The 288,358-nt window shown below is 38.3% G+C and overlaps 9 protein-coding genes and 2 long non-coding RNA genes across 13 annotated transcripts in view; 6 read left to right on the top strand and 5 right to left on the bottom strand.

The window, feature by feature from the left end:
* The first annotated feature begins 1,910 nt into the window (after positions 1 to 1,910).
* ccm2l (CCM2 like scaffold protein) lies at positions 1,911 to 20,312 on the top strand. Of its 2 annotated transcripts, none has more exons than XM_059332302.1 (11): positions 1,911 to 2,093; positions 6,610 to 6,777; positions 6,868 to 6,951; positions 8,163 to 8,346; positions 9,212 to 9,834; positions 13,299 to 13,428; positions 13,954 to 14,017; positions 15,078 to 15,234; positions 15,747 to 15,885; positions 17,664 to 17,811; positions 19,577 to 20,312. In XM_059332302.1, the coding sequence occupies exons 1-11, from the start codon at positions 2,064 to 2,066 to the stop codon at positions 19,707 to 19,709; spliced, it is 1,860 nt and encodes a 619-aa protein (XP_059188285.1). In that variant the 5' UTR covers positions 1,911 to 2,063; the 3' UTR covers positions 19,710 to 20,312. The 2 variants fall into 2 exon arrangements, with proteins under 2 accessions (XP_059188285.1, XP_059188284.1); XM_059332301.1 differs by having other exon boundaries at positions 19,574 to 20,312.
* A 4,200-nt stretch (positions 20,313 to 24,512) lies between these two features.
* On the top strand, positions 24,513 to 80,700 carry cables2b (Cdk5 and Abl enzyme substrate 2b). Its single transcript, XM_059333417.1, has 10 exons — positions 24,513 to 25,191; positions 50,571 to 50,666; positions 59,143 to 59,220; positions 61,813 to 61,921; positions 62,019 to 62,187; positions 69,833 to 69,930; positions 73,206 to 73,312; positions 73,468 to 73,587; positions 74,959 to 75,043; positions 76,190 to 80,700. Exons 1-10 carry the CDS (start codon positions 24,596 to 24,598, stop codon positions 76,334 to 76,336), a joined length of 1,605 nt encoding a protein of 534 aa, XP_059189400.1. The 5' UTR covers positions 24,513 to 24,595; the 3' UTR covers positions 76,337 to 80,700.
* A 33,435-nt stretch (positions 80,701 to 114,135) lies between these two features.
* Positions 114,136 to 115,810, bottom strand: LOC131972315 (uncharacterized). Its single transcript, XR_009394455.1, has 3 exons — positions 115,705 to 115,810; positions 115,555 to 115,590; positions 114,136 to 114,236 (listed from the first exon to the last, which is right to left on the bottom strand). It is a non-coding gene; the product is annotated as an uncharacterized LOC131972315 (long non-coding RNA).
* Positions 115,811 to 126,294: 10,484 nt separating this feature from the next.
* On the top strand, positions 126,295 to 132,902 carry LOC131971076 (uncharacterized). Of its 2 annotated transcripts, XM_059332375.1 has the most exons (6): positions 126,295 to 126,372; positions 127,833 to 128,186; positions 130,364 to 130,432; positions 131,299 to 131,382; positions 131,482 to 131,522; positions 132,750 to 132,902. In XM_059332375.1, the coding sequence occupies exons 1-6, from the start codon at positions 126,333 to 126,335 to the stop codon at positions 132,831 to 132,833; spliced, it is 672 nt and encodes a 223-aa protein (XP_059188358.1). In that variant the 5' UTR covers positions 126,295 to 126,332; the 3' UTR covers positions 132,834 to 132,902. The 2 variants fall into 2 exon arrangements, with proteins under 2 accessions (XP_059188358.1, XP_059188357.1); XM_059332374.1 differs by having other exon boundaries at positions 131,299 to 131,522.
* Positions 132,903 to 161,213: 28,311 nt separating this feature from the next.
* On the bottom strand, positions 161,214 to 168,503 carry hsd17b10 (hydroxysteroid (17-beta) dehydrogenase 10). The gene is made up of 6 exons (XM_059334215.1): positions 168,432 to 168,503; positions 167,018 to 167,182; positions 166,192 to 166,356; positions 163,288 to 163,416; positions 163,092 to 163,200; positions 161,214 to 161,657 (listed from the first exon to the last, which is right to left on the bottom strand). Exons 1-6 carry the CDS (start codon positions 168,453 to 168,455, stop codon positions 161,467 to 161,469), a joined length of 783 nt encoding a protein of 260 aa, XP_059190198.1. The 5' UTR covers positions 168,456 to 168,503; the 3' UTR covers positions 161,214 to 161,466.
* Positions 168,504 to 175,325: 6,822 nt separating this feature from the next.
* LOC131971277 (tubulin alpha-1C chain-like) lies at positions 175,326 to 178,205 on the bottom strand. The gene is made up of 4 exons (XM_059332636.1): positions 178,085 to 178,205; positions 176,896 to 177,118; positions 176,639 to 176,787; positions 175,326 to 176,384 (listed from the first exon to the last, which is right to left on the bottom strand). Exons 1-4 carry the CDS (start codon positions 178,085 to 178,087, stop codon positions 175,407 to 175,409), a joined length of 1,353 nt encoding a protein of 450 aa, XP_059188619.1. The 5' UTR covers positions 178,088 to 178,205; the 3' UTR covers positions 175,326 to 175,406.
* Positions 178,206 to 179,063: 858 nt separating this feature from the next.
* On the bottom strand, positions 179,064 to 211,966 carry fam120c (family with sequence similarity 120 member C). Its single transcript, XM_059334126.1, has 17 exons — positions 210,432 to 211,966; positions 207,529 to 207,775; positions 207,272 to 207,354; positions 203,288 to 203,416; positions 201,846 to 201,948; positions 201,682 to 201,746; positions 201,028 to 201,302; positions 199,752 to 199,914; positions 199,001 to 199,084; positions 198,613 to 198,784; positions 197,155 to 197,404; positions 192,770 to 192,884; positions 190,402 to 190,611; positions 187,746 to 187,986; positions 186,550 to 186,685; positions 186,257 to 186,320; positions 179,064 to 186,146 (listed from the first exon to the last, which is right to left on the bottom strand). Exons 1-17 carry the CDS (start codon positions 210,945 to 210,947, stop codon positions 185,892 to 185,894), a joined length of 3,108 nt encoding a protein of 1,035 aa, XP_059190109.1. The 5' UTR covers positions 210,948 to 211,966; the 3' UTR covers positions 179,064 to 185,891.
* Positions 211,967 to 212,263: 297 nt separating this feature from the next.
* On the top strand, positions 212,264 to 223,965 carry LOC131972313 (isocitrate dehydrogenase [NAD] subunit gamma, mitochondrial-like). The gene is made up of 14 exons (XM_059334127.1): positions 212,264 to 212,291; positions 212,560 to 212,598; positions 212,734 to 212,865; positions 214,511 to 214,558; positions 216,214 to 216,219; positions 216,369 to 216,466; positions 216,661 to 216,776; positions 217,845 to 217,905; positions 219,977 to 220,109; positions 220,197 to 220,330; positions 220,439 to 220,541; positions 220,847 to 220,993; positions 223,398 to 223,553; positions 223,654 to 223,965. Exons 1-14 carry the CDS (start codon positions 212,289 to 212,291, stop codon positions 223,753 to 223,755), a joined length of 1,278 nt encoding a protein of 425 aa, XP_059190110.1. The 5' UTR covers positions 212,264 to 212,288; the 3' UTR covers positions 223,756 to 223,965.
* Positions 223,966 to 231,811: 7,846 nt separating this feature from the next.
* On the top strand, positions 231,812 to 237,205 carry LOC131972358 (vasopressin V2 receptor-like). Its single transcript, XM_059334185.1, has 7 exons — positions 231,812 to 231,857; positions 233,102 to 233,376; positions 234,022 to 234,267; positions 234,412 to 234,558; positions 235,454 to 235,751; positions 235,836 to 236,054; positions 236,874 to 237,205. The coding sequence occupies exons 2-7, from the start codon at positions 233,107 to 233,109 to the stop codon at positions 237,056 to 237,058; spliced, it is 1,365 nt and encodes a 454-aa protein (XP_059190168.1). The 5' UTR covers positions 231,812 to 231,857; positions 233,102 to 233,106; the 3' UTR covers positions 237,059 to 237,205.
* Positions 237,206 to 240,447: 3,242 nt separating this feature from the next.
* On the bottom strand, positions 240,448 to 273,176 carry LOC131971466 (monocarboxylate transporter 1-like). The gene is made up of 5 exons (XM_059332942.1): positions 273,018 to 273,176; positions 257,640 to 257,920; positions 249,371 to 249,514; positions 248,157 to 248,957; positions 240,448 to 246,854 (listed from the first exon to the last, which is right to left on the bottom strand). The coding sequence occupies exons 2-5, from the start codon at positions 257,854 to 257,856 to the stop codon at positions 246,565 to 246,567; spliced, it is 1,452 nt and encodes a 483-aa protein (XP_059188925.1). The 5' UTR covers positions 257,857 to 257,920; positions 273,018 to 273,176; the 3' UTR covers positions 240,448 to 246,564.
* A 15,086-nt stretch (positions 273,177 to 288,262) lies between these two features.
* LOC131971085 (uncharacterized) overlaps positions 288,263 to 288,358 on the top strand; it is a 2,933-nt gene continuing 2,837 nt past the window's right edge. Inside the window, exon 1 of the long non-coding RNA XR_009394344.1 lies at positions 288,263 to 288,358. This exon is cut by the window's right edge and continues 425 nt beyond it. This is a non-coding gene — a long non-coding RNA (uncharacterized LOC131971085).

Below are 288,358 nucleotides of genomic sequence, written 5' to 3'. Positions count from 1 at the left end.
GTCAATCTTTTTAAGAAGAGACATGTTTCAAAGGGTTAATTTAGTTTGATCTGTCACTTAGAGGTGGTTCAGTGTAGAACTTCTTGATTTATCGTCTGTTCATTTTGACACAGTTAAGCTCCAGGCCAAGTTTCCCTGAGAGAGAGAGAGAGAGAGAGAGAGAGAGAGAGAGAGAGAGAGAGAGAGAGAGAGAGAGAGAGAGAGAGAGAGAGAGATCAGGACAAGAAAAAAAGGCACTCAAAAGATAAATGCCCCATCTTTGTCTCCCGTTGCCTAGGTAACAGGACGATCGTTAAGCCGTTAGCCCTCTGGTCACCATGGAGTGGTTACCCTGACAATAGGTGTGTGTGTGTGTGTGTGTGTGTGTGTGTGTGTGTGGTGCGTGCGTGTGTGCGTGCGTGTCTGTGTTCAAATCATACGTTCAAGTAGTATTTGCTGCATCCATCAGCATGTGAGCGTGTGTGTGTGTGTGTGTGTGTGTGTGTGTGTGTGTGTGTGAGAAAAGGTCACAGGTTTAATGTCGTCTTTTCTGCCTCCATAAGCGTCCTGCTGAGCTGAAATGTCTTTCCTTCTTTCCTCCAGTTGGTGTTTGTCACAACGCTGCCTCCCTGTGGTCAGACCTGCTCACTGCAGCTCATTATTTACTCAATTAGTTGTAAAGAGCAAATCACCTCAGAATCACAGAGGACGACAACATCACTATTTGTTTTCTGCTGAAGCTAAATCAGCGAGTCAGCAGTTTGTGTAATTCACTTCCCCGAGCTCTGAAAACTGACAAGATCAGTTCAGAAAATTGATCAATGCATGTATGTTTTTCTTAGAAGATCGTCAAATATACACAGTTTATCATAGAAATAAACAGTAAAAACAGGCATAACAATCAGAATTTGTACTGTCAGCCAGTCCTTGAACAGATCATAGGTTATGTAAGTTTCCATTAGGAAAAGTGACCAAACCAAAGCTTAATATGTTGATATTTGTGTCAGAATCTCTTTATTCTACATATGTAATTAAAAATAAAGTGTTTGCACTAACCAGATCCTGTTTTCTAAATCCTAAATTCTGCTCCTCAGAGACACTGTGAAGACATTATTGATTCTGCTGAGACGTGACAAATATTCACTGAATCTGTTTACACAGAGCAGAGAGGAGAGGACAGGAGAGGCTGGAAACATGACAATACATCAATATGTGGACACACAATTTCTGTCATTCTAATTGTGTTATTCTGCACAAAGACATGTTTGAGTTGTTCCCACTTCTAGCCATGATTGTGCTGATTCCATAGAGCTGCAGGACTTATAGATTTATATATATTGTATATAGTGCAATGAAACATAAAGCCACAGTGAGTAAAATGTAAAAAGAGCAAAAAAAAAAGCCTGTTGGGGTTCAGAGGGTTAAATTTTATTGGTCTTTATATCTACTGCATCGCCTAATTTCCTCCTTCCATCTCGCCTGTCATAATCACTTTGGCCACTAGAGGTTGCTGATGTCCGACTCACAGTTATGCAGGTTTTTGAAAGATTTCAGTGCAGGGTTTTGTTGCAAGTAAACCTACAAACAGAAGATGAGAACTGCTTGCATCAGGTCATGTTGGGAACTGCGTTAATATGGATGAAAATAAACAGAATTAATGACAGGAAAGTTCACAACCTTGGTTATTTTTTCAAAAACATAAAAACGTCTCTTAATTACAGGTTCATTTAGAGTCTGTGTAATCAGGTCGCAGAGAATAGGCCTTATCAGTCTCTGGTGGAGTTTCCTCTCGGACAGGAAGTGGGGTTCCTCTGCTTCCTGTCTGTGTGTGTGTGTGTGTGTGTGTGTGTGTGTGTGTGTGTGGCCCCAGGAGGGGTCTCAAAAGAACAATCAGTGTGGAAACAGAAAGAACAAGAATGAAGCAGCAGCCGCGGCAGAGAGAGTGACAGAGACGCAGAGGCAACGATGGAAAAATCAACTGACACAAACTGAAATAAAAATAAAAATACATTCAGGAAGATTGTGACCGGGACCAGGACCTTCTGACCCAAAACGGGACCGGCACGAGGGGGGACTGAACTACGATGGACTATGAACCCAAGAAATCCAAGAAGGTACAGTAGCTTCTGTTGTGTCTCTGATCATCTCTCCATGTTCCTTTTTACTTTTCTTTTCTTTTATTGTACGTGGATGATCTGTCCCTACGCCTTCTACAGTGCAGATTTTGTCATATTTCATAATCCAACTGGAAACTGGGACTTTATTACTTTGGAGCAGAAGACGTTTAAAGTGTAAAGACAGAAGTCATACAGGAGATCATTTTAGGTGTCACCATTGGCGTCCACCATTACTTAGTCACAAGCAAACACGTTTAAAGAGACAGTTCTTCCCAAAATCCAAAATATTTGTACCTACCTGGTACAACTCAAGGTACATTTTTTTGGACAATTATACTGATAACAACAAAAATAACGCATAAGAGTTTAATTTAAGAGCTGATATCTAGACATTTACATGGTTTTCTTGATAATAACCAAAATCCTTATCAAGAAAACTATGGAAAATTGCTAGATATTAGCTCTTAAATTAAACTCCTATGAGCTATTTTTGGTGTCATCATCATATTTGTCCAAACGAACGTACCTTCAGTCGTACCAGGCATTACAATGAACATGAAATCAAAGAAAACAATGGTCTAATATTTTTTTCCATGACTGTATATAATCTATATAGGTCCTGCAGTTCTGTGGAATCAGTACAATCATGGCTAGAAGTGGGAACAACTCAAACATGCCTTTGTGCAGAATAACACACTGGAAGACAGAAATTTGTCTGATAAGTTATTTATATCAATTTGGAATAAAAAAATAAGGAATTTATATATACAACACTTTTCCAGGTGCCCACAACTGTCATGAATATTGGAAGAAACAGTTGTGTCTCCACGTGTTAAACATATTGATCTATTGTCATGTTTCCAGCCTCACCTGTCCTCTCCTCTCTGCTCTGTGTAAACAGATTTTCAGTGAATATTTGTCACGTGACCGTTCATCAATCAATCATGCTCTGAGGAGCAGAATTTAATGTTTTTAACAGGATCTGGTTTGTGCAAACACTTATTTTAAATGACACATGTAGAATAAAGAGACTGACACAAATATCTACATTTTAAGCTTTTCGTTTTGGTCACTTTTTCTAATGAAAACTATCATAACTTATGATCCATTCAAGGACTGTCGGAAAGTTAAAAATTTGACGAAAATGCCTGTTTACACAATTTCTTTCTACGAGAAACGGTGGATTTTTTTCTCTTAAAGAAATCATAAATTCAGAGGGTTCATGAACTTGGTTACATTCCAGCACTGAAGTAAAACTGCAATTTTTTTTAATTTTGGGGGGGCACAGTAATCCCACAGCTTCATGACTGCACTAGCATGTGACATGTAGAGCAAAGAGACACAAATATCAAAATTTTTAGGATTCGTTTTGGTTACTTTTTCTGACAGAAACTTTTGTAACCTATGATCCGTTCAAGGACTGTCAGAAAGTTCAAATTTCAACTGATTTTACAGTTTCTTTCTATAATAAAAATAATAATAATATTAATTTATTCGACTATTTATGCTCTTAAGTAAAAAGGTGAATCTTCTAAACAGCTGCCTTCTTATATTCTAATACAAAAGCCTAAGACGAATGAAAAATATTTCTTAAAACTGGACAAAAATGCCATGTTCTAAGAAGAAGAGAAGCAAAAGAAGAACCTCAGTATTAACTCGCTCCACAGTAGTTTGATCTGAACGGGGCAGGTTGTTACTTTGAGCACGTTCATTACAAAATCCAATTATTTCCCTTTTTCTGTCTCCTCAAAGGCATGGCGGAACAAGAGGAAGAACTAAAACTCATTATAAACCATCCTCTGTCTTACAATTAAATTCAGCTGAGTGCAGAGATGTTCATCAGGAACCCGCCTCACTCTGATGTGCAGAAATCTGTCCTTGTTCTCATCCCGAGAGAAACACACGACAGCTTTCTAATTCTAAAACAAGCACATTGGCTTTTTTTCTATTCAGCGTGTGTCTAAGTTATAACGTCCATTCACCTCATGCCTCCCAGCCGCCGTATATTAGTGTGTCTGTGTGTGTGTGTGTGTGTGTGTGTGTGTGTGTGTGTGTGTGTGTGTGTGCAGTACACCCCCTTGGCTGTTGCAGCAGTGATTGACAGGTGAGCAGTGATCTCTGACAGCTCCCTGCTGAGACTCACTGTCAACACAGCACACACTGTTAGACACCCACTGACACGCACACACACACACACACACACACACACACACACACACACACACACACACACACACAAATTAAATCTCCTGTGATATTGTAGTTCAAATTCAAACACATTAAAAGTGACTGGAGACTGTTGTGGTGATTACAGTCAGAATATTAAATTGCTGGACAAAATAAACAACATACTAATGATTCAGGAGCTTAAAGGGACAGTTCACCCCAAAATCCAAAAGACATATTTTATCTTACACCGAAAATCCACAAGGCCCGTCCGTCATCATGAGGTAATACGCGGCCATTATGGTCAATGTATCAACCTCCACTGGCTCCGTTGTGCTCCGTTTCAGACGAGTCTCGACGCCTCACAAACACGTCTCGACACTCGGCCACGCGTGAATTACGCGTTTGTTCTATTTTGGACGCTCGACGCGAGTAGCACGCATCAAGCTGGACCGATAGAGGATCGTTCTGACAGGAAGTCATACAGAAATTGCAGAGTGAATCTGGTAGTTCTGGTAGTAGTAGAAACATAGTTGCAAGAAATTAGGCTTAAGGCTTTTGTTAACGAAAGCAAAGACACCTGTGCTTTCATTTACGTAGCTTATAACTGTAATTTAGGCAGTAAATAGAAGTACAGCGGCTATAGCATAAAAGGGATGAAACAACAATAAAACAAGCAAGTAAACACTGTCGGATAAAAGGTAAACACCATCGTACGAAGGGTACACTGTGGTGCACGCTTTTTTAACACTCCTTGTTTTGACGCCGCGTGGAGGACGGACCAAATACAAGACGCTCACGCAACATGCCGTGGATGGGCCTGGTGGATTTTCAGTGTTATCTGTGGTGCTAAACTGTAAAAAAAATTAATAAATAAAATACTCCATTAGATACAAGAAAAATACTCATTACACTGTAAAAAAAAAAAAAACGTTTGTTTAAATTACAGTTAAACCCTGTCAAATTGCATCAGAAATAGGATGCAAAATTTAAAAAAATTATATCACTTTAGTAGACACTTTTAATTACCATAAATCAAGGAATAGTAACAGAAAAACTTTAAACCTGTAGAAAAAATGCTTTTTTTTTTCATGTAAAATTAAAGAAGAAATACCATAAGGACACAAGGACACAGTTACCCTAAAAATAAAGGGATTACTCAGTCTCAATTACAGTTTTTGCTGATATTTACTTACATATTTACAGTAGAAAACCCACTTTTTTTTTTACAGTGTAGACTGCAAAAGATAGGTTATTTTTCAGAAATGTACTGTATTTTTTATAGGGTTTTTCTTGTTTTTTCCTACATAAAATAGAAGTCAACAGGATTTACAGGATTATTCAATTGCTTAATGGTCTTCAATGTTAAATTACAGTGAACTGTATGTAATCCGTATGTATCCGTAAACAAATATCATGATAGTTAACTCTGTATTTGAGATTTTGGCATGGACTGCCCCTTTAAGGCTGATTCACACCTTCTCTAAACTGCTTAGAAATCTCCTTATTGTCAGTATACATATAGGGAAGCCATCTATCCTCTGAATGCTCTAGGTCTCTAGTTTGTGGTTGTGAAGTTTCATGAGGCTGTGATTATCCTAGAGGTCACAGCCACTCATTTTAAACACTGAGCTCAAGTTTCACTCACTAACATCATCACACATGAAGAACATTGAGCTCATTGAATTCACAAGAGTCTCAGCTTTCCAGTCAGACCCCATTTATGCAGCTCACAGACTGTTTAGGGACCCGAGGATGCACAAAGTTTCACATACAAGAGGACAAAATAACATTTTACTGCAGGAGAAACACTGCATGATTTCTGCCATAAATAGCATCTGATGAAGTGCATAACGTGGACATGTTACCTCTAAAAACAGCCCAAATATTTAATAAAGTGTCATATGACACAGAGAAAAGTAGCCGGGGTCCCCACACAGATATTTGTCTTGTTGTTTCTCAATATTTATGCAGCTCACAGACTGTTTAGGGGCCTCAGGATGCACAAATATTCACATATGACAGGACAAAATAACACAAAATGAAGAAGAACTAGCATAAAGTGGGCATGTCAGTTTTTACTTTGCTAAAATTTAGCCCAACTTTGGAGTGTTACTTCCCCTCCCTTCTGACAAGATATAGAGCCTTCCAGTCAGACCCGATTTATGCAGCTCACAGACTGTTTAGGGAACCCAGTGTGCACAAATATTCATATGCAATAGGCGAAAATAATGCATGAGAAAAACTGAACTTTTCTTTTGGTATGTGTATCACTTCACTGGTTTTGGTTCTGGTATCATCATGTTTTAAGCCTGACTTTGTATCTAATCTTCTTCTCTCTCCTTAGGGTTTTGTGTCTCCTATCAAGCGGTTGGTCTGGTCAAAGTCTGGACGCCGGCCGGTGGATCGAGGCAGCGTTTACCGGCGCCCGCTGCACACCGTCCCTCTCTACCCCCCAGACTACCTCATCCACCCAGAGAGACTCATCTTTGACTACATAGAGAAGGAGGTCAAGGTAGAACCTGCAACAAACAACAACACAACACATCACAGTCACCACTGACCTCATGAGAGCAGCCGCTTGACCTTTCACCTCTCACGTTAGTTCCTCGGTCACCTGACGTGGGTTTCGGTTTCACTGAATCCATCCAGTCGAGATGAGCTGCTGCAGCTGCTGGACACAGCCAGGGTGAGTAATCAAGGACTTATCTATAGGAAATCACGGATAACAATAACTGGTTATAAATTATATATAATGAAGCATTTCTGGGGTAATTGACTGACAACATCTACAACTATTTACAGACTGGTTCTTGAACGGATCATAAGTTTTCTGTTTGAAAAAGTAACCAAAACAAAGCTTAAAATTGTGATTTTTCTGTCAAAATCACTTTATTATACATGTGTCACTTAAAACGTTTAAAAATAAACAATTTGGAATAACCAGGTCCTGTTAAAAACATTAAATTCTGCTCCTCAGAGACACTGTGAAGACATGATTGACTCTGCTGAGACCAACGGTCACATGACAAATATTCACTGAAAATCTGTTTACACAGAGCAGAGAGGAGAGGACAAGAGAGGCTGTTTACACAGATCAGAGAGGAGAGGACAGGAGAGGCTGTTTACACAGAGCAGAGAGGAGAGGACAGGAGAGGCTGTTTATACAGTACAATATGTGGAGACCCCAATTTTGTTTTACAATATTCATGACACGTGGGCACTTGGAAAAGTGTTGCATATATACATTCCATTTTATTACAATTTAAAAAAAATACTTTATCAAAGAAATTCAACTTCAACAGGAGCATCTCAATATTAGAATATGATGGAAAAGTCAATTTCCAGTAGTTCAAGTCAAATAGCCCCAACCGAGTATTGAGTCATATAGATGGACATACTTTTCAGAGGCCAACATTTAAATATTAAACATACTTTTGAAAATTGGTCTTTTGAAATATTACTTATTTTTTTAAGACAATGAATTTTAGGTCTTCGTTAAATGTAAGCCATAATCATTATAATTAGAAGAGATTAAATAAATTAAGACATTAATTGTTTAATTCTGTGTGTGTAATGGATCTATGTAATGTGTTATATCCACTTTTTGAATTGAATTACTGAAATAAATAAACTTCCTCTGATATTCTAATGTATTGAGATGCACCTGTATGTCTATATAACTGTGTTATTCTGAACAACAAACATTTTTCCATGCTTCTACTTCTACTATATGATTGTGCTGATTCCATAGAGCTGCAGGACTTATGGGTGAAATACAAGACATAGTGAGTGAAATGTAGAAAGAGCAACAACAACAAAAACTCCTTGAAATGTCTTATTTGAATGCAGAGGGTTAATCAGTAATCTCTAAGGTGGTGTCTGTGTGTTGGTCAGTAGCAGCTGAAGGTGCTGCCGCTGAAGACCAGTGTGGATCAGGACTGTATCCTGAGTCTGTCCGCTCGCTGTCTGCTGCTGACGTGGAGAGACAACGAGAAGCTGCTGGTGAGGATTCCCACACACGAGATCGCTGCTGCCTCCTACCTGAGAGACGACGCGCTGCACCTGCTGGTGCTCAAGACAGGTGGGGACACGGCAAGAGAAGCTCCTCGTGCTCACACTCCTCATGCTGTTTGCAGGTCTGTACTAGACTGTAACGGCCTGTGGACAGCTTTCATGGCCTGGTGTACACAGAAAACGTGGTATGTAGATTGAGGACATGATGCAGAATCAAAGGTCAAAGGCAGTTCCAACCAGACATTTTAGCTGTACATCATTAGCAGCATGTGCTCACAATATAATAATAGCTGACCATCCAAGACCTTCCAAGAGGTAGGCTATACACTGTAATAAGTTATTCTGTAGTCATTTAATTTTACTTAATATATTTGAGAAATGTGTATTAAATATAAATGCATCCTTGATTTTGAGGCAGTTGTTTAAGTAACCTTAATATGAAAATGTTTGAGATAGAATCTACTTTTTTTTTTTTTTGCGATCAATTATTTTTATTTTCAAAAGAGAAGGGCATGAAACAAGACAAATACAGTAATACAACAAGTAGTATTCACTTCCCTTTGAATCTACTTATTTTGATCACATTAAATATAATCTTTATGTGTATGTAATTCTAAATCAAGAGAATTTTGAATGAATCCAACACAATAGAATTAGTCCGTTTTTAATTGACACTTAACACTTCCTGTTAAGTTATTAACTCAACTTGTAACGTAGTTAGATTTAATTAATAATATTGCATGCAATCTGTTGCCTCAATTTTATTGAGTAGCTATTGTTTATCTTTTTTTACAGTGTATGAATGCACCACTGACCTTGGTGAAGGACCGCACTCACCAAGTGCCATAAGAGCTTGTTTTTGGTTTTGTTTAAGTGAAATAAGTCTACCATGAGAAAGATATTTAACACATGTTTAAACCCTCATTTCACAGGTCTGAACGTGGACACAGTGGTGGCTGGAGACGACAGCCTGGACAGGAAGAAGCCAACGGGCGTAGATGGCCGACGTCAAACCATGAGCTGCAACGCCGACCCCCGGCCTGCAGGGGGCACCATGGAGCGACGGCACACTATCTGTGGAGTCGACTGGAGGCCCTCGCTGTCCAGGAGCAACCACGACAAAAACCAGAATGTGGATAGAGGCGGAGGAGGAGAAAGAGGAGGGGGAGAGAGAGGAGGGGGAGGGAGTCTGGAGAGGAAGAGAGTGGGAGGGAGCTGGGAGAGGAGGCAGCAGACACGTAAAACGGGAGGGAGCTGGGAGAACCGCAGAGCCAGGCCCATGAGCGGGAGCTGGGGGGTGGGAGGAGGCGGCGGTGGTGCAGGGAGCTGGGAGAGGAGACATGGGGGAGGAGGTGGTGGAGGAGGCGGGAGCTGGGAGAGGAGGGGAGGAGGTGGTGGTGGCGGGGGGAGCTGGGAGCGGCGGCAGGCCTGCACGGGGAGCTGGGAGCGGGGGAAGAGCTACGGCAGCTGGGAGAGAAGGAACCACAACCCGCTGGAGCCCACACCCTGCCCCGACGCCTACTGCAACCTGGTCATCCTGGCTGTGGAGAACAGGGTGGGTCCTCTCACCCGCTGCAGGTCTCTATACAAACAATACCTTAACCCTCCTGTTATGTTCCATTCTCAGCAACAGCAGTTATGTTCATGGGTCAATTTGACATGTTCAATTAGTGTCAGACACCAAAAAATCCCAATAAACATTGTTTATATTTCATGATTAACTCCATTACTAACCATCTCAGCCAATGTTTAGTGCAATGGTGTTCTTAACCTCTCATAGATCAGGTTCAATGAGGATAATTTTTTCATTAAAAAAATGCATGTTTTTTTATGCATATTGGAAAGACTTGCATATAAAATATAGTCATGGAAAAAATATTAGACCACTGTTTTCATAAATTTCTTGTTCATTTTAATGCCTGCACAATTAAAGGTACATTTGTTTTGACAAATATAATGGTAATAAAAATAGTTCATAAATTTAAGAGCTGATATCTAGCCACTTTCCATGGTTTTCTTAATGATAATGATTTTAGTTATTGGTGACAGTTAACATGTTGAAGAAGCAGGAGGAGCAGTATATAAGGATGGGCTGGACGATGCTTTGGTACAGCAGAATGAGAAGATGAGGGGGAAAATACACTCATTACATTACATTACATTACATTACATGTCATTTAGCAGACGCTTTTGTCCAAAGCGACTTACAATAAGTGCATTCAACCTGATGGTACTAGACATAGACCATAGGAATCGAGTAAGTACATAACTTTAGCTAACTGTCATCGCTACAGGAGTGCTATATGTTAAAGAAGAAAAGAAGAGAAAAGAAGTTGTTGTTTTTTTTGTTTTTTTAATATATCTGTTAGGTGACCATGACTTAACCGAGGTATTGTTGGATGAGATAGGTCTTCAGCCTGCTGCGGAAGATGTGCCGGCTGTCTGAGGTCCTGATGTCGGTAGGGAGCTCGTTCCACCATTTGGGAGCCAAGACAGAGAAAAGTCTGGAAGTGGTTTTCAGGCGAGTTGACCCACGCAGGGTGGGAGTCGCCAGCTGTTTGGCTGATGCAGAGCGTAGAGGACGGGCAGGGGTGTAGAGTTTGACAAGGTCCTGGATGTAAGTAGGACCTGAACCGTTAGCAGCAGAGTACGCCAGAGCTAGAGTCTTGAAGCGTATCCGTGCAGCCACAGGTAGCCAGTGGAGGGAGTGGAGGAGGGGTGTTGTGTGTGAAAATTTGGGAAGATTGAAGACCAATCGAGCAGCTGCATTCTGGATGAGTTGTAGAGGTCGGATGGCTTTGGCAGGCAGACCTGCCATGAGGGGGTTGCAGTAGTCCAGGCGTGAGATGACCAGCGCCTGGACCAGGACCTGAGCTGCCTTCTGGGTGAGAAACGGGCAGATTCTCCTGATGTTATGCAGCAAGAATCTGCAAGATCTGGTAGTGGCGGTGATGTTTGTTGAGAGGGACAGTTGGTTGTCAAGAGTTACGCCAAGGTTTTTGGCGGTTTCTGTGGAGACAACCACTGTGTTCTGGACAGTGATGTGGAGGTCAGTGGTGGGGGAGCCCTTCCCTGGGAGGTAGAGTAGCTCAGTCTTTCCCAGGTTGAGTTTGAGGTGGTGCGAGGACATCCACTGGGAGAACTCCTTTGAGTTTACGGATTGCAGTCTTTGTTGGTTCGAAAATGTCGGTTGTGTGTTGGTTGAAACCAAGTTTATTGTCCAGCGTTACTCCCAGGTATTTAAAACTGTCGACCATTACAATTTTTTGGTTGTTGATGGTAATGGGGTGTTGTTTTGTGGGAGGGGGGCAATGATAATTTCTTGAGATTTACTGACATTGAGGTGGAGATGATTGTCCTCACACCACTTGGTGAAGTGTGTTATGGTGCTGTGGTAATCCAGGACAGAATGATTGAATTTGTTGAATTTTACTCATAGGGTCATAGTCTAGTCATGTAGCTCGCTGCTAATTCTACCTTGCCTTCGTGCTACTCTGGCTACAGAAAATTAGCCCAATAGCAGGGCGGTAGCAGGCAGCAGCACTGTGTCTTCCTTCCGCCTCATGTATTTTGACCAACTTTTGACACCATTAGCATTAGCGCTTTACAGCGATTTTGTCTTAATGTGAACCTTTGGTCAGAACTGAACTGTAGACAAGTTAAAATTTTGACCTGTTTGTTGGTGGTGTTACATGAAAAGTCAAAGATCACTAAAGTCATCTAAACTGCATATCAACCAATCAAACAGTGGCTCAGATTCTGAATTTCTAAAATCAGCTTGTGTGTGTGTGTGTGTGTGTGTGTGTGTGTGCGCGTGTGTTTTCGTGTTTGCTTGCAGAGTTGAGAACTTGTAAATATCGCTGTGGACATTCGCTCCAATCTGATGTTCAGCCTCAAGAAAGAAAATAATAACAGTGACAGCAAATAAACCAGTGAACAGAGTTCTTTCAGAGGGGTTCACTAATGATTTGGCTCTCAGCCAAAGTGAAAGTAGGGCAATTCATCTACACACACACATATGCACACACACACACTCCTGCTGAGACTTTGCATTGTTGCATAACCTGGGGTATTACATCATATTTACAACAGAGAAGCTTCGTCATTGTATTTGTGTGTGTGTGTGTGTGTGTGTGTGGTGAATCACAGTCATTGTTATCCCTGTCCCTGGGGCAGTGGTGGTGGTTTGTTTGGATTGGCATCATTAGTGTGTCATTGTTTAACAGGCTCAGATGAAGCTCACAGACTCGAGTCGTGTTTCATCACAATAACAGACCACTGGCTCAGCTTCAGGTGGCTGCTGGTTCAAAGACAAACAACTACTCACTGAAACGTATATTTTCTATAAAAGATCGCCAAAAATATGTCGTTTATCGTAGAAAGAAGCTATAAAAACAGGCATTATCGGACAAATATGGACTTTTCAACAGTCTTCAAACGATCATATGTTTCAAAAGTTTTTGTTAGAAAAAGTGACCAAAACGAAGCTTAAAATTGCCAAAATCAATTTATTCTGTCTTAATTTTCAGCATTTGCACTAACCAGATCCTGTTAAAAACATTAAATTCTGCTCCTCAGAGACACTGTGTAGACAAGATAGATTCTGCTGAGATGCATGGTCACGTGACAAATATTCACTGAAAATCTGTTTACACAGAGCAGAGAGGAGAGGACAGGAGAGGCTGGAAACATGATAATAGTTCAATATGACACTTGTGGGCACTTGGAAAAGTGTTGTATATATAAATTCCATTTAAATTCCAATTTAAAAAAAATAATTTATTGAAGAAATTCAACTTGTGCCATTTCTTTTTTATGATGTATGTCATAATAACTGTGTTATTCTGCACATTTTTTCCCCATTACTTCATGATTGTGCTAATAAACTCAATTTTATTCAAATTAAAAAAAAAAAAAAATTAATGTGAAAACTAATTCAGTGTGTGTGTGTGTGCACGTGTGTGTGTGTGTGTGTGTGTGTGTGTGTGTGTGTGTGTGTGTGTGTGTGCGTGTGTGCAGGATGCAGCAGAGGAGTACTGTTCTCTGATCTGTCAGATGTTCCAGATCATTTACGGCCATCAGACCATCGAGTGTGTGGACAGGGCGGGCTTTCACCACTCCGTGCCGGACCGCTACTGGCTGCCGAGGAGTGAGTGGCTCTTTGTCTTTTTGTCTGTCAAAACTATCAAAGAAAAACTGATTTATAGGTACCTTTAAGATAGGCTTTTATGTTTTTTATTTGCATGTACTATATAAGTAATTTTAATCTAATAATTTCATGGGAGGTCTTTAATTTATATATAGAGAGATTTTTTTATATTTATTTTTTTTCTTTTCTTTTTTTCTTTTCTTTTCTTTTATTAATTAATTTATTTATTTACATTTTTAACAACCTAAAAGCTGGAAGACAATTCCACTGCCTTTATTTCACGTCACAATGCTCCAGAAAAGCAGCAGTTCCATCTCATTAAGAAAAAACTTAACTTTTTAATCTCTCGTCCTATTCAGGCCATAAGAAAAGCTTCAATAAATCCTCTGTACATGGTTTGAATTTAGTTTAAATGAACCCTGCAGCCTCTACATGGATGCAAAACTTCAGACTCACCTGTGTGTCTTCATGATCTCAGATGGTGTAACGTGCACACTTTATCTTCTGTCTGTTCTGTCTCTGCAGGTGACAGCTGTCTCACTGACATGTCCTACGGTTATGATCCAGAGTTCAGCTGCTGCAGCTCATAGTGAGTAACATTCAGCTGCAACACTTCATGTCTCCAGATGAATACAATGTCATCAATTCACAAAATATCCTGAATATTGTGACATTTCTTTTCTCGCAGACGGTATGAACAGCACGAAATAGCCTCGTTAGCAGCTGCTGGAGTGATGGGTTTGGTTGTAATGTCCAAACATAGGATACGTTTTAAATAAAGCAGAGGGGACTGTTTTGTAGTTAACCCTTTAGCATCCAACTGACCCGCCAGTGGAACATTTCTTTGCCTTTTTTTGCCCAGCTGTAGCGAGCTCAGTTTTGAGGCTATAGAGAAAATACGGATATCATATAAAACTAGAAGATCTGAGGAGCTTGTACCAACTTATGATATCATGTTGGGAAGGGGGTGAAATACTGGTCAAAGTTAGCACAAAAATCAGAAGCTCTTGGTATATCAATTCAGCACCAGATGTGTGTCACAAATGGTACCAAGCCAAGCATTGCTGCAAAAACTTAACTTAATAGTTGAGTAAATTAATGTTCTTTTATACACCTTTATAGTTTGACTTAATAGATAAATGAAGTCATTGTTATTAGATATTTATGACCAGAACATCTTGACTCACAGTTGTGAGCTGCTTCTTAAATTAATGTTCAGGTTCAAGCTTTCAGATGATGTTCACTACTTCTATAGCATTTATTGTTGACCTGCTACCTCCCCCAAAAAATTCTGCACTCCACAGAACCCCCAATTCTCTTTGAAAAATTGAAAAGGGTCAGAATGATAAGAGGTTTTAATTTAATCGTGAATTAGAAGACTATATCTGCAGCTTCAAAATAAAAGCCCACAAGACAGTAGATAGTTGCCTTGAAGAATTGCTTAACAAAGTTTTTAGGCTTCTGAAGCGACCAGTGACACATTTGATCGCCATCTCTCCATTAGTCTATCACTGTAAGGTAATATTCCTACTCCCTCTCTCACTCTCTCTCTCTCTCTCTCTCTCTCTCTCTCTCTCTCTCACTCTCTCTCTCTCTCTCTCCCTCCCTCTCCCTCTCTCTCTCCCTCTCTCTCCTCCTCTCCCTCTCAGTGATGGGTCCCAGGATGCCTTTGAGCTCTACTACAGTGAGACGTACAGTGAGAGTTCGTCTCTGTCGCTGCAGGACTCTCATCGTAGTCTGGCCTCAGTCAGCGACCCGGGAGACAGTAACCCCGCCCTGCTGCTGATGCAGGAGTACATGATCACCGTGAGTGTGTGTGTGTGTGTGTGTGTGTGATTCCCATAATCAGTCATGTCAAGTTGTTGCAGCAGTTTTTGGGGTTGATACCAATTGTTACACACATTTGGTGCTAAATTTAGTGTTTTTTAAACTCGAAAATTAAAAGAAATTGTCAAACCACATTAAGACACCAAGACCTTGAGGAACACCACAGAAAAATCCATGCCGTGATTTGGTTTCAAAAACGTATGACATTTTAAAGATTTGATTTGATTTGATTCGACATCTGAAGAGCACTTCTGTTCTCTAAACTGCTGGGAAACCCCCTATTGTCGACATACTGTGGAAAGCTGCACAACCTCTGAATGCTCTTGGTCTCTAGTTTGTGGTTGTAAAGTTTCTCACTAAAATGAAATACTACTATGTGGACTGACATCATTACATTTAAGATTAAAAAAGATTAACAATAAAAAACTTATACTTAAACTTATATTACTGTGTGTGTGTGTGTGTGTGTGTGTGTGTGTGTGTGTGTGCAGCTGCGTAACAAGCTGAGTCCGGTGGAGTTGCAGCACTTTGCTGTGTTGCTGAGAGAGTACAGACTGGGATCAAACATCGACCACTTCTGCACCGAGTTGCTGCAACTGTACGGAGACAACCGCAAGTTCCTGCTGATGGGTGAGACACACACACAACTCATTAACTGGGAGTGAAACTCAGCAGCAAACCACAACCTACTATTTATACTGTTATTGTGGTATTTTTGTAGAGTGCGTGTGAAATGTATATTTGTGTGTGCGTGTCTGTGTCTGTGCGTGTGTGTGTGTGTGTGTGCGTGAGGACATTTCGGCCGGTCCTCACTTCTTTAAAGGCTTTTTTGAGATTTCAGACTTTGTTTTAAGGGTTCAGGTTACATGATAATGATAATTAACTGAAACTGTATTGTGTGGTTACAAAACTAACTAAAATTATAGTGAAAATGTCTTTCGTTTTTGTCTTTGTCAACTTTTTTCATACATAATGAAGATGGATAAGGCAAAGGAAATAAAGGCAAAATTTACTGTGACCTCTTTTAATTTCCCACCCAACAAATTACCCCAGAACAAAAAACTAAAACTAATAAAAACTAAACGAAAACTAAAGCATTTCAAAAAATAAATACTAAACTAAAACTAGCAAACTCACTCTAAAAACTAATTAAAACTAACTGAATTTGAAAACAAAAAATCACAACGAAATTAAAACTAAAACTAATGAAAAATCCAAAACTATTATAACCTTGCTTGGTAATTCACTGTTCCAGTGACGGCCCACAAAGATAGAAGTACAAGAATGTGTGTGTGTGTGTGTGTGTGTGTGTGTGTGTGTGTGTGTGTGTGTGTGTGTGTGTGAGTGTGTGTGTTTACCGCAACAAATTCAGCTCTGACCCACTTCCACTGAGGAAACCACAACTTCCTGTTCGTGAGTGAGAGAAAGACAGTGTGTGGTGTTTTTCTGCACACGCACACCCTGTTAATGCTCAGTGTGCTGCTGTATAATCATGGTTCTGAGAGCTTTAGGAGGAGGAAGAAACCAGACAAACAGCAGACTGACTGAGAAGTTTTAAAGCACAGAGAATGAACTTTTACCGCCAGAGCTCACGCATGCTCCCAAACATGTCTTTCATTTCTTTATGAAAGGAAAAATACATTTTAAAAGTCTAAAAATGATATTTTGTTTAAAAGATCGCCAAAAATCTACAGTTTATCATAGAAAGAAACTTTTAAAAAAAACAGGCATTATTACAAATAGTAACCAAAATGAAGCTTAAAATGTTGATATTTCTGTCAGAATCTCTTTATTCTACATGTGTCATTTAAAATAAAGCGTTTGCACTAACCAGATCCTGTTAAAAACATTAAATTCTGCTCCTCAGAGACACTGTGAAGACATGATTGATTCTGCTGAGACCAACGGTCACGTGACAAATATTCACTGAAAATCTGTTTACACAGAGCAGAGAGGAGAGGACAGGAGAGGCTGGAAACATGACAATACTTCAATATGTATAGCATGTGGAAACCCAGGGTTTTTTTCTCCAATATTTATGACACTTATGGGCACTTGGAAAACTGTTGTATACATGAATTACACTTTATTCTAATATATATATATATATATATATATATATATATCAGGGAAATTCAACTTGCGTTTTTTCTTTTTTCTGACTTCTGTCATTCTAACTGTGTTATTCTGCACAAAGATGATTGAGTTGTTCCCACTTCTACAAGGACACAGCGAGTAAAATGTAAAAAAGAGCCAAAAAAACTGAATCAGCTTGTTGTTGAAAGGGTAATCAATTTGGGATTTGGAGGATACAAGCCTCAGTAAAACTATTCATCATAAAATTTAATACATTTAAAACGTAAACATTAACTATCATAAATTCGTGACTCACTATCTTTGTATTGCAGGCATGCGTCCCTTCATCCCAGACAAAGACGTCGGGGTGTTTGAGAGTTTCCTGGAGAGCATCGGGATCCGGGAGGGAGGGATTCTAACCGACAGCTTCGGACGCATCAAACGTAGCATGAGCAACACGTCGGCCACGGCCATGAGAGGGTATGTAGGGCAGGAAGTGATTCAGTGTTTGTCTCAAGGCTTCAAACTCAATCCTGATTGATCCGTGGGGTTATGTTGTTTATACTGTAAATATTTCACTCTTGTCTCACATTACATCATATCTTATTATATATAAAATCACAGGATATACTGAACACACAGACACAAGTGTGGCTCCAATCCCTTTCCCATACAAATTGAAGGGAAAAAAAGAAAAAGAAAAGTGGAAAAAAGAGAGAAAAGTCAAGAAACAATAGTAACAATAAATTTAATAAATTATATCTAAATAAGTACAATATTAAATAGAGGCAAAATAAAAAAAAACTCCTGGCTTCATATAAAAGATTATGGCTTCAATTTTATGCCATTATTGTTTTTTTTAGGGATTCAAATTACACTTACCAGCTTTTGGTCACGGTGTCTCTAACTTTTTTTACACATAGATTTTTTTAAACATATATATTTAACAACAAAATGCCCTTACATTCTCAGCAAGAACAACAATAAAAAAAATACAATAATGGGGTAAAATCTAAGGAAAATAATGATATGACAGTGACATCTTCTATCTGTTAATGATTTTAAAAGACAATTGAAACATATCACAGCTTAAAAATGTTATATGCATCGTATTAAAGAATGTGGCCTCATTTTAATGTCACAATTGTGTTTGTCAAATGCCTTTGTTTCAATTTTTAGGGGGTTGAGATTACAACAAAGTTATTGTAGAGTTAGAGTAGATTTTGTTCATGGTGTCTCTATTTTTTTTATAATTTATTTATTATTCATTATATGATATGATATTATATTTTATTATTGTATTTACTTGTTTAACTATTGATGACTTTAAGTTTACAATTATCAGGTACTTAGTCACATATATATATGTAAATGTTAATTAACTCCTGCAATAAAATAAATAAACACAATTCATTCATTTGACCTTAAATCAATTAACACAGTGAACCTCGGTATAATATTTTTATTTTAAAAATCAATTAAATTATTTTTTTTTTGATTGATTTTTACTGAGAAGAAAGAAAAGTTAAAAACAAAGAACACTAACATTCTCAGCAATGAAAAATAATAATTTTTCTATATAATAAATAATAAATATCGATACAATAAAGGTATACAATAAATTATAAATAATAATAATAGTAATTATTATTGTTATTATTAATATTATTAAGATAAGTTAAAATGTATTTATTAAAAATTAGTTATTATTAATGGTATTTTTACTTTTCTTACATCGATGCAGCTGTTTTATTTTTTCATTTTTTATTATCATAATAATAATAATAAAAAATAGTAGTAGTAGTAGTAGTAGTAGAAGTAGTATTGTTATTAATAATATTATAATGATAATAATTTAAAAAAACAACAAATAAATAAATAAAACAGCTGCCATTTTTGTAAGAAAAGTAAACACACACTAGAAGAAAAAAAACTTTTAGCTAAATCTTCAGGTCATCCTCTCTCTCATCTTCCACCATATTTTTCCTCTGAAGGGAGAAAAAGAAAGAAAATGGGAATTCTAATAATTCACCTCGGGGCTGGTGTCTCTAACTTTCATGAAAAACCAGTCCAGGTTGAGTCCACATGGTCCACTTTCAGTACACACACACACAAAAGTAACATTTCTTTCATTAAAAACAAGCATGATTGTCCTGTAAAATCACTGCAGAGCATTTGAATAAGCAGGAAGTCAGACAGCTGGGGTCACATTTAGATAATCTGTTGTTTTTTTTACCCCCAGCAGGTATGATAACTGCTCTCTGGCTTCAGGATCTCAGGAATTCAACCGACGAATCACCGACATCACACACGACATCCAGGCGCTCGGCTTCCAAGACACACATGGAGACATCGAGGAGGAGGACTACTACCTCTGATTTAATTCATCTGACACCTGAGCAAGAGCAGCACACTTTATCTTCATGTTCTCTCCATTACCAGACAATAAACTGTAAATACAAATTACCTGGCAGAGGCATCCTTCTTAATGGTGTTTTAAATGCAATTCCTGCTCCGAGCACATAAAAACAGCAAATTAACCGAGTTTAATGAGAGTTAAATAAAGAAAAAACAAGAAAATGCATGTTTACTAAATGCACAGCAATATTTATTGTAGGATTAGACACATAATGCACAACTGCTGCTAAAATTTAAATTATAAAACCCATCAACTTGTGTATTTTCTATCATACATACATATCATCATACAAATGTTCCAAAAATGTACCTGAATAAATCAGAATTTTCTTACTGTGGATATAATTTAACTCAAAAATCAATCAAATCTCGACAAGATTATATAAAACAAAACAAAAAAGGAAAGTTTTTCAGGAAAGGCAGTAAAGTTTTACAAAAGTCATGATAAGTCTTTATAAATCAATAATGGTCATAAATCAATTAGATCTTTAAAATTTGAAAATATTACCAACAGAATCATTTTCAGAATGAATTGTCTGACGATGTAAATTGCTAACAGCATTTATTTTTTTCTACTTTTAATTAATTTGTTAAAATAATAATATAATAATAATAATTGAATAAAATAAATAATAAAAAACAAATCATGCATTATCATGTGTCTATATCACTAAATTTGTAAAAAAAAAAAAATGAATTTGTATAAAATTAATATTTAACAAAGCTTCTATGCAGTATTATGGTATTTGCTTTAGAGATTGTAGTACCTAATGTCGACCACATGGAGGCAACTGAGGATAAAAGAGCTGATATTTATCTTCTACTGTGCCACAAACTAGTGTGAAGACAGACAGACAGACAGACAGACAGATATATAGATAGATATCCTTCTTTTTATTCCATTTTATTATTAGTATGTATTTATTTATTTTTCTATTTCTTATTTTATAATTTTCTCTTATATGGTTATCTTCATTCATTTATTTGTTTTTTTTTTCTATTTGTTTTGTTTTTGTATATTTTGACTATATAACTTTGGTGTTTTCATTTATTTTGTACTTGCCTAGTCTATGGATGTATTGGATAAACTGATGTGTGCTCTGACAGCTGATATAATTATGCATCCAAGGAAAATCCAAATAAAATAATTTTGAAAGATAGATAGATAGATAGATAGATAGATAGATAGATAGATAGATAGATAGATACATAGATACATAGATAGATAGATAGATAGATAGATAGATAGATAGATAGATAGATAGATAGATAGATAGATAGATACATAGATACATAGATAGATCTTTCTCTCTCTCTCTTTTTGTGTCCCCCTCTTCTCTCTCTCCCAATGCTGCATCATTGACCCGTTTTCCTGGCGGCAGCATCATGACCTTCCCATGGTGCACTGCTCCTCTGTGCCCCCAGGTCCTCTCCTCTGCCAGCCTCACTGAACATCAGAGAGAGAGAGAGAGGAAGTCAGAGCAGCCATGGGCTCCACCACAGCCATGTTAGTCTCCTCACTCTCCTTATGTAACAGACTAAAGCTGTATGTATTTATCCTTCCTTCTTAATTAATCATGAGCAGAGTAACTTTATTTACCAGCTGCATGATACATCTCACTGTAAATGAACCAGGGTGGATGGAACACAGGCACTGCAGAGAGATTAAATAATGGAGGTTTAGAAAAATGTTTTTTTTGAACCCTCTGAACCCCAGCAAGCCATTTCAAGGCGTTTTTGTTTTGTTTTTTGCTTGTTTTTCATTTTACTCACTGTGTCCTTGTTTTTCACTGTAATTTATCAAATCTTTATAAATCTATAAGTCCTGCAGCTCTATGGAATCAGCACAATCATGGCTAGAAGTGGGAACAACTGAAAAATGATGAATAACACAGTTACAATGACAGAAACCATGAAAAAAATGCAAGTTGAATTTCTCTGATAAATATATATTTTTAATTTGAATAAAATTTACTTTATACATACAACACTTTTCCATGTGCCCAAAAGCATTATGCATATTGGAGAAAGCAAACTTAGTCTCCACATGCTATACATGCTGAACTTTTGCCATGTTTCCAGCCTCTCCTGTCCTCTCTGCTCTGTGTAGACAGCCTCTCCTCTCCTCTCCTCTCAGCTCTGTGTAAATAGATTTTCAGTGAATATTTGACTCAGCAGAATCAATCATGTCTTCACAGTGTCTCTGAGGAGCAGAGTGCAAACGCTTTATTTTTTGGACATGTTTTAAATGAGACATAGAATATAGTGATTTTGACAAAAATATCACAGTTTTAAGCTTCGTTTTGGTCACTTTTTGTAGCAGAAACTTTTGTAACCTATAAGCCATTCAAGGACTGTTGGAAAGTTCATATTCCAACAATAATGCCTGTTATTACTTTTTCTCTCTATGATAAATGGTGTATTTTTGGCGATCTTTTAAAGACATATGCGTTTGATGGGGTTCAGATGGGTACATGCAGATTTATGATACCCACACTTACTAAATGTGTTCTGACGAATCTGTTTCAAGCTTCACAATCCTAGAAAATAACTAAAAGCTTTATTTTCCGTTGGAGGAAGACACCATGTTTGGGCTCATTCCAGGCAAACACCTATACTGACTTCTTCTACTGCTTCCGAAGGTCAAAGGTCATGATTAGAATCCATATTAATATAAACTGATACCAGGGAATGCTATGAGATAATAATTGGTTAAAAGGTTAACTATAGTTTTAGGGCTATTTTAGTGTGTGTGTGTGTGTGTGTGTGTGTGTGTGTGTGTGTGTGTGTGTGTGTCTCATCATCGGATTACCACTCTGTAACCTCTGCAATCATCCGTGTGGCGGCATTTACTATCATATCATCATCATCATGATCCCTCTCTCACACCACACACACACACACACACACACACACACACACACACACACAATCCTTTCAGCCTTGCACCATCATGAATACACTGTTTACTATCAGTCCAGTGTGCTATATTCTTTGTGTTTTCTCCTGCAGTTTAACAGATTCTATTAAATCACACACATATTTCTTAATGTTTGTTAATAAAGTAAATGCAAATTAAAAAATGTAGGGATTTCTTTTTCAAATTCCTATGATATTTATATATAAAGTAAGATTTATTCAAAAGGGAGGGAGGGAGAGAGGGATGAATGGATGGATGGCTGATGGATGGATGGATGGATGGATGGATGGATGGATGGATGGATGGATTCATGGATGGATTCATGGATGGATTCATGGATGGATGGATGCATGGGTGGATGCATGGATGGATGGATGGGAAAAATACAACATGTTGCAAATAACAAATTTCCCGTGAGATCAAGCTGTATTGAATGTCATATTTAGATTTCCGTCCTGGTGTTGTTCCAGCTGGAAGGTCATTTGTTGCTCTGCAGATGTGTGTGTGTGTGTGTGGGGGGGGGGGGGGGGGGGGGTAAGATAACAAACCCAGCCTGCAGGGATTAGAGCGTGGTGTGTCCTGCGGGTTATATTTAGCAGGCTAACAGTCATACTACACAGTATGGTCGTCCTACTGAGCTGGCCAGGTGCCACTCAGCCCAGTGTTGGTGTCACTGTGGGGATCAGTGCAGAGAAAATCCACTGAGGTTTCATAACAAAGTGCCAACAGCCAATCAAAGCTGCTGTCAGGTGGAGCTGCAGTGACAGCTCAGCTAATGCCTCGGCAGCTCTGATACTGCAAAGATGAACAGAGGAATTACACATACAATGCAGGAAACAGTGACAGAACATTGAAAAACAACAACAAGGAATAAAATGCATACAATTAAATAATGATACTATCCAGGTTGGAACGATATGGTTCCTTATGTTGCATACTAATAGGACAGGAGTTAGTAATTTATTTTATTGTTTATCTAACAGGGACAAAATATACTACATTTTATTATATTATTATTTATCATATTATTTATTAATTTATTTTATTCACTTATTTACAATATTGATTATTCAATATAATAAGTTTACAATTATTAGTTACTCACTATAAAACATGTACATTTTACAGGAATGCTAAAACTATGAAGAATATGGTATTTAAATGTCTCTAGTAAAGTTAAAATTAAACAAAAAAACACAATAAATTATTTTCACACAGTATCAAATTTTGCACACTTGACACTAAGTGATAAAATTAATAAATTAAGTTTTTCAAATCAATTCAATAGAATGTTTTATTAAGAAAACGCATTGTAAAAATAATTGCATTTCTTACTCAGTATTTCAACACACACACACACACACACACATACACACACACACATACACTCAGAGGTGCATGAGCATCAGTAAATAACACAGAAATAATAAACAAACATGAAAAACAAAAAAGACAAAATTAAATAAACTATACTGATACTATACTATACTAACTGATAATTAAACTTAAGTAGTTACGTAGAGCAAAAGACAAGCTCAGATTCCTCTAAATATTGTTTACATTATAGTGGATATATGTATACATTTATTATTATTTATAATCTTAATAAATTCAAGAGACATTTTACATTAGTTTATGAATGGTATTAAAGATGTGCGAATTTTGTAGAGTTTATATTTATGGATATACAATGTATCTATTAACAAATTGGCGATCTTTTGAATTTATTTTTATTATCCTAATATAGTAAAAAATAACTTTCGTGTGTAGTGTTTACAGCGTGGAGCAATACGTCATTACGTATGCCCGTCTGGGCCAATCGGAGCGGGGGAGGGTGTAAAGCCGTCTCGCGCCGGGTAAAAGGGATTTGACAGTTGCAGGTCTCGAGCTGCTCCTCCAGTTGACTTCCTCAGTGGGACGGATACTATGGCGGCGGCGGCGGCTGCTGCCTGCGGCCAACACGGCGCTGTGATGACGGCGACCGTTAGCGGCAAGAAGACGCTGAGTACCCGGGAACACAGCCGGAGAAACCGGGAGAACTGTCGCCGGAGACAAGCCGCTCTTTTATTCCTCAGTAACATCTCCCTGGACGGACGGCCGGTTCAGAGTAATCCAGCCGAGCACGGAGGAAGCCGCAGCCACAGAGAGGGAGCCGACTCCAGCTCTGCGGCGGCCGAGCTGTGCCCGGAGCCGGGCAACAGCAGCGGCTACGGGACGTTCTCCGGTTTGGCAGCGGCCGTGAGCTGCGGGAGCGTCAATCCCTCCCAGGCACCCAGGGCAGGACTCCTCAACATACCGCCTATCCTCGTCCTGCCGTCGGACGCGGGGTTCAACGACGTGGGGAGCGCGGAGGTGCTGCTGGAGTGCCGCAGAGGCTCGTTCCCTTCGCCGGGGAACACCAACCTGCTCTCGCCGTCCCCGTCCAACGGCAGCCTGCTGCCATCGCCTCTGGGACCGCGGAAGTCCTCCACACTGCTCTCGGTCCAGAGCTGTAACTCGGTGTCTTCAGAGCCGAGACAAAGGTGAGAGCTATGTTTTGTTTTTATCTGTCTTTCGACCGTTTAATTTGCATTTTTTTATGTGGCTGGTACTCCTTTAAACATCACGGTTAGCTTGAATGTCTCAATGTTACCTGAAAGTTTGAGGGAGGAGATTGTTGTCATCTGCTCAAACACAGAACTTGTCTATAGGTATGCTGTGGGTGGGCTGTCTGATTTAGTTAAACTTTGGTTGAGTATGAGTATTCACATGCTGATGGAGGGTTTGACACTGAATTGGTTCCCTTTAGTGTTTGTGGTTCCAGTGAAATTAAGGCTAGGAATGAAAGTGTAAGTGTGTCACTGGTCGTTAATGCAACGTTTTTCTAGCCACTATTAATGTTACTCCCCTGCCTGGAAGTTACAGAAGAAATGTAAATGCTCTGAGTCATGTCTTACAGCCCACACATGCTCAGGTGATGCTTCCTCAGGACAGGATGAATTACATGACTAATGCCAGTTGACGTTTGGTTGTAAAGGTTGTGTGGATTATTAAAGGTTCAGGACCGCCTTTAATCTATTTTTTGCTACAAGAAAATCTTCATGTAAGCTTTTGTAAAAGATGTTTGCCTATGCTCACTTCCACTGATGCTGTCCTCGCTAGAAACCTCTATAGGAGATTTTGGGCACAGACTGCTTTGTCAGATTCCTTTGCTCTTGTTTACTTATTCTGATCAGACATTATCTAGTTTAAAATAATAATATTGTTGATTGCGCCTGCCAAGAAGGTTATGTTTTCTTGTTGATTTTGTGTGTTTGTCAGCTAGATTAAAGACAAACTAATGGCCCGGTTTTTCATGTAACTTGGTGGAAGAGTTTAGCATGGGCCAAAGAAGAACCCATTACATTTTGAAGCATCTGAACGTGAGGAAGATGCTCCAATTGTTTTTCCCTTTCATTAACATTGTGAGATAGGGCACAGCCTTGGCAGAGGTTTTACCTTCTAGTTTTACTTTGTTTTTTTGTAATTTTTAATTTTTTTTTGTGTTTTTGTAATTTAGACAACTCTAAGTTGTTTCTTTTTATTTGTCAATAATAATAATAATAATAATAACAAATAAATAGATAAGAAAATCTCTTCTAATTTTTTGTTATGTCTGTCCAACAGCCTAAAATCCAAAGAGAATCCATTTAGAATGACAGTGAGTGGGAAATCAACACATTTGAGAAATTGGAACCAAGGAATGTTTGGCAGTTTTCAGTTGTCATTAAAATATAAAAATAAAAATAATTTATCACACTTTTTGTTGAAGAAGGTCAGAGAATAAGATTCTCTTATTACATCCTTATAGACCCTAGATTTTTAAAGTTGATGTCTTTCATCCATCCAACTATCCATCCTAACTTATCTGTGGCCAGGTCGCGGGGGCAGCTGGCTAATCACGGTGTGCCAGACGTCCCTTTTATTTCCCCACAAATGTTTTCCAGCTCCTTCTGGGCGACCTCGAGGCTCATCCAGGCCAAATCAGATGCATAACTAGTCAAGCATGTTCTGGTCCAACCCCAGGGCCTCTAACCAGTTGGACGATAAATGTCTTTGGGTTTTAGACTGTTGGACGAACAAAACATGACGTATGAGGTTGCCCCCTTGGGCTGTGAGAAATAATAATGGGCATATTACCGACCAAATGTTTGATCAATGAATTCAGAAAAAATAGCAGATTAACCCAGGAGGAAAATAAATATTTCTTGCAGCACTAATTTAGTTCAACATCATAAAAGACAAACAAAAAAACAGCCGATTTTCAAATTCTCTGTCACAATCAAAGACAGTTGGTGACTCATTTTTCATTTCATTTTTTTACTGACCTACTGTATGTTAAGTTGTCTCACCAACTTGCCATCTTTAGTTATGTTAACTCCTTCTACTGTCTTTAATAAGACATGATTTAGAATAAATGCTCTTGTCCACTATGCACCATGCTTATATCAGGCTAAACATGTGTATGGTTTTATTGGAATACTGATACAGATCAGATGGATTTTTGCTTAGGTTTACTTCAAACTATTGTTTTTCTTCAGAGCTCAAACATAAAACATAATCTCTTTTAAATATATCATATAATGCATAAATACTGGTTAAATGTTCATTGTCAGCCTTGTTAATAACGTTGAGCTTGGTTTCACAGGAAGTCTCATAAGAAACATATCTTTAAAAAGTAGTAGCCTGCTGGTGTGGCTGGTGGTTTTGCAGAGGGGAAGTGAACCTGGAGACTGTTTAAAACCACTAACAGACAACATTAAGTCAAGCTATTTTCTGCGGCACAGTAACCCAGAATCATTTTCATTTGGGTGTTTGCTACAGTAACTCAGGATTAGTTTGGATGTTCTCTGCAGACAGAGGGAGAAATTCAGACAGGGAGAGACAGAATTGGGCTGGCGGAGAGGCAGTGGAAAATAAGAGATTAATTAATAAAGGGTGTGAATGTAGTTTTATAAGAATATGAGACAGAGTGTGTTTATATCAGGCTTACTCATCTGGCAGTGATTCAGACTTGCAGCGCTTGTGTGAGTGCTGATGGATGGATCAATTTCGTCACCATGTTGGCAGCGAATCAAACCCAGAGAATGTCAGCCCCGCTGCGATAAACACTGCTTAACCTATTTACACCTAACAACAGGCTGGGAAATTATCAGCACATAATAGCTCATCAGTCAGGCTGCTGCACCAGCCACCAACCGTCATCTGCAGGCCCTAGATTAATATTTATTTACTGTCAGGCAGCATATACAGTATTTCATTGTATTTTAAGCCAAGATGGGTGTTGTCAGTGTTACTAATGAGTGTAATCACCACACTAAATATAGTTTGTGGCAAGAAGTCTTCATAATGTTAGATTTATAAAGGGTTTATTTACAAAGGGCTGCAACTGATTACAATTAATTGGTCTGGCAATAAATTAGTTGATTGTTTTTGTTCATAAAATGGCCAAAAATGGTGAAAGCAACATTTTTAAATTAGTTGTTTTGTTCACCCGGCACTCCGAAACCCCAAAGATATTCAAGAAATTCTATGTACAGTAATATCAAACCAAGAAAAGCAGAAAAACACATCTGAGAAGCTAGAACCAGCTTTTTGTGCAGCATTTTTTTCAAAAAAAAAAAAATATTAATAAGACAAATGATAAACCCTTTAATTGATCACAATACAGTACTTGTCTGTTAATTTTCTGTCTATTTATTAATCAGTAAATAGGCTATATTTAATGAATTAATTGAATAATAATTGCAGATATTTATATTTTGACAGAAATGGGTAACTTCACCAAGCCATTTTTTTATTAAGATCCCCTTAATTTAGTGATGACATCATTTAAACCTCATAAATATGTACTGAGCGGCGCATTTTTACTTTTAAAAATACATTCACATGAGATCCGGGAGTCATGTTGTTAACTTTAATCTCCCATTACAGCACAATTAGACCATATCTTTCACGATTATTGTTTTCCGTCAGAGCGCATTAATGATTTTGACATTTCAAAAGGCACTTGAAAGCATCGTCATTCATTTCACAGCAGCCAGACAAAAAAAGACTGGGGAGGGACTGTGCCCTGCGCTGGAAAAAATGCTGGTAAATGTTTGTGTTTCCTTTTTTACCCTCATAGTTTATGAAACTTTTCTTGCCCCAGAGTGGTTTTCAGTGACCGTCCCATGGGAGTGATACAGGCGGAAAGGATTACTGTACTCTCTCACCACGTCATTGGTTCAGTGACTGGCCAGCACAGTGGGACATGGGACTGCTTTCTCCACACATTGAGTCTGTCTCAACTTTTACCACTGTAGACTGCTTTGGGTTTTATTTCAGCACCAACCGCAGCATACTAAATGCACTAACCTCACTGACATGAATGGGATTATTGACGTTTTCGCTGCAATGCTGGATCTCATGTGAGTACAGCCAAGGAGCTCCCAGTTGTTGAGGAATGTTTGATTGGCTTTACGGTTCAACAGTGAACTCTACTTTTTTGGGGACAAAATATAGAATGGCAACATTGCTCCTGTAAACACATTTCTGAACAAGAATGTCTTGCAGTAGAGACACATTTGCACATTACAATATAACTGTGATAAGATATAGACCAATAAAAGTGGTTGCAGATTTCCTTTGTTAGATTCTACATGTACACTCACCGATGTATGTACCGAACAACTGCTATAATAATGCAAATATATAATCAATAGAGGTGTGTGTGTGGGGGTGGGGGGGGGGGGTCGATACGGCATAGTATAGCGAAGCAATATTATATCAATTCATTCATTTCGCTGTTTTTGTTTTTTTCCGGATGCCGCAGTGGGCTCACTTTTAGATATATACTGGATACACTGGTACCTTATGAAACTAGAAGATCTAAGGAATCTATAGGCACCATTGTGTCTGGGAGTTGTCGAAATAACGCTGCAAAGTTAAGCTTTTTTGTGATGTTTCATTCAAAATTATTCAGAGCAGTGAAGCTTAAACTTGAGGAAAGTTTGATAAAAATGCTGCAGTTACAGCTGAATACTTTGTTGGTCAGTCTGTGGGTTTGACTCTCATTGTGGAGAAATAAAAAGACTGAAGTGAGATGAATAGACTGAGAATTTTCTATTATTTGACAAAACAATTCTTGATTGAATGTAATTTTGTGTACACAAAATGCAGTTAAACAGTTAAATTGCAATAATATCGTATCGTGACTCAAGTATCGGGATAAAATCATATCTTGGGGCCTCTGGGGATTCACACCTCTAAAAGAAAGGAGATTTAAGTGACTTTGATCGTAACAAGTTTGTTGATCTAGAGTATTTCACAAAATGCTGATCAAAATGCCATCTCTGGGGTTTACAGAGAATGGTCTGAAAAAGAGAAAATATTCAGTGAGTGGCAGTTCTCTGGGCCAAAATGCCTTGTTGTGCACTTACACCTAGCAAGTATTTAGATTACAAATGCAGAAATATATTAACTTCTGTACATTATGCATATGCGATTAGGGCTAATGCTTCTCTACTAAAGGCACTGGTTTTTGTAATGATACATAAAATTATTGCAGTTCTTAGTTTTTGAAGTTGAAATATTTTTTACTCAGCCTTCGTAGAAGTCATTAAACTATCATCTGAAAGCCAAAGGTCTAACCAGCTGGTTAAAGAGTGGAAGTCATTTGGGGCATTTTGGGCTGAAGCAGCTGCTGTAGCTGGTGTTGAGTTTCCTGTTCTCTGTCTTCTCTTCACCTACACACTTCCTGGTGTTATGAATTTGGCCGTCGTCAGATACGATCATCAGTCACGCTCTGTTTAGCCTCACTGTCTGTAACAAGGCTCAGTGTGTGAAGTCCTGCCAGCCAGCTAACCAGTCAGCCAAAAGCTTCATTAGCCTGCACATTAACACATCCTTACACATATCAACAGTTTAGCTGTTTAACTGATGCCGTTATATACACTGAGTAAAGACACTTGGCTCGTAAAGTACACACTGTAGCTGCTGAAGGTGTTGAACTTGTGACCTCGACAAACTTTAGCATCCTAGCCACAGTCCAGTGAATCTGCATCTTTTACTGTGCATTTCAGAATGATGCAAAAAATATATCAGCATCAGTTCTAAGGCTGCTTAGTCTTCCAAGAAGCTTGTGATATTATGTAATGTGTGAGAAAAAATAATCAAGATTATTAACAGTTCAGGAGACATACAGGATGTTTTTTTGCTGTTTTACTGAGTCTGTTTTTAGGATTTGGGACAATCATATGTTTCTACTCAACTGACCATTAAACATTCATGAGTTTCATTAAAACTACATCACCCTTTTAGAGGACAACACACACAAACACACACGCATGTGCTGCCTTCAGGGTGAGGATATGATGAAGTCCCAGCCAGACAAAACTGGCCTAAACCTATCCTTTAAACTGATTCATAGCTCTCAGAGAGCTCCTTAAAGAAGTGGGGATGTAAATATCTTCATGCCTGTCCTTACACAGATAGCAGTCCGTCGCAGAGACTCACAGATTAGAGTCTGTGGAGGGTTTGACGGTAATTTAGTCGGTGTGTATGTGTCGGTCCACCCAGAAATCTCTAATGCTCAAGAAGCATTAGAAAAGAGATGACTGGGTTTTTTTGTTACAGCGAGTGTTTAGAGCAACTTGTCTGTGTTAGTTAGTTTGGGTGTCAGTTATGTTCACAGAGACGTTACTCTCAAACTAGAGGTGGCATATGGTGACTATTACGATACAATATATTTCGATTAAACTGTTTAACTGCATTTTGTGTCCAACAAACCTCCTGCCTTGTTATGACTGACAGAGATATAATTGGAGACACAGATATTGCAATGTCTACATGAAGTCTAAAATCTAATGAATATGAATATGAAACATACAATATATCTTTGTGATTATAGAATCTTACTAAGTTTAAGCAGTTGGGATACATGTATTTAAAGTAGTCATAGTTTCTAAACCAATATTAACACACGATCATAATCATTGTATCAAAAGCATATTGCATGATTAATCCATAATTGCATAGAGAGAGATAGCACAGACAAGGTAAGTGAATTACGCATGCATAGACAGTGACCTTTGATACAGATAGTGACCCTCATGCACAGAGACAGAAAACAGATTATTTCTAACAATACATTCAGTGAATCACACTGCACACTGTTTGTGTCAGTGAGGAAGTCCAAAGTTAAAATTGCCGGAGATGCTTCTGATGAAAATCACAGAGTTGTTATCATAGTCAGTTGTTTATTATGTAAGAGTTTTCCATGCCCAGACTTGCCCTCCTGTCTCTTCATTCTCTGCCTCCTGGTTTATACACTGCAGTCTGACTCCACTGTCCAATTAAGACGTCGGGTCGAGTCCTCAGTAATCAATCTGCGTGCACTTTGCAGGATTAACGGCTCCTTGGAGCAGTGTCTGCTGTATTTAGCTTTATTTAGCTGCAGTGGGACTACAGTCTGCGTGACCAACCTGACCGTGACACAGAGGATTCCCCACGATGCACTTGGCTCACTTTGTTTCCACCGCACACTGCTATTCTGAGTTTGTTAACAGGATCTCTGCTGTCCTCTTGTACACAGATAAACCCTCCACTACGTCTAGGAGCTCATTCATTCAATTAGCACAATTCATGTTTGGAAATCGTGTACAAATATATGCATCACTTGGTCCTGCTGTTGACTTTTTATCAGTATTGGCATATATATTGTCTGATATGCTCCTGTAATAAAACAGTTTTTTAGACAATATTTAATGCAGAAAACAATGCTTGCTTGATTTAGAATGGGGTAAGCTATTTATTTGTTTTTATTTGTTCTTGATTTAAATGCTCAGCTATTGACACCTAACATATCGATAGTTATTTTACATTGTTTTATTTCTATTTATTATTAATTTTTTAAATGTTATTTATTCTAGAATTGGTGCACAATGTTATACATAGTATGTACGAATGCAAAATAATGTTAGATATTATTTTAAGGAAATTCATTTTTGAGAAAGTAGCTTTTTCAGTAGCTACCTTACACATATACACAATACCGATAGGCCTTTGATTGACCAATGTCAGCCAATAATATCAGTCAACCGATATACATCTGTTGGGCTCTAATGTTAAGATAATTCAGGGATTCCCACTGTACTTTATTGCAAAAACAGGCCACTTCATCTGATGCAAAAATCATGCCTTTACATAATAAAACTTTTAACCTTTAAGTAAAATGACCACAGGCTAATTTAAACTGATCATAACATGAGGTCTGTCAAGATCTGCTAAAACATTTCCTTGGGAAAATGTACAATATGCATTGTGCAGCATTATTATCAGCTCTATGTAGAGAAGCTTACAGTAAATATCAGATAAGAACTGGTTGTTATGTGAGTCTACTTAGGATCAATAGCATACAAGATCAGTCATAGTGGACCCATGTGCAATATTCTGTGTTTGTTGATGGGGTGAATGTCTCGTGTCTTAATGAGGACACCTTGAAGGTTCAGTGTGAGGTTAATCTGGGACTGACGCAGCAGTGACTTGCTGGCCGTGCCAATCGAACACGCAAAAACTCTGCTGACCTACCTGTCACCCAGGTGAGGACACTCAGCCAGCTCCATTTGGCTGACCTCCCCTCTGGAGGGGCGTAGGTGTTCCCCGAATGACATCATGGAGAGTCAGTGACGTAGTCTGTCGAAAACTCAGCGCTGATGTAATGAGGGTTGTTCCCGGTTTAAATTAAGATTTGGCGTTCCTATGATGACACCAGGCCCAGAAGACTTTCTCAACTAAGTTTGAACTTTGGCTGAATGAGGTTCAGGTCCTCTGCATCACTTAGGTTTCTCTCTCTCTCAAAGGTTCCTCTATTGCCAGCAGGAAGTGAAATGTAACAGCAGTTAATGTTTGATAAAGAAGAAGAGGAAGAACCACTGTTAGACAGTATGACTGAGCTTTTCAGTAGATAGTGACCACATGAACAGGAATTGAAGCTCTGTTCACACGGACGCAGTCGTACAGGTGCTGTGATCATTATTATCATTACAAAAACTTCTCCATGGTTTTAATCCTGTCCTTATAAGTCACAAGTCATTATCAGCATCTGGCCTGCTGTGAAATGTAAAAACAATGCTTAAATTGTGACTGTAATGTCGCGATGTGATGTGCATTTCAGGCCAAAGTACTTTTCAGTAATCGTGGGGTTCTTATCAATTATTATTCGAATATTTGATAATAACACCCGGATAACGAGCCAGAGGCTGGAGGTGTTATTATCAGTTAGCGATGCCGTTAATTCACAATCGTTAATTCACAATCACTATGTTTATAATCAGCGGAGACGCTGTGCACAATTAGCCATGCTGCTTTCAGCTGCTGACGTTGTGCACAGTTAGCGACGGTGAAAACCATACGTCACCTCCGGAATCTTGTAAATCCCTCTGGGGCTAACTTGTCCCGCCGTGGAAAACACCCTCTCCTCTGTTTGTTTCTTCTTCTACAGCTTGGCATCTAGCCCGCCACACTGTATCATCAAATGCTATGTCGCCCCCGTGCAGAAGGCACCAGTAATACAACTTTTTTTTTTCCAGATATGATGAACTGTTCAATTTTTTATGATTTAATGACTATTCGAATATTCGAAAATCGATGCCCATCCCTACTGTAATGTAGGGCTGCAACAACAATGTTTGATCATAAAAATAAAAAAAAGTTGAGTTGAGCGCAGAGTTGACCGTTTTAAAGTGAAGATCGTAACGTTCCTCCAGTAGCTCTTCTAGTGCTGCTGTTTACTTGTTATCCAGCTTGACAAGCATGACAAGCTAGCATTAGCTCGTTAATAACAGTAAAGCAGGGATGGTATAGTTTGCAAGACTAAAGACACATTTTTTTTTCACTCGCTTTTTTGGCCCATTAATTTTTCAATCTGTTGTCACGTAAATATTCTGTGCTTTGTCCCATATCAGTTAGTGTTGACAAATATATTTGTGTGTGTTGTACTTTTTCATTTGATTAAAGTTATTTTATAGCACTTGGTCATCTTAAGCTGTGTTTAAATGTGGTGTATAAATGAACTTAACTTGCACTTACTACAATGATGGTAATAATTGCAATGCAAAGTGTCTCAACAAAGGGAGAGAGAGAGTGAATGAGTGTGTGTGTGTTTGAGTGTAGTGTAGAGAACAACTTCTAACGTTGAAACAAATCTTGTTAAGTTTTTTTGCAATATCAGTTCTGTTTTTGGAATAAAGGGTTGGAAATTAATGCTTTTTTTCAATTAATCGAAAAAAATAATCAACAGATTAATCGATTTTTAAAATAATCGTTAGTTGTAGCCCTACTGTAATGCTGCTTTAACTCATATTAACTCTACTACTAGCCCCAAGCTGTAAAACTTGCAGCTTATGCAGGGAGCTACATCTTTGAAAAACAACAAACATATTAAGCAAATAATTACAATAAAACATAATAAAAAATATTGATATGCCGTGTCTGTAGATGTTTTGTCCACAACATTTTTTAATAATGCTTCAAAAATGAAAGTAATATTGATCCCTGTATAGCCTCAGAAATAGAGTTCAGTTTTAGTGTGTGAGTAGAAACTAATATTCACAGCTTCACAGTATGCATTATGATGCAGTACGTTATCCTCAGTCGAAAGTAGTGTTTTTATATTTTGAATGACTTTTTCTTAATTGCTGCTTGCAGAAAGATCCTTGCAAGTAACACTTAGCAAGATTCTTTAAGCACCGGATAAATGTTTTTAAATGTGCTTTTCTCTCCTGCATTTCTTCTCCTCTGTCTGTAATAAAAGCATAAGGTTATCCTTAAAGCATTTCACTCTCTGCCTGTTCTTTATGTGCACATGCTCTCTTATGGTGCCCCTCCCATATTTTCTCCCAGCAGAGTAAATAACCTTTTAGGGTTTGGTTGTGCAAACTTGACCTGGTTGTTGACATTTCTTGTCTCTTCCCCTTTTTATCTTTCTTTTTTTTTTCTTTATCTCTCTGCTTTACACATGGGTAGAACTGATATGATAGTTTGAAGGCTGATTCTGATCATTAAGGTGACTCAAACTGACATCTTGAATTAATATTGTTATCAGACTTATGAGAAACAACCTTCAAATGTTGGCAATCAAGTCCTGTGACTGTTAACGGTAAAGCTGTGTTATGTCTACTTAAGTCTCGGTCATGTACGCAAACATACATTTAGTCTTGATTTTGCCACTGAATATATTTGTGGAACTCCTTCCCCTGTTTTACTCACTCACACACACACACACACACACACACACACACACAAATTCACTGAATGTAGGCGTGAGCAGCTTGGTTCCCGAAATGTGTGCTGAATTTGTTGCCTGAAGCAGAAAACTTATCAGATTCAGCACAAGCACTGATTAGACACACCCTCTGGACTGACGAACACAAACACACATGCAGAGAAGAGATGCACTTTGACATCATCTGTATGTCTTAGGGTGTGTATGTGTGTGTTTGTCTGAACATGCATGCCTCTCCAGTGAAAGCAGAGCTGAACCCCAGTACCCTCCACACCCTTAACACACACACACACACACACACACACACACACGATTTATCTCATTCTTTGAGTCTTTAACATGTCCCTTCAGACCATGTCCTCACGAAATGTAGATAAATCAAAAGAGGCCCTTTACCTTCACTTAACCATTGTGTCTGTCTGCACAAAAACCTTTTCGGGTTGTGTCTGAAACTCTCTGTCCACACTGAAACACCAAAAAACTAAAGGCACTGTTTAATCTCTTTCTTGGCTGGCAAATCACAAATCATTGTGACTGCGATTCCATAAATGTCCGGTCCTCCACTCTCTCTGGACTCTCTGTAAGCCTGTTACATTATAGACTCACAATTTTGTGCTTGTTGTCAAATGATCATATGCAATGTTGTTTAGGCTAACAAAAGAAAAAGTTTGCTTATAATTATGAACAACAAAGGCCATGACCACAACCCAGTCTGTGAACACAGTATAATATTACATTTAATTTGTATCAGGGTTTCCCATTAATTCCCTAGACTCTGGAGGCCCGCCAGAGTCTAATCTGTCTGGACGGACTCTGATGTTCTGCGCTAACGTCACATTTCAAGATACTTTACACGTTTCATAATATAAAGTTATTTTGCATTGTGTTGCCGTTGCTCAGCAGAGTGTCTGTCACCCATCATTCAGTCGAAACCTGACCTTCACCTCGCCGTCCTCCTCCGAGACATGCGCGCACATTCAAACACACTGAATTTACAGAGCTGCCCTCCCCACTACTGCTTCAAAACAGAGAAATGTGCCTACCTGTCTGCATCAGTCCCGTCCCCACGTGATCGCTCCGTCTGCTTGTGCGCGAGACAAACTAAATACTATCAACCTGTCCAGGCATCAGAGGTCCAAACACACTGCTGCATTGCAATGTTAAAAGTATGCAATGCAAGCTAACATTAGTTAACAATTAAAGTTGTTTTAATCACACTAAACTGTGACTAACTGTTTTGAATAACTTCCCGTCGCTAAATGCATGCAGCTTCCAAATTAAGAGCACAGTGTGTTAACCGAACCGAACATAGAATTTACAAGAAGAAGACTGTCAAAATAAGATGCCTTCAATTAAACATAAAATAACCCTTATTCTTGATTAAAATCATTCTTAAAATATGCAATCATTAAGATCAGTGTATATGATGGAATAGTGGCATTAGAATGTGTGAGAGGCCACCAAATTTGGGCTTTTATGGAAAAAAAATTCTCCGGATATTTGGATGTTTTGTAGTTTATTTAAGATTTTGTAAGATGTGCCATAGAGAATGCTGTTGCTGTAGTCAAGTCATGAGGTGATGAAGGCATGGATCAGCGTCTCAGCTGCCGAGAAGGAGAGGGTGGGGCAAAGACGGACAATGTTTCTGAAGTGAAAGAAGGCTGCGTGAAAACTTAATACTCTCCTCTGTCCACGCTTCAACATGATCATGATAGTTTATTGTGTTTATTGTGTGTTTCTTTAGAAAACACTATGGAAACTGTAGTCTGGGACTTTTGACTGATCGTATGGTTTAAATGTATCACCAACGGTGTGAACAGGCCATAGACTTCCTGTAGGGGTGTGCCATATCGTATAGTTCACGATTATACCGGTATATTTTTTTATGGGTAAAAAAAATGCATATCACGATATTGGCAACATGCCCTACTTCTTGACATAGTGGCGTAAGGATTTCCTATTAATTACCTAGACCTTGGCGGCCCGCCAGAGTCTCTTGTGCTGCGCTACCGTCACATTTCAAGCTACTGAAAGTATATCTACACTTTTCATAACATAGTTATTTTGCGTTGTGTCTCTGCTCAGCAGTGTCTGTCACCCGTCAGTCAGTCTAAGCCCCGACCCACCTCTCTGTCCTCCTCCGAGACATGCGCACGGATTCACACACAGGCACTGAATATACCGAGCTGCCCTCCCACTGCGCTTCAAAACAAGGACCTACCTGTCTGTAATGTATCAGTCCCGTCCCCACTCTCTCTCTCTGTGTGTGCGTGAGCCGATCTAAATACTATCAACATGTCCTGTCAGAGGTCCAAACGGTCCAAACACACTGTTGCATTCTGCCGTTCGTTAGCCGGGAGCTAACATTAGCTAACAATTAAAGTTGTTTTAATCACAAAAAGCTACTATTACTTCCTGTCGCTATACAAATGCAGCTTTCAAAATAAGAGCACAGAATCCACCACAGAAATTACAAGAAGACTGTCAAAATAAGATGCCTTAAATAAAACATAGAAGAACCCTTATTCTCCTTTTCAATAATTAATTCAAATAGGCAATGATGTGTTTGTGAGGTGTTTGCTCCCATTTAGCTCTCAAAGTGGACGAGATTGATCACATTGTACTATAAAATGTACAAAATTTTCTCCCAGGTGGCCCCCAGACCCCCTAGAAGGTTATTGTTTATTATTATTTGCTAATACTCAAGTAAGTAATTTTTTTGTATTTGGCAACTGTTGAGATTTGCAATTTACACTACATTTAGATTTATGATTGATTTTTATTTTGTTGTACAATTTTTATTTATTTATACAGACTAAAAAATAATTTTCTATATATTTTTCAGTATTTTTTAATATCGTCAAGAATATCGTTATCGCGAAAATACTCTGAAATATCGTGATAATCTTTTCGGGCCTTATCCACCCCTAACTTCCTGTGACCTTTGTGTGACCTGTGTGTGTGTGTGTGTGTACACGCAAGCCTGTATCAGTAGGTTGGATAACAGATGCTCATCACTGCACTCCTCACACACACACACATGCACACACACACGCAGTCTTATTTGTCACATCCAGTTTGCAGAATTATTTTCTCTGAACTTTTTTCATATCCCGACCAGGCTGATAAAGGAGCACTTCCTGTCCTGTTAAACTCACATTATTATCACATTATTATTAGAGTTTTAATGGTAAATTGCCTGTCTAATGTATCAAGGGCAAACCCTCCATGGTTATCAATTGATTTGCTGCTAATCAGATCACTTCTTTGATTTATTTGTATTTTAGCTTTGAAATCACACCACAAACAAACCATTTGGATGTCGACCTTGCATCAGTGTGTGATTGACAGCTTTTACACCAGCCGAAACAAACCGTACTAACCGGGCAGAAATCACTTAGGTTAATTTTATCCAAGCCACACAGGTTGGGTGTGAAAGTGACCAAAAAAAAAATCATCAACAGTAAAGGTTTTCATGTTTTCATGGGGAAAGTAATGTGAGGAATAGAGGGCATGGAGAGAAGTAGGAATAAGAAATGAAGGATTATTATTTTTCCTTAAATCATGCAGAAGAACCAGGGGTCTGTTAATCTGGTGATGTAAGTCACACAACTGTGTGTGTGTGTGTGTGTGTGTGTGTGTGTGTGGTGTGTGGTGTGTGGTGTGTGTGTGTGTGTGTGTGGTGTAATCTGGGGCAGTGTCCAGCCACCGTCAGTCAGTGTCAGAGGTGTGGACAGACCGTTCTTACACACTACTGCCCACTGTGTGTGTGGGTGCTGAGGATTAAGACAACAGAACATTTAATCTATGGTCAGGGGGGTTAGTCAGTGACAAAGTGTGTGTATGGTAAGGATTTAGTATGGGAGGTATTTAAGGAAAGCCGTGTGTGTGTTTAAAGCTGAGCAGACTCTGCAAGTTTTAATCAATCTTGTACATTCTGTTAACTTGCACTGCACGTCTTCTTCATCCTCTCTGTACAGTTATAACATGTGACTTTTATATATGCATCAGTTCACTGGCCGGTTATCAGCAATGTTGACAAAGAAAGGAGGGAAACAGTACTTTAAACTGAATGTAGGCTGTTCTGCAGCAAATATCAAACCAGTTTCTAGTAGGGATGGGTGTTAGGAAGAAACCTGCCAAGAACGATTATCTATAACATCAACAATCAATTAATTGATTTATCGCTATTTTTTTTTATACATACTCCAGTATGCAAATAAACATGCATACATGGGCAAAATAAAATATATACAGTACTATGCAAAAGCCTGTTTTGATAATGGACGCTTTTATTTTTAAAGAGACTTCCTGTTGATCATAAAACTAACTCAGGTGAGATAAAACTGTAAAGATAACGTCAAGGAGTTCAATGTTTTATGTTTTAGCCCCCGAAGAGGCACGATGTTAGTTTTCACAGTAATCTTACATATTTAAATGTGTTTTGTGTTTAAATTAGTTTTGGATCAAATTAAACCTTGTTATTCATGCTAGTAAGGTTTAATGCAGTAAGCTAGTTTTACTCAATTTAATACTATTAATAATTAATAATAATTAATAATATTAATAATTAGTCATTCATGCTATACTCTTGTATTTCTGTGTGTTTTATAATTGTTATTGCAACTTTAAGTTTGCAAACTGTAGCTTGATCCAACTTAATTCTCAGTTCATTGGCTTATTGAGTTACGGCTGCAGAACTGAACGCTCGGAAGTGTTTCAGTTCAGTGAGTACACGGTCAGAGATAACATTTAAAAATACACGAATCAATTAAAATTGCATGTGATTGACCAAATTCTTAACAACCATTAATCAATCATTGATTATTTATTCCCATCCCTAGTTTCCATAATACAAGCTGTAGCCACAACATAAAATATACTTATAATATATTTTTACTTGTATCAGAAAAAGCTCCATGCAGTCTATAATGGCTCTTTTGCTGAAATGGCAAGATGGCTGTCTAAAATTTCAGACGTTCATTTCATAAATTCAGCATGATTCTGAACTCAGGTCTTAATCCTATCTGCCCAGCACTGTATGTATGAGTGAATATGGCAGTGACAACACAGGAAATCCTAAGGTATGCATCAACATCTTCTTTAAACCTGTGCAAATTTTAGCTACATTTCAACCAAAGCAAACAAATGGTGCAGAACAACAAACTGTATGTGGATCGTTCTGTGTGGCTCGGATCTGATCCGCTTAATTAGGTCAGTAGTGGTACCTGCACTCACTGATCCAACAAATTGGATTGGTTCACCCCTAATCTTTTACTTTGAGCTAAAAAGGGTCATAGTATGAAACACAATATTATTGTTTGTGCAATGTAAGCCATATATGCACAGAAACAGCTGTAGGAACGGGTAAAAATGCATTTACTGATTATTTATAAGAGAAATTTCATATTCACTGATACCTTGGTCACAATAAACACTTAAACAATTTACCATATTCACACTCTGGTTGCCAAAATTAACAGTGATTGTTACCATGTTTAAAATGTGTATTACAACACTAAATGTTCAGCACTTCTGTGGTGTTTAAAACTAACACTGTGGACCGCAATAATATGGATTCCTCTCCCTACAGACAAAAAATAGCGAGAGATCTGCAGCGACAGATTAAGCCAGTGTGTGTTGATATAAGCCAGTGGTGTGTGTGTGTGTGTGTGTGTGTGTGTGTGTGTGTGTGTGTGTGTCTATTCTGAGCTAAACCACTCAGCCTCTGATCACTAGAAGCTGTGTGTGAGGAGGAAGCAGCTGCCAGCTCGCTTATCATGATACAGCAACAGCAAATATCATTGATCCTCGAGGACAAATCAGGACAGAGACAGCACAGATGTATTTAGTGTGACACCACCCTGCAGCCACAGCGCCTGCCTTTATTTAGAACGTTTTTGCCATTAAAGTTAGGTGACCCTTTGGGGATATAGGGTCATTTATCGTTGTGGTTCATCCTCCGGTTACTGTACAACTAAAATAATCCAGGCTGATTTTGTGAGCACAGAATGTCAATTTTATGTCCTTTTTTAAAAATTGTGTGGTTGAAGTGTAAAAGAAATATCTAGTAAGGTGTTTTAAAAATGTGATGCCGATCACACACTCTCATAACTTTGGAATGAAAGCAGATATTTTTAGAGCGATAAATGGAGGAGAGATGAAGACACAGCAAAAAAAGAAACTATTGAAGTTAAAAGTGGCAGTGTGAAGCTTATCTGTTTTTTCAGACATTCTGGATAATCTGACATTTACTTTGCAGTGTTGTGACAGACTGTTCAATCTGGTCAGCAGCTCACAGCAGAAAGAGATAAATTACTGTCAGAGATGGTAGAGAGCTGCATTCACACAGTTTATTTAACTTTGTCGCTTCAGTTGTCCAGGTGATAAAGATGCCATTTTTAACGGTACTCAGGGTTTCCCATTAATTACCAAGACTCTGGCGGCCCCCCAGACTGTAATAGACTCTTGTGTACTGCGCTAATGTCACATTTCAAGCTACTGAAAGTATATTGATACGGTTCATGATATAAAGTTATTTTGTGTTGTGTTGCCGTTGCTCAGCAGAGAGTCTGTCACCCGTCAGATTCCACTGGATGCGTAAAGCCTGATTTCCACCTGGCGCGTTACAGCAGCGTCACGTCAGCGTCACGTTCGCCGTTGCAAATAGGTAACACTCTAATCAATGAGAGCTTTTCCACCGGGCGCGCTGCGCGACATTACAGCAGCGTCTCAGCAGCGTCTCTACGCGAGCATTAGGTAGGACTTCTATTTCTCCGCGAGACGCTACCAAATCGTGTAAATCTCAACAGAGCAGATCGCAGCAGACAGGAAGTCCGACTCAGAATCAGCGTAAAACACTTCCGCCCCCTTTCAAAACAAAACACAATACGCAGTTCATGCAGCCTAAAACTACTTCACATCAACATTATGTTATGACCGGGGCACCAGATCAGCAATCAATCAATCAATCAAAGGGTCTCAGAGGATCGGCGACACGGACGACAAAAGACTGATTGTTGAAGTGGAACATCATACAATCATTTATGACATAACATATTGTTTTTATAAGGATAGATGATCAGATCAACAGATCCTTCACGTCAGAGAAGCAAAGTAAACTGTTGGTTGTTGTTGTTTACTTTATACACACAGTTTATCCATAGACTGTATAAATAGAGTTTCGAGTTTATCACGGGATCTTGAGGTCTCCCGTATGGTCAGGATTATTGCGTGATCTCGTTATCTCGCGTGTATACGACCGGCTCGCTGCTGTAACGCGCCCGGTGTGAATTGACGCCGGGCAGAAGACGCAGCAAAACCGCGGTGGAGCCGTGCTGCTGCTGTAACGCGCCCGGTGGAAATCCCCAGTAACGGCTGCAGATCCGTCGTCGGAGCCGTTACGCACTCATTATAATCAATGTGTGAGATTCCACCGACTCCAGATCCGCTGCGTAATGAGTCCGACGTCGCACGGCCATCCGATAGCCCTCGCAACACTTGCGCAGAGCTTCTATTTTTGTCGGACGACGGAGCACGGCGAATAAATTCAGCACAGAGCAGATCATTCAGACTTCTCCCCTTCAAAACATGATAGAGAAACGTGCCTACCTACCTGTCTGTATCAGTCCCGTCCCCACATGATCGCTCCGTGTGCCTGTGCGCGAGCCGAACTAAATACTATCAACCTGTCCGGGCCGTCAGGTCCAAACACACTTTTACATCATGCCGATCGTTAGCCGCGAGCTAACATTAGCTAACAATTAAAGTTGTTTTCATTACAAAATGCTAATCTGTGACAAATTACTTCCTGTCGCTAATCACAGGCAGCTTTCAAAATAAGAGCACAGATCTTTTACAGAATCCACCAAAACACTGGAACTAATTCTGAAAGGGAAAATGGTTCAATAGATTTGTGTTGAAAATGCAAGCCTTACCATCGACGAAATTAAGCACCAGAGATTCTGGAGAATAAAGACCAACTTTAGCACTTAAATTCAGGAGCACAGGATTTGTTTCAGATTTGTAGTTTTGCGGCAGTAACACAAACAGATTTAAAGGAAGTTGGAGAGATCAAGAGACAGAGATTACATGTCCAATCATGTTTTGATGCACATATTGCACATTAAAAATAGAAAAATGAAATGGAACAGAAGCAGCTTAATATCTGGGTCAATGTTGGCAAATTGATAAAGAGACACCTTTTATATAAAATAAATTGTTAGTTAGTCTTCATAAACAGAATCCTGAGAAACAATTGGATGGTTTATGTGAAGGAAGAAAATATAGCCAGAAACAGAAAATGTAGCAAGAGAACAAAGAAGAAAAAAGAGCAGAAAGTTTTAATAAAGGAAAAGTAGTCAAATAAGTCCAGAATAAAAATATCCAACAAATGTTGTTTGTGTGTGTGTGTGTGTGTGTGGCAGTTTTATTTTGAACTAAGGCAACACCAGCTATTATTAGTATGTCTGTGTTGTTCATGACTCAAACTGAATTAAATGACTTTGTGTCCCAGAAAAGTCCATCAGTATGGTCCCCGCTAACAGGCCTGCAGCTGCACACTCACTGCTTCCTGTATGAGTTAATGGAGCTGGTTTGGAGGTTTGAAGGTCATTTCAGTTTGAATTTATCATCCTGTCAATCCGAAACATACAGTCAAGTGCTATTAATCAGATAATTTTACTGTAGTTCAAGTAGCAATACCACAGTGTATACCAGCAAAATATATGTATCAAAAGTTAAAGTCCTTATACACAATAATATAATACTTATTCAGAATATTTTATACAGTCTATGAGAGTAACCCATTTCAGAATCATTTATATGTGTATAAATGCATCCAAATATACCCAAATATGTATATTTGTATATATTAGGGATGCTAATTTGGATTTTTTTACTTTTTTCTGGCCGGTAGCCATCCTATCATTAACCAAAACTGGTCTCATCTCAAAAATGACCCCATGGGTTGTTTTTACAGGCAGCAAAATACGACCCATGTTTTACGTCTCAGACTGTTCTCCAGTAAACAATGTGATTTAAACATCACTGAACTTTCGTGCATCATGTTTTCATCCAGTAGTCACTACACCCCCATAACCACTTCACTTCCAGCATTTAGGTACATCGTTTTTTTACTTTTTAAACTGCTTAAACTGTTTTAAACTGTACTTGTATAAAGCCTAACCAGAAAGTTTTTTGCCCTAAACCTTGATCAGTGGTTTTGTAGCCTAAATACAACGAAACTGTAGCTTTTTTTTTTTTTTTTTCTTACAGCCACATGTACTTGTATGTATAATGACGTGCTCTATATTTTTAGAAGCGGTCCGCTCTGTACTGCGAACCGTGAAAGGCTCATACGTGTTGTTTTGGGTGTTATTGTCAAATGACCTATTCTGTTCGCAAATCGTTAATAGACGAGCAGGCAAATGAGTCCCAGTTCACCCAGCTGTGAGAGATAAAATGAGATAAGATATTACTTTATTTATCCTGCAGTGGAGAAATTTAGTTGTCACAGCAGCTCAAGATACAGACATAAAGATATAGAAAACAGTATAAAGAATATAAAAAATAATACATATATACGTACATGCATTCTATTCACATTATATACATACATTTCTGCTATTTGGCATTTATTATTAATATATATTTTTTGTGTTTGTTTGTTTCCTGAAAATTTAGGCTCGGACATACTTTTCGCCTGTATATAAAATAATTTTTTCATAATACATTTTAACTGTTTAAGAGTTTTGACCACCAATTACACTACTTTAGTCAGTTAACGACATCCCTAATTAAGTTCAGAAAATCACACTACTTTACTGTATTGCAGCCTTAAAAACCAGGATAAGACAACACTTATGCCATATTACCAATATCCAAAATCAAAGACCATACTTACTGTCATATCCTGATTTAGATATAATATCAATATATACCCAGTCCTAACACTTTCCACTAGGGCTGGGTTATATATCGATATATTTTAAATGTGATATGGGCGCTTTATGGAGCTTTGATTTTTTTTTTTTACTTTGACTGAACATTTGCTCCCACTTTGCGATAAAAATATCGTGATATATATCGTACATCGATATTCAGCCTAAATATATCGTGATATGACTTTTGGTCAAGACCTACTCACTCATGGGGCTGCACCATAAATACTAATGATTCAAATCATCAACTGAGCAGCCCTTAATTCACAAATAGCCTCAAACTGACCTGAATGAAAAACTACTGGAAAACGAGAGGAGTGATGTAAATAGAGGGCAGCAGAGGGAAAATTCTATCAGCTTTTCTTAAAATGATGGCTGTTGTACTTTTCAAGTTCAGTTTTAATCTTGTATATCCGAGTTAATTGTTCATTTTTCTCTTATTTCATGCAAATTATGATGTGCTACATTTTAATAATTTAGGTGTACTGGTGCAAATACATCCATACTAATACCAAATACAAAGTTTCAATGGTAAACTGCTATTTTCTTTGATTTAATAATATATTAATGCATTATTCACGTTTTATTTGTTGTTGGATAGCAACAAAAATGTGTTCAGAAAGTCTGAAGCTCTATACCTGCTCAAACATTGCAAGTTTCTGTAGAAAAGTGCATGAGCCAAACCTTATGTGACTGTAATGTAGAAAAGCTTTTCTGTTTTTGTTTTGTCTGCATGGTTGGCCTTTAATTTAATGGCACGGGAGAGGAAAATATTTTCAGAATGACATATATTGAGAAAATCTTCCCAGGTCTAAAAGTAGGGTACTGTACCAATCATCATCGTCATCGTCATCATCATCAGGGGAGACAGCAGAGTGGATTTTTCCGTTCCCACATAACAGAAACTTTCCACAACATCCCAGAGAGATGTAGCAAGCTGGTTCTCATGGAAATGGGCCACTGGTCAGTCTTTTGTGATAATGAGGCTGCAGATCCAAAACTCAGATACTGGGACAGATTTAGAATGACTGGGAGAGAGCTGGCGTCAGCTATCGCACTCTTATCCGGATATTGTTGATGTTTATAACTTAAGCTGTTTCCTAATAGAAGCCTGCAAGCTGAGAAAATAATTGAATGATAACAGGGAAGTTTATTGTGGTAGTGTAGTATTTATTATGATAAATCCATCCTGTTAAATGTCCATCACTTGTCAAAACTTTTACCATATGAACCCTCTTGTTTGCCAATACATTCCTTTTATATTTACTCACTGTGGCCTTGTAAGTCCTGCAAATCATGGCAAGAAGTGGAAACAACTAATATAAATCATGAAAAAAAAGAAAACACGGTTGTTTTGTTGAAGTTGAATTTCTATTTTCATTGGAATAAAAAATGTAATTTATATATACAACACTTTTCCATGTGTGTACTCACAATTGTCATGAATATTGGAACGAAAATTGTCTCTCCACATGCTATACATATTGAACTATTTTCATGTTTCCAACCTCTCCTGTCCTCTCCTCTCTGATCTGTGTAAACATGGGAAATATAATCTCACCTGTCACCTGTTGCTGAGGAGCAGAATTTAATGTTTTTAACAGGATCTAGTTATTCCAAACAGTTTCGTTTTGGCAACGTTTTAAATGAGACATGTAGAACAAAGTGATTCTGATAGAAATATCACAATTTTAAGTTTTGTTTTGGTTACTTATTCTAATGGAAACGCTCTAAAGACTGTCGGAAAGTTGAAATTACGCCGATAATGTTGGTTTTTACAGTTACTTCTTATGATAAACAGTGTATTTTTAGCGACCGTTTGGGGATCATATCATTGGCTGTAATCAGGATCAGACATTTCCCCCTTGATGTGTCACTGTCACTGTGTGGCCATATTTGTCTTGATCACCACCATCATCATCCAGAGCGGGCATTGGCCAGTGTGCTCCTCCTATTCCCACACAATGGAAACATTCCACAACATGGATGTGGATTGAAGGTTCCCGTGGAAATGGAACGCTGAGAAGATTCCATCATGTAACTGTGGTTACGGTAGAAACCAAAGATAGGATCATTAAAAATAGACTCTTTGGTTTAATAATACTGTAGAACTGACTGCTGACACTACTGTCGTCTGGCTTTTCTTACTTTTCATTTTTATTTTAATCCAGAAGAGGCTGACTGATGTTTTACTGGAACAGCTCAAACTCTATACTCAGATACTGTGACACTGTTGACATCGTCTCTGTGGTGTTCATTTCCATATCTGAAGGATGTGGTGCTTAAGTTGAGGCTGTGCTCATTTTCCATCAGCACATTTACTTCTAATTCAATCTTACATATTTCCCACAGTGCTGTCAGTGACCCAAAGAGATTTTATTTTCCTTTTTCGGTGTGTGTGATTGATAAAAAGAAGATATTATCTGCCAATATTGTCCTATCAAAGCCATATTGGTATCTGTGTATATGATGTGCTGTTCTGAAAACTTTGGTAACGCTTTATAATAAGGTCCTTAATAACCATTAATTAACAAGTAATAAGGCATTGTTCTCGCTTTAGATCCAGTAGTTGCAAAAAGCATAGTTAACTTATAGTTAACTTATAATAGATGAGCAATAAAGTATATTTCAATATCAATAAGCAAACAAAATAAGATTAATAAAGGCATGGCAAAGACATAATGGGTGGGTCATGGGTGTTTGTAATGCCATTATTAACACTTATATAAGCTTATAAACACACAATAATGTTGATAAGCATCTTGTAAGGACTTACAAGGGCCTTATTACTTGTTAAATAATGGTTATTACAAGGACCTTAATATAAAGCGTTACCAAAACTTTTTTACACAATATGTAATGCAGAAAATGTTGCTTAGCATGTGGTTTTAGTTTTAATTTTATCATTTATTTTTTTGTCAGTAATTGACTGACACTGAACAGCAATGATGTTTATTCAGCTATTTATTTGCTTCCTTTTATTTTTTATTTTCGCAGTTATCAGTTATAGAATTGGCTGACAGTGTGAGGAATTGTTGGTATAATCATTTATAACAATGTTAAATATTATTTAATAAAGTTTTATGTTTGAAAAAGTAGCTCTCTGGATGCTTTTACAGAGTGGTGATAAAATTGGTGCCCAATCCACATAAAAAAAAGGTCTATTTTCATTCCAGTTCTGAGAGCAGTAGTAGTTTCCTACTGGTTACCATTGGTTATTGTTTTATTTCCCCCTTTAAAATCAGTTTCGGCATCTGTGTAAAAAAATCCAGTAAAAATTCCAGTTGATTCAGCAAGACGTGTGGAATTGTTGTTTTGGGGTGGAATGTTAAACAACCACTAGAGGGCAGAACTTACTGTTAAAGCCTTAACGTCAACGTGACTAAATTAGGAGGCACATCTATCCACCCAGATGTTACTCCATCACACACACACACACACACACACACTCCCTCAAACATCTGCTTCACTACCTTGTTAAAAGTACTGAGGACCGACAGTTGAAAGTTAATGTGTGTGTGGATTTAAACTCCATGTGCTGTGGATCACCAGGTCAGCCATTTAAAAAAAGCATTAACAGATGCTCTTTGTATGTGTGTGACTTTCTGTTTTTCTGCCTCTGCATGCATGTGCATATTTATGTTTGTTTGTGTGTGTGCGTGTGCGTGTGTGTGTTCACAGTTGTGTAACAGTTCTGTTTCTTAGCAGAAGGTCTTAGTGTTTGGGTTGTCTCCGGGGTTTTGGTTCCAATCTGCTTTTGCGCTGTGTGTGTGTGTGTGTGTCTCCATGCACGTGTTTGTGTGTGTGTAAGACAAAATTCATGTTTAAAATCTGATAACAATATCACAGTTTAATTTTAGTTACTTTAACAGTGTAGGGTTATAATAAATTAAGTTAAAGTCATTAATGACTAATAGTAGCATTTGCACTTAATATAAATTTATTTTTCTAGCTTTGTGTAGATTATTGTTTTACCTGAGCTTCTTGCATGGTGACGGCATTATTATTTGGATTTTTCTAGAAAAAAAAAACTGAAAATATGAATTAGGGGCGTATCTATCTGGTGGGTCCCCAGTATGAGTTTACAGTTTATTGTATGAGAAGTGTTTGAGTGTTAAAATATTTGCATATGTGCTGAAGAGCTGTGTGGAGAAGTGCTCTGAGATTATGCACGTGCCCTATATAGAAATGTGCGAGTGAGGATTTATAAATGCACACTGTGCTTGATATGCAGTTTTAGTTTGTGGAGGTGCTGTGCGTGTGCGTGTGCGTGTGCGTGTAAAGTTATGTAACAGATGTGATGTCAGTGAGCTCCTTGGCCTGCTTTCACGTCGAGGTCTGTTTTTTTAATCCACAAGGTTGACACAGCGACACAACCCGACTCATAACCTGACCTTCAGGGGACTGATACACACACACACAGGCTCAGCTTTGGTCTCGCCAATCAGCAGGTTTTTGTTACAACGTAAAAACAAAGTAATGGGATAAAAACAAAACAAAAAATACTGCTTTGCACTTAATTGATCAACAGCAAACAGTCGCAGAGAGGTTTGCAGAGGAAAAATCTTTACACGTTTATACATTCTTTTCTATTTCAGTCTTTAAGTTGACACATTGTGTGTCCTCTGTAATCCTCATTTAAGATTTACTGACCTTGTTTGTCTGTTTCTCTCTGTAGGAGTCGTAACCTCTCTGGTGGTTCTCCCAGACCTCGACACACAAAGAAGATCCACTTCATCAAAAACATGAAACAGTACGACACGAGAGGCAGCAGGTGAGACGCATGCATTGTTCAGACAAGGAGAGGAGACAGTTTTTTTTATCAAAAGTCCAATCCTGTCTCCTGTAGTGGGGGATTTTATCACTCGCTTTATACAAGATTTTTTTTGATGATATTTGGCCAAGTAAAACCAGAGATAATGTAAAATATATTTAGTATAAAATATAGAATGAGAGATCATCCTCATTTTACCTGTTATATGTTATATATGCAACCTGTATTCATATTTGCAACATTTAAAATTCTGTGTTTTGAAACATAATTTTCAAGAGCAGATTTTATGTTTCCTTAGTTTCTTTTGGGTTCAAAATTTTGATCAAGTAAGTCAAAGTTAAAAATTAATTATCAGGACATATAGGTGAAGTAACGCTGAAAAAACTGATAACAACATGGCATGGTAAAGATTTTTAACAGATATTTAACGGACATAATAGCCCAAGATTTCAGAGGGTTAAGGTTAAAGTTGAAAGAAGCCTCATCATGTTGTTTGACTGCTGCAGCCAAATCTGTGTCCAGGTGTAGATGGTGTTAAGCAACATGGTAATACCTGCTGTTCTGGTTTCAAGGGGAAAATATGGAGGTAGTGTGAGAATACCGGGTGCATGTATCATTAGTCGTGTTCCCATCAACGAATTTCTCTGCACATTTTGAAGATTCGCATTAGAGAAATTTGCATGATGGGAACACCAACATTTGATAAAACTTTCAAAAATGTGCATAAAAGGTTTTACGCTCGCTTGAGGTAGTTTCTGTCTTTTGAACGGGAAATGGAAACGCTTTTTCTGATTGAGTTCTGACGTAACAAACATTTAACTCACATGACTGATCATCTGTTTCCTATGACATGAAAGAACAATTATAAGTTATCCAATTCCTGAAGATTTCTCTCGATTTCTCTTATGGATGGCCAAAGTTGTCCAATTAGCAACCTCTTTTTGATGTTGTTTTGTCTCTTCTTCTTCTCCTGTTTACAGACGGATGAGCCTACAGCAATACATTACACTGCCATCTTCTGAGCAAAGTATGTTACTGCTTTGTTTATACCAGTTGATGGAAACGTCCCAAATACAAATTTTCTTTAATGTGGCATTTCAAAATTTTGCCTCAAAATTGACTTTTACTTTATTAGAAACACAGCTATTACAATGCATGTGATGCATTGATCCTTTTATAATTAGATGAGAGCTACATTCTCTGCCATACTGTATGTCAATCCATTGTTGTCCAACCACAGTGGACATACCCTAACCCTCCCTGTGGAGTTATTCTGAACACATCCAACTGGAAATAAATCTTAAATGTTTAAAGTTAAACCAAATAATAAATCTGCTATTCTTGGCCATTTAGAGTAATTGTTTGTTGGCATTTCTTAAAGGTCATACGTGTCATGACTCTGATTTTCCCCTTGTGTCTCAGTCTCCTAAACAATGAACCTTTACACACTCAGCTGATATGCAGAAGTGTGAAGCTTTTACTCTACGGAGGAGAGGAAGTGAGCTGTGAGTTTGTCTCATGGAGCCTGGACCATGTCATTCTCTCCGGCTCTTCCTCTATTGTATTCTATTCTCGTCCTTCCTTGCAGGGTGTATAAATCAGACCTGTGGGTCAAACGAAACACAGGCATGTACAATAGATATTAATAGACTGAGGGCTGATTGTTTTAGAATAGATCCAGCTAAGAGCAGCAGAGCTGTTGTTTGTCACCATGTCATCACCAAGAAGAGACCGCAGCTCAAAGAGAAAAGTGAAACGTTTGAGCCCTCCTGCTCATTACCTTCCTTTGGCTCATGGGAGATTTTAAACGGCTCACCAAGTATGAATCTTTATGTCAGTAATAGTGCTTCCAGCTGTGTTGCAGTTTTCAGTCATAGTCCAAGTTAAGGCTGGGAATAATTAATTGATGATCGATTAATGGTCGTTAAGAATTTGGTCGATCACGTGGAATTTTATCGATCTGTGTATTTTTCTAATTTTACCTATGACTGCATATCGGGACTCACTGGACTGAAACATGGCCGAGCGTTCAGTTCTGCGGCCGCACGTCAATAAGCCAATGAGCTATGAGCAGCAATGAGAATTAAGTTGGATAAAGCTACAGTTTGCAAACTGAAAGTTGCAAAAACAATTATAAAACACACAGAAATACAAGAGTATTAATATGAGCAAAACTAGCTTACTGTATCAAAGCTTGCATGAATTACTAAATTTATCAAAAACCTATTTTAACACAAAAAATACTTAAATTTGTAAGATTACTGTGAAAACTAACCTCATGCCTCTTCAGGGGCTAAAAACATTAAACATAAAACATTGAACACCTTGACATTATCTTTACAGTATATTCTCACTTGATTTAGTTTTTGATTGTCCTTTCAAAATAAAAGCGTCCGTTATCAAAACAGGCTTTTGCATAGTACTGTAAAAAAATATCTTTTATTTTGCATATTTTTTTATGTATGCTTGCAGCAGTTAATCGATTAATTGATTGATTAACATTATAGATTATCGAGTTGGCAGGTTTCTTCCAAACACCCATCCCTAGTCCAAGTATAACAATAAAAAATCATTACAATTTAATATCCATAAATATAGCGTAAGTGGCAAAACTTTGGCGCACCTAAATTTAATAACATTAAAGTGACTTTTAGATTAGAATACTAGCTTCCTATGGAGTCTCAATATTAGAAAAAAATTTGATAAAACTAAGGCTTAAAATTGTCCCATCAACATGGTTCTTAACTCTCTTCTCTGTCCATTTGAATATTAGACATATAAAAATCCAAATTGTGCACAACTTTGTCCATTTAAAACTAGCAATGTCCCAGTTTTTTGTCCTGATCCTGATCTCCTCCTGGATAATACAGCTGATCTGTGCACATTTCAAGCACCTTCAAGTTATTAAAACAAATCCAATCTAATACACTTGGCGACCCAATGGCTCTGCTTTGCATTAAGAAAGAATTTCCTGCATCCAAGCTTCTCCTTAATATATTTTCTTACTATTCTATTCTAATAGCAAAGCCACATTTTTGCCTTTTTCGCTGTTTCGAAGGGGTTTCTTTCTCCTCCTCTCTCCTGTCATCCAGTGTTTGTTGCTTTCACACAGTAACCTGAATAAACATATTTCCATTGAGGGTTAATTTTTGTCAGTTGTACATCTTTTGCACAGATTACAAGTTACTTTTATTGGCTTTTTGCTCAACGGAAAGTCCTGCCGAGTGTTTTTCCTCCAAGACACTGAGCTGAAATGAAACAAATGCACATACATTAGGTACATAACATGAATAAACAGTCTCATGCTGCATTCTGCTATCGTTTTACGTGAAGAGTTCTGCCACCTCTTTCACACGGAGGACAGTTGAGGGACATCGGTTGCACACATGCGTTGCTGTGTATTAAAGCTCTGCAGATCAAAACACCTGTCTGACAGCTGGACGTGTTGTGACTAGGGATGGGAATAATAAATCAATGATCAATTAATGGTCATTAAGAATTTGGTCGATCATGTGGAATTTTACCAATCTGTGTATTTATTAATTTTAACTTTACCTATGACTGTATCAGTTTCACTGAACTGAAACACGGCCGAGCGTTCAGTTCTGCGGCCGTACATCAATAAGCCAATGAGCTGAGAGTTAAGTTGGATAAAGCTACAGTTTGCAAACTGAAAGTTGCAATAACAATTATAAAACACACCGAAATACAAGAGTATAGCATGAATGACTAATTATTAATATTAATAATATTAAGTTTAATTTTATCCAAAACTTATATTAACACACTTAAATATGCAAGATTACTGTGAAAAGTAACCTCATGCCTCTTCGGGGGCTAAAACATAAAACACTGAACTCCTTGACGTTATCTTTACAGTGTAATCTCACTTGATTTAGTTTTATGATCGACAGGAAGTCTGTTTTCGTCCTTTCAAAATAAAAGCATCCGTTATCAAAACAGGCTTTTGCATTGTACTGTATATACATATTTTCTTTTTCCCATGTATTGATTTTTAACCATACTGGAGTATAAAAACATAGCGATTAATCTATTAATTGATTGTAAACGTTATAGATGCTCGAGTCGGCAGGTTTCTTCCAAACGCCCATCCCTAATTGTAACTGACTGTGCCATAAGCCTGTAAATAAAGGAAATGAGAACAGAACAAAAACAGCCTGCAGTTAGAAAACAAACACTGCTCTAGAGTATACATCCTGTGTGATAATGAACGTTCACCAGCTAAATAAACATAATGAACATAAAGCCACTGGCCATAGTCATTCTTGGGCATGTCCCACCATTAATAGTTCTCTTCATCAATGTAAAGTTTATTAGAAAAAAAATTGTCAGGATCTTTCTCAAACATCTTGAAGAATTGCTGATTCTTTGTGCAGCTCCTTGGTAACAATCCTCAGGCCATGTGTCCGGTTCCCAGTGGGATTAGTCTCGTGTTTTTCTTGAGGGTGATCATGGAATAACGTGCCCCCTGTGTTATGAAATGTGTGGTGATAAGTGCATGTTGAGGAGGGGACAGAATCCCCAGGAGAGGCACGTTTCCAGCGGGCCTGTTGTGATGCTGCTGCTGTTTCCACTGAACTCCCTGGTGACTTCCTGCTCTCCACTTTCCCATGCATCACAGGCAACAACAACACCCGCATTATATCCAAACTCATAATCCGTCTGGAGCAGCAAGGACAGTCAGTGTTTCACAGTTCTCATGTTATAGAGAGTTGTGCAAATTTAAAGTAATAACTTAACAGAAAAGTCTCAAATTGATGTGCAGTTCCCCAGCATATAATTACAAATTGACCTCTTGTGAGAGCTAAACAGCTTTCATTTACTTCCTTTGTTCTCCTCTTTGAATGATAAATCACTTTATAAGACAGTTCTATTACTGGAATGATGAATTACAGCCATAACATCAGATTGTCTCTGTTTATTTTGGATTAAAGTAAACTGAATCCTCTGCTCAGTTAAGTCTGTTTGAGCCAGATCGTGTCATGCCTGTAAAAATAATAATGATGTTTGATTAACTTTATCCCAATGTGACTTTCTAAACAAACTAAAGCCTGCAAGACTCTATATAAAAGTTGTTGCTGTATGTTTGAATCTTTTCAGAGATCAGAAACAATCGTTTAGCCTGAGATTAGTCGGGGATTAGTGTGAGCTGAGATAAAATCGTGTCTCTTCACATCATAAACCAAGTGGATAAGAAAACTCATAAGAGAATTATAATTTGCATTTGGTGGGAACTGACTGTTTTATTACAACTGTATCATTTTCAAGCTCAATTTATAATGTTTGACAATAGCTTTACCACAAAGAGCATAAAGAAAACTGTATCATTAGGTACTTTTCCCTCTAGTGTGCCGCTATCGGTGTGGCTTGAGAGAGAGGATCCGCCCAACTTCATTGGTTAGTGGCTCAGGTAGCGGCTCAGAAAGTACCTGCCTCAGGTAGGGTTAGGGTCAGGTAGGTACTTTCTGAGCCGCTACTAACTAGTCGACGCTGATTGGATACGGTTGAGGTGGTGATTTTGCACGTTCATTTGCAGACTGGTGCAATCTGGACGCTGAGGGGTTAACATCTCCTGCTCTGACTGCAGCTGGGAGAGACTGCTGCGGGAGGACTGGGCCTGGGCTGAGGGGAACAAACTAGTGGGCGGAGCCCAAACACTTTCCACAAATTACTCAGTGGAAACACGTCTAATATGAATTTTTGTTATCAAGTTTCGTGTCCTAGCAGCCAAGAATCAGCCGTCTCTTTTCCTGCATCCACACTACAGCCTGACCTATATAGGATGATTGAAATCGATGCAGATACTGATTTTAGAGGGGGGAAATTCATTGATAACTGATATTGTGGCCGATATAGTAATTTTTGGATTTGGAATGAAAAATAGACCTTTTTTTAATGTGGGCTGTGCACCAATTTTTTGCAAATGAACACAGAGAGCTACTTTCTCAAACATAAAACTTCATTAAATAATATTTTACATTGTTACACATTATTATACATTTAACAAACAATGTATTACATTGTCAGCCATTCTATAAATACTTTAGAAAATAAAGGATAGATGAGAATAAAGAAAATATCCAAATAAACATGATTACTGTTCAGTTAAAGAAAAAGAAAAAAAAGATTTATGGCTAACACCATTTCTAAATCACACCAAGCTATATTTCCTCTATTATATATTGTGTAAAAAAAGTTTTCATAATGGCACATATCAGACAGCATGTACACTGATGCCAATAGACCAATATCGGCGGATAACATTAGTCAACAGATATATCTGTCAGGCTCTAATCCTCCACAGCAGGTTTTAAGATCAGGGTTTGCTCCTTTTTAATGCCTGTATTTTATTTGCTCACATTGTTTAATCCAGGGTTATGTAACTACTCTAGATTGAATTCTTGCTCTGCCAGTATTCTGATTAACTGCAGAGCTGCTTCTGAGTTTGATTTGGCTGAATTTGCTTCTGTTGCTGATCCCTCTGACAGTCTGTGGATGGACTTGATGTTATTTTTGTGGTCAACCTCAATTCTCTGTGGAGCTCAGACAGTGTGTGGCCTGTTATTAATGCCGTCAGTGAAACTCAAGGTCAATGCTTTCCTAGTTGCTGCGTATAGAACTAGTGTGTGTGTATACATATATATAGAAGATAAAATGATTCATCACAAACATGATACACTCAAAAATAAGTGTGTTTATGTTTTCACACACTGTGAATCATCTCCCAGTCTCTTTGGTGCCCGAGCCAAAGATAATGACTGTAAACATTTTCCTCTGAGACAGAAACCAGACGAGCAATGTGCAGTCTGTGCTCCGCAGGGGGTTTCACTCCAGAGGATCTGCAATAAAAAATACACACACTCTGCTCCACTGAAACCCCATTATAATATGTTGTTATTAAGCAGCTTCTCCATTAAAGGTGCAGGTGGAACACTTGGCTCGATTAGGAAAGTGTCAAGTGTGTGTTTTATCTGTTGCCAAAACATCCAGGTCCCTGCTGAGGAGAGATGTGCTGCTAGATATCAGCTCTTAAATTAAACTCTTTTGAGCTATTTTTGTTGTTATCATTATATTTGTCCAAACAAATGTACCTTTAGTTGTATCAGGCATCAACATGAACAAGAAATTAAAGAAAACAAGGGTGGTCTAATCATTTTTTTTCCATGACTGTATTGTTATTAATGCATTTCTATGAGCAGCATTTTCTCAAGACAGGGCTCATTTTAACTACTTAATACACTGTTATGTGGTTTAATTAAAAAAAATATGTCTACTACTTTAATTATCATGTTTTATGTTAAATCTCTACCTGAAAAGTAATTAAAACTGGCAGCTAAATGAAGTGGAGTAAAAAGTACAATATTTGCCTCTAAATGTAGTGGAGTAGAAGTATAAAGTTACATAAAATAGAAATACTCAAGTAAAGTACAAATACCTCAAAATTGTACTTAACTACAGTACTTGAATAAATGTACTTAGTTACATTCCACCACTGATTATTTGATACTTTTATATGTTGACCTGACTGTCATCAAGCTCAGCACATCCACTGGTTTTATTTTCTATCTACTGAAAATATGCACACATAATAAGGTACCGCCAGATGTCTCACATATTTGGTGTGAACCTGTGAGAGAGAAAAAAACAAATTATTTTCACAATAAAGCTGACTTGCTTTTAGCAATAGTCTAAAAATAACCCAGCCTTTTAATCATCAAACACATCTGCTCTCTGGAGACTTTTACAGATGTAGCTGGGTGTCAAAAATGACAGTTAAGATTGGAACAAAACAAAATTAAAGCAACATTCACTCAGTTTGGTTCAGTTCTGACATTTATTTTTCCGCAAGGAGAAGGCAATAAAAGCGTGAATGTTAAACATTTAATTTTAAAAAATACATTTAAGAGCCGATATGATAAATAACTGCAGCAAAGTAGAGGAAGGATAAGATTTAATAGATTAAATACAATTCCAAGAGGATAGGAAGAGGTTTATTAGATTAAGGGTGCTTATTGCATATGGAATAAATGAAAAATTAAATCGATTGCACCTTAATATTCAGTGATTCATTGTCGCATTTACCACAGTCACAGTTATTAACGTATATTAAATACACCTGTCCTCAAAGGGGAGCTTTTATTAATTCTTTACACTGAAAATAGAAACATCTTTATTTAACAATCACAGTATTTGAGAACAATTGTTTATTCGCTCTAAACCGGTCGATGTAAATGTCCCTTATTCGCATTTTCTTTAATGCAACAAAAAATTTCTTTAATGGAAACACTGCTGGTAACTCATAAAGGCTGATGTGCAGATGGGCTCCGGCAGTAGGAGATCACACTGGCCACTTTATTAGGTACACCTTGCTAGCTCATAAAGTGAGTGTATAAAGTCAACTGGACAGACGATAAAACAACATCACCACTAAAATGTGTTTGTTTTTGTCTTTCAGGATCGTGCTGATTTGTGCGAAGAGATCTCTCTGTGCTGCCTTCTCTGTTCTGCCCTACGGAGAAAGCTTCTACCTCAGGTAGTCAGCACACCTGCACCTGCACACACACACCTTTAGGTCAGTGTCGGGCTGCATGAACGAGCTGCAGAGGAGCAAAAGAGGAGAAACAGCAGAAAAAGAGAAAGGAGGGGAGGATGTGATTTCCTCAGTGGGAGAAAAAGAAAAAGAGGGAGAAAGGAGTTGTTTTGTGAGGACTACTTTATTTTCCCATGTGCCTCAGAGCCTCCTGACATGACCTGAGGACTGTTTAGCGGGCAACACACACACACACACTTACAGACACACACACACACACACACACACATACACTATGCACTGACATAATCACATATATAAACTTCCCCATAGATAAACACTTATCTTTATAGACACACTTCAGCTAAACATGGATCAGAGCGTACACTTATCATGTTCTCCTGTTCTCTCTAACTCTAACACACACACACACACACACACACACACACACTCAGTTACTGTATAAACACACAGCTGGAAATACAGATGTTATTACAGTTATGTAAACTTCTCTTAATCCCTTTCTCCCTCTATCACGTTCACACACAATCTACAACAGCCCTGGTGCATGCTCACCATCACGTCACACATGCATAAATATCAGTACAGCAGGAAGAAATAATCAGTTTTGTGTGCACAGATTATTATACACACGCATAAAAAATCCTTCATCTTTCTCTTTTGTGCACACACACACACACCAACACACACACACACACACACACATATCTTGTAGTTGAGGCAGTGGTGTTTTTGGTATTTCCCCCTGCAGAGGAAGTGATCTCAGGCATCATGTTTCCAGTTTAATCTTGTAGCTGATGCTGTGGTTTGTTTCTGTGTGCGTTCAGCAGAAACTGTGGCTGTGGCGGGAAGTGACCTTTCACTCACAGGACACCACATATCACACTCTGACACCTTTAAATATTACAGATAGGGAGACGTGAAAACATTTAGCAAAAACATACATATGTACCTGGATAGTTTTGTCTGTAATAATCTCAGACGCTCGTATGTCAGATTTTTGGCCAATAAAAAATGAAAGAAGTTTGCAAAATATATTGTCTTTTTTAAAACTAAACTAAACGCAGATTCTCGAGGCTTCTGAGTTCACTGCACCCCAAAATTTATTTATTTTAAAAATATTTTTGAGAGCATTCTAAGCAGAAATGTTACAAAAGAGTAAAGTTTGTCCTTAAGGTGGTGCTGAGACGAAGGTTTTTAAATCAATTCAGCTTTTTAATTTTACTCATAGTATGTTTTTGGTACTAAAAAGAGGATTAAAATACTGCTCTTTAATTTCTGTTTACCTGTATTGTAATTGCTTTCCCCCCACAGTGTAGTGTGTTTTAAACTAATGTACTATTGTGATTTTTTATTATTCTCGAATGTGTAACAACATCTGGCAAAGAGACTGACATTGAAAACTAGCCTTTAAGTTAATTCAAGGACATCAACATTAGTTTTAATATTGATTATTATACATTTTCCCTTTTCAAGTAAATAATAATAAATACATTAAATATGTTAATAATAATATGTTTTAGGCTGATTAGGTTTTTTTCACTCCAGATTATTTGCTCACTTTACAACGATATTTAAGATTTAAATTTTATACAATAAGCTTACATCTTTTTTCTTTCATTTATTTTGTCCATTATGTCTCATGTAAAGTGTCCTTGGGTTTCTTAAAAGGCACTTTATAAAGTTATTATTATTATTATTATTATTATTATTTATCAATCTCTCACATCTATTGCTTGAGTGATAAACACTGACTCTTTACAGAAACATAACGGTGGCCCTGACACACGTTCATTCATTTACTCATTCATTCATCATCCTTAACTGCTTATCCGAACTGGAGCTCAGCTGACATGAGGTGAGAGGCGAGGTACACCCTGGACAGGTCTCCACACCATCACAGGGCTGACACATAGAGACAGACAATCATGCTCTCAATCACTCCTACGGGCAATTTACCTAAGCCTAAACCTAAGGTGCATGTTTTGTGGGAGGAAGCCGGAGTACCCGGAGAGAACCCATGCTGACGCGGGGAGAACATACAAACTCCACATAGAAGAGACTTGATGTTGACAGATGTTACATTTCTCAAGAGCTCCAACTCCTCCTCCAAGAGATTTTCAAGATGCTAACATGCAGCCAGTGACTTATGAGTAATTCTAACTGCTGCAGTTTTGTGAATCACATTCGTCATGTTGTGAATCTTTTATCACGGCCGTCCTTAATTTAGATTCCTGTTGCTAAACGCACTGATCTCCAGTCACCTAAACCACCACTTCTCTCTCTCTCTCTCCTCTCCCTCTCTCCTCTCTCTCTCTCTCTCCCTCTCTCTGTCCCTCTCTTGTCCCTTTTTCTCTCTCTCTCCCTCTCTCTCTCCTTCTCCCTCTCTCTCTCTCTCTCCTTCTCCCTCTCTCTCTCTCTCTCTCTGTCCCTCTCTGTCCCTCTCCCTCTCTCTCTCCTTCTCTCTCTCCCTCTCTCCCTCTCCCTCCCTCTCCCTCTCTCTCTCTCTCTCTCTCTCTCTCTCTCTCTCTCTCTCTCTCTCTCTCTCTCTCTCTCCCCCCTCTCTCTCTCCAGTGACCCTACGTTAAACCACCCCAGGAGGAGGCACTCGTCGGGGAACATCTCCACCACCCTGGAGATGCTGCCAGGGCTGGAGGGCTTTCAGCTGGACACTTACGGCAGGGTAGATAAACACAACACACTTGTTTTGTAACGATCACTGAAAGTTTCATGTGTTCACATCCTATAAATTCATCTATCTCTCTCTTTCTCCATCTCAGTCGGTGTCATACGCCCAGTTCCTGTACCCCACTAACGCCCTGGTGAGGCAGAAGCCGGCGTCCACCAGCGACCTGACGCTGCAGATTCCCGTTTCCAGGAGCACGCACAGCATGCCGGGCAGGAGCTGCCCGCCCAGCCGGCTGAACAGCACCGTGGGACTGGACCTGGGTAAGACACACACGCCGCATTGTTGCTGCAGCATCGCTGTGCCTCGCTTAGCCATACCTTTAAATTATGGATTATATCTCTTCAACCAGACACATTTAGGTATAGATAGATAGCTCTTTGTCCGTGCATTTAGACAAAGCTGGAGAACACGAGCACAGGAAGAACAAGGGGGGGGGGGGTGGTAGAAAGGGTAAAGAGGAAGAAGCTAAAGAATGTGAAGAAGAAGGTACATAAGGTGAAGAAGCAGAGGGTACAGAAGGTGAAAAGGAGGTAAAGAAGCAGAAATATAAGAAGGTGCAGAATGTAAAGAATGTGAAGATGGAGGTAAATAAGCAAGAGATGAAGTTGAAGAAGAAGGTAAAAAGAAGATGATGAAGAAGAAAAAGTAGGTGAAGAAGAAAAAGAACAACCTAAAAAGTTAAACAAGAAGAAGATGATGAAGAAGGAAAGTAAGGTGTAAAAGGAGGTAAAAAAGAAAGAAGGTGAAGAAGACGAAGAAAGAGAAGGTAAAGAAGAAAAGGGAGGTGAAGGAGGTAAAAAAGAGAGTATAAGTTGAAGAAGCAGAGGGTAAAGAATGTGAAAAAGGAGGTAAAGAAGCAAGAGAAGAAGTTGAAGAAGCAGAAGGTAAAGTAGGTGAAAAAGGGGGTGAAGGTGAAGAAGAAAAAGTAAGTGAAGAAAGAGAAGAACAAGAAGGTAAAATAGGTAAACAAGAAGAAGGTGATGAAGAAGGAAAGGAAGGTGAAAAGGTAAATAAGAGAGGGAAAGAGAGGAAGAGAAAAGCAGAATGGAGGAATGAGATGAGGTGGGATGAAGAGATGAAAAGAGTGATAATTGTTGCAGCTGGGTTGTAGTGTTTTCTTCAGTATATAACTGGGAGAAAAGTAAGAATAAAAAGTGTGTGTGTGTGTGTGTGTGTGTGTGTGTGTGTGTGTGATTGTGTGTGTGATTGTGTGTGTCTACTGTGTACACACTGTCTCATGCTTCTGCTGTCTATAAACACACACAGTGACAGTGCCCTTTATTAGCCTCTAATCTGAAACCTTTCATTAACACAACACAGCTGTGTGTGTGTGTGTGTGTGTGTGTGTGTGTGTGTGTGTGTGTGTGTGTGTGTGTGTGTGTGTCAGTCAGTGTGCTGATAACAGGTTTATATTTTTAGTCTTCTTGTGACGTCTCTTCAGTCTCTCAGGCTCTCAAAGCTGCTTTATTCACACATCAAATGTTAGTTTGCTAAAAAAAAAAAAAAGTCCCCCCAAAAAAATCCAGCAATCATGTGGTTTTGTTCAGAGTTATTAAACAGGTGATTTCAATTTCTTTTTACTATTATTTCCTGTCATTATTTCAACTTGAAAACAAGCTCCCCGTTTGGTCTCAGGGGGCCAAAAACACCCTTTTATAGACATGTTTTAGGTGAAAAGAGTGCAAATATTAAGGGACTACAATTACATCTTCATCTTCAGTAAGGTACATGCTTAACTGTTAGTCCTGCCAAGGAGTTTCAGATCATTTGGGCAGTCCCTGGCCTAGATCGGTCAAGGACTGAAGTGCAAGGCACCTTGTTGTTTTCCAAGTTTTCCTTCTGCTTCCAGTCTTTATGCTAAGATGAACATGTCTTTATAGTTTTCTCTGCTACCCATATTCTTATCTGACATCTTTATATATTCATACTAATCAAATCAATCAATAGATTCAATTAAAACCACCTAACTTATACATTATTGACATTTTATAAAAGAGGATTCTGTCAGACTCTTGAGATGAGCTGAGCCTTATTACTCGCCAAAAGAACAAAAATAACTGCATATAAATAGAGACAGTATAAAAATAACTAGAAAATTTCCTCTGGGGAAATTTTGAAAGGGCCACGGGGGCTATTGCCGGTGTGTGTACACTATGATGAGATTCTTCAGAGATTTCAAACTATGCCCTTTAACCTCAAAGTGTGTGTGTGTGTGTGTGAGAGAAAAACATGTATGTGGAGGAGTGTGCGCGCATATGCGCGCATTTGTGTGTGTGTGTGTGTAGCGAAAATCGCATAAAGTTACCTGTGTGTGTGTGCGTGTGTAATTAAAATCACATAAAGTTACCTGTGTGGGTGTGTGTGTGTGTGTAGCGAAAATCGCATAAAGTTACCTGTGTGTGTAATTAAAATCACAAAGTTACTTGTATGTGCGTGTGTGCGTGTTTGAAGCATGTGTATGCATGTGTGAGGAGTGTGCACACTTACGCGCATGTGTGTGTGTGTGTATCTGTAACTGTAATCACATCAAAGATCAAAGGCAATCAGATCAAAGCAATCAACTGAATTGACCTATGGCTAAGCCACACCCCCAAACGCGATGAGCCAATCACAGTGCGCATAGCTAACTCAATACACTCGGACATTCTCTGCTTCCACATCCATTGAAATGCATTGGAGTTAGTCCGTTTTCAATCATTTTTATGTGTTTTTTGTTGAGATTTTAAGTTTAAAATGGTCAAACGGTGTGCATGGGGTACATGCAACTCTGACACAAGGTATAGCCCAATAATATGGGAGCAGTAACCCGGTTCCCTATGGCAGTGATTCCCAACCGCTGTTCCGCGGCACACAAGTGTGCCGTAAGAAATCAATATCTATCAATATCAAATCCAGCGACTCCGTCTTAACGAGCGCTAACGAGGTCGGCTGGCTCGTTAACAAGAGCCTCTTGTTAACAAACCGGCCGACCTCGTTAGCGGCAGTTAGCTACAGTTAGCTCTGTAGCAGTACAGTGTGTATGTGCTGCTGCTGCAGGAGGAGTTCACTTAGCGATCTCTGTTTGTTTACAACAAGCAGCGGAATGAGCGGTGTCAGTGGGGTCACTCAACAGAGACTGCCCTTCTCGCTGTGACTGAACAGCTTCACAAGGCGAAGGCGGCCTCTCTCTCATCTGTTGTGGTTCTACTGGACCTTTCTGCAGCTTTTGACACTGTGGATCACCAGATCCTCATCTCCACCCTTCACCACCTTGGAGTATCTGGCTCTGCCCTCTCTCTGCTCAAATCCTATCTCAAGGACCGCACCTTCCGTGTAACTTGGAGGGGTTCTGTTTCAGAACCCTGTCTACTCACCACCGGGGTCCCTCAAGGCTCGGTCCTTGGTCCGCTCCTCTTCTCGATTTACACCAACTCCCTTGGCTCCCTCATCCACTCGCATGGCTTCTCCTATCATAGCTATGCCAACGACACCCAGCTAATCTTCTCATTTCCCCAGTCTGAAACACGTGCAGCAGCACGTATCTCTGCATGTCTGGCCGACATCTCCCAGTGGATGTCCTCGCACCACCTCAAACTCAACCTGGGAAAGACTGAGCTACTTTACCTCCCAGGGAAGGGCTCTCCCACCACTGACTTCCACATCACTGTCCAGGACACAGTGGTTGCCTCCACAGAAACCGCCAAAAACCTTGGCGTAACTCTTGACAACCAACTGTCCCTCTCAACAAACATCACCGCCACTACCAGATCTTGCAGATTCTTGCTGCATAACATCAGGAGAATCCGCCCGTTTCTCACCCAGAAGGCAGCTCAGGTCCTGGTCCAGGCACTGGTCATCTCACGCCTGGACTACTGCAACTCCCTCATGGCAGGTCTGCCTGCCAAAGCCATCCGACCTCTACAACTCATCCAGAATACAGCTGCTCGATTGGTCTTCAATCTTCCCAAATTTTCACACACAACACCCCTCCTCCGCTCCCTCCACTGGCTACCGGTGGCTGCGCGGATACGCTTCAAGACTCTAGCTCTGGTGTACTCTGCTGCTAACGGTTCAGGTCCTACTTACATCCAGGACCTTGTCAAACTCTTCACTCCTGCCCGTCCTCTCCGCTCTGCATCAGCCAAACAGCTGGCGACTCCCACCTTGCGTGGGTCAACTCGCCTCAAAACCACTTCCAGACTTTTCTCTGTCTTGGCTCCCAAATGGTGGAACGAGCTCCCCTACATCAGGACCTCAGACAGCCTGTACATCTTCCGCAGCAGGCTGAAGACCTATCTCTTCCAACAATACCTCGGTTAAGTCATGGTCACCTAACAGATATATTTAAAAAAAAAAAATTCTTATTCTTTTCTCTTCTTTTCTTCTTTAACATATAGCACTCCTTAGCAATGACAGTTAGCTCTTAAAGTTATGTACTTACTCGATTCCTATGGTCTATGTCTAGTACCATCAGGTTGAATGCACTTATTGTAAGTCGCTTTGGACAAAAGCTTGACTTCGAGATGATATTTCATTTTTCTGTCTCCAAAAGTGATTAATTGCCTCCTGTGAAATTTCTCTGACTGTCACAGCTGCCATAGCGCCCATCACCGAATGTTGACAGTTTGTCCGAGTGAGTGGAGGGGGCGGGGCTTAGCCATAGGTAAATTAACTGATACCACCTGTTAAAGTTCCGAAAGAGTGACAGCAGCCAGAGTTGGACTGGAATTTCTGGCCTCGAACAGAAAGCATTTTTGGCAAAACTATAATACCTATCATTGATTCGACTTCACTTTGAGTGTCCTGAGTTCTTCCTGAACGTCTACATATGTTTTTTTTCCAGAAAAATGAAAAAATAGCTTTGTTAGAGCGATCTAAAAAAAACTGTTCCATCTCCCTTTTTCAAATATCTCCCTGCGTTTTTAATATGGGACCCAATGAGGCTGTTGGTGGTGTTGGTGCCGCATCTGTGCGTCGTACGCCCAAACTATAACTCTGACAGCTTTACCAGAAGATTGTGAGTGAGAAGACAAATTTTCCTACGTTTCTATGTATAAATTATTTCTGTAGAGTGAAATTTGTGGCCTGGAGCGCAGTTTTAAAATTTATTTTTTGACAGTTTTACCTCTCCTTCTACACTCTGAGCGATGACATCACACACTCTGACACGAACATTCCGTGCAATACACACCCATTATAATCTCAGAATTTCTCCAAAAATGATCATGGTCATTGAACAGGGATTGATAAAAAACTATATGACCTATCGAAACGTGGATTAATACACCGATACACAAGACTTGTGTCTACTGTTTAAAGTTTAAATGGAGTCTCTAGGTGAAATTATGCCTCAGAAGTAGACGTTTAAAAATCTCCAATGATTGTTCTTTTTCGCTCATTTTTTGTCGGCTGTCCCATTCATTTCAATGCAAAATTTTGAGCAGTTTTTCGCGACTTACGTCGCGAAAAATTTGTATTCTGTAGAGAAAAGTAATAGCACACCGATCCCGATCAAACAGCACGTTTTGATATATAATTTGTCCTGCAACTCTTTAAGTTGTAGGACTAGTAGCGGGACGAAATTGCGTCCGCAAGAGGAATAAGAAGAAATCCACAGTATAACAGTAGTGCTCGGTGCGATTGCCCCGAGGCCCTAATAAGAGGTTTCTATAATAAAATGAGAATATAACATAACATCTTAACATAATAGAGTACAGTATGATTTACCCTGGGATATAAGAAGGTTAAAAGTAGAGGTGGGGAAAAACATCAATACAGCATACTTCCACGATATTTTGCGTGGCAATATATCGATTCATGGCCGCCAAGTTTCAATATTTAGTGTTCTGTCAGTATCTTCCCCATTTTTCAGAGGCTGTAGCTGGCTCACTTTTATGAATATACTGGTATCATATGAAACAAGAAGATCCCAGGAAGCTATAGGCATCATGTGCGTCAGGATATTGTGTCTGGAAACTGTCTAAATCAGTAGTTCTCAACCTTTTTGAGTCGCGACCCCCAATTTAACATGCATGTTGTCCGCGACCCCTGCTCACTGAACACACGCACAGTTCATATCATACAAACTCAGGGATTTGTCAGAAAAGACACAAAATGGCCCAAAAAAGAAATGAAGTCACCAAAAAAGATACAAAATGACTTAAAAAGGAAACAAAATGACCAAAAAAGACACAAATTGACCACAAAATGACAACAAAAGACACAAAATGACCAAAAAAAGACACAAAATGACCAAAAAAAAGACACAAAATTGACAAAAAAAGACATTAAATGACCAAAAAGACTAAAACACATTAACACATGAACACTTTAGCACAGTGGAGACAGAGCTGGCTTCCAAAATGATTTGGCGACCCCCAGAAATCATCTCGCGACCTCAATTGGGGTCGGGACCCCAAGGTTGAGAATAGCTGGTCTAAATAACGCTGCAAAGTTCAGCTTTTTTTATGTTTCATTCAAAAAATTGAGAGCAGTGAAGCTTGTGAAGTGAAGTTTAATAAAATGCTACAGTTGTTGTCATCCATACATGTTTGACATCAGTTCAGTTCAGTTTGACTGAATACTTTGTTGGTCAGTCTGTGGGTTTGTATGATGGCGCATTAGGGCCAAGTATGAAAATAAAAATAAAAATACGGACTGGGGGAGGGGGGTAATATTTCGAGAAAAAGTTGCAAATTTACGAGATTTAAATTGGCAAATCTGCGAGAAAAAAGGTGCAGATTTATGAAAAAAAAGTTGGAAAAATAGACAGAGAATTTTCTCTTATTTGACAAAACAATTCTTGATGGAATTTCATTTTCAACAGTTAAATCGCAATATATTGTATCTCAATACTCACCACATCACAAAATGCTTAAAATCACAATAATATCGTATCGTGACTCAAGTATCAGGATAACATTGTATGCTGATTTACACCTCTAGTTAAATTTTGTAATATCAGGGTTTCCCATTAATTACCTAATAACTACCCTTATCTGTCCCGCTAGAGTCTCCTGTGCTCCGCTAACATCACATTTCAAGCTACTGAAACTATTTTTACACGATTCATAATATAAAGTTATTTCGCGTTGTGTGCCGTTGCCCAGCAGAGTGTCTGTCAGTCGAAACCCCGACCCCCACCTCTTGGTCCTCCTCCGAGACATGCACGCACATTCACACATTCACACACTTACACACTTACACACGCACTGAATCTACCGAGTTGCCCTCCCCACTTCTCTACTTCATAACATGATATAGAAACGTCTGGGCCATCACGTCCAAACACACTGCTGCATTATGCATTACCATTCAGTAGCTGCGAGCTAGCTTTAGCTTTTTTTTTTGTTTTAGTCACACTAAACTGTGCCTAACTGTTTTAAATGACTTACTGTCGCCAAATGCATGCAGCTTTCAAAATAAGAGCACAGTGTCGACTACGTGTGTGAGAGGCCACCAAATTTGTGCTTTTATGGAAAAAAAATTCTCCAGGCGCTTGCCCCCGGACCCCCCTAGCCAGCTATTTTTCCACACTGTCTGTCTGTCATGTCCTAGTGGAAAGCATGTTGACAGCAATTAAAAATGACACAGTAGGAAAACAATAAAGATTCTATAATACAGTATCTCCCGGCTACATCCGACCCACCCCCACCCCCCAGACTCCCATCAAATCCTGTGGGAAACTCTGATTCTAATATAACATAATATAAAGTCTGACGTAAAATTAAACCTGATAAAAATAATTTCTTTTTTTATTCCACACATTCTTCTTTTTTTTTTTTTATCTTAACCCTGTGCCTACATGGCTCCGCTTGCACTCACTTCAGGTTTTACTCTTTAACTAAATCTAGCAATAACTAACTGTTATTTTTAATTTATAAAAAAAAATCCACTGACTTAACCATGTGTGTGTGTGTGTTGCAGGTCTGGATGATGTGACAGACTACGACCCGAACCTCCTCAGTGACCCCCAGTGGCCTTGTGGGAAGCACAAGCGCGTGCTGATCTTCGCCTCCTACATGGTAAGAAAGACGATGAATATTTATTTATTATTTTATTTTATTTTCAAGCTCGTGCTGCAGAATGTCTATAAACAGAAACCTGCACATGAACGTAGGCAACGGGACGAGCTTTAGGCATCTGAAGCGTTCTGGTTTCAGTTTGTGGGTGCAGGTCAACTGCTGCATTACATGTTACATGCAGTAAGTGGCTTTAAAATGCAGAGAAAGACACAATATTATTGTATCAGCAGTATGGTATCCTGCAGCCATGTGAGGTGACAGATAAAGCCTGATTTCCACCGGGCACGTTACTGCAGCGTAGTCAGATCAACATATCTTTCACCTCAGAGAAGCAAAGTAAGTTGGTTTTTGTTGTTGTTGTTTACTTTATACACACAGTTTATCCATAGACTGTATAAATAGAGTTTAGAGTTTATCACGGGATCTTGCGGTCTCCCATATGGTCAGGATTATCGCGTGATCTCGTTATCTCGCGTGTATACGACCGGCTCGCTAAGCTGACGTGCTGCTGCTGTAACGCGCCCGGTGTGAATTGACGCCGGGCAGCAGACGCAGCAAAACCGCGGTGGAGACGTGCTGCTGCTGTAAAGCGCCCGGTGGAAATCCCCAGTAACAGTGCTGATGGTTTGTGTCTCATTTGGTTTCACTTCAGGATCTGATTGTTTTCACTGTTTGTTTGCATCGATTGGTCCATTTGTTACAAGTGTTTGTTTGTTTATTGTTTGTTTTCACAGTTTTTGTTTGTGTTTGCAACGTTTGTGTGATGAAGACCAATATTGCACCATATATAACAACAGTGAGTGAAATGAAAGGAGAGTGTAGAAGAGAGAATCGGTGAGGATTATAGACCTCTGAGAACAAAATAATCACTACTGAGAAAACCTACACACATACACACACAGAGCTCTTTTACATCAACATAATTATCCTATAGGCAGCAGCTTAGTTTTATCCCTCCACTGAGATGAATTAAATGCACACACACACACACAAACACACACACAAACACACACACACACACACACACACACACACACACACACCTGGTTGTTACTGTTTAATCCATCAGAGAAGAAGATTATTGCTGAGGTGGTCTGCTCTGTCACTGATCTTTCTCTGTGTGTGTGTGTGTGTGTGTGTGTGTGTGTGTGTGTGTGTGTGTGTGTGTGTGTGTGTGTGTGTGTGTGTGTGTGTGTGTGTGTGTGTGTGTGTGTGTGTGTGTGTGTGTGTGTGTGTGTGTGTGTGTGTGTGTGTGTGTGTGTGTGTGCGCGCGTGTGTGCGCGCGCGCACGCAATATCTCACAACCCACGACACCATCCACTCTATATCATACACACACACACATATATATACACTATAAACACACTTTCCGACAAGCACCATTAAATGGGGACCTTAAATGTCACGTTTACCACTTGTACAAACAATGAGGCCTTAAAGTATGTTTGTCTTGAAAGATCGCCAAAAATACACAATTTACTGTAGAAAGAAACATTATTATCACAATTTGAACATTCCGACAGTCCTTAGACAGATCATAGGTTTCTGTTAGAAAAAGTAAACAAAACCAAGCTTGAATTTTTTTATTCTTTATTCTACATTTAAAATGTCGCCAAAATTTAATTGTTTGCACTAACCAGATCCTGTTAAAAACATAAAATTCTGCTCCTCAGACATTATTAATTCTGCTGAGATGAACGGTCACGTGACAAATATTCACTGAAAATGTGTTTACACAGAGCTGAGAGGAGAGGACAGGAGAGGCTGGAAACATGACAATACTTCAATATGTACAATATGTGGAGAGACATTTTTTTCCCAAAACACAATTTACCATAAAAAATTCAACGTGTGTTTTTTCTTTTATAACTGTGTTATTCTGCATAAAGACATTGAGTTGTTCCCACTTCTAGCAATGATTGTGCTGATTCCATAGAGCTGCAGGACTTATAGACTGATAAAGATTTTATATATTGCAGTGAAATACAAGGACACAGTGAGTAAAATGTAAAAAGAGAAAAAAAATGCCCTTAAACAGCTTGTTGGGGTTCAGAAGGTTAACCTAATATTGCCAGAAGCTGTTTTACCATGAGTGGGTATAATTCTGTGACATCTTATAATTTATACCATGCCATTTATAGAGGCGTGTGTAACTGTTTAGTCTTGTTGTAATTTATCTACATGGTGCAACTGCTTTTATTTTTATAATGTGTGTCTTTAACAACTTAATAATAACAGTAATAATTAACATTAGGCTAAGTTTGAACGTAAGCACAGCTGGTGCAACAAGCTGCTGGTATTTTTTGTTTAAAACGGACTTGAATACCGAATTTAGAGTGGAAAAATTCAAACATTACCGATTACAGCAGCCGATATAGTGAATTTTCTTTCTTTCTGCACCAATTCTGCACCGATATGATATGCAATACTTTGAAAAGGTTGGATTTGACTACTTTACTCAACAATATTTAACATTATTATAGATTATGCATACAGTACTTTGTGAACCAGTTATCTAAATGAAAACTGAGATAATAAAGAAAAGGCTTTAATAAAACGTGAAATAATAGCTAAATAAACATCAGTACTCTGTGTTTAGTAATTGCTAAACATGTAAGTAAAGAATTTTTTAAAAATAGGATTAATGGCTGACACCATTTCTAAATCACCCCAAGCATTGTTTCCTACATTTTAGCGGAGAAAAAAAAACTATCTTTTCAAGAATATATTTTTTTTTAAAAACATGTATACCAATAGATACAAATGTGTCTGTAGTCAGCGTACTTTAATTGTAATAAAATCGAGCTTCTTTTTTTTTTTGAATAGAGTTTTCAGATCCATTAGTTAGTCCCTTATTATTCTAACAACACTGAGCATAATGTTTTTGTTACTGCCATAATAATTCATGTAAATTAAAATGACTCTGAAGAAAACTTATATTTATTTATATGTGTGATGCAGGATTCAACCTAAATTACTCCAGTATTACTCTAGTATTAAAAAGCATCTAATATGTAATACAAAAATCCATAACATGCATAGACTGTATGGTCAGCAGTATGAAGCAGCAGAGAAACACACTCAGTCAGAGTTTACTTCAACACGAGGTTCATTTACATTCAGAGACCACTGTTTGACTTTGAAATGTCTGCTTCCACTTTCACGACAACAAATCTCTTCGTTCCTGTTTATATTCTTCAATTCCTGCTTTTCTTTTGTTCTGTTCCCTCCATTTCTTTTTATTACATCTTGTCCTCTCGTCTTTTATCCTCCAGACGACGGTGATAGAATACGTCAAACCGTCCGATCTGAAGAAAGACATGAACGAGACGTTTAAGGAGAAGTTCCCTCATATTAAACTCACCCTCAGCAAGATACGCAGGTAGAGTATTTCAGATGGATCAACTAAATACCAACAGGGACTCTGATATTCTGACGATAGAATATACTTCATTAGGGTTTATATACTGTCTGCACTCTGAAAGGACTGTCAAGTATTGCATCATGTTGAAAACTTCCTCTCTCTTTGTCTCTCAGTCTGAAGAGAGAGATGAGAGTCGTCGGGGAGGACTGCGGCCTGCAGCCCGTCACTATCGCCATGTCCTTCGTCTACTTTGAGAAGTTGGTGCTGCAGGGTCGACTCAACAAACAGAACAGGTACTTTAGCATCTCATCAGTCTCTGTAAAGCCTGATGGCACACAAGTTGCACTTTGACATGTTGTCCTTTATCCCTCTGAACCCCAACGAGCTGTTTCAGGGCGGTTCTTGCCCATTTTACATTTTACTTACTGTGTCCTTGTATTTCACTGCAATATATTAAATCTATATGAATCTGTAAGTCCTGCAGCTCTATGGAATCAAAACAATCATGGCTAGAAGTGGGAACAACTCAGACATGTAGACATGCAGAAAAACAGTTATAATGACAATGACAATGAATCATGAAAATAAAATAGAATAACAAAACAAGAGGAATTTCTCTTATAAATTATTATTTTTGTGCCATCAAGTGTCATAAATATATATTTAAATTTTAAATGTTTGTTCTAAATAAAACACATAAGAGTTAAAATGAGGAGAAAATCTGCTTCTATATTTTCATACTATATATAATAATAATAATAATAATAGTAGTAGTAATAGTAATAATAGTAATAGTAATAATAATAATAATAATAATAGTCTTAATCTATAGAGCCCTTTTCAAAACAAATGTTACAAAGTGCTTTACAAAGACAAGTTAAAAACAGACATAAAACAACAGATAAAAATCATGTTAGAAAATGACATAGTTCTGTGCAGTTAAAACAGTTCAAGGGAAGTTAAAATTAAAGTAAAATCAGGAAAGGCTATCCGATAAAAGTATGTTTTAAGAAGAGACTAAAAAGAGATCACTGATTCAGCTGACCTGATTTCCATCATATAATATATTTGACCTTATCTCCGGTTTTACTTGACTAGGGAAAACACGCTGCTGAAGTTTTTACTCCAGAGGGTTAAACTAAATTGTTCTAAAGTGGTTTTGTTTAGATTTTGGACAAATATATGGGGATGGATATGGATGTTGCCTGTAAATATTGCTTAACGTCATGTGACTGTGACCTTCTCCTGGCCGTTCAGTACAGCTGCATCTCAATAAATCAGAATATCATAGAAAAGTCCATTTCCAGTAGTTCAAGTCAAACAGTCCCAACCAAGTTTTGAGTCATATAGATGGACATACTTTTCAGAGGCCAACATTTCCATATTAAACATACTCTTTAAAATTGGTCTTTTGTAATATTCAACATTTTTTGGAGACACTGAATTTTAGGTCTTCGTTAAATGTAAGCCATAATCATTATAATTAGAAGAAATTAAACAAATCGAGACATGAAATGTTTCATTCTGTGTGTAATGGATCAATATAATGTGTTATTTCCACCTTTTTTAATTGATTTACTGACATAAATAGACTTTTCTATGATATTCTAATTTATTGAGATGCACCTGTAATTAACTCAGCTTTGTCTGCTGCCGTCTTTCAGGAAGTTGGTGTCGGCTGCCTGCATCCTACTGGCTGCTAAGATCAGCAGCGACCTCAGGAAACAGGAGGTCAAACACCTCATTGATGTAAGCCACACACACACACACACACACACATATTAGGATCATGGTGGTGGCTCTGGCTGTCAGTCAGCTCATGTTGCTCGTGCTCAGGTGTTTGTGAAGCTGATCTACCTGAGCAGGTGGAAAACGACCTGAAGTCTCTCTGTCCCCTGATGTTAACTCAGCACTCGGTGTCATTAAATCCAAACTGGTAAAGTGGCATTTTTAACCTTTCACAGGTAAACCAGGACGCATGTAACAAGAAAACTTTATTTTAGTTAGAAACAGTCTCTCTGTTACACCAGAGAAAACGTTGTTTTTCATCTATAAAATGCTTCAATCAGTACAACTCTTATAATAAACAGAACTCTTAACCTTAACAGAAAATAGGATTTATTTTAGTCAGCTGACTGAAGATTAATTGCCAACAGTTAACTAGTAATCTGTTAATGATTTACATCAAATATGAAGCAAAGCATGTTAAACACGTGTAAAAAAAAAAAAAAAAAAAAAAAAATGGAACTTTTCTCTGTTTTATGTTTTGTTTTATGAACTGATATTATTTATATTCTAGGGTTCTGGACTTTTGTCAGACTAAACAGGTAAAATAAAAACACCCATGTTGAGCTCAGAAAAGTTGTGATGGCCACGTTTCTCTGTTTTCTAACATCTTAGAAATAAGAATAAATGATAAAGCACTTAATCTGGAGAAATAATTGACAAATGAATCAATACTAGTTTGTTGTTTACTGTAAAATATAAAAAAAAGAGGTAATAAATCCCACCAAAGAGTACCAGATCTTCAAATGATGCGTAGAAATAAAATTTATATATATAATATATATATAAATATATTTTGAATATGTTGAATTTGAAATAAAATGAGGAAATAAATCCTCATACATGACTTAAACATTAATAACTATATATAAATGCTTTTGAACCATCCATCTCAGTATTGTGTTGATTGTTTGACTCACATAAATAGTGTATCATTGGAAAGCTGATACTCTTGTGGATTCAATGAGCCCAGATTTTTTTCATGTAAAATGAAGCACTACCGGCCTTCAGCATAAAATGTCAAAATTTATCCTTTTTTTGGCCAAAACAACGAAAAGAAAGAATGTATCATGTTTGACTCTCGTGCTTTGCTTTGTGTTGTCTCTGTAGAAGCTGGAGGAGCGCTTCAGGATCAGCAGGAAGGAGCTGATATCGTTTGAGTTCACCATCCTGGTTGCCCTGGAGATGGCGCTCTACCTCCCTGAGAGCAAAGTCATGCCACATTACAGAAAGCTGGTGCAGCAGCAGCAGTCGTAGCAGCAGCCTCCAGCTCCTCCCAGCTCCTCCCGGCTTCTCCAGCTCCTCTCAGCTCCTCCCTGCTCCTCCCTGCTCCTCCACACTGTGACGGACGGATGCTGGAGGCTCCAGGCTCAGAGGTATGAAGGCAACTGAGGAATCACAATGCAGACACCAAAGCTGATCCACACTGTGAAGGAAGTACGGCAGCAGGCCTGACGCCGCTTTGTTCAGAGAGCGACGCGCCTTCTCTCCTCCCTCAAACACCAAAGCGACGACACACTGTGATCGACGGCTCAGCAGCAGCAGCGGTGCCTGGCTCAAAGGCACAGAGAGAATCACTGAAGGCCAAATTCATCACGATATCATGTTAAAGAAACCCTTTTTTTTTTTTTTTTTTTATGGAAGGTTTCCCTCTGAGATTTTAGTAATGTCGACTTTGTTGAACATGGCTTGTTGAGCAAGAATATCTGGTTGAAACAGATCATTTTAGGTAAATTTGAGACTTTTGTTAAGCTGTGTTCAGCAGTTTTTGAGTCGTCCTTTCTAAGATTTCTGCCACTGAGAATGTGAACAACTATTGGCCCAAAATTCACCCTGGTCAACTGTTCTTTAAATCGGTGGAGAGATTTACTTCCAAAGTAAATCTAACCAAAAGGGCATTTTCGAACTCCAGTCAAATTTGTGCCATAGATTTTTCCAAAGTTTAATTTTCCAGATTTTTTTTAAAAGATTTTTTCCAGACCTCTGTGTCTCTAGTTCTCCTTATTTGAGGTGTTTCAACTTTAGACTTCATTGCCTTTGTTGGACATAAAAGTTAAAAAAAACACTTTTTTATTAAATTGCAGACAGTCACTAAACACAACATTTTGTGCTTATGACAATCATTTTACTGCATCTAAAAGCATCTTAGATCACAAGTTCTGAGTGTTTTCTGCAGCAGGAGCAAAGACATTGCAATTTAAAATGAGGCCATTAGAGGAAAAGATCCAGCACTGTGGTGTTTCCAGTACTCTTTTGGGACATCTCATCCTCCAGTTAGATTCTTCTAATTCTTGACTCTCATTAATGTAACGGCATCAGAACCTTTCTGTGTGCGGTCCTGGCTTCCAAAGTATCAACACAACTGTTTATTTTGAAGACATCTACACTCCCACTCTCTGTTCTTCACTGGTCTGATGGGGGAGCTTCACCTGTTCATCAGCTGCTTTATTCTTTAGACTCATTTAGATGTGTAAGTGCCTTGCAGGAGGACACCTGAATAGTAGCCGTTCCTATTCTGTCTATCCTTGAATCTAGGAATTCAAACGAGGAACTCTGTGTTTTGACCTTTCATGTGCTCTCATGTTGTCGTCCCTCTTCCTTGCTGGTTTGATGCCAGCGATGAGCAGGCTGTGGCTCCCTCTGGTGGCCACAGAGAGGCAGTGCATCCTGTGATTCGGGGGAAGCATTAGGTATCTGTGAAACTGATGAAACCATCACTGTTGTCATTGTCTCTGCAGCAGCGATGGCTTCCTTTGTTGTCGTTTCACTGTGGCGTCTTGCAAAATTAATCTCTGATTCTATGAGATCACATAAACACTGTGCCCCATTTCTAGGATGGTCAGCCTGTAACAAAGGCTTCTTCACATGCAGCATTAATTTGCATACAACCGGCGATTACTTCTGAGGATCTTTTAATGTCCCGAAGAGATGGAAATCATTTTGATATCATGTTGAATCATTCATGCAGCAGCAGCAGCACTGTGATTTTGTTCAGATAAAAACTAATAATCAGTCCCTAAATACTACTTTATAGATTTAATATATCAACATGTGTCTGGTGTTCAGTTTTAGATGTTACATTAAGGCAAAAGCTGAAAAAAAAAGTTGATCAACGGTATAATAATCAGGATATATTCTGCTTATTGCTCATTGCTTTTTTGAAGCAAAAATACCCAAAATTCACAGATTCCAGCTTCTCAAATGTGAACAATTGCTGGTTTGTTAATGATGTTTATCTAATATAATAATATGTTAACTTTGACTTGAGGAACAGTGAGGGGCACTTTCCCTCGTTTCTGACCATTTATAGAACAAATAATCAAGAAAATAAACTCACTGATAATGAATTAAGATGAATTAAAACACCAGCGGCTGTGAAAGCAGATGAGTGAAACTCCGCCTCACATACGGTACACTTTTGACAATGTTGTTTTTTTTTAACAGGCCGAAAACTAAAGCTTCTTAAGATGAACAGCAAACACATTATTCATGTTTTCTTGGAAGGAACTCACTGTGGCTCCAGACTTTCTCATTCTGTCTGCACTGTGAAGCAACATCAGCTACCAAAAAGACCTTTCTGTTCATGACCAACTACCTTAGAAAAACTGCTTTTCCCTCCGATATTATTTATTCTGTTCTTACTGTATCATAAAGGGACAAATATTTAACCAAACAGAGGCCTCTAGCCGGGTGTTTGTGCCAGTTTCTCGTCCATGTTGGAACATTTTACCTGCTTTACCCCAAAACAAAGTGTTTTCTCTTTTCTTTTTTGACCGTTGGATGGACCGCAGCACAAACACTTCCTGTAGGACCTCTGTTGTTTTTGCACTTTGCCTTTTTTGCTTCTCAATCCTGAATCTTTATTTTATCACGAAGTAACAAGGGAAATAATAATATTTTTCTACATTAAATGTGTAAAGTACGTTATTGTATTATTGTATATTGAGAACTGACTGATGTATTTATTGCTAACAATCCTCCAGATGAAGAATAGTGTTTTAATGTAGCTTTTTGGATTTAAAACAAGATTCTTTGTCTTGAGGTTTCACACCACTGTTCTTCCACTGATGTTATTTTCTCTCGTTGTGTTTTGGAGTCTGGGTTCTTCTGCGCTGCAGAGTTGGAGCAGGAGAGCCGACGGCTTCCACTCAGAGTGAAGTCGATGTGTTTAACGTCATTTTGTTGCGGAAAATGTCGGCTTCAAATCAGCTTGTTCTGTTTCAAACTACAAGTATTCACAGCCAAAAGTTAGGCCTTGTGTTGAGTTCATGTTTCAGATTTGGCAGTTCAGGTCCTAAAGAATTAGGTTGGGAATATTTTATTATAAGCCTCTCCTGTCCTCTCCTCTCTGCTCTGTGTAAACAGATTTTCAGTGAATATTTGTCACGTGACCTTTGGTCTCAGCAGAATCAATCATGGCTTCAGTGTCTCTGAGGAGCAGAATTTAATGTTTTTAACAGGATCTGGTTAGTGCAAACGCTTTATTTTAAATGAGACGTGTAGAATTAAGTGATTCTGATAGAAATATCACAATTTTAAACTTCATTTGTGTGTTCAAGGACTGTTGGGAAGTTCAAATTCAGATCATAATGCCTTTTTTTTACAGTTTCTTTCTATGATAAACAGTGTATTTTGGGTGATATTTTAAAGTAGTTAGGAACGGAAAAAAAATATGGTTTTTGGGTCTCAGTTTTCTCTCCTGCTCCAATTAAAAGTGGTAAAGAAGAACTTGCGCTTCCCAGTTTGCACTGAGACACTCGAGAGCAGAGTCACGTATTTTAAACTTTATGACATTTTCAAGAAAGTAAAAAGTACATATTGGCAATAAACAGCAGGGCTTCCTTTTGTTAAAGTGGATGAAATATGAAAGATGGGGGGTAAAAAACACTGTTATTCAATAACTTTGTTAAATATAAGACTCTGCTCGAGAGTAGAAACAGCACACGATCTTCCAGTCGTCTTCTCTACATTAGAGATTTGTGATATTTTGAGTCTATGCAGCTTTTATTGTGTCCTCAGTGTGTTTACCTGTTACGTGCCACAGCATTTATTATCTCCTTGTTTAAACTCATGTTGTGTTTAGTTTATTGTTTTGTATCAAGTTATTATTTTATTCTTCTTTGTTAAAGGCTGTAAAAGGGAAATATTAACCCAGAGTTTGTCTTCCGTTTATAATTATTGTTTTTACAATTTCTAAGTTAAGTTAATTCGATTTTTGTATGTTTTTTATTTGTACTTTATGGACATGGACGAGCCATGCAGCAGTTTCGAGGCATGACATGAAGTTAATCTGTGGAAATATTATTTATGTTGTTTTGGGTTCAGCTGTTGTTTCCACACATGGTGATACAGATTTTAAAAAAAAAACAGGTTAGCATCATTGATTTGTGACAAATAAGTGGTAAATATATTTTGTAGCGTGAAGTTTCTTGTACCGGCTGCTCTGTCAGCAGCTGTTGTTTGTTGTGTAGTCAGTTACACTACGGGACAGTTTGGTATGGAGACTATTGGATGAAATATTTATGAGAAATATTTTGTAAAAGATAAAGACCACATACTGTTTAAACTGCCAATGTTCAATTCATGTCAAGTTTATTTTGATTAAAAATATGTAAACTACTGCTCTCTACTCTGATTCATTTTTAACACATTCATTTATCTTCCCTTCAAACAGGTGCTGTTTGTATGTCGTTATAGTTTGACTATAGCCGATGTTGATATTAATGAAATTGAAAACAATCTGTGGATTTTCCTGAGTAGGTTAAATAATGTATAGGAAAGTCGATTTTTTTGTCAAAAGAGGGTGCTTTTTTTATTATTCCTAAAATGTATGTCCAAAAATGACCCCCTCAAAAAAATGTTGATTGTCAATTTTTGTCAAAAAATGGTCATCAAAATGCTAGAAATTGGTTATTTATAGTCTGTTGATATGTGTAGTAGTATAGTTTGTTCAAAAATAGCGGGGAAAAAACATATACATTATGGGATTTCCAAAAATGACCCCCTCAAGAAAAAGTCATACTATTGCTTGTTGATTTTTGTCAAAAATGGTCAAATTTTAGAATGCCCAAAAAATTTTTTAAATGGGTCAATTACAGTCTGTTATTACATATAAGAGCATAGTTTTTCCAAAATTAACAAAAGAACACCATATTATGAGATTTCCAAAAATAACCCCCCGTCTTTTTTTTTTTTGGTCAAAAAAGTGTCAAATTTGAAAATACCTAAAAATGCTAGAAAATATCCTCATTATGGTCTGCTGATTGATCTTATAGCATAATTTCTCAATAAATGACAGAAAAACCATGATAGGATGACAAAAATTTGGAGAGAGAAAAAAGTCATAAGATATTGCTTTTCTTCTTGAAGAAGAAAAAATGTCATACTAGCATATGTCAAGTTTTGTTTTTGATTAATTTCTTTTTATAAACCATATATACAGTATATATATATATATATATATACTGTATATATATATATATATATATATATATATATACTGTATATATACACACAGTAGATTCTCAGAAAAGCAACAAGACCCAGCATTCGTGATATGCACACTCTTAAGGCTGTGCAATTGGGCAATTAGTTGACGGGTCTGTCAAAAATATAGCAGTGTCTGCCGTTGACTTTACAAACTCAAAACTATTTTGTTTCTAGGATTTAGCAATCCTGTGAATCACTAAACTAATATTTAGTTGTATGACCACAGTTTTTTATAACTGCTTCACATCTGTGTGGCATGGAGTCAACCAACTTGTGGCACCTTTCAGCTGTTATTACACTCCAAGATTCTTTAACAACATTCCACAATTAATTTACATTTCTTGGTTTTGCTTCAGAAACAGCATTTTTTATGTCACCCCACAAGTTCTCAATTGGATTAAGGTCCACTCCATAACATCAATGTTGTTGGTTTGGAACCAAGATTTTGCTGGTTTACTAGTGTGTTTGGGGTCATTGTCTTGTTGAAACACCCATTTCAAGGGCATGTCCTCTTCAGCATAAGGCAACATGACCTCTTCAAGTATTTTGACATATGCAAACTGATCCATGATCCCTGGTATGTGATAAATAGGCCCAACACCATAGTAGGAGAAACATGCCCATATCATGATGCTGCACCACCATGCTTCACTGTCTTCACTGTGTACTGTGGCTTGAATTCACAGTTTGGGGCTCGTCTCACAAACTGTCTGCGGCCCTTGGACCCAAAAAGAACAATTTTGCTCTCATCAGTCCACAAAATGTTCCTCCATTTCTCTTTAGGCCAGTTGATGTGTTCTTTGGCAGATTGTAACCTCTTCTGCACATGCCTTTTTTTAAACAGAGGGACTTTGCGGGGGATTCTTGTAAATAGATTAGCTTCACACAGACGTCTTCTAACTGTGACAGCACTTACAGGTAACTCCAGACTGTCTTTGATTATCCTGGAGCTGATCATTGGCTGAGCCTTTGCCATTCTGCTTATTCTTCCATCCATTTTGATGGTTGTCTTCCGTTTTCTGCCACGTCTCTCTGGTATATATATATATATATATATATATATATATATATATATATATATATATATAACATACCATTCTGACAAACTTGACAAACTATACAATGACGTTTTTTATGAAATGTTATCGTCATACTATACCATCAGTTGAACATAACAAACATGTATGTCAAAACTGGGAGATGGAGAAGTAGAAAAATAAAGATTCAGTGGATGAAAAAAAATGTGTTACATTATTTGTTTCTGTGAAAAAGAAAATATAGCAGACCTCCACAGCATCAAACACTGACATCGATTCTCTGACACATCTGCCCCAAAGTCAACTTCTATTTAAGCGCAAATATTGTTATTTCATTGATTAAAACATATTAGATTATCTGTTTCATATACAGATAGAAAATTGTTGTCTTTTATTCACAGCAAGTTTTTGGGACTGCATCTGCACCGTCTGAAAGATCCTCCTCAGAGTTGGTGAGTTGACTCGAGTCATCTTTAGTCTGCAAGAAAAGAAAAATGTGTATTACTGTGGATAACATGCCAGTTTAATTTTCATTTTATCACTGAATCCTTTGTGCAATCCTCCTCAGAGCAACAAAGAAAATTTCACACACTGGCCTGGTTCCTGTTTCTCAAAAAGCCACATGTTACTCAGAGACACAGAATGATGTAAAGCTAAAAGAAATCCACTTTTTTCAAAATACGTCTCAAAGTAAACCATAACTTATACATATAAGTATTTCTGTATAATTTCTATATATATGTTTTTATACTCTTACGCTAAACTGTGTTTAACCTTTGAGTATGTATACATGTACTTTTTTTTCATTTATTGTTCATATTACAACACCATATTAGAGGATGTCAAACATTTGAAGAAAAATATGTTGAAAAATTGCCTTATTATGGCCTATTGACACATGTTATAGCAAAATATGTCCAAATATGACAGAAAAAAAATCATATTATAGGATGTCAAAAATTTGAAGAAAAGAAAAAACGCCACACTATAGCATGTCAATTTTCGTCAAAAAAGTGTACATTTTTAAAAGGCCTAAAAATGCTTAAAATGGCTCCATTGTAGTGTGTTGATAGCAAAATATGTGGGAAAAATTAGAGAAAACCCCCATATTATAGGATGTCAACATTTTAAAGAAAAGAGAAAATGCCACACTATAGTAAGAGGATTTTTGTCAAAAAGTGTTAATTTTTAAAAAGCATAAAAATGTTTTTAAAAAATTGCTCTATTATGCTATGTTGATACATACTGCAAAATGTGTAAAAAAAAAAAAAAAAAAAAAAAAATTCTGTTTTATTTTGTCAACCTCCTTGTTTATATGCTACTGGCAGAATAAGCCCCTTACTCACCTGTACTGTGTCTTTTTTCTGAATCCCACCGCAGGTTTCTGCAGGGGAAAGTGTAGACATCTCTACAGCAGGAGATCTGCTCGTTCTCTCCTCTCTGGTCCCAGTCACTCGGACGTCCTGCAGGAGAAGAAGAAGAGTGTGGATAAATCTCAGCTGGTTTCACAAACAATGATGATGCTCAGATGTCCCTGATTTACTCAAACTCACCTCCATGATCTCATACACATTTTCCATAGGAGGATCTGAAAAACATGCAGTTCAGAAGATTAGGTCCATAACCATTCTCACCAAAAAAGTCACCAAACACCTCCAAACCATGTGCAACATATGTTCCGCTCATGTACTTTGCATATCTACTGGACTACAGTAAAGACTATACATATAAATACCTGATAGCTTTAAAAACCATGATAGAGGATGTCAAAATTTTGAAGAAAATAAAAGTCACACAATAGTATGACTTTATGACTATCTTTTTAAAAACAAGCTTAAAATTGCCTTATTATGGTTACTGATGGGTGTATAGCACGATATTTCTAAAAATGTCAGAAAAACACCATATTAGAGGATGTCAAATAATTGCAGAAAAAAAGTTATGCTATAGTATGTAGTTTTTTTTTGTCAAAAAAATGTCAGTTTTTAAAATGCCTAAAAATGCTTAAAAATGGCCTTATTACGTTCTGCTGACTGATTTTATTGCACAATTTGTCAATAAATGTCAGAAAAACACCATATTAAAGATGTCAAAAATTTGCAGAAAATAAAGTCATACTATAGTATGTCGTTTTGTGTAACAAAAAAAGTGTCAATTTTTGAAATGCTTAAAAATGCTAAAAAATTGCCTCATAGTGCCCTTTTGAAACAAACTATTGCACAACATTTCCAAAGATGACATAAAAACATCTTATTACAGGATATCAAAACAATGTTGATTTTTGAAGTGTACATTTTTGAAATGCTTGAAAATGCTAAAAAAAAAAAAAAAAATGGCCCTATTAATGTTTGTTGCATCATTATTGGCTAAACGTTGAACGCTACTGAAATGTAAATGACCAACTCCTCCATCTGACAGTGCAGTTCACACACTGCTGCAGCAACACAATAGTCCTTGAGCACGCATACTGAAGATGAACGGCAAGTTTAAATACATAAAAAACAATTGCAAAAACAGCAAAAGTAGTTCAGTTGCCTTTGTTGTGTGTGTGTGCACGTGTGCATGTTACCTGTAGCCTGACTTTGAGGTTTACTGGCCTTCTTCCTGCAGAATATCACTGCAGCAGCTGATAAAATGATGAACATGACGACTAGTGTCAGACGCACAAACAGCACCGCACCTGTATGAGCAGAAGAACAAGTTTGTTTACACTTTATTTAACCTGAAAAGAGACAAAAATAAAGAGACCAACAGACACCACGGCAGGGGGCAACAAGTATTGTCAAGTAACTTACCTGTACCTGCAGCTGGTGTTGCAGGTTGAGACGACTCGGTGGGTTCAGGTGAGGCTGATGAGGGTTTAGAGTTCCTTGATCCCTGTGTTGTAGGTTCAAGGGCCCTGTTTGACTTTGTAGAGGCTGGAGTTGTGAAACATGGAAAAAAGGTAATTAAATTATCAGGACCTGATTGAACAGAAAAAAAACCCTGATAATTACACGGTCCCTGCAGGGAACTCTGCAGTTACATTCATTTATTTTAATCATACAGATAAATGCAGAAGATAATCAACGTGTGAATTGATAAATTGTTGGTTTTAAATGAGCATTTTTCAGTGTTCACCATGATGAAAATATGCAGCTCTAAATATAATTGTTAGACTGAACACCAGCGGCTGTCAGTGAACAGTTCATTTTGACTCTCAGTAGAAACTCACCGTCATTGACTCTGATCTCAAAGTCACTGTTGTCTGAGAGGAACGAGACAGTTCTGACCAAACGACATCTGTACCGTCCTGAGTCAGACTTAGTCAGCTTTGTGATGGTCACATACAGAAGTGTCCTATATGCTGGATAAAATCCTTCTTCATATTTAATGCTGTATCTGCCACTCTGAGCTCTGTCCTCTTCTGTTTCAACAAGAATGTCTCCTTCTTTACATTCATCTTTACAGAACATCCTCTTCCATCCAGAGAAAGCGAAGGAGCATTCAACTGTGATGTCTTCTCCTTCAGTTCCTGTACGGATGTCTTCTGCATCAATCAGACCAGTGTTTCCATCCCGCAGTGCTGTTGAAAAGATGTTTAATAAATATTTATTGTCATTCTGTAAGACCGCAGATAGATTACTGAACGGGCCTACCAAGCAAATGCTCAGGGGCCCAAGTTGTCAAGGGGAAACATAATATGAAATTTTCAGCAAAACAGCTGTAAAGAGACATAAAGACAAACTGTGTGGCTGTAAAAAGGGACAGAACAACCACAAAGAGACACAAAAAGACTTCAAAGATACTAAAACAACTACAGAGATACAAAATAAGTACAAAAAGGGGCAAAACTACAGACAAAAGACATTTACAAAAAGATCAGAGCATTAAAAAAACATTTGTTTTTTTTCTGCTAAATCTTGTGTTTTGAGATCAGACTAACAGTGTCAGCTAAAGTCAGACAGAAGCAACAGGAAAAAAACCTTTACAAAAACACAAAACACAATAAAAAAAACAACTGGGAGAACAGAAGAGCAATAGCAGATTGTCGTCCTAAAAACAAAGTTAAAGACAAATGAAGAAAAATTACATAATAAATAGCATCAAAAATACAAATGGTAACTAAATGTACTCACAGAGGAAGAAGAAGCAGATCAGTGTGTGACGGATGTTCATGTTTGATCCTCTGATTGTTCAACGTTGTCTCTCTGTCTTCTTCAACAACAAATGAGGAACCTATCACTTCTCTAAAAGAGGAAGTCCGTCCTTGAAACAAATCACATCCTGAGCTCTACTCTCCTTCTTTATTTATTGGGTGTGTTTTTTTCTTTAGTCTTTGTAGGATTTTACAGTAAACTAGAAAATGCAATTTCTGAAGGAATTCCAATGAGAATGCTGGATGCTACGCTGCCATGCTGGATGGCTGATGTAGAAATAGTTTGAAAAGTGGGATTCCATTTAATTAATGTTATGTTATTAAAAAGTTAAATAATGACAATAATGTATACAAAATGTGGAATATTTTTTCAAGTTCATTGAAGAGCTGATGCTACATTGCAATGGTGGCTTAACAGGGTAAGATGAAGTTGAAGTAGTAGGAAAAGTGCTGAATCATGGTTGACTATAACTGGTGATAAAACACAATAGTAGTATGTAGAGACAGAGGTCCCCAAAACAGATAAAGAGCAATACACCAGTCAGAAATGGAGAGAAACCAATGTTAATGTAGACAGTTGTCTAAAAGCATTGAATTCTGTTATTCTGAAATTAGTGAAAAAACACAATAGTAATAAGTAGAGACAAAGGTCCCAAAAACAGATTCAGAGCAGTGTACTAGTCAGAAACAGAGGAGAAAAAAATGGAAATCGTGTCAGCTGTCAAAAAGTTCTAAGTCATGGTTGAGAAGAACTAGGGATAAAACACAATAGTAGTATGTTGAGACAGAGGTCCCCAAAACAGCTTAAGAGTAATATACCAACCAACTAGACATGGTGTGAACTTAAAGCGTCTTTAGTCTTTGAGTGATTCAGAAGTTAAGTTAACTGATTAGTATTACTTTCTTCTTCCCAAGAGGGGAAAAAAAATCACCTCAGTCGCTGAGTTGACTCTACTCATCTTCAGCCTGAAAAAAAAGTCCTTTAATGGACTGTTTTAGTCTTAATGATATCTCAATATTCCCCTAATTACTTCAGTCATTCATTATCCCTAACCGCTTATCTGCACTCGGACAGACTATCACGCTCTCATTCACACCAACGGACAATTAGAGTCACTAAGTGCATGTTTTTGGACTGTGGGAGGAAGCCGGAGTACCCGGTGAGAACCCACGCTGACATAGGGAGAACATGCAAACTCCACATAGAAGAGCCGCAGGCTGGAGTCGAACCGGCGTCCCTCTTGCTGTGAGGCACCGTGTAGCTCAGTGTTCAACGTTTTGAATTGCAAATCATTTTTTAATAACTCATTTTAAACACAAAAAATATTCTAATAATGCCAGAAAACTGCCAATGTCAATTCATGTCAAGTTTTTTTATTTTTGTTATTTTTGTATATAAGTGCAAAAGAAAATTTTCAGATATCAGCAGATGCAATAAACACAGAGAGCTTATGAAGACGTCTCTTCTTCAAATAAATATGCTTTTTTTTCAAGCAGTTTGGTGTCAAACATTTTCAATTACACTATAAAACAATTTTAATAAAATAAGTGACCAATAACTGACTAATTTTTACTTCATTAGATGGAGAAAACAGTTATCAAAAGAACTTCAGCACTCTGGAAAAGGTGTAGGTGAGTTTACTCGAGTTGTCTTCAGTCTGCAAGAAAAATCACAAAAAAAGAGCATTACTTATGTTGGTTTTCTAAGTTCACATGCAAAGATTTATCTCCAAACATCTCAGTTAATATTGAATCGAGTATCTGTGCATGTCTCTGTTCACACTTAAACACTCAGTCTGAGTCTCCCATAAAAAAGGAAGTTTATACTTGAGAAACAATTACAAAGTGGCCTGGTTCCTCATTTTTAAAAAGGCAGCAAGTTACTCAGAAAATGATGTCAAGTTAATTTAAAAAACACATTTCTGAGAACAAGTTTCAAAGAATGAAGAGCAATCCTTCTCTCTGTTCTTCCACTGCAAAACCTGTGTCCTTTGTCTAAATGTCCTGTTCTGTCTTAACTTTATGCCGTATTTCTGTGTGTCCTCAACAAGTTTCTCTTGAGAATGAGACCCAATGCCTCAACAAGATTACCTGTATAAAATGTTAAATACATTTTTTAAAAGTCTTGAACCATATAATTTTAATTTGATTCAATTTAGGATCCTGAGACATTCATGTGCCAATTTAACACAATCAGTTACATTTATATCAACTCATAAAAAGAAACAAAAATGAGATTTCACATGTGAGTTCTTCCAGGCATTTAAATGAAAACAAATCTATTATTTTTATGAAAAAGAATAAATAAAAAGTGGGAATTTCAAAATAAAGGCGTTTCTCGAAGTTGATTTTAGATATTTCTAATGGTTGGTTTAATATGGGAGGGTCATGGGAGCTTGCTCATCCAGTCTACATGTGCTTTGTATGGTATGCTTTTTGCAGATGATGTGGTTCTTTTGGCTTCATCAGACCGGGACGAAGCCGTGTGAAATGGTTGGGATAAGAGTCAGCATCTCCAAGTCTGAGGCTGTGGTTCTCTGCCGGAAAATGGTGGACTGCCCCCTCTGGGTCGGAGTGAGTTGCTGCCCCAAGCGAAGGAGTTTAAGTATCTCGGGGTTTTGTTCAAGAGGGAGGGTAGAACAGAATGTGAGATGGACAGACGGAGCGTAAACAGTTCATTCTGACTCTCAGTAGACACTCAACGTCTATGACTCTGACCTCAAAGTCCCTGTAGAATGATAAGAATGGGTACCGTCCTAAGTTACACTAAGTCAGATTTGTGTAAAGTAAAGTGTCAGATGCTGGGAAAAATCCTTCTTTATATTTAATGCTGTATCTGTCATTATGAGCTCTGTCCTTTTCTGTTACAATGAGAATGTCTCCTTCTTTACATTCGTCTTTACAGAACATCTTCCATCCAGAGGAAGTGAAGGAGCATTCAACTGTGATGTCTTCTTCAGTTCCTGTATGGATGCGGTTTTCTTTATTTATACAAGTGTTTACATTCTGCAATGCTGTTGAAAAAATGAAAAATGAATAGTTATTATCTGTTCTTTCTGTAATATAAGATGTTGTAGTCTGGTTTGATTCACATTAACACAGATCCACACTGGGAGCTGCCCAGTTTAACCAGTCTGTGACTGAAATCCATCAGATATTTTATTTGCTGTGTTTCAGTGCATCCGAGTCATTCAAACATTCACACTTCCTAGATTGATCCAGTGAATATTTATTAAAACACATGGACACATTACTGTGTGTTTCCAGGCAGAATTTTAGATTCAGTCAGTGGAAAAGGAGGCGAGTGGCAAAAGGAAACAAGACAAACCACTGCCGCTTACTGATGAAGGTCATTACCTGTGTTGTGTGTGGGGGGAGGGATGTGTCGTGTGTGTGTATCTGAAAGAGGAGTGTGAGTGTGAGTGTGTGTGTGTGTGTGTGTGTTGGTGTACATGGTTGTGTTTGACAGAGACTTGATAATTTTGGATGGGAGACAGGGGTCAGCAGTAGATTAACTGTGGCTCTGTCCTGAGGCTCAGAGGTTACCACGGCAACTTCAGGTGGTTGTCAATGACGACAGAGGCAACCCAGGCAGAGACCCACAGAAACATTGAGAGAAAGAGTGTTTTCCTCCTCTGCACTCGTCTCACATTTGGGCTTATTCTGACCAAACGGTAGCTCCTATCAGAAAAAATCCCAGACCGTGAGCGTCACAAGGACTTCCTGAACGTTTTGATATGATTTTGTTTCAACAGTAAATATTTTATAAACGTGCAATTTTAAAACAGGGTTCGTTCTGCTTCTCTCAGAAAATCTTTGTATTACCGTCAGACTTTTTTGAGTACATTGTGAGAGACATAAGTTTGTCTACAAATTTGGAAAAAATAATGTGTATAGAGCAGGGGCGGATCTATGGGTGGGCCTGGGTGTGCACAGGCCCACCCAGATTGACAGCTTGCCCACCCAGTAAGATTCATGAAAAAAAAAAAAAAAAAAATTATTATAATTCATACGAAAAAAAAACATCATCTCACGACTTTCAGTTTGAAGAGAGTAGACTGGGGCATAACAGTGCTGTGAATTAATAAGTGTGTGTATGGTGAATAAAAACGTGTAAGTCCCATCGTTGTGTGGCCATGATATGATATGCGCATCAGTGCTTGTATAGCCGGTTCAGTGTCACAGCACCGTGGACAGCGCTGTTTGTGCGTATTCAGACAGACTCAGGGAAACCGGCAACCGGTGGTGGGAGAGTGCGGTAGAGGGGGGGTGAGGGGGGCTGAGGTGTGTTGCCGTGGGCGTGTCTATACCTGCTGAATGTAACCGCTGTGAAACAATCACGAAATAACGTTTTATTTCTCTGGTTAATAACAGCTTTATCGAGGCCGGCGCTCGCTCTCTGTTGTTGTTACTCTATGTCTCTCTGCCAAAGCTCTATCTCTCTCTCTCTCTCTCTCTCTCTCTCTCTCTCTCTCTCTCTCTCTAATCATCGGACACAATTAAACTTCTTCGTGTCATTATTTTGCGGTGTAAATTGCGAGTCGGACTCAGATTTATAAGATATTTGTGTGTGTACAGGTGCTGCGCGATCGATAGACAGAGACCGTGTCACTCAGTTTAATCTTGTAAATAAAACTTTCGGTCCGAATTCAATTTTCCCTCTATTGACGTAAACGACGTGAAGTGAGGAGAGAGAGAGAGATGGGCGGCGGCTCCTTCCCGACCCAGGACCTTCTCTCTCCCTCTGACCCGCCGGAATAGAACAGCACCGTCTCGGTGTTCCGAGTTCCTCAAAACAGGCTCTATATCATGATTTCAATTCTTTGTAAAATCAGATGTTCAGAAGCAGTGAGCACCCCTATATAGTCAGAATTATATGATCTTTATATGATTGTATTTATTTAATTTGGGCACCCACGGGCAAAAATATAAATCGGCGCCCATGTTTACAGTGGTCCGACAGATTATTTTTTTTAGCTTTAAAAAATAATCAGGCCCACCCAGATGTTTGCAGGCCTACCCATTAGCTACGTTCTGGCTCCGCCACTGGTATAGAGTGTAAATTATGGCCAGGAGGAGTGTGGAAAGAAAAACGTTTCAGACAATTTCAGCAGTTTTTTATATTCGTATTACGTAGAGAAAAGTAATAGCACACCGATCCCGAACAAACCGCACGTTTTGATATATAATTTGTGATGTAGTATGTGCTATAGCGGAATGAAATTGTGTCCGGAAGAGGAAGAAGAAAAAATCCACAGTATAACATGCAGCTATTGCATAGTTGTAGGGGCAGTGCTCGGTGCGCTTGTCCCGTGGCCCTAATGACACCGTATGTAATATTAGCACGCTAAGCTAGCTAGCAATGTTGCTAGGAGCTTAAAATTACACAGGGCTCTACAGTGTTAATAGCTAGCATCACTGAATCCCACATCGGCCGGCTTTTAGCCAACATTCAATCAAAGTTTCACATTAACTACTAAGATAAACGGCCATGTTATGTTTCCAATTAATTAAGTGTTGTGAAACTAGAGTCTACCTTCTTATCTTTCATACGTATATCGTTAAACTGTTTGGATGTTTCTGGGTAAGACAAATAAATATTACCGTTATCAACACACCCGGTCCGGTTCCGTATTTATTCAGTCCTTTAGCCTATAGCACATGCTACATCAGTCTGTGCTATGAATGATTTACCATCTTGGCACCAGTGAAATCTTATTTTACATGTTTTCTAGAGTGTAGTTTACAGATGAGGTGTTTGTAACTGTAGTTACATACCAATGATAGAGATTCTGTGGATTGTGCTACCAAACTATCAACCTCTGTAGCACCAGTGCTATAAGCAAAAAAAAGGTTAATGTAAAGCCCTGTAATGTATCAATGTTGAACATAACGTCCCAACAGGACATCATGAACCTCTTTTATTTTAATCTGTGTAGCATTTTGCGAATGGGGAGCCTCTCCGTCGGAGGTTTTACTCCATAAAACACTCGCTAACACATCACCAGTCCACTCCATGGCTGCTGACTGTCCTGGAGGCTTGTTGGCATAGCAACTGTAACTAAGGCGGAGCTTTTGTGAACGGTTAATTCATCAGTAAAATAATCAGCAGATTAAATAAAAATGAACACAATCCTTAGTTGGAGCCATAAATAAAACTTTTAATTTCTTTTTTTTGGTTCTAAATAGAATATTTTTGAAATACAGAATAAATATGTTTCAAGAATTCATCACAATTATAACATAAATATTGTATACAGATTTTCATAATCAGCATCATATTGAACTAATGGAAATTATGACTTGTCTTTTAAAAAATCAGCAGAATGAAGAAAATAATGGAACTAATCCTGAGTTGCGGCCTAAAATAAACTTTACTTTCTTCTTTTTGAAATAACGATGATTTTAAGAGTCAAACACCAAGGAGATATATACTTATTTTCAAGAAAACTTTACCAAAAGAACATTATAATTTCAGTTTTACCTTTGGTTTGTAATTTAGCAGAAAGTGATTCAGTGCTGATGTTTGTGAAATACTACTGCAGCACCAGCAGGTGGCGCCTCGAGTCAATACAGAAGTGTTGGGCTACAAGAACAACCATCACCTCTGTCTTATATATTACACAGAACTAAGATTTTCAACCACTTGGTCTTCAAAACAAATAAAAACTGGAGACTTGAGAAAGACAATATACGCTCAAATTGACAGTAATAAAAGCATTCATTGCTGCTGCCTGCAGCCAGGCTTTGGTATCCATTCACCAGACAATTCTGACTGGTTTTAAATCTGCACATTATGATTTGTGTTGCATTGAGTGAGAGTGAAGTAGATCTGGTCCTGGTTCTTGGTGGCCGGATCGAGGTCCCGGTAGATGGAGTCTGCATGTGTGGAGGCTGGAGGAAAGTTCTCATAACGGCCAACCTGATCATTCAAAAAAAATAATAATAAAAATACAACAATATTTTCCACAGCACCTTGTTCCTTCCTCTCTTTCTCTCTCTCTCTCTCTCTACTCAAACAACTGCTTCCTCAAAACAAGGGATTGTTGCTTAAAAGGTTACTCATTTCTCTTGATGAGCAAAGTAGACACAGATGGAGCTCACTCTCCTGTACTATTAAATTACATATTTTTATATTTTTATTAGTTAATATCACCAAAGACCGATAAGAAAAGAGAAACAGTTTTTGTGAAATGTGTAAATATCAAGTTAGTGTTGTTATAGTGGGCGTTGGCTGAAAACCTTTAGAACTAAAATCCTTCCACAGGTTTAACTCATATTCTTCTGAGAAACTGCTGCAGTTGCAAAGCTGTATGTATCATCTGAGGTTTTGGCTCCATTCGGTTTTGCGAACGTGGCATAAGCGTAAACTGTAGATATTCCTACAGGAGGAGATCTGCTCTCTCTGTCCTCTCTGATCTCCTCATACACTCTGTTGGCCTGCAACAGGAGAACAAGGGTTTCTATTAATATCAGCACAAATATGACACATGTTCCAAAATTACTCAAACTCACCTCTGTGACATCAGCATAAACATTTTCCAAAACAGGTGCTGAAAAACATGGAGTTCAGAGGTTAAAGGTCAACACTCATATTCTTTTATTTGGACTTTTAGTTGACTTTTAGTTGATTGGGTCAGAAATCTAGTTGCACAAGGTCCATTTTTACTTACTTATACATTCACTGGCACTACATTATGTACACCTCTAACTGCTTGTTAATGTAAATATCTAATGAGCCAATCACATCATGGTGAAGAGGAGCTGCTGAAGTTCTAACGGAGTATCAAAATGGGGGGAAAGGGTGATTTAAGTGACTTTGACCGTTAGAAATGGTTGTTAGGAAATGATGTACTCAGGTCCAGGTGGAGGAGCAAAGATTTTTTTTAAAAGAATAGAACACTAGAATAAAAAACTAATTCATAAAAACAAACAATGCAATAATAGATGACATTGTGGGGGAGGAAACACCATAAATAAACTACACATGTCTGTTGATGGTTCTTGAGTGCATTGTTAAAAATTTCAAATTAAAAGCAACATTATTTTACAGCAAAAACAGCATCAGCTACACCTGTGTGTATGCCAGAGCCCTGTACTACGAAGCCACTTCAGCATACCCAGGATATCTTCTCATGATCTTGCTTCACTAAGCCTAACAACAGCAGTCAGGGATAAGTGGTGTCACGAAGGTGGTTATCAACTTTCTGAGTGAAGCCTCCTTTCCTCTTCAGGCTCTGTGTGTGTGTTGGAGCGTTGGAGCATCATTTGACTCAACTACCGGACAAAAATGATCGTGTTCCACCCACTTCTATGAAGAATATGAATAATTATTACAGCTAAAAGCAATACTGTTGCTCTAAATAAGGAGTGCGATAAAATTTCAAATAACAAGTGTGGATTCATGAATTCATATATTTATTTAACCACTCCATGCTCTCAGTTTAAACATTAGAATCATGAAGTGGATTTAGATCTGAAACTGTCCCATGATGAAGGATACATCAAATATATTTTGTTTTTGCTCACTTCAAAAATAAATAATTTTAAAGCCTATTATCTTGAATAAACAGGCTAACAATAGACATTTTCAAATCTGTATTTCTCATATAAATATTCTTCTGGGTTTCTAACGTGTTTTGTCGGCCTTGAAAAACTCTCGCCCTCCTCATAGACCCTCAACGCAACAAGGTCCACAGGATCTCCCCAAAAGAGTGATGCCATTTTCCAAGAGAATTGATTGGTCAGTAGGTGGTGCTTTTATAGGTATACTTGATTCTTATCGAGTGAGTTTCGAACAAGACAGTGTTTGTTATCCATGGTGATCTAGCCAGATTAAAAGAGAACTACCTCCATGATACTGAAAACCCAGGGTTAGAGCTGAAGTTACCTCAATAACACTCAAATCTGGTGTCGTAGTACAGGGCTCAGCTTTTGCACATTTTTCTCTGTTTTCGTGAGCGAAATGGTGAGTTTTTTTATGCTCAGGTGCTTTTGTTATGTGTGTGTGTTTCCTGCAGCCTCACCTTTGGGGTGTCTGTATCTCTTCCTGCAGAATATCAGCAAAGCTACTAAAAATACGAGGAACATGACGGCCAGAGTCAGACCCACATACAGAACCACACCTGTTGGAGCAGAGGAACAAGTTTGAGTATGAAGGTACACGCAGTGAGAAAAAATAATCATTAAATCAATGCTTTATAACAGAAAAAACATTTAAAACAGCAATGAATAAATGTTCTGTAAAAGCACAAACATTCATGTTCTTGTATAAACACAGTAAACTAACTAAACGTACCTGGGCCATCAGCTGGTGTTGCCTGTTGCTGCTGAGACTGCGTGGTGGTTTCAGGTGAGGATGATGAAGGTGAGGAGCTTCCTGAACTGGACACTGAACTCTGTGTTGTTGGAGCTGTGGAGGCTGCTATTGGAGCTGTGAAACACAAAACAAAAAAAAAAAAAATCAGATTATGAAAAAATGCATTTCTAATAACACAGCTATATGCATAAGATAATACATGTGGTAGTGAAACAATATTATAATAATATATAATATAATATGATTGTTAGACTGAACGTCAGCAGCTGTCAGTCAACAGTTCATTCTGACTCTCAGTAGAAACTCACCGTCGTTGACTATGAGCTTAAAGTCACTGTAGGATGATGTTCTATCCAAACTACATCTGTACCATCCTGAGTCAGACTTAGTCAGCTTTGTGATGGTCACATTCAGAAGTGTGCTATATCCTGGATAAATTCCTTCTTTATATTTAATGCTGTATCTGTCATTATGAGCTCTGTCCTCTACTGTTTCAACAAGAATGTGTCCTTCTTTACATTCGTCTTTACAGAACATCCTCCATCCAGAGGAAGTGAAGGGGCATTCAACTGTGATGTCTTCTCCTTCAGTTCCTGTAGGGATGCGGTTTTCTGCTTTGATTAAACAAATGTTTCCATCCTGCTGTGCTGTTGAAAAGATGAACAATCAATAGTTATCTTTTCTGTCAGCTGTGACAGTCTGAGTTCATCAGATATTTTACAGATGAATTGTTGGTTTTAAATGAACATTTTTCATTGTTCACCATGATAAAAAATATGCAGCTCTAAATATAATTGTTAGACTGAACATCAGTGGCTGTCAGTGAACAGTTCATTCTGACTCTCAGTAGAAACTCACCGTCGTTGACTCTGATCTCAGAGACAGTGTAGGATGATGGGAAAATTCCGACCAAACCACATTGGTACCGGCCTGAGTCAGACTTAGTCAGCTTTGTGATGGTCACATACAGAAGTGTGTCAGATCCTTCTTTATATTCAGTGCTGTATCTGTCATTCTGAGCTCTGTCCTCTTCTGTTACAATGAGAATGTCTCCTTCTTTAAATTTGTCTTTACAGAACATATTCCATCCAGAGAAAGTGAAGGAGCATTCAACTGTGATGTCTTCTCCTTCAGTTCCTGTACAGATGCTGTTTTCTGCATCGATGAGACAAGTGTTTACATTCTGCAATGCTGTTGAAAAAATTAACAATCAATAGTTATTATCTGTTCTTTCTGTAAGATGTTGTAGTCTGGTTTGATTCACATTTACACAGATCCACAGATACATACTGGGAGCTGCCCAGTTTAACCAGTATGTGACTGAGTTGTTAAATTTTAAACCCATCAGAAACTTTCTTTCAGTGCATCAGAATTATTCAAACATTCAGACTGATGTTCCACAGTTGATCCAGTGAATATTCATTAAAATACATGGACACATTACTGTGTGTGTCCAGACAGAATTTTAGATTCAGTCAGTGGAAAAGGAGGCGAGTGGCAAAAGGAAACAAGACAAACCACTGCCGCTTACTGATGAAGGTCACACTTTTCAGGTAGTGTCAGAAGGAAAATAACATGGTACCACGAATGGTATGTAAATGAATAAGCAGATCATTTATTTTCATTTGTGACCGACTGAAACTGGATTCTACTGACCCTGGCCAGTTATTATAAACCCATGCTGTAAATCCAAACATCTCTCTAATACTAAATAAATTTGTCACTGTCAGACAGAGTGGTATTCGATGAATATTTCTGACCTTAAAGCGATAGAAAGAAAAATAGAGTACAGTTTAGGAACAAGAAAGTCCATGAAACAAAATGTATTTTTTTTTTAATTTTGAAAAAATGATGGTAAATATTTTAGCTGTGTATTTCTCTACTCCTCAGTAAGATTTTTTTTTTGTGATATTTTTTTAGACAGTTAGTTTTGTTTTCTGTGATGAGTTTATTTAAACAGACGAGTTGAGTTTGTCGAGCCAAACAGAAAATCAATGAGTGGCATTTCGAACAATTACTTTTTTAAATGTTCTCACTTTATAGATATTTACTTTGGTCAGGGCCTCTGCAGCCCTCCTCCCTCATCATTTTCATAAACCTACATCATTTTGTGAAGCTACAACAAACCAGTCGGGCAGAAGCAGCAAAACACTGCAACAAACAACGGATTTGCATTTGTTTCGAGCAGCTATGTAAATAAGGGATTATTTCCAAAATAATGACGAGGAGGACATGTTAGCTGTAACTTAGTTACAATAATTTTGAGGAAGTCACTGGTCATTTAAATACAGTAACTCCATTGGCGGAAAGTATCTTTACATAAAGTGCAAATTTGAGGTACTTCTGCTGCTTTATGCTTCAACATCACTACATTCATTTGATAACTTAAGTTGCTCTGCAGATTCACATTAATACAAAACATAATAAACAAATAAATCATGGTGTAATATAGATTTAAATAAAACTTTAAACTAAATTTTCATTGGGGAAATTCACAAGCCATCCAGGAGTATGTAAAGTATGCAAATTAGTATCACCTTTACCAGCTGCAACATTAAAGTGACACATGATGCATCATTAATCATATTCCAGTAATATAATATAATATACATGATTCTAAAACAGGACATTCTGCATTACAAGTACTCTGACTTTTGGTATTTTAGGCATATTTTGATGATAACACTTTTCTACTTTGTTATAAGTAAAAGTGATTCAAGAGTATTTCTACATTTTTACTCGGAGTTCAAGATCTTAAGAACTTGTTGTGTTACCGAATGGCTGAAACTCGCTCATGTTTAACCACAGAAACCAACCAGAGATTGTTGGACTGATAGATGTGTGAGTTCACTCATGAGAAACTGTTTCCCCATCTGCAGCAAAGTTAAACTAACAACTGTAAGTAAATCAAAAGACAAAGTAACAAAACAGTGAATATAGTAGACTGCATGATAGAAAAAATAAGTAAATGTACTCACTGAGAAGGAAGAAGCAGATCAAAGTGTGACGGACGTCCATGTTTCAGGCTCAGATGGTTTCACGTTGTCTCCCTTCTTCGTTCTGACAAACCAGGAACTTGTGTTTCCTCCCTTTTTTATAGAGAACTTTTGTTCCCACTGCAGAGGCAAAGGTGGAGTACCCAGGAAGGTATTCAAAACCTGCACAGACCAGCTCTGTACTGTGCTTTACCGACATCTTCAACCAGTCACTTACACAGGAAAAACTCCCAACCTGTCTAAAATCCTCAGTCATCATACCAGTTCCAAAGAAATCCACTATTGACAGTCATTACGATTATGGGCCAGTTGCACTTACACCAATAATAATGAAGTGTTTTAAGAGTCTAATACTAAAACATCTCCGTTCTAGTCTCCCCCCAGACTTTGACCAACATCAATTTGCTTACAGACGAGGCAGATCTACAGACGGTGCCATCGACACAGCGCCTGGAGCACAGTGGACATGGAGGTGGTGCCAAGTTATAAGTATCTAGGTTTACCTGGTTAATAAGTTGGACCGGTCCCTAAACACAGACGCTCTCTACAAAAAGGGGCAGAGTCGCCTCTTTTTCTTCTTGAAGCTCAGATCTCTGGACATCTGTAGTAAGATGCTGCAGATGTTTTATCAGTCTGTGGTGGTAGTGTGTTGTTTTATGCTGCAGTCTGCTGGGGAGGCAGCATCAGACACAGAGATGCAAGGCGGTTGGACAGACTGGTCTAAAGAGCTGGTTCTGTGGTCGGAGCCAGGTTGGACACACTGGAGGAGGTGATGGAGAGATGACCTGTCAAGATGTTCCATCCTGAAATACCCGGATCATCCGATACACAAAACCTTTATGGACCAAAAAAACAGCAGTGGACGGCTCCTCTCTCTCTGTTGCAGGACGGAGAGATTCAAAAGATCCTTCTCTCCTACAGCCATCAGGCTGTCTCATTCTTCAAGAGATTCTACCAGACTAACTGAATTTCCCCCCAGGGATAAATAAAGTAACTTTGAATTTTATTTAATTGAATGTAAGAATCCTCTTCATAGGACAAGCAGGGCAGCGAAGGTGGGATGCCAAGATCTACCCAGTGGAGGTTGGATGTCGGGGGTTCATCACAACCTCTACTGTTAAGCTGATGAGGGACCTGGGCATCAACGAGGAAGCTCTCCGTCAAGCAATTAAGGAATTGTCAAGAGTGGCAGAGTGGAGCAGCCAGTGGCTATGGCTGAAAAGGAAAGACCTTACCTGGTCTCCCTAATAAGGAGGCTGGGCTAATACAGAGGGGGGTGGTTCTGGGACGCCAGAATTCACTGCTGAACCTACTGGAGACGTCGTGGGCACAGTCAACGAAACGCTGGTAAAGCAACCCGTTCTCATTCCCAAAGTGTAATATACCAACGATTTGTCACATCCCTAGACGTATCATACTGGCGCAAAAGGTACCCTTCCACGTCTGTGTGAAACGCTCTGGGTTCTCAATTGACTCCAATATAAACCCGCTCGCGGCGCTGAGAAACGCTTAGAGCAGAGGCTTACAGCCGTCTATTCACTCCAATAATATCCCGACCACGGCCCTCCATGACGCTGCCAGCGACAGCGTGTGTGTTTCTCCGCGGCGCGCCTCAGCAGGTGCGCTGCTCCAGCAGGTGAGCACAATCCCAAATCAGTGCCAAGGTGATAAAAGACCGACGGCAAACATTTAGTTGGATGCACAACAGAGCTGAGGAAGGCAGCAGAAACGTTCACAGACAATAGACTGAAATAACGCATGGGAAAGGACTCTAACGGACTACCGGTGAGCTCATGTTGTTTGTGGCAGAGTTTAATTTTGTTTGTTTGGGTTTCAGTTCGTTAAAATATGTAGAAATGTGCATATTCTGATTACTTTATTTATCTTAAATAATTGTATGTTTAAGTATTGCTTAAAGCCATGTTATTTGTAACTTTTAATTTGGTTAAAATCTAGCATATTTTGTTTATTAAAATACAAAGCAAAACATTTAATTACGGCTAAAACATAAGTATTTTTGTTAAGTGTTAAAATCTACAGTGAAATCGGCTATAAAAATAAGGCTTGATTTAATTTAAAATAAGTTAAAATTGTCTGAAAAGTACACATGTTGAACATGTTGAAAACCTGTATGTTTAAGTGGGTTAAATTTAGAACTACATTCGTTTCTTCAATGGTTAATTTACCCCATTTATTTAAGTTATATACTTCGTGGATTATTGGTTACCTCTTTAAAATATACATGTTTAAAATATATATACATGTTTAAAATATATATACATGTTTAAAATATATATACTTGTTTAAAATATACATGTTTAAAATATACCTGTTTAAAATATATATACTTGTTTAAAATATACATACTTGTTTAAATGATACATGTTTAAAATATATATACTTGGATAAAATATACATGTTTAAAATATACTTACCTAAAATATACTTACCTGTTTAAAATATACTTGCCTTTACTTACCTGTACCTTTTGTTGGTGATTGCTTTTATTTACAATTGTTTATTCTTGTGTTTAAAGGTTTTTCACCTGCACTGAAATGCATTGCTCAAACTGCAAAATAAAGCAAGTGAAAGAGTGAAATCCTGAGTCATCAAGTCCTTCCTTTCAAGTGTGGAAAGCCATGCAGTGAAAATACACTTGACAGTGAAAAACCGAAGACCATAAGCTTGAGGCATTAAGGCATCATCACCAGGGAACTTCTGTGAACGTCCTGTAGCCATGGCTGACCAAGCAAGTGGGAAATCTGCGGAGCAACTTAAAGTGGAGAGAACAACAGCTAAAAGACTTTTCTCTCGCCTGGCCAACAGCATAAGAAGAACATATGCAGACATGTCTGAAGAAGAGCTCAAGGAGAGTTACAGCAAACTCACAGCTGAGGCCAAAAAAGTTATCGATGCAAATGATGATTTGGAGGCCGCAATAATTGCAGATCTGGAGGCGGAGCTGGATGCAGGTGAAGACGCTGCGTTAACTGTGGAGCAAGAAGCCGAAATGGAAAGGACTGCAAAAGAGTGTGAGCTGAAACTAAGAGAGACTAAAAGACTAATCCAGGAGACTTTGTGGGCCAGCTTTGGAAAAGTTGAGATTTCTACAGCACTACAGGCGGCAGAAGGGGAGTGTGAACGTGTCGATGCTGTTCAACTAAACATCAGCCAGGAGGCATATGAGTTCAAGCTCAACCACCTGAAGGAGCTGGCAAAAACTGCAAAAGAAGCATACAGCCGGTGGAGTCAATGGGTGCCTCCGGATGCAAAGCAAGGATGTCAAAGTCGATTGAGTGAGCTTGACCTTCACATCCCCAGGCTGATTTCCAAAACGGCAGATGTCATACAGGCAAGGAAAGAGGAGGATGCTGAAAGACAAATATGGACACCTACTCCATCCTACTCCCAGCCATCCATCCCAGCCATAAAGTTAAAACCAACAGCCCTCCCCAAGTTTACGGGCAACAAACGAGATTTTCACAGATGGAGAAAAGACTGGGAAGCACTCCAACGGCAGGGGGAGCCAACCGGCTCAAGGGAGGTGAAGAAGGTTCAGCTGCTGGACAGTCTTGATGATAAAGTCACAAGGGACCTGCGACTCACCACTTACAACACAGCTGATGACGTCTTCCGTGTCCTAAGCAACCGCTATGGCAACCAGACCTCCATTGCCATTGAAATTGTGGAAGAATTACAGAGAATGCCTGCTGTCCGGAGTCACCAGCCGAAAAAAATAGTGGAGCTGATTCAAGCTGTGGAGAAAGCACTGCAGGACCTGACGGACCTTGGAGACACTGGTGCTATCAAGAATCCTCTAGTCACAAAGTCCATTGAAAGTAAACTCCCAGAAACTCTCAAGAAGGAATGGCTTGTCTATGTTGCTGATAAAAGAAATGCTGTGGCTCCAGAGAACAGATTCGACAGTCTTTTGGCATTCCTTAAAGAGCAAGAAAGCATATATGAGCAGCTCGAGCAACTAAGGGAGGAGGAGCCAAGAATGGAGCAGAGACATGGCAGAACCAAGGCAACCAAGACAAGTGGTGACCATGCAGGGTGTGTCGTCTGTGGTGACCCAAAGCACAGGACAAAACTTTACTTTTGTAGGCAGTTCCGGGGGCTGATGCTGGGAGAGAAGAACGCTGCTGTAAGGAGGTTGGGGGCATGCAAGGAGTGTCTCGAGGTCCATGATGACTGCTCATCCTGCAAACCCGGCTTCCTGTGCAAGAACCAAGACTGCAAGGATAGAAGCACTCCCATGCACCATTATTACCTGTGTCCCAACTTTGAGATGAAGAAAAGCAACGCAATCCAGAAGAGGAGCAGGATTGATCCAGAGGAAGAGAGGGGCTGGAGGAAATACACAGAGGAACAGGAGGAGTTCTTCAGTAAGCTTTCACCTGAACTTGCATGGCAATGCCGAGATGTCTTCTCCAATGCTGCTTCCAGAGTCGTTCGATCTGTAAAAGACAAGACTGGTTTCCTTGAGGGAAATGGACTGCAAGAGCTGCCAGTAATAATGATGCTTCTTGAGGTGACAGCTAATGCCGGGCAGAAGATTGGCACACTAATTGATTTGGCATCGGACACCAATTATATAACCCACAGGGCTGCGAGCAGACTAAAGCTCAGAAGTGAAGAAATCAAATTGGTCGTCCATGGAGTGGCAGGAATGAAGGTTCATGTGGAGACGAAGCGGTACCTCCTAAAAATTCGAGTAAAGACCCCCAAAGGCACTCTGCGACCACACAATCTGGTTTGCTATGGGCTCGACAGCATTGCAGACATCCACAGACATGTCACCCCAAAACAGCTTCAAAAATTCTTCCCTGACGTGCCACTGGAAGAGGTGGTGAGACCAAAAGAAATCAACCTGCTCATCAGCCACAGGGAAGGCAGACTAGTGCCTCAAAGAGTCAAAGCTGTTGGCGACCTCGTGCTGTGGGATGGACCCCTCGGGAAAACAGTTGGAGGAACACATCCCAAACTCTTTGAAGGGCTATCCATGTCAGCCCACCAGTCCAAGACACACTTCGCCAGGTCAATGAGGGCAGCTGCTGTAAAGTATGAGGAACTCATCAACAGGGCCCCAGAGCAGCCTCCACCAAGCAGTCAAATCACCACCCAGGTCAAAGAGTCAAAGACTTCAGCCACTAAGAGGGACTTCCTGGAGTGGTGGAGATGGGACAGCATAGGTGCAGCGTGTGAACCAAAGTGTGGGGGATGCCGCTGTGGAAACTGCCAGCCAGGCGGCAAAGAAATAACTCTGGCTGAGGAGAGGGAGCTCGAAGTAGTTTGTGAAGGTCTCACTTATGTCACAGAGGACCGGCATAGTGGGGAGCCACACTGGCATTCTCGGTATCCCTGGCTAGAAGATCCTGCCACCTTACCAAACAACAAAAGAACAGTTGAGGCCACGTTCTTTAGAACAGAAAAACAGCTTTCCAAGGAACCAGAGTGGAAGGCTGCCTATGCTGTTCAGGTGCATGACATGGTCAATCGAAGAGCTGCCATCAAGTTGTCAAACAATGTGATCACCAGCTGGACTGGACCGGTATGGTATGTGAGCCACCTCATCGCTCCTAACCCCCACTCTGTCACAACCCCTGTAAGGCTCGTGTGGAACAGCAGTCAAAAATGCAGAGGTGTGAGCCTGAATGACCTGCTGATGAAAGGCCCAGATGTCCTCAACCCGATTCGTGCTGTCCTCAGATTTAGGGGTGGAAGATATGCTGCGCTGGGGGACATAAGAAAAATGTATAATTCAGTCTGGTTAGAAGACACAGAGATGCACCTGCACAGATTCCTGTGGCGTGACTCAGAAGAGGAAGAACTTGGAGAGTATGCCATCACAAGAGTGAACATTGGAGACAAGCCAGCAGGGTGCATTGCGCAGCTAGCAATGCGTGAAACAGCTAACCTCCCTCGTTTCACTCACCTCCAAGAAGAAAAGCAGGTACTCCACCAGGACAGTTATGTTGATGACATCGTCACGTCACATGACAACCTTGACCGACTGAGAACCATTGCAGCAAACGTGGAGCAGATCCTGAAAGCTGGAGGGTTTGAACTCAAACCTTGGGTCTTTTCTGGGCAAAGTGGGAGGAAGGAGTTCAGTAACAGGATGGAGGAGAAGGCAACAGGGACCATAATCCTGCCAAACCAAATGCGTGATGATGACAACAAAGCACTTGGGCTGGGCTACCTGGTAGAAGAGGACAAACTGCACGTCATGATCGGCATCAACTTCTCAAAGAGAAGGAAAAAGATGCGGCTTGGTCAAGATCTCCTGGAGCAGATCAGAGCTCAGACACCAAACCCCCTGACACGTCGAGAGTTGCTCAGCCAGGTATCGGGGTTGTATGATCCACTTGGCCTGGTAACCCCGGTTAAGCAGAAAGGCACCATCCTGGTAAGGAGGGCATTCCGAGAGGATGCAATAAAGCTGCTTCAAGAGTATGTCCGGCTTGGCAAAATCAAGTTCACCAGAGCTCTGACTCCACCATGCGTCGCAGGGAAACCCTCTGCAATCACATTTTCGGATGGAAGTAAGCATACCTATGGAGCTGTGATGTATTTGAGATGGAACTCGGACAAGGGCCCAATCATCAGATTGGTAGAATCTAAAGCCAAATTGACACCATTAGATCAAAGAGGAGAGGCTGGGAAAGCCAGTGCTCAGGACCTGGATGAGTGCTCAGAGTGGCAAGAAGGCCCAAAGTTCCTTAGCCTGCCAATAGATGAATGGTCAATGCACTCAGCCAAAGATCTTGCAGCCGCTGCCAGAGACAGCATCAACAAGCTGCAAAAGAAAGCATTTGTTGCGGTCTTGACAAGATCACAGGAAAAGACACAAAACTCCAATCAGTACCCAAGTCAGAGTCACAGGAAGGACCAAACGCAACAAAGGAGACCACCTGCAGGCCCGACCATCCAAAACCTGATGGACATCAAGCGGTTCAGTGATCTAGCTCGCCTGGTCAGGACCTTTGCATGGATTTGGAGGGCAGGGAAGAAGTTTGCTAAACACAGTCGAAACATTGGCAGTCCAAAGTGGGAGGCAGTACCAGATGTCGACATCTTGTCGTCCTCCTCCCAGTGGAGGATCAAGTTGTGGTGGACCAGCTCGCCTGAGAGGTGCGATCTTCCTAGGTCACGCCCGGAAGATCGAGTGGGAGGTGTTGCGGCGATCTGCCTGGAAATTAAGCTGCGTGTGTGTGACAGCGGCCGTGCTGCTGCATGCGCGCGCCGGCGTGTGTGTTTCTCCGCGGCGCGCCTCAGCAGGTGCGCTGCTCCAGCAGGTGAGCACAATCCCAAATCAGTGCCAAGGTGATAAAAGACCGACGGCAAACATTTAGTTGGATGCACAACAGAGCTGAGGAAGGCAGCAGAAACGTTCACAGACAATAGACTGAAATAACGCATGGGAAAGGACTCTAACGGACTACCGGTGAGCTCATGTTGTTTGTGGCAGAGTTTAATTTTGTTTGTTTGGGTTTCAGTTCGTTAAAATATGTAGAAATGTGCATATTCTGATTACTTTATTTATCTTAAATAATTGTATGTTTAAGTATTGCTTAAAGCCATGTTATTTGTAACTTTTAATTTGGTTAAAATCTAGCATATTTTGTTTATTAAAATACAAAGCAAAACATTTAATTACGGCTAAAACATAAGTATTTTTGTTAAGTGTTAAAATCTACAGTGAAATCGGCTATAAAAATAAGGCTTGATTTAATTTAAAATAAGTTAAAATTGTCTGAAAAGTACACATGTTGAACATGTTGAAAACCTGTATGTTTAAGTGGGTTAAATTTAGAACTACATTCGTTTCTTCAATGGTTAATTTACCCCATTTATTTAAGTTATATACTTCGTGGATTATTGGTTACCTCTTTAAAATATACATGTTTAAAATATATATACATGTTTAAAATATATATACATGTTTAAAATATATATACTTGTTTAAAATATACATGTTTAAAATATACCTGTTTAAAATATATATACTTGTTTAAAATATACATACTTGTTTAAATGATACATGTTTAAAATATATATACTTGGATAAAATATACATGTTTAAAATATACTTACCTAAAATATACTTACCTGTTTAAAATATACTTGCCTTTACTTACCTGTACCTTTTGTTGGTGATTGCTTTTATTTACAATTGTTTATTCTTGTGTTTAAAGGTTTTTCACCTGCACTGAAATGCATTGCTCAAACTGCAAAATAAAGCAAGTGAAAGAGTGAAATCCTGAGTCATCAAGTCCTTCCTTTCAAGTGTGGAAAGCCATGCAGTGAAAATACACTTGACAATCTGAATGGAGAACCGAGGACCCTGTGCACGGAAGTATTTTTCTACCTATTTTAAGGATTTCTTTTAATGACATCGTCAACATTTCTCAACACAAACACATCAAAGTCTCACTGATAATTCAACAATAAAATAGCTTCATGTTGTGGCTCTCAGTATCATTTTTTTCTCTTTCGATTCTGAGAAATAAACTTTTATTCATTTGTTTTACGGCACTCCACTGGCGGACATTTCTCTCATTTTTAGTGAAAAAAAATAAATATTTTGACTTTGTTTCTGCATAAAAATGGATTTTGATTACATTTCTAGCGAGAAATATATGTTTTATTTTTTTTAATATTCACTCAGTGAATGTACATAATCACTTTGTGGCGAAGATCTCACCAAAAAAGACGATCTGCTGTGTTTTATTTTGAAATCTGTTTTATTTTGTAATCTACCGCGATCATACCGGATGTGGTCCGATCCTCGCGGATGTGCTGTGCGATCTCATTGAATCGCGCTTCACTGTAAATGGCCCCGACTCTGCTCTCCTGTTTTAGTTAAAATATCTTCATTAAACAAACATTGTTGTCTTTTTTTAGCATAGAAAATATACATACAGTGTAATTATTTATTAGACAGTGGGTGATATTCGATAATAGGGAAGAACTACAAAACGAGAGGTCTAGGGAGTTGTAGTTTTTTTAATAAAACAGGTTTTTCCCTAAAATTGGAAGTTGGAAATACTTAATTAGTGGCTTTCCAGGGGTTTGAGGGGATGTCAATCATATTTTTGGCATCAGAATTTAAATATTGTCTTGTTCAATGGGGGATTTGTTATTTTTTCAGCATATCCTAAAGCCCCCCCACTCCCACCCCTTAGTGACTATGCTCACATTATAGTCCATGTCAACACCTTTCTATAACAGTAGGTCTCATGTCTGTAACCCTTTTTGTCTCTTAGTTATAATCATTTAAATATGCCCCAGGGTTAAGGTTCAAAGGTCAATATCTCAAAGCAAGAATATTATAGAACCTTGAAATTGATATATGTTACTCTCCAGGCCAAGACCTTTCCGGTGATGTATTTGGTTTAGCTCTATGACAAAGTTTTATTTTTTCACATCTCGCACTCAGAGCACTCAAAGGGCTGTGGGAATCTAAGTCTGTTAGGGCAGATTTCCAAGGTTTGAAAAAAATAAAACTTTGTCATAGAGCTAAACCAAATAGGGAAAACCTATTTCTACCCAATATATCGAAAATCACACACTGTCTAATAAATAATTACACTGTATGTATATTATCTATGCTAAAAAAAGACAACAATGTTTGTTTAATGAAGATATTTTAACTAAAACAGGAGAGCAGAGTCGGGGCCATTTGCAGTGAAGCGCGATTCAATGAGATCGCACAGCACATACGCGAGGATCGGACCACATCCGGTATGATCGCGGTAGATTACAAAATAAAACAGATTTCAAAATAAAACACAGCGGATCGTCTTTTTCTGCCGAGATCTTCGCCACAAAGTGATTATGTACATTCACTGAGTGAATATTAAGAAAATAAAACATATATTTCTCGCTAGAAATGTAATCAAAATCCATTTTTATGCAGAAACAAAGTCAAAATATTTATTTTTTTTCACTAAAAATGAGAGAAATGTCCGCCAGTGGAGTGACGTAAAACAAACGAATAAAAGTTTATTTCTCAGAATCGAAGGAGAAAAAAATGATACTGAGAGCCACAACATGAAGCTATTTTATTGTTGAATTATCAGTGAGACTTTGATGTGTTTGTGTTGAGAAATGTTGACGATGTCATTAAAAGAAATCCTTAAAATAGGTAGAAAAATACTTCCGTGCACAGGGTCCTCGGTTCTCCATTCAGATTGTCGCTGGCAGCGTCATGGAGGGCCGTGGTCGGGATATTATTGGAGTGAATAGACGGCTGTAAGCCTCTGCTCTAAGCGTTTCTCAGCGCCGCGAGCGGGTTTATATTGGAGTCAATAGAGAACCCAGAGCGTTTCACACAGACGTGGAAGGGTACCCTTTGCGCCAGTATGATACGTCTAGGGGTGTGACAAATCGTCGGTATATTACGCTTTGGGAATGAGAACGGGTTGCGTGAAAGTAGGGGCCCACTTGACAACTCCAATGACGTGTCGGTCCAGTCTCCTCAACATCATCTGAGAATGCACAAGTTAAGGTATGTAGTCAGGCGTAAGCTTGGCTCAGGGAAGATGACGCCACTGCCTTGCAGAGTCTCCAGGCATCTTGGATTTTTTAACAGCAAATCCTGTGTAATCGGAATCATTGACAACAGTTCTGCATTCAATACAATTATCCCCAGACACACTTGTGAGCAAACTGTCGGGCCTTGGCTTCCATTCCAACTGGATAAAGGACTTTCTCACAAATCGCCCACAGACTGTCAAACTTGGCCCCCATCTCTCCTCCACCATCACACTTAGCACTGGCTCCCCACAAGGGTGTGTGCTGAGTCAGACACTGAATTCACTGTACACCTATGACTGCACACCTGTCCATACATCAAATGGCAGGAGATTAAGGAACTGGTCAAGTGGTGCTCCATAAACGATCTCACTATAAATGCAAAAAAAAAGAAAGAACTGATTATAGACTTAGAAAGACCTCCCACCACTCTTTCTACAAGGCGAGTGTGTGGAGAGGGTCCGGTCCTTTAAGTTTCTCAGCACCCACATCCCTGACACTCTTAACTGGTCTGTTAACAACTCTTCCACTGCCAAAAAAAGCCCAACAATGCCTTCATTTCCTGAAGCTACTTAAATTATTACCTGTTCTTACTGTAAGAAGTTGTAGTGTGCCTGTGACTTAGTTGTGAAATTTTAAATCCATCAGAAATGTTCTTTCAGTGCATCAGAATCACTCAACCATTCAGACTGTGACTTGATGTTCCACAGTTGATCCAGTGAATATTTATTAAAACACATGGACACATTACTGTGTGTGTCCAGACAGAATTTTAATTTTAATTTTAATTTTAATTCAGTCAGAGGAAAGGGCGAGTGGCAAAAGGAAACAAGACAAACCTAACAATTAATCAATTAATTGATCGTTAACGTTATAGATTAAACCATGTTAACCCTCTTCTTTTGTGCTTTTATAGAATCAATGTTGTCTTTTTCTCTTTTGCCAACTGTTTCTCCACGACAAAAACTCCCTTCACCAAATCATAAAGTGCATTGGGAGGCTTATAGTTTGGCTGATGCAGAGCGTAGAGGACGGGCAGGGTTGTAGAGTTTGACAAGGTCCTGGATGTAAGTAGGACCTGAACCGTTAGCAGCAGAGTACGCCAGAGCTAGAGTCTTGAAGCGTATCCGTGCAGCCACCAGTAACCAGTGGAGGGAGTGGAGGAGGGGTGTTGTGTGTGAAAATTTGGGAAGATTGAAGACCAATCGAGCAGCTGCATTCTGGATGAGTTGTAGAGGTCGGATGGCTTTGGCAGTCAGACCTGCCATGAGCGAGTTGCAGTAGTCCAGGCGTGAGATGACCAGTGCCTGAACAAGGACCTGAGCTGCCTTTTGAGTGAGAAATGTGCGGATTCTCCTGATGTTATGGAACAAGAATCTGCAAGATCTGGTAGTGGCGGTGATGTTTGTTGAGAGGGACAGTTGGTTGTCAAGAGTTACGCCAAGGTTTTGGCGGTTTCTGTGGAGACAACCACTGTGTTCTGGACAGTGATGTGGAGGTCAGTGGTGGGGGAGCCCTTCCCTGGGAGGTAGAGTAGCTCAGTCTTTCCCAGGTTGAGTTTGAGGTGGTGCGAGGACATCCACTGGGAGATGTCGGCCAGACATGCAGAGATACGTGCTGCTGCATGTGTTTCAGACTGGGGAGACTCACGGTGCGTTCAGACCGGACGCATAGCGAATATTTCGCGCGACAAGATTACATACAAAGTCAATGCAAACACGCGAATAGACGCGAATTTTTGCCGGCAGCGCGAATCGCGGGTTTCGCGCGACGCGAATGCCGCGGCGCGAATGAAACAACGCGAATTCGCGTGAGTTCAATAAATTCAACTTTGGCGAAATATTCGCGTGACGCTGTGACAGCGTGACAGCCTATCAGCGTTGAGATTCTGGACGACAGTGTCCGAGATACATACATGAGAGAGAGGAGAAAAGAGGCAGGAAGGAGGAGTAGGTCGGCAGGAGGGACAGGAAAAAGGTGGAAGTACTCTGCGGTCCTCTCTCCGTGCTGAGTGCGCCTCCGGATGATGTCACTCACCCAGACACCACGGCGTGTTTTCCGACGTATCTCGGACTTCCAGAGCAGGTACAGGGACGCTATGCTTGTCATGGTTGATGACAGAATGAAATGGAGGGAATTATTTGGCGCTAAATAGTCTCTTGGGCGAAAATTCGCGTCGCGTTACTCGCGCGAGTGACGCGAATTAAATTCAATTCTCGCGCGAGTAACGCAACGCGAAAATTCGCTACGCGTCCGGTCTGAACACACGGTCAGACTGTTCATTTATTATATGTGCATAATGTCTGGATGTCTTTTTTAAGCACCTTATGTATGAGAAGCACATTTCGTTGTATATTTTTTAATACAATGAGGAAATCTTGAATAACCTGCACGTTTAGGTGTGATTTTACAACTGTGTTTGTTTGTAACTTTAAGCTGATTTAATGTCATGTTTATGTCTACACTGCAAAAAGATCTCAATTTTTATGATAATTAAATGTCATTCTGTCTTTTTTCTTTCATAAAACAAGTGAAATATCTCCAAGGTTAGCCTATTTCCCATAAGAGCAAACTTCTTTTATACGTAAATAATTATAATTTCAGGACAGAGTAAGGCAGACTGCTGCAGCAGAGGAAGAGAAAATAAAAAATATAATGAAGAGAAAGTACTTTTCTTCTTTTTTTATATGGCACTGAAGAAAAAAAACGCTATAGGAACTAATCCTTAGTTGCGGCCTAAAATAAACTTTCATTTCTTCTTTTTGAAATAATGATCATTTTAAAACTCAAACACCAAGGAAATAAAAACTTATTTTCAAGAAAACTATACAAGAAAACATTTTAATTTCAGTTTTATTTTTGGTCTGTAATTTAGCAGAAAGTGATTCGGGGCTGATGTTTGTGAAATACTACTGCATCACCAGCAGGTGGCACCTCGAGTCAACACAGAAGTGTTGGGCTACAAGAACAACCATCACCTCTGTCTTATATATTACACAGAACTAAGATTTTCAACCACTTGGTCTTCAAAACAAGTAAAAACTGGAGCCTTGAGAAAGACAATATGGGCTCAAATTGACAGTAATAAAAGCATTCATTGCTGCAGCCTGCAGCCAGGCTTTGGTATCCATTCACCAGACAACTCTTGACTGGTTTTAAATCTGCACATTATGATTTGTGTTTCATTGAGTGACAGTGAAGTAGATCTGGTCCTGGTCCCTGGTGGCCGGATCGAGGTCCCGGTAGGTGGAGTCTGCATGTGTGGAGGCTGGAGGAAAGTTCTCATAACGGCCAACCTGATCATTCAAAAAAATAATAATAATAAAAACTAAAGTAACAGCAACTTGATGACACTCCTGGAATTAGGCTTGGGCGGTATTACGGTATTTAGAACTCCAGACGGTATGGTATTTTTTTTAATACTGTCACTAACAAAGATGCTTTGTTATGTCATATAATATTTTCCGTCATTGATGGATTTTTTTAATGATGACGGGAAATTCTGAATGCCGTCCGTCATTTTGACAGACTAGGAAACTGGGGTGATCTATCATAATTAAAGTAATTCACACCCCTGTCCAGCAGGCGGCATGTGCATATTAATTATGTATTTATAGTCTTAAAAATACTGGACACAACCAGCAGAACCTCGTTGTCCAGCTGGTTTCAGCTAATGCATCGGTCAGCTCTGAGCACCGGAGCGCTGCCGAAATCTCAGAAAGGTATGATGGTATGAAAAAAAAAGCCCAAGCCTACTGGAAATACAGTCTGCTTGGAAATGTATTTTTTAGGACGTGAAAGCAGAAGTGACAAATTGCACATAAGAGGCGGGACAGAAGCTGTGTATTTATCTGTGTTTTAGTGAAAGTGTTTCAAACATACCGAGTAAAGAGAGAAGTGGAATATGCTGGTGTGGTTTGAGAAGTTTCTGTTGACATTTTGATATTTCGGTAACGCTTTATAATGAGGTCCTTAATAGCCATTAATTAAAAAGTAATAAGGCATTGTTCTCGCTTTAGATCCGGTAGTTGCAAAAAGCATAGTTAACTTATAGTTAACTTATAATAGATGAGCAATAAGGTATATTTTAATATCAATAAGCAAACAAAATAAGATTAATAAAGGCATGGCAAAGACATAATGGGTGGGTCATGGGTGTTTGTAATGCCATTATTAACACTTATATAAGCTTATAAACACACAATAATGTTAATAAGCATCTTGTAAGCATCTTACAAGGGCCTTATTACTTGTTAATTAATGGTTATTACAAGGACCTTAATATAAAGCGTTACCGATATTTCTCCACTCTTCAAAACTGTCATCACTTTATTTATTAATTATTACAGCTGCTGTGAATATAAGCTGACCCAGCAGCTTTTATCAGAGATCAAAGACAACAAAAGAAAGTCACCTCAGTCCTGGTGCTGTCGGTGCCTCCCTTCTCGCTCAAACCTGTGGAAAAGACTAATTATTTTCCTCTATCTTGAACGAGTCATTATTAAAAAGGTTGAGATAAGACTGAAAGATAACTCACCATCAGAGTGCTTAGTCCTGTTTCTGTAAATGAGCAGCAGAACAATAGCCAGCAGCACAACCACCACCACAGGGACACACACAAGCAGAACCAGGAGATCTGCAGAAGACAGAAAAGAGACAGGACAAAGAATTTAACCTGATCGAGAAAAGATGAAATCACATGAAACATCTCGCAGCAATGATATAACGTCTCCCTTCATGCTGAGGGGGCATTCATACCTGAGCTGTTTGGTCCGCTTGAAACTAAAATGTCTGATAGTGCTTTTGGTTTTTGCTAGTGTGAACTAGGGTTGTCACGATACTAAAATTTTCAACTCGATACCGATACTCAGGAAAATATTCAATCCTCGATACCATTTTCGATACCACAAGGATAAAGACCCCAAAATTGAACAGAAATATTTTTATCAACAAGAAAAATGCAACATGTAAAAATTCCCAGAACCACAGGTTAAATATTTATAATAAAAAAAAGTTGTGCAAAAAGAAACTGCAACTATGATAACAAGCTTCAGATACTCGATTCTTTTGAAAATGAGTATTGTATCCGGATACAACGTTTTAGTATCGATACTTTTTTGAGTATCGATACTTTTGACAACCCGAGTGTGAACGCTCAAACGAACTCTGTTGCGGATAAAAGAACCAAACTCTAAAGATTGAGGGTCTCGGTTCTCTTCCAAGAGCACCAGAGTTTGGTTCTTTGCAGGTGAGAACGCAGACCGAACCAAAGCAAACACAGGGCCTTCTGGGTTGAACTTGGGCGGAAAATTGAGAAACAACAGCAGCCACGATAGTAACAGGCTTGAAAAATGTCTTGCTTACACACATGGTCTAATCAAAGTGAATGAATCAATGAAGTAAAACCCCTTTTATCCAAATATGGTCAGACAATAACAGAACACACGCACCAGAACAACAAGCTCTTCAAGTGATTTAGCCACAGAATTATGTCTGATGGATTCAATCACACAGCGGATCATTGCCGCATAAAAGTGAAAAAACGCCACCAAAAATTACGGATGTAACGATACACTCAACTCACGATTTGATATGATTTCTGATACAGGGTAATTATATGATTTTTCTCATTGTTTTTATTTTGTTTGTTTTTTAACAGAACAAGTTTGCAGACAAACTGTGACTGAAAAAGGTTCCATAATTATTAGGACATTTGTTTACAATGCTTGGGTGTGCTTCATGAAACACAGTGTGGAAGAAAAGCAAACATTGCAACTTCACCACAAAATTCACCAGACTCAATATATGGAAGCCACCTTAATGTGCAAGTCTTTCTTCTTTTTGTCTCCAATCATTTGGAGTCGTGTTTGTGTAAACCTGAATAATGCAATTCCAAAATTTGGTCACTTTAACGTGAATAAATAACAGGCAAAGACAGAAACTGTGAACTGTACCTGGCTCCTCGCTGGGTTGAGGGTTAGTGGTCACATCTGTAAACAAAACAAAAAAACATAATGAAAAACAGTGCATTTTTTTAATGTTTCAAACAAGCCATTACTATGCAGAAAGTGAAAATATTCAAAAGAAGTACTTATCGTTATTACAATCATTTGTCTGTCTACCATTACACTTTGACAGCAGCTCAACAAGTCTTTAATGCTAACATTCATAGTATTTTTAGTGTGTGTCGCAACACTTTAAGTCCAATTTTCAATGGTATAATGATGTAATTAGAGATAAAATGCATATATCCTATTAAAATTGCAACTGAAATTATGACGAGGATGACTTTGTTTAATACAAAGTCCATAGAGAGCAATGATTGATTTCCCCTTCGGTGGGGACGGGGCCGTCTCCATAACTCACAGTGACGTGTGACATGGAACAAGTGAAATCGAAATCGTCACACAAACTGTCATGAAAAAAAATATTAGACCACCCTTGTTTTCTTCAATTTCTTGTTCATTTTAATGCCTGGTACAACTAAAGGTACAAATATAATGATAACAACAAAAATAGCTCCTAAGAGTTTAATTTAAGAGCTGATATCTAGCCATTTGCATGTTTTTCTTGATAATAACAAATTATTATTATGAAAACCACAGAAAATGGCTAGATATCAGCACTTAACTCATAGAAGCTATTTTTGTTATCATTATATTTGTCTAAACAAATGTACCTTTAGTTGTACCAGGCATTAAAATGAACAAGAAATTGAATAAAACAAGGGTGGTCTAATCATTGTTTCCATGACTGTATGTATCGATTTTTAACTGTCTTGCGATACATCGTCACATCCCTACCAACAATACATCAAAGTCAGTGACTTGCTTCTAAAAAGTGTCAGCTCTTTCCCTCACATATTCTATCTGACAGACGAAAGACATTTGTTTACAATGCTTGGGTGTGCTTCATTAAACACAGTGTGGAAGAAAAGCAAGCGTTGCAACTTCACCACAAAATCAACCCGTTCTCATTCAGTATGATATGTCTAGGGGTGTGACAAATCGTCGGTATTTTACGCTTTGGGAATGAGAACGGGTTTGCTGTTGTGTCCTGAGCTGAAACTGAAATTGTGTTATTGCATATAAATTTGAGATTTTTATTTAGGCACATTGTCAATTTGGGAGGGAGTGGTCTGAACTGTGAACAAAGAAAAAACACAAAGAAAACATATGACACTAAAACAGGCAAATTCTTTTAAGATATAATCCACTTAAAATTACATTGAATAAGTACAGGCGTGTCGGGGCATGCTGCCGTCGGGGTGTGTGCGTTACAGGGGCCAGTCTACACCACACCTATGACTTTCATTGCCTTAAGTCTTATGGTCTGGGCACAGTGGCACTTATTAAATTAAACTGCTGCCAGAGCGCCACCTAGGGGCCGATCAATAAAACCTTCAAGGGTTATCCTCAGGAGGGCATTGACGATAAGTATACCAAGTTTGGTGTTAATCCGACCAACCGATTTGGAGATATCAAATACTTCAATTTAAAGAGCGCCACCTAGTGTTCATCGCCCAAAATTTTGCAGCGAGCCTCAGGGGCTCATGGGGAAGTAGTAACCTGAGTTTCATGTCATTCAGACACACCAATGTGGAGATAAGCAACATTTTGTGTTTTGTGTCGATAATAGCGCCACCTGCAGGAAGTTGTTATTTAATAACTTGAGTATTCTTTGGGTTATCAAAATTCTTTTGATAACTTTTTGTCATGAGGGTCCATAGATGCTGTGTGCAAAGTTTGGTGCAAAACGATGAAATTGCCTAGGAGGAGTTCGAAAAAGTAGGTTTGCGACATTTCACGAATTTGCGGAAAAAAACGGTAGGCGAAAATGGGCGTGGCCTATATAAAAAAAAAGAATAATCATTCAAAATACAATAGGGACCTTGCAGGTCGTTGCCTGCTTGGGCCCTCATTAATGTTGGCCAGGTGGGGACAGCAGAATCAGGTTGTTAACACATTAGGGGGTGTTTCCATTACAGTCTAATACCTGGAATGAGGCGGGTCTTACCCGCCGAAACGCCCCTAGTTTGAATATGAGCCGCCCTGAGAGGTCTTTTGTCCGGACTTTTTTCGGCCCTATCGAAGAGCAGGGCTGTTTTTCTCCCCTGAAAAAAGCCTGGTTGCTGATTGGATAGATCGCTAAGCAGGATGTGACGTAGTACTCGATGCCACAACAACACGCGCCATTTGTAAAAGCCGTCGAAGCAGTGTTTAGGGTTAGGGGCTTATAATGATCTTTATGGTGAACTTGTTAGCACACAGTTGCCCATTGACACATCCAGCAGTTACAGAATAACATGATCAATCATTTGGAGTCGTGTTTGTGTAAACCTGAATAATGCAAGTCCAAAATTCGGTCACTTTAACATGAATAAATAACAGGCAAAGACAGAAACTGTGAACTGTACCTGGCTCCTCACTGGGTTGAGGGTTAGTGGTCACATCTGTAAACAAAACAAAAAAACATAATGAAAAACAGTGCATTTTTTTAATGTTTCAAACAAGCCATTACTATGCAGAAAGTGAAAATATTCAAAAGAAGTACTTATCGTTATTACAATCATTTGTCAGTCTACCATTACACATTGACAGCAGCTCAACAAGTCTTTAATGCTAACATTCATAGTATTTTCAGTGTGTGTCGCAACACTTTAAGTCCAATTTTCAATGGTATAATGATGTAATTAGAGATAAAAAATCAGCCGTCAGTGAAATCTTTCTCAATACGTTGACAGACACACAGACACATTTTCATGACTTTCAGCAGAAACTCACCATCTTGAACCACGATCTGAAATTCATAGAGTCTGGAGTCGAGAAGTCTTCTCACGCCGCACTGGTACCGTCCTGAATCAGACTCCTTCAACTGTGTGATTCTCACGTTCAGCTCTCGTGGTTTGCGGTCGTATTTGAGGCTGAACCTGCCACGCGCCACGCCGCGCTTCAAAAACGTTTGAACGAGGACATTGTCTCCTGAGCATTTCTCTCTGCAGAGAGAAATGCTCAGCCTCTGAAGAGCTAATCCTACAAAGGAAATCCGGCATTTGAGGCTGATATCTTTTCCCTTAGTACCAAAGAAGGACGGTAAGGTACCAGTGTTTCCATCAGACAGAGCTCCTGAAAGTCCAACAAAATCTGGTCAATGAGAGACAATTATCACATTACAGAGGAGCAGAGATGATGCATAACAAACACTGGTTCAACCTTTTACTGACTTTAGGGAGTTGTTTTTGTTGTGGTAGTACAAGTGGTAACGCATTATATTAAGGTCCTTGTAACAACCATTAATTAACAAGTAATAAGGTAAGTCCTTACAAGATGCTTATTAACATTATTGTGTGTTTATAAGCTTATATAAGTGTTAATAATAGCATTACAAACACCCATGACCCACCCATTATGTCTTTGCCATGCCTTTATTAATCTTATTTTGTTTGCTTATTGATATTAAAATATACTTTATTGCTCATCTATTATAAGTTAACTATAAGTTAACTATGCTTTTTGCAACTACCGGCTCCAAAGAGAGAACAATGCCTTATTACTTGTTAATTAATGGTTATTAAGGACCTTATTATAAAGCGTTACCCAAGTATTACAGTGGAGACTGACAGACAGTTGTGGGTATTTTTGAAGCCGATATCAATAACCTATATTGTGGCTGATATTTAATTTTTTTAAGCTGAGATGAAAATAGACTTTTTAATGTGGATTTTGCACTGATTTTATAATTCTCTCTCTCTCACACCTGCCATTATTATAATACATACATACAATATAAAACATTGTCCACAAATTCCAAAAATTATAACTGAGAAAAATGAGAATAAATAGAAAAAAAGAAACACCAATATTGTATGTTCAGTATCAATCATTTGATGTCTATGAAAATAAAAATAAATAAATTGCTAACACAATTTCTAAATCACCCCACGTATTGTTTTCTGCAATACATATTTAATAATATCAGAACGTCAGACCACATATATATAACCGATAAATATCAATATGCCTTTGATATGCCAATATCAGCCAATAATATCAGTTAATTACAGCAGGAGTAGGTCGTCGTTTTTAAATACTGTAGTTGTAGGAATTTTTAGGGTAAAATCCCTTTATAATGTGACAAACAGCCACACAAAAACAAATACTACATGACAAAATAAGCATCAGATACATCAGATCTGACTGGGAAATTGCAATGAGCATTTTTTTTAATAAACTAAACAATTAATTTGATTCATTAAAAAAAATAATTGTTTGTTGCAGCTCAAAAATTATTGTAGATTGACAGCAGAATACCCCAGCAGAAACTAAAAATTCAAAAATGTATTACAGAAATATGAACAGAAAAAACTGTCTGTACGAATCAATAACTGTAAGGTTTGCACAAATTTAGACCGAATATAAGTCATGAGATGTCCAAGTGCTGCAGCATTAAGGGACAGGTAATCTGTACTCACCTGATAAGAAGCAGAAGAAAAGAACATTGTGAAGATTCATTCTGAATTTACTTGATGGAGAGAAAGTTGCTTTAATGGCAGAAGATGTGGTTAATAACTTCACTCCTTCCAGTCTCTGTTTGTCTGAAGAAATCTGATTTCCACAAGCTTCTGCTTTCTTCCTTTTACACAGCTCCATTTCACAAACAGTTCATCGAATGTCACAACTATTAATGATGCAGCTGAGTGCGGGAACTGCAAAAATCTCTCCGTTATGACGTTTAGTCACCTTTCATCAAAGGTTACCGGCTTTCACTGATGTTTTTCCCACTTACTTAGGAATGGAAAAGCTTAAAACAGCATAAGTGTAAGGCCAGCATGTATGTATGAGGCTTCATGTGAAAGATAACACATTGCAGTTACAGCAGCAAAACAAGCTGCAAACCCAATGTACACTACCTTTCTCAGCACAAGAAAGCAGACAGGCAATGTTAGAGACTAGTGGGTGAAGAAATTATGAGGTTTTATTACACCAATGTAGCCTGGCTAACACCAGACCAAATCTCATTGGAGATTAGGTCTGGACACCTTCAATGCATTTCTCCGTAGAGGAGGTGTGGTTTACGATCCTCCGGAGCCGTTTATTGGACGCTTAGAATGTCTATCAAAGCGTGTAGGTAGCTCTTAGCCAATCAGATCAGTTATACCAGATGACGTAGTAGAGCAACAGAGATGGATGTTTGTTGTGTGTGTGTCTGTGAGAGAGTGTTGCTTGCTGCTTTGCTTCTCCAGTTCTCGCTTTCTGCAAGATTATTTATTTTCACGCTTTATTCCCCCTCATGTCATTCAGCCACACACATCCACTGATTTTATGGGCAATAAACAAGCTGCTGCGGGTCTCTGGGGGCTCCGCTGTCCCCCGATTCGGAGCGAGATCACCGGCGGTGACCGGCGGTCTCACCGGCTCGGCGCAACGAGCCGCAGAAACCGCCCGTGCGGCGCTAATAGCCCCGCTACCGGTGATCTCGCTCCGAGCCGGGGGACAGCGGAGCTGCCGAGAGACCTTTCGCCTTTCAACTTTCGCTCTAAACTATTTAAAACACCATCTACAGCTAAAGAGAGTTTCGCGTCCGCAGCAGCCATGTTGGATCCGGAAAGCTTCCAAGTGCCGAGTAGTACGCGTCATCGTCTCACCGTCCCTCCCCGCTCTGTGATTGGATCCCTAAAACAGGGCTAAGATAATCGCCTCGTTGCCAGACTGCCTGGAGGTTCGAAATCAAATTCGAGCGCGCAAGGCAGTCTGGGTATACCCAGGCTAACACCAATGAACAACTTGACCAAAAGCCAAGGCCAAGACCAAGAACAGAGTCCAAGACAAGTGCAAAACTTAACAAAAATTTCGAAACCAGATTCAAGATTTCTTAGGGAGTACTGTGCTTATTTGATCTTGCAAAGTGTGTATTTAAAATATTATTTTAAAAGGCATTTAACCCTCTAAACCCCACCCAGGGTTTCAGAAGTATGTGTCTTTAAAAAGGACGCAAACAATACCCAGTTTATTGTAGAAATAAACTGTAAAAACAGACAGAAACAGATTATTTGAACTTTCAGACAGTCCTTCAGTGAATCACAGGTTACAAAAGCTTGGACTAGAAAAAGTGACAAAACAAAGCTTACCAACCACCAACTACTCTAAATGCAGAAACAGGCAGATATTACACATCCAGCCTGTATCATCATCATCATTATGTAATGTGTGTTCAACTAAATCTTGAGGAATAATGACGAGGAAATGGTCAACGGGTTCCAAATAAAAGTTTGCATCACATATTGAGTTTCTCCACCAAGATAAAGTATAAAGGTGTATGACAGTTAAATACTTAAATAAAATAACCTCAAAGTCACAACTGTTAAGCTGACCCATGAGTGGGAAATTAGATGTTTTTTTACTTTTTTTTTCTTCCGGCCTCTCAAGAAGCCTCTTCTCTATAGCCTACAGAGAAGATCATAAGAAACTAGAAGATCTGTGGAATCCATTGGTGCCAACCATGTCATGATATCATGGGAAGGGGGTTAACTAATGCACCAAAGTTGCAAAAAAACGTTCTTTGTTTCTGTCGCCGCTTCAAGATATTTGAATGAAAATGGGCTATATGGGCGATACTTACTTTACTGTGATAAAATGCAGTTAAATTGCAAATAAAATTCTAAACCACATAGTTTTTCCCCTACTGTAGTTGAATATCAATGTCAGTCTGTGAATTGGGTACCACTGGAAAGCTGAGACTCTTGAGGATTCAATTTTATTCATGTGTGATGTTAGTCCCCATAGTAGCATTTCATTGTAGTAAGAGCATTTTTTTTTTTTTAACTTTTATACACTAAACACTGTATAAAACAAGCTTCTTTGAGGGTAATCACATCCTCATGAAACTTTACAACTATAAACTAGAGACCTAGAGCATTCAGAAGATTGCATTGTATAGTTTTACCTTGGTATACTTACAATCTCAGCAGTTTAGAGGACAGAAGTACCCGTCATCCAATCGCAAAAAGTACAGAAATCTACAAAAGGTCTCAAGTTATTCAAAAGGTCTTGGTGTATTGATGCAATATTCTAAAGGGGTTTTGACTAAAAATCTGCAACAAAAAAAAGCCTAATTCAACAAAATAATAACTACACGGTTGTGTATGGAAATTAACCCTAGAAAGCCAAACATTAATGTTCTGAACCCTTATACGCCTTAATACGGGTGCATCTCCATATATTAGAATATCATTGAGTCATATAGATGGACATACTTTTCAGAGGCCAACATTTCCATATTAAACAAACTTTTTAAAATTGGTCTTCTGTAATATTACATTTAGAAAGAAGAAATTAAATAAATTAAGACATTAAATGTTCCATTCTGTGTGTAATGGATCTTTATAATGTGTTATTTCCACTTTTTGAATTATATTACTGACATAAATAAACTTTTCTATAATATTCTAATTTATTGAGATGCACCTGTAGGTTTAATTAATTGACTGAGTCATTTATCTCAGAGACATTTATGACCACAACAACTTGACACTTGCTGAGCTGCATCTCAAATTAACCTTCAATTTCCCAGCTTTCAGATTTACGTAATTCTCTATAACACGGGACAGAATGAAAAAGGGTAAAATGACTTAATGTAGCCTATTTAGTTAACGTTCATACGTTTCACCAATGCCGATTCATCAACAAAGCATTCACAACAGCAGAGCCGGCCCAAGGCATAAGCGAACTAAGCGACTGCTTATAGACAATAGACATCCATCATTTGCTTTTCCTAGAACAAAACTTGTGTTGCGCAGATATGAGATGTTTAAGCCTTACCTTGTATATAGACTTCTAGACCCCCCCAAGAGCAATTAACAAAAACATATATTTTTATTTTTATTTTTTGCATGTGTGAGTGATGAATTATATATGATCAAATATATAGTGTTGTACAAAAACACAATTTTATGTCAACAGAGTGTTATCCTTCAGTGGCAGAGAAAAGGAAGAGGGAGAGGAGAAAAAACGCCAAGGCAAAGGTAGGTATGTTTGCTTGTCTTGCTAATGGAATGTTTATCAAAGCGATTTGTGTAGCTGTTGATAGCAAATTAGCTTGTGAAAAAAAAAAATCATAGAAATGCATCTTTTAAATCAGAGAAATGCATCTTTTAACTGGCTGGTTGGTTAAATGGCTTAACATTCATGCTAATGTGTTTGTCTTTGAGTAATGCTGAGCTTAACTTTGCCTTGATTCTGGGGGTTGGCCCGATATATTTCGGCCTTTTCTTTGGGCTTCAAAATAAAGTTTTTCTTAACGTTTGATAGCAGCAAACATGACTTAAAACGTCACTTTGTTTGCTAGTAAGTTCGGTGCTAGCAGTCTGTTTTTGCATCAGGCTACTAGTTATAATTTGAAATATGTTGTTTGCACAGATTGTTAGCTGCAGAGCATGGTCATTTTGTGGGTAAAAATAAACTTTATTTCTTTATTACATCAACTCATAAGTTATGTGTGTGTGTGTGTGTGTGTGTGTGTGTGTGTGTGTGTGTGTGTGTGTGTGTGTGTGTGTGTGCGTGTGTGTGAATGATCAACAATCAATATTATTGGCAGAAATAGAGGGCCCCAAAATTGAATTTTGCTTAGGGCCCCATGGAGGCTTGGGCCGGCTCTGCACAACAGCATATAAAAGTTGTAAGTTCAATTAGATCAGTCATTAACACACATTATCAGAGTGAGTAGATTTACCTGAAATCCAGGTGAGCTTTCTTCGAATATTTTCAAAACGCAAATTACAGTAACAGCTCCATCTTGGTGAGAAATGTTTTCCATCTCTGTTTTTTACCTAATTAACTGAACCGCAAAACCGTTGAGACGCTAACGGTTAAAGGTGAACGGCTAATGGCTCACTCTTCTTGTTCTTTTGTTTTAATGGCAGGTGCCACCATAGATATACTATATAATTTATATAAACACCTATAGCCTAGACTAGACTAAAGACTAGATGGCTCGAGGCGGAGTCACCAGCGTCCGTACACAGCGGCCATCTTACCACAGGCAGCTCGCCCACTCATAACATCAGTCATGGTGCACGTAGCATTTAAATAACCATATTTTGCTTAATTTAAACCGATTTTCAAACGGTTTGGTTTGTTATAAACCTCAGAGTTGTAGTTATGTACCTGCATACTGAAAAATAATTTTAACCATGGACTTTTATTAAAAAAAAAAACACGATGATGATAATATAGGCTAACTACCTTGTGTGTGTAGGCCTATAGCTATTGCTCTACCTATCTGCTTAATGTTTATTTATGAAAGTCCATGGTTAAAATTATTATATATTGTTATATTTTTAATTTGATACTATTTAATATTTAATTAAATATATGTATATATTTATATATACAGTATATATCCCTTAAAATAAATTACATTCAAGTTATTTAAATATTTTACATCCATTATATCAATAATCTAATTTGATTATATATGAGTTTAAGAACACATTAAGAAGTATATTTGTATGTTTTATTTTATGTTTTATTTTATTTTTTTGCTTTTCACTTCCACCTCATTGTACTGTACGTTTTAAATGTGTCTAAATATATATATATATTTTATGTAAAAATCTTCATTTGTCCAGAAGTGCTCGTCTTTTTGAGTACTTTTGTAATCGACAAAAATGTAATTTCAGTTATTATGTCCCGTTTATTCAGTTTTTAGGCTTCTTTTTGGCCTGTACAGCATTTTTCAACATAAAAGTCACAATGTGCTGCAATGATGCAAATAAAATCTGATAATTAGTTTATGACCATTTTTAAGCTGTGGGAACTTCAAATCAATAGCTTCTATTTTTATGTTTGTTTCATTTCACTTTAAGCAGCCACATAGTTTTGGTCTAATAATAAAACTTTCACATCATATCACAATAAGGAAGTGACTCACTGTGAAAGAGGCACCTGATGTGTTTTTTATTTATTTTTAGAACTTTGCACTGACCGAGTTGGTTTATAACAAGTTATATAAAATGTATAATAATAAAATAATAATAAGAATAATACAATTAATAATAATAATAATAATGATACGGAACATAAATCCACCTCATGAGATTCTCAAACTACAACAAAACAAACCATACAACATAAATAAAAAAATCACAATTTATATGTTTAAGTTTCAAATAATACTTTCAAATTATCACAATTAAGCTTCAATTTTTTATTTAAATGATTAAAGAAAAATAATTTATAAATGATATATTTTCAACTAAAGTGAAGCAGGAAAAAAATAAAATAATAATAATAATAATAATAATAATAATAATATGGAATATAGATCCACCTCATGAAACTCTCAAACTACAACCAAACAAACCATATACATTTTTTAACAAAATCACAACCAAGCTTTTAAATTAATATAATTTAAATTTATTACAAAAATAATTTAAGATAAAAACAGATGTTTAAATAAAACGATGTCCTAGCATAAATGAATAAAATGTTTGTTTATTATTAATATTATTTATTTTATTTTTTTATTATTTATTAAAATACTGTGAGTGCAGATGAAGCTTCAATCTGTTTAAACCACAGAGAGGAAGAGAGAAACGACAGCGAGCAGCTTCCTGACTGATCAGACAGACAGACAGTGATCAGGAGGAGTGAAGTGATTAAAAAAAACAGTTCTTCTGCATCCTTTTTAATTGTTAGTTGCATTATTTTCTTCACCAGGATTTAAATTCAGAATGAATGTTCATCATGTTCTGTTCTTCTGCTTCTTATCAGGTGAGGACTGATTCCTTTTTCTCACCTAATCTATCAAAAAACTATTTATTGTCTATTATTTTATTGCTGCTTTTTTGTGTGCGCGAGTAGTATGTGGATGCTTCAAAAGTTAAACAAATCAGTTTAAAACTAGCAGTGTTTTTAGCATGAAATTAACTTTACTGTCAGCACAGCTACATTATGTTTACATCCACCTGTTTTCATGCATAATTTCATTTCACACATTCAAATAAAAGAGAGAGTTGGAGAGAGAAAAAACAACCTTGAAATGTCACAAAATACTTTTTGTACTCAGGGAAGTAGGAAAAGTTGATGTATCGATAAAAAGAAAATGCAATGGAAACCGATTCACTGAATAATTTGTAACATAATTTGACTTAAACATTCACACAAAAAGATGAAAAAATGTTTCAGATAAAAGAAAACATCCGAACTGTAAGATGCCATGAGGAGGCTTCATGAAACAAAGATCATCAAGCAATATTTTTTTTACACATTTCTACATTTATTTTCCATAATTTTGAGGTTTTTAAAGCTGCTTTATTGTTTTCATGTATCATCTCAATGCATCCTCTCCTTTTGTAGACATGCATGTTTATCTCAATGAAACAATGCCTCTTTACAAAACAGAAGTGGGAGGAAACATTTAACAGATTTTTATGGAAAATATTGTTGAAATTTGTGCAATATTTGGATAAAAGAAAAACGTGACTGCTGTCTGAAGAAACCAAGTTGATTTGATTAATATATTGATATTATTATTATTATTATTATTATTATTATTATTATTATTATTATTATTATTTTATAGTCATGGTCAGTGACAGCTATTTTGGTACATTGAAGGTTAGAAGTTATAACAAGAATATGTCCTTTCATGGTCAGCCTGTCAACACAGAGGCAACAACTTACTCAATGGCACTTTTCATACAAATAACATAACACAAAGTGCTTCACACACACACCCTACCCGCCCACAAACCAAGGAATAAATAAATAAATTATTAATACTGGTAGTAAGAACAACATTCAATAACAATTAAAAGCTTGCACAGTTTAATAAAAAAAAGAACTGAATAAACCCTATCTTAAATCTCATCCATCCAGTGAGAAAACACCAGATAAAATTATATAAATATATAAAATAACTATAAATATAATGATAAATACATGGATACTAAATATACATTTAAAAGAGATACTTAGTATTATAGTAAGTATAAAATAGTAATGATAATAATAATAATAATTATTATTATTATTATTATCATAATACCTGAATAAAGACTATACGAAATATAAATAAATGAATAAATGATTGCTAATTAAGCTCTATTAAAAGTCAGACTAAAACGATAAAAATAAATTAAGATCAAATAACACAAAATAGAACAAAATAAATTTGGACCGGTCGGTCGGTCGGTTGATTGATTTGTCGATCTGTGCTCGTGTTTCAACAGCTCTGTGTGACGGAGACTCCGGGCTCGTCAGTGCCAACACTGAACTCATCCACACTGAAGGAAGCAGCATGACGGTCGCGTGCCACTTTACTCTCTCTGGAGGACGGAGAAAGTTCCTCTGCAAGGACGAGTGTAAAGAAGAAGAAGACATTCTGGTGGAGACTGAAGGCGAGCGAGCTCAGAGCGGCAGATTCAGTCTCTGGTACGAAGGAGGAACCTTCCCGCTGACTTCCACAGTTCTGCATGTGAGCATCGCACAGCTGACCAAGTCTGACTCGGGCCGGTACAGGTGCGGTCTGGAGAGACCGTTTCTACCTGATTCATACAGCGTGTTTGAGATCACAGTTACAGATGGTGAGTTTCTACTGGAGGTCAGGTGACAGGAACATCATGCCTCTAAGGAAGAGGATTGGGGCCAGGTCGGAGGAAAATAAAGTCTAAATGACGAGAATAAAGTCAAAATACGAGAAAAAAAAGTCAAAATGACGAGAATAAAGTCAAAGTGACGAGAATAAAGTTGAAATATGAGGAAATAAAAGTAAAAATGACGAAAAAAAAGCCAAAATTACGAGAATAAAGTCGAAATGACGAGAATAAAGTTGAAATATGAGAAAAAAAGTAAAAATGACAAGAATAAAGTCGAAATACAAGAAAAAAAGCCGAAATTACAAGAATAAAGTAGAAATGACGAGAATAAAGTAAAAAAAAAAAAAAGCAGAAATTATGAGAATACTGTTGAAATATGAGGAAAAAAAGTAAAAATTACGAGAATAAAGTCTAAATGACAAGAATTTTAGTACTGTATTATCATAAATTGACAACGTAATACTGTTCAGTTTTGTCAGTAAATTACTGTATATTTATAGTAAACTGTAAAACTCTTCAGTGTAAATTTACAGTAATTAACTGGTAGCAGCTTTACCAGAAAAGTACTGTAATTTGTTTCTTACTGTATCTTAGAAATATGTGTGTGTGAATTACTGTATATTTTACCGTAGACTAAAACTCCACTGTGATTTTTAGTAATAAACTGGCAGCAGCTTCGCCTGCAAATAACTTTTTTATTTTTTACAGTTTCTTACTGTATTTCTAGTAAATTTAGAGTAATAAAGTCACAAAATACTATATAAATATAAATACAATGTGATAGAAACAAATTTGCAGTATATTACTGTGTTCTTACTTTATATACTTATATATAAACTGTAAAACTTTTCAGAAACTGTATAAAAAATACAGTTTCTTATTGTTTTACGAGAAATACATTTGCATTATGTTACTGTATTCTTGTGAATTTACAACACAATATGTTTCCTTTGTTGGTAAATTACTGTAAATATATATTACATGGAAGTAGATCTTAATACAGTTTTAACCTGTGCTCCCTTAAAATAAAACTGGCTTAAAAAAACGTGTGTTTTAAAGTACAGTGTGTGGGTGTTGCAGAGCTCTTCGACTAACCTCTTCTTCTTCATTTCCATTTTTTTGGTGACTGGCAGTCTGCGGAAATTTAGTTTCACAGTTCGCTGACAGCTGCTGATGTTTTTAATATCGTGACATATTTAGATCCAAGGTGGAGTCAGCGATTCTGCAGAAAAAATGTTGATATTTAAACTCAACGGCCAAACAAAATCAGCCCTCCTGCAGCCAGTTTACGTGATCAGACTGAATCCGTGTAAATCAACGTGTGTTGTGTGCTTAGCGGCGCCCTCTAGTGGCCGTAGTGATTATGAACAACAGAATAGTTAAATAATAAGTAATAAAGAATAAAGTCAAAATGAAGAGAAAAAAGTAGGAATGACGAGAAAAAAGGAGAAATAAGGACAATAAAGCCGAAATGACGAGAATAAAGTCGAAATGACGATATTAAAGTAAAAATGACGAGAATAAAGTCAAAATGACAAAAAAGTCGAAATGACAAGAATAAAGTCGAAATGACGAAAATAAAATAAAATGACGATAATAAAGTCAAAATCACAAGAATAAAGTTGAAATTGCGAGAAAAAGGTTGAAATGACGAAAAAAAATATGACCGTAATAAAGTCAAAATGACGAGGGAAAAAAATTAGAAATGGCGAAAATAAAATGACGATAATAAAGTCAAAATGACGAGAATAAAGTTGAAATGACAAAGTAGAAAGTCAAAATTTCGAGAATAAAGTCGAGATGTCGAGAATAAAGTCGAGTGGATAGCAAAAAAACAATAAATAGTAAACAGCGGTATAAACTACAAATATAAGAGAGGTATTAGCAAATAAACAAGTAAAAAATACAATTAAGTATTAACAATTCACAATATAAACAAGTAGAAATATAAAAAGTATTAACAATTAAATCCAAAATAAAATAAAAACACTATAGGAACATTATATACAATGTAGACAGAGTCAGTAGTTGGATATGGAACATAGCACAGAGAATATTGCACATATAAATTAAATTATAGAAATATTGTACAATATTGAATGCTAAACATGACTGACTGTACATAAATGATCACTGTTAATATGTTTCTGTTTCTGTCTTGGCAGCTCTGCAGACTGTCCCTGAGGCCCTGAAGCAGCAGACTGAAGCATCAGCTGCAGTTCACAGCATTAAAGGTTCAACGCTGCACAGCTGAAACACTTTGCTCTGCTCTTTCCTCAACAACATTATATGACCTATTGAATGTAATGTCTCAGTCTTTAAAAAAAAACTGTTTAACATGATCTAAAGACAAGGTAATGATGATGCATTTCCACAAGATTTCTAGAAATAACTTTCTTCTTTTCTAAAAAAAGAGTTGTGGACGGTTCTTTGAATTTCATTTTAACTGTGCCATCTCAACAAGGCTCCGCTTGACTCACACGTTAAAAACAATCCAAGTCCTGATGCAGCAGTCACCAGACAGTTGACTCATTTATTCTCATAAGTAACGAAACATTGTCATCCTAACGTGAGGTCAAAGACTGAAGACACATTTCCTCCATGTTTAGTGAAATAAAAGAACTGCCACTAATGTTCCTTTCATATTATGTCATGAGTCAAAAAGAAAATATTTAAATTACCTCAATAAATAAGTCAATTCTGAGACTATAATTTTGTAATCAACAGGAAAAATGTTTCTAACAAAAACGGTAAAGTTGGAAAGATATTCACAGATTCGTGTCAGTAAGTCACCAGAGGAACATTGTTCTCTATCCCAACAGTTAGATACACTGCAAGCTGATTTTCATCAGTGTCATAAAATGAGCAATAGCTACAATATTTAATAGTGTAGTAGTTCCATTCATATTGTTTCATGAGTCAAAAAGAAAATATTTAAATTACCTCAATAAATAAGTCAATTCTAAGAATATAATTTTGTAATCAACACAAAAAATGTCTCTAACAAAAATGATTCCTGGAAAGAGTTTGAAAATCCCATTATAAAGTAAGAGAAACTAAAGGAATGATACCTTTCAACCTCTTTCCCCCCCTCTCTCAGGTTACGTCCTGCCTCTGCTTGTGTGTGTCACTGTGTTTGTGCTGTTTGCTGTTGTTGTGTTGCTCCTGTTCAAACTGAAGACAAGTGAGTTGCAGCACCCTCCCACTCTTCATTTACTGTCAGTAAATATTCATCACATTACAGAAACAAGCCAGTGTGTTTTTTCTACTCTGTGCTTCCCAGGTTTGAACACCAGAGGGCAGTCAGACGACAGAAACATGGAGGTGACTTAACACCAGTCTGCTGCACAGTGAATGTTTGTTTGTCCCGTCCTCCTTTGTGCTTGATTTACTCTTCATGCAGAAACAGTCTCGAGTGTCCACATGGCTAAAGTGATGCCATACCGTCCTTTAAGAAAACTTTGAGGAGCTGGGCCTTGTTGTTCTTTATATTCTACAGCAGTGGTGGAAGAAGTGCTCAGTTCCCTTACTTAAGTAAAAGTACTAATACAACACTGCAGAATTACTCCACTACAAGTAAAAGTCCTGCATTCAAAACTTACTCAAGTAAAAGAACAAAAGTATCAGAAAATGTATCAAGTATCAAAAGTAAAAGTTCTCGTTCTGCAGAATGGACCCACTCAGGTTATTTTTTAGTTGGAAATATACTATATTAGATTATAATTTTTTATGTAATAAGTTTTACTCCTGTCAATGCAGGGGTTCATTTTAACTACATATTATACTTGTATGTGGTTTAATTTCTAAACATGCATAATCACTTTAAGTCGATCATGTTTTTATGTTAAATATCGAAGTGAAAAACAAGTAAAGCTGTCAGCTAAATGTAGTTAGTAGTAAAAAGTTACATTTTTGCCTCTTAAATGTAATGAAGTAGCAGTGTAAAGTTACAAATGTGGAGATATTCAAGTTAAAGTACCTAAAAATTGTACTTACGTACAGTACTTGAGTAAATGTACTTGAGTAAATGTACTTACTTCTACAGAAACATTCCTGACACATTGTGAACATATTCTGCATATACGGATATCTTTTTTTTAGAGATTATATGTACAAAAACTAACACAACAATCTGAATGGAGCTCATACCAAGACAACAAGCCCTGTGAACACCCAATCAGAGTATTCTAAGTCATTGATTTGTTCAGTCTATGCAACAAGAAACAGAAACTAAACACTCAACACAACCCAGTTCAGTCAGGAAACACAGTTAAAAACTGCACAAAAGAAACAAACACTGGAGGACACTATGAACACTCAAAGACAGCAACAGCACCAAAACATTTGCAGTTTTCCTATTTTATACCTTATTTTGAAAAAATAAAGCTGTGACTCGATGTTAAATGACCAATCGGAGGCGAAAAGAAACTTAATCAGGACATAAGCTGCTGAATAAACGTCACATGGGGTTGTGTTTTAAGAGAGGAAAGTTGCTGTTCTGGTCATTTCTTGTCACCTCAGTAAATATATTTTTGTTTTTTGTTTTTTCAGTCAACCACATTTGAGAGGTCTTCTCCGATCTCCAGATGTGAAGCGTCCAGCAACCATCGGGACAAATTCTACTCCAACCTCTAACCTTTCATTTTATTTTATTTGCATTATTTCTTTTTATTGTTATTATTAATTATAACTATAATGACATGACTCCCCTGCTGCAAAGAAGTTCTCTCAGTTGCCATTTTTATTTGTTTTTTATTTTATTTTTTCAAGAAGTCCTCATATATTTTACTGTGACAACACTCTGTTACAAGTTCTGGATTCAAGATTTCACTTCAGTAAATATTATGAACAACAAAATGTACCTAAAGTATCACAGTTATAGCAACTTGTTGGGCAGAGTTTTCTCTTTCAAATAGTTCCATTTCAACTATTTTTATATACAGTTGGATGGTTTACTTTATAGTAAAAAGAGCCTAATTTACAAGAAGGACCGTGTTAGAAACAAATAAATAACTTTTTTTATTTTTATTTAAAAACAGGAGAACTTGCACGCAGTCAGACCAAATGTAAACAGCGCCTGCGTCCCCCCTTCTCTGCTCTCATTCATTATTTTAGCATACTTTATTACATATTTACATGAAAAATATGCTTTTTACTTTATTTTTTGCACCACTTTGTGCATTAAGTTTCTTAATGTCACAGCCTGAACTTTGCCAACATACCATTCAAAATTAAAGTAAAAGTAACTTTCCTTTTTAAAAGAGTTTTCTGTCTGAGATTTCTGCCACTTACAGCTTCATACGTAAAAGCCGTGTTTTTTTTATTTTTGGTTTTGTTTTTTTTGTTGTTGTTGTTTTTTGTTTTTTTTTGGGGGGGGGGGGTGTTTATGAATTTGCTTTAAGGTGCAGAGCAGATATCAGGGCACAGGGAAGTCATTCTCATACAACATGAAGTCGATTTATTTTTTAATGTGCCAGAAGCCTTAAAAGAACAAAAATCTGATGTGTTCACTGTTTTCTCCATGTTTACTGTCAGTTATCTATCTTAAAGAAAGAGAAGTCAACGTTGCTCGAGTGTCAGAGAAGTTTAATGTCTAAAGATGATGTTTACATTGAAGAGAAGCCAGTAGCTTCAACAGGAAGTTGTTGGCAGGAAATGCAACAATACAGGTTTAAGTCTCTTCTCATAAAATCACTTATCAGGTTGAAATGTTAAATCTGCAGCAAATACAAAGTGAACAGGATATAGGAAATACATCTCAGCAAGTTTCATTTAAAAATTCAATTTGCAAAACTCAAGTGACTTTTACTGTTTCACTGTTGAAATAGAAGTCACAAAACGCAAAGAACTTTTTTTATGGTCGACTTTAGAGCTCTACCATAATTTTAATTTGAATCCAGAGCCAAGCACAGAAAAGCCGATCTCTCGACCGATGGAGACGCCTGTTCCCAGAACCTTTGCCTGAACACCTGACGGACCGACACCCACGCCGGTGTCTGCTGACAGGCCGATTGTGGCTTTCGCTGGACCAACAGAGGCTGATTGACTAGCCAGCTCTGCTTTGTAGATGACTTTGGCTCCTTCTTCACCAGAGAATTGGACTCCCATGCCGACAAAGGGCCCATTGAGCTCCGTTTGACATATACCCGACTTTTGACGAACGTGAAACAATCCTGCACCGGCGTACGCTCCTTCATCAAGATCCCCTGAAGCAGCATAGGGGCCAGTCGTAGAACCAGCACGCTTATTGCTCACCTCGAGTCTCCGTTTCACAACTGCATGGAATCAAAACAAAGATATTTTAAAAGTAACATTTGAAGAAAAAGGTTGTTATCAGGGTTGGAAATTCATTTTATCCACCTGCCACTGCAGGACTTTACTTGTAGTGGAGTAATTTCACAAAGTATTAAAAGTAAAAGTACTCATTATGCAGAATGGACCCACTCAGATTGTTATCAATGTATTCCAGATATATTATTTTTGATGCATTTATGTAAGCAGTGAAAGGACAAATTTTAACTATACTTAATATACTGTTATGAAGTGAAATATTTTTAAGCTTAATAATTTTAAGTTTATCATGTTTTCATGTTCAATTTTGGACTGAAAATTAACTAAAGCTGTTAGCTAAATGTAGTGGAGTAAATGTACTTAGTTACATTCGACCTCAGCAAAAGACTACAACTGTTTTGTTTTGTTTTATTGTTTTGTGTTTTGGGCTGACAAGTGAAGCAAATCTAGACAGAGACATAAAAGGAGAGAGGGGTTTGGCCAGGTTTACTGCAAAGGAAACTAAAAGTATGACACCATTTTTAATAACAGCTCAGAGGCACAGAAAGCAAAGGGATTAGGTTAAAAAAAACTTACTCTTATGGTCCCTGTCTGGAAAAACAAAAAGGAAACTTTATTATTTGCTTATTAAGACAAGTTTTTTTCCTTATTTTTTCTCTTATAAAACACACAAGTCACATGAAACATATATATACATATATATACACACACATACACACACACATACATACACTCATACATGTTTATACAAAATGTATATAGTACCAAGATACACTCATCACATTAAGTTGATTTGGGATGTGTATACAAATATAAAGTTAATTAGAAGTGTATCTGTCACATCTTAATGATGTTTTCCGACCTGACATCTTCAGGATCGATCACTCTGAAGTATCAAGTCAAGAAGATCTGTGGAAAAAAAATTATATATATGTTAAATTACTTCAGAGATCAATCTGAACCTCACCAACCCGGGATTTAAAAGTATGCTTTGTTTTTAAAAAAATCACTTTATTCTTCATGTGTCATTTAAAATGGCAGCAAAAATTCTTTAAAGACCCAGGTTTTTTTTCCAATATTCATGATACTCGTGGGCACTTGGAAAAGTGTTGTAAATATAAATTCCATATTATTCCTTATATATATTCCTTATATATATATATATATATCATTTATCTGAGAAAGTCAACTTGATTTTTTCTTTTTCTGATTTCTGTCATTCTTACTGTGTTATTCTGCACAAAGACATGTTTGAGTTGTCCCCACTTCTAGCCATGATTTGCTGATTCGATAGAGCTGCAGGACTTATAGAGTTATATAGATTTTATATATTGCAGTGAAACACAAGGACACAGTAAAGAAAATGCAAAAAAGAAAATTAAAAAAAAAACTCCTGAAACGGCTCGTTCAGAGGGTTAATAAAAGATGGAAAACATTTCACAATTCTGTACTAAATCAAAAAAGCCAATAATTAGAAAAATATATATAATTGATACATTCTGCAGCATTTGGTTTACATTGTTAAATATCAACTTTACCATAAAGCATGCATACATTTTTGTTTGCATTCTGAAGCTTAAACAATAAAACAATGAGTCACATACCTGAGGTTGTGTTTGCTGCAGTCAGCTGAACTGCAGGCCACTGGAGCAGAGCTTTATATGCAAGACTGCAAACAAAAACCAAAAGTCTGAACAGATTAAAAACAAGCCTGGGCACAGGGGTACAGGGGGAGGGGGTCACGTTAACTGCCAAAGAAAGTGAAAGTATGCAGCTAGCTTTCATATTTAGAGCTTCAGAACAAAAGGGGCTTTACGGGAAATGACAGAAAGAAAATTGTCCTCAACACATAATGTATGGTCTATATGTTCCAACACAGTGTTCTCATATAAATTGCAGTTTCCAGATGCAGTTATTCTAGTGTTTTTGTTTGTTTGTTTGTTTGTTTGTTGGTGTAAAGCTGTGAGATTGAAGTGAGACTATGAATCTGCAGCAGAGATTTTAAAAGGCGCTTATAGTGGAGGTAAATTTACTGCAAAACTGTACTGACACATTATTTTAACTTCACGTTTTGAGGGAAATATTGTTCTTTTTACTCCACTATGTTCATTCAGTTACAGGTTGATTTCTAAATTCATATTTTATGTACAAAAAGTGTTAAAAGCTTATAAAACATGATACATTGATACAGCCACAGAAGCTGGAAACCGTGTAAAACAAATACAAATAGCTCAGAGTGCATATAAAGAAAAAAAAATCTGTTTTAAGATAAAATTATAGAAATTTACTGTAATATTTTACAGGGTTTTTCTTGTTTTTTTCCTGCATTAACTGCAAATGCCATTAAAAAAAAGACTTACAATCATAATCAAGTAAAAAAAAAACTGATCTGTAAAATAAGTTAAGGTTGTTTACTGTAACTTGACAGGAAGTGGCAGTTAAAAGTAGCTTCACCCCAACCAGCTGCAACAGTGAAAATATGCTGTGATGGCTTTTTTTTTTGTGTTTGGGGGGGTTTTCAGTGCGGGTTCTTTCTTGATGCTGTTATCTTTTTTAACTTTTGCTTTCTGTTGAACTTTCACCACATCCTGCATAAAAAAACTTTCAAACATCGTTATAATAAAGGACACCAGTTTGTTCTGTGCCTGTTCTGCTGCTATTCACTATATAATCTGAATATTTCCTTCAGTGAAAAACTGTTAAAATCTTCTAAAAGCGTTAGATTAATTTCCAGCTCAACTATTTCCCATAAGTTGCTGCAGCAACTGTTTTTAAACATTTTTATTCAGCTATCTTGAGGTCAGAAAGTCACCACAACTAAAATACAGTTTAAAGAAAGTTTTTTCCAGAAATGTGTTTTTCGTCATACTCATCTTTTTTCATTTGGGCGTGGCTCCTCCCGCAGCTTGCTGCCACCCTACGAGAGGCCTGCTTCACTGGATCACATGAGGCCTCGTTTGGTCCCTTCAGCTTGGTCCCAGTTGCCTTAGCAATACCAACAACAGATTGTTTTCATTCTTATCATGCACCACACAGTCATTTTTCAGTATTCAGTATTCAGTTTTACTGTCCTTGTTTTGTTGTCCTTCAAATGACACCAGGTGGTGTTTCTTCCTCCTGTACTGCCGTTGGTAGACCTGATCACAGGCTCTCATGATCTGGTTCCCTTCTCTCTTCCTATAGATCGATTGATCTCTGGCTTGCTGTCAGTTGTGTCATGTTATCTCAGCTTGTAACTGCTCAAGCGAGGGTCTTTTATAGGGACCCAGTAATAATTTTGTGTTGGCATAGGTAGTTGGCAATGGGCGTGTCTCCATTAGGTACTTCTTCCCTCTAGTGAGCCGCTATGGGTGTGGCTCAGGTAGCGGCTCAGAAAGTACCTGCCTCAGGTAGGTACTTTCTGAGCCGCTACTGAGTGGCAATTTTGCGCATCCTTGATTCATTTGCAGACTGCTGCAGACTGGACGCTGAGGGGTTAACATCTACTGCTCTGACTGCAGCTGAGGGACACTGCTGCGGAGGACTGGGCCGCTTGTGAGTGTTTTGGGACGACTCCTGCTACTCGTTAAGAAGAGCAGGAACACGTCTCCAAAAGTCTCCAATGAGACCAGAAAAAGTCACGAGATTTGTCGCTAGTCGCATTCTTAAAAAAGAGTCGTTAGAGGGGTCTGAATAGTCGCTAAATATAACGACAAAGTCACTAAGTTGACAACACTGCTTGCCGGGTTGGTCTGTTGGCACATTCGGACAACAACGTTGGTTAGCCGCTACAAAAGTACCTGTATGGGAACAGAGGCCGAGGTCACTCTTGGAAAAGAGGTTTTTAATCTCAATGATTTTTTTTTTTTTTTAAGATTTTTTTTTTTTGCATTTTTTGCTTTTTATTGATAGTGCCAGATAGAAAGGGGGTGATAGAGGGGAAGACATGCGGCAAAGGGAGCTCAGGCCGGATTCGAACCCGGCTCCGCCGCAGCAAGGACTCAGCCTTAGTGGTAAGCGCTCTACCAGTGTGAGCCACCAGGACGCCCCCTCAATGAGTTTTTCACCTGGTTAAATAAAGGTTATTGATTGAGGGGAACTAACTAGTGGGCGGAGCCAAAACACTCAGCCACTTTCCAAAAAGTACTCAGAAAGTACTCAGTCGAAACACGCCTATTAGTATCTCATACTGTGTTAGATGCATGCAAGAAAACAACCTTTTTATAACTTCCAACCCCCCTTCCACACTCAGTACGTTTACATGAAACTTGAAAAAAAAAATTATTGCCTGAATCTGACTACAACTGGACAACTGAAGTTCATGTAAACATGTTATTCCAACTAATGTCGGAGCTCTCCAACTCCGATTAAGACAACCACATAATGTGGTAAATAAAATAAAATGTTATCTCAACGCTGTTATCTGGTTTTATTACTTTTGCTTTCTGTTAAAATCAGAATTTAACTTTCACCAAATCCTGCATAAAAACAACCTTTTGTGTGTGTGTGTGTGTGTGTGTGTGTGTGTGTGTGTGTTTGGGGGGGGGGGGTCAGTGCAGGTTCTTTGCAGGCTTTGCAGGTTCTCTTTTTTTACTTTTGCTTTCTATTGAACTTTCACCACATCCTGCATTAAATCAAACTTTCCAACATCGTTATAAAAAAATCATAAAGATCATAAAGATCACCAGTTTAGTCTGTTGTTCTGCTGCTATTTATTTACTATAAAGTCCAAATATGTCCTGCAGTGAAAAACTGTTAAAATCTTATGAAAGTGTTAAATTAATTTCCAGCTCAACTATGTCCCATTAGCTGTTGCTGCAACTGTTTTTAAACATTTTAATTTAGATATCTTGGTCAGAAAGCCACCACGTCCTCGCTAAAATACACTGTAAAAAGAGTTGTTTTCCAGAAATTCACTGTATTATTTTGTTCTTTCCTGCATTAACTGCAAAAGCCATAAAAAAGTGAATTACTTTTTAAAGTGGACGATGAATTATAAATTGCAGTGAATTCTCTGTATAAATATATATATATATATATATATATATATATATATATAAATACACGATGTTGCTAAATGTAGAATTCAATAATTTTCTGTTTTCTTACAGTAAAACTTCTGTAAAAAAGTCTGTTGCCAATCACTTACAATCATAATAAAAGTAAAAATAAAAAAAAACCTTTTGGTATTCCACAGATATTTTTGAGATGCAGATATTCACTTTATATTATCTGTATTTTCACTCAACCAGCTGCAACAATGAAAATATGCTGTGATTGCTTTTATTTCTTCTGTAATTGTTTGTTTGTTTTTCTCGATGCCATTATCACTTTTTACTTTTGCTTTCTGTTAAACTTTCACCACACCCTGCATAAAAAAAACTTTCAAACATCGTTATAATAAAGGACACCAGTTTGTTCTGTGCCTGTTCTGATGCTATTTACTATATAGTCCAAATATTTCCTGCAGTGAAAAACTGTTAATCTTCTAAAGGTGTTAAAAGCCTTATATGATGCAAATTCCTCAAGTAAAAGTCTGTGCCTTTTTTCTGAACTCTTTGTTCTGAACTTTTCATATTTTCAGTTTCTTTGCAGTCTGATATTTATACGCCCAAAATCTTTGCAGCGCAATAAAACTTTGGTCACACAGCAGAAGACATCTTCTATAAACCAAGCAACCGTCTCCAGGTAAGTTACACGTCATTTGCCTGTTTTCTTTATTGTTTTAATTCTGTAAATCTGACTTAATTAACACTATTGTTCTGGTTGACTTTGTAGAACATTTACAGAATTTCTTCCCCCAAGAAATGAGGCCAATTCAAGGTAGGCATCCAAACATTCATACTATAATTAAATTACAGCATATTCAGGACTTTCCAGGAGACGGATAAAGATTTTGATAAACTCACTGGAGACTGTCAAAATGTCAAGTTCCTTTAACTATCTGGAGCTTTTGAATTCATATCAATGTTGTTAATTTCGTCCCCCTGCACTTTTAAGACTTTTAAATTCTTCATAGGGTTTTTATTTATTTCTATTTATTCATTTTTTTCCTTATTTCTTATATTCTTAAAGCAATGTGGCTTATAAATAATCTGTATGCAGTAGGCTATCACAGGCTTTTATAATGTGTCCATTCTAAGCTCCATGTTGTCTGATGTGTGTTGTGTTGACTATTTATGTATTGACTATTTGTTGTGGGCCATGTGGCCTGTATGAACCACGACAACCTGCTGCTCAAAATGAATTGCCCCTTGTGGGATTAATAAAGTTGTTTTAATTGAATTTAATTCATTTGACATGTTACATGGGACATTTGGGTTATTAAATAATTTTTTCATTTGCCTTTTTAAAAAAGTAAATTTAAAAAGCCCTTCCTTTTAGAAAAAGTATGGTATTGTAAACATTTTTCTTTTATCCCTTTTAACTGTTAATTTATTTTTTAATTTATTTTATGTATTCACTTTTTTTTTAACTTTTTATTATTATTATTATTATTATTATTATTATGTTTTTAACCTAGATTAGTAACATCCTTTCCTGGGATCAAAGCTGAATGTTTTACTATGATCTTAAAGTGTGACTTTTGCCAGAAAATTCTCTTTTTTTTTAATCAAACTGTTAAATATAACCAATTCCAATCCTGCATTAAAGTTTTTAACTCTATAGACACTAAATCATTTTAAATGTAATCTTTTTTTAATAAAAAAAACTGTATTTCATTTATTTCACTGTAAATAAAAATGTTTTCATTCTATTTATTTTTATTTTTTTACTTTCTTAGTGAATGAATTTTTAACGGATGTATTTTTAACATCACTATTGCTGTCTGTCTAAATAATTTTTCTTCGGATTTATTTCTACTTTTCTTTTAATTTATGTATTTATTAAGTTGTAATTATTATCATCATAATCACTATTTTTAGTTATTTTTTTAATTTATTTTTTTAATTAAGCCACCAGATTCCAAAGAAGTTGGGACCTCGAAAACCTGAATAAAAGACAAAACAATATTTTGCTACTCCTTTGTGACATATATTCAACAGTAACTGTAAGATGATTATATATTTCATGTGCAACCTGATAAACATTTATAAATATATATACGCTCTGATGATTTAGAGGTGAAAACTGGTAATGAACGTATATACATATATAAAGATAAAAAATGATGAAGCTTAACTGTCCCACTTTACCCTTAACATTTTTTTGGAATTGGGGTCGTATTTAAAAAACCTTTTCCTCAAAATGTTACTTGTGAAATGAGATTTGCGTCTTTGTTTGCAGCACACACCACAGGTCTGACAAAAGGTGGAAGTCTTAAGCTTGATGGTCCTTCGCTGATCAAGATGATTGACACCATTGACCGGCCTGAAAAGACTACTAAGTGTGGTTTCTACACAGACGAGGACATATTTGCTGTTGGATTCAAGGATAAACCAGGGGATCGTCTTCCCAAGGCAGGAGTGTACCTCGGTGCTGGAGTGGGCCACGCTCGTGCTGAATGGAGCATTTTTGAGATGGAGGCCAAAGGGCCCAACGCCAGCACAGGGGTTGGAATCTCTTTGACACAAGGCGCCCAAGCCTTCGCCAAACTAGAAGCGGCGAGTGCTTCCTACGCTGCTGGTCCAGCAGGTGTTCAGGCAGAGTTATTGGGAACAGGCATAAGGTTCGGTCGAACAATGGGCTTTACTCTGTTTGGCAATGGAATTGAATTTAATCTTTGGTAGGATGTGGCTTTGAGATCGTGTTATGGGATTTTTTTTTTATGGGAGACACTACAGGCAAAAATAACTTTTTCATGCACTAGACAATTGAGGTTTTGAGCTAAATCTCTCCCATATCGTCTTCTTTCACAATAGTGGAAAGAAAACACGTAAAACAAACATTTAGGTGTATATTTCAATATATTTTGTAGATTTCTCCAAAGTTCACCAAAAGCAGCGTATAGTACCGTGAGCGAAGTCTAAACCTTTGTGAGATCTCCCACTTACACCTATTTATGATTCCACTTACACACCCCAAAATGAGCAGTTTTAATCCTAACTTTATTGTGAAGGTTTTTACAGACAGGTTTGTCTATACATCATTCACACCCTGATTTATGGAACATTTTGTTTCTAAAAACATGATGAAATTAGATTCTTTGATGGCTTTTGACAATATTTTCTTATTTATGAAATGAGAAAATGAGATATGCCAGTTCCCTTCTGTAAAAATATTTATGTACAAAATAATAACTTTGAAATTTGCTTTATCCAACTGATTTATGTTCTGGAAATGTATGCAAATGACTGCATATTTAATGAGTTCACACCTCATTTGCATATCATTTATATCATATATAATGATGACCTTAAACTGTATAAATAAATATCTAGAAACCTTAAAACATGCGTGCGCACACACACACATAGACAGGCACACACACACACACACACACACACACACACACACACAAGCACACACACACACACACACACACCTGTACTGGTATCATGTTATTCTATGTATTTCAAAACCAAGCTCAATGCAAATTTGATCTAATTATAATAGCTGCCAGGTGAAGTTTCTGTACACAGACAAACCTTTTGTCTACTGAAGTGTGAGTCAGCGAGGTGAAGTGAGGACGGCTCGACACACTGAGCACACATTCATTTTGTCAAGAGATTAAATGTTTGTAGTAAGTTGAGAGAAAAGTGTATAATTCACCAACAACAGTCAGTTTACATCTGGAAACACAAGTTGTGTTTGATTCCACTAATAATCATTTTAACAACCAAAAGAAAATAGATTTTTTAATTCATTTATCCTTTAATTTGTCAGGAGAGTCCCATTGAGATACTTCTGACCCAGTCATCATTTAATTAATCATCTTATTGTAACATATTGTGATATTGTGATCCAGCAGCACTTTTCTCCTGTTCTGAAATTATTTTAATTAACTGTAAACCCTTCTACTTCCCCGTGAGTTTGCTTCATTCATTCTGGTCAGTGTTTTACATTCCACCGCAGGCCAACGTGCTCACCGACCAGATACTGAGTGTGGAGCGGAAACACCCAGACTCCTTAATGATTGTCCTTGGTGACTTTAACAAAGGAAACCTCAAACAAGAAATCCTCAAATACAAGCAGCTTATAAAATGTCAAACCAGAGAGGGGAATATTTTGGATCACTGTAACACTACAGTCACGGTGCCAATCATGCCGTTCCCACTCGGGACACTCTGATCACCACATGGTCCACCTCATTCCTGCATACAGGCAGAAACTAAAGCTCTGTCAGCCTGTTGTGAGGACATAAAGAGAGAAATACACTTTTTTGATGATTTCTCTCATTCTAACTGTGTTATTCTGCACATAGACTTGTTTGAGTTGTTCCCACTTCTAGCCATGCTTGTGCTGATTCCATAGAGCTGCAGGACTTATATATTCATAGAAATTTTATATATTGCAGTAAAAACAAGGCCACAGTGAGTTAAATGCTGTCATCATCCAAGGACTGGATATCATCGAATAATTGGAATATTTGTTATTGAGGTAATTCAAAAGTGATGGAAAGATATAAAGTTATATTCCTTTATGCCTGTGATGCTTGAATGATGTTACTGATTATTTGTTTTTCTAATTGTGTCAGAATACCTTTTACAGTAACCCTCCCAGCGCTGTGTACAGTAATGATGCAGTAATGTACATTGCACAGGGAGCAGCACTTACGTTGAGCTCAATGTCCAGCAGGGGGCGCTCCTTCAGGCTCTGCTCCAACACACACACAGTGCGCATCAAAACCTGTAGTCTTCTGACTGCAGCACCGAGCTGGAGGAGGGAAAAGACAATATAAAAAAATAAGATTCAGGGGTTATTAAATACAAATATACACAGTAATGTGTAATTTACAATCATATTCAAATCATAAAGCATCTATGATGTCAAACAACCAAAAGGGAAAAAAAACAAAACCTAAAGGAGCTAGGACTCAAAATAAAGTGGAATAAATGAAAACAGCAGGAGGCGAGACATCTCCACACAAATCTTTCTTGCTTTATAACTAGCATGCAATTTTTTAAGTGATGAGAAAAATAATTTAAAATGGTTCACAAACAGCAGGCAGTCAGTAAACTATTATAACCCTTAATGAAGCCTAAAAAAACATCTCAGAGATGATGAAACTTTATAAAAAGATTATAGATCACAGAGGCCATTTATTGTTAAAAATCAGCAGTATTGTGGAAAGTTTTCTCTATTATCACTATTATAAAATACCAAATAAATAATCACACAAGTGACAAATATAAATAAACCAATCATTTGTGAAATAATTAAAGAAATGTATTACATTTTATTTCATTATAAAGTCTTTATTTTTTTAATTGTAAAAGTCTGGGTTTTATTTCATAATGGCATTGTTACCAGTGACACTTTATTATTTTAAACCAAAACATATGAATTTGAAGAAACCAAATATCTGAATATGTGTAATCTTACCTTATTAATCTTATCGATGAAATGTCAGAGAATAGTGAAAAATCTCAAATCTCTTGTTTAAGTATTGATCCTATTCTGCGACTACAAGCTTCAGGACACTTTGTAAAACAAAAACAAACAAATAAGAAGAAGTAAACATTACTCAAGGGTAAAAAAAATACTTTAATACACACAATGACAAAGTTCAGTGAAAGTCAGTGGCTGTGACAGGAAGTTGTTAGCAGGAAATTGAGGTAATGCTGGCTTCTGTAACAGTGAAGTTATAACTGTTTGTGTGTTCTTAATTTGTCATTAAGTTTTCACTCTAAAAGCAGCTGTAAATCTGCAGGCGGTGCAGACATGGTAACACTGGGCATTAGAAAAACATCTCAGTGGTATTGAAAATGTCACAAAGAGCTTTATGTGGCAGGAAGCTGAAGTCTACCACAGTTTAATTTCAAATCCAGTGCCAAACATAGAAACGCCTATTTTACGGCCAACACAGATGCCTGTTCCCAGAACCTTGTACTCAAGACCTGACGGACCAATACCGACACCGGTTTCTGCCGACAGGCCGATCGTGCCTTTCACCGGACCGGCAGAGGCTGAAGCACTGGCCAGCTCTGCTTTGACGAAGGCTCTGGCACCCGCTGCCTGAGAGAGTTCGGCTCCAGCGCTGGCGTTGGGCCCTTTGGCCTGAGCGTCGAAACACTTCCATTGAGCGCGAGCGTCGCCCAGTCCTGCACCAGCGTACGCTCCAATCTCTTCAGAGTCAGAGTCATCTCCGAATGTCCCGGCGCTGGCATAGCCGACAGCTGCAGAAGCTTCACCACGACGTTTCACGTCCTGAACTAACAGTAACGTCCCACCGACTCCGATCCCCAGATCCCGCTTCACGACTGCATGGGACACAAAAAAGAGACACATTTCACACATTTAGTACCAGAGAATGACAGAATATAAACAGATTTAAACAGTAATATTTCTAGAAAAAGTTTGTCACAGTAGACTGTATATAAAGATGGACGAAGGGCGCCACTTCCTCCCAACTGTGAAGCCAAAATATCCCCAATACGGCTGCCGCCATCTTTTTATGGTGACGTCGTTTGGAGCCAGCCAACTTTATTCTTCTTCTTCACCACTTTTTGAGGCAAATATTGTACTTATTACTTCACTACATTTAGCTGACAGCTTTAGTTACTTTTTAGGTCGAGATTTAACATAAAATAACATGATAAACTTCAAGTGATTTGACATTTATTTATGAATTAAACCCCATAACGGTATATAAAGTAGTTAAAATGAGCCCTACCTTAAAAAATTAAAACACTGATTACATAAATGCATCAATAATAATAATAATAATCCAATAAAATATTTAGAATATATAAAATAATCTGACTCATTTTGCATAACTAGTACTTTTACTTTTGATACTTTACAGTACATGATATTTGCTACAAAAGTACAAAAATATCAGTAAAATTTACTGATATTTTTGTACTTTTACCTCAGTAAGTTTTGAATGCATTACTAATGGTATTAGTACTTTTACGGAAGTAAAGGATCTGAATACTTCTTCCACCACTGCCCACTCCTCAGGCCAAAACCTCTGGAGGGCCTCCTGTTGGCAGGCTGCAGTATAGGTCACAAACCATGTTAGTGGATGGAACATGAGCTAAATTATAAAAACTTAAAGTAGAAGTCAATCACAATTCTTTAAGAGAGATAGTTTCTGTCATTTTAGATATTTTTTTATCACACTGATGTTTGTTCAAGTGTTTGTTTTCCTCATAAGTTTGTTTGTAATTAGTTATTTTGATTCTATGAAACAGGGCTGTGACGTCATGATTGACAGCTGTAAACGAATGGATTGGTCTGAGGGGCGGTAACCCGTTGGTAACCACAACTAAAAAACACAAAACAAACATTTAGGCCTCAATGTTGTAGAGTGGGAGGGAGCAGAGACGCGCCGTCCGTTCTTTATACAGTCTGTGGTTGTTACACATTCAAGAATTTAACTACAAAAATGAATTTAATGGCAAACGTGACATTATTTTCAAAGAGTGGTTAAGCATTAGACTTTGATCCCTGTCCCAGTTTGGTCGTTTCTTTTGTCTTATCCAGTTCCAGACAGATGTCAGTGGACAGAGACCATCCGATGTTAAAAAAATATCAGACATCTAAATTCATATTTTTAAATGGTTCATAAAGGAATTCGGAATTTCTCCTTATGACATTTTTGAATACTGAAATCTCATCATTACCACCAGCCTTGTGGAGTTAATATAATTCAATCTGATGAGAATTACAAAAATAGTTATACTCACTCTGAGTGCTACGACCTGACAGAGAGAAAAGGTGGAATTTGTTATTAGCATACAGGAATAAGTTTTATTTTCCAAACCATAAAAGTCATATGAAACAGGTCAAATCCACAATTACACAGTTTTTATTACAACAAGCTGATGGACTACACAGTTTATATATTAAAGGGTTTTTTTTAACTTTACATTATTATTGATATTATTTTTAACCCACAGTTTCACGATTGTGTTCCACACATATTTCACTGTGCACAAATGTGTAAAAAACCTGTTTACATGTAAAATAGATCAACAAATGCATAAATATGACTTTACATTTATTTTTTGCAGTGACACTATTTGTAAAAGCTTAAAACATTTTGATGTGAGATTAAAATACATATTTGTTGCTTAGACTTTACTGTGAAACATTTATGAATTGTTTTCTGTGGGTTATAAATAATAAATTCCTGTAAGAAATACTCAGATATATACACATTTTATATAGCATACAGATACTTTTCATGAAAAAAATAGTCAGGACATTTCTCATCAAAGTTAGAATTTGACAAAAGTTTTAATAAACAATATATTGTACATATATAAATATATAAAAAAGTCATAAAACTGTTCAAATCTGGCAGCAAAAGTTGCCAAACATCATCAAATTACAGTAAAAAACGTCAGTTATTCTACAGATAATTATTCAAAAGTATTGATAATATACAGCAAATATCTGTGTTTAATGTACTTTGACTTTGTACCTTTTCTTTTTATTTCTTTAAAGAAAAAAATGACATTCAATTTCAAGTTTTACTATAAAATATAGAAAGTTGCCTTAATTTTACATTCAACAATGTGTCTTTTTTGTATTTTTACATAGATTCACTGTAATTTAATAAACAAAAACAAAAAATATATATTGATTATAATAATTGACAGATTATAACATGCATTTTATGGTTAAAATTTGTAATAAAAATAATTTACTGTTATTATCTTGTGCTCAATATGAACAAAAACCCTTTAAAATACTGCATTACATTTCTGGATAACAACTGTTTTTACAGTGTAGATGTTTGTCTGCATACCTGACATCTTCAGGAGCAGCAGTTCAGTCTGAAAGAAAAAGAGGAAATATCAGCAGCAGTTTAGACTTTCTCTGAGGGAAGTGGAATAAAAAGTGGAATAAAAATCCAAACATCCAGACAAAAAGCTGTTTTTGTTCACCAGAGATCAAACAGCATAATAGATACTAATAACATTTAACTAATTATCGTCAATGGAGAAAAAAGCACAAATATTCTGCAACATTTGGTATTATGCTGAAATACCAATAATATCATAAAGCATGCACACATTTTTGTTTGCATGATAAAACAATGAAACAAACCTGAGAACTTGGTTTGTAGAAGATGTTTTGTGCTGCACACACACGTTTAAATGCTGGGCTGCACCGACTGCAGGGGTTTAAATAGACTGCAAACAAAACTGAAAGTGTGAAACTAAATACTTCAGCAGCTGCACGAGGAGCCCAGAAAGGACAGGGGGTTCCAGTAAAGTGGTCAAGTTCAGGAAAAAGAAACTGAAAATGTGAAACTAAATAGATAAGCAGCTCGGCATGAGGAGCTCTCTGTTTTGCAGATTGGTGCCCCATCTGGAGGTGACTTGAAGTAAATGAAGTCATGTCATTTATTATAATCTATAATTTTTTCTGACAATTATTGATAACTTTGAGAGCCACACCTTTCAACCATTAGACCGACGTAAGTGCATATATGAACCCCAACAATTTCCATTAATTTGATACGAGGCAAAAAAGCAGCTGTGCAGTGGTGGACAAAGTATTCAGAGTCCAAGTCCTGCATTCAAAATCTTACTGAAGTACAAAGTATCAGCATCAAAATGTACTTACAGTATCAAAAGTAAAAGTTCCCTTATATGGACAAAACTACTGGAGCCCATCTCTCCATCTCTATACCACACACACACACACACACACACACACACACACACACACACTCCCACGCAGAAGCCACCCAGCTACAAACAGTTTGGGGTTCTTCACCTTCCTCAGCCCCTGACACACATATAGGAAATGTTATCCTGCCCTAGAGTCCAGTCTAGTCACAGTATATTGCCGCTCTTGTTATGTGGCCTCCCTACAAAAACAAGCCCACCACTCACACCCTGACTCAAGACAAAAACACTGATAGCCAGTCTCCATCTCTCTGCATTGTTGCAAACCTTGTTTGTTTGCTTTGCTCTTTTCCTCGCTTGGCCTGTTTGTTGCCAAATGCTGGGCTGCACCGACTGCAGGGGTTTAAATAGACTGCAAACAAAACTGAAAGTGTGAAACTAAATACTTCAGCAGCTGCACGAGGAGCCCAGAAAGGACAGGGGGTTCCAGTAAAGTGGTCAAGTTCAGGAAAAAGAAACTGAAAATGCATGAAGCATGAAGAGCTCTCTGTTTTGCAAATTGGTGCCCCATCTGGAGGTGACTTGAAGTAAATGAAGTCATGTCGTTTATTATAATCAATAATTTTTTTTCTGACAATTATTGATAACTTTGAGAGCCACATTAACACACCTTTCAATCATTAGACCAACGTAAGTGCATATTGAGAGAGAAAATCTGGACCTATTCCCAGATCCTGTTGGGTAATGAGTACATGGAGCAGAAGCAGGATGAGTGTGTGTCTGTGTCCATGTAATCAGCACATACACACTTTTGAGAGTGAGTTACAGTAAAGGTAGAAGAGCTATTTGGCAGTTGTGTGTGTGCGCTACAAGTAGATATTGAAATTATACAGGAGTGTTCAGCATCAAGACAACAGACTTTTATAAGGAGACCTAACTGAATGAGTCAGACTACAGGAATCTATTACTAGTAGCCACTGGCTATATAAGCAAGATGTGTGTGTGTGTGTGTGTGTGTGTGTGTGTGGTATAGAGATGGAGAGATGGGCTCCAGTAGTTTTGTCCATATAAGGGAACTTTTACTTTTGATACTGTAAGTACATTTTGATGCTGATACTTTGTACTTCAGTAAGATTTTGAATGCAGGACTTGGACTCTGAATACTTTGTCCACCACTGCACAGCTGCTTTTTTGCCTCGTATCAAATTAATGGAAATTGTTGGGGTTCATATATGCACTTACGTCGGTCTAATGGTTGAAAGGTGTGGCTCTCAAAGTTATCAATAATTGTCAGAAAAAATTATAGATTATAATAAATGACATGACTTCATTTACTTCAAGTCACCTCCAGATGGGGCACCAATCTGCAAAACAGAGAGCTCCTCATGCCGAGCTGCTTATCTATTTAGTTTCACATTTTCAGTTTCTTTTTCCTGAACTTGACCACTTTACTGGAACCCCCTGTCCTTTCTGGGCTCCTCGTGCAGCTGCTGAAGTATTTAGTTTCACACTTTCAGTTTTGTTTGCAGTCTATTTAAACCCCTGCCGTCGGTGCAGCCCAGCATTTAAACGTGTGTGTGCAGCACAAAACATCTTCTACAAACCAAGTTCTCAGGTTTGTTTCATTGTTTTATCATGCAAACAAAAATGTGTGCATGCTTTATGATATTATTGGTATTTCAGCATAATACCAAATGTTGCAGAATATTTGTGCTTTTTTCTCCATTGACGATAATTAGTTAAATGTTATTAGTATCTATTATGCTGTTTGATCTCTGGTGAACAAAAACAGCTTTTTGTCTGGATGTTTGGATTTTTATTCCACTTTTTATTCCACTTCCCTCAGAGAAAGTCTAACCTGCTGCTGATATTTCCTCTTTTTCTTTCAGACTGAACTGCTGCTCCTGAAGATGCCAGGTATGCAAACAAACATCTACACTGTAAAAATATTTTTTTCTGGATAATAATATCCAGAAATGTAATGCAGTATTTTACAGGGTTTTTGTTCATATTGAGCACAAGATAACAGTAAATTATTTTTATTACAAATATTAACCATAAAATGCATGTTATAATCTGTCAAGTAATAATAGGACAATATAGATTTTCCCCCAAAATAAGTCAAATATCAAACAGTGAATCTATGTAAAAATACAAAAAATACACATCATATTGCTGAATGTGAAATTGAGGCAACATTCTATATTTTTAAGTAAAACTTGATATTGAATGTCATTATTTTTCTTTGAAGAAATAAAAAGGCACATTAAAGCACAACATTACTTTAATTCTCCAGACATATTTTAACTAAAGATATTTGCTGTATATCATCCATATTTTTAAATAATTATCTAGAGAATAACTTGTGTTTTTTTTTTACTGTTATTTGATGTTTGGCAACTTTTGCTGCCAGATTTTAGTATAACGTCCTCTCTGCAGCACCTCATACAATAAATTATATATATATTTATATATGTATAATATATTGTATATTAAAACTTTTGTCAAATTCTAACTTGGATGAGAAATGTCCTTACTATTTTTTCATGAAAAGTATCTGTATGCTATATAAAATGTGTATATATCTGAGTATTTCTTACAGGAATTTATTATTTATAACCCACAGAAAACAATTCATAAATGTTTCACGGTGCAAACATGTTTACTCTATTTGTGATGAGTAAAGTCTGAGCAACAAATATGTATTTTAATCTCACATAAAATATTAAAGGTTTTACAAACGAAACAGTATCACTGAAGCAAATAAATGCAATGTCATATTTATGCATTTGTGGATCTATTTTTACATGTAAACAGGTTTTTTACACATTTGTGCACAGTGAAATATTTGTTGAACATAATTGGGAACCTTTATCCCTTGGTTACAAATAATGAAGTAAAAAACCTCTTTAATATATAAACTGTGTAGTCCATCAGCTTGTTGTAATAAAAACTGTGTAATTGTGGATTTTACCTGTTTCATGTGACTTTCATGGTTTGGAAAAGAAAAAAAAACTTGTTCCTGTAGGCTAACAACAAATTTCATCTTTTCTTTCTTTCAGGTCGTAGCTCTCAGAGTAAGTATAAATATTTTTGTAATTCTCATCAGATTGAATTATATTGACTCCACAAGGCTGGTGGTAATGATGAGATTTCAGTATTAAAAAAATGTCATGAGGAGAAATTCCGAATTCCTTTAAGAACCATTTAAAAATATGAATTTAGATGAGTCTGTTATTTTCACCATTCGGGCTTGATCTCCCCAACCCAACAAATAAATGAATAAATAGAGAACATCAGATGGTCTCTGTGCACTGCCGTCTGTCTGGAACTGGATAAGACAAAAGAGGTGACCAGTCACTTCTGCTATTAAATTGCATTTTTGGGATGAAATTCTTGAATGTGTAACAACCACAGACTGTATAAAGAACGGATGGCGCTTCTCTGCTTTTCCCCACTCTACAACATTGAGGCCTAAATGTTTGTTTTGTGTTTATTTGTAGCCGCGGCAATGTGTTCCCGCCCAAAGAAGCCCCGCCCCCTCCATGTTAGTGGATGAGCCAAACTAAATACTAAAAGTAAAGGTTCAAATAAATTTATCAACAAAGATGATTTACGTCATCTTGGTCGTTTTTATCACGCTGATGTTTGTTCAGGTGATCTTAATAACTTTTGTTTTAATTAGCTATTTGGTGTTAAAAATGGAGCTGAGACGTCATGATTGACAGCTGTAACTGACTCTTGATCGGTTGGGCGGGAACTCCATACTTTGGCTCCACTCTGTCACTACTGTGCAGACTCTGGCTCCAAACAACGTCATCATAAAAAGATGGCGGCGGCCGTATTGGGGATATTTTGGCTTCGCAGTTGTACAGTGGGAGGAAGTGGCGTCCTTTGTCCATCTTTATATACAGTCTATTGTGACAAACTTAAAAAAAAAATATTACTGTTTGAATCTGTTTATATTCTGTCATTCTCTGGTACTAAATGTGTGAAATGTGTCTCTTTTTTGTGTCCCGTGCAGTCGTGAAGCGGGATCTGGGGATCGGAGTCGGTGGGACGCCACTGTTAGCTCAGGACGTGAAACGTCGTGGTGAAGCTTCTGCAGCTGTCGGCTATGCCAGCGCCGGGACATTCGGAGATGACTCTGACTCCGAAGAGATTGGAGCGTACGCTGGTGCAGGACTGGGCGACGCTCGCGCTCAATGGAAGTGTTTCGACGCTCAGGCCAAAGGGCCCAACGCCGGCGCAGGAGCCGAACTCTCTCGGGCAGCGGGTGCCAGAGCCTTCGTCAAAGCAGAGCTGGCCAGTGCTTCAGCCTCTGCCGGTCCGGTGAAAGGCACGATCGGCCTGTCGGCAGAAACCGGTGCCGGTATTGGTCCGTCAGGTCTTGAGGCAAAGGTTCTGGGAACAGGCATCTGTGTCGGCCGTAAAATGGGTGTTTCTATGTTTGGCACTGGATTTGAATTTAAATTGTGGTAGACTTCAGCTTCCTACCACATAAAGCTCTTTGTGACATTTTCAATACCACTGAGATGTATTTCTAATGCCCAGTGTTACCATGTCTGCACCGCCTGCAGATTTACAGCTGCTTTTAGAGTGAAAACTTAATGACAAATTAAGAACACACAAACAGTTATAACTTCACTGTTACAGAAGCCAGCATTATCTCAATTTCCTGCTAACTTCCTTTTACAGCCACTAACTTTCACTGAAAAAAATAAAGTTGAATTATTTTTTTAAATAAAAAGATAATAAAAATTCTGCCCTCAAATAACATTAAACAACCGTAAGTTATTTTACGGATAATTCTTTTAAAATACAGATATACTGTATTATATAAATATATTTGTATACGTTTTGCTTTTACTTCGATATAAAGTTTGTCAACTTTTGCTGCCACACTTTTTTTTAACATTGAATTTATAGTTGTACTGTAAGAAAATAGAATGCTGCCTTCATTTTTTTGCAATATGATGCGTTATTTTTTGGTAATTTGCATAAAACAGGTGTTACCTCGCTCCATCTGCACCTGGCCGTCAAGAAAGAAGATCTTCTTCTCTGGACGACAGTAAATTTCACTTTCCAGTAATGTCAGATCTTCTACTAAAAAGATACAAAAGGCAGGATTATCTTAAAAAATAAAAACATAATTATGAACTTAATTTATACAAAAAGAACTCCTGAATACTATGATCTACCAAAGAGAGCTACTTGAACTACTGGAAGATGACAACTGTGTTTTTAAAATGTTCATTGCTTTGAATGTAATTCAGCTCAAATTCTTTATCCTGTTTAAAACTAAAAAAAAATATAACATTTAATGCATTCTTTTAAGTGACTGTTATCAGGGCATTGATGTTTGTGCCAGACATGAATATTTCAGAAACTGCTTATCTACTTGTGCTGCAACATTCAGATGGTAGTGACAGCGCTTATTTAGCGAGGTGGCCCAGATGTCCCTCTCTCCAGCAACGTTTTCCAGCTTCTTCCTGTAGGACACCGAGGCGCTCCCAACCAGACGAGATATATCACCTGTCCAGCGTGTTCAGTGTCAACACTTGGACCTTTTGTCAGCTGAACGTGCCTAGAGGCATCCTTACCAGATGCCTGAACCACCTCGATTGAAACATGTTTCCTCCAAAGATCGGCAAAATACAGCGCAAAAACAGGCATTATTGTTGAAATTTGAACTCTCCGACAGTCGGACTGTTAGAAAAAGTAACCAAAATAGTGATATTTCTGTCAGAATCACTTTATTCTACATGTGTCATTTAAGATGTATTAAAAAAAATAAAGCGTTTGCACTAACCAGATCCTGTTAAAAACATTAAATTCTGCTCCTCAGAGACACTGTGAAGACATGATTGATTCTACTGAGACGAACAGTCACGTGAGAAATATTTACAGAAAATCTGTTTACACAAAGCAGAGGAGAGGACAGGAGAGGCTGAAAACATGACAATATGTCAATATGTATAGCATTTGGAGACCCTGTTTTTTTTTCTCCAATATTCATGACACTTGTGAAGGAGCAGCGTCTCCACTCCGAGTCCAGACGCCCTACAGAGGAAACTAATTTCAGCTGCTCCTAATCTCAGTCTTTCCGGTCACTACCCAAAGCTGCTCATGCCAACAGGTGAGGGTCGGAACGTAGGTGGAGAGTGGAGCTTTACTTTACATCCGCCCGGTACAACACCCACATCCAAACCACCTGTCCATCTCTCCAATTTTCCACAATCCACTCTTTTTATCTTTGCATTTCAATGTGCACCACAGAGATGCATGTATTATCTAAATTATTATTTATGCATTTCTACTATCTATACTATCTATTTTTTCTTCTAGTTTATCGCTGAACTGCATTTCGTCATTTGTGTTTGTACATTTTGAAGTGAAAATAACGCCGAATCTAATAGTGGAGCGGCTAAGTGCTCATTTTTGCCAGAATCTTTCAGTTTATGATACAAGCGTGAAAATTGGCATGAATACTCTCCATGGGTCACTTAACAAGAAAATTGTCCGAGACATTTGAAATTTTAAGATGGCGGCCATTTTTCAAGATGGCCGACACCTAAGTGGAGCAGTTAAGTGATATAATGGTTTATTTGGTGATACAAGCATAAAAATTGGCATGAGCAGTCTCTGCTGGTCACTTGACAATAACCCACCCACAGTTACTTGAAATTCCAAGATGGCGGCCATTTTTCAAGATGGCCGACACCTTAGTGGAGCAATTGAATGATATAATGGTTTATTTGGTGATACAATCATAAAAATTGGCCTGAGCAGTCTCCATGGGTCACTTAACAAGAAAATTGTCTGAGACATTTGAAAGTGTAAGATGGCGGCCATTTTTCAAGATGGCCGACACCTTAGTGGAGCAATTAAATTATATAATGGTTTATTTGGTGATACAAGCATAAAAATTGGCATGAGCAGTATCTGTGGGTCACTTCACAATAACCCACCCACAGTTACTTGAAATTCCAAGATGGCGGCCATTTTCAAGATGGCCGACACCTTAGTGGAGCAATTGAATGATATAATGGTTTATTTGGTGATACAAGCATAAAAATTGGCATGAGCAGTATCTGTAAGTCACTTGACAATAAGCAACGCACAGTTACTTGAAATTCCAAGATAGCGGCCATTTTTCAAGATGGCCGACACCTTAGTGGAGCAGTTAAGTGATACAATGGTTTATTGGGTCATATACGCATAAAAACTGGCATGAGCAGTATCTGTGGGTCACTTGACAATAAGCCAGCCACAGCTACTTGAAATTTCAAGGCGGCATTTTTTTTTTTCAGGATGACTGCCGCCTGCCATGTGGGCCTTTAAATTACAATAGGCCACCCACAGTTACTTGGGTTGACAAAAAAACACTCCCAGCCACTTGAAATTTCTATTTTCAAGATGGCTGCCCCCTGGATCCTCAAAAGATACATTTTCTCAGAGAAATGTATTGGGTTTTAGATTATTCTGGAAAACAAGTTTTAACACATCATAATACAGTTGTTTTGATTTGTTGATCATAGACAGATTAGACAAGGGTGAGTATCTGCACTACCAGGGCACACTGGTGATACATGACTGCTGTTAAACTCAGAGTGGGGTTCAGTGTCAGCCAATTGTAAAGTTAGTCAAAGAAGAGACGACAACTCTCTGAGTAGTTTTAGTTAACCGGGTGGTGTACAGATCGTACAGGGTAAAAATGGCATTGGATGAACAATTGGACTAAGTGTAGGGTTAAGGCATGAACTTAGTTGTATCCCATACATCAAAGTGCTTATTAAAAAGTGGTAAAAGGCTAAACCCTTGGCCTCTGCCTTTGAATTTGCTGCAGACATTGCAGAAGCAATCATAACAGTTGAGAAAACAAACAGCAGGACACCAAGATCATACTGGTTATCGTTACTCGTTATGATACCATTGCCACAAATGTTCCATAATTTCATAAAATAAATGCTCTGCCTATCTTACGTAGTCCAACCCGACTAGATGAAGGTGATGGCATAGAAAGCACATTGACAAGAAACAGAGCAAAATATCATTCAAGCTGTAAACTTATGTTCAACAACACACAGCTGGAAAGGGCACAAAAAAAGGCATCCACTGCTGCTAAAGACACTGAAGATACCAAAGATATCCATGTCAAGAGGTCAAGAAGATCCCAGACTTCTTATGAGGCTGGATATGTGTGGGGACAGGCATTGAACAGACACCCACAAATGCCGAGCCCGTCCGACTCGGGATGGGTTAAACAGGACAAGGAGTGGAAAGTCTTCTGGACTCCACTTCCACCTATTGCGGAGAGTTGTTGGGAGTTGACAAAATGTGGGTGCACCAAGGCTTGTACTGGAAAGTGTAAGTGCTACAGATATGGACTCAGTTGCCCCTGCTAGAACTTATTTGCTTGTTTGTTTTGCCAGTGTTATTCCTTGTTGTCCTTTGTGTTTTCAAGTGTAGGCCTATGGCTCGGCTTCCCCTCGCCACATCGGCGCATTATGTTCTATTTTGTCACCAGCCTATTACTGTGACATGTTCAGTTTTTACTTTGTAGCATTGCTTTCACATTTTCAGTTTAGTTCCCTAGTATAGTTTCAGATACTGTTTGTCATGGTTCCGTGTCAGCCAGAGCTGCTGTTGCCTCTGGATCTGTCATTATTGCCATTCAGTATTAACCATTGCTCAATTATTATTTTGGAGCACTGTCCGTTCAGCACCACAACTGTGTTTCCCCACCGCTTAGTATTTATTTGGCATGTTTAATGGCAGTAGTAATGGCAGTAGTAATGGTTAGTTATAAAAAAAGTAATTAAAAAAAGTATTTACAAAAGCCCTCATGGTAAGGGAGCATGTGTACCTCGGTGAACCCGAAGAGCTACGCCGGTGGGAGGGAACTCCTGTCAGGTTTTACCAAACTGGACAGGTCGTGGGCAAGGATTCAGACAAAGCACAGTCAAACAACCTCTCTTGAGGAACCCAATACATTTCTATGAGAAAATTCATAATTTAAAGGCCCACATGGCAGGCGGCAGTCATCTTGAAAAAAAAAAATGCCGCCTTGAAATTTCAAGTAGCTGTGGCTGGCTTATTGTCAAGTGACCCACAGATACTGCTCATGCCAGTTTTTATGCGTATATGACCCAATAAACCATTGTATCACTTAACTGCTCCACTAAGGTGTCGGCCATCTTGAAAAATGGCCGCTATCTTGGAATTTCAAGTAACTGTGCGTTGCTTATTGTCAAGTGACCTACAGATACTGCTCATGCCAATGTTTATGCTTGTATCACCAAATAAACCATTATATCATTCAATTGCTCCACTAAGGTGTCGGCCATCTTGAAAATGGCCGCCATCTTGGAATTTCAAGTAACTGTGGGTGGGTTATTGTGAAGTGACCCACAGATACTGCTCATGCCAATTTTTATGCTTGTATCACCAAATAAACCATTATATAATTTAATTGCTCCACTAAGGTGTCGGCCATCTTGAAAAATGGCCGCCATCTTACACTTTCAAATGTCTCTGACAATTTTCTTGATAAGTGACCCATGGAGACTGCTCAGGCCAATTTTTATGCTTGTATCACCAAATAAACCATTATATCATTCAATTGCTCCACTAAGGTGTCGGCCATCTTGAAAATGGCCGCCATCTTGGAATTTCAAGTAACTGTGGGTGGGTTATTGTGAAGTGACCCACAGATACTGCTCATGCCAATTTTTATGCTTGTATCACCAAATAAACCATTATATAATTTAATTGCTCCACTAAGGTGTCGGCCATCTTGAAAAATGGCCGCCATCTTACACTTTCAAATGTCTCTGACAATTTTCTTGATAAGTGACCCATGGAGACTGCTCAGGCCAATTTTTATGCTTGTATCACCAAATAAACCATTATATCATTCAATTGCTCCACTAAGGTGTCGGCCATCTTGAAAATGGCCGCCATCTTGGTATTTCAAGTAACTGTGGGTGGGTTATTGTGAAGTGACCCACAGATACTGCTCATGCCAATTTTTATGCTTGTATCACCAAATAAACCATTATATAATTTAATTGCTCCACTAAGGTGTCGGCCATCTTGAAAAATGGCCGCCATCTTACACTTTCAAATGTCTCGGACAATTTTCTTGATAAGTGACCCATGGAGACTGCTCAGGCCAATTTTTATGCTTGTATCACCAAATAAACCATTATGTCATTCAATTGCTCCACTAAGGTGTCGGCCATCTTGAAAAATGGCCGCCATCTTGGAATTTCAAGTAACTGTGGGTGGGTTATTGTCAAGTGACCAACAGAGACTGCTCATGCCAATTTTTATGCTTGTATCACCAAATAAACCATTATATCACTTAACTGCTCCACTTAGGTGTCGGCCATCTTGAAAAATGGCCGCCATCTTAAAATTTTAAATGTCTCGGACAATTTTCTTGTCAAGTGACCCATGGAGAGTGTTCATGCCAATTTTCACGCTTGTATCATAAACTGAAAGATTATATCACTTAGCCGCTCCACTATAACACTAAGTGCAACTGACCGTTCGCAAAACTCCTCCCCCGAAAGCTCATCGTTAAATCATACCTAGCAACCGTTACTAAGAGAGTAGGGTCCGACAAGCTTTGAGCTGAGTTTAGCAGGAGTTGTTTTTTCCCCCTTTTCCAAAACTCCTAGAACAAGAGGAGCATTGCTGGCTGTGGATTAGACAGTGTGTGAGAGCCCTCTCCCAACTTAATATCTCAAAGATCAAAAGACACACAAATGACTGCTCCAAGTCAAGCTGCTAGCTAGCTAACATGAGCTAAATAACGTTTGTCTAGCTGTTTGATAAGATAACCAAACCGGATTTACCAGCTATGGTTCCTGTCAACTAGTATTATTACCACTACTAGTGCAGAACCAGTCCAGTAAACTAATGTTCACGACAGTCTGTAAAATTAGGACGCTGAGCTGGCGAGTGATGTTGCTAGGAGCTTAACATTATACAGGGTATATACATTGTACAGTATTAAAAGCTAGCGCCACTGAATCCCACATCGGCCGGCTATTTGCCAACATTCAATCAAAAATTCACATTAACTCTGAATATAAATGGTTGTTTCCAATTAAGTGTTGTGAAACTAGAGTCTAACTTATCTTTCAAGCCGTATATTGTATTAATCATGTCAGTTAGCCTCAGCAAAAGGACACTAATGGCAGTGAATTAGCCTAGCGCTCTTGTTTTCATTCGTTTTGTTTTAATATTTGTAGCATTTTGTGAATGGAGAGCCGACCTCTCGGAGGTAACCATAGACTGTAGAGGTAACGCTAACACATCGCCGGTCACCTCATGGCTGCTGATGATCCTGGAAGGTTGACGGACATAGCAACAGTAACTAAGACGGCTGAGCTTTGCAAACGGTCAACTTTAAAATCTCAATGTGCAGGTTTCAAAGAGATTTAATGGGTTGAAAGCAGGCGGCAACCTCTGGGTCTGAGCAAGTAGACAAACCAGGAAGCGCCTTAAGCTGCATTCTACCGAAAATTCCTGTAGGGGGCGCCAAGTTTGGCTGCAAAAAAATATGTCCATTCATTTCAGTGCAAAATGAGATAACTTCTAACTTGATTTATTACCTCAGAAATGTTTTTTAGAAAACACTATGGTCTCAATCGCTAGTAAAAAAATCTTCTTCCAAGACAATTTCATGTTAATAGTTCAGATAATGGCCCCATTTAGAAGAAAGTAGAAGATAAAGAATCAAATGATTTGGGGCGTCGCTACCTTTGATTGACAGGTCACTAACAAGGCGAGCCGTTAGTGACGGCTGAACTCAATGCTTCCAACGGGCAGTCAACAAACCAATGGGTGACGTCACAGTGACTACATCCATTATTTATATACAGTCTATGGTTGAAAGAAGTCTATGTTTTATTTCTCATTATCAAAGTTGTGTGATTAGGAGGTTTTAAAAACGCTGGAGTGGAATAAAAAAAATGATCAACAATTCTTGAACAACAATTCTTTCGCTTAAAAAAAAAAAAATGTTTCTTGGACTAGATAATCAAACTGGTCTGAGGTTTATTTTAATCTGCATTAGTTTACAAAACAACCAGTGGAGTGCAGCAAGTACTACTGAACCAGTCGGGACATTTTTTACACACGTTCTCTCTTATACATAAACTTCATCAAATGATGTTTGTCACAAACACTCAGACATAAAAATGTTCTTATAATTGGATGAAGGTGAAGATCAACGGCTTTTGTTTCCAAGGTCACACACACACACACACACACACACACACTATCTCGCTCGCTCAGGGCTGCATGCGAATGGCTCCATCCAGTCTGATGACCTCGCCGTTAATCATGGGGTTCTCAGCCAGTGATGTCACCAAGTGGGCAAACTCTGCGGGGTCTCCCAGTCGCGAGGGAAAGGGCACCTGGCGGGCCAGAAAGGAGCGCACCTTCTCTGGAAGGCTCGCCAGGAGGGGGGTGGAGAACAAACCTGGAGGAAGAAAGAAATGTAAATTATAATACTGGTCAAAGTTAAGATACTCAAGTAAAAATGCAAAAATTACAAAATACTAATTTCTTTTTCTTCTTGTATTAATTTCATTTGACTTTTTCTAATTTTTGTTTTCATGTGACGTATTGGATAATTGGACATCTTTAAGCCTTAAACATTTTAAAAAAGAGACAGTAGAGCATCATGAGACGAAATGTTTGGGAATCACTGGTGTTACCTAAAATAATGTATTCAACGAAAAATTTTATTCATAAAGGTAACTTAACTCAAAATCTTGGATAAATGTGGAGTAATAAGTACATATTTTCCTCTGAAATGTTATGAGTAAAAGTAGAATAAAATGGAAATACCTAAAAACTAGAGCTGCACGATTTGGAAAAAAATACCTAATCGCAATTATTCTACTTCATTGCCATTCAAGGACCGACAGAAAGTTCAAACTCTGGAATAAAAATGGAATTTATATATTCAACACTTCTTCAAGTGCCCACAAGTGTCATGAATATTGGGGGGGGGGGGATTGGTCATATTGTACATATTGAAGTATTGTCATGTCTCCAGCCTCTCCTGTCCTCTCTGCTCTGTGTAAACAGCCTCTCCTGTCCACTCCTCTCAGCTCTGTGTAAACAGATTTTCAGAATATTCAGAAACAGAATATTTGTCACGTGACCGTTGGTCTCAGCAGAATCAATCATGTCTTCACAGTGTCTCTGAGGAGCAGAATTTAATGTTTTTAACAGGATCTGGTTAGTGCAAACGCTTTATTTTTGGTGAATTTTTAAATGAGACAAACTGATTGACAGAAATATCACAATTTTAACTTTTGTTTAGGTTACATTTTCCCAAAAAAAACTTAATTAGACACGATACATGATCTAAAGTTCAAACTGATGATAACACCTGTTTTTAGAGTTTCTTTCTATGATTAACTGTGATTTTTTTGGGAGGAATTTTTAAAGAAAACAAGAAGTTTTTGACTATTTTTGTTTTTAAGAAAGACAGTGTTATGAATGAATGAACAAGAGATAAATATTTTTTAAAATATACAACTACTGTTAATATTACTGTTGAGTATTAAGACAGACATGAGGATATTTCTTTTTAAAAAGACACTGACTGTAATTAATAAATAGGCCTAACAAAAGAGAAAAACTCTTACTGCTAATATTACCGTTCAATATTAAGACAGAAATTACAAGGAATGTTTATAACATAAATAAAAATGAAAATATATTAAGATTTGGATATGTGGCATCCTAATGGATATGTTTTATTTTTTTTAAATGTGCAATACAGCTGATATCGGCTTGTAACGGCTTTTTTTCTTGTGTGACTTTACCTTAAATCCATACAAATAAACAAAGTGTAAAAATGTTGTGGACATGTTTCCTTCCCTAAAGTTGGTGCACTAACCGGGAGCTATGGTGAGGACTCGGATGCCCATTGGCGCCAGATCTCGTGCGATGGGGAGAGTCATTCCAACGATGCCGCCTTTAGAAGCCGAATATGCTGCCTGGCCGACCTGGGGAGAAAGTTTCTAAAAGTTTATAAACTGATCAACCACTTAGTTTGTAATTTTTTTGTTCGTTTGTGTGCGTTTTAAAGTGACCTGTCCGTCAAAGGCCGCCACACTGGCCGTGTTGATGATGCAGCCTCTGTGTCCATCTGCATCAGGCTCGTTCTTACACATCTGACCCACAGCGAGACGAATCACATTAAAGGTTCCTGCAATGTTCACCTACAGAAAACACACAAGCGAAAAGTCCAGTGGTGGAAGAAGTACTCAGAACTTTAAGTGAGTAAAAGTCCTGCATTCAAAATCGTCATTAAACCTCTGAACCCCGAACAGCTTCAGGGTGACACAATTTAATTACTATGGCCTTTTTTCACTAGAATACATAAAATCTATATAAATCCATAAATCCAGCAGCTCTATGGAATAGGGATGTAACCATTACCGGTATGACGATAAACCGCGGTAAAATTCCCAAGGGTTAGTACTACTGTTACCACAACTGATTAACGTAAAACTCACGGTGATACTGCTCATTTCCTGGAGAAGCAGTAGCACCTGAACAGCACTCGCTCAGAAGCGGCTGCACATGCGCAGTTTGCACCGTCTTTCCTGTGATAACATGGCTGAAAGCACCGGTGCTTGGGGCTGTTCCAGTTCTGAAAAATCTGAGTATGTTAACCCTGAAATGAGGGAAACACCTAGTTTCAGAAAGGGAGGTAACTACAGCTCTGGCCGAGTTGCCACGGTAACTGACTCGGAGAGCCTAACCTTGTCGCAAGTAGGTTTTCTCAACAAACTGAGTTTCTCTCCGTCTCCGCCCTCTTTCAGAGACAGACACACCGTTTCATTTCCTCACTGTTGCCGCCACTAACTGTGCACATCGCCCATCGCTTTTTGTAAACAAACTGGCATGCTAACTGTACACAGAATGTCTGCCGCTGATCGTAAACAAGCCGCTGTCGCTAACTATGCACAGAGTGCAAACACTGCTGCAGCACAGACTGTACTGCTACAGAGCTAACTGTGTAGCCTATTAGCACTGAGCTACTGTGCAGCATTACTGCTGCTCTGTCGCACGTCACTATCATCTCCTCCACCTCGTTCTGCAACGCCAGACTGCACTGTGAAAGGGATTGTGTACATCCACATTAATATGTTTAATAATTGTTTAATATGTTAGTGTTTGCACATTTGATTTCTACCTAAGGTACAACAACCACTGAAAGTGTCCTTCCTGTAACAGTTCTTCTGACATGTGTAAGACTAGATCTCATACATGAGCACTGAATGTGAAGATAAGTATATTTATCTACTTGCCCAAAGTGCAGTTACCTCTTATGGCCACAAGGTGCCATCTTGCACAATTTTCACATTTATTTATGGTATTATTTTAATGTTTCTGCCACATTACTTTGTTTAAAATGGTAGTGTTGCTTTCATATGCACAATTGATTTCTACTTAAGGTACATAAAAGAGTGAGTTTTCTTTCTGTACCAGTTCTTGAATCTGTAAGACTAGATCTAGTCTTGAGCAGTGAATGTAAAGAAAAGTATTCTTTTTTAAAATAAAACTTGGTTAAAAGTGTGTGTGTAGTACTTTTTGAACATTTTTGAACACATTGAACAATACGGTGATAATATTGACAACCATGATCATTTTGGACAAGATAACGGTGATATGAAATTTTCATATTGTTTCATCTCTACTATGGAATCAGCACAATCATGGCAAGAAGTGGGAACAACTCAATCATGTCAAGAAAAAAAAGTTGAATTTCTCTGATTAAAAAAAAAGCTGGAATAAAATGGAATTTATACTCCAAGTGCCCACAAGTGTCATTAATATTAGAAAAAATTGTGTCCCCACATGTTGTAAATATTTAAGTATTGTCATTTCTCCTCTCCTCTGTATAAACAGCCTCTCCTGTCCTCTCCTCTCTGGTCTGTGTAAACAGATTTTCAGTGAATATTTGTCACGTGACCGTTGGTCTCAGCAGAATCAATCATGCCTTCACATTGGTCCTCATTTATCAAACAAGTCTACGTCAGAAAGTGAGCGTAAAGTGGGCGTAAGATCATTTCTACACAAGCCTCTGCATTTATCAATTTGGACATGATCGGAGGGTACGATCAGATCTCACGTCTGCTCTCAGCTCGTGTACGCAAATTTGAGTCAGCGTGAAGTCCACACGTCTGAGTCGGAGAATTAATCTTAGACTATTGTATCGATGCCTGGAGCTGATAAAACTCTTTGGTGTTTTGTTTTTTAATGGTGACAAAGCAAAACATGTTTAGACTACATAATTTATCATTAAAACATAATCCAAATATAAATACACCCTGCGATCGTTAAATTCTTTAAACAGAATACCAGCCGAGGATATTAAATGTTGTTGTCTTCTGCTGTTTACCGTTATCCTGCTGGACAAACTCTAGAGGCGAGCCATCTGAATCGGGTATATATTAGGGCGTGACATTTAAATGACGCTTGTTTCGAGCCGCCACATTTAGCCGATCATTTTTACACTGTGATTGGAGAGATACGATCGTTTGATAAATCCCACGTGAACCCTGTCATAAGACGAAATATACGCTCAGATCTGCGCTCGTCTGATAAATGTATGGTACATTTTTAAGTGAGACGTAGAATAAACTGATTCTGATGAAAAGACCTCACAATTTAAAGCTTTGTTTTCGTCACTTTTTCCCCACGGAAACTTGTCAGCCATGATCCGTTCAAGGATGGTTGGAAAAAAATTAAACTCTGATGATAATGCCGGTTTCCTTTTATGACAAGTTTATTTTTGGTTTAAAAAAAAAAGGAAAACTTTTCTGAAGGTTCAGAGGGTTGAGCAGCTAAGAGAATCATCACCTGAAGGAACTTTAACTTTAAAAGTCTTCAATGTGCAGTAAAATGCTTCCCGTTATTAAAGTTGTACTTGATCACACAGCTGCGACGTGTTGTGTTGTAGCATCGGCTCGTTCTGTGCAACTTACATTGATCACACGCTGGAAGTCCTCCAGGGAGTGAGGGCGGTCCTTGTTAAAGTTGTAGGTTTTAGCGGCGACAGCGATGCCGGCACAGTTAACGGCAAGGTCCAACCTCCCAAACTTCTCTCTGGCCAGAGACACAGCCGACTGCACATCTGCCTCCGATGTCACCTGAGAATTAAAAAAAAAAATTAAAAATCAAAGTTTTAATGCAACAAAGATGCAATGAGCACCCAAGCTGCTTCAGACCGACCTTTATTAGTTTTTTAATGCTTCTTATGTTTTTAACTGGATGATTGAATTTATCTATCAATTTTTTATCTTTTATAAAACAAACAATCAAACAAACAAACAAAATAAAATATATATCAGTGAATATCGGTGTGGGTGTTAATGTTTTCGGATCTCATAATAACAAAATAATAATATATAATATAATAAATAATTAAATCTAATTAAATAAATAAATAAACATAAAATAGGTATCAGTGATATATCGGTGTGGGTTTACATGTTTTCGGATGTCATAATAATAACAAAATAATATAAAATATAATAAATAATTAAATAAAATGGATATTGACCTATCGTGTCGGTGTACATGTTTTCGGATCTTATAACAACTTTAAAAAATGATATAATAAATGATAACAATTAAAATAATTTGATTTAACTAAATAAATATAAAATAGATATCAGTGATGTATAAAAAACAGTTTTACATGACTAAGTGTGGGACTACTTCACCAAGGACTCATTAACTTACTTATAATATTTAGTATTGTCATGCATACTGATTCTGTATGAGCGGTTTTATCTGTTTTGGACTCACATCTGCAGGAGCGAAGGCACAGCGATCCCCCAGACTGGCAGCCAGAGCTGGTCCGTCAGAGGAGGGCAGGTCCAGGATCACAGCAGATGCTCCGCTCTGGACCAGACGCTCCACAGTGGCTCGGCCCAGACCAGATGCACCACCAGTTACCAGACCCACCATACCCTACACACAAACAGAGTGTCGTACAGGAAACAGAAAAAAATAATTTAAAAAGTAAAAACACGAGAAAGTGACAGGAGACAATAACACTTCTGATTAATGCAAAATGCATCACTTCAGAATATTCTTACTCGTGCGATAATCGTTTGTCTCTCCTTACAGACCTTCCCACTTTATGTTGATAAAATGCAATTTAATGCAAAAACCACGTAGGTTTTCTCATGCATTAAAATGTGCCATTTCACCCTACTGCATTGAATATCTGTGCACACTGGGGTCCCTAAACAGTGTGTGAGCTGCATAAATCGGGTCTGACTGGAAAGCTGAGACTGTGGATTCAATAAGCCCAATTTTCTTTATGTGTCTCAAGTGAGTGAAACTTGAGCTCAGTGTATAAAATGAGCTGCTGTGACCTCTAGGATAATCACAGCCTCATGAAACTTTACAACCCCAATCTAGAGACCTAGAGCATTCAGAGGAGGAATGGCTTTACACACTATGTTCACAATAAGGGGCTTTCCCAGCAGTTTAGAGAAAAGATGTGCTTGCCATCTAATCGCAGAAAATACAAAATAACCTTCAAAATGTCAAACGTTTTTGAAACCAAATCACAACATGGATTTCGCTGTGGTGTTCCAAAGGTCTTGGTGTATGAATGTTATTTTCTGAGAGGTTTTTAACCATTTTAATCCTTTCATAATATCTAATAATTCATCAACTTAAAAATTGCCGCACCAACTTACGGGAGAGGAAATGGACTCCAGAAAGCAAACTATTCAAGTTCTGAACCCTTGTACACTTTAATAGGTTTATTTAATAGATTTTTTTTGATTCATTAAAGCCGATTATCTGGTCTCAGTTCAACTCCCAGGTGAGTTTAGGTCTTTGTAGGACAGTACAGTACTTGAGCAAATATGCATAATATTGTTAATATCCACCAGCGCGAAAAGCTCGAGCGAACTGAATCATGCATTTTAATTTAGCTGGACCAAAAAATAATTAAAACTCTTATCTCAAATGTCTGTGTAAGCGGGACAGACAGAGGTTAGCAAACTGCTGTTTGGACCCCAACATGTTAGCTTCACAATCAAACTTCAAAACTACGAGAATAATAGTCTAACAGGGAGAAAATAAACACACGTAAGTCACATCAGAAGCGTATTTAAAGTCTAACGCATCTCATACAGTGATATTAGATCATAAAAGTGATGCAGAGTGGCGCGGTTACAGGTTTTTCTTTTTATCTCCTCACCTTGACACACCGAATGTTCGCCATGTTGGTTTAAGGCAGGACGTCTGATCCTCGTTGGTTAGACGCGTGGATGACGCAGCCGGATATATCATGAATGCCACGCCCACTTTTGGTCTGATTTGAACAATCGGTGAGCGTTTCAGGGAGCGTCCCCCTATGCGCGTCACCTGGTGTTGTCCAATCACAGCAGCTCCACAAGAGCAGCTCAGCCGACCAACTGATGGAGATTTTAACTTTTTTCTTCTTTTTAACAAGATTAGTTTATAAACAGAAAGGCAATTATAACAGCTATAAGCCTTGTGTGAATGACTGTTAAATTACACACGACCATATATATTTGTATGCAATAACCCTGAATGTTTTTTGTTGACAATTTTTGATTTAGATTTACAGATAACACAATTCATCTTCCCATTTATATACATTTTTTGCATTCCAAGTTTAAATTTGATGTTATTTTAATTTGCTTATTTATTCTTTAACTTTTGTTTCAGCACTCCTATTTATTAACTCTTCAATTCCTTTTTCCTTTAAAAAAAAGAAAAAGTTAATGTATTTATATTTTTTTCCTTCATTTGAAATACCAGAGCAAAAAGTTGCACCTATGCCACACTTTTGTTAGGCCCCCAATTTTCATGGCAAAATGTATAAATTATAATTAAACAGGGGGAAGTGCAATGGAAAAATACATGAATAAATAAATACAATTATTTTAAACATCTATATATATACACGCATTAAAACTACATTTAAAAAAAAGAATAAATCTTAAGTAAAAAAAACAGTTTAGAAAGTTTTAACAAGGTAACTGCTTATTTTATCAGTGGTGGAATGTAGATCTTGCATGTCTCAGGTAATAGTGAAGAAAAACCGATTATAATTTGTATTATTAATCTCAGACAGCTACATAACTAAAATGATCAGATCATGGTGGTGGATGTACAATATAACAATACATGAAATACTGTAAATTTCCCCTTTGTGGGACTCAAAGGATAATAAATCTTACATTACCCTCTTGAATGAAATAGAGTAGAAGTATAAAGGAGCAGAATCTGTAAATACTCAAGTGAAGTACCTCAGAAGCGAACTTGGGTAGAGAACTTAAGTAAATGTACTTTGACCCAATCTGTTTCATCTTTATGGTCCATCCTTATTTGACTCACTCAGGCTAAAATGAATTACTCAATAAAACAAAGCTCATAAACAACATTTACAGTTATAAAATATGTTCTTTTTATTTTTAAGTGGATGCAAAATACAGCATTTAAAATATTTAATCATTTGATCTTTCTGCAAAGATTTCAGGCACAATTTCACTTTATTTCTGGGTAAATGGAGACCAGAAATAAAAATGTATAGTTATTCAATTTACACAATTAATTTTTTAGTCCCAACAACAATCAAAAAATTATATATATATATTTAATTCACTCCAACAATTCTCGGGTTTAAATTTTACAGTTAGATTGTTGGTTTCATTGACCAAACTTATTGAGGACAAAATCTGCCAAAAAAAAAAAAAAAACTCAATAAAGTAATATGTCATTAAATGCACTAAAAGTAATATTACAAATAAATGCAAGCATTTATTTATACACACATTTCTTTTTAGACAGAAATCATTTTTTGTTTTAATTTGGAAAAGAATATGTCCTTTAAAAAAAGTATACACATTTCTTTTTAAATGCATATTATTTTTCCCCTTTGCATTTCTCCCCATGTATTTCAATATTAATTAATTTAATTTAAATTATTATTTTTTTTCTTTTTAATAGTTTTGGTACATCCAATGCAATATTAATGTGTATGGAAGTAATTTAATTACTTGTATTTTTTATTTTGGCAGCTTTTGTCCTTCATGTGAATTTATCATGTAAAATAATTGGCAGACTAATCTGGTAAATTGCAGCTTTAATTTAGTTTAATATCACAGAAAAAAAACTTCAACAGTTAATTATCAAAACAAATGCAGATGAACTCCTGCAAATTAAAAAAACATTTATGCTCCAGTAAAATGTAAATAAATACAAAAACAATTGTCAAATACACATGTTCTAAGCAGAATCTAACCATTTACTAGCTCACCCAATACCTGCAGTGAAGGCTGTCAAAAATGTACAGTGTGCACATGTCTGCACACTGCAGACGCTGTAACAAGGTGCATTATGCTGCCACATTATGGAAGGCAGTAAGTTGTATAGTTGTATCTCCGAATTAGGGGTTGCAATATCCCACACCCCACAACAACACAACTTACTACCTCACCACAGCACAGCTACAGACACATCTGCAAGAAACACAAGACACTCCAATTTGTTGCATCCTACTGTAAGTTGGAATCTCTCATTTAAATGTCTACAATTAAGCTGCAACTTTAAGAGTAATAATATCACGTTTTCATTTATATTTATACTAGTGCATATTTTGCAGCTGGGGGATTCTCCTCCTGGAAAGACATGAGAGGCAGGTGGGCGTTCTCCGTCAGGCAGCTGATGGTTTAGGTTGCCGTGAGAAAGACAGTAGGCTGTATAGTTATCTCCCAGATCTGGTGTGATCCTAAAACTATACAAACTACTACCTCATCCCACAGCTCCCCCTTTTCTTCTCTGGAGCCCAGATTATTGAATATAATTACTTTTTTTTTTTTAAACTAACTGCACAACAGCAAATAAATGTGTCTTTCATATCTCACCTTACACTTTCACAACACTACATTTATATCCTCAGGGAACTAGTTATACTGTTGTTTTTATTACAATATTGTTTACTTTTATTTAGCTGTATTTATAATTTTGCACTTCATGCTTGCACTCAAAGTCATTACTCGTGTGTCTTGTTCCATTCCTGTTTTCACTGTATATTCATTGTTTTCTCTTACGAATTTATTTAAAAAAAAAAAAAAAAAGATACATTTTGTGGTTATAAATATCTTGTCGCAGTTGTGGGAAAATGTTTTTTTTTTTTTTTTAAATCAATTCACAGAAGTATTACAATTTTTGTCTTACAATTTTGTTTTTCTTTTAAAATGACTGAACCACAAAATTTTACCCGTTTAATTTTAAGCCAATATGGAGGTAGAAGGAAGTTTTTAATTTGGTCAAAGCAGTCTCAGCAGTGAGGAGTGAGGCAGAAGAAAAATTCTTGTCCCATTTGTGGGTAAATTATATGCCATATTTCTATTTGTTGCTATATTAAAATACTCTGCATTTTATCATCCTGGTTATTATTACTAATAATATTATTTTACTTCTCTACTTCTTTAACTGTGTGTGCTTATTTCAGTTTTTTTCTGCTTTCTGCAGAAACTAAATCCCTTCATATATAATTTTATCACGATACGATTCCGCAAATTATCATATTGAATTATCATTCTATAATACCGATTTATGCTAAATTTCTATTATGTTGCAATATTCATACACACAATGTTTCTAATGTATACATAATGTTGCTATCAATCACAGCCACTTTGCCATGTAACTTTGACTTTAATTGCTCTTGTATAGTTGATATTTTCTTAAATCTTTCATATCTGACAGCATAAGATGTGAGGTGACTAAATCCTCTTGTATAGCTCTAATTTATACTAGTTTTCTCTCATTTTTAGCTATAATTTACTCCACTATTTAACTGTGTTTGCTCATTTCTGTGTTTATGCAGCTGTAGAAACTGAATTCCCCCTCTGACGACTCATAAAGGTATAAATCATCATACATATCTGACAGATTAAGATATGAGGTGACAAAATCCTCTTACATAATTCATATGTATACTAATTTTCTCTTATTTTATCTGTTATTTAGGTCTCTATTTAACTTTGTGTGCTAATGCAGAAACTGAATTTCTCCTCTGAGGACTCATAAAAGGTATAAATTATCTTACATATCCGACAGAATAAGATGTGAGGTGACAAAATCCCCTTGTGGAGTATACATTTATACTAGTGCTTCTCAGATTTTTATCCTTTATTTACTCCTCTTTAAAACGGTGCTTGCTTTGTTTATGCAGCTGTAGAAACTGAATTCCCCCTCTGACGACTCATAAAGGTATACATCATCGTTCGTATTTGACAGATTAAGATGTGAGGTGACTAAATCCTCTTATATAGTTCATATTTATAATAGTTTTCTCTGATTTGTATCTATTCCTTATGTCTCTATTTAACTGTGTGTGCTCATTTCTGGGTTTATGCAGCTATAGAACCTGAATTCCTCCTCTGAGGACCAATAAAAGGAATAAATCATCTTACATATCTGACAGAATAAGATGAGAGATGACCAAATCCTCACGAAAAAAATGATGTCGCCTCCTCCTCCAGAGGCTCCCTGTCCTTGAGAAGGGTCTCCGGGGCCGGACGAGGACCTGGGGACAAGAAAAACATGCTATAATAATAAATAAAAGAGCAGGACACGGCGAGGTGGCCTCTCCAGCAGCAAATCACTGAGCGACCGCTAACGTTTTCTGAACCAGGTGAGGCTAACAGGCTAACCTGGGCTGCTTTTTCAAGCTACTTACTATTAGCTTCCAGGCTAATAAATCCATATTAACACCACGATGAAACATATTAGATAAAAACGGATGTACACTTATTGTGCGGTTGTTAATTTAGCTTCCAGTTGCAGCTCCAGCCCTGGAGGTTAGCTGGCCAGCGGGTTAGCCCCCAGTGTTAGCTGACAGCTAGCTGGAATTGGCGGTTCTCGACCTCTCAGTCCGCCCGCTGTCACATCCGCTGGCCGCCCGCACGTCTTCACAGGCCCCCGCAGCCACCGGAGACCGTCCGGGCCCCAGCCGGGAGGGATGTCCGGGTCGAGGCAGCCGTTACTCGCTCACGGTGTCGACCTTTGGTGGCAGTAAGCACCGCAGCAGCAGCAGCGATCATAGATATATATATAAACACTAGATGGCTCACGCACGCTGTTAGCCAATGGACACCGACGTCCTCGTGTGGCGGCCATCTTGCCACAGGCAGTTCACCCACTCATAACATCAGTAATTTAAATAACCATAGATTGATTCATTTTAAACAGAGTTCAAACGGTTTGGTTTGTTATAAAGCTCAGAGTTGTGGTTATGTTCCTGCATACTCAAGAATAATTTATATAAAAATGTATTCAAATGATCCTTGAGTATGCAGGAACATAATTTATATTAAAAAAAAATTAAAGTATTCTTGAGTGTGCAGGGACATAATTTATATAAAAATGTATTAGAATTATTTTGAGTATGCAGGAACATAACCACAATTCTGAGGTTTATAACCAAACAGTTTGAAAATCGGTTTAAAATGAATCAATGGTTATAAATGCGACGTGAACAGTAGACTGATGTTATGAGTGGGTGAGCTGCCTGTGGTAAGATGGCCGCCATATAGGGACGCTGGTGACTCCGCCTCGAGCCATCTCGCCTTTCTCATAGATATCTATGGTTTCGATGGCTCGCTTCACCACGCCAAAAGTTACGTGACCGCCCCCAAACGAGGCCTCGCTACGTCACGCTCGTGTCAGAGAGGTGTCGCGCTTTTTTTTTATTATGAAAAGTATAATAAATAAAAACAAAATAAACAAACAAACAAAAGACAAAATGAAAAGTCGTTATTATAAATAATGCTAGTAATAAACAATATCAAAGCAAACAAAATAAAAAGAAAGCTGTTTAATAATTATGAAAAAATAAAAAAATAAAAACAAATTAACTAATTAAAAAAATACAACAAAATAAACAAATACATTTTAAAAACAAGAAAAAAAAACTCTTTTTCAATCCAAAAGGGAAAGTAAAATTTTAAAAAAGGAAATACAAAATAATCGAATAAATACTTTTGGGGGAAAGGGTATTAGTTTTTTTTAATTAAAAAATAAATCAAATATATATTAAATTATATAATATACAGTCATGGAAAAAAATATTAGACCACCCTAGTTTTCAAAAATCATTATCAAGAAAACCAAGGAATGGCTAGATATCAGCTCTTAAATAAAACTCTTATCAGCTATTTTTGTTATATTTGTCCAAACAAATGTACGTTTAGTTGTATCTGGCAATAAAATGAAGAAATTGAAGAGAACAAGGGTGGTCCATTCACCTTTTCCATGACTGTATATTATATATAAATATAAGTATTATTTGGGTGAGTTCCATATTAAAAAATGTTTTGCAATATCTTTGCAATACAAAACTACTCAGGAAAAACCTCACGTGCAATAATATCCACGGAACTCTCCTGTCTGTATCGACTGAATCTCCCCACTGCCGGATAGTCTTGTCTTATTGATAGAAAGATATAATGCATATAACCTCAACTCTGGCATTGTCAAATTATTTAATGGTTTTGTCTCCTTTTGTCATGTATTTAACCACATCTGTTCACTGTACATGAAGGACTACTCAGTTACCTGAATCACAACTGAAATATGGACTGGTGCAATATTTGTTAAATGTTTTAAGCTCATGACACTGCTTGGTAAATTTGATTTGTGAAAATGTAAATTTGCCAAATCATGCCTTTGTTTAACAGTGTTTCCACTTTATTACATTAATATAACCAACCATTTGTTTATTTGTCTAGCATGTATTGTAACCATTAAGTAGGGCAAGTAAAAATTCCCTTTTGTATAATTTAGGAAATTCCACATTAATTTGAAAAAAAAAAAATTTGCCAACTTTCCTACCCTTTAGATTTTTTTTAAAACACTAGATCATGAAATTGAGATTTAAAAATTCAAAGCTGCAAATTTAGTATTCGCAGTTTGCCAGTTCTGCTGAACATGTTCAACACCACCGCCCCCCTGTGGCAAAAGTGAGCAAAAGCCTCTTAGTGAGCATCACATAACCATTTAAGGCAGATCCGTTTTAAATGTCAAAAGTGACAATATGAAGAAAGCAAAGAACATGTTAAATCAAGGAACCTTTATTTTTTGACAACATTCAAAAGGCACAGATCAGAGATCTATAAAAAGGGAAATGTTTGCCTGTTTAATACTCCTCTCCGTCATCATCCTCATCCCCCACAGAATCAGCCCCCACCTCTTCATAATCCTTCTCCAGAGCGGCCATGTCCTCTCTGGCCTCAGAGAACTCTCCCTCCTCCATACCCTCACCTACATACCAGTGAACAAAGGCACGCTTTGCATACATCAGATCAAACTTGTGGTCAAGCCGAGCCCAGGCCTCTGCAATAGCAGTGGTGTTGCTCAGCATGCACACAGCCCTCTGGACCTTGGCCAGGTCTCCACCAGGAACTACAGTGGGGGGCTGGTAGTTGATGCCCACCTTGAAACCAGTGGGGCACCAGTCCACAAACTGGATGCTGCGCTTGGTCTTGATGGTGGCGATGGCAGCGTTAACATCTTTGGGCACCACATCACCACGGTACAAAAGGCAACAAGCCATGTATTTGCCGTGGCGAGGGTCACATTTCACCAGCTGATTGGCTGGTTCAAAGCAGGCGTTGGTGATTTCTGACACCGTTAACTGCTCATGGTAAGCCTTCTCAGCAGAGATGACGGGGGCATAGGTGGCCAGAGGGAAGTGGATACGGGGATATGGCACCAAGTTGGTCTGGAACTCTGTCAGATCAACATTGAGGGCACCATCGAAACGAAGGGAGGCAGTGATAGAGGACACAATCTGACTGATTAACCTGTTCAAGTTGGTGTACGAGGGACGCTCAATATCAAGGTTTCTACGGCAGATATCATAGATGGCCTCGTTATCGACCATGAAGGCACAGTCAGAGTGCTCCAGGGTGGTGTGGGTGGTCAGGATAGCGTTGTAGGGCTCCACCACAGCAGTGGACACCTGGGGAGCTGGATAGATGGAGAACTCCAGCTTGGACTTCTTGCCGTAGTCGACAGACAGACGCTCCATCAGCAGGGAGGTGAAACCAGAGCCGGTGCCACCTCCGAAGCTGTGGAAGACCAGGAAGCCCTGAAGGCCGGTGCACTGGTCGGACTGGGGACAGAAACGGAGACAAATATGAAATAGAGTAATGGCATGCTTTACCACACAGCTTTTGTATTAGCCCTGTACAATGCACAGTCTATACTGTAAATTTTGCCACCATCTTTTTTTATTAAACTGTACAACTAATTTAATTACATGTTATTCTTATTTTTTGTGCAACAAAATGCCTAGGCAGATTATGAATACACTAGGCAATAAAATGGATTAATTTAATATTGGAGTTCTGCTCTGAATACACCCACCAGTTTGCGGATCCTGTCGAGCACAATGTCGATGATCTCTTTGCCGATGGTGTAGTGTCCACGGGCGTAGTTGTTGGCAGCATCCTCCTTGCCAGTGATCAGCTGCTCAGGGTGGAACAGCTGGCGGTAGGTCCCAGAGCGCACCTCATCTAAAAAGGGAATAAGTATGTTTACGGAGGGTGGTAGTGACATGGGGTAAAAAAAAAAAAAAATTATATACCAAACCATCAATATTTTAATTTGTATTTAATGTGTACCGATGACAGTGGGCTCCAGGTCGACAAAAACTGCTCTGGGGACGTGCTTTCCAGCTCCAGTCTCACTGAAGAAGGTGTTGAAGGAATCATCTCCACCACCGCTGGACATTCCACTGGGTTTCTGTCCGTCCGGCTGGATCCCATGTTCCAGACAGTAAAGCTCCCAGCAGGCATTGCCAATCTGGACACCAGCCTGACCAACGTGGATAGAGATACACTCACGCTGTAGAGAGGGGGGAAAAAAAACAAAAAAACATTTTATTTGTTGTTAAATCATGTAGACAGTTTGCGTAGCACTAAGGTTTTTTAAAATATAATTTCATAATAAGAATTTTCCTTGAAACACTTCAGCTGAGATTTGGGCAAGAAAGTGGTAACATCTGATTCAAGTTTTTATGGATTAGAAAGGGAAGCTCAAAGTTATGGATTATATACTTTACTAGACTATTGAATCTTTTGATCCATTGTGGTTATCTTAATTTTAAATTAAATGCTGAAGGCGACTCATATGTTGCTCCAGAGTGAATGAAAGATTTTAAAAAAGGAGACAAAAAGACTCTTGTTATGATCATCATGATTACAGCCACCTGACAGACATTAACCCTCTAGCGAGAAAACCCTTAAAGAGAGGCGGTCATATAAAAATGTACTTATACAATAGTGTGAAAAAAACATTTCCCCATTAAAGTTCTGTGGCTTAACAAACCAAACACAGCTGCGTTTTCATACAAAAGTAGGCCTTTTAAGATGAAATATAAAAGATCTATTAGGCTTCTAGTGAATGGTTTTTGTTTGAGCTCCGTGTGGTTGCAGTTTCATAAAGGGCAGGTCTCTTCAAACAGGCGGTAAAACACAGGAATGATGAAACTCTCCGACCTTTGCCAACTGGGTCACTGAACAGACAGGAAGCCCGGAAACTGACTTAACTTGAATGTGGCCTGTGGAGATACACTCAACTTCACTTTACAGTTAAAAAGCACCGACTGAACACGATGCTGCGTCAGACGGCCGCCATTTTAACCGTTCATATTTTTTTTAAAAGCCCGTTAAAGCTACTTATTCAAACAGGTAACGGTTATTTAAACTAACTTTAGCCGCCGGTTATGACCCACTTTCTGTTATGAAAAAAACAAAAACACGATTAAAAATATTTTTTTAAAGACAATAAAAGCTATATTTTCATACTCACCATGTTTCCTGAAGTGGTTTAATCTGTCTGTTTTTAGTGAAGAAGAGGGGGAAAAAGCGAAGTTAACCCTCACACTAGGCCTTTATGTGTCCAGCGTAAGAAGCAACTGATTTTAACGTCTCTGGGCGGGGTTATTTATACTGTGTTACCCGGGCAGAAAATGTGTGCTGATTGGGCAAATGTCACGTGTACTCGCTTCCTATTGGTTAAAATCAAATCGTCATAGCGCCACGAGTTCAACAGGAAAATGTGGCAATCATATAACATTCCCTTTCAAGATAAAAGCATTTATATTTATTTTGGTAGGTAAAGAACGAATAAAAATATTTTATTTTTTATACAATTAATTTTACTTTTAAGAAGAGACGGGTAGATCATAAACCAAACTTTTTCATCAAGAACTGCATCAATTGCACATATCAATAAGAGGAAATAAAACCAACTATGTTTTTGATCTTTTTTTTTCCATGGACCAATGAATGATTAAAAACAATGTTTTAATCCTTTTTATCTGCCTGTAATATTTTGCTAAATTTATTTGTATTATTTATTTTACTTAATAATAATAGTAATAATACATTTGTAATGCACCTTTCATTTTAAACAAAATCTCAAAGTGGTAGTGTGCAGAGTGGGAGATAAAAACAATGAAAATATGGGATAAAAACACAGATGGAAGCGAATGAAAACTTAGTTGTATTTAGAATGCTCCTATGAAGTTTTGCATATAAATATTGTTATAAATGTTAAATACGATACAGCACATTGGTACTGTTTTAATCATGACTATTTAATCTTTGCTCATTTACAGAGTAAACTATATGAAAGGTTTCATTATAATACGTTTTTTTTTTTAATTGCTAATGCTTTGTGAGTGCATTAAGAGTAGAAATAGAACAATATTGTATAGGTTAAGGGGCAGGTTCCGAAGATAAAGTGCTCATGAGAATGGGACAATCAAGACACGGGACACAAGAAATACTTTTTTTACTAAAAGAATAAATTTTATTTCAGCACTGTAAGTCATTTCCCAACCAGTACAAACATGACTGCCATCTTTGTCTCTTTCTGAACCATTCCTCCCCTCCCTCTGTGAGATCAGACCACCAACAGCCAGAAAAAAATAAAAATAAAAATAAACCAAAAAAAAAAGCTTACTTTTTTCTTGTCTTTCCACAAACAGTCCGGTGCTTCCATAATGCTAACAATGATGACAAATTATACCAACCATAATTATAACAGCAATAATGATGATGATAATATTTCTATAACAGTAATATTATGGATACATTTCAACCCTTTTCGCTGCACAGGTAGTTTCGGGTGGCCCTGAAGTGCATGCATCGGGACACTTATTGTGGGCAAGATTGACCAACGTGACAAGAAGTAGCCCATAATGATCAACTGGAGCCCCTTACTGGGACTGGGGGGGATTATACTGGAGTTTGGGGGGCTGTTGAGGGGGGGAGCGGCAGTGTAGAGAGAGACAGACAGAATAGGGACCTTTTTTTTTATAACTCAAACTGGACAAAATGCTGCGAGAATCCTGCAAATAGATCAGAACAGGTACAACACAACTGATGACTCCTTTCCACATTCTGTATGACAGACAATAATACTGTTTGACTTCTACAATACAACAGAGTACATTTCTATTCTGGGACTTTTGGTTCTCTTTAACATTGTCGAGCTCTTCAGAGGTGCTCCTGTTTGCGTCGGCAGTGAGGCTTTTTATCATTTCATCATCGGTCACAGAGAATCTTCCTCACAACACTTCAGCTGAGATTCAGGCGAGAAACTGGAGATTAGATCAGAATTTCACTTTCATGGATTGGAATTTGACTACAGTTAGAGTCTTTTAGAGCTGCAACGATTAATTTATCGACCAACTGATTCATAGTTTGGTCTTTAAAATATCACAAAATGATAAACAAATTGAGCAGTTATCAGCTGAGTCTAAGAGAAATTTATCACAATTGAATTTTCATGGATTATAAACAGAAAGCTCAAATCAATTATCAAAAATTTCCAGAATTCCTGTTGTGACATTTAAAATATTCATTTTCTCCCAACATAAAGATATCAGGACTGTTACCAACGATTATTCTGGTTAAAATGGATTGTTTGGTCAAAAATGAAGTTGTCAAAAGTATCGATACTTTTTTGATACGTGTTAAAAATCGATACATTTTTTTTTTTTGGTCATATTGCCACCATTAAAAAAAGATCTACAACAGATTTCAAACTAAAAGCTGCAGAGATAAAATTAGGAACAAAATCAACATGGTAACATTACACAGCAAGTATAACTGCATTCTGTGTGCCTCCAACTTTGTTATTCTTGGCAAAAAAGAGGCATAGAATATCTTTAAATCTAAATGTCAGAAAATAGATACAAATGGTTTTATTTAAACAACAGTCCAATGATAATATAAAAATCTCTTCTGTGAATCGACTGATCAACTGACCATCGTTGCAGCTCTAAAGAGAAACGGCCAATTAAAAAATTTCAAACTTGAGCTTGTTTGGTTTTCTAATAGTTACAAATAACTTCTAAACAATTTATCTGCTAATTGTTTCCACATTTTCGTCATCATACATGGAAAATAATTTCTTACTTGCAGTATGAGGTTTATTTTGAAGCCAACTAATCTCAGATGTGTGTTCTGAGGAGATTTCAGCCGCGGTCAGCAGCCTCCGCGCCGACACACGGAGAGACTCAGCACAGCAAGAAGTTGCTCTTTCAATCTGAGTCGGGGAAGTTAAAGGCAAGTTTGAGAGCGCACAACAATTACATGTAAGAAAAAAAAAATGCAAAAGAGGGCGCCAAAACCCCAGCGTGAATGAAAGCATTATTTGCTCCTTTCTGTGTACGAGTGTCGATCTGAGCGAGTGCATTGGTTCAGAACAGCCTGAATTCAGTCAACGAAGAAGTAACAACATCGCTCCCTCACTGTCCACACAAACACACTTTCTTTCCCTGTCTGTCTGCGTCTCCACGAAAACCACAGTGTTTAAAAAATAAAATAAAAATACACCGTTACCTCACAGACTTGTCAGATAAATCACACGTGCTGTAATGTCATTATATATATAATCATACTCATCAGAAAACTTGTTACTCGGGGGGCGAACCGTCGGGGCACTATGGGGGCTTTATAGGGGGGTAGAGGGGGATGCTAGGTGTACTTTGGTTCTCAGGTGTTTACAAGAGATGTTTCGCTGCTTTGTGCAAGGGCGCAGAGTTCAGCTTAAGGTTGATAATGAGTCGACCACGAAATTGTTATCAGGGATAATTATGAGAATTATATGGAAGCCCATTTACTGCCAATGTGATTTTAAAGAGATAAAAAGCAAGTTATGATTCACTTTCTCAAAGTAATGATTTAACGTCTCAAAAGGACAGCGTCTTAAAATCACAGGACAATTAGTTTTGAAATTGTAAATTTTTTTGATTTTTTTCTCAAAACAATGACCTATCCTACAATAACTCAGTATCTTGAAATAAGTTCTTATCTTAAAACAATGAATAAGTATCTCAAAAAGTCACTTTCTCAAAAATAAGTTACCTTATCTCAAAACAATTAGTTACTACCTCAAAAATGTCTCAAAATATAAAAAATAATAATATAAAAATAATTGGGTTGGTAGCTAAAAATAAGTGTCCTAGATCTCGAAATAGAGATTTTACATATATCAAAACAGGCATTTTCTCAAAATAGAGTTATGATCTCAAAATAATGATTTTTCTAAAAAATATCTTGGATTATTGAGTTAGTTCCTCCCGAGATACGACGACATTACCATGTTATTTTTGAGAATTTCATTTTGATATACTGAGTCAGAATTTTTAGTTTTTTTATTAATTTAATTAATTAAGTCTGTCTCAAGAAGGACTCATTTGTGCTAAATCATTGTTGAGAGACTCACTCATTATTTTGAGATACCTTTCCGATATCAAGTCATCTTTTAGACAAACTATGTGATTATTATAATGTTTCTCATTATTTTTGAGATTCTGAGATGTTATTTTGTGACGTTTGTCATTATATTGTCGCTAGGGCCAAGTATTCATCTTATTTTTTCCTTTTACTGGCAGAAACAGGCTTCCATAGAATCACAACATAGTGCAGACGACAATTTTCATCAAAAAAAAAAAAAAAAAAACGGGCAATATTTACTTACGTACATAATAAACGGTGGTCTAAAGATGCCATATAAAATACAGGTAAGGAAAATCGCAATCATTACAGTTCAAATCTCTAGGTTGGCTAAGCGTATTTCAGTACTAACTGAAGCAATGGTAGAAGGATTAGATTAGAAGATGTAATAACATTAAAAATAGTAAGAAAAACACATTTGCACAATTGAATAAAACCGTTTTTTTTTCTGATTTTTTTTTCCAGACTCTGGCTAGATACATACAGAAACTGATTATCAACGTTAATATAACCTTTACTGTTAGTTGGGTTGATTAAGGGGCGGGGCAGCCCAAAGAGAAAAAGAGAAAACGGCCAATAGAAACGGTCCTAAAGGGCTAAAAGGAAAGGCAGAGAGGGAGGTGATAGAGAGAACTGAAATACAGGAAGTGGCGGGAATCTGTGTGTAAAAATGTGTGTGTCTTGTGTGTGTGACTGCTTTTAATGGGAGTCAGTGGGCATGGCGCGGGTGTGTGTAAGTGTGAGTGTTTGTGAGTGGATGCATGTACTCTATGAGGAAGATTAAGGGGCAGAGAGAAGTGAATGAACATTTTCGGGGAGGGAAGGGGCGAGAAAAGGTGTCATAGCAGAGGGGAGGGGGGGTTAGGAGAACAAGCATAAAAATCACTGATCAAATATCTATCGAACTAAAACAGACAAGGACGAGAGAGGGACACTACATCATGTATTGTGTTTTTTTTTTCCATACTAGCTACTGTGTAACTCAGGGTTTAACATCTATGTTTCTGTGTGTGTGTGTGTGTGTGTGTGTGTGTGTGTGTTATGTTAATGTGACGCGTTCTGCGTGTTTGGATGGTTGTTTCTGTTTCTGTGACACCTCGAACATGTATTTTCTAATCCGTCCATGCAAAACTTGAAAATGTGGGATTTCATCTGTTTTTTTTAAACCTTTTTTTCGAAGAGTCAGTAGAATGTGTTACCAAAATGATCTCTGATGAACTGACGACCACTCCACTGGGAAACTGCACAAAATCACTTCAGCACAAAAGCAGAGAGAATGCTGCTGGTAACAAATGCAACTGAATACCTGTTTATTTGTCGTGTGTTTTTATGTACGTTTGTGTTATGTGTATGTGTGCGTGTGTTATGTGTTAGGTGTGTGTGTGTGGCGAGCGAATCGAGAGAGGGCATCGTATACCAGATCACACTCTGGCTCGCCGCAGAAAAAAGCCATCTTCTAACAATGTACTGTTGCGATACACATATTTGTACTAATGTCAAAAGTTGAAAGCAGTTAAGTATATGACTCCTAGTAATTCTAGACTTAGTATTTCGGCCAGTGGAGCTATATTCTCTAGCCTAGTCTTGGTGTCTGTGTATTACAGTCCTGTGTTTAAGCCCGACGCTACTCTTAACCTATAAAACACCTACAGCACTTTTTAAATCCCTACCAATAAACGGCTAACAAACCTCTGATTTCGTTTGGTGTTGGTGTAAGAGACGGCGGCGCGGCCCAGCCCGTGATGGCGAGCGTAGGCCTACGCTCACGGCTGGCTGGGTCAACTGTCATGGTTTGAGTTCATAACTGAGGGGATGTCTGACGCGACTACATTAACACTTACATACATAGTCAGGGTTTTTTCCTTCCATAATGGCATTTCGTAAGAGCTTTTTCCATGTCAATTCTGTGGCACACGACAGAGCGCAAGTCATCAACATAGTAAGAAAATAAGGTGCTTCTTTGTTGACTTTTTCTGTTTAACATAGTGAGCTCATTTCAACCTCTCTTTACAGAGATTATAATGTTCATGGCCAGCATCTCTCAGGCAGTATCTGTCGGTCTTACTGCAGTTGTGCTACCAGCTGTCGGTAAGTTGTATTTCCGTAGTCAGATGAAACCTACTTATGGGGGACACATCTTGCTCTCTACAAACATAAGTGCTCTAATAAAACATTATCTTAGAAGTCTCAGATTGTGAGCGGCACACACTCGGGTTCCGCCGTGAGGCCTCCCTCTCTCCTGTCATGTGATCCGACCCATAAAGCCTCTCCGCCATGTTTGGGCAGAGGTACTTCAAGGGCAGGGAAGTGCTTCCTGCTGGTCTAAAGTGACACACCAGAGCTCTGCGTGAGGCTCATGGTGCTGGGCTATCGTACTGACAACCGTTTCTCAATCACCACCAGAGGGTGGAGGGGGGGGATCTTTGAGGCTTTGTTGCCACACCCCTGGTTTTATATCATCGGCTGCCTCAGTCGGCGAGCCTTTTTAAAATACACTTTGGAAATATTTCTTTTTGTTACATAGAAATCTGAAAAGATTCCCAGGAATCCTCGACGTGGAGAATTTTTTCATCTTCATTGCAAAGTTCATGACTGAACATGTGAGGCCAGTCTGGAGGGAACTCTGCCTGGCAGCAGTTACCCAAAATCCTCACTGTTCACTTCCATCTTTTCGCCGGGCAGCGTTATTCTTTTTCTCTCTTTTTTTCTTTTTTGGCCTTTTAACTCCAGAAGGTGCCTCAGAGTTTCTTTTATCACCTGGTAGAAGACTGTCCAGTGTGGTTTAACATTTTCTTTTTAAAACAAAGTGCTTCTTTGTCTGAAACCACTGTCACATTCTGACGTCTCTCAAATAGATCTCTACCTTTAAAATGTAGTTCCACATGTCATAATGATTTACTTAGGCGCAGGGGTCACCCCTCTCAGACTGTCAATTCACCTGTATAGGGGCTTAATCAAATTCATTCTATTTAAATACAACATTTAAGTGCTTCTGTTGGGAGAATACAATCAAAGCTTTGGGAGTAAGGGGACAAAGGGGATGGGAAGATAATATAATAATGCACTTTTTTTGGAGGAGCGGGGTAATATCTTGCATACTTTAGGGCTTAAGGTGCATAAATTCAGGGGTCTCTTAGCACAGCTAAGCACTCGGCTATGCTACATGGGTCAAAGTAAGACAGCACGCTAATACCATGGTGGTGCAGAAGTGCTCCTGTGATAGATAACCAATCAATCAATAAAAAGGGGTTCGTTGCTAGTAAGTATACTAACAGTGTGTGTTCAGAAGTGCTTTGGGGGGGACGAGGGTCACTTTGTTAAAATCTGACTCCAGAGTCAAACTCTGAGTTCATGTAAGACAAAACCTCACACGAAATGGCTATGGCAACAAACCGCATCCACACACAAACTACCGACCACATCCAATCTGTCACCGTAACCGCAAGCTTAACATCTGCGTGCAGAGATTCAAACAATGGGACCATCTAAGAAAACACAAAATAAGTTTAAAATAAGTTATCGTTTAAGTGGTGGGTTGTAATGTGGGGGTGGGGCTTCAAGCTTATTTTACTCTGAGTGCGGGAGGGAGGCGTTTAGGATTTTTGAGGGGTGGGGCGCTTACAGACTCATGGAGAAAACCTCTCTTCGTAAAACAATGTAAAACCACATGAGAAAACTAAAAAGGAAGTAACAGCTGACTGTTTGAGCCTATCACAGGGAGCAGCAGGGACGGCGGGGAGGAGCCTCGCTGTCCCTGCTGCTCCGTGTGGTAATGTGCACAGTCAGCGGGCGGGGCTACAAAAACAGGGAAAGGCAGTCAAACACAGAGAACTCTCTCTGAGCGGAGCGTCCCGGGGAGGACGCCATCACTCTTCCTTCTGTAGCGCTCCATCTGACGGGCAGTCGTCAAGGCAACAGGGGGCCTCCACTTCCCCCTCTGATTGGTTGTCTCTGCTGGCTAAGGCACACGGGATTGGCTGGGCCAGGGGGGCCAGCTCCAAGGGCTGGCCGATGGCGGAGGCTGCTGAGCTGCCGTTCAGCTGCTGAGTCGAGACCTCTGGCGAGGAGGCCGCCTCCTCTGAGGGCTTTGGGGGACTGCTGGATGGGGGAGGAGGCGACGTCTGGAGGAGGTGAACAGAACAGCAGGAGGCGTGACGTCAAGTACCAACGTGACAAAAACAAAAAATATGGCTGTGATCTCTACTCATGCAGGAAAATGTTTGTGTCCTACCTGTGATCTGTTGGTTGGTGCCTTTTTCACCCCTCGAACTTTAGCTGGAATCTCTTTACCCCTCCTGGGACGAAGAAACGTTAAAAATTATTAATGGATCTCATCAGTACTACGATCTTTAATAATATTGCTGAGGCTCGTCATGTTGGGAAAGCAGGTGGTTTCTTGGTCAACATGTTTGTTACTCACTGTTCTACAGAGACTATAGTGACACAGAGAATACTTCAGGAGTATATTCAAGCTCTACAATAACTTTGTTAGCCGTGCTGATTAAAGATAATCCTCTGACTCACCCTCTCCCTGCTCCCACTGACACCACCTGCATGTTGAACCCTCCTCTCCCACGGACTGGTTTGTTCCCAGCCCACTGGCCAACGACCATGCCGGCTATCTCCAGTTTCCCTCCCTGAGGAGGGATGGACTGAAGGCCTGAAGACAGAAAGAAAAAAGAAATATAAATGAACTCTGTAACTTCAGTACTTTTGAGTTAAATTCTCCACGTCAGCAGTGTTTAGAAGAAAAAAAAAGAAAGAAAGAAATGATACTTTTTGTTATTGAAGAGTTGGTAACAGTAACAAACTAAAGCTGTGTCCCAATTAAATTCTACACACTAACTGTATAAATGTGTATCCTTTTGTTGCCGTTAATATACAACAATTTAGGATATTTAAGTCTCTTAAATTAACAGGAAATTATAGGGAATTATACAACACATGCACCACAGAGTTGAGTTTTTCTGCTCCATATGACTGGAAAAAACCTGAGGTTTAAATCAAGGCTTAATTCAGAACTTTTTATTAAATGAAATTTCTCTATATATTCATATCTTGAACTGCACTGTAGCGGCGCTCCAAATTTTTTTGTAATTTACTTTTTTATTGCTTTTCAAAGACATCAGGAACAAAGACAATAATAAACATCAAACCAATAAAACAGGGAAAAACAAAATCATAAATAAAAACAAAAAAATACATTTGCCTAATTTTCACATTGCTTTTATACACATACCACCATACAAGTAATATATTTAAGCAAAATTGATGGACTTTAATTTGAATATTCTGGATTAGACTTTTATATCACATTTTGTTTCTTTTATTGTTTGTCTTATTGATTTGTATGCCTTATGTAGAGCAATTTGAATTATTATTGTTGTTGAAAGATATATAAATAAATAAATGTGTTTTTCTGTGAAAATACACACACACACAAAAATGTAACAGTTACTTTTTATTTCCTGAGGTGTTCCAGGAGTTGATTCATCACCATTCACAATTAGTTTTATTGTTTCCAGCTCCTCCACTTTTATGCAAAGTGCAGATTTACAACTGATCCTTTTGAGTATACTTTAATTTCTCCCTTGTGAGCAAAATACAAACTCTAAAGCTGCTTCAAACCTATGTATAGTCTGGTATTGGGACTGAGCGAGGAGAATGTCTATATCCATTAAAAGGTGAAGTAAAATAGTGTGTAGAAAATGTGTGTGTACCTGGGAAGGCTCTGGGTCTGTGCTGGGCAGGATGATGTGGATGATGTGGGTGATGATGAGGAGGCATGCCTCCCATGGGGCGAGGCGGGTAGAGGGGAGGCATTGGGTAGAAAGGGGGCACCATGGCTGGGGGGAGGAAGGCAGGAGGTGGAAGAGGAGGGGGAGGAGGAGGAGGGCGGGACAGGTTGATGCCCTCGAGGATTGCCTGACGCATCTTCTCTACCTTGGACACCAGCTCCTCCTGCAGAGAGAGAAGACTGTGACTGAGGTGCAGAGTTCAGGGGTCTGAACGGTAAACTTGTCGATACTTGGGCCATTCAAACGGACATCCTTTCTTCACTGACTCTTCTACATTAAAGTGCTCTGGGCTGCCACTGTCTGTACTCAGCCAAATATTATATATATGAAGTAAAATAAATATCACTCTGCATCACCCTGACTGTACATCCTGAGTGATACATCTTCCTTCTAGCAGATCTCGTCACAGCAGTTTTGATGAGCTGCATTCTACCAGCTTTCATACATATCATGGGAACATTTTAAAGCGAAAACGTGCATCTCAATAAATTAAATTTGATGGAAAAGTTCATTTCCGGTAGTTCAAGTCAAATAGCCCCAACCAAGTATTGAGTGCATATCAGGCGGCAAAGCAGAGCAATGCGCATCCACGGCAACGTGTCAATAAAGTTATATATAACGTTATATAGATATAAAAAAGGACGTTTAGTGATTTGGTCTCATAACTTTGACCCTTTCACTGTATTTTCACTTCATGACAGTTTATTTGAACGTTTTGTTCAGTAAAAATGTCTTGTTCAGCGTTTGGTTGGACTAACAGACACTCCAAGGAGTCAATGGTAATTTTTCTTAGTTAAGTAACATACATTTAGTTTTTTTTTTTTTTTTAGATTATTTTTTTGGCATTTTGTTGCTTTATTTATAGTGATAGATAGAAAGGGGGTGATAGAGGGGAAGACATGCGGCAAAGGGAGCTCAGGCCGGATTCGAACCCGGCTCCGCCACAGCACACGGCATACATGGTAAGCGCTCTACCGGTGTGAGCCACCGGGACGCCCCCATACATTTAGTTTTTTGCTAGCCAAAACTAACATCCCAGTTAATGCTCCAGTTAATGCTAACATGAATTAGCAGCGGCTTCTCTCAGTCAGGCTGAGGTGTAGAGAGGCTGTAGTCAGTGATCAGATTCCTCTCGCTCCTCCACAGTCCAAATATGGTCTGCTCCCCGTATCGGAAACAGATGGCGACAAGTGTAACGCTGAACTCTAAGCTTCCAACGGGCATTCCACAAACCAATGGGTGACGTCACGGTGACTTCGTCCATTATATATACAGTCTATGGTGCATATAGATGGACATACTTTTCAGAAACCAACATTTCCATATTAAACACTTTTTTAAAATCGGTCTATTGTAATATTCAAATTTTTTGAGACACTGAATTTTAGATCTTCATTAAATGTAAGCCATAATCATTACATTTAGAAGACATTAAATGTTTCATTCTGTGTCTAATGGATCTATATAATGTGTTATTTCCACTTTTTGAATTGAATTACTGACATAAATAAATTTTTCTATGATATTCTAAGTTATTGAGATGCACCTGTAAGTTACTAATGAGGACAATAATATTTGAAAACGGACCAGTATTGAGTGAGAGCGCTGCAGCCAGAAGCTGGGAAAAGAGATGCCATGTAATCCTGCAGTGAAACTGTACAGAGTCTATGTACAATGTATCTTCTTGATAAATATGGCAGCTGGGAAACCACATTATGGTGCATTACTGCCAGCACCTCAAATGAAGTGTTGATCGGGAATTGTGCATGCGTGGAATGTCAGACCAACAAGGACCGGAAGTTTTAGTATGACTGGAATTCTGTGCTCCCGGGTCTGCAGCTGTGCGTGGAAAGTATTTATGAGCCTCAAGTCTACAGCCTGACATATATCCGTTTACCAATATTATCGGCCAATATTAACCTATCAAAGGCATATCAGATTCAATGTATATGCTGTCTGAAATGTGCTGTTATGAAGACTGTTTTTAAAAAGTATTATATCTGCCTCCAAATGACAATTCTACTCCTGAAAGAATTGTCACTATTTGCACTTATTGCTGCACTATACCTTGGTTGTTTCCCTTTTTCTGTAAGTCGCTTTGGATAAAAGCGTCTGCTAAATGATTAAATCTAAATATCGATTATTTTCCCTATCTAAAATCAGAATCGGCATCTGTCTAAGACATCCCATATCGGTCGAGCTCTACTTTTGTCATTTCGACACAAAAACATTGGAAAACTATTGAAACCATTGAAAAATACTTCCTTGAAGATTTAAAGGCTTTATAGTTTAAAAACAAGTAGTTCTTGAAAAATAAAGTGAGCTAAATTTAGAAGGCATTTAACACCAAAGTAAATTAAATTATTGGATAGGACAGAGAATCAGCAGATAGCAATATTAAAGGACTTGAATCAGGGACGATAAAAAACCTTATCTGGACATCTCCGTTCCGACAGGAGCTACAGTCTAAAGACGACTGGACCAAGACACTAAAATATCTCATGAATTAAATCTCATCAGTGTATAACTACACGCGTCCATCATATCCTCAGTTCATTTCATTATTACAGACACGTACCTGCCCCTCACACATGTCCAGCAGGGCGGCCCGGTCCCGAGCGGCCCGGGCCAGTTTGCTCTGAAACAGTTTGCCGTCAAAGAAGCCCCAGGGGCAGCAGTGTTCCCATGGCAGCGGCTGGCCGCACACGTCGTTGATGAACAGCGCCGTGTCGACACCAGCCATGAAGAGAGACGCCAGCTGCACGCCGCGAGCATCCACCTTCTCCACCTGACAGCAAACAGACAGAGTATTAACTAGAAGAAGTGACAGAAATTCTAAATGCTCTGAACTGTGTTTTCTTAATAAATAAACATCCGAATAACACTGTTCATCATAACCAGAAACTGTAAAAAAAATTACAGAGGACTTCTCAATTTTCTTACCGTCCTTAAATCATGTGCGATTTAAGAACACTCCCATTAGGAAAAATAACCAAGTTTAAGCATGAAGTAGTGGTATGTTATCAAAATCACTTTATTTTACATGTTTCATTTAAAATGTTGCCAAAAATAAACAGTTTTTATTAACCAGATCCTGTTATGAACCTTAAACTCTGCACTCCTCAGCAACAAGACTGACACATAGATGAAACGAATGGTCACTTTATAAAAATTTTATGAAACTTGGGCTGAACTGCAGGCTGTTTACACAGAGCAGAGAGGAGAACAAGACAAGGTTAAATATTCAATATGTATAGAATGTTGAGCCCCTATCCCCCCCCATATTGGTTGCCCTTGGAAATTGTTGCATATATAGATTCCGTTTTACTCCATTAATTATTTTATAAAATAATTTGAGAAATTCAACTCCTCTGTCCTCTCCTCTACACATGCGTGTATGTATGTGCGCAGAGCGAATTACGGTGTTAATTCAGCAGAAAGGCCGCAGTGGAGCCAGTGACAGAGAGCAAGTGAGATTATGTTGCTCCTGCAGCGTGGTTAAGTCACAGTGAATCAGGGCAACAGCGAGCATAAAGTCTGGGTACACTTTCAAAACTCCACACAGACACGCTTGCCGTAATATAATGTAATATAATATAAGGACGATTTAGCACACTATGCCCTGGTGGCGGACTGACAGGTAGGTTGAAGTTACATTTTTGTTATTTCAGAAAAAGTACAAAAAAAAAAAGGTACCGGTTCAAATATGAACAGTGGCCAATCCTATTCACAATCAGAAGATGGCTTTACTAATAGTTTATCTTTTTTTTAAAGTGTGTTTGGACCTCCTTCAGGCAGTCTTGGCCCCAGGCGGCAATCTCCGTGCCTGAGCATGGAAGCCACCAAGAAGTGCATAAAGCCTGCAATTTACCGAAAATTCCAGTAGGGGGTGCTAAGTTTGGCTGCAAAAGAAATCTGCCCATTCATTTCAGTGCTAAATTTGAAAACTTCTCACTTGATTTATTACCTCAGAAAAAATTTTCAGGGACAACATTATGGTCTCAATCGCTAGTAAAAAATCTTCTTCAAGACAATTTGATGTCAATAGTTCTAATAATGGCCCCATTTAGAAGAAAATAGAAGATAAAGAATCGTATGATTTGGGACGTTTCTAGCTTTGACAGGTCACTGACAAGGCGGCAAAGCAGAGCAATGCGCATCCACGGCAACGTGTCAATAAAGTTATATATAACGTTATATAGATAGAAAAGAGGATGTATAGCGGTTTGGTCTCATAACTTTGACCCTTTCACACTATATTTTCACTTAATTACAGTTTATTTGAACGTTTTGTTCAGTAAAATGTCTTGTTCAGTGTTTCGTTGGACTAACAGACACTCCAAGGAGTCGCTGCTCAGTTTTCTGAGGTAAGAAAGATACATTTTGTTTTTGTTTTTTTGCTAGCCAAAATTAACATCCCAGTTAATGCTCCAGTTAATGCTAACATGAATTAGCAGCGGCTTCTCTCAGTCGGGTTGCCGGTGTAGAGAGGCTGTAGTCAGTGTCGTCAGATCCCTCGCGCTCCGCCACAGTCCAATTATGGTCTGCTCCGCGTATCGGAAACATGATGGCGACGCAAGATGGCGACGAGTGTAACGCTGAACTCGAGGCTTCTAACGGGCAGCCCACAAACCAATGGGTGACGTCACGGTGACTACGTCCATTATTTATATACAGTCTATGCTTGGCCCACATATTTTTAGAGCGGTTCCAAAAAAACAAAACAAGCAAAAGCACCAGGGTTATATTTGAACCGCACCCAACAGCTTTTGGTGTGAAAGCATCCTGAGGATACATTACTCATCAGAACTGATGTCATGAAAAATAATTTAGAATACACCAAATAATAAGCCACGAGCCAAAATGCAGAATAGTGAGCAGAAACGTGTATCCTGTGTAAGAATCCTGATCACTGATTATCCACCAGTGATGGTGTGAGGTCTCACCTTGAGCTCCTGGAGCTGGTCGGGTTCATAGAGCTGGCTGGAAACAGCCTGAGCCAGAAAGGCATCTAGCTCATGTCTCTGGAGGATCCTCCCTCCAGGCCACTGCATCATATACCTGAGAGACAGAAAACAAAGCTAACTTTAGAGCAGGAACAGAGAGCTGCAGTGTTCTGATGTCTACAGTTAACTGACAGGATTAGAGCTCCACATCACAAGGCTCTCGTGTGTAAGACTGTTTGTTCCCAGTGAAATGAGGTGATTTTCAATACTACACACACATATTCTCACATGTCAACAGAAGTCATGCTGTAATAATCAGTGCAAGATTAAAATATGTCCATCACATCACTCATGATGACAGGAGAGCAGAACAGATTGGATTAAAATTTCTGCAGTGAGGCTACAAAATGTACTGCAAGAGAGCTGCAGGAAGCCTCAGTCTGGATCAACAACACGCCTTATATTGTGATTTAATGTCAATGCACTGAACTCTATTTTCATATATGTCACAGTAGAAGTAACACAGGTGTAAACAAGACAGTTGATGACTGTTAATTAAATTCAGCAGCTTCCATTTCAGGGTCCGAGTAGAACTGTCACAATAACCATTTATGTTATACTAAAAACCTGGATTAATCTGGTTAGCTGTCTATTTTCTATTGCTACATGGCAAACAAGGTACCAGTAGCTGCAGTAGATTCTCAGAAAACCAACAAGACCCAGCATTCGTGATATGCACGCTCTTAAGGCTGTGCAATTGGGCAATTTGTTGAAAGGGGTGTGTTAAAAAAATAGTAGTGTCTACCGTTGACTTTACAAACTTTGCAAACTTTTTTGTTTCTAGGATTTAGCAATCCTGTGAATCACTAAACTAATATTTAGTTGTATGACCACAGTTTTTTATAACTGCTTCACATCTGTGTCGCATGGAGTCAACCAACTTGTGGCAACTTTCAGCTGTTATTCCACTCCAAGATTCTCTAACAACATTCCACAATTCATTTACATTTCTTGGTTTTGCTTCAGAAACAGCATTTTTGATGTCACCCCACAAATTGTCAATTGGATTAAGGTCCACTCCATAACATCAATGTTGTTGGTTTGGAACCAAGATTTTGCTGGTTTACTAGTGTGTTTGGGGTCATTGTCTTGTTGAAACACCCATTTCAAGGGCATGTCCTCTTCAGCATAAGGCAACATGACCTCTTCAAGTATTTTGACATATGCAAACTGATCCATGATCCCTGGTATGTGATAAATAGGCCCAACACCATAGTAGGAGAAACATGCCCATATCATGATGCTGCACCACCATGCTTCACTGTCTTCACTGTGTACTCTGGCTTGAATTCAGAGTTTGGGGCTCGTCTCACAAACTGTCTGCGGCCCTTGGACCCGAAAAAAACAATTTTGCTCTCATCAGTCCACAAAATGTTCCTCCATTTCTCTTTAGACCAGTTGATGTGTTCTTTGGCAGATTGTAACCTCTTCTGCACATGCCTTTTTTTTAACAGAGGGACTTTGCGGGGGATTCTTGTAAATAGATTAGCTTCACACAGACGTCTTCTAACTGTCACAGCACTTCCAGGTAACTCCAGTCTGTCTTTGATCATCCTGGAGCTGATCATTGGCTGAGCCTTTGCCATTCTGCTTATTCTTCCATCCATTTTGATGGTTGTCTTACGTTTTCTGCCACGTGTCTCTGGTTTTTCTCTCCATTTTAAAGCATTGGAGATCATTTTAGCTGAACAGCCTATAATTGTTTGCACCTCTTTATAAGTTTTCCCCTCTCCAATCAACGTTTTAATCAAAGTACTTCTGAACAATGTCTTGAACGACCCATTTTCCTCTTTCAAAGAGAAATGCATGTTCAACAAGTGCTGGCTTCATCCTTAAATAGGGGCCACCTGATTCACACCTGTTTTTTCACAAAATTGATGACCTCATTGATTGAATGCAACACTGCTATTTCTTTTGAACACACCCCTTTCAACTAATTGCCCAATTGCACAGCCTTAAGAGCTGCATATCATGAATACTGGGTCTTGTTGGTTTTCTGAGAATCTACTGCACCTACTGGTACCTTGTTTGCCATGTAGCAATAAAAAATTATACTAAAAACCTGGATTAATCTGGTTAGTCACATTGGACTGCTATTATTTTGAACACTACTGTATATTGTTACAGAAATTATTGCGATGAACAATATTGTAATTTTAAGATAATTTCATGCCTCTAAAATAAAGATAATTATAATTGATATTGATTATAACATCAAACTGTGATAGTTGCTTATATTGCATAGACAATTTAATATTTCTATAATAATATATAAATATAAAAAAAGGGGTAGGCATAAATATATGTTTACTTCTGCCTACTTGTTTTCGAAGATTAAATATTTAAGTTTAAGCGCCTGGAGAATTAGTTTAATGAGACTGACGTCAAGGTTTCATACAGGCTTTCCATTTTTTGTTCTTTATTTTGTTCATTATATCACTGCACTTAGTTGCAAGGTTTTTTTCTTTGTTTTGGTTTTAAACATGTCCCAAAAAAATCTATCTATCGTTAAAACCTGCTGGAAATCAAACCCTCATGAAAAACACAACAGGCCAGCATCATATGATAAGTCCATATTGTACTTATGGTTTAGACTTAGGTCCTGGTGTTGTGCATGCTGGATCACTGTCACAGCTGACAGGGAAACTTGAATAGAGCGCCATTGTTAATGTCCTACTTTATACCTGTGCTTCGGCACTCACAAATCTGCGATCGAGTCGTTTGTGTGAATTGTTTAAAGATGTATTGCAGACACATGTAGGCAAATATTTAGGAGGCTAATTATCTGGACCTGTCAAGAAGCTACAGCCAATGAGAGAGCAAGACAAGGGCTAAGTGAAACGTGAGCGTAATGCATCTGTTGTATCTGCAACACAGGACAGATTCTTTTGTTGCCCCTAGAGGAAACAGGCTATAAATAGTAAAGACGTGTTGAAGCAGCCTTTTTATGTTTACACCTTTGCCAACAACATCATCAACAAGCATGACTTGATCCATTCTTTTACACATTCACTTTGTGTTATTGCTGTTAAAGTGCAATAACACTGAAATCACTGAAAAACTTGAATTTGTTTCCTGTGTCCCTTGCAGAGTCTAAACAGTACAATGATGAACAGTTTTCTGTACATTAACAAACAGACTAACAAATCCTTAATGGTGAACATGTATCCACCAGCCTTAAACCTACTCTAATCAACACCAAAATGTTGTCATAGCACATTGGAAACAGGCCGCTACTGAAAACAAGAGAATTACCGAGTTAACCAGAGAAACTCACACAATTACTTTCTGCTAAAAACCAACATATAGCTCAACATGGCGTAATTGTAACATAATTGCACATTCAATGTAAATTTTGCTGTGCATCGTACCGAGAAAATGTGCAACTATAAGAGATTTAATTAGGTAGCAGTAGTTATTTTTATTTCCTTGATGAATTGATTGAATGGTCTAAAAAAATGTCAGAAAATAAAGTGCCAATTAATGTTTCCCAGGAAACAGTCTAAAACGAAAAGAGAAAATTGAACAAGCAATTTTCTGGTGCCTTTGTTTGAAAGATGACTCAAGAGATTAGTCAATTATCAGAATAGTTGCCTGTCAATTGTTCAACCACTTGTTTAAAATTGACTAATCTGGAAAAGAACAAGCACAAACTCAGTGTTTGCCTCTCTCACTGAGGTGCTCCTGCAAAGTTCACACTGTATTACAAAAAAAACACAGTTTCACTAGCTAGACGAGTCGGCAACCTATACTATCAAAAGAGCCATTGTTGGCCAGAAAAACAGAAAAAACGTCGGAATGGAGCCACAAACCTTATTTTGGGCTTTACAATGAAGATAAAACATCCTACTATGTCTAAATTAGCCAACAAACATTACAAATAGGTCATAATGAGAGTTTATTAATATGATTTTGTCAGAATGCAGCAAGGACCCAAGTGCAAATGAGAGAGTGGACACCAAGAAATATCTCACGAGATTTGGAATTGAAAGGGAAACACAAAATAAGATATTGTTGGCAAAATTTAGAGGTTATGTCACCGAAGCCGACTTTTTCGACGCTATGATGCACATTTTAGTTAAATTTTTTTTTAATGCTGTATATTAGCTACACATTACTACAATTGGGCCTACACCAATGATGAATGAAAATAAAAGGAATACATTTGTTTCACTTTTTCATTCATTTCATATAATTTCTTTGTCACAGCCACAGGGAGCCACTGTAAATGGCCTGAAGAGCCTCATGTGGCTCCGGAGCTGCGGGTTTCCTACCCCTGAGCTAGACTGAAGCACAGGCAGCAGTGGTGCAGAGCAGTGTCTTACCTGAGCACGCAGCACATGAGCAGCAGATGCTGTGGGACTTGTGCTGGGTTGAGGAGGGCTGGGCAGTCGGAGCGTAGGCAGGCCAGGAAGGCCCTGGTTCTTCTGGAGCGGTCCTCACTGGCACGACCCAACCACAGCCGCCGCAGGTTGGGGCAGGTCCACTCCCGGAAACACAGGGCCGGGACCAGCTCCGGAGTCAGGGCCGACTTGGCTTTACCGCTGCTCCACTCTTTGACGATCACCGGAGGAACTGCACCGCAGAGGAAAGAGGAGGGTGTTAAAAATATGCAGTATAGGGTTAAAAAATAACTAATATTATTTCTCTTTATATTCCCACATTTATTTATTTATATCTCCACATTATTTATTCTATATTATAATATATTTTGATTCTTTAATTTGTTCCACTTTACATCTATTCATCAATATCTCATTATTATTTATTCTATACTAATATATACTGTAATTCCTTAAATTCGTTTCTTTTTTATATTTCCACATTATTTTTTATTTTATCTGTACATTTATATCTCCACATTATTTATCGGCGTTTCCCCTAGAATTTTTTTCAGCAGCGGTGCTGCTGTGTCCGTGGCCATGAGCAGTGTTGCCAACTCCTCAGTAAGGACTAAGGAAAGTAGCTATTGGCTTTCCAAAAAAAAAAATTCTCCTTATTCTTCATTTGTTCCTCTTTATATTTCCACATTTATTTGTTTTATTTATTTATTTATATCTCCACATTAGTCATTTACTTATTCTATACAAATATATATTCTAATTTTTTGTTCTTTATATTTCCACATTAATTTGTTTTCTCGTTCGTTCATTCATTCATCAATTTAATTTAATTATATATACATACATTTATTCCTATATGTACTCTCATTCTTTTATTTGTTGCTTTTTATTTCCCACATTGAATTTATGTTATTTCTTTATTCCATACTAATATATAATCTAATCATTGGATTTGTTACACATTTATTTTTTTATTTCCTTATAATTGCCACAATGTTTATACTGTACTAATATTTGCCCCAATTTTTTTGTTCCTCTTTATATTTCCACATTTATCTATATATATTCATTTTCATTTTATTGATTTATTATGTATACATACATTACCTATTCCAATATATACTCTCATTCTTTTGTTTATATTTTCCACAGTTATTTTCTTATTATTTTGCAGATTTATTCTTTTTTCATGGCTCTCTTATGACTCAATATATTTCAGAGCTCAGGTAGGCAGTAGTAAAAGTCCAGCCTGATTTCCAAGTTTCATCCACCCCCAGCAAAGAAAGAAAAAAATCTATATAGTTACATTTACTTCTATATTGTAGATATGTGTCAGTCTTTAACCTTTGGCTGGATTCCCACAAACACACCTAAGAATACAGTCTATGAACTCCTCCATATTGCTCTCATCCATCGACTGGGCTCCGTCCCGGGACCTACCTTCTAGAGGAGCCCTCTTGCGGAGAGCGAGCCTCTCCAGGCGGCGGTGTGTTTCAGCCAGACTGAAGAGGACGCCGTAGGCATACTGTCTGGCAGCACGGAACAGCAGAGAGGCAGGAGGCAGCTCAGAGTTACACTCATCCTCTATACACACTGGCATCTTCATCTCTCCCTGAGGGGCGCGGCGGGCAGAGGGAGAAGTGAGGACAGAGAGATTACAGGCAGGCTCTGAAGAGGTTGATGCATTACCCACATCGCCATTTTTATAACCCTTGTTTAACAAGACTGGTTTATTCAGGAGTACACGCTCGCAGAGACAAAAGCAAACACGACATGAAAGACATCTATATATATATATATATATATATATATAAGGAAAACCGTTTACCTTGGTCAATATGTGGTAAATCTGGGGGTACATCAGTCCTCTTCGGTGTCTGTGCTCAGCTACACGAAGAACCTCAGCACTGACCTTAAGTAAAAAAAACAGGTGTAAATTGTGGTTTTCATCACAAAACTTTCATTTATATCAACTCACAAAAAAACAACTAAAATATGATTTTACATGCAATTGCATACAAGCATATGGATAGGTTTGCGAATATTTGTTTTGTGAGTTATTTTGTAGTCATGTGCACATTCCTATGTGCAATTGTATATAAGCATAATGATAGATATGTGAATATTTGATCTTTTATTTATTTTTGTAATCCTGTGCACATCCCTACGTGCAATTGCATATATATACCTATACTTTTCTTCAAAATGAAATCAAAATATATATTTTTTTAAATAAAAAAAATAGATTTTACCATTTTACTTCTGAGCTCTTCCAGATATTCCAATGAAAAACAATCCATTTCTTTTTAATACAAAGAAAAAAAATAGACCTTGCCACATTACAAGTGCAAATGTTTTTTATGGGTTAACTTAAAGAGCCTGTGATGAGCTTTCAATTATGAAGTTAGACCATTCCCAAGATGGGTTCTATCAGTTTCCTTATCAAAACAAAACAGGGCGATTGTCAAAATAGGAGCGTATATTAGGGGCGATGATATGCATGGATGCAGTTGGATCGTTACACACCTACAAACTACAACTGTCTTAATTTGTTTGAATATATATGTATATATTTGCACCTGAGGCAGAGGGGGCGTGGTTATGTCCATGTGACTCCGCGTCGCCATAGACAGCAGTGACGGAATGTGTGACGAGCTCCCGTTGCCTTGTGAGCCGTCTCCAGAGGCCGAGCCCGCCCGTCCAGCGGGATCCTCCCACCGAGAGGGCTTGTCCGTCAAATGGCTGAGAGAAAGAGTTTAAGGGACGTTTAGTCGCCCTGGCATCCACCATGTGTGTTTATACAATATCACAGTTTCTGCAGAGAAAGCGTTTTCTCTAACACACTCGACGTTTTGTGTTTATGGCTTTTTTTCAAGCAGGTCAAACAGTGGAGAGGAGCTCATGTGGCTCAGGTTTGACGTCCTCATGGAGCCATCTTTTTCATAAACCTTCTATGCATCACTTTTGTACTGCATTTGCATTGGGAATTTATTATTATTTATTATTATTATTATATTATTCTGTGCACAAAATATCTTTTGCACACCTGGGCCAACCAAATGCCAAGACCATCAACATTTATGTCACGTCACTTCAAGAATACAACACAAATTGAGCAATATAAAAAATAAGAATTAGAAATATGAATAGAATTTGAATATTGAACAGAAAAATTTCCAAAAATTACACCATTTATCATAGTCCCAAACTGTAAAAAAAAAAAAAAAATGTCCAACTTATTTTCAATTTTCAGACAAATCATGTGTGCCTATTGTTTCCATCAGGGATAAATAACCAAATCTAAGCTTAAAATATTGATATTACATCAAAAGAACTTTCTCATACATGTATCATACTGTTTTCACAAAAATAAAGAGTTTGCACAAGCCTGATCCTGTAACATAAACCACAAAAATTGCAGACAAAATTGTCAAGGAGGCTCCTGTAGTTAATACGAAGTCAATGGAGTGTGATGATTCTATTACACACCTTGGAATTAAAATTAAACTCAATGAATACATATATATAATATATACAATTAAAACAAACGCTACCATTTCCTAGAATTGTAATGGATTTGAAAGATAATCCGAATAAACCAAATCCAGATTCCCACATCTTCAAGTGCTTTTTAGAAGTCAACTACCAAACTTTCAATCAGCGCTTTCTCTATTTTCATTTTGGGCATTCCTGTTGTGAAATGTAAGCTGCCATCATACCATAAAAGCTGAGCTCTACTTGTAATAAGTAAAAACATCTGTTATGTAAAGAGCTTTGCTCCACCCAAAATGACAAAATCCCTTTTTCACTTAAATTAGGGAGCTAAAAAGCGTAATAAAATTTTCTGTGTCTTACTTTGTGTTGCTGTCGTTGGGTTCATCTCCATCTGATGACGATGAAGGAGACGGAGAGGGAACAGACTGAGTGGCGGTGTGATGATTGGGTACTCGATTTCCCCCCTGAGTGGAATCATATGGAGCCGACCAATCAGAGAAGCCCATCTTGCCCGTCAGCGAATCGTTGCAGTCTTGGGACGGTGGCGGCGCGTTCTGGAACAGAGGGGTGGAGCCAGGTCCATACGGAGCATTTTGATAGGGTGGCTTTAACCCCGGAACCTGCGGAGGAGGGAACTGAGTGGACAGAGAGCAGAGGAGACATAGGAAAGGAGACAGAGGAGAGGAGACAGAGGAGAGGAGAGGAAACAAGAGAGGAGAGGAGAGAGGAGAGGAGAGGAGAGGAGAGGAGAAGAGGAGGTTTCAGGGATGTTAGCTAATAATGTCCTATTTCATTTCAAACCAGAAGCATCTAATCAAAGCTGGTGGGATGGTGACAGCACCCTCCTCCTCCCCCCTCAGAGCCAGTTTTCCCCTAAATTAGCACATGCCACAAAGGGATTTCAAAGAGCACAAGAACATAATCCACTCTGCTACGTGTAGATTCATGTGAGCAGAGAGCAAATTACACACACATCAAAAGCAGAACAAAGGATTAACAGACGAAGGAATCTACCTGATTCTTTCCAGGCTGCATAGGTCCCATGTGGCCAGGTGGTCCCCCAAAACCAAACCCAGGTACTGAGCGGGAAACAAAACAAAGATGTTGATGAACATTTTTTGTCTCTTAAATACATATTTAATGACATAATGGTGGATCTAAACTTGTTGACTACTCACGGATGAAAGAGGAGGGCCCCATGTTGGGCGAGCGAGGTTTGGAGGCAGCTGAGAAATACTCCACAGCTTTCTTGAATCGCTCCACCTTGTCCTCCATACGAGACTGGAAAGAAAGGAAACAAAGCATCATGTTGACTGTACGACATGCTGGGACGATGACTGTGAAAGTGTTGTAAAGCCCGACTGAGGGATGCACACCATCTGTTGAGAGGACTGAAGCACAGACCTGGAAGGGACTTGTAATGGAAGTGGAAATATTGGTCATTCGTCAACATGTGTTTTCCAAACTGACCTGGCGTGAACACAACTCTGAAGTGACTCAGTGTGAACACAGGTGGCATCAATAACTACAGAGTCAATACAGAAATTTGGATTTTTAAAAACAGACTTCATTTTTGGGCCAAAGTGAAATACCTGAATTTCTTAAAAGGATAAAATTGTCTCCCAGCGTCCTGCAATCAGCCAATATTCTACTTTTTTTATCCCAATAATTTAAAATTATAATTACAGTTTGATAATAAACTATTTATTAGAAACTATGCAAGTGAACTCACATCACTTCAGTGGTTCACACTGGTTGGCCATGGAAGTTCTGCTAGTTGTTCCCTGGACTTAAATCTGAATAAATAATTGAAATCCCTCTAGTAATGAATCTAGTAATGAATCTATATCTTTTATTGTGTTTTTACACATACTGGAGTATGTATAAAAACAAAGTGACAAATCGACAGACCATTAATGTTAGAAATAATCGAGTTGGCAGGTTACTTCCAAACGCCCATCCCTACAAGCTATGGTTGTGGCTAAAAATGGACTAACGTCTGTCGTTTTGTTAATACGCACATTTAGTAAGGTGAACCCAAAACACTCCGTTGCACTCGTCTAGCCATCATGTGACCACACAAAAGTGAGATACTCTTTGAAATAGAGGAAAGTGACGACATTTAAGTGTTGGATGAGCCAGTACGCAGCAGTTATTGTTAAAAATTGACCTATCAAGTCCAGTGTGGAGCAAACTATCACCACAAACGATCTCCATGTTTCATGGCGAGCCAGATGAAAGAGTCAAAGTGTCGAAAGGTTTATTAATATTTGATAAAAATGCTACTGAACTCCAACCCTACATGCTTAAACACAAAATCTACACTTTTATAATTCTGCAAATCTGTCTATTATGGGTAATAAAAACTGTTAGCACTGCAGCAGCTGTATCTCATGAACCGAAACTGCATTCATCCCATTAAACACGTGGATTTCTATGTGGTGCACCATAGAATTGGTTTAACACTGATGTGTGAGGAAGTGCAGATGCTGACTCAGGGTCTTGTGTCAACAGTGATGACCCATTTAACCATCAGCCACAGTCTGGTACATACAGTCAGAGACAGATCATGTAAATCTATTTCAACAAAAGCTACTAAGGAAAGGGTCACATGAGCTACCTGTGACTGTTTGAAGACATCTCTGGCGATGGCATCGAGGTTTCCCAGGTCTTTGATGGAGGAGACGTACTCCGAGACGGCCTTGATCACCACCTCACAGGGCGGCAGCACCAGCTGGTGGGCTCGCACCTGAAACAGCAAGAGCACAAAGGTTTCAAAGTCACATTCATCATTCACTCCACCTTTTAAATGCATTAATTTCTACTCCTGGTTAGAGTCTGCATATCTATCAAACTATCAAATAAGCATACTCATACATGGCAATGTTTATCTCTCATCACAAGTTCACTCACTGTCCTGATATTCTACACAAATATCTGTATAAGAACCCACCACCATCCACCTAACAATACAATAAGGTCCTCTGGTTGACCCTCGTCTTTCCCTAGAAACCAAAAGCACTGGACTGAAAAAATATCATCTTTAATGTGATTAAACCTCCACAGAGAAGGGGTGTATGAGCATTTTTCTTGGAAGTATTTAACATCCAGCATGGGAAATATCTTCATCTGTGTATTCAACCTCATAAATTAGCATTAGAGCCTGACTGATATGGGATTTTTGAGACTGATGGCGGCCGATACAGTAACTTTTTTGAGCTGCTGTTGCCGATGTGCTTACAGGCAGACAAAGCAGCCTGTTCATCATGGATTGTTTTTATAGCAGTGGGGTCGTCTCCACTCTCTGCTGTCACATCTCAAGTCCCCTGAATCAGTAAAAGGAGCGGTACGTCCTCATGTAGGTAACATTGACTTAAATATGCAAATTAATTAGACAATGCCGAGGCAATTCACTGAAATCCCTGCAGTTGTGGTCTTGAAATCCTTCAAAAGATGTTCTTGGGACTGACAGATCTTGTAAGCTGTCTGAATCAGTATTTCAACTAATCTAATTAGGGCCACGGGGCAATCGCACCGAGCACTATTGTTACACTGTGGATTTTTTCTTCTTCCTCTTCCGGACACAATTTCGACAAATTATTTATCAAAACGTGCAGTTTGATCGGGATCGGTGTGCTATTACTTTTCTCTACGGAATACGAATTTTTCACAACGCAAGTTGCAAAAAACTGTGCAAAATTTTGCATTGAAGTGAATGGGACGGCCAGAAAAAATGAGCAAAAAAGAACAATAATTGGAGATTTTCAAACAAGTCTTGGGGTGTCTTCGATGGTGGGATAAATTTGTGGAAGGAGTAGCTGATGAAAATGCGTGGCGTGAAAACTTCCGCATGCCCAAAGATGCTCTTATCGCTTTAAGTGCATACCCAATCGAATTCCACACACTTTAGCGTCACTGTATGCATGCAGATTTCCTCCCGAAAACGCTCTTCTAAACGCGGAATAAAAACTGAAGATGTGACACCACTTTTGCGTCTTCTGTTCAGATCGTCATTATGTGAACGTAGCGTAAGTGGCTAACGTTAACAAGCTAACACTAGCCGACTTAACGTTTCATTTCCTTTTAACATCATTTAACAGACTGCAACCAAAAAGCCAATCATACAGTACAACGTTTCTGTGTAGCTTTAGTTGTTGAAGGAAGGCTTATGTTATGAAGGATCAGGAAAAGGTTGTATAGGCTTTTGACCGTGTCATGTTGTGCGGTAGGCTGCCCAAACCAAAAAGTAATAAAAGTCTTATAATTACATTATATTATTTTAAACATTGACTTTTTTTTATTTGCCTTTCGTGCAGGCTAGTTTTCTTCGCAATCAGTGTTCTTATGGGCGGTCCGTTTGTGTGTTTTTTTGCAACTGACGTGTGTGCATTTTCAATGTTTTTATAAAAGTAATTGCTCTATACACACTAACTTTGTCTCCTAACAAGTTCACAGCAGATTACCGCCACCTGCTGACATGACAAGGCAATAACATAACTCTAAAACCAGTTCTGTGTTGTGTACGATGAAGTTAAAATCATATTTCTGTCGACACCAATGTCATACACGACCTCTCTACAATCAAACTGACGGGAATTTTAATCCCTTCATACCTGACCGGGCGGCGGTTAACACTTTAATAAAATACTGTGCTATTTATCATTTTCATCACAGAAGTACTCGTTGTTCTGCTGCGTTACTCAATGGCTGATCAATTAGCTGATTGGCAAGAGGCAGCACTGGAAGTTATCTGATTCTGGAAAGACATTAGAGTCAAACTAATGTACTGGCCGACTCTAATGCTTATGGTCACTCAAATTACAGGTTAATGGTCCTTTATTGATTTTGGCATTCTTCCATCAACAAACTTGATAACAGGACAGTTGGCATGTGTGCTTTATTCTGACATATAACCAAATTTAATCAGGAAGGAAATCCAGGCACTCTGAACAGTTAAGAAACAAGGAAGAAAATATTTAAAAGGCAAAAACATGTTTCGACCACAAGGTCTTTGTCAGGGCTTTATATGAGCTGTGGCCTTAGTTTAAAATATAAACAGCAGCCATGGCAAGGAGGCAATCACATGACCATGAAAATATAGTTGACATGTCTAATTTTAATGGTGAAATTAGACATACTTGGTTATACAAAGGGAAAGGGGGAGGGATTGTTTGAGTCAGGTGCTTTTGGAAAACAGGCAGGATGAAAAAACAATCAGGGGGCAACACGAACAGTTAAACAAGAAAGAAAATAATTTAAAAAACATTTATTCGGAGGGGCTAAATCATAAAAAAGCCAACATGTTTTAACCACAAGATCTTCATGGGGGCTTTAAAACAGACATATTCAGCCATGGAAAAAGTATCAGATTATCTCCCTTGTTTTTTCAATTTCTTGTTCATTGTTCAATGCCTGGTACAACTAAAGGTACATTTGTTTGTACAAATATAATGACAACAACAAAATACCTCATACGAGTTTAATTTAAGAGCTGATATCTAGCAATTTTCATGTTTTTTTTGATAATAACCAAAATCATTATCAAGGCTGGTTTTATATTTTTTTTCTGTATATATAATAGCAGCAGCCAATGGGAGGCAATCACAAGACAGGTGAAACTAACTTAAAGACAATGAAAACATTACAAAAGATTAGTGAGCGTCTGAATTGCCTTCCAAATTATTTTGTTGTCGTTCCAGTTTTTCAAGAGCACCTAACTCATTTTAAAATTTTTCTAAAGAGCAACCAGCCGCCCGTTTACCTTCTTATAACCAAATATGTTTAATTTCATCCTTAAAATTTGAATTCAAGAAAGTATTTAAACTACAGTTAAGACATGACAAGGAGCAGACCCGAAGTGCCTCCGTTTACATTTTCACAGGCAAAGTTTAGTGAGTAGTATATCAGCTAGCTTATAGTAAAAAATGACAAATATTTTAAAGAAAAAGAAAAACTGCCTCTGTTGTTGCAGGCCATAATCTGTATATCATTTAGGGTTAGATTACAGCTCAAAACTGATATATTCATATTCATGAGGATCATCGCTGCAAAGGCAAGCAGTCAAGTGGCATTTTCTCGGCAGTCCATTGTTTTCACACATAACACCACCTCCAAGTCTGTTATCACACTTACACCAAGATCACAAATAAGTTGGTATTTGTTACTTTTTGTACACAGTGACCATGAAACTTTTTTTCTGAATCACATATTAAATAGTCTAAATTACATTAGAAAATAGTGCAAAGTTCATAAATTTCACATTAAGAATGAAATGTTTGTCCCTATAAACTAGCTGAAAGGATTTTATTGTGAAACAGCAACATTCAATTTAACACAGCAAATGGAAGAGGGTCAGAAAATAGGGAGATATTCTTTTCTAAAAAAAATGTTTATATAGCTAGAAAACATGGAAAACTGGAAACAAAAGCAAGTAAAGCAGAGCGAAAGTCTGGTTCTGTTTACACTTGGAGGTAACTCAGAGTTCACGTCACTATTTGACTAATTACGATATTACGTGAGTATTAGAGCTATAAATATTCTGGTAGAGTACGCTGTGGTTTGCAGAGGATTTGGACTTATCAGACTATATATAATAGCACGGTACCTTGAGAGAAGCTAGTGGGTGTTCTGGTCCCAGCAGACTCCAGTGGAAGGCAGCCAGGTCCTCATCAGGCAGAATATGATTTCCTGCGAGACAGAAACTCTTTTCAAATGTTTGCTGCGTCAATGAACAAGGACGACAGACAAAGAGGGGTGCCAAAAATACAACTGGGGTGTGTTTTTCAGTCAGAGAAATGAGGGGTGCATGGTTGTGTGTGTGTGTGTGCGCGCTGAGATATGCGAGCGTGTGCTGCTCCTCACCCAGCAGAGCAGCGAAGCAGGGCAGGTGCTGTGTCTTCAGCCCGAGCTGCCTGGCGGCCTCAGACAACAGGTACTGGTGTGTGGTCAGGTTCTTGCCGTTCCAGCTCAGCTTGAGCGCGTGCGACGAGAAGTAGGCGGGTACGTTGCAGAGGGCAAACTCAGAATCCTGAGCAATTAGGCCTGCAAATCCAAAGTCCCTGTACAGAGACAGCACTTCCTGGTGGTGGTCCTCCAAAGTCTGTACAACCTGTAGAGGCAGAGGGGACAAACTGCTGTGTCATAAACACACAACATGGTTGAAACAGTTTCCGTCCTGCTTGGAGTAACCTGGTCTGCCATGTGTCACATTAAGTGTTTGTTATATTTTGAGAAAAAGCAGCACAGTGGTTCAGAACTGTGGATCACAGCGTCTTTTGTCAGACGTACTTCCATAGCCCTTTTAATAAAATAAATCAAACTGTCAATGACAAGGGCTGTCTGGTCATAAAATCACTGCTCAGAGGGGCAGATTACCTTTCCACCATTTCTATCAATTTAATTTAGCTATTTCAAACATTTAACCACTGTGTTTTGCGAACAATTTCATCCATCGAGTAATCCAATTATTAAACTATTATTATTATTATTAAAATTATTTTAAGCCACTTCAACCATTTATTAATTGCTGTTAGCTTTGTCAACCAGTTAGCAGGTACTTTGTGTTACAGATGTTATAGTCGACTGTGGATTTTCCCAAATTTTCCATGTACCTAATGGCAACTGTAGAATTAGACGAAATTAATCTGCAACCATTTAAAAAGTCTTTTAAGTAATTTATTACGCAAAAATACTCAACTTTACATAGTTTCAACTTCTACAGAGCCAGGACTTGCACTACATATTGTGGGATTATGGACTGTAGGTCAGACAAATCCATTAATATCAAAAAGTCACCTTGGACTCTAGGAAATTGTGATGGGCATTTTTCAAGATTTTCTGTTGCTTTAAGGAACAAATTACTAAATAATTAATCAAGAAAATAATTGGCAGATCAGTCTATATTTAAATTATTCATAAGTTGTAGCCCTACAGTAGTTGTTTATGTATAAATTAACAAAGACCATGAAATAGCATCCCTGACAGAGTAATGATTTGTTATAGATGGACTGGCTTCAGTGAAACTGATCAGCTACCATGTTAACAGTCACTGCAAGTAATATACTCAATTTATGATGAGGACAGAGGTCACAGATGGCCAGTGGTGCTGCCACTTTGTATACCAACAAAATGCTAAAACTCCACAGCCCTGGCAAAAACACATCAGTGACAAAATTGTGCTGCACCAATTAGTTCCAAATTACTGATGGTGCTGCAGATACCTGGACCGACATAATTGCTTCAGCTCACACTCATGCAGAACTCAATTGGTGGGCGAGCTGCATGGTTATGGCAGAGCAAGCAAACAGGAGAGCTTCACAATTACTCCAGAATTGTTATGTTAATCTTGTCAAACAATGTCAATGTTAATCAGTGTGAAAACTAAATAATTACACTCAGTTACTTCATTAAAAATCTATTTAATGAGCTGGTAATCAAATCTCTGGTTTCAAATGAATGCAATATGGGCCAGTGACGACAGGGCTGATTATGAGAAAACTGTTTCGCTACTTGTTCAAAGTGCTTAATATTCCTTGTGTCAGTTACCAATACTAAAATGAAACCACTGTTAACAATATAGGTGTCATAATTGCCATTATCACGATTACACAAACTAGACATGCATGCAGCACATGAAAGCTGAGGACACCCAAGCTGCACAGAGAGGGAAAGCAATGACTTTAGTAAAAGCGTAATCCATGCAGAGGTGAGATACTAGAAGCTGCAGAAATAGGATTGTGTCTCAGAATACACGTAGGTAAAACAGGAAAGTACACATGGGAACTGTGAGTAATGATGCTGTGCACACGGTAACATCAGAATGTGTTGTACTCTAATGTGGGTGGGATTTTTCTATTCTCTTTCCTCTCATGATACACTATGGCATTGTTTCTTTTTTTAAATACTAGCATCCAAGCAGATGGGAAGGTAGATCAAAAGCAAAAAGAGACAGCTAGAAAAAGTTGACAGGAAGGCACCATGAAAGGCAATCAGCAGTTTTGCTGCATTTGTGGCAGGCCTTGAACATAGCGCTATGACTCACATATCCTTTTTTTCCAAGCCAACCTTGTTAAGCCATGCTTTGGCCTGTTATAGTAGAGTATGTTGGGCATAGTACAAAGACCTACTATAGTTTAAATCAGAGCAAATATGTGCAAATAGGTCAGATGCATTGTATTTTAATATTCTCAATCATCAACTAACTAAAATGCATAAAACAAGCCAATTTCAAGTGCACTAGTCAGGCAATGGGGGCCTATATATAGTCTATCCACTCAGCAGTTGTTCAACAATGTATGAAGGTTCAGTGAGTTCATGTTATGTAATATATAGGCTACACTGGGTCATACAGTACAATGCATGTTGCTCTAATGCACGACTGGTTTAGGCAGTAGCCGCTGCTGCATATATGCACCGGATACTTATTCCTACTCCCTGTAGACCAACACAAATACATCTATGAGAGCAGAGCAGGCCAGCTACAGGCAGCACGAATAGAAAGATGTGCTCTACTAGCAACACAGCCTGTTTGACAGATCAGATCTGTATTTATGTCTAATCTTAAACAATACTTTTATATATTGGCTCATTTCAGTGGTCACGAGTGGTAGTTGCACTTGCTACCCAACTGGAAGGAGTTAAAACAGCGCTGGATGATGTAAGCTGCTAAATGGGCGTGCAACAAGAAAGGGCAAGTGTTAAATGAACAGCACGCCATATGACCACAATAAAACAACTTCACACAGCCATGATCACACATTGCTCACCCGCACTCGGAAGCGGAACATGGCGAGGCGGACGCAGTGGCTGAGGCAGGCCGGGGGCAGGAACCATGCCCGGGGAGGCGGGGTGGCCTTGCTGCCGACGTGGTTGACTATCAGCTGCGCCGTCTGTCGCTGGCCCTGAGCTCGCCGCGCCCACTCGGGCCAGCGCTCCTTCCCCAGTGTGCCGTTGAAAACCACGACCAGCTCCAGGCCACCCTGGTACAGGCAGGCCTGTGACAGGGCGGCCAGGTAGCCCAGCATGGCGTTCCACTCGCCCCCGCACACCCAGTCCGTCTGGTAGCCGCCGTAGAGGCGCTGCAGGCCGGAGTCAGCGTCGATTAGGATCCTTGCAGGCGGGGGCGGGGGAGGCATGGGCCCGGGGTGATGTGGGTGGTGGTGTGGGTGATGGTGGTGAGGGGGCTGGCGGGCCGCGGTACGGGCAAGCTTTAGGAGGTCCACCGGGACTGCGGCCCCGGGACACCGCTTCTCTAAATACTCTTGAAAACCCTGAACTCCCATGACGGTGTTGTTGAGCCTGTGTGTCTGGCCGGGAGCGGGCTCTGAATACGTTCTGTACGCCGTGGTTGTGATGTGATGTGGGGCGAGACCGTGAGCTAGCTGTGCACTTTAGGCAAGCTAACTGGTCTCCGATGTAGTGACTAACTGTAGTTTAGTTAACCCTGCAAAACAACTTATCTGCCACCCAGACAAGTGAAATGAGTCACCGTGCACTGTTGTACACGTGTGTCAACTTACTTATTCCGAGATATCGAAAAATGCCAATTCCTCAGTTTTGGTCGTGGGTGCTCAGTTTAGTGTCCATCCCTGTGGATTTTTGGTGAGATGCCAGCAAGGCCAGTGTAGCTACCTACCACCAGAAAAAGTTCAACACATTTTCTGCTCCCATAATTTGGCTTTGACAAAACCAGCTTCGAAAATGTAGTTGGCAGCAGATAACGGAAATGCAGCAAGGTGGTGGATATTATTTTTTAAAATGCCAATAAAATAACTATCCTGCTGGTTTGTGCACATGAAACAGATGCAATACTGCGCATTAGTTAGCAACCCATAGGCTGGATGGCCAGTTCGCGGACATGTTTAACCGAGCAGCTTGCAAAATCGTTATTTTTGTATCTGACAGCTAGAATATTTGACATTTAGTCTGCACTACCTTGGGCAAATTTCAGCACATTTGTACCGGTAGCTTGTTGGTTCGCAGGTGTCAGAATATCAAGTAAAACAAAGTAACAAGCTGTGTGTCTGGCTAGCTCCACTAACAGTTGCTAACGCTGCGGCTAGCTGCTAGCTGCTGGCAGGGTCCCCGGCGTGATTTGACGCGTCAACTCCCGAAGACAAGTCCGGGGCGGACACGACGCGGAATGAGATGGATGTTTGACGAAATAAAAGAAAAGTAACTAAAATAAAAATAAAAATAAAAGCCCGATGGTGCCTCCCTCGCTTTCTTCCACACTCACGGCTTCATGTTGCAGAGGGGAACATTACTTCCAAGCGACATCAGCCATCTTGCGACTTCCTCGCGGCCCAGTGGAGTGGGAGGGAAGGCGGAGGGAGTGGAGGGAGGAGGCGCGACCGCGGGGGAACGCTGGGAATTGTAGTCTGACAAGCGCATCACGTCCGACTACAACCGATGTAGTGGGAAATACAAAAAAACTACAACTACCAGCATGAGGATGACGACGGTAGACGAGTATAAAAAAGCTGGAGAATTTCTCCAAGTGGCCCACAAGTGATTCAAGTAAATACGCCGTTTTTTGCCCGTTGGTCTTCCAGTTCTAATAATACCTAATCTTTCACCTCGATATGGAAATATTTACACTGAAACGCTAGCTAACTGCCGTTATGGTAGGTTGGTGCTACTAACAAACACTTCGGCAGTGAAAATATAAGTAATAAAAACAGGTGAATGTGAAAATCAAACATGAATCAGCCGTTAGTTGGTAAACTGAATGAGTGGTGTAACAGGTAGAATGGCGCTGTCCCGTTTAATGTTCAATCTTGTGTGTATGTCGCCTCCCGGTGGTTCAGCTCGGTTCTCTCGGAGAAAAGTACCACAGGGGAAAAAGAAATGCAATAAAATAAAATAAAATCCAAACAAAAACTAACTAACTAGGTCACCGGGCCCTGGAGGCTGTCTGTTGGTTTTACCATGGTAAGGGACTTCAACTTCACTATGCTTCGTATCTTAGTATTCGCATCCTCTCTGGTTTAAAAAAAAAAAAAAGAAAAATGTCGAATAAGAGTCTCTTTGTGGATGTGTGAGTGTGTGTGTGTGTGTGTGTTACAGAGATTAACGGTGAGCGCGCAGCACGCCCCCGCCACCCCCGCTGTCGTCCATCCATCCTCGGGGAAAGTGAACATGACGGCCCGGTCCCTCTCCGGAGCCCTGAAGCTCGTATTCAACAACCGGTTAACCAGGGTAGGAGCAGTCTCTGAGTTCCCCGCAGCTTTTAAACTGTAAAACAGGCTATTTTTCCAAACATTTAAACTGTTAATTTAAACCTTACTAGTTAGTTTGTCAGTGAAGCTAAGCTGATTAAGGGCTGGTTGGTTAGTTGGCTAACTGAGCTAGCTGTAGTTAATGTCGCTGTCCTTTCAGCACCACTCTGTCAACTTGTAGTCAACTGGGAAAACCTGACAAGAGGAAATTTACTGCTACTTTATGCAGCATTCCACCGTTTCTTTTAAGCGAGATAAGGCTGTAAATGCATACTTAAACAGCTTCCTGCAGGGTCGTAAATTATTTATACAGCAATACAACAAGTGCTCCATGGCAGCGGTGGAAGAAGTAATTAGATGTTTGAAATAAAAGCAGCAATACCACAGTGTAATAACACTCTCCTTGATAAAAGTAGCAATATGCTCTGTTACAAGTTTTTAAAAAAAAGCATCACCACAATGCAAAAATACTATGTAACAAATAAAAGTAGCAATACCATAATGTAAAGGTACTCTGTTACAACTAAAAGTAGCGGAATACTCTGTTACAAGAAAGAGTAGCAATACCACAATCTAAAAATACAACATTACAAGTAAAAGTAGCATTACCACAATGTGCAATAACACTCTCCTTTGATTTGTAAAAGTAGCAATATGTTCTGTTAAATGTAAAAAATAAAAAATACAACATTACAAGTAAAAGCAGCAATACAACAAGTATGTTACAAGTCAAAGTAGCCTTGTCAACTCTTTTTTTTTTGTCAGCTGTTAAGGGTGTAACATGTGTTTACAACCTTGTGCCATACGGTGCTGGCTGTTTTAATTTATAATAATACAACATCATATTAAAAGTTTGTTTTATTTTTGTATTAATAACCATTATCTGGGAAGTAACTAAATCTGCCAAATAAACATAGTGGAGTAAACAGCACAAAGAAGCATAGAGTAGCATTAAATAAAAATACTTGAGTAAATTAGTACAGTACTTGAGTAAACTTATTTAGTTACATTCCACGACTTCTCCTCCCCACTGAGTTGGGAAACGTGTGACTCAAATAATACAACAAAACCCTGAAATGCATTCTATATATCTACTGTATAAAATTATTAAAATATATTTAAAAAATCTAAAATGTGTCTCTGAATATTGACTTAAACTGAATTTATTTGGGTTTGAAAAGGGTTACTATGGGTGCTGGAAATCCTTGAAAACACTTGAATTTTAATGTGGACTTTTCAAGGTTTTGACAAGTGCTTGGATCTTAATAAAGTGCATTAAAATGCCTGAAATTTGAGCAATATAGGATGCCAAGTCTACTTACAAGTGATACATTTTCATTTTTGTGTGTGTGTTTTCCTTTAATTTGCCTCCCTGCTGTAGCATGCTGTTAGAAAACATATTTTTGTTTATATCACAATAACATCTTATTTAATGTGATGAAGTGAATTAATCCGTTTACTATAAATAAATAATTGCCCTGTGACTGTGGTGATAATTCAATCTTGCCAATTTAAAAAGAATGACTGGATTTAAATTAATTTCAGGACACTGATGTAGATTTGATAAGAGGCTTGTTATTTACCATTTGAGTTCTTTAATGACCTCCTTTTCTCTGTATTTACAGGTTTATGGAGCAGCTACATGTAATCAGAGACACAAGTCCACTTACACAGTGAGTTATATAAAAAAGGAGCTCAGTGAACACACCCACACCTGTTTACCTTATGACCTTCCCAATCTTTCAACCCTACTGTTGTGCAACTTAAACGCACAATATGTCATTTTCTATCACTTTTGGGTCTCAATCAAAACAATAACAAAAGACTAATTTCTTCAGTGTTAATGGTTCAGGAAGTTTTTTTTTACTGGGAGCCAAATTATCTGCAGAAGCCCCCTCCTATTCAGAACAATCAGACCAGGCGTCAGTTCATAGGAACTTCCAGAAATCTTAAATGTTTGTAACCACAGTAATCAGGGTTAGGACATGATTCAGGAAAAAATATTGTGCCAGATGAACAGTTCCTAAGTTCCTTTAGATAGGAAAGGTGTATTCCACAGGCACCCTAACTTCACAAAATCGTAAATAAACTGCTAAGCCCAAGATTTTTCTTCGTCTGGATGCTGTGTTAGCCTTTCGGTAAATTTTCCATAAAAAGAACGTCTTTGAATTTCACCAAAAACTCTAACTCACCTCTCTCAAAGTTTAATGCCTAGCATCGTTTTTGTTCCATTTTTCTTTATATTTCTATTAGGAAAAACAACAGTTACAAAGCAGCTTTGCTTGGTGAGATGAGGAAACAGAATCACTTGCTTGGTAACAGACATACAAATTGATAAACAATGTTGAGTATTAAAGATCTAAGACAGAAGACTGATTTCTGAATTAAAGTTAGTTATCTTAATGTAAGACTCAAGATTGGTAGGAACAATCCAAAAAGTATTTTCACATAAAAAATAGTGTTTCACCGATGAGAAGACAGGTTTAGAGCCCCACCGATATGGGATTTACTGTTGCCGATACAGATTTTAGGAGGGTGAAAATTCACTGATAACCGATATTATAATTTTTGGAGCTGGAATGAAAATAGACCTTTTTTTTGACAGATTTTTCACCACTCTGTAAAGGTACCCAGAGCGTGACTTTCTTAAACATAAAACTGCAATAACAACAATATTTACCATTGTTATACATTATTACACATTATACAAACAATAATAAAATAGTTAAAGAAATTTCATTACTGTTCAGTCAATTGGTGACTATTTAAAAAAAAAAGAATAAAAAAATGAAGAGCAAACACAATTTCTAAATCATGCCAAGCAACATGTTCTGCATAATGTGTGTAAAAAAAAGGCAAAAGGCATCCTCTACACAGGATGTCCAGGAGGGGCTGTGAGCCAAACAGTTGCTACTGTTTACCCAGCTTGTTTCTCTACTAAATTGAGATCCAGACACACAATGACTTAAATCCTTCATCTGGTTAAAATAGAGAGTTAAAACAACCAAGAAGAGTAAAAATGAGGCTTAAAACTTGATAGAAAGTTGATAGAAATCAATTTGTGATAGCTTGACGATTTCTCCTGGTCTTAAAGTTGTTAAAATCCTTGTTCAACTCAACAAAACTAATTAACACAGGTCCTTTTAAGGGGTTCTCAAAACAAACATGTCTTTACAGCAGGAGCACCAACATTGTTTTGTCTCATCAATATGCTTGTGATGCCACCAGGAAGCTGCTGGAGTGTCTTCCCTCTCCTCTTTGTCCTGCTAACCTCCCTGTTCTCTCTCCTCTGCTCTGAACCCCTCCTCTCTCCATCCACCCACACCAGACCATAGTGAGTATGTCTGCTTACGACACGCACAGACAGACGTGCAACATTTAGCATATTAGAATTATTTAGAGTAGCAAAAGGATAAGTTACAAGTTGTCTCAGTAGTTTTTGTAGAGGATGTTTCTGCTGGAGTTTGACTGTCTGTGTTTCAGCCTCCACCTGCCCGCTACGGAGGCAGACACACTGTGACTCTGATTCCCGGAGATGGCATCGGACCAGAGCTGGCCAACCACGTCTGTGAACTATTCCGGTGAGAATTCTCTCTCTCTCTCACACACACACACACACACACACACACACACACACACACACACACACACACAGAGACACACACACACACACACACACACACACACACACACACACACACACACACACAGTCCAGTCATTCCATGACTCAGCTCCCTCATACTGGAGTGATCTCCATCTGCTGTGTGTTATCAGGTTCTGCTGTGTCCCAGTGGACTTTGAGGTTGTCAATGTGGACTCAACTAAGGCCTCAGAAGATGACATTGATAATGCCATCATGGCTATCAGACGTAATGGAGTTGCACTAAAAGGTAAGTGTGTATGTGTGTGTGCACGTAGGGCTGCACGCTTTGGGAAAAATATATACTGCGATTATTTTAGACTGATTGCAATATTCTATAGCCGTGTTTTCTTTAAAGTTGGAGCAAAGTTTGAACAAAAATTAGAAATGTTGCATTAAAGAAAAGGCAGATTAGTGAGTTTCCATTAACTGGTTTAGAGTGAATAAAAAAAGCTGCAGTAATGTACTTTGGTCAGAAGATGGCAGTGTAATATGCTGCTGTAGGCTGATCTGTCAGTAAACCGGAGAAGAAGAAGAGAGAAAACGACAACAACAAAAAGGTTGTTCATCAGATAACTTTGGCGAGAAAATGGAGTCTTTAGGAATTGGATTCAATTGGGCAACTTGTAATTGTTCAGAGCGGAAACAGCTGATCACTCATGTGAGTTACGCGTTCGCTGTGTCAGAACATATTCAGAAAAAGTGTTTCAATCTCTCGTTTAGAGCTTTAACTTTCCTACAAAAAAAGACGAGAACCACCGCAATCGAGCATAAAAACCTTTATGCGCATTTTCAAAAGTTTTATCAAATTTTGGTGTGTCCATCAAGCTTTTCTCATGCAAATCTTCAAAAGCGCAGAAAAATTAGTTGATGGAAACACGACTACTGATTCATGATGCCTGTACTAAAGTCTGAACCAAAATCAAAGCCGATCAACCAACAGACTGAGATAACCATCTCCAGACCGAGACTGCAAGTGGGCTCAAGATTTTATTTTATTTTTTAAAATTTGAATTAAACTTTTAACTTGGACAGAGATGTTTCATTACGGTACTCACCTTGCAGATAACATTAAAAATGTTATAGTGCACAAGAAATTTAACCACAACCAGTCAAGAATAAAATGCTCAGGGCGTCATCAGTAGAGCGTTTACTAGTAAGGCTTATTCCTTGCAGCACAGCGGGTTTGAATTTGTTTCCAATTTCAGCATTTGCAAAGCGATAAGAAAGTCAAAAAGAAGATTCTGACATTCTGCTGTATCTAGTACTATTGTGTCTTTGTTTTAGTTGTCAATCTTTCATTTTGTCGTTTATCCAGGGAACATTGAGACGAACCACAACCTTCCACCATCCTACAAGTCCAGAAACAACCTGCTCCGGTAAGTTAACAGTATTTTGAAGAGGCACCATCACTGCACCATTTTCCCCAAAAAAGATCATCTTTGGATTTCTCTAAAGAGGTTACCGAAACCTCTGAAGGATAGTGTTTGTTAAAAAACTTCAGTGACTTTGAAGAAGAGTGCTCAACGAACATTTAAAGTTTAGTTCCCCTCTTGAACTGCAGGTCAAGGGGACACATCCTGCCCTCATCCTGAGCAGGGCTCACTTCTTCTATTTGGCTTTGGGTTAAGAGACCACATCGTGCCCTCTACCGAACCTTTCCTGAAAACCGCTTAGAACTAGGTCAGGGTGCAGCTATTTCAGTAAGAAACATACACATGTAACATACATACATACATGACACCATAGTTTTGAAAAGACATAAACCACAAGGTGACCGGTATGGGTTGGATACTGCCGTCAACATCCTAAATTGACCAATCGCGAAAAAGTCCAACCTATTGTGGGGCTGGGGCTCTTGCATGGAGGGCCCTGAATGGCATGACCAGTGTATGGAACTCCAACCTCCCCCGTCAAATCAAACTTAGCTTCTTCTTTGCAACTGTGGAGTCTGTTCTCCTATATGGCAGTGAATGCTGGACCCTGAAGCCAACCCTGCAGAAGTCTCTAGACGGGTGCTACACCAGAATGCTGCGTGCAGTACTTAACATCAGCAAGAGTACACATGTTACTAACAAGACTCTGTATGAGGGTCAAGACTTATATTCTGGCTCCAAGGTTGAGCCAGAATATAACAGCCAGGAGAATGAGACTAGCAGGACACTGCCAAAGGCACCAAGAACTGTCAGCCAGCAAACTGGTGCTGTGGGAACCAACACATGGGCGCCGGTCTGTGGGACGTCCCACACTAACATATGTGGACGTACTCAAGGACGATGCAGGAGCACAAAGTACCGATGAACTGGCCAGATGTATGGAGAATCGGGATGACTGGAAGCAACGATGGAAGGCTCGTCTGAGGACGACCTAGAGGGCCCAGACCCAGAAGATAACTGTGAATTGAGGAACTTGTTGGCACTCTGACTGGTGATCCTGGCGTGGACACAGCAGAGTCCAGCACTGCTCATTACATTTGTCTATTATTCTTTCAATAAATGGTAAACTGTATTCAGTTGTTTTTAGTCTTTTGTAAAAACCAAGTCTAGAACAAAAGAACCGGGGCAGAGTGCGGGAGGCTTTAAGAGCTCCAGCTCTAACGCCTCTAACTCACCTGTCCCGATGTTGAATGCCTAGCTTCATTTTTGTTCAAATTTTTTATTATATGTCAGTTAGAAACAACAACAAACAACAGTTTCAAAGCGGTTTTGCTTGGCAAGATGAGAGAAATAACTCCACTTGCCCTGACGTACTAATTGATAAACAATGTTGAGTATTAGAGATTTTCTAACACGAGATGAGACGAGACAGAATTCAGAATTAAAGCTAATTAAAGGTCCATCTCAATACATTAGAATATGATGGAAAAGGCCATTTCCAGTAGTTCAAGTCAAATAGCCCCAACCAAGTACTGAGTCATATAGATATATATTCATTTTTTTTAAAACACTGAATTTTAGGTCTTGATTAAATGTAAGCCATAATCATTATAATTCGAAGAAATTAAATACATTAAGATATGAAATGTTTCATTCTGTGTGTAATGAATCTATATAATGTGTTAACTCCACTTTTAAATTGAATTACTGACATAAATAAACTTTTCTATGATATTCTAAGTTATTGAGATGCACCTGTATATTAACGTAAGACTTGAGATAGGAAGCTTCTGTAATACCCCCTTGTGATTAAAACCCACGTAAAGAATTGTTTCTTCTTCACTGTTCAGAATACACAGGATTAGAGCCCGACCGATATGGGATTTCTTTTTTAGCGCTACTCAAGACGACTTGATTTGTTAATTTTTTTTAAAGTCCCACACTCCTGCAGCAAGTGTTTTACAACCTCTGTTTCCTCTGTAGCATTGATAAACAGCTTCAGCTCTTTGTGTTTGTTCTCTTTCTGCCTCTCTGTCCATCCTCCTCTTTTGTTCTCTTCACCCTGTCTCCGCAGCACCACTCTGGATCTCTATGCCAACGTGATGCACTGCCAGTCTCTACCAGGAGTGAGAACGCGCCACAGAAACATCGACATCATGATCATCAGGGAGAACACGGAGGGGGAGTACAGCAGCCTGGAGCACGAGGTGTGTGTTCACAAATGATGGCAAAATACACCAATCATAACAAATCCGGCCTCCATGCATCTCCACTCTTTCTCTCCATTCCTGCAGAACGTACCGGGTGTTGTTGAATGTCTGAAGATCATCACCAGGACCAAATCTTTACGCATCGCTGACTACGCGTTCAGAATGGCTCGGGCCAAAGGACGCGGACGAGTCACGGCTGTACATAAAGCGAACATCATGTCAGTTTCCAACACTCAAAGGCCTCGACGCTGCCTGTTTTTATTCATATCTCTCTATATATATATATAAAACACATGATACATTTTAATGTGTGTTTGTTGGAGCAGGAAGCTGGGTGACGGCCTCTTCCTGGAGTGCTGTAAGGAAGTAGCCAGCGGTTACCCTGAAATCACTTTCGACAGCATGATTGTGGACAACACCACCATGCAGGTAGCTGCAGCCTGCCTGCACGCTGTCACGCTGATTATTTCATTATGTGCTGTGCATATAATCGCCACCCTTTTGTGCAGTGACTCACATTTCTGTTGCTATATTAAATAAAGGGTAATGGCTGGAGGCTAACTTGGTTATGTGTACAATACAAAGAGCTTTTCACAGTTCATGACACATAATTTGCATTTACATATAATTGTGAGCCCAGTCTCACGCTGGCTCGTTTATTCAGCTATGAATAATAATAATAATAATGCATGAACTTAATGTAAAATAGAGTTGTGAGATTGTGTTTTATTCAGCTGGTTTCCAGGCCCCAGCAGTTCGATGTGATGGTCATGCCGAACTTGTACGGAAACGTCGTGAGCAACGTGTGTGCCGGGCTCGTCGGTGGACCGGGCCTGGTGCCTGGAGCCAACTACGGAGAGGACTACGCCGTGTTTGAGACGGTGAGAAGATTCACTTAAAACTAGGGCCGGGACTTTAACGCGCTAATTAAGATTAATTAATTACACAAAAATTAACACGTTAAAAAAATGTACGCATTTTAATCGCACTTATTTTTGCACCGCGGAACGTTTCTCACTGGATGAGTTTCAGCCGGACCGATTATACTGGAGCACCAACTAGCGTTCATTAGTTCAGACAACAACAAACCACAGTGAACATGAAGGAAGAAGCTGATGAGAGCGCTTTGGTTGGCCCGGTGGATGGGAAATTTCGTTACAAAAAACGAACGGATGGAAGCGTCAATAAGAGCATGGTTGTGTTGCTATGCAACAAGGAATTCGCATATCACCGCAGCACATCCAGCCTCAAGTATCACCTCAATGCAAAACATATAGCAACTAGCGGCTAGTGTGGTAGCTAGCGTGGATTGTGTTTTACTTAAAAAACCAAAGTATTATAGTTTACAGAAGGTCTACCTACCTATAGGCTACCTGAATTTCTGAAATGTACTATATTTCTAAATATGCTATTGCTACACTTAATGGCAAAAATTGCACTGGTCTGTTGGACTTGAACAAAAATAAACAATATTTTTGTTGCTTAAGCTTATGTATTCAGTCATTATTCAATGGTATACTAAAAATCCATGTGAAAAAAATTACTTCTCACTGTTCTCAGGTCAAATATTTATATGCGATTAAAATGTGATTAATTTCGATTAATTAATTACAAAGCCTCTAATTAATTAGATTATTTTTTTTAATCAAGTCCCGGCCCTACTTAAAACAAAAGGGGAAAGGGACACTTGAAAGAGTGAGAGACAGGTCAGTTGTCTCAAGCTCTTGGTCATAAAAAATAAAGAAAAGAGCGATGAGTACAGATGATCAAACAAGTGAAAGTGGTCAAAAATAGTATGCGGATGACAGCGTTTGGTCAATGATGTGAATATTTTGGGATTAGTAGTTACAGGTGCATCTCAACAAATTAGAATATGATGGAAAAGGCCATTTCCAGTAGTTCAAGTCAAATAGCCCCAACCAAGTATTGAGTCATATAGATGGACATACTTTCCAGAGGCCAACATTTCCATATTTAACATACTTAAACATAAAATTGGTCTTCTTTTTTTAAAGATTATTTTTTAGCCATTTTTATGCTTTATTGACAGTGACAGAGTGAAAGGGGGTGACAGAGGGGAAGACATGCGGCAAAGGGAGCTCAGGCCGGATTCGAACCCAGCTCCGCCGCAGCAAGGCCTCAGCCTACATGGCAAGCGCTCTACCAGTGTGAGCCACTGGGACGCCCCAGTCATAATCATTATAATAAGAAGAAATTAAATAAATTAGGACATGAAATATTTCATTCTGTGTGTAATGGATCTATATAATGTGTTATTCCACATTTTGAAATGAATTACTGACATAAACTTTTCTATGATATTCTAATTTATTGAGATGCACCTGTATATGCTTTTGTCCCATTTATACAGACGAGTAATAATACGCTTAATAATATAATAAACTTACTGTCAATCCCCAGTGGACGCATTTTTGTGTTGTGTTTTTTACACTTTAAGTCTATTTTTGTCACATTTAGTGAAGCGTTTTCTGCTCAAACATCTGTTCAAATCACACAGATATCCCGTTGTATACATTTTATACTTATTAACCGCATTTACGCTCACTGATCGAGACTCCCGGTCTGTTTGTGTTCCTGTTTCACTACACACAGATTCCCTTCACTTGCTACAGTGGACAGAGATATATAATCAATCAATATATACAAGATCATTTCTTCACATTAAGCCAACTATTCGGTAAATTAGTAAATTTCTGTGGTAGATAGGTTAGCCAGCCGCTGTCCTCTCAGCTTCGAGCTGCTGCAGAGTGAAGCTCACAAACAGACTGGGAGCCTTGATTCATCAATTAACATACGTTAATATATTCAAAACACTCATATCCTTCACTTAACAGCAGATGGAGTCAGATAGTGCAGATTGCACGATGGGACATATACGTTTCGCTCTCCTCCCACTCCCACAGGAACAATATCGCTTTTGCACCACAATGCTTGGGCCCTAATAATTACCTTAGAAAAGAAACAAGTGAAGTAAAAGCCCCTTTCAGTCCATATGAGGCCGATGACAACCTGTCATGCAAACGTAGAAGAGGACAGCAGACAAGCAGCCTGAAGCCCCTGAACTAAGTGCTCCACTCACTCATTCAGTCACACACAGACCCGTGTGTAGGGCTGACCTCCAGCGGTCAGCCAAAAGCACACCTTCAGCAAACACCTCATTTATTACCATAGGCGCTACTAAAGAGAACGAAATAGAGCTCTTGGAGATTGTAACTTCACATGTTCTATCATTTTTAAACTCTGAACATGTTCTTCGACGTGCAGGGCACCAGGAATACCGGGAGGAGCATCGCTAACCGCAACACGGCGAACCCCACGGCGATGCTGCTGGCCTCCTGCCTGCTGCTGGATCACCTGAAGCTGCACGCCTACGCCAGCATGATCCGCAGAGCCGTCCTCTCCACGGTCACTGAGGCCCGGGTACGATCGCACCACATGATAGCCGGTTACCAAACAAATAGCATAAAATGAATGGAGAATATTCTGCTCACACTGTTTTGTCCTCGCCTTTGTACTCCAGCTGCACACTGCTGACCTGGGAGGACAAGGCTCCACCTCTGAAGTGGTCCAGTCTGTCATGAATGCCGTGCAGAGCACCGGGCCACGGACTCTGAGCATCTAGAACAAACACACAGCAACAGGGCAGAGTGTGAGTGCATGAGTGTGCCTCTCAGGAGGTCATATATGCAATTTCATGATAAACATAGTGAGTTGTGTGATAGTAGAAACGAAACTCTACATACAGTCTATGCAATACTTTAACTAACCAAAGGGTGTTTTCTCACCTCTCGACTTTGTTTGCACCTTTAATTTACCTGAACCAACCATCAAACCTGTTTGATGTATGGAACACTACAACCCAATAATCTTCCATGTTTATTAGTTTGATTAATTTATTTATTATGAAGTGAAACGTGTTATTCTTTATACATTTAACTTATTTTAAAAGAAACAGCTGCTGTTCCTCAACTGAAACACAGCTGTCCTACTGGTGAATGTACTCGCTCTAATAAAGCTGATAAAACAAAAAAAGCTGTAGTTGTTTTGTCTTTATTCTGTGCTGAAACAAACATGCAGCACTGGCTCGTGTGGACCACAGGGAGGCCACATTGTCCTGTGTAATCAGATTGTTGTGACTGAGTGAAATGTTTTGGGTGGAGTAGTCTGCTCTTTTTACCTTGTATTTCACTGCAATATATAAAATCTATAAAAAGTCCTGCAGCTCTATGGAATCAGCACAATCATGGCTGCACAACTCAAACGTCTTCTGTGCAGAATAACAAAGTTATAATGACATAAATCATTAAAAAAAAGAAATTAAATTGAATGTATATATACACTTTTCCAAGTGTCATAAATATTGGGAAAAAATTGGTTCTCAACATGCTAAACATATTGAAGTATTTACACGTTTCCAGCCTCTCCTATCCTCTCCTCTCTGTTCTGTGTAAACAGCCTCTCCTGTCCTCTCCTCTCTGCTCTGTGTAAACAGCCTCTCCTATCCTCTAATCTTTGCTCTGTGTAAACAGATTTTCAGTGAATATTTGTCACGTGACCGTTCATCTCAGCAGAATCAATCATGTCTTCACAGTGTCTCTGAGCAGCAGAATTTAATGTTTTTAACAGGATCTGGTTAGAAATATCACAATTTTAAGCTTTGTTTTGGTCATTTTTTCTAACGGAAACGTCCATAACCTATGATCCATTCAAAGACTGTAGGAAAGTTCCAATTCTGATGATAATGCCTGTTTTTTCATCCGTCTGAAAACAAACTTTTGAGATTTCGTGCACCTTACATGCAAAGTGGTAGCTCAAAGTGCTTTCGGGTTAAAAACAATGCATGAAAAGAAAAAGTATATGTTGTTTAAATGTGTTTCCATTTCGTGCTATCTGATACTTCTTCTACTCTACTGCAGTTTCAAGGCAAATATTGTACCTTTTACTCCACTACAGTACCTTGTTAAATTAACATAAATACATACATATACATTCACATATACATACACATGTATGTACATATACAAATAAAGAGACAATCAGGGCATTAGGAAACATGGGCAGGAGAGGATGAGTAGGTGGAGGGGAGGGAGGAAGAAGAAGATTTCAAAAACACAAAATAAATCTGGGGATTAAAGGATAAGGGATGTGTTTATGTTCACATTTTATATATCGCTGGTGTAGAAATTATCTTATTCCTTTCTTTTAACAATTAGAAATGGGCTTCTGTAGCATTGGGTGAACAAAAAAAAAAAGGATTGCAAAGTACTGAAAAGTTTTGTGTGACTGCACTGATGCCTCAACTTATTACAATAAAAACAGTGATGGAATGTAACCAAGTACATTTACGCACGTACAATTTTCAGGTGTGTGTACTTTACTTGAGTATTTTCCTTTAATGTAACTTTAGCTGACAGCTTTAGTTACTTTTCAGATCGAGATTTAACATGAAAAACATGATCAATTTAAAGTGATTAGACTTTTTTTTAAATTAAACCTCATAACAGTTTATTTAGTAAACTTATGAATGCACCGCATTTCTTTTTTCTTTTTGTTTTACTTCTTTTGTCTTGTTTTCGTTCCGTTTTGTCTTGTCTTGTTCTAATTATTATACAGTGTCCCTGAGTGTCAAAAAGGCGCTTATAAATTAAATGTATTATTATTATATTCCTAAAATGAGCCCTACCTTTACAAATTAAAGCTACTTACATAAATGCATCAATACAAATAATTGAATTATATATCTAGAATATATGAAACAATCGGAGTGGGTCCATTCTGCATAACGAATAGTTTAAATTTTGATACTTTACTTAAGTAAATTGTATTCTATTTGTACTTTTACTCCAGTAAGTTTAATTGCAGGACTTAATTTCACAGTGTGGTATTAGTACTTTTACTGAAGTAAGGGATCTGAATAGTTCTCCCACCGCTGAATAAAAAAAAGAAGTGTGCTTCTATAATAATCAGTCTCATAATAATAATAATATTAGAGGAATAGGAATAGCCACAGCTTGAGCAGCCTGGTGTGTAAGTGTGTGTTCATGTTTCTGTGTGTATGTTTAAGGTCGCTCAGCGGGCCCCTCGATAATTAGAGGCTTGTCCCAATGAGGGAGCAATTGAGGAGAGGCAAACAGATTAATGGAGAACGAGAGGAGGAATGCAGGAGAGAGAGAGAGAAGAGGGGGAGGAAAAAAACAGGGAGCAGGGGTGCGAAAGAAAACAGCAACAATCCTCTTGTTGCTGTATTCTCACTTTTCTCCAAAACATCTGACGTCGTATCTCCGCCCGCACGTATCAGTTTAGTGTGTGTGTGTGTGTGTGTGTGTGTGTGTGTGTGTGTGTGTGAGAGAAAGGTCTTTGATCGGACGCCTCATTTGATCTGCTGCTGCATTTCTCTCCTGCACTGAATCAAAGTGAACAGCAGCATGTTTAATATCTAAACAATCAGCAGGAAGATGACATTAATTCACCGCTGCAACCCCTCACTGTCCTTTGATCAACCCCGCCTTTTATTTCACTCCTGGGCGAGGAAGAGGAAGGAGGGTGTGTGTGTGTGTGAAGTGAGAGAGGAGTGGGGATGGAGGGGAGGAGATGGGGAGACAGGAGTCAGCAGCGTGAGTTGGCAGAGGTCACCCTCGGAGTAATAAGCGAGAGGGAAACACAGCATGGATGCAGCTCGTGTGTGCAACAGCAGATCAGGTTGTCCTGGATCCTACAGATGCTTCACAGGACGCTGAGGTGAGTGAGGCACTTCCTCCTCTCTCTCTGTTTTCTACTAAAAACGGGGAATTAAAATCCGTACAAGTGGCTGTTATTTTTAATGAGGCTGTACATGTTACAGGTGGCTGTTTTCGGAGTGAGAATTAATCTATTTAAAGTCGACAGCGGATCATTTCTGGCGGGAATAATGTAGACAAATAATAATGTGAGAGGGCTGAGTATTGAACAGCAGGTGTCCCGTCTTCTAATTGGATTAAAATAGCTAAAATATGTCAATTCAAACAGAAATTCAAGCTAAATAGGCCGATGTTGACTGTTTTTTAATATAATTTTAAAGTGTATCCTCCATCTGCAAGGACAGCCAAGAAAGCTAAATATTTATATCTAAAGGTTTTATTCCAACTGTTTTCAAAGTAAATTTTAAAGAGATTATTTCACCTTTACAGTTTTGTTATTTGGTAAACAACGGGTTCATCACTTATTTGGAACAAAACTGTGTTTAAAGAGGATTTACTGCAGCAACTCAACCCTTAGCTTTGAATATAACCATTTCCAGTTTTGTGCTCTGTGGCAGAATTACTGTCAAAAGCTATTTTTCAAGTCAAGAAGACTAATGGACCAAAGGACTGCTGACTGGAGAGCCTGTTTTGTGTTAATATGGATGGATAACGCTGTCAGCAGTGTTCTTTTCTCTCTGCTTATCCTGTTGACAGTTTTAAGAAGAAGTTCCCAGATCGTTTATTAAAGCGAAAGTAACGATGGAAAGGAAGATCTGCAGGCACAAAGTGTGAAAGCAAAATGATCACAAAGTACATGTCCTGCAGCAAACTCTCCCCTGGGGCCGATACATTATTACATGTGACATTACTGAGTTGTTGTTTACTGGTAAGACTTATTCTTAACTGGTTTACATACAGTCCAGTGGTTCCCAACATAGGGGGCAAGCAATGAATACAAAAAAAAATGTCCTCACTTTTGTTTTGGAAAATTTGACCTCTTTACGCCTCTTAGAGTTCTTTAAATGAAACCAGCTGAGAAGTTTTCTTTTGTGAAACAAATCATAGAGATCTGAAACATGACAACGGGCCTCAGGATGTGCTTTTCTGTAAGGGGTGACAAGCCAAAAAAAGTTGTGAAACACTTGTTTAATACTTAAATTTAAAAAATGATCAACGGTTTTTATGTAAGAAGGCTCCAAATTGTGATTTTTATGAGGCTTGACAAGCCAAAAGGGTCAAAATTACTGATTTAATCTTCATCCAAGTGTTTTAAAATCTTATAGTTTATGTAAAAAGCGAAACTTCAGCTGTCTGATTTCTTGTTTCATTAAACGCACTGCATGTCATTTTCTGCCACTAGAGGTCACTTTATCAAAACAATCACAAAGGATGTTGTAAGCAGTGAATTGTTGTCTTCACCACCATTGCTGTGAGTTTGGGATGTTTATTGATCGAGAGGCTGGAAGCAGGATTTGAGGGTTAACGTCAGGTTAAACCCCATGTTTTTAACCCGGTCGGGATCAGGAGTGTCAGCTTGAAATCAGCAAGAAAGCAACTCATTCAGTCATTAACTCCTTTGGAGTATCACTCTAGTCAATAGTTCTTTGTCTTGCTTTCATTAACAAATTTCTCTGTGTAACAAATTTGAAGATTTGCATGAAAAAAGCTTGATGGAAACACCAAAATTGGATAAAACTTTCGAAAATGGGCATAAAAGTATTTACATTCACTTGAGGAGTTTGTCTTTTGCATATAATGCTTAACAATGCATGTAGTTTAATGTTTAAATCTGCTGCTTCAGTTTACAGTGGCAGTTGTGATTTTTTTGTGGCAAATTTGTGATTTTTTTGCGGTAAATTTGTGCGTTTTTTCTGGTAACTTTTGTGTTTTTTTGTGGTGAATTTGTGAGATTTTTTGGTAAATTTGTGAGTTTTTTTTGGTAAATTTGTGATTTTTTGTGTTAAATTTTTATTTTTCTTGTGATAAATTTGTGAGTTTTTTCTCCAAAATTTGATAAAACTTTTCAGAATGGGCATAAAAGTTTTTACACTCGCTTGAGGTGGTTTTTGTCTTTTGCATATAATGCTTAACAATGCATGCAGTTTAATGTTAAAATCTGCTGCATCAGTTTACAATAGCAGTTGTGAATTTTTTTAGGCAAATTTGTGAGTTTTTTGTGGTAAATTTGCAATTCTTTTCTTATAAATTTGTGATTTTTTTGTGGTCAATTTGTAATTTTTTTCTGATAACTTTGTGAGTTTTTGTGGTAAATTTGTGAGTTTTTATTGGCAAATTTGTGAGGGGGTTTGTGGTAAATTTTTGAGCTTTTGTGGTAAATTTGTGATTTTTTTTTGTGGTAAATTTGTATTTTTCTTGTGATAAACGTTTGAGTTTTTTTCTCCAAAATTTGATAAAACTTTTCAGAATGGGCATAAAGGTTTTTACACTCGCTTGAGGTGGTTTTTGTCTTTTGCATATAATGCATAACAATGCATATGGTTTAATGTTTAAATCCGCTGCATCAGTTTACAGTAGCAGTTGTGAATTTTTTTGTGGTAAATTTGTTAGTTTTTTGTGGTAAATTTGTGAGTTTTTATTGGTAAATTTCTGAGGGGGGTTGTGGTAAATTTGTGAGCTTTTGTGGTAAATTTGTATTTTTATAATGTATTTTTAAGTGTGCTGTGTGTGCAGCTGTCTGGTTAGAAATCAACAGTAGTCACTGAGAGCATGGAGTGGTTGAATAAATATATTCACTCATGATGTGACACTTCACTTGCCTTATTAGCAGCAACAGTATAGCTTTGTGCTGTAATGGTGTTAGAGAAAGTAATGGCTACCCAGCTGGTATCATTTCTGGAAAACAATGACATTTGCGAAAAGTTCCAGTCTGGTTTTAGACCTCGTCATAGTACAGAATCTGCCCTTTTAAGAGTTTTTAATGATCTTATTTTAACTGTTGATTCTGGATGTGCTGCCATCATGGTGACATTAGATTTAACCGCTGCATTTGACACGGTAGATCACAGGACCCTGCTCTCACGCCTGGAGCATCATGTTGGTATCAAGGGTGCGGCCCTCATGCTGCTCCAGTCCTACCTTACTGATAGGAGCTTCTCCGTGCATTTGGGAGATTTCTCTTCTAGTGTAACCCCTCTTACTTGTGGGGTGCCTCAAGGGTCCATTCTAGGCCCTTTACTGTTCACACTGTACATGTTGCCCCTTGGTTCCATTCTCCGCAAACATAATGTGTCTTTTCATTGTTACGCTGATGATGTTCAGATTTATCTCCCCATGCAAACGAATTGTAAAGACTCTGTACAATCTTTACTTGACTGCATAACTGACATCGAGACTTGGATGAGCCTCAGCTTGCTAAATCTGAATGACAGCAAGACAGAGGTCATTGTGTTTGGGCGTCATAAACATTACAGCGACTGTGCTGATGCTCTGCCCCCCTCCCTGGGTTCAAAAAAGTGCTCTGTCATTAAGAGCCTTGGTGTCACTTTCGACAGTGATTTTAAACTAGATAAGCAAATCGGCTATGTGGTCAAAAGTGCCTTTTTCCAGCTGCGACTTCTGGCCAGGGTAAAACCGTACCTCTCTCCTAGTGACCTGGAGAAGGTTATTCATGCTTTTATCTCTACAAAGCTGGATTTTTGCAACTCGCTGTATGTAGGTCTAGACCAGCGCTCATTGCGACGCCTGCAACTCGTACAGAATGCTGCAGCGCGTCTTTTAACAGGCACAAAGAAACGGGAACACATAACCCCAGTTCTGGCCTCTCTACACTGGCTTCCTGTCCGTTTCAGAATAGATTTTAAAATCCTGATGTTTGTTTTTAAAATTTTAAACGGATTGGCTCCAGCATATTTGACCGAACTGATACAGGTTCACAGACCGACCAGAGCTCTGAGGTCTGCAAATGAGTCCTACCTGGATGTGCCTAAATGCAGGCTAAAAACTAAAGGCGATCGCTCTTTTGCAGTGGCTGCCCCGAAGCTGTGGAACAGTTTACCGCTGCATATCCGGTCGTCAGAGACATTGGACAATTTTAAATCTTCTCTAAAGACTCATTTTTTCTCCCAGGCTTTTGAACCTGCGTGAGAAGAAAGTTGTTTCTGTGTGCTGTATTGTACATCTCATCTCATATATTATTAGATTAAATTGTCTTTTATTTTTATTTTGTGAGTTTATTGTTATTCAATTATGTATCTTGTATTGCATTGGATTTTTTGTTGTGATTCAGTTATGTAAAGCACTTTGGTCAACCTTGGTTGTATATAAAGTGCTCTATAAATAAACGTGACCTTGACCTTGACCTTGTAATAATTATTGACGTTCTTCATAGAAGTGGGCGGAACACAACTGCTTTTCCCCGTAGTTGAGTCAACACCCCCTTTCATGGAAACATGCACAGCCTGAATAGGAGAGCCTGGGTTAACTAAGAAAGTTGACAACCACCTTCGTGATAGAGCTTATCCAAGATTGTGGCTGTTAGGCTCAGTGAAGCGAGAGAGTGATAAGATATGCTGGGTATTAATTAGAGATCATCAATGTATAATTCCACTCCGAGTTGTTTTTAGACATTTCAATACAGAAAAGCTACATATTAACCCTTTAAACGGAGAGTTAAGCACCAGCGCCACTACTTTAATAGAGCACTTGTAGTGTAGTGTGCTCTCCAGTGAGTGTGTGATGTTGGTTAAACACCTGTGACCTTGTTGGAGATCTCTCAGTAAACACTCCCTGACGAGGGGCCCTCTCTGCATGCCTCACATTGAGTTTGATGAACTGTAAAAGTGTGTGAAGGCGATGCTGTAAACATGCTTCATTGTTTTACAATTAATGCGCTCACGGAAGCCTGACCTTGCACATACACCCCGATTAACTTCAGCAGTGTGTGTGTGTGTGTGTGTGTGTGTATTTGTTTGTGTGTGGGATGTTTACAGGCAGCAGAGGAAAGAAAACTCGGACGTGGAACAACCCTGATCGTCCAGATTCGATGGTCATTATGAACAAACTGAATTAACGATCATGAGATTCATAATCACTGATGCAACAATGCATACTGTGATCATTTTTGGCAATATGTTCCAGCGCTGCAGGGAAAAGACGGGAAATTTTAATTGGCGATCACTAATTGGGCAAACTATCACGCAATAAATTAACTGGCAGCGGCGTAAGGTAAATTTACTCAAGTCCAATGTTGAGATACTGTGATAGCAAGTTTAAACTTTTACTCAAAGGTGAGTCACAGGGAAATATTAACAGTTAATTTATTTAACAAACTCTATTTAAAATCTATTTAAAATCTTTTTTTAAAATATCTATATCTGTAGAATAACTAAAGGTTGGTTGTTTTTACTTTTATAATGGTTTTTGCTGCCAGTTTTTTTTTTTTTTTTACCATTTTATCTTAAATTTAAAATGTTACTGTTAGAAGAATGTTATTTAATTTTACATGTACCAGTGTGAGTCAGAATCTAATGTAAAATGTTGTTACTATACACTGTAAAAAAGAAATAAAAAATGTAAAAAGTCTGGCAGGAAAAACACATATCAATAAATAACAGTAAACAACCAGTTATTTTACTGCTATTTAGAAAAAATACTGATAAGTAGATATCTGTATTTTTAAAAAATGTAGAATAACTCCAGTTTTTTTTTTTTAACTTTAATATGACAGTAAGAGGCAACTTTTGCTGCCAGACTTTTGACCTTTCTTTATGGATTTTACATTAGATTAAAAGTTTTATTGTAAGAAAACAGACAGTTGCCTTAGTTTTACATTCAGCAATACAGTGTGTATCTTTTACATAGAATTCACTGTAATTTAACATACAAGACCAGTAAGAAATTGAATAATCCTGTAAAAAAAAAAAAAATCTATAAGGTCCCATTCAATTTGTGATTTTTTTCTGGTAAATTTGTGAGGTTTTTCTCAGAAATGTTCCACCTTAATCTCAGAGAATATCAGAGCTTCCTTCTTGTAAATGTACAACTTTAATCTAAGAGTTTAATCTTGGAAATCTATAATGTCCCATTATATTAATTTACAGATTTGAACTCTTATTTTATGGTTTATATTTGTAATAAAAGTAATTAACCTTTTATTTGGCATGTGCACTTAAATAAGAATAAATAATACAGTACATTTCTGTGAAATAACTTACTTTTTTTTACAGTGTATTCAAAGTGAAATATTACCATAACGGTAAAAAACGATAACTGTTCTCTCTCCTCTCACAGCCAACATGTCGGTCTCCACGGTAACAGACTCGTACCCGTCCGTCAGCTGGTCGGGGGTCTCCGTGACCCCGGCAGGTACGAACGCCACATTCTGGGAGCGCGACGCCGTGCTGGCGGCAGCCGAGGTGGTGGTGCTGACGGTGATCCTGGTGATGGCGTTGCTAGGTAACGGGCTGGTGCTGGTGGTGCTGCTGAGGCGGAGACGACACCACAACCCGCTGCACCAGTTCATGCTCAACCTCTGCGTGGCCGACCTGGTGGTGGCGCTGTTCCAGGTAACGCAAGGAACCCTACGGAGTTTTGAGCCATTTTGACCATATTTTAATCCTTTCATCCTGTCTGTTTATACGACTTAAAGAATGTTTACCATACCATGTTGGAAAATGTTGTTCAGCACCGCCTCACCTATATGACCTTATAATAATTTATTAAAATTTGTCATCTTTTTTCTGGTAAATCTGTAATTTTTCTCTGGTAATATTGTTTTCTGGTAAACTTGTGAGTTTTTTCTGGTAAACTTGGGATTTGTTTGTGGTAAATTAAACATTTTTTCTGGTAAACTTGTGATTTTATTCAGATCATTTAGGATTTTTTCTTCTGGTAAATTTGTGATTTTTTCTTCTGGTAAATTTGTGATTTTTTTCCCTAATACATTTGTGATTTTTTTTTTCCTGATACATTTGTGATTTTTTTCTGGTCAATTTGTGATTTTTTTTTCAGGTAAATTTCTAAGTTTGTTCTGTTAAAGTTTTAGAGTTTTATTCTGGTACATTTGTGAGCTTTTTTCTCATAAATTTGTGAGTTTGTTCTGGCAAACTTGTGGGGTTTTCCCTGGAAATGTACCACCTAAATTCCAGAGAATATCAGAGCTTTCTTCTCTGCGTCTCACTCCCTTCCTCCTCCTCCTCTCCCTCTCTGAGGTGTTGCCGCAGCTGGTGTGGGACGCTAAAGGCCGCTTTGCCGGCCCGGACTTCCTGTGTCGCCTGGTGAAATACCTGCAGGTCCTCGGGATGTTTGCCTCCTCCTACATGATCGTAGCCATGACGATGGACCGGCACTACGCCATCTGCTGCCCCCTGCAGGCGCACCGCAGCGGGGCCACGCAGCGCTGGAACAGCTTCATCCTGCTGGCCTGGGGCCTGTCGCTGCTGCTCAGCCTGCCACAGGTACACATGACACATGTTCCAAACAAATAAGTGGTTTTAAATTTATATTGTCAAAATGCAGAATCCTAAAAAAAAAAATCATGAGAAACAATCCAATTTAGTCTGTTGGAAAACGGCAGCCCACACACCTGTTTACCCCTGCAGGTGTTCATCTTCTCTCGTTCAGAAGTGGCTCCGGGTGTCTACGAGTGTTGGGGGAACTTCGCCGAGTCCTGGGGCCTCAAGGCCTACGTGACCTGGATGACCGTGGCCGTCTTCATCCTCCCCGTCCTCGTCATCACCGTCTGCCAGGTAGAAAGAAGGACCAGAACACAGAGTTTTAACCCTTTGGAGTTTGGGGCTATTTGGTCCATTTTAGAATCCTTGTTATTCTTAAAAATATGGTTACAATGCTAGCACAACCTCCCCTATATGACCTGATTATTAAATTTTCACATTGACTCACTGGATCATTTTGAACCCCACATTTGCAACATTTAAATGTTGCAAATGTGAACACAGGCAAAGAGGTAAAATGAGGAGAACATCTAGTTCTATATTTTTACACTAAATACATTTGACCTTATCTCTGGTTTTACTTCACTAAACTGGCATGGAGTTACAAGCCAGAACTTAAGAAGGAAGCTAGTACATTTGTGATTCTATTTCTTGTATATTTGTGAGGTCTTTCTAGTAAATTTGTAAGTTTTTTCTGGTAAAGAGGTAAAATTAGAATATCTAGTTCTTTTTTTTTTAAAGATAATTTTTTTGGCATTTTACATGCTTTATTGAAAGAGAGAGACAGATAGAAAGGGGGTGACAGAGGGGAGGACATGCGGCAAAGGGAGCTCAGGCCGGATTCGAACCCGGCTCCACCGCAGCGAGGACTGCAGCCTCCATACATGGGGCGCCTGTGTAACCCACTACGCTACGGACCACCTGGAATATCTAGTTCTATATTTTTATACTAAATATATTTGATCTTATCTCCAGTTTTAATGGACTAAACCAGCATGGAGTTTCAAACCAGTACTTTAGAGGGAAGCTGACAGCATGGCTGTTTGGTTTTTACATTGTGATGTCATGAAAAAGTCATTCTCCGCCGCTTGAAGTGACTCGAATTTATCTTGAAGACATAAAATAATGATTGTGATGTGATAGTTTTCAATTCACCACATTATCGCTGGATGTGTTATTTCCCTCTCAGGTGCGAATCTTTAAGGAGATCCACACGAATCTGTACTTGAAATCAGAGCGCCGCCTGTCCCCCGCCTCCCTGCCCCCCTCCAGACGGGACAGCCAGAGAGGAGGAGTAGGAGGAGGAGGAGGCGGCAGAGGGAGGTCCAGTCTCTCTCTGTATGTTTCACCGCTCGTGTTCAACAACCCCGGGAGTGACACCAGCTTTGACCCTGGATCCATCTATCAGCACCTGCCCATGGGTCCACTCAGGTCCCACAGCATCCCGTCACACTGTGACATTCACACCTACACCGCTGTCCACCCAGGTGAGACCCACGCGCACTTATATATTTATTAGAAGTTTTCCCTATTCACGTTCATACCTCCTCACTCTGTGGGTTTCCTGCCAGCTGAGCTGCAGCCTGACGTGCTGCCAGGCCCTGCAGCGCCCCCTGCTGTCTGCTGCCCACCGCCCAAAGCCCCCGCAGCCCGGGGCGGGGAGGTTTCAGCGGCGATGTCTAAGACAGTGAGAATGACGCTGGTCATCGTGCTCGTCTACTCGCTCTGCTGGGCCCCGTTCTTCAGTGTCCAGCTGTGGGCCGCCTGGGACCCCAACCCACCACAGAACGGTGCAAACACACACACACAAATCTACATTGTGTCCCTTTAAATTACACCTTCTTGTGAAATTTATGAAAAATTCTGTATTAAATTTAGACAAATAAATTTGCTCTTATTTGCAGGAGCCAACATTTAACCTAAAACTACACTGTTCATCATAGAGAGAAACTATAAAAACAGGCATCATCAAGTAAAATGAATGCAACAGAAAAGATTACAATAAAGTATATGAAAAAATATGTATTGATAATAATAATAATAATTATACATTTCATTTAGAAGCACCTTTCTAAACACTCAAGGACACTGTATAATAATTAGAACAGGACAAAACAGGGAGTGAAAACAAGACAAAAAATAACCCTAACCCTAACAAAGACAAAAGAAGTGCGGTGCAATCATACTGAGTAAGCCAATTAGAACAGATGATTTCTGGATTTGAATAGTGGGAGAGAGTCAGTGTTGCTGATGTTAGAAATGCTACGTACAAACAGTGCAAGGTAACAATGCAATATAAACACACAAGAATAGAATATAAATAAAACAGAAAGTGATGCAATGTATCCATGAGTAAAAAGTATAAAGTTCAGTTCAGATCCAGTACTGTGGTTTGGAGGTTGCAGTACATTTTCAGTTGATTTCAATCAACTTGTAGAGAGCTTTTACTCAAGTAAGGACTCTGAATACCTTCTGCATCACTGCATTTATTCAGAAGCCTGTCTCTTGCATCACCTCAGTCGGGTGAAAACATCCTGCTCTGTGTGTGTGTGTGTGTGTGTGTGTGTGTGTGTGTGTGTGTGTGTGTGTGTGTGTGTGTGTGTGTGCAGGTGCAGTGTTCACCCTGCTGATGCTTCTGGCCAGTCTGAACTCCTGCACCAACCCCTGGATCTACTCGGCCTTCTCCAGCAGCGTCTCTCCGGAGCTCCGACTGCTGCTGCTCTGCCGCAGCGCCTCGCAGCGTCGGGGCTCCTTACCGAGCGACTCCACCACCACACACACATCCAACTACTGAACAACACAACGACAGTTACATGCAGAAACACTGAAATAAATGCAAGTCTGCATCTCTTACTCTCTGTAGTAGCATTTTCTACAACATTGAGTTTTCCACATTGTTAGAAAATAGCTTGGCATTTTGGGAAATACACTTACTTGCGTTCTTGCGTGCACTTACCACCATTATAAATTAATAAATATAATATAGGACAATTGAATGTGAAGCGAAGGTTACAGCTAGTAGACGGTAAAGCTAACGTTAGCTTAGCACGAAGCCAGCTAACTACTTTAGATAGTCTGCATCTGTCCTAAACTAACAAAAAACACCTCACAGCACCTATAAAGTTTACTATTTAAGCCTTTTAAAAATAAATTAAGTCTAGAAATTACTTTTTGAGAGCCGTTGCACACTAGCCTAGCTAGTGACAATCCAATAAATAGTCTGGGACATAACATGCAATACGGCGAATTGATGTTTATAAGGTCCTTTTTTGTCCGAATTTAGCACAGTAGGTGCCAATTGTAGATCTTATGAATTAAACGAATAAATAAATTGTATGTCGTTTGTGTCTAAAATGACAAATTCTGGTTTTACACGTGGATTTGTGCTCATTATGTTATGATCGGTATTGGAAAATAACAAGTGACGGAGTTATCTGGGTCCGGGTACTATAGTATAATTCCTTTTTCTGTCCAAACGAAAATACGAAAAAAGGAAAACAGTGCCCCCTTTTCCTTTTTTCGTTTTAAACCAAAAATGAAAAAACGGATTTTGCTATCAGCATCAAAAAACGAAATAACCAAACAACCTAAATGAAATAACGGCCGTTATTTGTTTTTTGCAAATTCATTTTTCCTTTTTTCGTTTCTCATTTATTGATATGACGTCGGACACATCGGAAGCGGAAAAATAAAAGTCCCGTCAAAATAAAAGTCCCGTATTAATAAGTACTTATTATAGAGCATAAAAAAGGGGAAAAATTGTATCATCATACACTAGTATAGGCTACTGTTCTCTGAACCATGCATGGTTCACATTTATTAACATAATTATTATTGATTATTGATTATAATTATAACTAAAGCCAGGCCTAACGCCATAAATGAAAGCTATCGCTATGAAAGAGTTTTTTTTTTTTCAAGATAAATGAAGTAGGACATTAAAAGATTCCCTTTGATTAGCACACTCAGAACATTGTCATATCATTTAATTACAGCCATAGCCTGACGTTTGGGAACCCTATCTGACCACATGTTATACAGCCCGGTCGCCGGTGCTGATCGCTTCTGAAGTACTTTTATGTTGTTTATCTTATCACCATGGCAACGCGTTGTCACCGGCAACTTGTCAGCATAGTGACGAACGGGCAGCAGCTGCAGCGACAACCTCACACACATTATAAACATAATAATTATTGAAAATGAGAATTTGTGAGGTTATCGCTTCAGTGCTGATGTTTAGCCAGGGTGGCATCGCAACGCAGCAGCTGCATCATAATAAATCCCTGGAATATGGGGGAAGCTTGCTCGCGATCGCAGCTCCTTTGATGAGAGCACAAAGCTCAGAGCCGGACAATAACCGGAAAATAAAATCAGTTAACTCTAACCGGGGCTAAAGGTTTTGTTGAGCCGGAACATGAACACAGAGCCTGGTTGAGCCTCCACCGTACTAAAGCCCTCAGGTCTAGTCTTCATGTAATAACAGCGCTACCCTGTGGCTAAACATCAGCACTGAAGCGATAACTTCACAAATTCTCATTTTCAATAATTATTATTTTCATAATGTGTGTGAGGTTGTCGCTGCAGCTGCTGCCCGTTCGTCACTATGCTGACAAGTTGCCGGTGACAACGCGTTGCCATGGTGATAAGATAAACAACATAAAGGTACTTCAGAAGTGATCAGCACCGGCGACCGGGCTGTATAACATGTGGACAGATAGGCTTCCCAAACGTCAGGCTCACCCGCCGCCTATGGCTGTAATTAAATGATATGACAATGTTCTGAGTGTGATAATCAAAGGGAATCTTTTAATGTCCTACTACTAAAAAACAAACTCTTTCATAGCGATAGCTTTCATTTATGACGTTAGGCCTGGCATTAGTTATGATTATAATTAATAATCAATAATTATGTTAATAAATGTGAACCATGCATGGTTCAGAGAACAGTAGCCTATACTAGTGTATGATGATACTTTATTTTAATTTTTTATGCTCGATAATAAGTACTTATTAATACGGGACTTTTATTTTGACGGGACTTTTATTTTTCTGCTTCCGATGTGTCCGACGTCATATCAATAAATGAGAAACGAAAAAAGAAAAAATGAATTTGCAAAAAACAAATAACGGCCGTTATTTCATTTAGGTTGTTTGGTTATTTCGTTTTTTGATGCTGATAGCAAAATCCGTTTTTTCGTTTTTGGTTTAAAACGAAAAAAGGAAAAGGGGGCACTGTTTTCCTTTTTTCGTATTTTCGTTTGGACAGAAAAAGGAATTATACTATGATACCCGGACCTATCTGGTGACTTTCAGCCGAATGTGACCGTGTTTGTGGCAGCGGTTGATGGTTGTTGGGTTTTACGTTAAGAAGTCAAACTTAAATTTGGGATTCTGATGAGTGAAGCTGCGTCACAATATTTAGTTTATTTTAAACTTAAAAAGGTGTAAACGCGGTTTCCAACAGCTGTCGTAAATATTGCAAGCACAGACACATTCAGTTGCAAGTCATCAGATAACACGGTCACTTGTTACTCCGTAACACCGGAACTTCCTGGAGCAAAACCTCGCTTCTCTACGGCTTAAATAAACAAAATCCGTTTTACCAGCACCTCTTTAACCCAGTAATTAACTATATCTATAAGTATTAACTAAATATGTATCCTAGGTGGCTGTATTTTATATTATGTACAAAAAACAATGTGTGAGAAAGGACTTTCTAAAGGAAGTCTTGTCTAGACTATTTCTTGGGTAAAATATTTTTTTCCTCTTTTTTTGACACAATATGAATTGATCTGGTTTGTTTAATTAGTAAATAAAAATTAATAATAAAAATATAAAAATCCCCTTGGAAGTAATTACTACTATGGCCTAAACTGACGAACCAACAAATAAATTATTTTATAATTAAACATAACAAAAATAATTATTTTTAAAATATTAAACCAGTTATAATGTGGAAAAAATCTCTACACCATATGCATTATATTGACCTCTGGGCGAGAAAACAATTAGCAAATAATATACTGGTGAGTTTATTAATATTTCCCAAAATGTCAAACTATTCCTGTAGGTGCAAGAGGTAGTTTAGATACAAATTGCTGTAATACATTTTATAAAGTGTAATTATTGTAAATACATGTGTGTGAGTGATTTTCTTCAACAGAAAATAACAAAAATCCAAGATTTGTTTTAAAAACAGTTTATTCATTCTCTCAACAATCATAAAAACACGGCATACATACACACATAAAAACAACTGCCACAACTACAAAAAGGAGAAAAAAAATAGAAACATTTACAATGATTTGTTCTTCTTTTTTTTTAAACACAAAAATGTGCTGTGGCTTTGCAGTACCTGCACTGGAAAACGTTCAATGAAATGGTTTAGTTGCAGTCTTACAAAGTGTCACCTTTCTTTTTCAAATACTTTCATCGAAGGCAAAATAACTGAAGGTTTAAGTTAATTTTGAATCAAAATAAATCAATCTTGCTTTTTGAATAACAGTATATTATATACCTTATACTGTCATGAGTGTCAGTCTGCTGTAACTGAGGAAAAATCAGGGTTTATAGAAGGGGAATGTGTCCCGTCTGCACCTAATTTGGGCTTGTTTGAAGTCAAGTTTTATGAGGTAGCTACGTATGGTGGTGGGCACGCACCCAGTTTGGAGAATCAGGCAGGAGTACTGGCACAGAAGCTATATTTAGAATATTTCCTCTGTTTTACCTTGCCACCTGGCCCGTTTTTCGCACATGTAGCTAAAGCTATTGGCTCTCTTCAAAGCCACCAGACTCCATTGAGAAAAACAGTAATTTTACCTCACAGAACACTGGAGCTGCTGCTCCACTGCTGCCTCGATCAGTTAGTGTCTAGATGTGTTATTGTGTAACTTTGGTGTTTTAAAGGGTTGGTTCGGTTTCACCAAAGTTACACAATAACACATCCGAGGCACTAAGCGATCGAGGCAGCAGTAGAGCAGCAACCCCAGTATCCTGTGATGTAAAATTACTGTTTTTCCTAATGGAGTCTGGTGGCTCTGCAGTGGAATGAAAGTACATTTTCTCAAGTATTGTAGCCAAGTATAACTTTGAGGTACTTTACTTGAGCATTTCAATGTTTTGTAACTTTATACTTCTACTCGACTACATTTGAGAGGCAAATATTGCACTTTTTACTCCAGTACATTCAGCCGACAGCTTTAGTTACTTCTCAGGTCGAGATTAAACATAAAAAAATAGCAAAAATTTAAATTGATTACTTTTTTTTAAAATTAAACCTCATTAAAAGTATATTAAGTGGTTCAAATGAGCCCTATCTATGAATTAAAACTTTGCTGACATAAATGCATCAATAATAATAATCCAATAATATATTTGGAATATATTAGGTATATTTTGATGCTGGGATCAGAATACCACTGTGGCTTTGAGGAGAGCAGAGAGAATGGCTTCAGTTCGCTCCACGTACACTTAAAGTCAGAGGTAAAGTGGTGAAAATATTTAAATATTCTGGAAACGTACAGTAGAACATTGCTGAGCTTCCTGCCCGCTTCTCCAAACTGACAGCGTGTCGACCACCTACTACAGTTTATTACCTAAAACAGACTGCTGTCAAATTCAAATAATATTTACATTTAGACAATTAATTTGTTTTGTTTTTTAAATTAATACTTACATTTGATCAGTCAAATTACCAAAACCTTTCAAACAAACAACACAGGTAAACATAAACCTCTTTCCACACATTCAGTCACATTCCTGCTTAAATGTAAAAGGGAATTATATATATATATATATATATATATATATATATATATAAAGAGAAGTACTCCAATACAGAAACGTTACTGTTAAATTTTCCGTCAGATTATAAAGGATGAAGCTTAAAAAGGCTCCAAAAACAATATTCAAATAAGTCAAAATAATATTAAAATATATTAGGCTTTGGGTCAACAAACAGTATTTATTAGTTGTTAATTATTAAGTATTAATGGGAAAAAGAAAAATACAGATTATAAAATAATACGAAATTAGTTATATATATATATATATATATATATAATGACTTAGTATCTCAAAATGTTTATATTTTTAAAAAGTTCCTTATTCCTTTTTTTTGCTTTGGATAAACAGACAATGCTTATTATTACTATCAATTCATTGTTGATTTAGGTATTTTGTGGGAAAAAATAATTTAAAAAAATAATACGGAATATTACTATTCTGTATAGTATTTTTTTTAAATAAATTATTATTGTTTTGAAATGATGAATTTACTCTAAATTCTTTTTTTTTAAAAACCTGCAGTTAAAAAAATATATACGAGTATCTCAAAATGAATATTTTTTGAAAAAGTTATTTTTTTAAGTGACTCAGTCATTATTTTGAGAAAGTTTCTCATTTACCAATATTTAAAATATATTTGGCTTTGGATAAACAGAATACTTGTTTATACAGGAATACATATTATTGGGATCAATTAATTGTTGATTTTGGTATTTTTGTGGGAAAAAGAAAAATATGGATTACTATTCTTTAAAGTATTTTTTATTATAAATTATTCATTTAATTACTACCTTGAAATTATGAAATGAGTTATGCATTTTTAAATGAAACGTAGCAAAAATGTAAAATAATATAATTTAAAAAAATTGTGAACCTTTCAACATTATTTCTTTTTTTTTTGATTGTTGCAAATAAAAAAGAAGCAATATTTAGAAAAATAAAACAAAGTTGAAACATTTAAACCAAATAGCAAATTGTTTAAAATCTCCATTTATTTTCCCAGAAGAGAAAATAAGGAAAGCTCATTCAGGCTAAAGAGGTCGTCTCTTCGTCTTCTGTTCCCTTTAATCTGGACACAAAAACGTCTCTGACAAATGTTGGCAGTAAACTTAGTCGCTGATCGATCGATCGATGCGTAATCAATCATCGAGTATCTGATAGACTTCAAAATAAAACATGATATGACACGTTCTGTACAGACAAACTGATACGCGTTTGATACGACAGCAGCTAAATTTCAAAACAAAAGAAATGATGAAACCCGTCGCTGACACACACACACACACACACACACACACACACACACACACACACACACACACACACACACACACACACACACACACACACACACACACACACACACACACACACACACACACACACACACACACACACACACACACACACACACACACACACACACACACACACACACACACACACACACACACACACACACACACACACACACACACACACACACACACACACAATTAAAAATATTACTTGTTGTCAGATTGTCATTAAACAGTGAGCTAAAATAGATTATTTTTAAAATCACATAGGTTCGTTGATATAACTGTAAACTACAGTGTTATTCACAATAAAAAAAAACATGCCTAGAATGCCTAGAATCCAAAATGAAAATGTAGGACTTTGTGTGGGATTTTCTTCCTATTTTGGCACCGCAGCTCAAAGCAGCACACTCTCTCCCAGTGAAACCATCGATCTGCTTCGGTCTCAGCGTGAGGTGTCATTTAATACTGAGAGAGCCGCATACACAGCAGGTTAGTCTGCGGGGCGCAACTGTGTGAGCGCTTATCTGCTAATGTGTCTTCATCAATACGATGTGGAAGCCCAGTTCAGCCACGTGATGAGAAAAAAAAAAAACAGTTAGTCCTTATAATGAGAAATAATGACTTAGTGTCTCAAAATGAGTATTTTTTGAAAAAGTTTCTTATCTCTATTAAATATCAAGTCATTATTACTTTAAAAGTTTCTCATGCTTTTCAGGGTAAGTCATTACTTTGAGAAAGTTTATCATTATCTCGAGATACTAAGTAATTTTGAGAAGGTATCTTATGATTTTGAGAAAGTTTCTCATTAACTTGAGAAAGTTTCTCATTTGGAAATAAAAAGGAAATTATTTTGTGATATGAAATCTTTATTTCAAGAAAGTTTCTCATTATTTTGAGATACTAAGTCATTATTTTTTGAGAAAATATCTCAATATTTTCAAGACACTTATTCAGATCGAGAAAGTTTCTCATTATTTACGAGATGCCAAGTAATTTTGAGAAGGTATCTCATGATTTCGAGGAAGGGTAAAAGATTAATTTGAGAAGATTTCTCATTAATTTGAAAAGAAAAGTAATTATTTTGTGATACCAAATCATTATTTCGAGAATGTTTGTCATTATTTTGAGATACTTAGTTATTTTAAGAACGCTTCTCATTATCTCGAGATACTACGTATTTTTGAGAAGGTATCTCATTATTTTGAGAAAGGTCTGTCTATATTTTGAGAAAGTTTCTCATTTATTTGGAAATACAAAATCATTTTGTGATACAAAGTCATTATTTCAATAAAGTTTCTCATTATTTTGAGAAACTTAGTCTTTAATTTGAGAAAGTTTATCATCACAATAACGTACAGGATTTTTTTTTTTTTTTTTTTAATCACAAGGCTTATCTTTTGTTTTTCTTTTGCTGGAATAAACAGGCTTCCATGATACGATAATGCAGGTTGAGCTTCTCTGGTTGGAGGGTGTATGACACGAAATAACACACAACACATATTTATGTACAAGCACACGGTTAACACTACACTGCGCTGTGACTCTTCACCTCTCAGAATCCCTACATTAGTTTTCAACTTCGCTTTCCGATATCTGAGTTTTTGTTATGCACATAAAGTCCTCAGAGGAAGGTGAGGAAAAACATCTGGTAATCCTTTTTCTGTTCATGGTTTAAGAATGGCTGAAAGAAGCTTTGCCAAGATCATCATCAAGCTCCTTCATTTTTTTTTTCCTGGTAAGATTTTTTTTATTTTTCTTCATTTCTTTCCAAAAATACTTTTTCCTATTGACTTACATTGGGAAAAAGATGTATGCTTTTATTCTAAATGGGACCATAAATTACAAAAAAATGTTTTATATAAGAAGACTTCAAACTAGAGACCGAGTCAGTAAAGTCATTAGGGAAATGTTTACTGAGGTAATAAATCAAGCAAGAATAAGGCTAATTATCTCATAGAATTCTATACAATCAGACTTCAACCAATGTAGCTGCCGCCTGCTGGCCATTTAGAAAGATTGCTGGTTTGTGAGTTAGTTTTGAGTCCCCACGGACGTTGGCACAAATTCCATAATTCATGTTTTAAAAACACAAAGTTTTCAGAATCTGTAAACCCTACGGATCTGTATTTATAAAAGGCGTTTTTTCTTTTCAACTGAATATTCGAGTAAAGAAAAGGTAAGCAATAATGTGTTTGTAAGTTAAGTAACATTATTGTCATGACAACTCAACCACATCTGTTCACCACTTTATTTATTTTGTCAGTTATGGCCTTGTTTACGAAAGGCGCTATATAAATTTAGGTTATTATAATATTGATTATTGTTATTATTATCATTATCATTATGTTTCATGCTTTGAGTCCACCTTAGAATATGGATGATGCTGCACTTCAGCCTCATGTGGCCAAAATGAGTATTACAATAACAAACAAATTAGCACTTTGAAAGATTATCCTGGCAAAAACTTTTTTTCCAACAATTTTTGATCAGATTTTAAAAAATGGACCAGAATGTTTTTATTCTCACTTGCCTCTTAGAATGACTAAGAGTTAAAACTGTCGTGCTGAATTTCCAGACCCCCCCCCCCCCCCCCCATTGTCCTTCATTATTTTTCACACAATTCAACATAAAACCTGTGAATGTCAAACGTTGATCTATTGATTTACCGTATCTACATGTGTTCTTTAATTCATGTCCAGCCCTTGAGGAGTGAAGCAACGCAAGTATGTAGTCGTGGGAAAATGTGCAGTATTTTCTAACAAAATAAAAGGACTCTGAGCCTCGGTTTGACTAAAGTCGAGGTGGAGTCTGTGTGTTGGTGTGTGAGGTTCTGAATCTTTACGGCAGCTAAAGACCCTGAGAGTAAAGTCCTCATGAGTTTACTGGGTTTGTATCATACAGTCATTCTGTCTGTTGTGCGTCTATCCTGTGTTTATATAATATATAATATATAAGCGGTGTTTGTGCTCCTGGAGGACTTGAGTTCACCAAAGGCACGTCAAATACCAAAAAAGCAGAGGTCTCAACACGGCGCCGAGCTGCCTGACGAGCTTCGCGTCACAGCAGCAGGTCTCAGTTTTTACATTAGTAAGTTTCTATGGCCTCAGGGTTTTATCTCGCTATAATGGGTGTGTGGTTGCTGCAAATCTCTCGTGTGTGTTTCTGTGAAATGTGTGCGTCCTTCTCGAGTCCTTTTTTTTCCTCAATGTTTCTCCTACACCGTGTCTTCGTCCATCCTGGCGACTTCATCCAGTGTGACGACAGCCGGTATGTTGTTCTCCTCCGCCTCGCCGTCAGATTTTGACGGAGAGGGAGGGGCCAACATGGCGGCGCGCTCCTCCTTGGGCTCCTCCCTCTCTCTTCTCTCCTCTTCTTTCCTCTCCTTTGCCAGCAGGCGGTAGTTTATGGTCATTCCCACAAAGAGGAGCACACTGGCCACTATGAGGATGATGCCGGAGGAGACGTAGGTGTAGTCGTAGGTCTGGTAGGTGTTATAGAAACTACCTGCAGGGGGACACAAAAGACGTTATTCTCTGGTCGAACTCAAAAACAACAATCGGAATATCTGGTAAAAGCAGATTGATGATTCTGTCTTTGGACATAATATAATGCAGCCCTGGAGTGTTTTATGTGGAGCGAGCACTCAGCTGGACTCAATTTAGAAAAAAAAAAGCCTTTTAAATGTTACAATACAAGAGATATGAGAACCAACAGACTTTTGTTTAATGAGTACTCTGGCAGTGAATCTAAACTATTCTGCTGATGTAAAGAGTGGTTAATGTGGAAAAGTAACACATAATGTTGATTATGTTTTTAAAAAAAGCTGCACCCATGCAGCTCTCACTCCTTTATAAATGCTCTCTGAAGACATTATTGGACCCAGGTCAGTTGTTACATCACGTTCTTCAATATCTGGCTGTATTCCTTATGGAATAGTTTGGATGTTTTGAAGGTACTAACCCACAGTCAGTGTGTTACCTGCAGCAGATGATGGTCTGTGTTCCCAGTTTGGAGAACCAGACAGGAAACAGACTGCAGACGGGGCCTGACCACCTAAACAAATGCCCACCCTAAAAATGTTTATTTATTTGTAACGCTATATTAACAATATGTCCATAGGTTTTTGTTGCTGTAAACAGCCGTCTAATTTGGCACTACTTTTCTTAACCGTAGAACTTCCATCTTCCCGCGCATAGGTGCAGTAATATATCAGCTGATTTAGTCAGAATCCAGTAGTAAAAAAAATAGTGCCAAATGAAACGGCTGTGGACAGCAACAAAAGTCTGTGGACATATTGTCAATATAGCATACACATAAAGAGCTATAACATTTTTAGGGTGGATCTTTGTGTCCAAGTTGTAAGAAAACGTTTTGCGTTATCCCCGTCTGCAGTCTGTGTCCTGCCTGGAGCGTCTGGTTGTTGTGATGTGCAGACGTGTGTTTTTTATTAGTTAATGACAAGATTTACAGTATTATGTGAAACAAGTTTGACTAAAATAACCAAATTACTGGCTTTGGCTCGACTTATCCGACTGAAATTCCATATATTCTGATGACTAAAAAAAAAAAAAAAAAGTAAAGTCAACTTTTTTCATTGACTAAATTTATACTAAAATCACTGTTTTCTTTGACTAAGGACTAAAGTCAAATCCCTTCTGGACACAGAAAAAAAACGAGTCTGAAAAAGAGTCAGTGGCAGTGATTGCACAATGGAACATTTACGGCCCACTCGTCTGGCTGCCAGTGGGGATTCCTAGAAACACTATCCACCCGTCCCTTTCCCTGTGAACATGTTGGAGGTCGTACCTGTCAGCGGCGGTCCCAGCAGCACCGGCCCACACTCCACTATGGTGACCAGACCCACGGCTGAGGAGAACCTCTGAGCTCCCACCAGGTCCATCAGCGTCTCGAACAGCACCGAACTCAGCCAGCCGAAAGCAAAGCCGAAGAAGATGGCGTACACCACAAATCCAGTGTAGTCCATGGACAGTGGCGCCAGCACGTGACACACGCCGTTGTAGAGGACGGCAGCAGCGAAGAAGTACTGCACCCTGGGCCGGACCCACTTGGTGTTGGCCAGCATGCCCATGGAGGGTCTGGCAAACATATCGACGAACGCCAGCACCGACAGCAGGAAGGCGGCTTTCTCTTTGCTGATGTCTTTACTCTTTGCATAATTAGAGAGGAAGACGAGCGGAGCGAAGAGGCCGAAGAACATGACGACGTTTCCCATGAGGTAGAGCAGGAAGCCGCGGTGTTTGAACAGCGTCAGGTCGATGAAGGAGTTGACGGTCTGCAGGCACGTCTTCTTCTGGACCGGTTCCGCCGCCTTCACCTCCACCGGGTCGGGTTTAGCCGGCTGAGACTTGGGTCCGAGGGGACGCATGAGCGAGCCGGCCACGCAGCAGTTGAGCAGCAGTCCTCCCAGGATGAGGAAGCTGCCCCTCCACCCGAACTCGTCGTACAGCCAGGAGTTGAGGGGAGCCAGCGTGGACAGGAACACGGGGCTGCCCGCCATGGCGATGCCGTTGGCGATGGGACGACGCTTGTAGAAATATTTACCGATCATAGTGAGGGCGGGATTCAAGTTGAAGGCCAGGCCCAAACCTGGAGAGACAAAGGACAGGAGAGGAGGCAGAGAAGGACGGTTACACTGGGAGAAGATGACCAACAGTGTTGTTGTTTGGTTTGTTTTTCTCTCCATCAAGTTAGAGTTGTGATATTATTTCACCACAAAAGGTGTCATTTATTTTTAGCATGTGAAAAAGAAAATCGTAAAGAAAACTAAAGCATGTGATGTAAAAACAAATCCAGTATTTTGCCTTAAATATGTGGGAATTGAGAAGTTTGGGCTATACCACATCGTTTGAAGCTTCGTTCATAACTTTTGTACCCTTAAATCCTCATTTCTTATGCAACAAATATGATGATGACACAGTCATATCATAATGTTCAAAATCCTTAAACACCTTAATAACTTCAAAGGGTACATTTATGTTGGAAGCGGGTAAGTTACTGACCTCCCACTACTCCTATGAAGAAGTACAGCTGCTCCACAGTGTTGCAGAAGGAGGCGGAGACCAGTCCCGCCCCCGACAGACAACCGCCAACTAAGATGATCGGCCGGCTGCCAAATTTGTTCACAAGGATGCTGCTGATTGGACCTGGAGGGAAAGTAGACAGAAGGAGAGCTGATATCATATAAAGCTTGGATACATTATGGTGAATGCGACAAAAGCAAATTAATCTGCAACTATTTGTGCATTTTTTGCATTAAAAAAAATTTGCTGGTTGCAGCTTCTTATATTTGAATTATTTTTATGGAATATCCTCCATGTCATTCAAGAAAGACGCTGCTGCAGACAAGCTTGCTGCTGCAGGCTTTTCTTCAAAATTATGAGGTAATTGTCTCTCTGCTAAAGAAACCCCCTGAAAGTATTTTTCATTAAAAACAAAAATGTACAAAAATACACCGTTAATTGTAAAAAAAAAGAAACTGTAAAAACAGGCATTATCATTGAACTTTAAACTCTGACAGTCCTTGAACGGATCATTGGTTACTAAAATTTCAGTAACCAAAACAAAGCTTAAAATTGTGATATTTCTGTCAGGATCACTTTATTCTACATTTTTAAAAAATAGATTGCAGGTTCATAATGTGAGGATTCAATGCTTTTCTTTGTTATGTCATTGTAAAGTGAATATCTTCACTTTTAGACATAAGAAAATAATAACACATTGGAAAAACAAGTAAAATCAGTGATGACATTTCAGAGAAAATAAGCATTTCCTCATTCAGACTTTTAATTTGGGATTATTTTCTGCTTCCATTGAACACAATACATCACCTCGGGTTTAATGAGACTGTTAAGTGTAATTTTTAAAATAATTTTTGTCATTTAAAAATAATCTGCAAAAATAATCTACATGATTACTGTGGATGTGAGTCATATATGCATATGCACATGTACAATGTTATTACATCACCACTTCATCTTTTCACCAACAGGTGGAGCTGTGGTGGCAAAAATAAAAGCGGGACAATGAGTGATTGTGTAACGGCGCCTGTTGCATGCGTGTTACATGGACGAGGAAGAAGGGAGGGGAGAGGGAAGAGGGGAGGAGGTGTGAAGGGGGGAGGAGGAGGAGAGGGAGGAAGGAGCCAGGCAGTGCACGGTATGGTACACGTCAGAGAGAGTTAATTTAGGAGAGAAGATAAAATGTTAGGAGGGGAAGAGGAGAGAAGATAAGAGGAGGAGGATGCCAGAAGAGGAGAGGAAAGAAAAGGAGAAGAGCAGGAGAGATAAAAGAGGAGAGAAGAAGAGGACAGAAAGGACAGGAAAACAGAAGAAGAAGAAGAGCAGGATAAAAGAGGAAACATGACAAGAGAAAGAGAGGCAGGGAGGACAATAAAAGAAGAGAAAAGAGGTGAAAAGAAGAGCAGAAGCCGAGGAGAGGAATAGGACAGAAAAGAGGAAGAAAGGAAGAGAAGAAGAGCATCAACAAGGAGTTATGAAGCGAAATGTCAGAAAAAAGAGGAGAGAAGCATGAGAAAACAGGAGGGAATAGGACAGAAAAGAAGAGGAAAAAGGAGAGAAGGGCACAGCAACAACAAGAAGTTAAGGAGAGAGATCTCAGAAAAGAGGAGAACAGAAGAAGAAGAAACAAGGAGACAGAGGAGAGAGGAATAAAAAGGAGTGGAGAGGACAGAAAAGTGGAAAAGGGAGGGAAGAAGCAGAGCAAGAGAGGAGGAGAGGAGAAAGACAGAAAAGAGAAGAGAGAAGGAAAAGAGAAGAATCAACAAAGACAAACAAAGAGTGAAGAAGAGAGATGTAAGACAAGAATAGAGGAGGAGGAGAGAAGAAGAATAGCAGGAGGACAGCAGAGAACAGAAGAAAAAAAGGAGAAGGGAAGAGAGAGTAAGGGAAAGGAGTGAAGAGAGGAGAGGAGGAGTGGAGGCGTTCCACGTGCCTCAGCCTGCGTGCCAGCCTCACTATGAATGGGCCTCACATGGACTCAGGCCGACTCTCGGCTGGATGTGAATACAAAGTAAAGCCGGCTGAATGTGCACAGCAGCCACACTGAGACACAGCTACTGAGCATCAGGGGCAGAGCGGGAACAATTAGTTCTCTAATCAATTACCAGTCAACAGAGAGAAATTACCTGCAACTAATTAGATCATTTATTCATTGTTTAGTGGAAAAATGCCAAAGATGTTTTATTTCTATGATGGATATAAAAAAAAAACATACAAGATAAAATATATACCTATAAATAACAAAAATGTATTATTGTTATTAGAATTACCATTTTAAAGAAACAGGAGTAATCATGACAATAATAATAATGACAATGATAGCAAAAATTCTAAGATAAAAGTTTAAAAAATAAAATGCTTTACAGATTGACCTACACTTTAACTCTCACCAAAAGCTTGTGTAAAAGATATAAATCTTTAGTCAGCTTTTAAAGAAGACACTGTTGTAGCAGACCGCTGTTCAAGGGGAAGAGAATTCCAGAGAGGAGGACCATAATAAATGAATGAAATGAATTAGGTACACCTGTTCAACTGCTTGTTAACGCAAATATCTAATGAGCCAATCACATGGCAGCAACTTAATGCAATTGGGCATGTAGACATGGTGAAGACAAGCTGCAGGAGTTCAAAGCGAGCATCAGAATGGGGGAAAAAAAGGAGATTTAAGTGACTGAACGTGGCATGGTTGTTGGTCTGAGTATTTCACAAACTGCTGCTCTAACAGCCATCCGGAAATAGAAAATATCCAGTGAGCGGCAGTTCTCTGGGCCAAAATGCCTTGTTGATGCCAGAGGTCAGAGGAGAATGTCCAGACTGGTGCTCAAATAACCACTCATTATAACCAAGGTCTGCAGAAGAGCATCTCTGAACGCACAACACAAAATGTCAAAATGCACTTCTTTTTTTAGAAGTTTTACGCTGTATGACATCAAAACAGTAGAAGACTGTTGGGAAGGGTGACAGTGTAGTCCTAAAAAAAATGACAGAAGCTGGGAAAACTAAACCAAAAGTACACCAAATATAAAAGTAATAAAATATGAGTAATCTCTGACTCATATCACTCCCATGGTGGCTCAGCTGGTGTCCACTCCCTCACAACCAGCGGGGCCCTTCAAATGGACCATTTGCCCTTGAAACTTGGCAGCTGACAGCAGCGGCCGGGGGCAGCTCTGGGCGACGAGCATTCCCTCACGCACTCCCTACATACCTCTCTAGTCTCTGTGTTGTGTCTGTCACTGAGGGGTCTGACTAGCTGGCACAGAGCCCGTCTTGGTTGGACAGTGTGTTCAGGAGGTGGTGGGTTTCCATGTTTCAGTCGAGCAGGAGATAAAAGAGGCAAGCACACACCAGCATGAATCTGAGCATGTTCCGAGCTCAGCGGTGGGTTAATGTGAACCTGTACGAGGACAGGAATGAATCTGCTTCTGCTCAACACTCACGCAAACTCAAACAAATCCGTAGTGACAGTCTTTGTTGCCGTGTGGCAAAACACAAAGCACGCAGTGAGTAGTGTTCTCAGAGATATTATATAAACCCTTCGTTCTCCACCCCTCCCTCCATCATTTTCTCTCTTTCTCCCTGTGAGAGAAAAGAACAACACTGAGTGGAGGAGAGAAAAAGACTTGTCCTCAGGAGCCACAAGTGAGTAAAAAAACAAAAAAAAACATGTCAAAGGGGAAACCAGCTGTGACGAACTCTTTCCTGTCTAATTTTAGCTTTTGGTCCTGACTCTGCAAATATTCTCTTCTATGTAACAAAGTCTTTGTGTCACTCAGCCGTTTATTACAGAAAGAAATCAGAAAAATAATTCAGATTTAGTGGCCAACTGCAGAGTAAGAGTGAGAGCATCAGCTGGTGATGAGTCCAATCAAAAACAAAACAAATGGAACAGAGACAGGAGAAACAGCTGACTGGATTTGGACCAATAGTTAAATGCATGACATTACTCACAGCACATAACAATGAATTCTTTAGAGGAATAGTTTCACATTTTGGGGAAACACATCTGTCTCGCAGAGTTGGATAAGAAAATCAACCAGACACAGGGTGCGGTCAAACACAAATTAACAAGTTATATAATGTTTGTTTAACCCTCTGAACTCCAACAAGCAGTTTCAGGACATTTTTCTTTGCTCCTGTCACATCTAACTCACTATGGCCTTGTAATCCACTGCAACATATATTAATCTTTAAGTCCTGCAGCTCAATGGAATCAGCAGCAGAAGCAGCAGCAAGTGGGATATGTTGATATGTGGCACGCACGCACGCATTCGTTTCATCAGAATCAATCATGTCTTCACAGTGTCTCTGAGGAGCAGAATTTAGTGCGACTTTTGTGCAGAATAACACCATAAGTTATAATGGCCTAAATCCTAAAAACAAAACAAAACAAAAAAAACACAAAATGAATTACTTTGATCATTTATTTTACAAAAATTTGGGGAAAAATCTAGAATGCAGTTCTTTTAAAGCTTCCCTGAATTTCTTCACTGAAGCCAAATTTGACAATAATTTAACTTTGTAGTGTTTTTTCGTTCATTTTATAAATCGGCTTAAATCTAAACTCTCACTCTCAGGCTTAATCGTATCAATATCCCATAATCCCCAGCACTTATTGCATTAAAACAAGCCGATGTTCACTCATGCACGTATTCACACTAACACGCGCACACACTCTTTCTTCAGGCACAAGAACAAAGAAATCCAACAGATCAAGAGAAGTCAGTTATCAGAACTGTGAGCCTGTGACATGACGTGGCAAAATACACTCTTTCTGACATAAAATCCAGATTTTTAAAGAATCATAAAGAAAAAGAAACATGTTTGTATTTGTAATTCCACCACAAAATTAAGTAGCCAGTGACAGGCCATTTTTAAGATTTCAATATCCTGGAGTTCTGGTTAAATATTAACTGTGCTTTTTAGCTTAAAACAAGTGGCAGACAGGCTAAATAAAGAATGCAATTATCTTTGTTTGTAGACTTCTGGTACTACAGACTTCTTGTCTGGTACAATATTTTTTCAATTGTTATTAAAAATGAATCAATATTATGTTTGCCACAGCAAATTTCATTCAGTTTTAGAACCAAATACCCTCAGATAAAATTAAACAGAATAAAAACAATTTCCAAAAAACATATAATACAAATAATTGCATCTGTGAAGCAATTTGATGAACTCTTATTTTGAAAGGTGCTGACAAAACTATGAAATTACCACTTTCTGTGACCTTACACCAGTGTTTTTTCCTTCCAAATGTAATAATTACTCCTTTTGACAGTTCCCACAAAAGAATTTACACGAGTAGTGAATAAAACAATACGATTCTGTGTCCTGTTTTTAAGCAGTCACAAAGAACTCGTAAAATGTGAATCTTACAACCGGCCGCTGGCTCTATTTCTGTGCTATACACCGTTAACTATATTGACAGCTGATCGCGATGCAACTCCTTAATTTGGTGCAGATTGTTTCATGCCTTGAAATGAAGAAACAGACTTGGGGAGAGATGACTCTTGCTTCACATTTCTTCTCTTCCTTGGTACAGAGCATCCTGTCTTAGCCTAACTGATTCACACTGTTAGTCAGCATTCAGTGACGTCACTCAGCTCCCAGAGTCAGAGTCAGAGTGTGTACGTGCCCTGCCTCAGGTATAACCAGCAAGTAATTTGGTTACAGTCATTTTTATGGCCTACCACTTCACTTACAGTACAAACCGGCACCCTGACGTCATAAACTGGTGATCTGGCTGAGTTTGGCAACAGGGGAGAAGAACATTTTTTTTTAAAAAGGAAAGAAACAGCTTTAACATCTGGCTCCTGTTATGCAATTTCACTCCTCCCCTCCGTTTCCCTCTGAGCAGTTTCCTCTCCTAAATGCCTCAACCTACTGCAGGCTGGCGCGCAGCTCTGAGGAGGATGAATGAGTGTGTGGAAGGAACGGAGGCCTTTTTTAGATACGGATGAACTGAGAGAGAAAACGAGACGATGGTGTCCTGCGTGGAGGGTGAGCTGCTCAGAAAACACAGTGGTGGAGAAACAGAGAGAGAGAAAGCTTGATGGGGAGGGAACTTGCTTTGTGTCTTTAGTCGGAAACCTGATCTCAAACTGGATCTGAGTCTTCCTGCCTTAACATGTAAATGAAAAGCCTGTTGTTGGCAGTAGCGTAACAAAAAGGATCATTAGGTGGAAGAACAGGCTGTGTTCTAATTATTTTAAAAGGCACAACTAGTTTTTCTCCAAGCTTGAGATCCTTGGTTGGCTTGAAGGGACGCCAATTTAGTCCTGACTGAAATATCTCCACAACAGTTCCATGGATAAACATGTAATTTTGTGCAGACATTGATGGTTTCTTGATGCTGAATCCCACAGACTTTGGTGATCCTCTGCCTTCTCCTCTGGTGCTGCCACGAGATTCATATTCATGGTTTTTAGTGAAATATTTTGACAACTATATGATAGATTGTGATGAAATTTGAATCAGGCGTTCACATACCCTAAAAGATTAATTGTAATAACATTAGGGGCCGTCTGTGATTTCAACTGCCACCATGTCAATGCCAATTCGATACCATCATTTTAATTATTTTAAATTAAAACTAAGTGATATTAAGTGCTTGTAATTTGTAAGATTCACAACATGTCATGTCAGAACTAACTAGAACCTAAATATATGCGTTTCAATTCACATCCCACTTGTGAACTTTAGTTCACATGAGCACCAATCTACACACTGTGGATTCTGCAGGCACCGGACTGTGACTCCTGTGACAGTTCAGCCTGAATAAAAGAACCATTACAACCCTAATGGTGCGTGATGATTTAATTACACACCAAACCAGTTAAGTTTACCAATGAAACCACACCAGGGAACACTGTCTTCCCAGCCAGGACAGCAGTTTGATTTCCGTTGTAAAACACACTTTTCCTTTGATTTCAATCCCTACTTTTGTATTTTTCTAGTCATTTTCATGCCTTCTGCTACAGCATATGGTAAACCCTGCGATAGTCATTAATTTATTCAAGGTCTGCTTTCTCTCGTTTATCTCCAGCAGCTTTAGTCCGATTACAGTGGGACAAATGTGGGTTTGTTTTCATATCGTGTTTGCAATCACTCCACAGTATCCATTTCTCACATTGTCTCCTGCTCTCCCTGCAGCCGAAAGTGTTATTCAAACTGTGATTGAATGGGAGCGATGGGGGGACGGATAGTAGACCAAGAGAGAGAGAGAGCGATTATAGAGCGAGCGGCTTGTGTTTTTGTTTTGCTTCAGCGGAGGGTGAACGATAAAGAGCCAGAGTCTCTTAAGAAGCCAAAAAAAGTCATGCTCCTGACAAAAGAAACCGGCTTAAGATATTACGACAGTCACAAACGTAAATATCAATACACACACAGTCTCCTGCTACAATCCTGTTTCATTCAAGAATTTCCCTGTTCCCCCCTCAAAGTGAGGACACACTTCAACCAGCCAGCAACTGAGAAACAACTGAGTTAGGTAGCTCAGTCTGCAGAGTGTCCAATCCACTGCATTAAACTAGCCTTCTCATGTTTATGTATTGTAAACTGCAGCTGCTGCAAGGTGTACGGCTTCATGGGTGTAAAAATGACACGATACTGCATCCATTTACTGGATGCCCTTTAGAGCTTTTGTTCATGTCCAAGAGACTGAAGGGCAAATTCATAAATAATGGATTGCAGCCGCTGATAGTACCATGAATTGTGCATCACTTGCATGCTGTGATACAGACGCAGGTGGAGTTTGCTCGAAAGAAACTACTTCCTACATGAAATTGACAATTTACCATAACCGTCTGAGCCCCAGCCAGTTTTATTGAACTATTTACATATTTCCAGCCTCTCCTGTCCTCTCCTCTCTGCTCTGTGTAAACAGATTTTCAGTGAATATTTGTCACGTGACCGTTCATCTCAGCAGAATCAATCATGGCTTCACAATGTCGCTGAGGAGCAGAATTTAATATTTTTGTCAGGATCTGGTTAGTGCAAACGCTTTATTTTTGGACATGTTTTAAATGACAGTTATTTTTTAAGAAATATCACAATTATGAGCTTCATTTTGGTAACATTTTCTGAGGGAAAATAGTTGTTTACTATAAACTATATATAAATAAAATAATGATTTTTTTTTTACCCCTCCAAATAACAGAAATACACAAATTCTCACTGCCTGTCTAATTCTAAAGTGTTTTGTCAACATGAAAAATAGAACAACAACACACACACACATGACACTCACCTCCAGCATACATGACAGCCAGCATGATGGAGGAGATCCAGGACACCTGACTGGGTGTGGCATCGAAGATGACCTCTATCTCTTTGAAGAACACAGTGATGGACTTGGGGAAGGCGTAGGAGAAGCCGATGGAGATGAAGGCCCCCACCACCACCGCCCAGCCCCAGCCACCTTCAGGAGGGGTGTACCCCACAGGCCCACCCGGCGCTGGAGGCATGTCTGCTCACGAGGAAGAAGAATGAGGAAGAAGACAGCTGGGTTCAGGAGGTCTGGACTCAAACCTGTAGGAGAAACAGAGCAGTGAGTTGGTACAAATCAACATGGATGGTGTAAGGAAAACACATGCTTCATCCTTTTATGCTTCTTGGCATTTTTATGTAGTTTGTTATCGCTTGAGAGATGAAATATATAAAAAGGAGGATGAGGCATGAGAGAGGGAGGACAGGGTTGCAGAAGTGGAGATGAGGAATACAGAAAAACGAGGAGGCAGTTATCAAAATATTTATATTTGTGATCATTTCTTAAATTGCAACGCCAAGTGCTGTCATGGTGAGAAAGAGCATCTGTGCCGGGCCGCATGCCAACATACCAGCACAAGACAAACAGAAGGCAAGTTTAGCAGATTAGCCCATGAGAACTACGGTATATAATGCAGATTTTCCTGGTTGTATAGCCACTGAAGCACACGAAACATCTTGTGAATATTTTGCCATTTTAACCCGTGCAAGCATGCACCGCTGCTATCGCATTGAACCACAGTTTGTTTTTGTTTTTTAATGGCTACTGGAAAGCTTCCTGTAAAACTGCTTAACAGCATCTGTGCAGATAAATGTTGCTTAGGAGAAAGGAAAAAAATAACACTGAGCACCAGGCAGTGAGTAACTATTTCAAATGTCAGTACAAACTTGACCTTTAACTGTTAAAAAAGTATCAAAATGACGGTCTTGGTATCAGTACTGAAACTCCATTATAGGACTGAAACGGTTCCTTGAGAAACTGATCATGCTACTTGCTAGGATGGAGGGGTTTTAGTTTAGCTGTAGTTTGTTTTGTTGTTGTTTTTTCTCTGTCTCCTTAGGGACCGTCAATGGCAAGGAGATCCAGGCAGACGAGGCCAGTGGGACATTCAGCAGCTTTATGCTGTGTGTTGGTTGAGAGAAACAGATAACACACGAGTTGTGGTGCTTTACTGCTGTCCAGAGAAAGGGTGTTAAATGTTTCAGTTATCATTCGTCTCTTTAAAATAAATTCAGGTTTAGCATGCAACAAACAGCCCTACACTGTTTTGATTGAACACTTCCCTGAGCTTCTGTGAATGCATCCATTTAAATGCCCTCTTTTCCCATTTAGGCCACAGATAACGAAGCTATTTATGGTCGGCTCTCACATAAGCTCTGCTACCGTTTGGGCCGTTTACCTTAAATGGACTCTGAGATACAAATCTACAAAGCACACAGGGACTTCAAACTAAATCAGTGCAGTCATGCAATATTTAAAAAGCTGTGTAATGCTGTCATTCTAGGTGAAGATGGAGATAAAAACAAAAAAGGGACAGAAACTGACATCAATGATACAACCACATGACCTGAAGCACTGGGAAAGGATTCTCCAACCTTGTTATAACTAATAAACAGCCAGACTTCTTGCTCTGTTACAGGACATTAAGCAGCGATCATGCTGTAAACAACCACGCTCCGCCAATCATTAGTCCATCAGAACGACATACTGCCGTAACTGGTTAACTCAGCTCTGATCTAATGCTCATCACATGATCTTAAACTCACAGCTTTCACTTCTTTCTGTCACCACAAAGATTAAAGTCTGCAGATTAGTCCTGTCATGAGAGCCATTTTTGTTAGATGGGACAATATACTGTCCCAGAAGTAATTGCAATTTTAAGACAAATTTATGCTTCTGATATATTACAGGATTATAATGCAAGAACACTATTTCAAAGAGCAATTAACTTTTAATTCTTAACAATATTCACACATGAATGCAAAAAAATATTAAGATATTCTCAATAAATAACACGACAGAAGAAATTATGTTTTATTTCTGTTCACTGGGCTTAGGCACTGTGCTCAGGTCTTATAATAGTCAGTAAAACCTGCTGTTTGTCAAACATCATGTAGGCTACAATGTTGGTGACATTATTAAGTAAACGAACCCACGGAAACACAACAGGTGTCCTGACAAAAACTGAGACAAATCTGATGTGCTATAAAAAGCCACATGCATTTTGCATGTTTCTGACTGAGGTTTCAGTCATTTCCTTCCTTCCAGGCAGTTTCAGTTCATGCCAGTATATTTATTTTGGCTGCACAGTAAGTGATGTCTTTGCTAGATGCCGTGTTAATCATGACTCAGAGTTTCCCTGAAAATGTGGTTAGTCAAGCTGTGCAATACCTGGTGGATTCAGTTGCAGGATGCTTTGGAGTATTCCGTTTCTACATTATAGTCTAAACAAAAGCCCCACTCATGAAATATGGGGTTGTTGCAGCTTCTCTGGTCTTGCTCCCTGAGGTTCTTTTTACACTTCCCAAGAGCGTAATTTTTTTTGCTGACATAAGTGAAGGCCGAGTTTATTTCAGGCAACGCAAGGAGGTCGGTTGATGAAACCGGACCTTAAGAAGTTAGTGAATATTGGACTTGCTGCACATATATCAGGTGTACAGAAAGGATGTGTAGGTATGCTGTCGTATACAACACAGCCAAAGGAAATAAATAAGATAAAAACTCAATCATAAAGACTCAATCTCAAGAAGTGTTTTTGATGTATGTCACTTGCGCGTCTCAGAGAAGATATGCTTTTATGTCATTAAACGTATCCACTGACTCAGCCGTGCATTGCAGAGAAACCCCACATTTCTTTTAATGATTGAAGTCTATTTTTGTCACATTTAAAGAAGCGTAATGTACATAGAAATATCCAGCTGTGTATGCGTTTTGAAATTATTAACCATATCTACATGAAAGGAGTTTCACTCATGACGATGGGCAGGGAAATAAAATCAATTAATCAATACATTCTGCCATCAGTCAGCCACTGTCCACTTAGCTCTCCAGGAGCTGGGGCGGCTGTGGCTCAGTTGGAAGAACCACTGCTCGGAAGTGGTTCGATTCCTGACTATGGCTACATGTCGAAGTATCCTTGGGCAAGATACTGAACCCCAAATGGCCCACGGATGCTGCGTTCATTGGTGTGTGAATGAATACCCAATGTTGGCAGGTGGCACCATTGTAGGATAGCCTCGGCCACCAGTATGAATGTGTGCATGAACGGGTGAATGTGTGCGTGAACGGGTGAATAAACGAGTGAATGAGCGCAGTCTGTAGTGTAAAACGCTTTGGATAAAAAGTGCATTCCATTCCATTTAACATTTAGCTGCTGCTGACTCAAGAAAGTTGGGAACCCAGGATCTAGACCAGGGGTGTCAAACTGATCCATGGAAATCCATGTAGCTGCAGGTATTTGTTCCAAGTAAGAGCACACCTGATACATTAAATCAACCGAGTGAAGACAGTTCAGGTTAATGAATGAATGCTGTCAGGTGCGCTCCTGCTTGTTTGGAATGAATACCTGCAGCCACGTCGGCCCACAACTTTGTTTAGACAATTTGTGAAAAAATATAATTATTTAAGATCATTTGAAAGTGTTTTGAGTCTGCTCTTTTTATTTACAGAATATGATCTAACAGAGCAAACTTTACCAGAAGATTGAAATGTTCATACAAAGATATAAGAAGATATAATTAGTCCACTGTAGCATGTTTTTCTATTCTATGCTTTTGGGGCAAAATCTATAGTAATAATTAAACAAAAATGTAGAACTGCATAATTTCAAGTCAAAACCTTGAACCCCAAAAGCTGCACAGCACCTAAAGCCTTCTTAAAACCCAAGGAAATACTTGCGTTCCTCATTTTAAATCTGCAGCCCAAATGTTGCTTGAAACAGGTAATCCATCACAGTGAACATTTACTCTGCTCTATTTCCATCACAGTTTTTTTTGTGTCAGCAGCGAACAGGGACTGTCTAAAATAAACGCTTCATGACTAAGGTTAACAATTTAGAATTGGAGTTAACTGGATTGGTTGGGAATTGATTGAGAGACAAGCTTTTTTTTATTCCACTTAGATATGCAAAAATAGCACCTGCATGCTGGTTTAGGTATGTGCGTGCGTGCGTGAGACTTCCCACATAAATACTTGAGCACCACTTTAAGGCTGCAGGAGCCCAGTTAGATGACCATTAGGTAGAGATGCAGCCCTGTTGATCTGCACCCTGAGAGTGCCAACATCTAACACACTTACACATCTTACGGGCTTGGCAGACGGGTTACATTACTACACACGCAAAGACGGATCTGTGCCACAATTCCTAAATAGCAAGTCACCAAGACTCCAGACTTTGGAGTATATCCGATGGCTGACAGTCAATGAGCACCGAGCTCAACATTGGGATTTAAAATGGTGGCAATAATGGGGTACAACAATAAGGCTGCCACTATGGCTATCACCTTTTCCCAAAATCATGTTTGAACAAATCAAAAGTAGAAAACAATTTGTTCAGACTAACAGAGGAGAGACAGATTGTTAGTCAGACGTTGATTAATTATACCAATTTTGAGTCTTTGAGCACATTATTACATTTTAACATTAGAGTACCTTCATAGGAGAAGCCCCCCCCCAACAATAATATCAGCCATCAGAGTATTTGCATTAATCAGATAGTAAAAAGTAAAATACTCAGATGCTTTTTAACACTTAATAAAAATGTGCAAAATGTTTTAGAAAATTTCAAGCGAAAATCTTCCTTCTTTTCATTCTAGTACAGAGATTGATTTTATTTTGTAATGTTTTGCACATTCCTGCACAACTGTACATCTTGTTTACATTAAAAACATATTTTTACTCATTTTTACAATAGTTTCATAGTTTTATTGCCATCCCTTCTATGTAACATGTATTTTTCTTGTCTTGCGCAGCAATGGCTTCATTTATTTGTATTCTCTCTCATTGTAATGCATCAAAATACCTCCTTGTATGTAAAAAAAAAAATCTACTTGGCAATAAGCCTGATTCTAATGGCTTCTTTAACTTTTTGTTTACACAGTTATCCAGGTCAAAGACTCCAGACTAGAGTCAACAAATGTCACAAGCCACATGGATGACGTCAGAAACCAAACAGTCAGCATATACGGAAATATGCACTAGCAAAGAGGCGGTTTAACTTCCTGTCTTTTCTGTTGGTGTCAGTTTCAACACATTAGCAACCAAACAGCCGGTTAACACTGCGCAGACCTCGACATGGACTCAACAACAACTTTCACTATCAGTTGGCTCAACTTTATTGTGTCACATTTGAATCCTGTGCAATAAATGAGACCCATCACCCAAACCAAACCACCACACCACCACAGATATCAATGCAGACAACCTGTTTGATTTTGTAGTTTAATTCAGCAGGAAATCTTAATAGTTAGCATGCCAGGAGATTTTACATTCACAAAACCTCAGTCACTCAACACTGAGTCAAATCCAGAAGGTTAATTTTATTCTTAAAGAATACACAAGCAACTGAATACTTTCAAAATCCTAAAGGGTGGCAGTTAGATCCAACTAAATGTCATACCACTCAAACACCACGTCCTTGGCCTTTAATTTATTACGACCTTAACGAGATTACATTACATGTAGTGAGAGGTCATCCAGGGGCCTGAGAGCCGGATTGGCAAAGACTTGCCTGTGCTCTCATGTTGCTCACAGAGTTGTTTGCCACATAGCTCGTTCCTCCAATGATCCACAGCCATGCATACTCTCACAGGCTTGTGCAAACACTCATCATTCATCTCCCCAGCCGTCACTGGAGCTGGCTGAAGCACAACTCCAACATACTGAACTAAATCTTTGAGGTGTTGCCTTGGAGCTGAAAACTAGAACTTAATATGCTACTGATCAAAACTTACAATCTGACAAAACAAGTGATCTACCAAACTAGCAATATCCTAGGCAACAGATCCTGACCTCTGCTGCAGCAGGGCCTTCCTGTACAGAGGAATGTGATGACTACAGGAGTAACACTGCAGCTAGAGCTCCTTTAGTTATGAAACACTCAGACTGCATTAACTTTAATACAAATTACACTTTTGAAGCATCACCTTTTTACATTTCATTGTTAATCTACAAGTAAAATACTGGCTGAAACGATTAGCTGATAAAAAAAAACCAGACAAATATTTTGTAGTGTAAATAAAGTCATTTTTCTGGCAAAAATGTCACTTGTTCACTAGTTACAGCTCCTAAAATGTCTGTGTGAGAGTTAACTATATAGTTTGGGATTTTGGAGTGTTGAATCGACAAAACAAAACATTTACTTTTTTGTTTGACCCAACTATTAATGAGTGTTTCCCGTACATTGATTTATTTGTGGCAACCCGCCGCAATATCAATAGTAGTATCAATTGGGGCAAACACAACACAATCTCACTGACAACACAAACCTAACACAACTAACACATTGACAATGGACCCATCTGTATATCTATATTCTTAACACAACGCTGTCTACCCCAGAGAACATTATGAGAACATTATGGTCATTGTGCCAGTGGAGAGCCTGAAGACAAGCCGACACACGGTACAGGACGCTGTATCATCACCAATGAGTTCATCATCTACCAGTCATTCTGTTAGACTGCCAGGTCACAACTGGTTGTTCAATATGAGATGATGACAAAACAATCTTCAACACACTAAATGAGTGTCAAACAGCTCAGTATTTTAAGAATCAATTCAACAAGACTGTTGTTTAATGGCTCTGCCTGGGGTTTAAATGGTAATATCTATACACTGTGAATTCATAACATGCAAGTGTTTTCACAGGAAACCCATCTGCTGTCATCATCATGTGTTTAATGGCCCCGAGTAGTGGAAAATAAATCAATAACACAACAGTAATAGTTACACATCTGATGCAAATCAGCAGCCGTTGCTGTTAGATAAGGACTCAATCATCAGCTGGTTTAGGTGAGCAGGTGGGGATCGACCTGAAGCTGACTTATCAGCAAGCTCCTTTTTTGCAAAAACAATGAATAAATGAAATAAAATGTATAAAAATGTTGGTCCTAACTTTTTAAATATGTGAAAAAAATACAATACTTCATTATTTAAGTTTTTTTTCTGAAACTGCTCTTCTGATTTATAGAATATGAGGGCAAACAGAATTTAATATTAAGACGAAGGCTGTGATGTGTATAAATAAATAATATTTACACCCCCACTCAGCTACCACCTCAAACAGAATGTAATTCTGAGGGAAACACTGCTCAATCATAAAAAAAAAATATTTTGTTTCAGTCCTACTGACGACACATCTTGAGCCAAAGAGAAAAGAAAGAGGAAATGTGACTATGGATGCACATAAAACTCATTTTCAAAAGCTAGTCTGCATGTGTATACATTTCACAACTTTGGTTCAATAAAGAGAGAAACACAAATCAAACAGAGGATACTGAATGAAACTGCAACATTCAAGTTCCCCTTTCCGTCAGAGCTCATGAGCAATGTGCTCACTGTGCCTAAAGAGGCAACGTCACTGCTGTTCTCAGTGGCCTGATCACGCACATTCAGTCGACCTCTTTTCAGGTCACACAGGGAAATGGGGCGACACACAAACAGCCATACAGGCGTTTATTTTCTTTTTATTGGCTCTTGTGGCATTTTTATGTGCCACAATGTGTGCCAGGACAACAATTCAGACAACAATTGCCATCCTGTCATAACAGTTATGATGCTGAAATAAAGCCGGTAAATGTTTCTCAAGGGGAGACTTGGAGCCAAAACCAGCACAATATTGTCTCTTTTATGAAACCACTTTTACATATCAGTGCAACCATGTAACCAATTATTAGAACACATCTGCAAAAAAGAGGAACATAATAGTAGCCTATTCTAGTTTGAACATGTCCTCTAGACAGCTTTAGGGCTGCAACTAAAGATTAATGATGATGACTTTGATTAATTGTTTATTAATCTGATTTTTTTAAAAAGCTAAGTTTGATCATTTTTAGCATGTTCTTTAAAAAAAAAACATACTTGAGATTTTCTTGCACAATGTTCTTTTAAACATTTGCAGTTACATGTGACACAACACATACTTTGTTGTTTTAGTTAATAATTGCTAATGAGAAGTACAGGCAAGGCCATTACAATTAAAAAATAAAATGAACATTGGGGATGCAGCCTTACACTGAGGAAAAAAAAGGGAAATGCAACTAGAAATATAACATATTACAGCCCCGACTATATTACACTGATCCATCACAAAAAAAGAGACAAAACCAACAGATGGTATGTCTCTGTTACATTTTGCTTTTTAATGAACCTGTATTTGTGCATTTGTCCATTTAAATGGACAGAAATCTGCCAGACAGATTTAGTGTTAGCTCTGGTAGCCATAAAAGACCCTGGAGTTGGTTTTAAATCGATTAGTTGTTGCAGCCCGACACAAATTAAAGGAATGCATTCACACCCAGGAAAACATCACCTCCCCCTAAAGCCTCTGCACTCCATTTGTCCATCTGACCAACCTGCAGGGGTTGAGCAGGAGCTGACTTTGAGCTTGGAACACAAACGTCGCCCAGTGTCCAAACTGGTGTGGAGCAACCAGCCCTCCCAGTAACTCAGTGGACAGGGGGGATAGGGAGGGGAGGCAGATCATAATCAAATCAATCTTTCCAGGTTGCACATTGAGTCCGAAAGTAGCCACTTAAACCAGACAAGATTAATTTAAAACAGGCAATGTGACATTCAACACAAAGGTGGAGAACCTCTATGTTGTGGTTCTAAATTTTTCTGACTGTTCCCTGGACAGAGATAGTCTAATCATAGCTTTACAAATATAACTCCGTATGGCAGGCCTGTCAAGCTTTGGATTAATCCCCATTCTGAAGAGGTGTGCACGAGGCTGCAGGAAGATATTGTGTGTTTAAAGAGTCTGGAGGGTGGTGTCTTTTCTCATAATCATCTAAAACCAAAAAGATTAGAGCAAAATTGTAAGGAAATGTGTGTTTGCCTGCACTAATGTAAAATCCAAATGTTAGCAATCTGACTAATTTGCTTACTACCTACAATACTGCAGTGAATTAGGCTTTTGTTAGCAGCCGTGCCCTGTTCTTTACGAGATTCAAGGAACTTTACTTTACAGCAACTTCAACATCTATTTGTGCACTTCTTAAAAGACATCTCAAGCGTGATGTAAATTATAAATCTGTCATCCTCTGCCTTGCTTGTCCAAGAACACAGTCCAAGCAGTTAAACAGGATTATACTCAAATAAAATAAGAGTCTAATCTCACAATGCTGTTTGTGAGCTCTCTGTATTTCCATGTCTTCTGCTGTACATGGATCATCAACTGATGAGTATGCTGATATTTTCAGATTCAGACAACCTTGTGATCCTAAGAAGAATGGCGATTTGTTTGCAGTGTTCCCGGCTAGAAACAACAGCCTGCTTTTGTTGACCACTGAAGTCAAGGACCAATCATTTACTGAGACTTATTCTACTGCCATCACTGTAAACTGATGTTGAAAAGAAACGATGACAGGAATACCAACATCAAACAACTCTGCAGGAGTTTTTTATGTCACACAAGACCCACGTCAGTTGCCCCAGTTGTTAAAATGGGGGGAAAAAGACGGAGGAGGAATGCTTAATGGCTGGCAAGCTTCACCAGTGGGACTGGATTTATGTTGCCTTAGTTAGGTGTCTGTGTGTGTCTGCTTGTGTGTGTATTTGTGTGTGTGTGTGTGTGTGAGTACCAGAAAAGCAGGACAACTCCTGAAGGAGTTATCAATGAGGGCATTCATTCGGCACTAACAAACGCTCCCTGTACTAAAGTGTGTTGAGGGGCCGGAGTTACCTGAAATCTTCTGAATTACAAATAATAGTTTCAGCAGATGAAATGTGATACATTTTTACAGGTAATTCAAATGTGCATGATATTTTTCTTTACCGTTTCTGGCAGTAAAATTCTTGCTTTAGAGGGTTCAACCCCAGGACATTGTCACAACAATGGATTTCCCAAATTCTCTACGTAGTTCACAGAAAAGACAGGATACTAAAGTCCTTCCAAGAAAACCTGTGATGAGTGGAAACGGAAGGAAAGAGGGGGGTTAAAAAAAGGACATTTCATTCATTTCCTGAATGAGTAAAGCAATTCTGCAGAATCATCATGACTGTGAAATTCTTTATAACTCTCAAATCCCAATCTAAATAAATACGTTATTAGGGATGATTAGAGAGCATAACATAAAGCCTGTCAAGCATCCCATTACCAAGGGTTATAAAAGTGTTCTCTAATGCTAAATGCTTGGGAGATACTTGTCAGTTTACCACTAATGGCCACTTAAACCTCACTGGCATGAAGTAATATCAATAATGCCCCCAATATACTTCTCTCAAACAGTGCACTCCAAACGCACACATGAAGAAACCCGCTCAACGTCACTATGCAGCACAGATTTAAAGGTCATTTTTGCCTGTTGGTCAAGCAAAGAACTTGCTTTTTTTGCAAGTGTGAATGCACATAGATGTTAGATTAAAATTGTCAGGGCAAACGTCAAAAAATGGAAACGTGTTTGAACAAAAAAAGACTATCTGGTATAAAACACTTAACAGAAGCATGTAAACCAGCCCCTCCCCACAACAGACAACAAGTGTTTCTCTGTTCAGAAGGCAGGGAAGGAGACTTACTTGCACTTGCATCACGTTATACTCTTTATCTGCTGGACAACTTCATGTTGTACTGCCAAAAAACAGCATTTCATTCTGCTCTCCATACCAGCAGGTGGCAGATAGTTTATCTTTGTCATTCTAAAAAGGAAACCAGAAGACCTAGGACTGTGGATATACTCAGACGGTTCTATGTAACAAACATCTGGCAGCATCGTGTTACCAGATGGCCATGTCGTCATGAAAATATTTGTATTGGAATGATCAGATGAGATGAAGATGAAATGAAAAGAGCCTTCTGTGTGTGCTCTCCTGACTTTAGTTGTCCGCTTGCTTGCTTTCCACACTTCAATTTCGATTGGCTTAAGCTGAACAGCCAATCAGAGTGAGTCCTCTCACCAACAAGCACCGTCGCTACCACATGCTGAATTGGTTGAAAAGCTGCCATGTGCCTACTAGGGCCAATGGTGTTAAACACACCTCAAAAACTAGGGCTGCATGCGCTCACCAATGCCCCGACACTGGCTGCCCACTGATCATCAGCTTGGTAAGTTTGGGCCTTATTGTGCAACCACACGAACAAGAATAAAATATGGTTGGAGGATTCTTTCCTTTTTCTCAAAGCCAAATTTAAATTGGTGTAAAATGGTTAAATGTGGCTGGTTACCTTTGGGATTAAAAAGACTATAAATTAAGGAATGACTGAGGCCCGGCAGAGACTAACAACTTCAGGCATAAGCTCGCCCCGCATCTGGTTCGACTTGTGGCTTTCCCTCTTAATCATTATCACACACACACACACACACACACACACACACACACACACACACACACACACACACACACACACACACACACACACACACACACACACACACACACACACACACACACACACACACACACACACACACACACACACACACACACACACACACACACACACACACACACACACACACACACACAGCTGACATGTCTCCACTCATTTGCTGTCCCTTTCTCTAAGCCTTAGGTTCAACCAACATTCCTCATTCATTAAGCTCGATTTTCTGCAGAATTTCACACTCAAAAATCTACAAACCATCTCTCCACTCTTTCACTGAAGCACCCCTGATGTTAAACTACTGCCCACGTGATCCACTACTTCCCACATTTACGACGTGGATAGCTGCCAGCAAGCACAAACAACAGTAGTAAGCTGGCAAAGCAACAAGTCAGTGTTGGTTAGGGAAGGTAGACTTCTAAGCTTTTACCCGCAAAGTCATTGCTAAAAAGATCATGCAGAACAATAAAAATTGCACAATGGAGGGAGGTTTTCTGCCTACAGTTGTGCTTGGGTGCCAGAACATGTCCTAAGTAGGACAGCACAAGGAAAAACACAACTGGATGGGTTAGTTTAAGAGCAGCAGCAGTAACCCAGTGAGCCGATTCCTGAGAGCAGAAATGGGATCCTTTTAAAACTTTATTCTATTACATAATACACTTAGATCAGACGTAAAGGTCTAAAAACAGATTCAAAACATTGATTTAACTACTCTGCTATCCGGGAGTGATGTTTTACTGACACCCAGAGGGAATTATTTAACTGCCAGAGAGGTCAGAGGACATCAGCCCTGAGGCCGGTACATTCATCCACTCACCAAAGTAAAGTCTGGACAGCAGGTAGAGTTTGCATGGATCCAGCTCCTGTGCTCTTACTTTCTAAAGGTCATCCTGCCACCACACAGATGGAAAATGCCATAGCAATCACTCAGTTTGAGCATATCCCCTGGTTGCACACTCATTATTAATAGTCCAGTGAGGGAAGAAGTACTCAGTTTTTTTTTCCTTAAGTAAAAATAGCAATGCTGCAGTGTCTTACTTTGGTTAAATGACAGGACTATTAGCATAAACATATACCCATTAAGGCCCATTTCAGAATAATGTATATTATATACATTATTATTATTACATACTTTGTCGAGGATGTTTATTTGACTTAGTTAATAAGCAGGATTACATTTAAAAAACTGGCCCTTAATTTTTGCGAAACCTGGTGAGCATTGGCCAATAAAGAACCAATAAGCTTTTGCAGCAGATACACAAAATTTTCACTTTCATTACTGAGATACACTATCCGTGCTGCAATCATGTGCTGTAAGAATAATCGAAAATGAGTTCCAACTGGAAAGTCTGAAAGTTTTGGTACTCATTACATGGCTAACTTGATCTATTTCCTTTGCTATACATAGTCACTCAATTACAGGATACAGCTAACATCGAGTTGTTTAAACAATCTGAGCAATAACATACAACTCTTCTTTTCAAGGTTGGAGGAAGGACATCCGAGGAGCATGTGAATGCACCATTGACTTGGCAGAGGTCAGCGCTCTAAGGCTACCATTGTAGTTACTGATGTACAGCAGCATGGGCACACATCCCTGAATGCAGGTGAGTAACCAAGGCAATAATCACCAATCAAAGTTCAAAGTTGAACTCACATAGAATTGAAGTTAATTGGAGGAGAATGTTCACTAAAGTTAAATTTGCGAATGTGTAACTTTAATGTGTTCATCATTCTTATGCTGCAGCTGGTAAATGTGACGTTAATTTTAACTACTTTATATAATGATTAGTATTTGGGCTGCCCAGTGATACTCAGTGAGTCGAATCATCTGTCAATGACCAACTCAGTAGACTTGAAATTCTTTGAATTGGAGCAGTCAATATGGTTTGGTTTTGTTTGTCAGTCAGACAGACTCCAACTTTCAAGATATTTACATTTAGTCATTTAGCAGACGCTTTTATCCAAAGCAACTTACAGGAAGAATAAAAGCAATCAATCAAGGTATAGGGCAATAAGAGCTATTAGTGCATCAATAAGTGCTAGTGACAATTCTTGAAGGGGTAGAATTATGGTGTGGTGCTAGGAGAGAAGATGCTCTCTGAAGAGCTGGGTCTTCAGGAGTTTTTTTTTTAAAGGTAGAGAGGGACGCCCCAGCTCTGGTTGGAACTGGTAGTGTGTTCCACCAGCGGGGAACAAGAAATGCAAAGAGTCTGGATTGCCTTGGACCAACGGGGGGTAGAGCTAGGCGCCGTTCATTGGAAGAGTGTAACGTTCGTCAGGACACTTTTTTTTTACAGTCTACGTAATGCACTAATTTCTAGTTAAAGAATAAGATGACAGACATAGTTTTGTTTTTGAAAGGTGACTGTATTGGGTTTAGTGCTGATATGATTACAACATCCATCCATCATAATGTTTCAGTGAGGACATTGTCATATGCCAATTTGGTAGACATCTCCCAGCCCTACAATGCGCACAACAAGCGAACGTTCCTTACCTGTGGAGATAAAACCCCTTGGCAGCCCATGGATCCCACCTTTGTAGAAGTGTCAAATTATTTCTGGCTTATAATAAAACTGTGGCGGACCATATTCCACCACATTTCATTATGTAATGTGCTCGAAATCATCACGGAAAGTCATGCCAATGGATTTTCCGATTGCCATTTAGCTTATATTAAAAATGGATGAATGATTAGTCTAATCTTTGTATTGAACAGCCAAATCTGATTCGAATTCAAAAGAAATTCTGATTCGGGTAGTACCCTCCTAAGTGGTATTAATAATGAATTAATTACCCTTCATAGTTATCCGAAACTCCGGTCACAGAGGAGCCAATCCCAGCTGACATTGGGCGCAGGTGTACATACTTCAAGACTATCCAGGGCTGACACACAGAGACAGACAAAATTTAACCTAAGCTGCATGACTCTGGACTGTGGTTAGAAACTCCACACAGAGCTGGTTTCAAACCCACAACCCTCTGCTAACAACTAAAATTAGTATATTTTTTAAAGTAGTATAATAAATGTAACAAGCTGTAACATAAATATAGTACAGTAAAATGTACAATGTTTGCCTCTGAATTGTATTGTATGATCAAATGTAAATACACAAGCAATGTACAAGTACCCCAAAATCGTTTTCAAGTACAATACTTAAAACCATGTACTTTCCATCACTGTAAATGGACAATAAGCAGCCCTTAGTGTGTGTGTGGTTTTTTGTTTTTTTTTTGGACAATGGGGACTGCACGGGAGGCAAAGCGTGTGGCTGTCGTGTGATCTTTCCATTGAGCTCTGACCCTGAAAAAGAGCCAGCAGCAGCATGTGAAACTCATTCAGCTCTGCGCTCAATAGATAACGCGTTAGGCCGCAGTTAAATGCACTATAAGTGGAAATCAAAGCCCAAGATTACCCTCTCCTCCGCCCGTGTGTGTAAGCTGCGGTTCTGGCTCCCTGCCCACCCCCGATGAGTGACCCTCAGTATCGGGGGCTGTCGGACACGGGCTGCGGCTTCATTTGTGGATGTAGAAATAGCGCCAGCCGGCAGCATCACGATGAATGAAACAACGCTCAGTGGATAAAGGTACCCTCTAAACCGCTTATTTTAAATCTAATAAGAGGAAACAGAACCGCGGAAGCTGAGATAACGTTAAACTGGAGCTAATGGAGAAGCGAAGCTAGCTAATTTACAACTTAAGCTAGGCACTCAGCTCAAGTTGAGATGAAGAGAGAGAGAGAAAAAAACAGCGGTTAATTCATCAGCAGCCTCTTTGTCTCAACGGTAAGTCCCGTCTCAGGCTCGTTCACTCACCGGGGGAGGTGTCCGGTGGGTTCGGCTGTGTTCGGCGGAGGTTCGGTCCGGCTGTGAGTGAGCGGAGTCTCTGGCGTGTCCTTGCTCTTAACAATGGCTCCACGTTGATTGCAGCAGCAGCAGCAGCAGCTCGGGGTACCACACACACACGGACTGGACAACTTCTGGGATGGTGATGATGACACTTCTACCAGCGCGCATGCGTACGGGGGCGCGAGGCAGTGGAGGAATCTGATAAAATGCACGTGCGTCAAGAGGGGAGAGACACGCGCTGCTCCGTGGAGGAAGAAGTGCTCTGAATTATTACTTCATGTAAAATCAACAATAACACAGTGTACGAATAATACTTCAAATAAAAGCACGATTACCACACTGTGAAAATAATCAACTTCAAGTAAAAGTAAATTTAACACCGTACTTAAGTAAAAGTACTATTAGCACAGTGTGAAATGACTACACTACAAGTTAAAGTACTAATACCACACTTTTAAAATACTCCACTGCAAATGAACATCCTGCATTGAAAACCTTAAAGAAGTAAAAGTAATAATACTTCACTACAAGTAAAAGTCATCAAATCACACTGAAAAATGACTTCACTACAAGTAAAAGGCACATATATAAAACCCTACTTGAGTAAAAGTAATATTACTCCACTACAAGTAAACGTCCTGACCATGGTCCTGACCCTATTAAGTAAACGTACTAATACCACACTGTTAAAATAAGTCCTGCATTGAAAACCTTAATGAAGTAAAAGTAATAATACTCCACTGCAAATTAACGTCCTGAATTCAAAACCTTACTTAAATTAAAGTAATACTACTCTACTACACATAAAGGTCCTGTATATAAAACCCTGCTTAAGTGAAAGTACTAATACCACATGTTAAAATACTCCACTACAAGTAAAAGTACTAATACCACACTTAAAATACTCCACTACAAGTAAAAGTAATGATACTGCACTGTCAAAATACTCCACTACAAGTAAAAGTACTGATACTGCACTGTTAAAATACTCCACTACAAGTAAAAGTACTAATATCGCATTGAAAATACTCCACTCCACTACTCCACATGTAAAGGTTCTGCATTGAAAACCTTAGTGAAGTAAAATTAATAATACTCCACTGCACATAAATGTCCTATGTATAAAACCCTGCTTAGTACTAAAACCCTCTGTTTAAATACTCCACTACAAGTAAAAGTACTAAAACCACACTGTTTAAATACTCCACTACAAGTAAAAGTACTAAAACCTCACTGTTAAAATACTCCACTACATGTAAAAGTCCTGCATTCAAACCCTTAATGAAGTAAAAGTAACATTACTCCACTACAAGTAAAAGTCATAAAATCACACTGCAAAATGACTTCACTACAAGTAAATGTCATCTATATAAAATCCTACTTAAGTAAAAGTAGTAATACTCAACAAAAAAATAAATGTCCTAACCCTACTCAAGTAAAAGTACAAATACCACACTGTGAAATTACTTCACTACAGTTAAAAGTCCTGTATATAAAACCTTACTTAGGTAAAAGTAATAATACTAAACTATAAGTAAATCTCCCGTGTTTAAAACTTACCTTAAGTAAAAGTAATGATGCTAAACTACAAGTAAAAGTGCTGTATTTTAAACCTTACTTAAGTAAAAGTAATAATACTCTACTAAACATAAGGGTCCTGCCCTAATTAAGTAAAAGTACTAATACCACACAGTGAAAATAATCCACTACAAGTAAAAGTAATAGAATCACATTGCAAAATGACTTCACTACAAGTAAACGCCCTGTATATAAAACCCTACTCAAGTAAAAGTACTAACACCATACTGTGAAACAACCTCACTTCAAGTAAGACTCCTGTATTTTGTAGTAAAGTAATAAAAAGTTATAATACTAAACTATAAGTAAATGTCCTGCATTTAAAACCGTACTTAGGTAAAAGTAATAATACTCCACTACGAGTAAACGTCCTGTAACGTCCCCTTGGAATATATAAAACAATCTGCATAACGAGTATGTTTACTTTTGATACTTTAAGTACATTTTGATGCTGATACTTTTGTACTTTTACTTCAGTAAGTTTGGAATGCAGGACTTTTACTTGTAGAGGAGTAATTTCACAAAGTGATATTAATACTTAATAGGATCTGAATACTTTTCCCACCACAATCATGTGAATTACTCTTTATAAATAATCTATACCTATCACTAAACATCTTTAGAATAAAGAAAAAAATACCCCCAGGTCATAATAATATAGTATAATACAAGAACATTTATAATATCAATTATTATATTATTATATATATATATATTATTATTATTAAGACAAACACAAAAACTTTACAAAAATAATAGAAAACAGATCCAAGTAAGTAAGATAAAGACATAAATGTGACCCTTTATGTTTTTCTTTGACCTTTCTTTCCCATTACTCCCCCGACCCTTCTTTGTTTCTTGTTCTTGTTTTTTCTCCTCAGAATGGCCGTGTGAATTCTGCAAGAAACAATGCACGCCGCTCTCATATCACGCCGCTCAAAAGTCTATGAACCCTAAGAGGCTCTATCACCATTGTAACAAAATCTAGATCTGGAACATAAAGAAAAGAATCGTTTAAAGGTGCCAGGAAGTAAGAAAGAACATAACCCTAAAACTCAATAAAAAGCGGCCCAGTACACATTGTGTTAAGACACTTTATAGGTTTCAGAGGGCTGTGTTTCCTTGTAAGCTTTTGATTTAATTGCATTATATTAGACAGATTTATTGTGTCCACACCCGCATGTTGAAAGCCTGCTCTTTGTTTCCTTCTTCATCTGTGCAAGCAGGGTAATAATCCCACAAATCAGATGAGAATTGACTTGAAGCTGCATGTTGTTGCAGAAAGAGACAGTATACAGTGATTAAAACAAATGAGGTTTGAAGTCATTACTTGCATAACAGCTTTAGGAAGATAAGTGATGTCCTTTACATTCTGTACTCTGATCCCTTTCTATCACCTATCAACCAGGAGCACAAAAGGCTTCTTGGCTGTATATAAAACTGAAATCAGCTGCTAATTTAGCCATGCTCACAGGAATTACCATGTAAAAGATGTTTTTCTGTCTAGTAATTATGGACATGGATGTCCTTTTGGTAACGTTGTTAATAATAATAACAAGTTTATTTCTATAGCACCTTTTAACAACAACAGCTTACAGAGTGCTTTGACAGAGAGCAGTTAGTTACAAAGGAGAATGAAGCCTTAAGAAGTAAGAAAAAAATGTTTTGCATAAAAACAGAAAGACAGCATGGGATCAATTACAAGACACTCTCAGATACCAAGGAAAAGTAATTAAATAAAAGGAACAGAATTAAAAAGGTAAAAGGACGACAATATAGATAATAGAATAAAATAAAATAAGAAAATAAAAAAAGTGGGTTTTAAGAAGTGATTTAAAAGAAGTTACTGGGTCAGCTTGAACAGAATAAACCATTTTGATAAATAGTTAGGAGCCAGAACTAAACCAGCTTTAAAAGTGATCAGCATAGTCTTAAAATCAATACTTAAATGAACAGAAAGTCAGTGCAAAGATGCTAAAATCTGGGTGATGTGATAACCGGTAAAAAGCCAAGCTGCTGCGTTCTGAACCCTTGCACACAACAAGCAACTCTCAAGCTAAAGCATTTTAAATTAACATTCCTCACCCTCCAATAAAAAAAAAGAGAAGCCACATGCTCTTGAGCCTGTGACACTAAATGCAGTTGGACGAGCCCCTGCAAGACCTTCCAATACTCTCAGAAAAACGAACTCTTTGCTCTGCACTTGCAAAGTCTGGAATGGCTCCACCTCTTTGTTTAATTACTGCAACCATCACCAATATTCTGTCGAATGTTTTCCAGCTGACAGCATGTGAGGATGCTTTTGGCACAGCGATGTGACAGTCACTAATTGGAATATTCAGTTCTGCTTCTGCTAATGAGGAGGGAGAAGAAAGAGGCCGAACAGTGGCAGAGTTTGGATGAGAAGACACTTTAGTCAACGACGAGGCTTGACAATGACGTTGCCACGATACTGGGTTACTTAATGCATTGCAAGTAGGGTTGCAAAGGGGCAGAAAATTTCCGGTAAATTTCCGGAAAATTTCCGGTAAATTTCCATGGGAAGTTAAGCTTGGGAATTTTGGAAATATTCCATATTGGAAGCTTTCCATGGGAATAATGGGAATTATGGGAATTAATGGGAATTTATGAGAACTAATTGTGAATATATTATATACAAGCATAAATATAAGCAGAAGTCATAAGAAAACATCCATACAAAATGCTTTCAACAGATATTTCAACAGATTTATTTGTAAGTAGAGTAGAACACGTTCTAATTACTTGTTTCATGGATGAACAAAAACAGGAGTGTTGGGTTCAATATCACCCATCCCCTAACCCCACTCATTCAAAAATGCACCCCCCCCCCCCCCCCCCCATCCAAAAATCTCCACAAAGTCCCATTCAAAATGTTAAATGAAAAATGCCACTCTTCCTCCAAAACGTTCCATTAAACATGCAAATCTTCCTTCAAGCAATCCTCTGCATTTTTGCTCAGTCAATAGACTCTTCCTGCTCCTCATCAACATCCAACAACATGTCCCCTGTGTCGTGTTTGTTTTAGTCAAGATTATGCTAAAATATACTTTCCTCAACTATATTTAAGTTCCCTAAGAAGAGCCAACCTTCAATTTTGAAAATTCCCAGTTTATTCCCATAAATTCCCGTTAATTCCCATTAATTCCCGTTAATTTCCTTAAATTCCCATGGAAAGTTTCCGTCTTTGAAAATTCCGGGAATTTTGCAACCCTAATTGCAAGACAATAATCTATGACATATTTCTATTTCTGTGTAACTGAAGAAGAAAAAATACTCTAAATGGGCAAAATTAGTTTTTTATTTTCTGCATTGTGGTTTCAGTTTCAAAGAATTCCACAACTAAAATGAAATAAACTAATTTCAAAGTTTTAGCTTTCTGCCTCTTTAATATACTGGCTGGCAATGTAATACCACAATAAACTGCCAGAAAGCAAAAAAAGTTCTGGGGTTAGCCAGCATGATCAAATCAGATGACTTCTTAATGATGCTACAACGTAAAAAAGGAAGCGGTGTTTTTCCTGCCGTCAGCTTCCCTCTGAAGTACTGATTTCAAACTCCATGAGGCCAGTTTGATGATGATAGGCCAAGCAAAAATGGATATAAGGTTAAATATATTTAGTATAAAATATAGAACTAGAACTCCAAAATGACATGAAGAACATTTTTTATAAGTGGTATATACAGGAAGAATGTAAAAACAGCCAAAAATAACTTAATTTCTTTAAAAACATGGGAAATATACAGTAAATACTTTAAAAATATATATATCTGTAAATTTCTTTTATTTTTCTGCCAAGTTTTTACAATTTTTTTTTTACAATTTCTTTTTTACATTAAATTTAAAGTTGTTGTTTTGGTTTTTTTTTTTACAAAGAATTCATTGTAATTGAACATTCAAGACCATTAAGCAATTAAATAATACTGTAAAAAAAAAAAGATTCTAACCTCAATTTAATGGTTAATATTTAATTATTTTTATTTAATTATTAATAATATTGTTTAAATAAAACAGTACATTTCCGTAAAATAACTTTTTTCTTTCTCATTTTTTCCAGTGTATATAATTATCTAAAAGTATTTGAGATAGTATATATACTTTGTTATTTTGCACCTCTGAGGGGGTCATGTTGGACTCTCTCCCACCAGGAATCCGATTTCTACTCAATATTTATCTGACCTCGTATCCTACGACAAGCAGGACGTCTGAGATTGTTTGCCTAATGGGTGTCTCTGTCTGTTCACAGGGCTCACTAAGACAATAAACGTTTTGAGGGAGATGGACACACACTCCTGTTTTGTTGCTTCATCCCAGAGGGGAAGAGGAAAACAAAGACATGAGGGGGAGGCTTTAAAGAGAGAAAAAAAATCAGTGTGGACAAGGGGGATGGGAGCAGTTACAGGAAAAACAGAATAATTAACAGATTTTTGTTTTGGGGAGGGTTCAGCTGGAGATTTTTGGGGTGTTGGGGCTTCGTGCTGTGAGTGAAAACAGCGTTTGTGTCAGTGATTATCTCTTTCTGCTTTCATGAGCTCTTTCTGAACAGTAAAGTATTTCAGTCATTTTGGCACCCTGAGAACAACGACCGCATAGTCAGTGTTTTTTATCACACCGCCGGACAAACTTTGAGACCATAAAAACCTCCCATGTGCAGAGTCCATTGTCTTGCATGCGTTTATGAAAGTAGCACACAGATAAGATCCCTATTAAAACTGTACATGCATGTGTTTTCTGTCTTTTTCTTTATGTTCGTCTTGCACCTGTTCCACAACCATCACAGCTGTAGCATATTTGTTCGATTATGTAAGTCTATCTGAGACCGGATTTCCGTCTGACACAAAAATTTACACATGCACTCGTAGGCTAGTCGGCAGTGTGGATATTCAAGGTTATCATAGCAATAAATAATGCAAATTGATTTCATTGTTTCAACCTGCCAGAGCATCATGGAAGCTTTGCCTAAGCATGTTTGTAAGGTTTGTGAAGGTTGTACTTTAGCCCCCTGATGTCCCATACAAGCAGCTCCGTGAGGCTGACGTCAGCACACCAACATGGCCACAATGACACACATAACATTACAGGTACAATGAAAACATTTTGATCTAACTACGGCACTACACGTAGATGAAAAGTCAGGTGATCATGACATGTATCTGTTTTTTTCCCTTGATTTATTTTGTAAGACAAAGATGGAGAATGCTGGAAACCATGCTTTAGACTTAGGACTCAGGCTTTCTGAGGGCACAAAGTGCATGCAGTGAAGCACCAGTGTGGAGAAAGTTGTCCATCATGTAGGGCAGCCTATATGGCACTTTATCACCCAAGAGGGACTTTATCATGTAGATACTAGAGGTATTTTCTCATGTTTTCTCCATTTAAGAACACCCTACAGTGCGCTTTATTATATTTTTTCCATTTATGGACACCCTAAAGGATACTTCATCATGTTTTTTCTGCTGCAAGGACATTTTATCACATTTTCTCCACTGGAAGGGCACTCTGAAGGGAACTGCATCATGTTTTCTCCATTTATGGGCACCCAAGAGGGACTTTATCATGTTTTCTCCACTGGAGGGGCACCTTAAAGAGCACTTTATCGCATTTTTTTAATTTATGGGCACCCTAAGGATCACTTCTTTTTTTTTTTCCTGCAAGGGCACCCTTGAGGGAACTTTAGCATGTTTTCTCTACTAAAAGGCACCCTTAACCCTTTATTGGGCGAAGAACTATATTTGGTAACTTCAGTGGATATCAAAATGGGGTCCCCATGTCTCTCTGTTTGGTCGTAGAACCACATGGATTTCTTCCAGCTAATCAGCAAATATCAGATTCTCAATATTTTGAGAAAAAAGTTGCAGATTTACTAGATTAAAGTGGCAAATCTACAAGGAAAAAAGTTGCAGTTTTAAGAGATTTAAAGTGGCAAATCTGCGTGAAAAAAAGTCAGATTTACGAGGGAAAAAATGACAAAAAGCAACTTTTTTCTTGCAGATTCACCACTTTAAATCTCATAAACCTGCACATTTTTTACTCGTAAATTTGCCACTTTAATCTCGTAAACTTTTTTCTCAAAATGTTAACCCCCTCCCCCGGGTCCGTATGTTTTTTTTACACATTCTGGCAGTATGTAATATGCTCATATATTCTCTAGGGTTGAAAATTGGAATTTGCAAGTATTTCAATGAGTGCCCTATTAAGGGTTAAAGGCACTTCATCATGTTTTTTCTTACTGCAAGAGCACCCTAGAAGGCACATTATCACATTTCTTGACTGGAATGGCACACTAAAGGGAGCTTTCTCATGATTCCTCCATTTACGGGCACATTTGAGAACATAATGCCATGGATTTTTTTTTACCATGAGGGCATGGGACACCAAAGCCCCTTTCTGGGTCCACCAGTGTTTGCAATTCAGAACTATTTCTTTAGAAATGGTAAAGTCATCTAGTTGCAGTGATGAACGAGTTTAAACCTTATCATACCTTTAAAAAAAGTACACAAACACTGTTTGTTTGTGTTTGTGCAGATTGTGTCATTTTCTCTGTCTGAATGCAGCAGGTCGTGACGTCCACTGTGTGAATGTTTTGGGGACTTTGAGTTTTTTAGGTCAGAGCTTGAAACTTGTTACACTCTGAGTATTGATCTGTTGGTTTCACCCACTGTGCTGTTGAACTCCCTCACATTTGTCCTAGATCCTCTTACCTTTGTCCTACTTAACTTTTCACTCAATTCTGTTGCTTTCGACCTCCTACCTATAATGTATGAATAATTCTCCATTTAATACATCTCCTTCAGCCTCTCAGACATAAAACAGCTCTGCAGAAGATAGACTGGAGCCATATAAGAGCCACATAATCACCATGTGCTTTATGCAGCTAATATTCTCAGTCATAAAGTGCTTTTCTTTTCACCTAACAGGTAACTTGAACAGGAATGTTAAGACTTTATCTACAGAACAAGGGACTGTCTGCCCTCTGCTGCTGCAGAGTTTAGTTTGACTCTGTGCTATTTAAGAAAGCATTAAAGCCATTGGCAGTCATCTTTAATGTGTTTAAACAACGTATCATGTAATTGCATGATACCAGTTCAACCGGTAATCATTTGTAACATGTCATCACTCCCACCGTGAGAAAGTTTACATTATGTTCTCTTGCACTTTACTCCTAAATTAAATCTGCTCACAGGTGTGGAAGGAGTAATGTTTATATGACATTTTCATAAAAATGTTTCTGATAATGAAATCATAACAGAGTGTAGTAGAAGAGCAGCGTGATAAAGTGACTGATAAACTCAAATAGAAATCACTGCTGTACCTTTGCAAATGACCAGGAGGAAAAGTGTGGACTGGAGTGAAAATTATGTTGTTTTTTTGTTTGTTTTTTATCATGGATGTATACAGATAACTGGATAAAGCATTGAAAGCAGGTCTCTGTTTATTCTTATGAAATTTGAGTGGTGCATGAAACCAACTTGTATAAATGTATAAAATGACTTGGATCTTCTGCATCGATGGACCCATAAAGCAAGCGCACCACAGACTTCTACCATCCGTCTTTTTTTCTGAATTCTGAAGTTGATGCATTGGTTTTAATTTATGTTTTATGCAGCGTCACACCTTTTTTGGTGTTGTTTTCCAGCTGATCGAAGAGGGGTTTTAAAGAGTTTATTAAGCTTAAGAAGAAGGATATTTTTTTCAACACATTAAGAAACACTTCATCCTTAATTTTATCACAAACAATCAGCATCAACACATTCGTTCATACTAAACAGTAACTAGTAACTTAAGCTGTCAGATACATTTGAAAAGGACTTAAAAGCACAATAATGACCTCTGGAAGGTACTGAAGTAGAAGAATAAAGTTGCATAAAATGGAAATACTGAAGTACAAGTACCTTGAATGTGCCCTTAAGTGCAGTACTTGAGTAAATTAACATAGTTACATTCCACCGCTGCTTAAAATAAACACGTTTGACGTATAAAGGGAGAGAGTGGCTCTGAGAGATTTGGTCTAAAAACTCCCTGAGCTCTTTCTGGACTCATTCATTCAGGCATGAAACCACACTGTCATCACTGCACCGAACAAAACAGTGAACTAAACAAAACAACACTCCTGCATTCCTGTTTTGTTTTTTGTTTTTTTTCCATGAGTTTTGTATCTGCCCACTCATGGAAAGAGCACAAAAAAGCTAGAAACGCAGTCAGCTCGTTGCACAATCATTCAAATACCCAAACTTCATGTATGACAGTTAATCATCTTGTAATAAATCTGTCAAGATAGTGAATTAATTGAAGCAAACTGATATAATTTGACTAAGAACCTGACCTTTACCTAACCAGTAAAGACATGCAAAGGGTTCTGTGAGATGTTCACATGTGTGCGGGGAAAAGGAAGAGTGTGAAAGAATGCTGAATGGGGGGAGGATCTGTGCCGAGCTTCAGCTCTGAGCTGCTGTTTGACACATGAGTGAAATGGCATTTATCTGGAATGGTGGCACAAGAATAGAGAGGCTTCGACATTGAGCTCAATGATTAATATAGCAATAAATTGCTTGATCCTGAGTGACCGCATGCTTTCTGCTGAAGGTCAGATGGTCAAGAGCATCCAACCTTCAGTACATATTCTACGGACTGTACATTTATTTCCATCTTGTGCTACCTTGTATATCTACTGCACTTCATCTGAGAGGTACACTGTAAAAAAGATAAACAATAGCTACTCAATAAAATTGAGGCAACAGATTGCATGCCATATTATTTATTAAATCTAACTACGTTACAAGTTGAGTTAATAACAACTTAACAGGAAGTGCCTGTCAATTAAAAACAGACTAATTCTATTGTGTTGGATTCATTCAAAATTCTCTTGATTTAGAATTAAATACACATAAAGATTATATTTAATGTGATCAAAATAAGTAGATTCTATCTCAAACATTTTTATATTAAAGTTACTTAAACAACTGCCTCAAAATCAAGGACGCATTTATATTTAATACATTTTATCAGATATATTAAGTAAAATGAAATGACTACAGAACAATTTATTACAGTGTATATATTTTAGTTTTGACTGCACTATGTTTGGCTGACCGCTTTAGTTCATTTTCAAATGACAGTTTTTCATCTCCTTCCTGTCCAGTGAAAACCATCTCTCTCCAGATGTGTTCATTGCTGAATGTTTGTGAGAAACTGAAGGATGAAGTGTCGCTTTATGTGTTGACAATATTCTCCAACTTTAACTCAAGCTAAATAAACTCTAAATCTAATAAAAACCCTCTTGGATGCAACAACTCCTTGGACACACACAACCTCACAACGAGAGGCGAGCACATCACACTAGTCCTCTCTGCCCTCCACTGGTTACCTCTGATTTCTAGAAATGATTTTAAGATTTTATTGTGGAGATCTCAGGCAAGGAGTCTACTCTTCTAGAGCAGACGTATAAAGTCAAGTAAGGTACAATGCTTCAAAACTGTCCAGATGATAGAAAAAGTAGTACAAACGTTTAACAAGCACATGACAAGCAAACTATGTGTTCTTCTTAGCATGCGTAAACACAACAAAACAAATAAAAACGTAATCCAATCCAGATGAGAACATGATTTGCCAAGGACACTTTGTGCACATCAGACCACAGTTATTCTGAAAATGGTACACGTAATCAAAGTCAGACTGCTCTGGATCAAACCATGGGACTGACTGTCCTCCCACGATTTTTTTTTTTTCAACTTTTACCGACATTTACTGAGCATGCTTCCTGCACCCTGAAAAAAAACAGGACCCCAAACTACAAATGAAAGCCATGTGCATTTCTTTTTTCTCCAATCGCAGCAGAGGTGGAGCTGTAACTTCCTGCCCCCCCAGAACTAGGTCGACAGTGTGAAAAACGATTATGCTTTTTCCTCCCTTCTTTCAGGCTTTTTTCACATGAGAACATGTGTGTTTGCATGTGAGCTGCTTAGCTTTTTTTGTGGACACAATCATTTGCCCTTTGATGTCAAGGTCCTCAACCATACATGCACTGTAAAATGCACACACACACACACACACACACACACACACACACACACACACAGCCTACATATGCATTTCCACATTCCAACACAGATGTGCTTGTGTATTATCACATAATCATAAACTGAACACATGTAAAGTAGAGCAGTCTGCAGAGTGTCAGCTCAGCAAAAACTGCCAGTATATTATAGAGTAAGAATCTCAACACCTCTTCATTTTATTGAAAGTATATACAACAACAATGAATCAGACATGATTCATATTAATGCATTTTACTTGTTTTTGTTGTATTGTATTCCAATATGGTTTCTGCAGAAATGCACAAAATTTGGCATTGTTCTGCTTCGAATGTGTTTAAAAAGTGTGTTAGTATATGCAGGTGTTGGAGTAAATGTGGTCATGGGATGCATTTTGTGTAAAAGAAAAGAAAAATGATTCACTGTTAAGTGCACATAGAGTTGAGTTTTGACAAGATAATTTCAATTTTGACCAATGCATGTTAGCACCTGGTTAGCAATTGGAAATTAAATGTAATTTATCTGGTCTATAAAATGTCAGAAAATATTGAAAAATGTCCATCCCTGGTTCTCAAAAACCAAGGTGATTTAAAAAAAAAAAATTCTGTCAGTCCAAAACCAAAATACTACTCAGATACTCAGTTTAATATAATATAAAACAGAGAAAAAGCTTCATATTTAGGAGGCTGAAAACATCAAATTTTGCATGAAATTTTCTAATAATAATTTATCGATTAGTCGACCAAACATTGCAGCTCTTCACTTAAATATTTGAGGGATGAATACACAATTAATAACCGCTCATGATAAGAATCACTTAAGTTTGATTATAACAGAATTGTGAAAGAGATGTGTAAAGAGTGGGACATTTTACAGAGGAATGAAAATGCATCAGTGCTCTCTGGTGGAGGAAATATGCAATAAAGACTGTTCATAACATCTGAACTGAAGCTTCATGTTTGTTCTTGTTGATGATAAGCAGATATTTGAGTCTAGTTGTTGCTTTCTGATCTACCTCTGTAGAGTCTGTTACCTCTAGTCTGAAGGAAGGACTCCGGTGTGTGTTTCCCTCCACACATGTATAAAATTCCTGTGCTGCAGACAGACATCTGAGGCTCATTTAACCCTCGTCCCACAGAAATGACTGACCTTCCTTTATGGTGTTTTCACCTCCAACAGGCCCCCAACTCTCCTCTCCTCTCTGCTCGTAAACATCCATCCAGCAGTGAGACGAAAACAACACAAAGACTTTAGACTAGAGAGGAAACAACATGAAAATAATCACATTTATCAGCATAATTGTGACATTGTTAAAACAGCTTTTGAATGCATGAATATCAAAATAATATCATGACCAATACCTTATGTAAACACTCAAAAACAAAAGTGTAATATTCACATTTTCAGATGGCAGCATAAGAAGCAACTGCAAACAAGTTGGATCAGTGCATTTAAACCTACACTCTATATATTTGTTCTGCATAATATTGCTGTTTATTCTCTATATAACTCTGCTCTGTACCAGATTTTGCATCTCTGGTTAGATGCTAAACTTCCCTTCGTGATCTGTTCAATGACAGTAAAGTCAAATGTAATCTCAGTTAACCATCAAATATTTTATTATTTAGATGCATGCATTTTGAGACAGTGACATCTCCCTTTACATTTTTTTCTGTCTCCACACTCCACACTGCATGTTTTTCCTTTTAGCTTTTCAAAAGAAAAAATTAAATTCAAAGCAGTAGAATCTGAGATATCCTGTGTGAGACACACACCATTAAAAAAGGACACAAAGTGATTCAGCATGATCTTTTTTTCTCACTTCTCACCTCCTGGAAAGTTGGTATACTTGTGAAAATGTTTCCAGCATTGGTCTCATATCTGCTTCTGAGTTAATGTTAACCCAAGTCACCAAACAGACTAAATATAGTAATGGAGAGTGGAGTTGCAGGACACACATACTTATGTAAGTATTTAGGTAGGCTGCCAGGTATGTGGAATGACAGAGCACAAGCCATTATTGTCTGAACTGAAAATATCCAGAGCAATGGGAAGCATTTTACCTATAAGTGTACCATAGCATCCATATCAGAGAGAGAGAGAGAGAGAGAGAGAGAGAGAGAGAGAGAGAGAGAGAGAGAGAGAGAGAGAAAGAGAGAAAGAGAGCGTGTGTGAGAGCGAGAGAGCAAGAGAGAGAGAGAGAGAGATTGTCATGAAGTCAATCTTAGTTGTTGGTAATAGTTGTTGTTGCCTGCCATCTACTGGCACAACAGCAACAGTACACAATTAGTTCCCTGTAAACTTTTATTTTATTGCCACATCACCACCTGCTGGATGGAAGTATTAAAAAATGTTTGCTTTTTTACAGTCTATGGGTACAACTTATTACTGTCAACTGTTAAATGGATATACAAATGTAAAATATGCATTATGCATATATATATATATATATATATATATATATATATATATATATATATATATATATATATATATATATATATATAAAAGCCAAAGTTGCTGGGACGGAGACTTTTATTTTGAAAGGTATCAACCAAACTACACTACAGAAATGTAAAATTACTTAGGTACAATTATGAGGTACTTGTGCTTTCCATTTTATGCTTTCATGTTTATACTTCTACTGCATCACTGCATTTGACACTGCTACTTTAAGATTAAGACTGTATATTAAAATTGAAAAATGCAGAGTGATGATTTCAACCAGTAGCTCAAGACCCCATTAAGATAACAATCATTTTAAAAGTTGTTTGCTTGTTGTCTTGCAAACAGACTAGACAAAGCATTAATTCTGATTTTTTTTTTTTTAGACATCGCCATCATGATGTTGTTATTTAGGTAACCAGTTTCCTGTTTCCATTGTTTTCTTTATAATAACCAAAATCACTATCAAGAAAACAATGGAAAATGGCTAGATATCAGCTCTTGAATTAAAATGAGCTATTTTTGTCATTATCCTTATATTTTTCCAAACAAATGCACCTTTAGTTGTACCAGGCATTAAAATGAACAATAAGTGAAGAAAACAAGGGTGGTCTAATCATTTTTTCCATGACTGTATATTGTTTACCTACCTCATGTATTTGATATAGCGGCAGTTAAAACCAATTTTAAATAAAATGTAGAATAATGATAAATATCAGCAGCCACATTTATTTATATCATGCATTATTCATTTTCTAAAGTGCTCTGAAACTGCACTGCTTTTTGCTGCCGGCTGGTGGCGCTTCACCCCGGTGTGTATTATCGTTTCTTTTTCTTTCTTTTTTTAAATCTACGTTGCTAACATTAATTTTAGCATCTGTGCATGTATTTCTTTTGCTGCTTTGAATCAGTTAATTTTTTTCATTATTTATTTAATAATCTGCATTTGAAGCAGTTTAAAATCCTTCAAAAATGTAAGCAGAACCGTTTTGTTAGCTCGCGAGATCTGACGGCTTTAGAATCATCCAAGGTCTCGCGAGATGACAGTGTAGGAATATCTCACATAAAAATAATTACATTAATTATTCTTGACGTTCAAAATACTTAAAATCCTATTTATTTTCTGCATTAGGATTTTGATATGTCGTGGCAATCTTTCAATTTTGTAGTGTTGGCGTTGTCAATACCAACCGTTAACGAACGTCCAAGCTAACTCAATTCGCAATGCTATTGTG

The sequence above is a fragment of the Centropristis striata genome, chromosome 5, assembly GCF_030273125.1.
Source record: "Centropristis striata isolate RG_2023a ecotype Rhode Island chromosome 5, C.striata_1.0, whole genome shotgun sequence".
Classification (NCBI taxonomy): Eukaryota; Metazoa; Chordata; class Actinopteri; order Perciformes; family Serranidae; genus Centropristis; species Centropristis striata.
This window is presented reverse-complemented; position numbering and strand designations above follow the sequence as displayed.

Coding starts and splice junctions, on each gene's coding strand:
- ccm2l (XM_059332301.1), top strand. CDS start 2,064: ATGGACTATGAACCCAAGAAATCCAAGAAG. Junction 14,018..15,077: donor TTCAGCTGCTGCAGCTCATA/GTGAGTAACATT, acceptor TCTCCCTCTCAG/TGATGGGTCCCAGGATGCCT. Junction 17,812..19,573: donor TCGGCCACGGCCATGAGAGG/GTATGTAGGGCA, acceptor TTTTACCCCCAG/CAGGTATGATAACTGCTCTC.
- cables2b (XM_059333417.1), top strand. CDS start 24,596: ATGGCGGCGGCGGCGGCTGCTGCCTGCGGCCAACACGGCGCTGTGATG. Junction 59,221..61,812: donor GGAGAAAGCTTCTACCTCAG/GTAGTCAGCACA, acceptor CTCTCTCTCCAG/TGACCCTACGTTAAACCACC. Junction 61,922..62,018: donor AGCTGGACACTTACGGCAGG/GTAGATAAACAC, acceptor TCTCCATCTCAG/TCGGTGTCATACGCCCAGTT.
- LOC131971076 (XM_059332374.1), top strand. CDS start 126,333: ATGAATGTTCATCATGTTCTGTTCTTCTGCTTCTTATCAG. Junction 128,187..130,363: donor TGAGATCACAGTTACAGATG/GTGAGTTTCTAC, acceptor CTGTCTTGGCAG/CTCTGCAGACTGTCCCTGAG. Junction 131,523..132,749: donor CAGACGACAGAAACATGGAG/GTGACTTAACAC, acceptor TTGTTTTTTCAG/TCAACCACATTTGAGAGGTC.
- hsd17b10 (XM_059334215.1), bottom strand. CDS start 168,455: ATGGCGAACATTCGGTGTGTCAAG. Junction 163,417..166,191: donor ACTTCCAGCGTGTGATCAAT/GTAAGTTGCACA, acceptor TGTTTTCTGTAG/GTGAACATTGCAGGAACCTT. Junction 161,658..163,091: donor AGTCCTCACCATAGCTCCCG/GTTAGTGCACCA, acceptor TTCTTCCTCCAG/GTTTGTTCTCCACCCCCCTC.
- LOC131971277 (XM_059332636.1), bottom strand. Junction 176,788..176,895: donor CCTGGAGCCCACTGTCATCG/GTACACATTAAA, acceptor TTCCCTTTTTAG/ATGAGGTGCGCTCTGGGACC. Junction 176,385..176,638: donor TCGACAGGATCCGCAAACTG/GTGGGTGTATTC, acceptor TTCTGTCCCCAG/TCCGACCAGTGCACCGGCCT.
- fam120c (XM_059334126.1), bottom strand. CDS start 210,947: ATGGGAGTTCAGGGTTTTCAAGAGTATTTAGAGAAGCGGTGTCCCGGG. Junction 199,085..199,751: donor CCACGCCCCCTCTGCCTCAG/GTGCAAATATAT, acceptor TTTTTACTTAAG/GTCAGTGCTGAGGTTCTTCG. Junction 192,885..197,154: donor CTCATGTGCTGCGTGCTCAG/GTAAGACACTGC, acceptor TCTGTCTCTCAG/GTATATGATGCAGTGGCCTG.
- LOC131972313 (XM_059334127.1), top strand. Junction 216,777..217,844: donor TAATGGAGTTGCACTAAAAG/GTAAGTGTGTAT, acceptor TCGTTTATCCAG/GGAACATTGAGACGAACCAC. Junction 220,110..220,196: donor ACAGCAGCCTGGAGCACGAG/GTGTGTGTTCAC, acceptor CCATTCCTGCAG/AACGTACCGGGTGTTGTTGA.
- LOC131972358 (XM_059334185.1), top strand. CDS start 233,107: ATGTCGGTCTCCACGGTAACAGACTCGTACCCGTCCGTCAGCTGGTCG. Junction 233,377..234,021: donor TGGTGGTGGCGCTGTTCCAG/GTAACGCAAGGA, acceptor TCCCTCTCTGAG/GTGTTGCCGCAGCTGGTGTG. Junction 234,268..234,411: donor TGCTGCTCAGCCTGCCACAG/GTACACATGACA, acceptor TTACCCCTGCAG/GTGTTCATCTTCTCTCGTTC.
- LOC131971466 (XM_059332942.1), bottom strand. CDS start 257,856: ATGCCTCCAGCGCCGGGTGGGCCTGTGGGGTACACCCCTCCTGAAGGT. Junction 249,515..257,639: donor GGCTGTCATGTATGCTGGAG/GTGAGTGTCATG, acceptor CTTTCCCTCCAG/GTCCAATCAGCAGCATCCTT. Junction 248,958..249,370: donor CTTCATAGGAGTAGTGGGAG/GTCAGTAACTTA, acceptor TTGTCTCTCCAG/GTTTGGGCCTGGCCTTCAAC.